At 39.2% G+C, this 288,358-nt stretch overlaps 5 protein-coding genes and 2 non-coding genes across 16 annotated transcripts; 5 read left to right on the top strand and 2 right to left on the bottom strand.

Annotated features, from left to right (window-relative positions):
- The first annotated feature begins 26,413 nt into the window (after positions 1 to 26,413).
- Positions 26,414 to 33,113, top strand: LOC101732092. 2 transcript variants are annotated; one of them, XR_004223324.1, is made up of 11 exons: positions 26,414 to 26,510; positions 27,182 to 27,568; positions 27,790 to 27,961; positions 28,282 to 28,389; positions 28,695 to 28,850; positions 28,947 to 29,066; positions 29,365 to 29,493; positions 29,732 to 29,851; positions 30,091 to 30,327; positions 31,829 to 32,219; positions 32,912 to 33,113. XR_004223324.1 is itself a non-coding variant. In XM_031904559.1 (10 exons), exons 1-10 carry the CDS (start codon positions 26,441 to 26,443, stop codon positions 32,139 to 32,141), a joined length of 1,812 nt encoding a protein of 603 aa, XP_031760419.1. In that variant the 5' UTR covers positions 26,414 to 26,440; the 3' UTR covers positions 32,142 to 32,410. The 2 variants fall into 2 exon arrangements, 1 of the variants encoding a protein (XP_031760419.1); XM_031904559.1 differs by lacking the exon at positions 32,912 to 33,113 and having other exon boundaries at positions 31,829 to 32,410.
- A 25,534-nt stretch (positions 33,114 to 58,647) lies between these two features.
- Positions 58,648 to 121,096, bottom strand: mib1 (mindbomb E3 ubiquitin protein ligase 1). Its single transcript, NM_001129935.1, is given in 22 exon segments — positions 58,648 to 63,946; positions 64,230 to 64,363; positions 64,711 to 64,811; positions 67,067 to 67,180; positions 69,755 to 69,833; positions 70,042 to 70,234; positions 71,236 to 71,417; positions 72,326 to 72,487; positions 73,534 to 73,620; positions 74,116 to 74,248; positions 86,487 to 86,638; positions 87,441 to 87,638; positions 96,699 to 96,806; positions 97,393 to 97,526; positions 99,416 to 99,560; positions 105,015 to 105,198; positions 107,481 to 107,685; positions 110,966 to 111,032; positions 112,218 to 112,322; positions 113,522 to 113,651; positions 114,576 to 114,747; positions 120,685 to 121,096. Coding segments are annotated over 22 exon segments (3,033 nt in total). The 5' UTR covers positions 120,914 to 121,096; the 3' UTR covers positions 58,648 to 63,927.
- On the top strand, positions 80,639 to 80,722 carry mir1a-1 (microRNA mir-1a-1). The gene has a single exon (NR_049533.1). It is a non-coding gene; the product is annotated as a microRNA mir-1a-1 (primary transcript).
- On the top strand, positions 83,067 to 83,152 carry mir133a (microRNA mir-133a). Its single transcript, NR_049706.1, has one exon. It is a non-coding gene; the product is annotated as a microRNA mir-133a (primary transcript).
- Positions 121,097 to 128,410: 7,314 nt separating the features above from the next.
- Positions 128,411 to 161,765, top strand: abhd3 (abhydrolase domain containing 3). Its single transcript, NM_001032325.1, is given in 9 exon segments — positions 128,411 to 128,635; positions 129,062 to 129,225; positions 134,264 to 134,446; positions 137,151 to 137,196; positions 147,535 to 147,647; positions 153,906 to 154,079; positions 157,294 to 157,342; positions 157,946 to 158,111; positions 160,846 to 161,765. Coding segments are annotated over 9 exon segments (1,236 nt in total). The 5' UTR covers positions 128,411 to 128,473; the 3' UTR covers positions 161,025 to 161,765.
- Positions 161,766 to 169,537: 7,772 nt separating this feature from the next.
- On the top strand, positions 169,538 to 192,129 carry esco1 (establishment of sister chromatid cohesion N-acetyltransferase 1). 2 transcript variants are annotated; one of them, XM_002934125.5, is made up of 10 exons: positions 169,538 to 169,790; positions 170,838 to 172,813; positions 176,545 to 176,659; positions 180,743 to 180,809; positions 182,975 to 183,092; positions 184,451 to 184,582; positions 184,820 to 184,909; positions 185,190 to 185,333; positions 186,067 to 186,254; positions 190,873 to 192,129. In XM_002934125.5, exons 2-10 carry the CDS (start codon positions 170,840 to 170,842, stop codon positions 191,012 to 191,014), a joined length of 2,970 nt encoding a protein of 989 aa, XP_002934171.2. In that variant the 5' UTR covers positions 169,538 to 169,790; positions 170,838 to 170,839; the 3' UTR covers positions 191,015 to 192,129. The 2 variants fall into 2 exon arrangements, with proteins under 2 accessions (XP_002934171.2, XP_031759600.1); XM_031903740.1 differs by lacking the exon at positions 169,538 to 169,790 and adding an exon at positions 169,837 to 169,994.
- A 4,777-nt stretch (positions 192,130 to 196,906) lies between these two features.
- greb1l (GREB1 like retinoic acid receptor coactivator) lies at positions 196,907 to 274,801 on the bottom strand. 8 transcript variants are annotated; one of them, XM_031903256.1, is made up of 35 exons: positions 274,426 to 274,758; positions 271,560 to 271,631; positions 237,513 to 237,591; positions 226,689 to 226,848; positions 226,084 to 226,287; positions 224,703 to 224,879; positions 223,786 to 223,962; positions 223,442 to 223,564; positions 222,529 to 222,663; positions 221,109 to 221,255; positions 220,505 to 220,624; positions 220,285 to 220,407; positions 219,780 to 219,965; positions 218,676 to 219,002; positions 217,195 to 217,323; positions 216,339 to 216,473; positions 214,464 to 214,661; positions 214,003 to 214,183; positions 213,658 to 213,850; positions 213,008 to 213,141; positions 212,048 to 212,387; positions 211,732 to 211,850; positions 211,393 to 211,637; positions 210,480 to 211,027; positions 209,050 to 209,152; positions 208,619 to 208,777; positions 208,215 to 208,354; positions 207,272 to 207,433; positions 206,251 to 206,458; positions 204,894 to 205,062; positions 204,428 to 204,655; positions 202,997 to 203,147; positions 202,150 to 202,350; positions 199,511 to 199,649; positions 196,907 to 199,347 (listed from the first exon to the last, which is right to left on the bottom strand). In XM_031903256.1, the coding sequence occupies exons 4-35, from the start codon at positions 226,843 to 226,845 to the stop codon at positions 199,184 to 199,186; spliced, it is 5,922 nt and encodes a 1,973-aa protein (XP_031759116.1). In that variant the 5' UTR covers positions 226,846 to 226,848; positions 237,513 to 237,591; positions 271,560 to 271,631; positions 274,426 to 274,758; the 3' UTR covers positions 196,907 to 199,183.
- Positions 274,802 to 288,358: the final 13,557 nt, after the last annotated feature.

Genomic DNA, 288,358 nt, shown 5'->3' with positions numbered 1-288,358 from the left:
ATTTTATCCTGGATTTCATTTTATCCTAGAAGGGTGGGGAGGGCTCCTGGCTGGGTCCTGAGAGGAAATACACACACATCATGCCAGTGGGGGTTGGGGGCGGCGGTTCTATTAAAGTCAATGTAAACAAATAAAATACTACTAAAAAAAAAATGAAAAAAAATAAAAAAAAATTCTTTCACCTTTAATGTGCGCCCCCCCCCAGTGAATGCGCCCTAGGCAGCCGCCTATTCTGCCTACCCCTAGTTCCGGCCCTGTGCCCATACACGTTAAGATCCGCTCGCTAGGGACCGATATCGGCAGCCCGCGTATGGCCCCCTTTAGGCTTGTAGTTCTTGTGCTGTAGACAGTTTGGAACATGTTGGTGTGAGGATATTCTTGGCCATATGGTGTATGTTTAGGTCATTATTTTTATTATTACAGTATTATTATTAACATGTATTTATAAAGCACCAACATATTCTACTTCTCCCACAGGTAACAAAAGCTTGGGCCAACAGGATTGATGCATGCTTTATTTATGAGGCAATCACTGCAAAATAATATGATGATAATTAGAATCATATTATAAGTAGTATCATATTATTATATGACCATTATTTAAGCCTTAAGGTGGCCACACACGTGGCGATATTAGATCGTACAATCTGCCACTAACCGTTCAGGACTGAATCGGCAGATAAGGAGGTACAAACAATAGGATTTCTACCTCCTTCTGCCGATTCAGCCCTGACGGCAGATTTTGCTCAGGCGCCTTCTATGGCGCCCGATCAAAATCTTTTAACCGGCCCAATCGGTCAGCAGCCTCCTGCGATATCGGTCGACTCACCGACTTGCCATACACGCACCGAATATCGTATGAAACGAGGGTCCTCTGACACACCTATTGTCAAAATATAAAGGAATGTTACACCAGTAACACCAAAAAATTTAAATATTTTAAAGTTATGAAAATATAATATACTGTTGCCCTGCACTGGTAAAACTGGTGAGTTTGCTTCAAAAAGTCTACTTTAGTTTAAATAAATACCCTGCTGTGTAGCCACTGGGCAGCCATTAAAGCTGGAAAAAAGTAGAAAAGGCACAGGTTACATAGCAGCTAATAAATTAGCTGTGCAGACTACAATGATATTTTCTTTGTTAGTTGCTATGTAAACTGTGGCTTTTCTCTCTTTTCCAGCTTGAATGGCTGCCCGCATGGCAACACACAACTTTGATACATTTTAATTTTTTTGGTGTTACTGTTCCTTTAAGACATTCTGTGCACTAAGCTACAAGGAAATGCCCTTCCCTTTAAACAAAACAGGGATTGTTTGTCCATATATTGCAATATATTTAAGCTGGCCAACTATGTCAAAGTCATCCCCGGTCTGGCCAGTCCTACACTCACTTTCAGTGGATTCATTACATACATTTTACACAGGGCCTGATTTTTACCTGAGCAGCTTAGTGCAAAGAATGTTTTAGTTGGGTATTTATTAATTTTTGGATTTCGTAGTTTTATATTTTTTTTAAAAAACCTCTTTTATTGTTGCACAACAGCCAGTGTCAAAAAAACCTTCTTGCCTCTAAAATGACAAAGCAAAGAAAGATCTTTTAGTTGTAAAAGGGACACATCTGTCATTGACTTCTACATGATCTCAGAAAATTTTAGCTGGTGTATTATTTTTTGTTGCATTATAAATTGCGACAAAGTCACATTTTTGGTGAAATCGAGTTTTTGGTGGCAAAAAAATTCAAACTGAAAAAATCATGCATGTCACTACATTAAAATGATTATTATTGTATATGCAGGTTTGGACTGGGCCGATGGGGCAGCAGGAAAAAATTCAGTGGGCCCTGGCCCTCGTGAGCCCAGCTGGCCCAAATCCAATTCCCGCCAGTGCTCCCCGGGCCCGCTGGTCTCCTTTCCCTGACACGCCCAAGGTAAGATTAAAGTACACGCTTGGGGGAGGGGGTTGGGCAGCGGCGGGGGCCACAGCAGGGGTCCATTAGGGGGGGTGGGGGGTCTGACCCTGTGCATATCCAACATATTTTGCAGCTTTGTACAAAAATGTTATAAATAATACAGAATGTGAAATCAATATGACTATGAAGATCTTCATTCATCCAGGTCATGGTATATCTAGTATAAGTAAATCTGGACTGGACTCATTTTCATTGATTACTTAGCAAGTCCAGTTGCTCTAGATTACTTATACTAGATAGTATGTGAAATCAGTATCTCATGCATGCTTGTACCTATCCATTATTTACAATAATGTTATAAATAGAGAGCTTTTCGGCCTGTGCATCTATTTCCCTAGCAAAGCTCCACACATTCCTATCATGTTGCATTGTACAGCTTCGCTCTGTGCACTTATTTCTAAATGATACAGTGCCCTCTGCTTCTGCTTGGGAGAACCAGCACCTATTTTGTGTCCTGTATGTGTTCTGTAGGCTCCGCAGGTCAGCTTGACCTCTCACTAACCCTTACTGTGACCTACTGAGGGTCACTCTCACCAGGCACATTTGTTTATCTTCTTTTTCAAGGCTCCAGCTTCAGAGTGTTCATCTCTAACCTTTATGTCTCTTTCATTCTAGTCGCCAGTCACACATTAAATGTGTGTTAGGTTTAAGTTCTATTTGCCAGATATAGAATAGCCTCCGTAAAACGCATTGCTTTATGCCATTTCTTGGCAGGGACTATTTGTTTTCTCTTACTTGTTGCATATTTATGGGATGCCCTGCTTATGGGAATGCTTCAGTAGTCTAGTCAAATGGCTTGAAAAATAGTCTTTTAAACATAAAATAAAAATGCTGCTTTACAGTGGTGGCTTCACAGGTTTAATTTCAGCCTTGGCAATATCTTCAATGAGTCTAAATGTTCTCCTTGTGCTTGCTTGGGTTTTTTTCTTGGCTCTGCACTTTCCTTCAACACTCCACAAACATGGGCAGGTTCATTAGCTCCTAATTGAAAGTTTTGCAATTTAAAGCTCTTGGACTGTAAGCTCCACTGGGGCCTAGACAGATGCGATAGATTTATAATATCAGTAAAGCACCACGGAATATGTCCGCATTATATAAGTAAAGAACAATAACAACTGCAACAAAAACAAAGATTCACTGCAATTGTTGCAGGGGCATCCGGATGGCACAAATTCAACCAGTAATGCATAGGCTTCATGCGGTTTGTCCAGTTCTGCCAATTCTGACATGTATAAGACAGGTTTGGCATCCCCTGCTGTGATACCATAAATTTTAGTGTGCTGATGTCTCCTACCTGAAAATGCATGTTGAGTCCTTAGACCAGTAAGTAACTGTCCTACCTCCCTTTTCTTTCTGTTCAGATGGCACAAACAGGCACATTAATTGTGGCCAAATCAGACTTTAGTCAATCACAGGTCAATCAGTTGGATAACCTAAACAAAAGAGTTTGTGCGTTCTCCCTATGCTTGCATGGCTTTCCTTTTAATACTCCTGTTTCCTCCTACATGCTAAAAGCATAAAGGCTGGTTAATTGGCTCCTGATAAACTTGACAATAGTGTTAGTAAGCAATAAAACTACTTTGTAATCTCTGCCTTAAAAAAATGTAAACTTTACAAACCATTCAAGATTTTATTTTTAATTTAATCACATACATTTTTTCTGGATCACAATACCAGATTATGTAAAGGAGAATGAATCAGTTGAACACAATTGTTTTTGAAAAGGGCACAAAACATATGTAGATATCTAAAGTATTAGCATCATGTACTGTAAATATCCAAAGTGCTGAAGAATAGTGTTTATCCTTTATCAGGCCACTAATCCAGGCATTAAAAAGACTGACTACCTCAGGAATGTCTGCAGCGGCAAGTCTTGAGAGCGGCAAGACCATTATCTGCCTTGAGCCTAAATAAACTTTATTGTCCATTCAGTGATATGGCCCCCTGGGAGTCAGTGGCTCAATCCATCACTGTCACCTTTTGTAAAGTGACTGGGATGACAGTTCATGATCATTAACTGGTAATGGTGTGCTTTGTGTTAAAGCAAGGCACATCAAAAACACAAAAGATACAGAGTGCCTTCTCCGTAAAATAAACATGCAGACAGTTTGTTTGATATCATATGCAAAATGGTCACCTATTTAGGCTAATGTCATGCCAGAAGATTTTTTCAAATATGGTATCACAGTAGTTTTTGTGATTTTAATAAATGGTAACAGAGATCTGATGGTCCCCACATATAGTACTGTGGCTGGATAGTACACCATAAATCAGTCAGTCTTCCTGATCTTAATGTTCCATTTCTGGGCAGATTTTATCAACCATTATAATCTGTACGTGTTTCCCCCATGCAGCCATATTTGGCAACAGGCCCAGACTGGCATTCTGTGAATTCTGGCAAATGCCAGAGGGGCTGCTGTAAAATTCCATAGACAGTCACCACTTATTGGGCTGGGGGGGGGCTGTTTGGACCTCTGTGTACCGGAAATGCCAGGGCCTATTTTGAAGCCCAGTCCAGACCTGTTTGGCAACAAGGGTTTCTATAGTTTGCCTGTTGGTGGTGTATAAAACAGATCTTTAAAAACATAACGTTATTCTATTATTATTATATTAACCTGCCATATGAGAAGACACACAAGTATACCAGCAATGTGTTTGCTGGTCAGTTTGTAATAACAAGCCCGTGAAAACTCAGCTGCTGTGACCTTCATTTATGACCAGTACAATCCTTGGTTAGTTTTATTATTACTTGTTTGATTTTTTTCCTTGATTTGAGTTCTTCTGCAATTAAAAAACTTGAATGACACTCTGCAGCTCCAACCTGGCCAAAGGAAAGTCACGAGACCGATGCTTGAATGAATCCAAAACTTTCATACTCGGCACGACAATACGATTTTGTCACATAATTTTTGACGTACAGTACGAAAAAGTCGCGCAAATTAGCAAAAAAATCGGTGAAAATACGCAAGGGACAAAAACTTAGAAAAAATACGATTTTTTTGTATTCAGAGGCAATCGTACTTTGATAATTGGGCCCCTAATTCACAAACTCAAAAATGGAGTTCATACATGTTGTAGGCCAAACCCGAAGTGGCATTAAAGGAACAGTAACACCAAAAAATAAAAAGAGATTTAAAGTAATAAAAATATAATGCACTGTTGCCCTGCACTGGTAAAACTGGTGTGTTTGCTACAGTAATACTACTATAATTTATATAATAAGCTGCTGTGTAGCCACGGGGGCAGCCATTCAAGCTGAAAAAAAAAAAAAAGGCACAGGTTACATAGCAGATAACAGATAAGCTCTGTAGAATACAATAGTGTTTTATCTGTTATCTGCTATGTGCCTGTGCCTTTTCTCCTTTGAATGGCTGCCTCCATGGCTACATAGCAGCTTATTTATATAAATTATAGTAGACTTTCTGAAGTAAACACACAACTTTTACCAGTGCAGGGCAGCAGCACATTATATTTTTGTTACTTTTATATACTTTTATTTTTTGGTGTTACTGTTCCTTTAAGGGCTTGGCCTGAGACAAGTAGTGCATCTACCCTGCTAAATAAATACCTAACAGTTTTTCAATACTGCTGTTGATCTTTCACTGATTTTTGCTACAGCTCTCATAGCCCATAGTGTACCATAGTGTCCAGATTTGTAGTCTTTAAATATCCTATTTTTAACTGTTCAAAAGTCCAAAACAACCAGTGCCTTTGTCAACTCAGTTTCTTGGATACTGCTCAAGTTTGGCATCCAGAAAAGGGGTCTCCAAAAAAGATGTCTATATGTGTAACCTGTTTTTACATATTGAATACCCCAGTATCCTTAGTCTTACCTTTTTTTGAATAAAAACAAACTGCGGGTAGTATCTGAAATATTATTATTCTCTTAATAATACTAAGGTATTACTAAGCACATTTGTGGTTTCTTACATTAGACACCAGTGTTCTGGCCTTCTTCTCTTTACCCTACTAACTGCACTGTCATAATATCAAATTCTCTCATATGGCCTAGTGACTGAATCCAAGTGACTGTACATGGCTATGGTTAACTACAGCAGAAATAGTCAAGTTTACATCCTGAGATAGTAAAAAAATAATATATAATTACATATACTCAGTACAATTAAAATGGAAGATGCTAGGATATTTTGCCCCTTGATAGAAAAAGATTTAGACATTTTCTCAGATACATTGTCACTCTTTAGGGGCACGTCTATATAAATCCAGAAATCATTCCAACAAATAAATTGTTGATTAGAGCGTGATCATTGGCCAATTTGATTTGTTCATAATAACCCATACTCTTTTGAACAAATGGCAGAATGAATGAGGGCATACTTGGTCTTTACAGTTAGAAACAATTAATGCAGCATCTTTTTGGCTGATTACGTGGTCTGCAATATCCTAACCCAGGCCAAACCAAGCACAGGAAATGGGGAGATGCTCTGGCATTCTGCTGGACCAGGATTCATTACAAAGAACTTGTCACCTGTGGTTTTGTTATTGAAAGTTATGAGGTGCGACCGTGGTTAAACAGATTTTTATTTATACACAGGGCTATAAATTAAGCTTCTCTTCGCCAAGCACACTAGTCTTATTGTTAGACCAACATGAATGTTAACTCTTATAGAGTGTTGATTTGGCAATCACAGCTGCTGGATCTTGTGACTGTATTAGTAGAGTGAAAGAAAAGATTAGCAGCCTCTCTGCTTCTCTTAATTCATTACCCTTACACAGCAGGTGAGATTTAACTCACTCACATGTCAGTTTACAATTAAAACATTATTTATAAATGCTACCATTGTCGTGAAAATGCTGCCATTTTGAAAGGGAAATGGCAATAAAACAGCTCTTTGAGAAAGGATTAGCTGGGCTCATGTACAACATTTATTTTCAGCTTTCTATTACTAGAGATGCAATTCCAGTCAATGTTTTCCTGTTTTCCCTCTACCATTACCTGTATGTCATCATTGTGTATTTACATTTAACATAAAGTTCAGGGCAAAAATTATAGATTAGGGAGCTTTTTTCCTGCTGGTTTACAGACTGGCATTGTTTTTATTCTCTATCAGAAACATAAGCAGGAGTGCAACTTTTTCTTTTGCAAAAATACCAGTCATTATTGTATCTTTTGTCATCTAGTACCTTCAGGCAAGTAATAGGGGTATGATATGTTCTTAATGAAGCCATTAAAAACAGCTATAACCCCTAGAATATATATGGAAATTAAATGTTGAATCAGAAATGAGCATCAATGTCTGGAAGACAAGACACAAGTCCTGTATGGGTACTGTACCAAACAGCATATATAATGTATTTGTACTAGTAGATATATATAATGGTTTATTAGTTAAGAATAGGCCAACTTCACTTCTATGTTTGTGCTCCTGTCAATTTCTTAGCAGAGCCTGACCCACAAATGTTGGATGAAAAGGAAATGTTATGCATAGAAATTATTTTAAATATATAACAATAGTTTTTTAAATCAGCTGCTATATGTTGCTGAACTTATTTAAGCATCTTGGTGGGAAGGTTAGTAGTTCCATGATCCCTGATTATATCCACTATGTCCATTTTATTTGGTGTGTTTGCTGTTTCAATCATATTGCTGCGGTTTTGGCTGCTTCTGGAACCATCATCATTGTAGTACTAGGATAGTTTCTTTTGCATTAGCATGACCCTTACATTATTTAAAAGGCCACACAACTCACTCATGTCCATGGCTATTTGTGGGCACTTTCAAAATATATGAATCTGAGTTCTTAAAACTGAAACAGCACAACCTGCCAGTCAGTTCTTCCAACCTTGATACAGTACAGAAGAACAGGGAACTCTTCTGATGTTGTTTTGTTGAGAAAAGTCATCTGAAGTTTCTCATGTCTTTCCACAATCAAAAAATGTACAGGCAGGATAATTGGCTCCTAATAAAACTAAACAAAATGTATGACTGTGATTGAGACTTTAGACTCCTGTAGGCTTCTTTGAGGAACTGGCAAAAGAAACTGCTTATGTCAGTTTCAAAAGATCATAAATCAGAGTTTTTACAATATTGAAGTGATATGCTTTATGCTGAAGATGAGTTTGAGATACAAAGCAGACTGTGAGCAAAACACACATGTCCTACACACTAAACATATCTAAAAACACTAGTCATTTATCTCCAGTTAAAGAATGGAAAAATCAATACTCCATGGTTCAGGATCCGTGGAACCTTTTTTTATATTACCTGTGAGAAATACAGCAGTGACCTCTGAAAAGTTAATAGCTAACATGTTTATTTTACTGTATTAGCAGTGATCAATCAATACTAGGGTCACTCTGTGTTTCATAAAGCATACACACTGTTGCTTCTTGTAAAACTTAAACAAATATTCCCCAAATATTTTTCTAACGTGATCCGTGAAGCATCTGTAAAATAGTAATGTTATTCTTAGTTACTTCTTTTAAACCAGACATATGCCACCAGTGTCACTGGTAATCCAGTCCTAGCTATGTTTGCGTGTACATTTGGTGGGGAGGTCAGGTTGTAACTCACCCTGGCTCACCACCACTCCTGGAGAGCAGGAGTGAAGAGAAGATTTTACTCTTTCAGGCAACATGGTTTATTTGTACGTGCCTCAAAAATGCATTTTATCTTGCTTGCACTGATCTATATTTGCAGTGTACTTTGTGCAATAAAATTCTATATTGTATCTTTGGGTGGAGTGTTTGATTCAAGCGTCCTGCTAGGTGCAGATTGTCAGTAATAGCACACCAGGTAGTTACCAGGACAACATAAATAATGGTTATTAGGACACATGGGTCTTATCAGCGAAGAGTAGAGTTATAGGGAATAATAAAAACATATACTAAAAGATATGTTGAACATTTATGGAAAGGCTGATTTTTTTTCCTGAAAATATGGCAACCTTAGTATAGTAGGTAATACTTGAAGCCAAATCCACTCATGGAAAGTGAAATGAGAAGTACACAATATACACAAATATTACAAGGAGAGAAGGGCAAAAGTAAATCAGTAGACAACTAAATTATGGAAGGACAGGGAATGTCATTAAAAAGAGATGGATCAGTGTTATCAAAAAAAGAGGATAGATCAGAAAAGTACAGTTTATTCAAGCACAATTATGCTTTAATAACCATGCCTCATGTGAGAAGATGAAGGCTAGGACTAGCCTCATATTGTTTGGACTCTTCAAATTGTGCTTCAGCTACAAAAGAATGGGTCACAGATTAAAAAACAAAGCTTGGAAATACTCTCTTATCATTGCATTTAAATTCGTATGCCATATAGAAAAGCTTACATGAGTCTTGGTTGCCTCTATTTTTAAATCCCAGTGCAATATAGGGTCCAGGGTCTACACCTTGTTGCTCCAGAACCTTGCTCTTGCCCTTTCTGATTGTAAATTTGGCACTTCATATTTTGCAGTATTTTATTTCCTTACTAAATATCTCAACTTTGTGCCCATTGGGCTCCCTTAGGTCCTAAACCCCTTGTGCAGCCATTACCCAAACCCTTTTAGTTACGGTTGCCATACACTATAAGATTCGCTGATTTGGCGAGGTCGCCAAATGAGCTGTTCTTTTACTTGATATGCCCACGTCGGGACACACAATTGAACTACAATGATGGGAATAGAACCCATCGGAGCAAGGACCACATGAATGAGCCAATGTGGTCCCCGATCTGACAGGAAAATTAAAACTGCCAGATCGATATCTGCCCAATTGTAGGCCAGATATCAGTTAGGTAGACCCATTGGGGCAGCTTAAATCAGCCCATGTATGGCCACATTTACACCTCATGGGTGGAAACATGTGCCCTTTAAAGACTTTGCTGCAAGGTCCACTTAATTCCAGTTACACCACTGATGTCATTTTATACATATTTTTTCAAATATAATTAAAATGATTGCATTTTTGCCTGGGGTTTTGGGTTTTTGTTGCAGTAGTTACAGACCCAAAGCAAAAGCAGGTTCAGAAATGAATGGCATTATCTTTCTATAATAATCACTGCGCATGTATTTTTAGTTGTGTGTAGTAGTTGTGTGTTATGATTTCTAGTTTATCGCCTTATTCTATGGACCTAGAGGGGGGCATATTCCCTTTTGATGGTATAGCCCCTAAAAGGTGATGTGCTACTGCTGCTGCTATTTTGGAGGTGACATGTTGAGTGCAACTTGACAGTCATCTGTTGTGTAGTGCCTCCCACTACAACATCAATCCTGGGTCTAGGGAATGTACAAAAGAACATACTTACATAGAGAATTAGGAGATTTTAATCGTGTAATATCCTATCACGCATAATGTAAATATTGAGTTTCACACTGTAGTGGGTTAAGTGAAATGTACAATGAAAGCCTGCTCTACCTGCCCATACTTATTCCTATTATCCCTGAAAAAAGTACTAGAATTTTAGTAAATGAAAAGAGGCGTTGCATTTACCATGGCTTCGAATACATGAAACCAGCCGAGACTTCCCATAAAAGGTTGACACCAGATAATCAAGTTTCACTTCAGACATTATCTAAGGAAAACAAAGTCTTCTTTATTGTCAGGGAAGCAAAGTCAAGAGACATTTATAGAATTATTAAATTAGCAATTATGATAACAGGAGATAACCAGAAAAAATTAGTAGGCATCTCAGGGAATATTTGCTGCCTCGGGAATTGTCAGTCTTTATGCATAGTCAGCGACAAAACGAACAGTACACGTGTATTTGAAATTATCATTTTCATATCCCCACTGTGAAATAGTAATTAGATACATTCATGAAGAAACTAGGTGACATCTTTATCATCCCTCATAAACTTTGATTGACTGCACAGTGATAAGGCCTGTTTAAACTGCCATCCTCATGATAAGGTACACAGAGTCCAGTCAGACCTTAGCAACGACCTGTGCAAATGAAGCTTCTGAAAGCACAGATATAGCATAGGGCAATGCCTCTCATGTAAACAAAGCTGCCTCTGCCCTGAGTTTATTTGTGTGCAAGAGACAGGGAGTATTGTGTCTGCATGGGCCAGAGACCGGCTCTGTCTGCAGCTCCGCATTTCTAAAGACGCTCCAGATCCCTTTTATGAGCCTTGATTGGCTTTTAGATAAATAAGATAGAGAAAGAGAAAAAAAAGATCATAGGTTTCATACATTTCTGGTCACATTCCAGCATTGGACTATTTTGTTTAATAAAACAATGATATCCCAAAGCTGAGAAAACCATTCATTTAGAGATTATGATTTGGTTACATTTCATGAACTGATAAAACTGTAAAATCTGCGATTGTTTGCAAATTGTCAGCTCAAAAATAAAATGCAGCCCATCCTCAGAATAAATAAATAGAAAGTACATATGAATAAAGGTGGCCATACACGAACCAATGTGACAATAGCTGCATGTATGGTGTGTGACGAGGTGACCGATATCGATAAAAGCCTTGGATATCGGTTGTCTCGTCAAAGAAGCAGAACTGAAAATTGGAATCGGGCACCTTGGAGCTCCAGCATTGGAAAACATTAATGCTAAATCATCAGAAGGGGTAAGAATTCCTTTGTTTTTACTTGCATATCTGACGATTCAGCTATTAACATTGGTGGAGTGGATGAACAATCTTTTTAGCGACCAATGGTCATGGGAAAAATCGTAATTGTAATGTGTATGGCCACCTTAAGGTTCTCTTGAACAGAATAAACCATACCCAACTATTTTTCTAAATGTCACATGGAGAATAAACAGTAAACCAAAACTGAAATTATGTTATGGTAATTAAGGAGTGTGAGATTTCAAATGACACAGCTGGATTTCAGCATATAAAAATGGTATTTATTCATACTCATTACAGATTACAGTGATAGGTATATTAGGGGATTCTTTTCTGTGTGGGTTTCTTTAACAAATTTTGGTTAAGAAGCTGGATGCTGGTTCCACTTTAAAGTAAAAAGCTAATGGCAGATAGGGCTGGAATTGAACTAATGAAGTGTTAAACCTTTGTGCCACCATATTTTCTCTTAAAAAAAATCACCTATGGTCCTGTCAGTCTTTATTACAGATTCTACATATGTACATACTGAAAAATAGTGGAATGGAGGATAACAAACCAATCTCTTGTATCCATCTTTTTGTAGCAGCTACAAAATGCCAGAAAATATGCTGCCATACACAATACTGAGAATTGTCTCTGCTTAAACACACATAAAAAGACAGTTATCAGTATCATCCGCACCAAGCTGGATACAAGTAGCCCCTTGTGTCATTGCCCTAAATGTCTCAAGAGAAAAAATGAGGGTTCTTTATAAGATCATTATACCTTGTGTGCAGACAAAGTTGCAACAGCTATATATGTTTTTTTTGGCATGCCTGTTGGGTTGTAAACAATTGAACAATGTATTTATTAGGGTGAAGACACACAGAGCTACTAGTAGCAGCTACTTGTAGTGGCTATTAAAAAAGACAATGCTTATCATTTACTGATAAGTGTCTCTACGTGTGTTTTAGCAGAGGCAATTCTCAGTATTGTCTATGGCAGGGTATTTTTTGGCTTTTAGTAGCCATGACAAGTAGCTGCTACTAAGTAGCTCTGTGTGTCTTCACCCTAAGGGCTGTGGCACACGGGGAGATTAGTCACCGTGACAAATCTCCCGTGTCATGGGCGACTAATCTCCCCAAAATGCCATCCCATCAGCGAGAATGTAAATCCTCGATGGGATGGCCGCAATTTCCCCGAAATCGCAGAAGTTGCCTTGGGAGGAAACTTCACTTACTATATATTAGCAAATAGTTGAAAACCCCTAGCAATTGTCACTTACTATACATTTGTAAGAGTATTTTGCAGATGGTCTACGCTCTGCTACCTGGTAACTTCCTTATAGTTACCACACTTGCAATTCCCTACAACTGCCAGTTTTTGTGAGAGTCTTTCTTTTAGGTGGGCCCTAACTGTACGGTCAGGTTAAACACACTAAATCATACACGCAGAGAACTTGATCTTACCATAACTTGGGCGCCAGTGTCTTTTTTAAACAAATAATAACTTTATTAGGTGGATCTAACAATGTCTGTGGTAATATTCGTATGGTACATCATCAATCACTTTATAGCTACTTTGACTAATGTAATTCACTTAGTGACATTACCCACTATACCCAGATGTAGTACCCACTTATAGGTGAACTAATCCCAAACACAACTGGACGCTCACAGAGGTATCCTACTCCAGGAGTCTCTTATGTAAGGTGCTTTGCTTCTGTGTTTAGCACTTCCCTGCAGCACAGTGAGTACAGTCTCATATAAAATACTGGGCTGCTGTAACTTCTGCGTTACCCTGCATTGAAACACATTAAATATCCACTACAGGGGAGTGCATGAACCCTAAAACCTTTATAGAAATCTGTAGAGGGAGTGACCAGCTAATCAGTTTTATGGAGACCTGCAATGTTCAAGGGTATAGTTTCCTTTTAATTACTAGGTCTTTATTAATAAATGACTCACGCATCATGTAATATTTCATTTGACTACAAATAGGCTATCGGGAGGAGGCAAAGGAAGGTAGTGGCCAGAATGAGGAACAGTGAGGCTCAGGCAACTGCAGTAATCAGTACCTTATAGGGGCAGAATTAATAGACTTATATTCAACAAAAACAAAATAAATACATCATACTGAAAATGTTCTTTTTTTTGTTTATTAGAAAATACTAACAGATTTGATTCTACCTTTACTACCCACCCTTGTAATTAACTTAGTCTGTATAGACTTCAGACCTCAGGTAAGGAGGACTTCATTTTACAGACAGGAAGCTGGACAACCAAATTAAGTTTAATGACACTACTTGCAATGTTTATTATAAAAAATTTTTACAAAAGTATATTTAAATATAACTAGTGGAAACCATATTCCCTGATTTCATATTGAAGTAGTATAATGACACTTTAATGAAAGCTAGACAAAAGGTAAAATCATTCATCCTTTAAGGGCCGTGACACACGGGGAGAGTAGTCGCACCGCGACAAATGTCCATTGTTGCGGACGACTAATCTCCCCGCAATTCCATCCCACCGGTTACAATGTAAATCGCCAGTGGGATGGCATGTGCGGCACCACGATTTGCCGAAGTTTCCTCTTATGGCAACTTCGGCAAATAGTGGCGCCGTGTATGCCATCCCTCCGGCGATTTACATTCTAACCGGTGGGATGGCATTGCGGGGAGATTAGTCACCCACGACAACGAAGATTTGTCGCGTGGCGACTAATCTCTCCGTGTGTCACTGCCCTAAGTGGATACTATCATTAACTAATTAGCATTTTTATTATAATTGGCATAATAGCATCAATTATATGTTTTTTTCACATTAGAGGTTCAGATTTTACACAGTTTATCATAAGTTTAATTTGTTCAACAGAATTTTTCTCTTATTGTTAAAGGCATACTGAGACACTTAAAAGGGACCCATCACCTGCCCCACCTCTAGGCCTTAGGCAAAGAGGCAGGGCAGACAATTATTTTTACTTTCCATTAAGCATTTTCCAGATGTCCCTGCCCTACCTTCTCACCATCTTATTGTGTATCCTGTGCATGAGCATCAGGTCCTCCATTCTGGCACATATACAAGATTTTTGAGTGATACAAAGCTTGCCCTAATAACAGTGCCCCCAAAATGGCCCCTGGCTGCTTACTGGGATTGTGAATTCCAAGACCGAAGGAAACAAGATTTAAATAATTTATATAGTGTAAGTGAAGTTTATTTTACGGTAGAAAAGAATTTGGAATGATTTCTTAGGTTGACATGTCCCCTATAGCAGTGGGGTGACATTTGTATACATAACAAGCTTGTTCTAAAAAGCCGTGAACTATTATTTGTGCTTTTCAACTTCATTTTGGTCAATTGAATGTGCAATGCAATACAGAGATATTTATGAATATGATAGAGCAGAATTGCACTATAATGAATATGTAATCAATGTGTTGTAAATGCAACATTGAGTTATTGCGTAATGATCTATGCACAAATGTTTTTCATATTCTTGTGTATGTCAGCTCTTCCCTTACCTGACCTCTGAGCTTTACTTCACATAATAACATAGCAAATAAAGTTGAAAAAAGTATATTGTTCAACCTTTGAAACCCCCTCCATATTGATCCAGGCTAACACTACTCACACACCTGCCAGGAAAAAGTATATATATAGCCCCAAGGCATTGATTGATTGCAGGACTTTCCAGTTCAAGCCCTACTTTGAGGTTAAACCGCCCCCCTCAGCTCATCAACAATCTAATAATCTAATGGCAGTGGCCTAATACACTTATCAGATAATAGTTGGAATGCTTAGCTTTCCATCTATAAAACATATGGGTAGCAAAAAGCTCAGACTTAACATTTATTATATTTTGCCCATGCCTTTCCAGGTTCAGAAGGAGTTTTAGTTTGCAATCTATTATATCCAATGTATCCATCCAGTGTCATAGGTAGATCTTTTATTATTTAGGCTTACTTCTGGATATGTAAAGAAAAAATAGTATTTATTTTACAATTTTCTTGCATGTGAATTGTAGGACCCAAACCATAAGGAATGTATGTTTATTGGGGGGGGGCTCTGCTGTAGAGGCTTGTGAAGCCTTTCCCTGCAAGCCTGTCATTCAGACCCCCAATTAATCTGGTTGCCAAGTTTAATTAAAGGGGTGGTTCACCTTTATGAAAACTTTTAGTATGTTATAGTATGTTTTAGTATACAGGTATGGGATCCCTTATCCGGAAACCCATTATCCAGAAAGCTCCAAATTATGGAAAGCCTGTCTCCCATAGACTCCATTATAATCAAATAATTGAGAATTTTAAAACTGATTTCCTTTTTCTCTGTAATAATAAAACAGTACCTTGTAATTGATCTCAACTAAGATATAAATAATCCTTATTGGATGCAAAATAATCCTGTTGGGTTTAAATAATGTTTTATTGATTTTTTAGTAGGCTTAAGGTATGGAGATCCAAATTACGGAAAGACCCCTTATCCGGAATACCCTTGGTCCCGAGCATTCTGGATAACGGATCCTATACCTGTACTAAGCCATTTTTTAATTGGTCTTCATTTTTTGTAGTTTTTGAACTATTTGCCTTCTTCTAACTATTTGCAACTTTCAAATGGGGGTCACTGACCCCAGCAGCCAAAAAGCTATTGCTCTGTGAGACTACAGTTTTATTGTTATTGTTACTTTTTATAACTTCTTTTTCTATTTAGGTCCTCTCCTATTTGTATACCAGCCTTTCATTCAAACCACTCCCTGGTTGCTAAGGCAATTTGAAATCTAGCAACCAGATAGCTGCTGAAACTCCAAACTGAAGAGCTGCTGAACAAAAAGTGAAATAACTAAAAAATACAAATAATAAATGAAGATCAGTTGCAAATTGTTTCAGAATATTACTCTCTACATCATACTAAAAGTTAAAAAGGTGAACAACCCCTTTAAGTCATTTCAGAATTTAGCTTTTAATACAAACTCACTGTTTTATTGATTTTTTTGCTTTATGCTCGTCTACTCCCAAAGACTTTCTGTGAATCCTTTCCCACCTTTTCTTTCTCCCTATTTATAAATACCTTGCGTATTGCGTATATTAAGTAGTCAGTTGGTTATATGTGCGAAATTAGAAAATTCCACCTGTTGAGCACTGCATCAGCCTGAATGTTGGCTTGGGGGCCAAGCAATTGAATTGATTTGGCCCACTATGGTGGTTTACTACAACCTATGTTTTAAACATTCACCAAGTAAAAAAAAAAATGTTGATCACTTCATTTTTAGTAGCAATGTGCAAATTATGTCACTTTTGGGTTGTTGGGAGTTATAATGACATCCCAGGATGGAATAATAGAATGTATTTATTTTATTAGATCTTCATTAAAAAAAATAATTTGTATTTTTAGAAATCCTCCCCATTTAAGAAATGCAAATACACTTTGTTCTTTAAAGCCCCACCCTGCTCATTATATGGTTCTATGATGCTGTAATTGCAGGACCTTCATCCAGCTTTGACCATTTGTTAAGGTTGTAAAATCAAACAGTAATTGAAAAAAATCCTTTGCTTGAAAAGTATACAGCCCAAGTCAACTTTTGACTCCCTTTAATCAGTAACCTATTTCACTGGTGTAAGGCAGGTGTTTTATCCGGGCTTCTGACCATTTCCTCAATATTTACTTAATAATGTCATTTTTTTTTACGATATTTGCCATCTTGTTTTTAGTACTATGTTTTAATAGGAAAACCTTTAATGTGAAGATAGCTCATGATACATAAAGTGGTTCTGTATCTCCGTTATTTTAAATATTTTTCTGTTTCTCTAACCAAAATATGACTCTCTGCACATATCGAGGTGGCCATACAGGCTGCCAATTTTGGTCCTTCAGACTGAAAGGGTCAGATGCACAGTATTTAATTACCTATAACTATTGTGCTAAAGTTACAAACTAGTCATAGAGCTGATGGTAAGGATAGGGTTTTATTGCGACCTGTGCAAGTTAGGGGATGAGTAGGGGGCAGCAGGCCTTTGATAGAGTGCTTCCCTCAGCCACCCCTCTTGCAACGTTGTTATGCCTCGCTTTTTGCTTCTGCTACTTCTCTATTTATACAAGCACATCTTTGTCACCCTGCCGCCTTTAGTAATATCACATATAGGCTAGTTGGGAGCAGGCAAGTTAGGTTCAGGTGCCAGTCAGCTGTCATCCCTCACATCACTAGAGTGCTGCGTTACGAAGGCATAATTCTGTTCAAGAGGCTATCTACAACAGAGTCGGACTGGAAAAATCCCGGTGGGCCCCGGCGGCCCAGACCCGACCCTTGCGGCACTCCCCCTGCCCGACCACTCCTGCCCTGACGCGTTAAATTTATGCGCTAGGCGAAGGATGTTGGGTGGGGGGCCCTGCGAGGGGGGTTCGGGGTGAGGCTATGGGCGCTGGCCATATGGGCTGGCTATGGGCGCGGGCCCTGGTGGGCCCTTCACCCCCCAGTCCAACCCTGATCTACAATGTGACAAAAGTATAATGTAGCCCCAGCTTAAATGTATAAGGCTGATGCCACATGGGTGATTCTCGGTCTTTGGAAAAACACAGGCCGAGAATCAGCCCCTCCACTGGCATCAGCCTTCTACCTTGCCTGCACCCAGAACGCGGATCATGAGCCCTTTGTGGCATCAGCCTTAGGGTATTAGAGGCTGGAGATAAACAAACTGTTGGATCTTTGCCCTCATTAGAAGTAATAATGTGCCACATGGAAGGCAGAGCATGCAGTTCAGATGTACAGTGTAGTAATTACGGGCAGCCCAACATGTAAACATGCCAAGGTCACAGCAGTAACACAACTGAAATGATTATTCAGCCAAAATTATTTGTTCAAGTCACAGCGCAAGGTATTTTTGTTTCAAAAAGAGTTTTAGCACCCCCTAGTGAGTATAACGCTAACTAAAGCTGTTCTTTTGCGCTTGGATATGATGATTTGAGAGTAACGTTACTTATCATTTGTGTAGTATCGTAAATAATCCCACTACAAACAAAGGGTCCAGCCCTGAATAAAAGTCTAGGTGTGGCCCTATGGCTGGACCCTAGCCTGGCATATCAAGGATTTACCCTTTATGCATTATACTTAGTTGCCATCCTGCACCTAGTGCCACTATAGGTGGCCTAGGAGATGCCATAAAAAAATATTTATACAATACACTGGCTCATATATTGGCATTATCCTAAGAGTGTGGCCTTCTAGAATAGAGTAGAAAATCATTTACGTATTCAAATGCAGTGTTTAAAGTACAATTTCGGAAGCAATTAACAATTTTTTTTACCTAGCAAAGTGTTTCTTTTTGTGTTTTTTTTTTTCAAGAGAAAACATGCCATTTTTTTTATAGAGCACCAATGCATTTTTCACCAGACTGGCGAACTGCCATCATAAAGGTACTGCAGCCACTTCATCTTTTTATCTACATAAGATTCTCTGTGGTTGCATCAAGCATATCTACTTATATGCTGTGTGGCGTATATGTTTGCTAGTTTTTCGCAGATTTTTCGCTGTTTCACAAATTTCCTTACATTAAATTTTCTTTACGGCAAAGCAAATTGGGACAGATTCGCTAATCCTGAACACAAAAGTTACAGACTTTATCTCTTACATGGATCATCACCTGAAGTGTTAGAACTAAACAATTCCATAGGGCCTGGGCACAAAGAGTGTTTGCTCCACTTTTCTCAGCCTGCATTTTTTCTTCAGGCTGAGAGAAGTAGATCCACTCCCATATACCGTTCTGTGTACCTGCACTCACAAGTACAGCTTCCACATGATTCAGGGTCAGACTGGGCCGGCTGGGCACCCGAAAAAAACCTGGTGGGCCCTGACGAGACAGACCCTATCCCTGTGGTGCTCCCCTGCTGTTTGATCTCCCTCTCTCAACACGCAGAAGATAAGGAGGTGGGGGACACAGTGGGGGTCTTACATAATTGGTACGCTTCCCCTTACATAATTGGTACGCTTCCCCTTACATAATTGGGGGTGGGGAGAACATACTTTTGCATGTACAAATGGTACATAGTTAGTCCAGAAGTACATATAAAATACACAACAAAGTTATAAGAAAGAAAGTTATAAAAAGAGAGTTTTGCAAAAAAAAGGTTTAAAGAATCATCTTGTGAAAAATAACAAACTAAGCAGCTTACTGTATAGGCCAGCATACTGTATACGGTCACCAACCTGTAATTAGTATCTTTAAAAAATAATGGAAGAATGTTAGTACAGGTATAAGACCTGTTATCCAGAATGCTTGGGACCTGGGGCTTTCTGGATAAGGGATCTTTCGTAATCCATAGCCTATGTATACTAAAAAATCATTTAAACATCATTTAAACCCAATAGATTGTTTTGCCTCCAATAAGGATTAATTATATCTTAGTTGGGATCAAGTACACGGTTCTGTTTTATTATTACAGAGAAAAAGAAAATAATTTTTAAAAAAATTAGAATTATTTGCTTATAATGAAGTCTATGGAAGATGGCCTTTCTGTAATTCGGAACTTTCTGGATAACGGGTTTCTGGATAAGGGATCCTATACCTGTATGCTTATAAATAACTGTTCAGATTCCAGTTTACATTAAGGCCTATTGGTTGTAAAGCGTCTAAAGCCCATATCCAATATGCCACTTTTTTAACAAAAACTATTTTTTGTCAGTACCTTCCTGTGTCTCAACATATAAGATTTGCCATCTTATTTGTGAGACATTATGTTTCATATCATATGAAACGAGTGCCAGAGCTTAATGCTCAAAGCTTATCATTCGTCCTAACACCTATATTTTGTATTCTTATGCAATGCTGCACGTCTTGCTTGCTACAAGCACTATTCCCCTGAATGCAACTGAAATTCATATTTACCCCTTTGAGCAAAATCTTGCAAAACTCTAGAAAGCCATGCAAACAGATTACTCCACAAAAAACAAGGTTTGTACAGTTTTCTGTGTGTGTGTATGGAGGCCCATCCCAAAAAATATCCCTGGTTCACAGACTGAACATGTTGGAGAGCATACCTGTCCGCCTTAAGCTCTGATCATGCTATAGAAAAGGCCAGCCAAGTATTTATTTTATCATATCAAGTGACCTTTCCCTCCCGCAAAAAAATCTTCAGGGGACAGATGGATGCACTCGCTTACTTTCAGCAGGCAGCAAATTAGCATCAGTGAGGGGGGGCTACAATAGAGCCTAGACCCTGTCTTGTGTCCTGCCCCCGACCCCTGGGGCCCTTGGGGCACCCTGCTGTGAGGGTCTGCTGTTTTGTTGCCTTCAGAGGAAACTTCCACGATTTCGGGAAATCACAGCGCCACATATGCCATCCCACCGGCGATTTACATTCAAGCAGGTGGGATGGCATATCGGGGAGATTAGTCGCCCGAGACAAGGAAGATTTGTTGCGGGTGACTAATCTCCTTGTCTGCCAAGGCCCTAAAAAATAAGAATTTCTGCCAAACACATACATTTGACAAACTTATTATTTTCATCTTCTCTATCCATTTGGACAGTTTTCATTATGGTTCCCCTTTAACTGAGTTCTTTTCATTTTTAAATCCAAAAACGATTATGGTTCAAATGGAATTGATGTTAAATTGATCTGAGCCCCCATGTGATTCTAGACTGAAAGCTGTCCACAATACAGCCTTCAATAACCACTATGGAATGAACACTGATTCCAACACATTGTACTGCAAATTAAAAAGTATTTATTCTTATTTTATATCTTATATATACAGTAAATCTGTTTTAATGCCACTCACTATATCATCACAATGTAGTTTTCTTTTGTCTGTTTTAAGTGTTTTTGGTGGAATGAAAAAGGGAGCAGCTCAGAGGCAGAAAGGAACATTTGCTTATAACATAGCTGTTTAGACTGAAAAAGTTTCAACCCTAAACGCCCAAATTTCTTAGGGTTATTTATAATACTACGCCTATCCGGACATTGACTGGAGTAATGGGCTGGCTAAGTCAGAAAAAGCTAGTAGGTTTGTAAATATGCTAAATGACAACTTTTTATTTCAGGCAGTTCAAGAACCCACTAGGAATGACGCTATTTTGGACCTGGTGATTTCTAATAATAATGAACTCATCTCTAACATTTGTGTGGGTGAGCATTTGGGGAACAGTGATCACAACATGGTCTCCTTTGAGATAATGCTACAGAGACAGCGCTATAAGGGAGTAACTAAAACACTCAATTTTGGACGTGCAGACTTTGCCAGTATAAGGGCATCTCTGCAATGTGTCAACTGGGAAAGGCTTTTCATGGGGTTAGACACAGAAGGAAAATGGAACATCTTTAAAACATTGCTTTGTAGGTATACACAACAGTATATTCCCCTTGTAAGCAAGGAGAGGCATCGCAAAGCAAAACCTTTATGGCTGAATAAAAGTGTTATTGTCGAAGTTGGTAAGAAAAAACGTGCTTTTAGGGCATTCAAGTTAGCTGGGACAGCAGAAACTTTCATCAGGTACAAGGAAGCAAATAAAGCATGCAAAAAAGCTATCAAGCAAGCTAAAATAGAAATGGAAAGGGATATTGCTGCTAGGAGTAAAAAGAATCCTAAATTATTTTTTAATTATGTGAATAGTAAAAAAATGAAGCAAGAAGGGGTGGGAACTTTATTATCACGGGGGGGTAAGTTGGTTGATGAGAATGGGGAAAAAGCTGAAATTTTGAACTCTTATTTTTCATCTGTCTATACATCTGAGGAGCCAGATAATGAAGGCTTCCCTTGTAATATGCCCAGTTCTAGTAATTTAGCTACTGGCGCATGGGTCACTCGGGAGGAAATTCAAAAGAGACTTGAACATGTAAAGGTAAACAAAGGTCCAGGGCCGGATGGGATTCATCCCAGGGTATTAAATGAACTGAGCGCTGTGATTGCCAAACCTCTTCACTTAATTTTTCAGGATTCATTGAGGTCTGGCATGGTGCCAAGAGACTGGCGGATTGCTAATGTGGTGCCGTTATTTAAAAAGGGATCCCGTTCTCAGCCTGAAAACTATAGGCCTGTTAGTCTGACATCAGTAGTAGGAAAACTTTTGGAAGGGGTAATAAGGGATAGGGTACTTGAATACATTGCAGTTCACAATACTATTAGTTTGTGCCAGCATGGTTTTATGCGTAACAGATCTTGCCAGACTAATTTAGTCGCCTTTTATGAGGAGGTGAGCAGGAACCTTGATGCTGGAATGGCAGTTGATGTCATCTACTTGGACTTTGCTAAAGCGTTTGATACAGTACCTCACAGAAGGTTAATGATCAAATTAAGGAATATTGGCCTAGAACATAATATTTGTAATTGGATAGAGAACTGGCTGAAGGATAGAGTACAAAGAGTGGTGGTAAATGGAACATTTTCTAATTGGACCAGTGTGGTTAGTGGAGTACCGCAGGGGTCAGTCCTTGGGCCTTTGCTTTTTAACTTGTTTATTAATGACCTGGAGGTGGGCATAGACAGTACTGTTTCTATTTTTGCTGATGACACTAAATTGTGCAAAACTATAAGTTCCATGCAGGATGCTGCCGCTTTGCAGAGCGATTTGACAAAATTAGATAACTGGGCAGCAAACTGGAAAATGAGGTTCAATGTTGATAAGTGCAAAGTTATGCACTTTGGTAGAAATAATATAAACGCAAACTATCTACTGAATGGTAGTATGTTGGGGGTTTCCTTAATGGAGAAGGATCTAGGGGTTTTTGTTGATAACAAGTTGTCTAATGCCAGGCAGTGTCATTCTGTGGCTACTAAAGCAAATAAAGTGCTGTCTTGTATAAAAAAGGGCATTGACTCAAGGGATGAGAACATAATTTTGCCTCTTTATAGGTCCCTGGTAAGGCCTCACCTTGAGTATGCAGTGCAGTTTTGGGCTCCAGTCCTTAAGAAGGATATTAATGAGCTGGAGAAAGTGCAGAGACATGCAACTAAACTGGTTAAGGGGATGGAAGATTTAAACTATGAGGTGAGACTGTCGAGGTTGGGGTTGTTTTCTCTGGAAAAGAGGCGCTTGCGAGGGGACATGATTACTCTGTACAAGTACATTAGAGGGGATTATAGGCAGTTGGGGGATGTTCTTTTTTCCCATAAAAACAATCAGCGCACCAGAGGTCACCCCTTTAGATTAGAGGAAAGGAGCTTCCATTTGAAGCAGCGTAGGTGGTTTTTCACGGTGAGGGCAGTGAGGTTGGGGAATGTCCTTCCTAGTGATGTGGTAATGGCAGATTCTGTTAATGCCTTTAAGAGGGGCCTGGATGAGTTCTTGATCAATCAGAATATCCAAGGCTATTGTGATACTAATATCTACAGTTAGTATTAGTGGTTGTATTTATAGTTTATGTATGTGAGTGTATAGATTGGTAGGTGTGGGTTAAGTGTGCTGGGTTTACTTGGATGGGTTGAACTTGATGGACACTGGTCTTTTTTCAACCCTATGTAACTATGTAACTATGTATAGGGTCTCCTAGCTCTTTTAGTCTAATGTTGTCTGGTACAAATGTAATTGCATAATAATGTTTTCAGTGTGGTGTGAATATATTTATACATGTTAAAGCTTGGAAGGCTAAAGCCACTGTAAGATCATCTTATCCAGGCATTAAAAGAATAACTTTGGTTAGAGTTATACTCACTAGGGGGTGCTAGAATTCTTTTTAAAACTAAATACCTTGTGCTGTGCCTTGGTACAATTTGAACAAATAATTCTGACTGAATAATCACTTCAGATGTGTTACTGTGTTGAAATTGGCCTGTTTACACTTTGGGCTGCCCGTAATTACTGCCCAGTACATCTGCACTGCATGCTCAGCCTTCCATGTGGCATAGACATAAAGGTACTGGCACATGAGGAGAGTAGTTGCCTGCAATATATCTCCTCTACTGCAGGCAACCAATCACAAGGCAACTTTGGGAATTATGCGCTCAAAAAATACAGAATTCAAAAATTAAGAATCTATATACCTGGCAGGGAAAGTGTTAAAGGCCCTATAGTCTCTGAAATATGAGGCGTGGGGAAACTTATTCAAGTTTGGGGAGTGTAGCCTCAAAGCTGTAAGATTGGCAGCAGTTTCAATTTCCCTATTAAAGTCAATGGGTAAAATTTGATTGGCTGATGCTGGTGCCTCCCAATTTGGGTAATTAACAAATGTCATTGTTTTATTCTGGGTAACCCCATGATCATGTTATTCAAGTTTGGGGGTGTAGCTTCAAAGCTGTAAGTGTGGCAGCAGTTTGAATTTCCCTGTTAAAGTAAATGGGTGATATTTGATTGGCTGTTGCTGGTCCAAAACAAATGTCGTTGTTTCATTTGGGGTGACCCTATGATCCTGGTTTTCAAGTTTGGGGAGTGTAGCATCAAAGCTGTAAGTGTGGCGGCAGTTTTAAAATCTTCCCTGTCAAAGTCAGTGGGAAAATTGGTGCGTTCAGAGCGGCGCCACAAAAAGACGGGGGGGGCGGGTTCACTTAGAAAAGAACAAGCAACCTGCTCTGCTATAGGGCGAAGAAGTGTAGAGAGTTTGGGTGTTGTACCCCTAAAACTGTAGGAGGAGTAGCATTTAGTAAATGGGGGGCGCTAAGAAGAAAAAGCGGAAGAATAAGCTGAAGTGGAAGAACAGTATGTCGGGTTTTTCAGCTCAAAATAATAAATAAATAGTGAAGGCCAACTGAAAAGTTAGAATTGGAATTCTATGACGTACTAAAAGTTAACTTAAAGGTGAACTAACCCTTTAAAGACACCTTATGAAAACAATAGAATGATATAACAAAATATCGGTATTGTACCTTGTACTTAGACTGCAAATGGTTATTATTTGTACTTTATTGCAGTTAATGTTTGTGTGTAATTATCTTTGTTGGAAAAAGAAAATAAACACCAAAAAAAAAAAAAGACACCTTATGGGCTTATTTATCAATTTTTGATTTTGTGAATTCGGTTTGTTTTTTTAAATCAAATAAACTTGCAAATAGAATGGTTGCTTATTTATTTATATGAAAAACTCCTTTGAATAAACAACGCAAATTCCTCAAATTTGTCGAGTTTTCGAAAAAAAAAATTGCATTTTTACATTCATCTGGAGTAAGAAAACACTTGAGAAAAACTGCCCATAGATTTTAATGCAAGAGGAGAGATTTGGAATTTTTATTAAATCTTTAACATTTAATAAGGGTGGAAACATTGGCATTCTCCAGAATTTTCAGTTAAAATGGGTAAAAGATAAGAATAGTGTCACAGTGTGATAATTAACAATAATTAATATATTGTATTGTGGCCAAATATTTTCAATGACTTAATTGGCGGGCCAGGATCCATGCACAAAATGTCGTTTTGTACAATTTCATTAAGTGCATGTCAGGCCACCTCCAATGCTGTTGGCTGCTTTCTGGCTTGTGTGTAAAGTGGTTAACACAATGAGTTACAGGTAATATTTAAATGACAATGGTCGTTATTCAGAAGACTGTTTGGAGGTCAAATGCCTGGTAAGGTCGCACGTGACAGCTGATAAGAAAGGATCTGAATCTGATGTCAGTGCTGCCTGCTGGCACTAACTGTGCTCAGGTTATTTGAAAATTGTGACATCACAGGTGCTCAGTAACATTGTGACATCACAGGCAACGTTAGTGGCGCTCCCAAGCCATAGGCAAATAGCATCATTTAACAACAGAGAAGCAAAGAGAAAGGACTCTTTCTTTTAAAGAGAATGTTTTCTTTACTTCTACTTCTTTTTATTTTTTTTCACTATCAAAATACCACAATATCAAGGTACATGGCTTTTCCTTTTTCTGTGGATAGACTAGGAATTTTGAAAAGATAAAAAAGATAGAAATATTGATCTTTTAAAATTTTGCAGTCTAAAATATAAATTGATTGTGGTCAATTATTTTCAGCAACTTAATTGTTTCCCATTATTTCTTTCTATAACAGAATTACTATCGCAAGAAACTTTACAAAGAAGATGAATTTTATCAATTCTGTTCGATATATCATCTTCACACTCTGTCTTCTATGTGTCAAGTCTACATCAGGTAAACAGGACAACTACACTCAAAGTTCTAGTATTTGCCAATTTCTATTACTAATAACTCAAATCAGATCACCTAAATATGTGTAATTATTTGTGTATATAAATTCTCTGTATGATTAATATCTATTATGTGTATGTAAATATGTATATTGTGTGTGTGTATATATGTGTATTGTAAAGTAATATGCATATTGTAAATGAATGTTTAGAAATTTGTGATGAGCATTGTGAAGATTATAGACACAAATAATCGATTAAACCATGGAAAAGTCACAAAATGCTATTTTTTTTTGTCATAAAAATTTGACAAATGCATGTGGGTGATTTTTTTTGCCTTGCCAAATGCATTGAAATCAGTGGGCACTTTCTTTAATGTGTTTTTTCTTTTCAAGCCAAATGCATTGGAGTCAATGGGCATTTTTTTCTTACACCAAATGCATTAAAGTCAATTGGAGTTTTTTCTTTTGCCAAATTCATTGAACTCAGTGCTAGTTTTTTTACATGCATGTTTTTGCCCAGTAAGAAAAAAATATTTTTTTTTCCACCAAACAAAACAAATGGTGAAATTCTACTACAAGTTTGCAAAAAATGTTATATTGCTCCACTACATTATATCATAAACAGTATTAACTGGTTCACAAAAGCTTAAAGGTTTATTTCTTGTTCCTTCAGCTGTTGAGGTACAAGGCCTCACACTCTTTACAGATAGACTTGAGCTGAAATTGCATCGTTGGAATATTATACCCTGCCACTTTAGTACAGATGTTCCTCTCAGCCTAAAGCAGCTGCATCTAGAATGGGGTAAAACTCCCTATGGCAGTGAGAGTTATATCCCTTTGATCAGCATAAGTGGCAGCACTCAAGTGATTCAAAATAAATTAAAGGCACGTTATAAAGTTTATGGATCAGTTATCAACAAAGGCAACTGCTCTCTGGTTATTAATCCTGCCAGAAGCATGGATTCCGGTACCTTTGAAGTCCGACTGACTGTTGATGGTGTACTATATGAACCCGTCCCAAAAATCAGGATCCAAGTTCCAAATATGATGGAAACAATGGGTAAGGCCAAAGACACATAATATTTTAAAGGGGTATATGGGGTATAAAATGTATAAAAGCTAAATGTTATAATTTCATTAGCAAAAATGCAATGCCTGTGAAAATAAACAAATCAATATTTGCAAACATAGAACTGCACTCACAGGTCTTGCAAATTGAAAAAAAACTGGTCATTTATTGGTGTTATTTATACAACTTTCCAATTTACTTACTTTTCACAGATGAGACACAGAAAAGAAGCCAAGCAAATGAAGAAATGAGCAATCAGGCTCATAGGCACAGAATCCTGAAGAAGACAGAAGACATCTTCGGAGATATCAAGAATGAATATGTTGTTCCAGTAGCTGTACTGCTGTCTGTGTCTGTAATTGCTGTGTTTGGAGCTCTTGGATGGTAAGTGGCACTACTTAAAGGGAAAATGTATAAGCGGGGGGTTATATTAACTGCACATTGTTCTTTATTAGCACAACCAGTTAACATTCATCCATACAAGTAGTTGGTAAATTATTACAGAGAAAAATAAAATGCTTGCTAAAATTGGCCAACAGTTACTTTTAATTTGCTGCAACTCGGGGGGACATATACTAATTCTTTTTCTGTAACAACAATTTAGATTTTTCAATTCATAACAGATTAAAATAATCTTGTTGCAAAACTGCTACTGTTATTTATATTCAGTGACATGAGACAGTAAATGTATTTTGTTCCCACAGGCTTCTGCATAAAAAATGTCAAGAGAAGAAAAGGCCTAATGATGTAGAAAACCCAAGAGAAGCAAAACAGTTAAACCAGACAGTGACTAGAGCTAAAAGCCATGATAGGTTTGTAAGCTAAAAATAAGCATTACAACTTATCCATGGAACATGTTAATAGAAAAACAAATATTTTAGTGCTGCAATATAATTTATATTTAGATTAATGCAGTATTACTAAAATTATTATTCAGTGCGTGCTGCAAAGCTTGACTTATTGCAGATGAATGCAAGCAGTAGTTACCAGCAGCCAGTAGTAATATACGTTTACTAATATATTTCATATCTGCCAATCTATTTTCAAGTTTTTAATGATGTATTCTCCAAGGCAAAAGATGAATGATATTTTATAACAAGTATTTTTTTTTGTACAGGAAAGGACATTTTGTACAGACTTCAGTTCAGGACCCTGAGCTGGGGGAGACCTCGGGAACAAAAGAGGAACCAGAGAAACCCATTTTGCCCTCACCTGAATATGGCTTTCTAAAAGGGGGGGCATCACCAAAAAGTCAGAAAAGGAAATTCAAAAAGTGAGCTTGCTAAGTTTTGCTATATAATGTATAACATATTTAATGCTCTAGTTTTTTAAAGTTTTTTCTGTACTAAACACTTCCTTCTTCACACAGGGTGCGGCATCATATCATAATTAAAGAGATCATCAGTGATGTGAAAGGATCTGCACAAAAATTTGAAACCTACACGCTACAGCTTTCATCAAAGGAATCGCCACCAAATAAAGATAATAAGTACGTTTCCTGAATTTAGAGCCAAAACCTTTATTTTGTAATTATGACTGGAGCTAGAATTAGGCTGACTGTAGGATAAGTAATTGGGGAAAGTGGGTTCACTGTTGTTGAAATGTTAGTTATCACCATTTTGCCTTGTATTTTTATACTTTGGCATATCTAGTAATGAGGAAAGCATTAAGATGTACAGAACATTTTCTGCAAGTAATTATTAGAATGGGCAATGAATTCAGTGGTTTAGATACATTTGTAGTGTACATATCACTAATATTAACAGCTTTCTTCTTTTACTATATAGGGTGCTACGCTGTATAAGGCTTGAAGAGATCTTAAATGATAAAGAAGGCGCTGCTCTGACACAAAGACCAGTGGAGTCTAAAATCATTTCTTTGCCACTGCAGCCTTCAGAACCTTCTGTAATTGTGAGGTATGATTCCCAAATAATATTTTTTCTGGATTGGCATGTCTAATAATAAAGAAATGTGGAATTGTGGATGCTCATCAACTGTTTATATGTGTGGTTGGGCCTAGATTGTATGGACTGAAATGTATGATAATCATTGTAAAATGTTGAATAATGTGTTAGTTCTATAAAAATATAACTTACTATAATTATGAAGGATAAAAATAATACTACTAATAATAAATCATATTTCTGTTAACAGTTTGCCACCTTGTGTACCAACTGAGGGACTTATTGCTAATGAGGAACGTGCCCCAATGGTACAAAAGCTGGTAGAGAAAGAAACTGCTTCTATGGCAACACAGACTGATGAACATGAGAGGTGAGTTTATTTCTCAGTCATTTTTACTGACACATTACAGAATTATAGGGATGTTCATATCTGACCATTAAGTCAGATGTTGGTTACAATATTAAATATAAATACAGTATAACATTTAAGGGGTGCTATTTATAACTAGTATTACAGAATCAAACATTTATTAAAATAGTACAGACAATACCATGTTTTATCTATGTATCTATCTATTAGAATAATAAAACTATTATTTGTGTTAACAGTTTGCCACCTTGTGTACCAACTGATGTACCCATTGCTGGTAAGGAAAGTGTCCCGCCAGTGCTAGATTCGGTCAAGCCAGAACTGACTTCTTTGCCACCTTGTGTACTAACTGAAGAGCCCATAGCTGATAAGGAGAGTATCCCTACAGTACAAGAGCCAGTGGTGCAAGAAACTTCTTCCTTGCTGCCTTGTGTATCAACGGATGGGCTCATTCCTGATTCCTTGCCACATGACGTGTGAGTTTACTAAGTCATTATATTTACTGCAACATCAGTTTGACATGCATTCCAACTCTTTTAGCCAAGTAGGATATCTACTGACATTGTAAACATCACCTTTTAGAACCTGATGTAATTATTTAACTATATCTATAAACAGCTGACTAATATTTGTTTGTGTGATATACTGTATATAGTGTGCTATGTAAATAAAGGATAATAATAACATTTACTGTTATAGGTTGCTGCCTTGTGTGCCACCTGGTAGTATATACATGTCAGCTATTTGAAAACAAACAACTGATTGGTTGATATGGGTTAACAGATGTGGGCAGACTTAAAGCTTTATTACACCACTTATACAGTATCTAGTAGAATTAAGTCTAAAACAACTGGACTTTTCTGAGTTTTTCTTGAAAACGTTTCACCCGAGTGGCTTCTTCAGTTCAAATGACTGAATAAGTTAAATGGAACCATTGTGATTGGATGTCTGTGACTGTACTACCATCAAGGGTTTAAATGCCGGGGAATTCCCTACCAGTCATTTGAACTGAATAAGCCACTCGGATGAGTGGTGAAACGTTTTCAAGGAAAACTCAGAAAAGTCCAGTTGTTTTAGACTTAATCCTACTAGATACTGTATATCATGACCTGGATGAATGAGAATCTTCATAGACATAAACCATTTATGTTTATAATGTTCATAACTATTAATGATCCCTCCCTATTAAGCTGCCACACGATTCCTCTAGTCTCTCACTAAATAAAACTGGACATACATATAAAAATGTCAACTCTGTCTAGAGGGGGCTGGATCAGCAGTTTATATTCGACTTTAGATAACCATTTTTAATCTCTAAATACATTATTAAAACTAATGATAAAATGATCATCTAAAGAAGGTCAGGCTCCTTTACTTCATGTGAGTTGATAGTGGGCATATGTCAGGGAGCTTCAGTCTTCAATATACTGTAAATGTGATCCAGTGCAAAACACTAGTTTAATACAGTAATATGATAAATCAGCACAAGACTCTATATACTGCTATTAACAGTTGGCTTACAATGCTCTTTGCGACCAGCCATAGCTAGATAGTAGGTTACCCCAAGGTAGCAATCACAATAATAAGAGAACATAGTGTCTTATTTGACTATTAAGACATGTTACACTGACTTGTCATGTTAAAATATATCGGTCAGTATTAAAGTTCTCATTGAGCAGATAGTTGCATTAGTCTTTGGCATACCTATAAAACATTTGTGAGGACTTAATTCTTGGTCCTGACATGTGATGCTAGACATTCCACACAGGTTGTACATTGTTTTGCCACCCAAAGCCCCTCTACCACTTCTACATCACCTAAACCTCCACCATACAGATATGTTCCTTGTAACTGTTGGGTACATTTCTGGTAATATACATAAAACAAGTCTATCCCAATAGCTTTTGGAAGTTTATGTCTGAGATTTATTATAATATTGTAAATAACAAAATTAATGTTTACAACATTTTTTTATAGGGTTCATCATGAAGAATCAGGGGAAAAACTACCACAAGACCACAAAAAAGTCTGTAACTTTTATTGGAAGGATGACAGACTCTATTATGGCCCAACACTTTGTAAATATTATTGGAAGGATCACAAATTCTTTTATGGCCCAGATGTTTGTAAATTTTATTGGAACAGTCCCAAAAAAATTGTTAGCAGGAAAGTTTGTACATTTTCCTTGCCAAACAGGCACAAGAAAAAAATATTTGCAAAAGTTTGCAGAATATATAGGCCAGAGCCGAAAGAAAAGTGCAAATTTTACAGATTTTCGACCAAGATATGAAAATGCTTGTGAAAATGTTGACATATTTTTTCAAACCTTTTGAAAACCAAACCAAGATAATGAATGGATCATTAGAAGGTGAGTTTGATAAATATTCATTCAAATTTTCCTTCCTTGTAATTCTGAGCAGAGCTAAATACATTAAGAGGCATATTTATCATGCTGTGTAAAACAGCAGTGACTAAATACACCCCCCATAACCAGACAGCACAGCCTTAAAGTTTTGTACGGGTATGGGACCTGTTATCCAGGTATGGGACCTTATCCAGAAAACCCCAGGTCCTGAGCATTCTGGATAACAATCAGAGAAAAAGGAAACCATTTTTAAAAATCTGAATTATTTGCTTATAATGGAGTCTATGGGAGATGGCCTTTCCGTAATTTGGAACTTTCTGGATAACGGGTTTCTGGATAAGGGATCCCATACCTGTATTGATTTTCAGTGCTCACATATTTCTCTTTAAAAAAATCAGCGGTAAATGGAAGCAAACCCTTGAAAATGCTATGTGAAAATATGTTGTTCATCCATCACATGCTCTTGCCACTTGAATTTTTTACTTTAGTGTAATTATGCGAGGTCTGTAGTAGTGTAAAATAATGGCATCAAATCCAGCAATCAGCAGCTTAAATCTGCCCGTGTATGGCCACCTTTAGTCTGGTTACTGGGGATCGGTTTCCACTGCACCAAACCAATCTTACATCAGTGTTAGAAACTGTCCTTGTGATTTATTTTGCTTGTTTACTAATGATTTATATTATTTTATTCTTAGAATACTACGGACTGGTTTTCTTTCAACCAGGGCAGCCATCAGAGGGTGGGATTGGGGAAAGCCAAAATTTGGTTTCTGATGGCAGCCCTGACTTTGTTTGACAACGTTTTGAAGATTTCAAAGCATGCAACATTGTTATCAGCATTATCATCTGAATCATAGTTATGGTCTTGATTTGGCAACAAAGAAATAAATAATTAATAAATAAAAAAAAATTCATTGCTTAGCCATCTTTGTACATTTTAGAGTTATAAATTAACAAATGTTTTTTTATATTAGTCAACCCTCCCTGATTTTTTGTGATTTACCAATATTTATTCCCTTATGGGAGCAGAGAAAGTTGTATAGTCTGGGTGTATTGGGGTTAAAGAAAAACATTAGGGTCATTAACAATAATGTTTTCATTTTTTAATTTTTAAATCATGTCCTTAAAGTAGTAATACCATGGGAGAATGTGTTGTTATCAAAACTCAGTTAATAGAGCTTCTCCAGCAGGATCCTACATTGAAATCGTTTTTTCAAAAGGGCAAACAGATTTTTTTATATTTATTTTGGAAATTCACATGGGGCTAGCCCTATTCTTCATTTCCCAGGGTGTCACAGCCATGTGACCTGTGCTCTGATAAACTTCAGTCACACTTTACTGCTGCGCTGCAAGTTGGAGTGTTGTCCCCCTCTCCCTCTTGCCCCCCACTCCCTCTTGCCCCCCAGCAGCCGATCATCAGAACAATGGGAAGGGAGCAAGACAGCAGCTCCCAGTAGATATCTGTCATGATCGGTAACCCAAAACCCAGAACAACTGCCAAGGTCCCGGTCACAGCTCACACTTCTGCCTATAACAACCACCTTTCGCTTCAGGTGGAGCCCTCCGCTACTCGGGTGCCGCCAGGTCTTAAAGTGAGAGGACCAGGGCAAAGGTTCTGGGCAAGCAAGGGAACCAGATCGTTTGAAAAGGACTGGAGGACTAGAGCAGGCCAGGTCAAAACCAGAACAGAAGCGCAGTACAAAAGCAGGATCCAGAGGAGAAGTCAAACAGGCAAGGGGTCAGTCCAGGCGGAGTTCACTCAAAGTCAGGATACAGGGGCAAGGGTCAGAGCCAAATACACAGAACAGGACAGAAGCACACCCAGGAACTTTGCTAGAAAGACCTATAATGAGTGAGTGCAGAGCAGAAGGTTATATAGGCAGGTTGGTTGTTAACACAGAGCACTTGTGACCAGATTAACAACAGGTAAAACTAACCATGCCTACAAGAATATACAAGGGTTACCTAGCAGGGAACCAGGACCTTAGCTGTCTGCTCATATAGAGCAGTGGTAAAGATACTGCACAGGTTCAATTCCAGGCAGGATATTACAAAATCAGAATAACACTTAATAGTAAGAAATCAAAGTCCAGTTTAGGACTCCTCCAGTTACATGGGAGTAGGAGAAACAATAGGTTACCTGAAAGCAGTTCTAATGTGTAGCGCTGGCTCCTTCTGAAAGCTGAGACTTAGGCACAATGCACTAAGGCTGCCTACACACCAATATTACAACAAAAATAAAATACATTTCTTGGTGCAAAAATACAATTTTAGATGGTAGAGTGAATTATTTGCTATGTAAACAGTGTAATTTAGAAATAATAACTACACCGTAAAAATCACGAAAAAATCCCTTTAAGGGATTCATTAATGCTGTTAGGAACAGATTTATTGCCACAGTATAGTATAGAGTAATTGGTTTTGCATTATTTTTATTTTAAGATTATCTTGGTCAGTTTAGTTTTTCACCCATTTACATTATACTGTATATACCCTGTGTTTCTTTATCTCACAGAGGGGATGGGGTTAAAGGGACCTCACAGAAGGTAACAGATGACAAAGGTTGCACTTACACCTGGCCAGGGAGTTTAATCATCTACTTTTTTCAACCATTATAAACCTTCAGGGTGGGTTCAGAATGCTGGTACAACTATGGGAGCCATTTAATTAGTCAGAGCTCCATTATCCAAAGAACCTTCTTTGTGAAAACAAACTAGTTCCGAGTTGGAACATTTTTGTGTTTAATACAACATTGTGCTAAATATGTCTCAGTTTAACACTGGATTTATAATTTTTTGATCAGGAATTAATAATCAGTATTTGGATATTTATTTTCCTGTGTATTAAACGCTTTGCCCATAATATTAAACAAAAAGGCAGTGATATGAGCTGTAGTTCATTGACACATGGAGGATACTGGGATGGGTATATGATGGTTAGAACTGACATGTAAATACTAGCTAGATCTTTCTTTGGATATATATGCTAATGTTATAAATATTAGAGTGTTATAAATATATGTACACAAGTTGTACTGTACAGAAGTATAGAATACTAGTTACATACTTTTTTGTTTGGGGAGGCTAAATATGGCCCATACACAGACTGACCTACAGCTAATGTGACACTTAGTGGATTCGCTGCTGGTCTAAAAAATGAACCTCCCAACTACCTCTTGCTGTTCCCACTGACTCCCAGGGATACTGCGCAAAAGTGCGGGTGGGAGGGCTTTTTTACTCTAAAATGCTTAGGATGTAAAAGTATTCATACAGGCACTTCTGTGAGGGGTTTTCCATCCATTTGTGTTTGGGATAAGTTAGCTTAAAGGGGTAGGTCACCTTTAAATAACTTTTAATATATTGTAGACATTGATATTCTGAGACAATTTGCAATTGGTCCTCTTTTATTTTTAATGGTTTTTCAGTAATTTAGCTTTTTGTTCAGTAGCTCTCCATTTGGTATTTCTACTTGCTAGAGTCTTATTTATCCTAGCAACCAGGTAGTGGTTTAAACAAGAGATGGGAATATGAATAGTTAAGGGGCCTGCATGGAAAAATAAGTAATAAAAAATTACAATAATAAAATAATAATTTTTGGCTGCCTGTCAGTGACCCCCATTTGAAAGCTGGAAAGAGGCAGAAGAGAAAGGCAAATTATTCAAGAACGATAAAAAAATGAATTAGGGAGATCAATTGCAAAGTTGCTAGGAAAAGGCCATTCTATAACATACTAAATGATAACTTAAAAGTGACCCCCCCCCTTTAGATGTGTTTAAGTTAATTTTATAGAGAGAGAGGCAGTGGGCACTGACACCACAGGCACATTATATACAGTGAGGCGCAGCCTGTATTTAGAAAACCAGCCCATTATATACGGTGAGGCGCAACCTGTATTTAGAAAACCAGCCCATTATATACAGTGAGGCGCAGCCTGTATTTACAAAACCAGCCCATTATATACAGTGAGGCGCAGCCTGTATTTACAAAACCAGCCCATTATATACGATGAGGCGCAGCCTGTATTTACAAAACCAGCCCAGTATATACGGTGAGGCGCAGCCTGTATTTACAAAACCAGCCCATTATATACGGTGAGGCGCAGCCTGTATTTACAAAACCAGCCCATTATATACGGTGAGGCGCAGCCTGTATTTACAAAACCAGCCCATTATATACAGTGAGGCGCAGCCTGTATTTAGAAAACCAGCCCATTATATACAGTGAGACGCAGCCTGTATTTACAAAACCAGCCCAGTATATACAGTGAGACGCAGCCTGTATTTACAAAACCAGCCCATTATATACAGTGAGGCGCAGCCTGTTCTGTCTCAGCATCAGTTGTACCTGCCACAAGCCCAGTGTAGACCCAGTCTGTGAGGATGAGTGCAGCAGGTTGAATGATCACCTTGACAGATAGCTTACTCAATGAATAAAGACTCAGAAGTGTTTTCCAATGCTTCTTAATACTTCAAAGTAGCAAGGGTATAAACATAGAGACTTTTCCATAGGTAAATTTCTAATGAAGTTACACAGCTTACACTCACTGCAGTCTCTTCATAACACACTAAACCAAAGGGGGAGTTACAGCAAGAAAATGGAGGGCGGGAGCAACTATATGGCAAGAAACAGCAGGGGTGAAAGGATGATACCAAATAACATTATAAAATAACTTGTAATAACAACTGCTAGGCAGTAAGAAGTGAGGCACAGCCTGTATTTACAAAACCAGCCCATTATATACGGTATGGGGCAGCCTGTATTTACAAAACCAGCCCATTATATACGGTGAGGGGCAGCCTGAATTTACAAAACCAGCCCAGTATATACAGTGAGGCGCAGCCTGTATTTACAAAACCAGCCCATTATATACTGTGAGGCGCAGCCTGTATTTACAAAACCAGCCCATTATATACAGTGAGGCGCAGCCTGTATTTACAAAACCAGCCCATTATATACTGTGAGGCGCAGCCTTTATTTACAAAACCAGCCCATTATATACTGTGAGGCGCAGCCTTTATTTACAAAACCAGCCCATTATATACTGTGAGGCGCAGCCTGCATTTACAAAACCAGCCCATTATATACAGTGAGGCGCAGCCTGTATTTACAAAATCAGCCCATAATATACAGTGAGGGGCAACCTGTATTTACAAAACCAGCACATTATATACAGTGAGGCGCAGCCTGTATTTACAAAATCAGCCCATAATATACAGTGAGGGGCAACCTGTATTTACAAAACCAGCCCATTATATACAGTGAGGCGCAGCCTGTATTTACAAAACCAGCCCATTATATACAGTGAGGCGCAGCCTGTATTTACAAAATCAGCCCATAATATACAGTGAGGGGCAACCTGTATTTACAAAACCAGCACATTATATACAGTGAGGCGCAGCCTGTATTTACAAAACCAGCCCATTATATACAGTGAGGGGCAGCCTGTATTTACAAAACCAGACCATTATATACAGTGAGGGGCAGCCTGTATTTACAAAACCAGACCAGTATATACAGTGAGGGGCAACCTGTATTTACAAAACCAGACCAGTATATACAGTGAGGGGCAGCCTGTATTTACAAAACCAGACCAGTATATACAGTGAGGGGCAGCCTGTATTTGCAAAACCAGCCCATTATATACATACAGTGAGGCACAGTGGGTACTGATGGCAGATATTCAGGCCCTGGCACTTTAACACTGACACTGATACATTGGCCCCATTGTAAAAAACTAGAAATGAACAAAACAATGACAAAAGTAAAAAACAAAATAGTAAGTGCAAAAAACAACAAATATATAAAAGCACAATGAGCTTTTTCAGAGGGAAAGAGTTAACTTACCATCCATCTGTTAGGGTAGGGGATAGGGATATTATAAATGTCAGGTCAGGCAAAAACCAATTTAATTTCAACTAGTGATCCAGCCTTTAGAACTGTATAGTACCTGTGTATAGTACCTGTGTATAGTACCTGAGTATAGTACCTGTGTATAGTACCTGAGTATAGTACCTGTGTATATTACCTGAGTATAGTACCTGAGTATAGTACCTGTGTATAGTACCTGCGTACAGTACCTGAGTATAGTACCTGTGTATAGTACCTGAGTATAGTACCTGTGTATATTACCTGAGTATAGTACCTGTGTATAGTACCTGTGTATAGTACCTGAGTATAGCGCCTGTGGGAGTGGGATGAAATCTGCAGCAAAAGTTGAGAGTTGGTTTTCAGGTAAAGTTTACAGCAGTAGATTCTTCCTTCCAGTCTTCATTTCTGCACTGCCTTTAGTTTGCAAAATCTCCTGATCCCTGTGTGCATCTCTGCTTTGATTGGTCAATTTCACTGTCTGTCAAGAAAGCTGTGCTATGATTGGAGAATCCACAAGAAAGGACCAGTCGGAGCACAGCAGAACGGGCTTGCAGGAACAGAAAATCTGCAGGACAGTGCAGAAATGGAGTGAGTTTTTATTTTGTTTTGTTTTTTTAAGGTGCCAAGCAGGTTTGGGGAGGCTTAGCCCAACCCCAGGCCCTCCAGGCTCTACCGGCCCCAGCGGCCCGACTACCAGCCCCAGCGGCCCGACCACCTGCGGCCCCAGTGGCCCGACCTCAAGTGGCCCCACCACCGGCCCCAGAGGCCCCAGGACCCAGCCAGGCCCCAGAGGCCCCAGGACCCAGCCAGGACCCAGAGGCCCCAGGACCCAGCCAGGCCCCAGGACCCAGCCAGCCATTTTATTATCTCTAGCACTTCTTTTTTTTTCTTACTTATATTTTTATTGTTTTTTTGGGGGTTATTTTGCAAATAAACTTTTATACAGCACCTCTCTAGCACTCTTGTGCTCTTCCAGAGCAAAATGTCGCCATTTTTATGCTGCCGATTGCCAATTAGCGCATGCGATAAATAGCGCATGCGATAAATAGCGCACGCGGAAAATACCGCGCACGCTATTTATCGCGACAAACCTATCACATTAAATACCGCGCGTAAAAAAGCGCAAGAATGCTTATAGTGAATCGTGCGAAAAATCGCGAAAATTAAGACGCGATAACATTTTTAGCGCACGCTATAAATAGCACGCGTTTTATCGCACTTTAGTGAATCAGGCCCTAAGTGTTTATTGAACATCCACAGGGTTTACTCACAATACAGCTTCAGAGGCCAGTGGTACAGGCAACACATGCAGAGTGTAATACAGACTGACACTCCCCTGCGGGAAGACTGGCAGGAATCTCACTTCACCTCTGCGACACACCCTGTAGGGGATCCCTCAGGGAATTCTCTGTCCTGATTCCCTATTCACTTGGATCCCTACACTACAGGCAATATGGCCTGGGAGAGATATCTCCAGAAAAACTGCAAATCCTATGTAGGAGCTCAGTGCTGCTCATTCTAGCTCAACCCTAACTGCCTTACACTCCTAGAGTGTACTATACAGGGAGCTACACCTGCCACTATCTAATGCCTCATTCACGGGGCCCTGTTCCCCGACTTCACTCACTGTGCCTGGGCTCTCAGCACACATCCACCCTGTTCCTGAGGTGGAAGCAAACAGGAAGGTGCCACTCCTTTCCCAGCACTATACAAAAGTCAGGCAGGAAGTGGTCACCCTACCTTATAACCAATAGATGTGATACATGTAAATGAACTCACGTAGATACATTCCCTCCTGCCCAGCAACTAAGGGAACTGAACCTGTAGATTTAAATCCATAGGGGCCATTTAACCCTATGGGTCCCTACAGTACAAAGAAGAATCATATTTTATAACTGCGCATTTACCTACAATTCTATATTATGAACTGTTGCTCTTCTCCACCCACTTTAGATAAATACTGAAATGCATCAGCCGCACTTGGAGGTGTTTTTTTAGGGTTTATTCAGAAATTTTGCATGACAAAACAGATAATGTAAAATGTAATGAGAGCTTATAGCATATCAAGCATACAACAAAACATCAATTATATTAGTTACATATGGAACATACAACTAGAATGACAAGGAGCCATACATATTGGGGGGAGGTTGGGATTGGGGGTGGGGGGAAGGTAAGCTGGGGAGGTCGCAAAAAGGTGGGTTAAGCCATGTTAGCCATTTAAACCATGTTAATGAATATTTAGTTAAATGGTCTGGTGTTCTGGAAGCTAATTCGTCAAATTTACATATTTTAATAATTTTGTGGCACTGATTTTTAGAAAGGGTGTGGTTTGTCTGAAAATGGAAATGTTATTGTTGTTGCTGTTATTACAATCCTTTTATGTGTTTTTTAACTTTATTTTTATTGATTTCAATATTTTGTAGACAGAAAAATATTAATCATACTTTGCACTATGCAATCTATGTTCGATCACATATTTCCTCCTTATATGGTTGTTCAATACCAGACAGGCTAAAGAGAAAGGATTGTATAAAAATTAATAAACATTTAAATACCCAGTGTTTAACGTTATGATGACCACCAATAAGGGGGGCCCTACCCAAAGCGTTGTATCCAAATGTCCCATATTTTGAAATATATAGTTCCATCTTGTTGGTCCAATCTGTATTTAAGAAGTTCATTAGTATGTGTAATAATGTGTGACTTTCTTTGGGCTGAAATATGAATCCTAGCTGCCATGCTTATATGTTGAGTCAATTGTTGTGCTGTGTTATTTATGCCTTGTAATTTATCTCCCAGAAGCATTACTTTAGGGCAAGGTATGATATATGTATGAAACCTCTGATTTTTTTTTATCACAGACATGACATGTTATGCAGCACTTTTGTACAGAGCAGGCCTAGCTAATCTCTGGTTGGAGCCAGAAAGCTGTTCTTTCTATCTAAAGCTGACTATCTCACTTTTCTATAAAGTGCTATGACAGATGTTATCCTGCTCTTACTAATCCTCATTCACAGGGTCCTCCATTTGGGTCAGCAGATACAACCAAAGAGGAAGATCCACCCCTTTGCTAAACACTATATCAGAGTGCCAAGGGAGTGGTCTACCTATTAGCCAATAATATAGATAGACCATGCTAAATTGCAAAAAAGATACATGGTTCTTTGCCCAGTAACAAGGAATAAGGAAATGGTAGGGTTTAAAACCATAAGGGCATGTTAACCCTGCAAAAGGTAAGGGTGTAACAGTCTAAATCCTCCTTCCCTAGTTCCTTCTTAATTCTACTGTATTGTAACTAACATAAGAGAAGCTACTGTATAACAATCAGTTTGGGCTTTTGGGTCAGTTGATGCTATAAAGTTTTTAAAAGCATACTGAGAACAATTCAGCAAAAAAAGAAAAACAACCTGGGATTAGTTTTACGGTATCTCTCTGTACAGATTATGAGCAAAATTAGGGGGCAGTTCCTGCTAAATTGTGCGTAGTACAGGGGAATCCCTATGCTGCCATAGTTTTATGGTATCTCCCTGAACATATTATAAGTAAATTTAGGTGATAATACTTAGTTGCTTAGTCTTACCTTTTTCATGTTCAGTCTCTGAGACAAAACCACAGTGACATCAGACGGCAACTCTTGAAGAAATGGAGAGGGTACACACAGTTGGAGAGGGTACGCACAGCTGGAGAGGGTACGCACAGCTGGAGAGGGTACGCACAGCTGGAGAGGGGTACGCACAGCTGGAGAGGGTACGCACAGTTGGAGAGGGTACGCACAGTTGGAGAGGGTACGCACAGTTGGAGAGGGTACGCACAGTTGGAGAGGGTACGCACAGCTGGAGAGGGTACGCACAGCTGGAGAGGGTACGCACAGCTGGAGAGGGTACGCACAGTTGGAGAGGGTACGCACAGTTGGAGAGGGTACGCACAGTTGGAGAGGGTACGCACAGTTGGAGAGGGTACGCACAGTTGGAGAGGGTACGCACAGTTGGAGAGGGTACGCACAGCTGGAGAGGGTACGCACAGCTGGAGAGGGTACGCACAGCTGGAGAGGGTACGCACAGCTGGAGAGGGTACGCACAGCTGGAGAGGGTACGCACAGCTGGAGAAGGTACGCACAGCTGGAGAGGGTACGCACAGCTGGAGAGGGTACGCACAGCTGGAGAGGGTACGCACAGCTGGAGAGGGTACGCACAGTTGGAGAGGGGTACGCACAGTTGGAGAGGGTACGCACAGCTGGAGAGGGTACGCACAGCTGGAGAGGGTACGCACAGTTGGAGAGGGGTACGCACAGTTGGAGAGGGTACTCACAGTTGGAGAGGGTACGCACAGTTGGAGAGGGTACGCACAGTTGGAGAGGGTACGCACAGCTGGAGAGGGTACGCACAGTTGGAGAGGGGTACGCACAGTTGGAGAGGGTACGCACAGCTGGAGAGGGTACGCACAGTTGGAGAGGGTACGCACAGTTGGAGAGGGTACGCACAGTGGGAGAGGGTACGCACAGTTGGAGAGGGTACGCACAGTTGGAGAGGGTACGCACAGTGGGAGAGGGTACGCACAGTTGGAGAGGGTACGCACAGTTGGAGAGGGTACGCACAGCTGGAGAGGGTACGCACAGTTGGAGAGGGTACGCACAGTTGGAGAGGGTACGCACAGTGGGAGAGGGTACGCACAGTTGGAGAGGGTACGCACAGTGGGAGAGGGTACGCACAGTTGGAGAGGGTACGCACAGTGGGAGAGGGTACGCACAGCTGGAGAGGGTACGCGCAGTTGGAGAGGGTACGCACAGCTGGACATCACAGCTTGCAGCGTGTATTTAAGCTTTTATTTAAATGAGGGGTCCTCAAACTTTTTAAACAGGGGGCCAGTTCATGGTCCCTTAGACTGTTGGGGGGCCAGACTATATTCCTCAATCTACGGCCACCCCCCGCATCCTCAAACTACAGCCCTACAGCCCACTCTCGCTGCCTGCTCCCCGCTCTGTCCTCTCTCTTCCAGCTCCCTGCTGCATCCTCCTGCTCCGTCCTCCCTCTCCCAGCTCCCCCGCTACCCACTGCCAGGCGTATGGATTCAGCAGGGGCCAGGTAAATTACCTTGGGGGGCCATATACAGCTCGCAGGCCGTAGTTTGAGGATGCCTGATTGGCTGACTGGCTGCTGAAATGTCCAAATACGAAACATAGGACTTACTTACCCAGTAATACAGTCAATAGAACATAAGCCTCGAATGCAAAAGTGTCCCTTCTCCACCTGTTGCAGCTTTTAGCTTGGGGTTTCTCCAAATAAAGCCCACTGTGAATTGCTAGTGCTTTATAGGGATTTTCTGACTAACAGAAAGCTTTTAGGAAAAGCAAATTAGAAAAGCAGAGTCTTATCTAAAGAAGACCAAATTTAGTGGCTCTTTTAGTGCAGAATAATGTGGTCAATGTTATAGACAAGGAGATGTACAAATGTATGGGTGGTTGTGCACTGAAAAGTCTCAATATGCAGCCATTAAAGCTGATGTCCCATGGATCATGTTAGTCGCTCGCAATAAATCTCTGTTATCGCAGGTGACTAACCGCTCCAAAATGCCTTTCCACTGGCACAAATAGGAATCGCTGGTGGAAAGGCCTTCACAAGCGATTTTTGGCTTGCAGAAAATATACACCAAACACCATGTCTGCCATTATCCTAAAGCATGGTGTACATTTGTGGTGCTATATAAATACAATACAAAATACAGTAAAATCATCCAGAGTCTCTGAGGTACTGAGCTTGACTGTTATATTGGAATGAGTGAATTTTTTAAAATTCTAGTGACCACATGAAAACTGGGACAGGGCCCCCTGGGGAATATTGGATCAAGTATCAAATGAGAAGGTTCTTCGGTTGCTTTATTTTACTCTAATTCATGTTATGAATTAAAACTACAGATGTTTTATCAGAACACATTTCACATATTGAGCCAAATTTTATATTGCCAAATCATGTAAAAATTGTATTTCAGAGACAGTAGGGCCTTTAACCCTTTCACTGTCACTAATTTTGAATTAATACCAAGAAAATTAGAGTTCGAGTGACATCAAGTCTATATTTTTGCATTCCATTTCATTGCTACATTTTATGTAAATTGCAGGTCAATAAGAAATAAAGATAGAGGTAACGTGACAAAATAGAAAATTATGCACGCAGAACCTCATGGTGGCATTTCCCAAAGCTTTAGCCTACACATTATATTTACATGTTTTTTATGTACACTCCAGTCTAATATACCAACCAGAAAATAGATAAATTAGTGATACATTAAGTTTATGTGGAATATACAGGTTCATTGCACGTTACTTTCTGTCAGTTGGATAATACACATTGGCATATTATAGTTTGCCCATGAAAATATATATATTTGTGTATATTTACATGAGTTGGCAAATGGCATATTTGTTGCTATGAAAAGGAAATATAAACCATTATCTACAGACAAGGGGGCAGATTCATGAAAGCATGAGTTTGAATCCCGAATGGGATAAATTCGGATCCGATACGAAAATCTCTGAAGATCGCAAATATCCTGAAAATGCTTACGAAAAAATCGTATTAGTCATGATAATATCGTATTGGCCGAAAGTCACAAAATTTTCGTACCGAACGATTGTAAACAGCGGGAAAACCTTTCAGTTTTTTTTCGTACAAGCGTACAAAAAAGTCGCACAAGTGTACAAAAGAGTCGCGTAAGCAACGAAAATACACTCAGAGCATTCGAATTAATGCTCCGAGCGTTCGTGTCTTAGTAAATCTGCCCCTATAAGTGGCCTCCAGTGGTGAAATTGCCATGAAACATGATAGAATTGCTTGACATTACTAATTGCTTAGTAACTAAGCCTTGTTAAAACATAAAATGTTTTTTTTTTTATCTTTCCTGTGTGCCCAGTGCAATGCCTGCAAGCAATGTTACCTATATGCTGTGTGTGTTCAAACACAAGTAGTGTGAAATGTCTGCAAAATAAAAAATATTTTATCCCTTTTAAAAATCGAGCATTTTGTGAATTTGATTTTTTACACACACAGAATATTCCTAGTGTTACATAGACAGTGAGACAAAAAAACTGAAAACATTTCAACCCCTTTATTATACAATAAGATCTTACACTAATACATTTATAGCATGAATGTCATTAATAATGTCTCAGTTCTAATACACAAATTGTTATGCTATAACTGTAGGGCCCGGCTGCCCAGACCCGACCCTTTGCAGACGCTCCCCGTGCCCGACAGCTCCTTCCCTGATGCGTTAAATTTACACGCTCGGGGGAGGACATCGGGTGGGGGGCCCTGCAATGGGGGTTAGGGGGGCCCCTGGGACGGGAGCCCCGGTGGGCCCTTCACCCCCACTTCGACCCTGGTTATTAGAACAATGTAATGGCAGAGAAGAGGCAGGAGCTATATGCTTGAAAGTATAATGTCTGTCGAATGTGACTATTGTTGTACAACCTATATTTAAATAATTTGTCATTATTCATCCTACATGTTTATTGCAAAACTTCAATAAAATGTTTAAAAAAAGAAAAAAAATTAAAAATGAAAGTATAATGTAGTCCCCAGATTCAGTGTATAAAGGCATCAGAGCTGAACAGCTGAAGGCTACCTACTGTATATCGGTGACATTTCTCAAAGTGGCTAATTGATGTGATCAAATTTTTTATTTGAAAATAATGTTCATATTCAGTTATAATATTCATCCTCCCTCAAAATGTTAAATGATGCAGAAAGAAAGATGTTTTGAAAGCATTTACCTATATGAGAGCTGCATACACAAGCTCACTGATCAGAAGTCAGAGCCAAAGAGTCTAAACCGGAAGCTGGCATAAGGTCTGGGTAGAGCACACTTTTCAAGCAGTTATGGACATATTTGAACCCAAGGTATTAAAATAAAAGCACTTCCTTCTATTTTACGTTATTTGACATGGTTTAGTGCATTGTAAAAATTTTTGGTATATATCCCCTTTAAGGACAAAGTTGGCCTTTTATTTGATTGTACATTGATAAAGGCTAAGTGCAACCAAGTCACAAAGACTTAGCGGGCAAACACGCTGCACATTATGGGACACTGACTCCTGGGCAGGTAAAGGGCCAACAAGTCCTACAATGAAAGCAAGCTGCAGGGCTGTTTTAAGGCCTTGGTGGGCCCTGGGCAAATATCCAAATAGTGGGGCCCTATTATCCTGCTGCATGGTATTTTCAACTACACCAACTTTTTGGCCACACCCCTAAACATCACACTTGTTTCACCAAAACATAACGCAGGTGTGCCAGAATAATTACCACAGAAGATGGATACTCAGCAAATTTACCTAGCCGTGCCAGTATAATTAATATGTTAACCCCAGCTGTGCCATTGGAATGACCAATCACCGAAAAATGGCCAATGAGCACTCCAATAAAGGTGGGCATACACGGGCTGATTGTAGCTGCCGATATTGGTCCCTTGGATCGATTCGGCCGCTCATCGGCCTGTGTAGGGCTGAAATTGGCCAGATATCGATCGGGCAGGTTAAAAGATTTAGTCAGATCGGGGACCGCATCGGCTCATTGATGCAGTCCCTGAACCGACTGCCCCATTGCCGCCATTATAATTCGACCGTTTGGCCCTAGGGCCAAATGATCGAATTAGCCTACATTTTCCCCGATAACGCCCACCCGTGTATGGCCACCTTAAGTCCAGATATGCCGATAAGACCACTGCAAAATGACCCATAAGCACCAATAAGGCAAAAGAGAAAGGAAAACAGAGAAGAATTTCCTCTATAAGGAGTAATACTCAGCAGTAGTCTAGTAGTTTAGCCTCCCCTGTAATATGTATTACTATGTCACATCCAGCCCCTCTCTATTCCTGCATCCCCCTTCCTGTGCCTTTCAAACACAGGGGTGACAGACTAGGGTAGCGTAGTCCATCCAGACAAGCTGATGTGAAGGGCCTATAAGCCAGCTACTTCATTTTTCCACAATTATTACACGACTCTGGTTCACAAGTACACGCACAGGCACACAATTCAGCAGCTGGAGGATGGCAGGTGTTATGGTTTAGCTTTCCACTTTTATTCTCTATCTATCCCTTCTTGTCACTTTCTCTAGCTACTCCTCTACCTTTATACCACTTTTATACCACCCATCACTAAAAATCATTGTACTGCTTCATAAGTGCACCTTATTTTTCAAAGTGATGCAGTTTGTCACCGTTTTTTACACAAGGTAATAAATAGGCCCCCTTAATGTTTTCCTGCTTCCACCTGGCTGTGTCATGTTGTACTGAATGTACTGAATCTGTCTGTTTGGTGTAGACATTCTGAAGATATTCTGAGACAATTTGCAATTGGTCTTCATTTATTTCATTTTTTCATTTATTTAGGTTTCTGTTTTGCACTTCTACAGTTTGGTTTTCAACAGCTATCTGGTTGCTAGGGTCTTATTTACACTAGCAACCAGGCAGAGGGTTGAATGAGAGACTGGTGTATTGAACGTTATGTAACAAACATTAACAATAATAGTAAATTATAGCCTCGCAGAACAATCATATTTTGGATGTTGGGGGTCAGTGAGTGACTTCCATTTGAAAGCTGAAAATAGTCCAAAGAAGAAGACTTTTAAAAAGAAACTATTAAAAAAGAAATTAAAAAAAAATAGCAATAAAGCGCAATTGCAAAGTTGCAAGGAATAGGACATTCTGTAACATAGCAAAAGGTGAAGCACCCATTTAAGCCACGAGCATGGTGAGTTCCCTGCAGGCTCTGCAGCGCTTGTGCTCACCCTGCGCAAGTTCTTTAGCTCCTGCTGATGTTGCCTCTTACCTGCAGCCCAGAACTCAGCACCTTTTGGTTGTGTCTTGTACCTTAGGGCTGTTCTCTGTTACCTACAGCACAGGCGCAGCAAAACCCCCAGTTTGTGGATGTAAATTGTATTTATTGGTGTGTTTAATAAAGTGTATAAATAGTGTGCCTTTTTCCTATATAGGCCCCTAGAGTTGTGAATAAAGAAAGATGGAGGTCCCCTGTAGTACTGCATTTTGGATATTCAGTAATGAACCCACATGTACACAAGGGGTTAACAGATATCTTTCCTTTCCCTCACATGACATCTGCTGAGGTGTAATTCTGGACAACAGAGATCCTGCCATAAAACTACACAACAACACTTACAGCTATAGTACAGTTCATATCAAAGAGATGCAAATTACTGTACACACTGGTGTGGGTGCAGGGCCAGAGTTCCTAAGGATAGGAGACCCCACTGAATCAACAGGAATGTCTGTAGCATTGGGCTCAATGGGATTTGATCTGCAGTGCAACCTATCTTGATCTACCTCTCTTAGCTGACTGAGATGAATCATCCTAAAAACAACTTGCATCGACCTGATTGGCTGGGACTGTCATTTGGGTGTGTCTTGGGAAAAGGGTAGTATGGGTTATGCTTGGTTGAATGGTCTTCCTCATGTATATAAACAGCATTTGTAAATACTTTGTTAGTTAGGCACTTTCCGCTCCCCTCCATTGCACCTTTCCTCTCCCTTCTTCCTCCCTCCATTTTAGTTATTTCCCTCCTTATTTTATACCTTTTATCTCTTTTGTAAATAAATATATCACTTATTTAATAAACCAGGCTGTCTCAGTTCAATAGTTAAATACCCCAGAATAGAGCAGGTCCAACATCCCCTGTCAGTGGCGCAGCTGTAGCAGGTTGTATTTTGCATAAGCGGCTGAATAGGATTGTGAAAATAGTCAAGAATGCTGAAAGATTAAGAGTTTACTTAATTTTGGGGGGGGGGGTTGGGGGGGAGCCGCCGGCATGTCTGAAGGGAGAGACCTTGAATTGCCCATCCTGTTGGCCTTGTGGAGAGTAAACAAAGGTTGCCATATTCAGTGCACAGTGTTGTGTCATCAATATTACCCCTGCGTGTTCCTCAGGTTTCTTAATCAAAGCATAAATGAACATATTTCTCTCTTTGTAATGGACTCTACCGCCATAACTGATATGCAAACGAGCTCCCAGTGCCTCAAACGGTTGCTAGGCATCTCCGTGCCCAGTAGGACAGACAGCTCTACTGCTGCTGTGGGAGAGGGAACTGTTATTTAATGGGGGGGGGGGCTGCTGAGCCCTAGCTTAGGTGCATTGCTCTATCACTGACCATCAGGGACTAATGACACAACCTGATTACACCTTACACAACTGCAGAGGGAACGTTTGCTACACACCACTGAGTGTCCCTGTCATTTAGCCAATTGTCATCTTATTTATTGCTTTGTGTTCAATACCAGGGGTTTTATTATGTTGGGTTGAAAAACCCCACATACTGTTCTTCCACTTCATCTTATTCTTCCACTTATTCTTCTGCTTTTTCTTATTATTATTCTTAGCGCCCCCCATTTTCTAAATGTTACTCCTCCTACAGTTTTAGGGGTACAACACCCAAACTCCCCACACTTCTTCGCCCTATAGCGGAGCAGATTGTTTGTGCTTTTCTAAGCGATCCTGCAAATTTCCCATTGACTTTGACAGGGAAGATTTTCAAACTGCTGCCACACTTACAGCTTTGAAGCTACACCCCCCAAACTTGAATAACATAATCATGGGGTCACACAAATTAACAGCAACATTTGTTAGATTACCCAAAGTGGGAGGGGCCGACAACAGCCAATCAAATGTCCCCCCGTTGACTTTAATGGGGAAATTGAAACTGCTGCCAACGTTACAGCTTTGAGGCTACACTCCCCAAACTTGAATCACATAGTCATGGGGTCAGCCTGAATGAAAATATGATGATTGTTGGATGCCCAAAAGTGGGCGGAGCTGTTAACAGCCAATCAGATTTTACCTATTGACTTGGTGGAAATTCAACCTGCTGCCATTCTCACAGTAATAATGCCGGGGTCCCCAAACTTTTCAGTTAGGCACCAGGTAACCGTGGTTCAAGGTTAGAAAAAAAGTGGCCAGAGCCACCAACAGCCAATCAGATTTCACTATTGAATATTATTGGTTTGATGCTAGGATTCCCATACAGTCACTGGGTGACTACTTGCTCAAGGTTAGAAAAAGTGGGTGGGGCCGCCAAAAGCCAATCCATTTCCACCCATTAAATATAATTGGTTTATATTTGAACTGACGCCAGTATTTAAGTATTAATTCCAGGGTTGTTAAACTTATTATAACTTGAAAGTTATTTACTGGGTATTTGCTGTTTAACGGTAGAAAAAGTGGGCAGAGTCAATCATATATCACCTATTTACTTTCCATGGTGAAGTGTAAAATGCTGTCAGTCCCACAATTTTATGCCTGAGTCCCCAAACTTTGCAAAGTTGGTCACTGGGGGACTGCAGTTCAAAAATAGGAAAAGTGGGTTGGGCCACTAACAACCAATCACAATTTACCTATCGACTTTTATTGGTTTAAATTTAAACTGCTGCAATTCTTTAACTATTAATCCCAGGGTCCCTAAACTTTGCAGAGTTAGTCACTGGGTAACTGCAGTTCCAGGTTAGAAAAAGTGGGTGGAGCCACCAACCGCCAATCAGATGTCACTTGTTGACATTCAGTGGGAAAATTTAAATTGCTGCCATTCAGACACTATTAAAACCAGGGTCCCCAAACTTTGCTCAGTGGTTTTTACTATATAACTGTGGTCCAAGGTTAAAGAAAGTGGGCGGAGCCAAAAACAGATCAGATTTCATTCAGTGACTTCACATTTTTCAAACCAACATGAAGTTTGTGTTCAAACTTCCCTTTCTAGTTCCAGTTATTGCTTTGTTGGCACAGACTGTCTTTAGCCGTTTGGCAGATCGTACAGGCTACACTGAGTAAATCCTAGAAGGCAACATTTGGGGGGAAAAAAAAAACAAAAAACTTGACAGAAGGGTCCTCCCCAAACACTTGTGTCTCTACAGCAGGGGTCCTCAAACTTTTTAAACAGGGGGCCAGTTCATGTCCCTCAGACTGTTGGGGGGCCAGACTATAGTTAGTCCTCAAACTACGGCCCCTGCTGTGACCTCAACCCTGGCTACTACCTGTCTGCCTCAGAGTGGTCCTCGGCCCCAGCACGTCATTAGCGTCGCCCAGTGGAATAAGGTGGAACCAGGGGTGAGGACGCATCGGGGGCTGGGTAACGGGGGGCTGTATCCGACCCGCAGTTGTAGTTCGAGGACCCCTGCAATAAAGAGTCCATATTGATGCAATTCAGAAGGTTCACATATCCAAATGCTCTCCTGTACTTCCAGCTGAAAGCAAATTGAGTCCATTCTGACTTTTCTCATGAATAGTGTGCAAGTGCGCCTACTGACACAGGGAAACCTTGGAACTACTCCCATCCTGGACCTGATGGCAGCACCAGGGTTCCCACAGAGGGTTGGGTCAATAAGCCTCTTTGGGTCTCACCACCGACACAGACCCTGCAGGAACATGCACAGTTGGGGCTATTCAGGAATCAGCTTTAACTATGCACGCTCCTGCAGATTCCCAGTTGGTGAAGAGACCTGAAGTGAATGGACAGAAGATGGTGTCTGGGACTCAACTGCTCTGCTTTTTTTTTTTAGCTCAGGTTTTAAAATAGGGACATATTTCTACATAATATAGTGTATGGGAAGGGAGAGGTGAGACCAATAGAGTGCAGTTGAGGAAAGTTTTTGTAACTATGGGGGCTTTAGTTCTACTTTAATAATCTTCCATTTAACTGGATGATCTAAGGCCCCCATACACGGGCCGATAGAAGCTGCCGATATCGGTCCCTTGGACCGATTCGGCAGCTAATCGGCCCGTGTATGGGCAGAAACGAGCGGCCTGGCCGACCAATATCTGGCCAGATATCGATCGGCCAGGTTAGAAAATCCAGTCGGATCGGGGACCGCATCGGCTCATTGATGCGGTCCCCGAACTGACTGCCCATGGCCACAAATGTAATGCGATCGTTTGGCCCCAGGGCCAAACGATCAGATTATTTTTTTTTAAAGCAACTTGCTACCCGATATCACCCACCCGTAGGTGGGGATATCGGGTGAAGATCTGCTCGCTTGGCGACATCGCTAAGCGAGCGGATCTTATAGTGTATGGGGACCTTTAGTCTGGCAATGCAACAAAAATAAAAGGTGGTTCAGCATTGTTTATACATAAACACTATATTTTACCAACAAAAATGATGATTAAATAAAACCTATGTTTTGCTTACCCAATGTGAATTAATGGCAGTTAATGAGTTGATTTTGCTTTTATGCACATCTGCAATATATAGACATTACTTTCTTTATGGCCTTTTTCATCTCATAGTTTATTTAATGAATAAACAAGAAGAATTATGTACTAATACCAACCTGAAGCCTAAGCGCCAATGCAATTTACATGCAGGGAGAAAGCATTCAAATCATTTTCTGAGCTACAGTAAACCTTAAACTCTTAATAACATTATCTTCCTTTAGGGCTCTGGCACACGGGGAGATAAGTCACCTGTGGTGGGAGGCCTACGCGGCGCCGCGATTTCCCTGAAATTGCGGAAGTTTTCTCTCAAGGCCACTTGCGGCGCCGCGTATGCCATCCCACCGGCGATTTAAATTTTCGCCGGTGGGATGGCATTTCAGGGAGATTAGTTGCCCCGCGAACAGGGAGATTAGTCGCCAGCCAGAGCCCTTATGAATAGTAGCTATATCTCTTATAGGAATAATAATGAAGCACATAAACATTAACACCCTGTATCTTTATGTTAGTTTCTATTAGGTGTGAAAAGCTATACAGGTAGGGATCCCTTATCCGGAAACCCGTTATCCCAGAAAGCTCCAAATTACAGAAATTGAAGCATTATAAATAAACCCAGGAAAGATTTGACATATGTTGTTCCAGTGGCTGTAATGCTGTCTATGCTGGCAGTCCCCAAACCTCTAACTATAACTCTAAAGGCAACAACTGCTAATATTATAGACATGCACTAAAATTGTATAAACTGTGCTTATCATTTGTCTCCGCAGGTTAGTATACTGTATGTGAATATAATGCAGAAGAAGCAACCAGTTAATGATGTGGAAAACCCACCAGTGACAGCACAGCCAGAGAGAAATTCTCCACCACCTGAAACCAACTTTTAACTTACATTTATAGGCCTAATTCACAGTGTGTAAGAAACATTCTTTTTTTCAGATGTACATTTATGCACATATACCTAATTTAGAAAAGCATTTAAAAAACAGCTTACTTTTTAATTTATTTTTGATATCATTGCTCCTTCACATGCCTAGGAGCTGCCATACTGTTCATTTTTAGTGCAACCAATTCAATTCTCATCCATTAATTTCCATACAATTATGGCCTCTGGTCAGAACTATCATGAAAACAAACTTACAATGCCTGAGGGAACCCTAGTTTTACTAAGATGTCATGTTTCACAAATCTGCTAAGATATATATGATATATATTTTCACTTTAGTTTCTTTAGTTGTCTGTATAGGGAAATTAAAGAGAAGATAACAAAGAAGAAGCCAGTTATTGATGTACAGAACCCCCCAGAAACAGATCAATCTAAGTAAACATTAAAGCAACTAAAAGCTTTGATAGGTTTGTAGGCAACTATAAACTATATTATTCCACTTAAGCAGTTAGTTTGCCTTTGATTTAATCAAACAAACCTAATTTTCTTTTCTTTTATCTTTCTGTTCTTTGTTTAAAAACTTAAGCAGAAGATAAAGGAAAAAAAAACAGTTAGGGCTCTGGCACACAGGGAGATTAGTCGCCCGCGACTAATCTCCCCGAGCTGCCATCAGTTGCCATCCCACCGCCGCAAATGTAAGTCGCCGGTGGGATGGCACATGCGGCGGCGCGATTTCGGGAAAACCGCCGAAAATGCCTAGGGAGGCAACTTCAGCGATTTGCCGAAATCGCCTGCGCAGCGTGTGCCATCCCACCGGCGACTTACATTTTCGCCAGTGGGATGGAAACTCAGGGAGATTAGTCACCCGCGAACAGGGAGATTTGCCGAGGGCGACTAATCTCCCCGTGTGCCAGAGCCCTTACTGATGGAGAGAAGCCACCAGAAAAAGCTCAACTAGAGGAAATATCAGACACAGATAAAACTCCTATTAGGTTTGTAACCTCCTTTTAACTATATTCCTCCATTACGTACAGTCATGCAACTATACATAGTAGTCATACACATAGTTGTACATACATAGTTAGTCATAAAAATTAGTCATGTAATCTATAAAGGCTGGAGTGAGCAGATGTCTAAGGGCTGTGACACATGGGGAGATTAGTTATGTAAGAAATGTTGGCATGAATTATTGTAGCCAGAGAACAGGATTTCTCTTTTCCTGACAGTACTGTAATTTAATTGGCAAGAGACATCATGTAGCCACAATGTTGCACTACAGTTTAATAAGATGCACTGCTTTTTAGTTTCTTCAGCTCTGTCTTTAAAAAATGTAAGAAAGAGAAGAAGACACAGTTACTGATGAAGAGAAGCCCCCAGTAACAGCTCAACCAGAACAAATAGCCAAAAGAGCTCATAGCCCTTGTAGTATGTAAGCCTCCGGTAACTATACTTTTTCATATACGATACTTAAGGCAAAGAAAAAGATTAGTTAATACTGAGAAAAGCCTCAATTACATACTGTACATTCCTCCATTTAAACACATGGTTTACTTTTCTGTTAATTTATATGTGAATGCCTAGCTAAAGTACCCCTACCTTTCTGTATTTTCTTTAGATCTTTGTTTAAAAAATTTGAACTTATACAAAATCCAGAATAGCTAAAGCCCTGGAAAGGTTTGTCGGCCTCAACAAAGTATTGTCTTCAGATGATTTTTGTCTTTTGTTGAAATCTAGGTTTAAAGGCTTTTGTCACAACATTGCTTAACTTTGCATATGTAGGGGAGCTGTGTACACTTGTCTCTCCTGTGTGTTGTTACTGTGCAAGGAGGAGGAGCCACCACCCTCTGTGTGAGCTGACAGGAAGGGAGAGAAGGAGGTGCTGCTGGGAACAAGAAAGCAGAGAGAGACAAGCATGGTGCTGGTAGCTTACAAGGTGTTCTGTATAAGAAAGTAATTGAGAACCCCCCCAGTGGCAGAAAGTGCGCTCTTTGAGGGTGTGGAAGGGGGTCCTGTACAGGGCTCTGAAGAGCAAAGCGTGCTCTCAGGGCCAAAGGGAGTTCTTCTCAAGACTCTGAAGTACTTGCCACATAAGTGGGGGATTCCCCTCAGCAGTTCAGAAAGTACCAGCTATGTTATGTGAGTGAAGTTGCCCCTGGCTGACAGACTGTATCTATCCCTGCAAATTTAAAGGTATAGCGTCCGCCAATAAATCCATCAACCTTTCCTGTGTGTGTGTTGTGGATCAGAGAAGTTTCCCAGGGAGGGGAACCACAGTCCAACCTGTCCTGACCCTGGGTGGAGGCACGCCATTAATCAGTGTACCTGCCCTTCCATATAGCGGAGGCACAGGACTCCTGTAGCGCCACACGCAAGTGAATGCATGCTAGATCTCATGCAGCAGTGAAAAAGGGCTACACTTATATTATTTATTTAGCTCTATTCAATCCTTGGATTTTCTCAGCAGCTTATATCAACATCTAACCTGGGATCCCCAACCCTTTTACCCGTGAGCCACATTTACATGGGAAAAGTGTTGGGGAGCAACACAAGCATAAAGAATGTTCCAGGGCTGGCAAGAGCTATGATTGGCTATATGGTAGCCCCTATGCTGGCTGTTTGGAAGTACATTGGGTTTTTATGCAAACAATATGTTTCAGGAATTCAAACATTCCCACCTACTTTCAGGCCACTGGGAGCAGCATTTAAAGCAGGGATCCCCAAACTTTCTTACTCGTGAGCCACAGTCAAATGTAAAAAGACTTGGAGAGCAACACAAGCACCATAAAAGTTCATGGCCAAATAAGGGCTAAGATTGGCTATTAGGAAGACTCTATGCACACTATCAGCTTACAGGAGGCTTTATTTGGTAGGAAATCTTGTTTTTATTCAACCAAAACTTGCCCCCAAGTCAGGAATTCAAAAATAACTACCTGGTTTGGGGGCACTGAGAGCAACATCCAAGGGGTTGGGGAGCAACATGTTACTCACAAACTACTGGTTGGGGATCACGGATTTAAAGGGTTGGTTGGAAACATGTTGCTCCCGAGCCACTAGTTGGCTAATCCAGTGATTAAATGGTACCAAAAGAAGGAAAGGCTAATAAAGAGTTAATCTCAAGCTGCAGGCATACCTTCAATTCTCTCAATAGTGCCCTTAAGTCTCCCCATATTTCTCCTGTTCAGATGATCAGAAGCCTCATGGGAAAAAAAATGCTGAGCTGTGTAAACAAAATTCCCATAATGCCTCACTCCTGCACCAAGACCAAGACCCCTGTACATGCACAGTTAGTAAGAGGAAGCTTCCTGCTGATTGGCTCAGATCCACATTCCTAAGGGGGGAGGGAGTTCTTAGCATTCTTGAGGGAGGGAAGAGCAGGAGAGAGGAGAGCGCTGCGTGTCTCTGGCACAGGAATTAAGGAGACAAGAAATCCTGTTTCTTTTGATAGAGGACTTTACTCTGAATGCTTATGGCTGTATTTACATAGACCTTTCTGATAAAGCTTACTTAGTTTTTACCTTTCCTTCTCCTTTAAAGAGATTGTGAGTGCTGCATTTTCCAATGTGCAGCTGCAGCCATGGAAATGCTTTTGTCACATTTACATGATGCAACATCTGGCGCTCACTTTATTATACAAATCTTAGTCAATCAGTTTCATTCCAATTCTATATTCCAAGCAACTCCGGACCTCCTGTAGGCATGATATTTAGGCACATAATAAAAGGATAGCAGGATAATGTTATTTTATTGTGCACAATCAATAAGTGCTGCATATTACCAGTTCTGTACACATTTATGTTACAATACCATTTGGGGCCCTTAAAGCGGACCTGTCAACCTAAGAAATAACTCCAAATTATTTTCTATATTGTTAGTTGGGCAAAATAAACATTACTTACTCTATATAAATAATATAAATCTTGTTTCCTTCCGTCTTGGAATTACTCAATCACAACAAGCAGGAAGGCACCATTTTGTGGACGCTTTTTTGAAGGCAAGCTTTGTATCACCCCAAAATCTTGTTTATGTACCAGAATGGGGGGCCAGATGCCCATGCCCATGCACTGGCTACACAATTAGATGAGGAGGAGGGGGGGGAAGTGAGATGTGCAGTGACATCTAGGTAGTGCTGAATGGAAAGCTAAAGTTACTGTCTGCCCCGCCTCTATGCCTAAGGCATAGAGGTGGGGCAAGCAATATATGATTGACAGCTGTGATTTTTAAATGCCTTTATAATGGGTTTGGATGTGTTAATATAAAAATTAATTTGGGTTTCTTGTTTAATTTGAACAGGACTTTTATTATACAGATTTTCATGTCTGGGTGACAGGTCCACTTTAAAGGAAAACAAAACCCTAGAACAATGTAGGTCTCTATAAAAAAATATATTGCATAAACAAGCTCATATGTAAAACCCTGCATCATCTAAATAAACCATTTTCAGAACAATATACTTTAATAGCTGTGCTATTGGGTAATCCTAAATAGAAAATGGCCATTTTAAGAATTAAGGGCCGCCTCCTGGGATCATAGGATTCACAATGCACACAAACAAGGCAAGGCACACATACATGCTAGGGCACATCAGCCAATTAACGGACAGAGTTCTGCCTTTTGCTTCCACTAAATGGCAGTTCAAGAGAAAAGATGCAAAAGGGCAATATTTACTGATATATATATATATATATATTGCAGTTTTGCACTAAACATAATATAAACTATGTTTGTAGGCTATTCATATGTAGCAATATAGGGCAGTAATCACATGCATTGCGGCACTGGTAGCACCTAGTACAGGTATAGGACCCATTATCCAAAATGCTTGGGACCGAGTATTCTGGATAAGGGGTCTGTAATTTGGATCTCCATACCTTAAGTCTACTAAAAAAATCAACAAAACATTAATTAAACCCAACAGGATTGTTTTGTATCCAATAAGGATTATTTATATCTTAGTTGGGATCAATTACAAGGTACTGTTTTATGATTACAGAGAAAAAGGAAATCAGTTTTAAAATTCTGAATTATTTGATTAAAATGAAGGCTATGGAAGATGGGCTTTCCGTAATTCTGAGCTTTCTGGATAACGGATTTCCAGATAAGGGATCCCATACCTGTATTTTGTTTGGGTCAATAAGCTGTGCCTGCTGCTCTCACTCAACTGTATCGGAGGGGCAGAGCACTCAGTTTGCTTGTATGGAGTATTGCCAAGCTTAGGTACAGGTTTGCTAGATCACTCTCAGGTACAGTCATAGAGTTCCTGCTAAACTAGTCCTGTTCGGTCATTGGCCAGACTTTTTCTGTATCGCATCATAATGCTGCACTTCAGCTCATCACTGTGTCCCTACGCTGGCAAATGATAACCTATATGCCTACATTGAAATTCAGCTCAATAAACTTCAAATTCCATAGTTATTCAGTTGGGTAGCCCGGAGCAAAGAGATTCTTCCCCCACATGGAAAAACACACAGTTGCACTACGGACTATAACATTAGTGTTTATTTGAAAGCATAAGCCATGCAATATACAAATTCATTTGAATAATGACAAAACTATTCTTACATACAGCAAAATCTTTTCAGGGGTGTCTGTTATTTTCTACAAAATAAAGTCTTTACATGAGCTTTCTACATAGAGCTGAAAGAAAAAACTAAAATAAAAAAACGCTAAAAACAAAATAAAAGTGAAAATAAGACTGGCCACTACTAAAGCACTGAACTCTCTGTATAAAATATACAGTCATATCAAGCCAAGAGTTAAAACCATTGTTTTATCAGTGGGGAAGCTACATGGTATTTATCAACTGAACAGAGTCTGCTCAGATCTACCAAATATATTTGTTTATCGTGTAATATTTCTGAACTGGCATCTAATTATACATGGAACAACTGCAGCTAAGATGAGCCTTTTGATCAGGCAGAAGTAATATTCTTCAAAACAAATTTACGCAGATATAAAAACAATGTCAAGTGGACATACACAGAAATACCCCAGACCCCTTAGGTTGCTCCCACTACACATATAAAATCTGAAATGTTCAGACCTAAAAAAAAAAAAAAACGAAAGCTAAAAATAAAAGAGAAAATATAACTATTACACAAAGCAAACATTGATTGATCTCATTAATTGCCTTGTGTTGCTGCCCAAGTGCAAATGTGACCAGTGTTAAGAACTGAGCCCAATATGTAATAATTGTTATTCGAGACTTGATGTGTGTGGGGAGATGGCATCAGTAAACTGCTAGTAAATATCAAGCAATATTGTGCAGAACCACATTATGAGAAGAAGGAAATTACTGGAAAATGCATTAAGAAAAAAAAATATTTTGAATAATAGGTGCAACAAGCAAAACAGAAATATTAGTGTTATGTCTGATAAAAATGTGTCTATGGCTGCTTATCATTATTTAACTGTAATGCCAAAAAGCAGGGTAGGGTTGCAGATAAATCCGTTCTTATCCCTACAGCAAAATAAAAATACATGCAAAGGCGTAATAACTTGCACAGTCATCCCCTTTATATGTAGCACTGTTCTACACTTAAGGGAAACACACAGTATTTCCGGAATCGCCAACCTTCCCTACTCATGAGCCACAATCAAATGTAAAAAGACTTGGAGAGCAACACAAGCATCATAAAAATTCATGGAGGTGCCAAATAAGGGCTAAGATTGGCTATTAGGCAGCCTCTATGCACACTATCAGCTTACAGGGGGCTTTATTTGTAGTAAATCTTGTTTTTATTCAACCAAAACTTGCCCCCAAGTCAGGAATTCATAAATAACTACCTGGTTTGGGGGCACTGAGAGCAACATCCAAAGGGTGGTGAGCAACAAGTTGCCCCATAGTCAATGGTTGGGGATCACTGCAGTATTTAGCAGCACAGAAGCACCGGGCCCATGTTTCAGAGGGTCAGTTCCCCAATCAGGTTATTTATAGCATTTACACTGTATCTGAATTCACTTATAATAAACACACAAGAAATACACAAGAGCTATGTGTATGATGCAAACTATACCTTTTAAAAAGTGCTCCATTATATCAGTTTTGTCACATTCCACTGAAACCTGTGTATAATAAGAAATAACACAGTCCCCATACTTTAGAATGTAAGGAGTCACCTTGGAGATTCATGGCTTCTCATGTCTTTAGACTTCTAATATCCTTACTTTTTACCAAGGGGGTAACATTTTTCATGTATAGTTTAACTAAACCATTCAGCTATTAGATGGAACACCCTACACTCTCAGAAATCAGGTCTCACCCTCTAGATAAATGATATAAAGCAATATGACCTATTTTAAACTATGGGCAGCACATTTAGTAGTATTCTGGATAACCACTGAGATCCCTGGCAGCCAGCCTGCTATAGCAGAGGGGATGAGGTTAACATTGCAGTCTGTGAAGTATAACTTACAGCACATTCTAATATTTTAGGAGGTATTGGGAGCCATGACTGCCATGGTTTATCATGTTAAAATTATGAAAACATACCAGCCTGGCCAATAAAGGCCCTGATTGTCTGGAAATGTACACATAAGCAAATGTCTAGAAGTTTGCTAAAATTAGTTTTTAAAAAATTAGAATGTTCTGTAACATGTAACTGCATATAGGCTTAAATATCTTTACCAATGAAAATATTACAGTATGTTAATATGATAGTGTTTTGCCAACATTACAGATATTGTCATATACAAGATAATCTCCAAGGCATATGATTATTACAAGTATAAATATGCTTTCCTGGCTTTAACTTCAAGCAATAAGCTAAAAGAGTTGAATATCCCTAAATAACTAAATGAAGCATCACAAAATGCTCGCTATGGCAGTGCAAGCTCTCTTACTTGGCTCCTCAACACTCACAAGGCACACAATACCTTACAGCAGATGATGGACACATACCGCCAATTGCTGCCTAGGTGCTCTTTTCAAGTTTAACTCAAGCTATAAAATTTACTTGCTGTTGGGGATCATGATTTTTTTAAAGTAGCAAATTCTTAAAGGGCCACTACATCCCCTTGTGCAGTGAATACGGCTTGTGCTGAACATACATTTGGCTTGTTGGTTTAATAATGAACTAAGGTTATTACTTCAGTTAGGGCCGTGACAGACGGGAAGATTAGTCACCCGCCACAAATCTCCCTTGTCACAGGCGACTAATCTCCCCTGTTGCGGACAACTAATCTCCCCGAAATGCCATCCCAGCAGCTAGAATGTAAATCGCCGGTGGGATGGCATACGCGGTACCGCGATTTGCCGAAATCTCCCAAGTTGCCTTGAGAGGAAACTTCTGTGATTTCGGCGCCGCGTATGCCATCCCACCGGCGATTTACATTCTAGCCGGTGGGATGGCATTTCATGGAGATTAGTCGTTGCGACTAATCTCCCCGTCTGCCACGGCCTTTAAGGTCCCCATACACTATAAGATCCGCTTGCTTGGCGATGTCGCCAAGCGAGCGGATCTTCACCCGATATCCCCACCTACGGGTGGACGATATCAGGTAGCAAGTAGCAATAAAAAAAAATAATCCGATCGTTTGGCCCTGGGGCCAAACGATCGGATTACATTTGCGGCCATGGGGCAGTCGGTCAACGAGCTCGGTTCTGCCCATACATGGGCTGATTAGCTTCCGAATCGGTCCAAGGGACTGATATCTGCAGCTACTATCGGCCCGTGTAAGGGGATCTTTACACAGATAGTTTAATTTGAAGCTTCTCTATGTTTGGTTATGGTGAGGTAGATTAGATTCCCACGGTACAAAGCAGTCACAACAAAGAGAAAAGGGGGGTTGTATACTGGTATGCAATCAAACATTTGCTTTGTTTAGACAGAAATGAGCTAAACTAAGATAAAGCTAAGCTACATGAAAGCTAAACTCTAATTGGTTGCTAAAGGTCCCTGTCCTGGTGCAAATTTGCCAACATTTTTATTTGATCAAACATTCAAACAAGTAACTACCAGCTATTATGGTATGTGTAACCTTTCTTTCTCAAAATATAGACTACCAAAAGAATAAGGGGCCTTTGTCTTTAAAGTTTTTAACATATTTCCTTAGTTTATTTTTAATTAATTAAGCAGTGAACACATATTCCCTTTAATGTCTGGTTTCACCGTAGCTTCTATGAGCCAAGTGCTCTCTATCAAACTAGAACCCTTCCTTCTTTCCTCCTTTCTATAATGCTATCTGTGTGGCAGTGTCAATCTGGTAAATCTGGACAGCTTGGAAAAAGCCCATCCCCACCATACGTTCCCAAAACATGAATAGGAAGTGGTAATAAAGGGGCACAGGAGGCTTGATAGTCTCAATTCTAAGAGGTTCTAGATTAGACACTAAAAGTGCTGTGTTAATACAACAGCCCCACTGGTGACTCCTGACTGATGATTTGTTTTTTTGGGCCCACAATTCACTGACCACAGGCCTATTCTGCAAACTTCCCAAGAGAGCAGTAGTTCATACATGTGCTGCCTCATATGTGTTATTGCTAGAACACTAGCAGTTAAACTCCATAGAGGCCAACCCTATGCCAATTCTGAATATCTGTAACTTCTTTCTCAGCAAGTCAATCTACATCAGAAAGGGCAGCTAATGTTAATCATGAAAACCCTGGATTGTTGTTCTTTTTTACATTTATTTTAAAATTGCGAGAAATGTGGACATTTATATAATAGTATATTATTTCACTGAAAAATAAAGTTTTTCTGTCTTTATAGGTTCTGATTTAACCATAACAATATTATTTTTAATATTATTAAGGCCTCTCCAAGGGACAGCAATGTCAATTTTTACAAACTGGTAAATTAAAAAAATAACTAAAGTATTTGATAAATGTGCCAATTCATTAAAACACTTAACTGTCAAACTGCTAGAAGCCCCTCATGAATCCCCCATTCAAATTTTGGTGAATGTGCCCACCAGTTTCTGGGACCTAGAAAATCTCCTATTGGGGAAGCAACTAGCCAACTTAAACAAAGGCAAGTAACTACAAAATAGCACACATAAACATACCACCAATGATATGAATAAAGTTAAAAAAGGAAAGGGATGGCATGGGGGCAAGGGTAAAAGGTAATAAAAGGAACAAACTATGGTGTGGCACAGTATTACCCCCAGAGCGGAAACCTTGAGTTTGTTGCATTACCTTCCATCTCTCAGATGCACGTCAATCAACTGACTTTTGTATCTAATGCCACTAAAATGGATTTGAATTTTTTGCTACAGTCACAAATCTTAAAATGCTGGTATTTAACATATTGCTTTTCTGAAAAGTAAATAAAATTTCTCTTTTCACAAGCAATGCACAGCCAATAGAGCAAAAGGGCAACATTAAGTGATGGTAGCGCCATTAGGCAGCCCCTTTCCAATATGGCTCAGGGGCCTGTAAAATGTATATAAGAAAAAAAGTTGAATAAAACCGATTCCCAAATAAAGGAAGAGAGGATAGTGTAAGAATACGGTTTCTAAATGCTGTGCTTTATGTTAGTTTAAACATTCATTTATTCTATAAGAAATGTAAATAGTTATATTGAGTATTTTAGGCACTGTTTTTTTGTTCCAATCTTGGAAGGTGTGAACATGATCAGAAGCAGCAAGTTAGTAAAAGTAATGCATCACTGTGCAAAGTAACTAGGGCAACAGGCAGATTTGGACATGCCTATAATCAGAATCAGAAAGTCACAATGCAGTATCTCAATTAGCTTCTTTGTTCTCTCTTTGGTAGCTCAACAGCTCAGATTCTTTACATGAAGGTTTTCTCTCTCCTAACAAGACATACTGTATCTGTAAATGAATAGAAGAAATGACATTATTCAATATACTGTATAGAAAACTCAGACATTAGCTCTGTGTTTACCTCCAGTCCTTGGGGCACATTCATACACTAAGCATATGCTAACATAAGAACATGAGAATATGTTTATCAATAATACTATGCCCCACAGTTTTAACACTCCTAGGGTGACTGTGTATCCCAAGGACAGTGGAGAGAAGTGGCTAATCAGTTACAACTAACGGTGTGGAAATTAATATACAGGGGGGAAAACAAACACTGGAAGCTTAGTACAATAATATTCTTCTCTCTATGGCCTTCCGACAAATGGGGCATTCACTCATTCGATCTCCACACAGCTGGCAAGTTCCATGTCCACACATGAAGATCATATTCTTCAACCGATCCAAACAAACAGGGCACATTGTCTGTAAAAAAATAAATTATGGAATTAATGAACATTTTGCAATAAGGAAACATTACCCATTTAAGAAGTGTTGACCATCCCTTCAATACAGCATTTTCAAAACTCCTATGTATTTATTGCCCCTATTATAGCAGATACCAAAAGGTTACTTACATGTCAACAGTAATTCACCCCCTAATTATAAATATAGTGGTAACCAGATCGCTGGTTTAAGAAACAGCATATGTGTTTAAATGCTTTAAAATCTATAAGTATAACAAGGCATTTTTATAACATTAAAATGACAATTCAACCACCTATAATGCATATATAGTGGCATAAAATCAATTAGTTAAGTAGGTTATGTACCTGTTCCTTTATGTCCTGTAACTGCTGCTGCAGCTTCTGCACATCTGCATTGACATTGGTATTGTCCTTGTCCTTCTGTAAAGCTTGTATGTTTCCGCCGGCTATAAAGGGAATTGCAGCATACAATAATAAGCAGTCTTTCTAGGATAATAGCTAGAGGAGTATGAATAGCATTTACAAGTACAGCAGGTTGAAAACATCATCACTGTTAACAGCAATCACACAAAAAGCTTTAGGGAGAACAACATGCCCTCTACGGGAAAACAAACAGCCTTAAAAGGTATATGGTTGCATGTAAAAGACAATTAAAATACAATTAAAATACATAAGTGATACAGTCGATTGTAAGGGCTACTGTAAATTTATTAGTTGTCAGAGGGACATAATTTACTCCAGAAGAGGGCAGTGTCACAAAAAGCAAAGTGTGATTACTTTCCTAAATTAGCACTTGAAAAAGGAAAACATTGCTAAACCCAGTGTTGCCAGTGCCCACCTTGCTGTACTCTAAGAATATTATGCATCACTTAAAAGCAGAAAATACCCTGAAATTATATTTTAGCATGATGCATTTTTTGTAGTTTTTGAGCTACATTAAGCAGGAAAGTATCACTATGCACTTAATAATAATAGTCTGCATTAACCTGACATTTCTTGTTTGCCCCCTGCCTCCCACACAATACCCTGACCTTCTGTGCCAACTGTGCCAGGAGTTGATCAGACTAAGTCATGATAGGCCGAGGACAAATGTGATAAGAGCCCTAGCTTATAGACCCTCACCTCTGCCCTAACCACCCAACACCCTACAAAGCATTTAGGAGCTGCGTCAGTGAATTTCTTTACTTTCATAACTGGGGTTGCAGGGAGACAAATTAGAATTTCAGATATCAAAAGAAATATAGGTAATAAATATTAATCAAAAGCTAGCTTAAAGCAATGGCACACACAATGAATGCTTTGACAGCAAGGTGATGTATCCCTCCCCTTTACCCTTAAATAACCTAAATGGCATTTACTTGCAGTCAGCACTTGAAAGGTTAAACAAAACTGCAATGAAACCTTAAGGGCTGTGGCACACGGGGAGATTAGTCGCCGGGCGTCTAATCTTCACGAAATGCCAGCCCACCGGCAAGAATGTAAATCACCGGTGGGATGGCATACGCGGCACCGCTATTTCCCAAAATTGCGGCAGTTACCTTGAGAGGAAACTTCCACAATTTCTGGAAATCTTAGCCGCATATGCCATCCAACCGGCAATTTACATTCTCACCAGTGGGATGGCATCTCGGGGAGATTAGTCGCGGGTGACTAATCTGCCCGTGTGCCACAGCCCTAAAAAAGGCAGACTGGAGAGACGATTTGGTTCTTTTTTGCTACTGAACACTGTTTCACTGTAACATGAATACATAATATTTAATAGGCTACTTAACCTTTCAAATTCTCCAGCAAAATTGTGCTTTGTCCAGGAGAATGTCTATGCAGGTACTGAGATACAGCTGCTCATTTATAAACACTGGGCACATTTGCACCTGGGCAGTAACCCATAGCAACCATATCAGTGATTAGTTTTTATGAGCCAGTAGAACAATTAAATCAAACATCAGATTGGTTGCAATAGGATGCTTGATAAAGGGGTCACATTGCCCCGAAACGTTGCACCTCCGCAATAAAACTTTTAAAAGGGTTATACCCTTGTTTGTAGTCCTGAGTGCCATTTGCTTTTTTTGTTGCTACTGTGTATTTGGAGGGTGCCGATCCCTCTAGCAGTGTGCACCGGACAAAATAATTTTTTGGAGTGTTAGGGTGTGCGGATAAGGTCTCTGTGGTCCTGCAATAGGTAACTGCCCAGGTGCAAATTTGCCCAGGGTTTATAAATGACCTCCTGTCCCCTATCAGAAAACTGAGGGGCTTTCCCATGATATGGATAATGCCATTTCCTGTCCATATCAGCTGCCCATGCCCCTGGTCAGGTCTCGCCCCTTCCTAGCTTTTATTAACAGTAACAACACTACCTTTTGGGATGCCTTTAGGAGGGGGCTACATCATAGCACAACAATGGCCACTTTGGCAAATCTTAAACAGTTCCTTTTCACAAAATTAGAAGAAATAAAGTAAATATCTGTATCTTTTTCTTAAGGAAAATGAAATATGAAGGTATACAGGCCCTTGAACTAGTTTTATGAAACATGCAGAGAGATAAAAGAAACACTACACTGACAAGCAGACATACTTAAGGCAGCATGACTCATGTACTTTTATTGCATATTTTTACAATTCAGTGTTTTAATTTCAGGATAAATACATATAAAGAGAATTCAAACAATTTTTTTAAAGAAACAATGATGGTTAAAGGACTTGCCTATATCATCTGTGACATCCTCTGTACCTTTGCCACTGCAACACATAACAAAAGGCACTCTTCGCTCAACCACAGCACGGCACTGAACACATTTCTTCATTAGACTTGCACAGTCTGAAAGAAAAGCCATGTTACTCATATAACATACCATTAATATGATTACAGTTACAATAAAATAATAGCCCTCACATAGCAATACTTTTTTGGCTGCCAGGGTGACCCCCATTTGACAGCAGAAGAAGGCGGCATGGAATTAAAAACCAAATGAAAACCTAAGAATGAGACACACTAAAATTCTGACAGCAATCTTGCACTGGCTACAACAAGGCAAATAATGTTGACTAATTTTACAGAAAGTGTCCAACATGCGGATCGTGTGTGTGCACAGTCAAAATGACAAAGGATATGCTCTTTAGCTCAAATCTCCAAGAATCTGACTATTAAATTTAAATTGTGTAAGAGACTGCTGGAAATACAAGCACTGCTCAATGTGTCACCCACAGTTATTATATTCCATGTTGCAGTTCACACTTTCCTAATGTGAAATACCACATTGACAACATAAATCCTATTTTTAACTGGAAAACATTTGTACATACATAGTGTCCTGTACAAATGTGCTGGTTCACAGATCAGCAAAAGACTCAACTGATGGTGATACAGCACAAAGCTCAATGCAACCCCTTCTGATGGCCATTTAGCAATCAGAGGCACAGAAATCATCACTCAATAAACCTACCCATGTATACTGGCCCTCAAAAGCAGCTCATACAACTTAAAAGCCTTCTGCATACAGATAAATTACTTTCATATTTCCACAGTTTACAAATTAAGTAAATTAGAGAAACTGTATGGAATCTATTTCTAGGAACTCTGTTATCCAGAAAGCAGACCAGTAACGTCAAGAAGTAACCTTGACCTTGAACTTTACATTTAAGGTTTTGTTAAAGGAACAGTAACACCAAAAAATAAAAGAGCTTTAAAGTAATAAAAATATAATGCACTGTTGCCCTGCACTGGTAAAATTGGTGTGTTTGCTACAGTAACACTACTATAATTTATATAATAAGCTGCTGTGTAGCCACGGGGGCAGCCATTCAAGCTGGAAAAAAGGAGAAAAGGCACAGGTTTGGTTAGAAGTTAACAGATAAGTTCTGTAGAATACAATAGTGTTTTATCTGTTATCTGCTATGTGCCTGTGCCTTTTCTCCTTCGAATGGCTGCCCCCATACTACACAGCATCTTATTTATATAAATTATAGTAGACTTTCTGAAGTAAACACACAACTTTTACCAGTGCAGGGCAGCAGCACATTATATTTTAGTTACTTTTATACACTTTCATTTTTTGGTGTTGCTGTTCCTTTAACCTATCAATATTCATGGGAACATTTTTTACTTTTTGTGAGAAATGTGTTCATTTTCTAGCACTGTAGAAAGCCATGAGTGATATTTATCCTGTTTAAATTCCTGTGTAGTAAATAAAACCATTGCATTCTACACAGTTTATCTGCTTTGTTAACTGTGCATTTTATCCCTATTCAGCTTAAACTGCTGCCCCCTTGGCTACATAGAGGATTAATTATATAAACTACATGGTGTGAATCAAACATTTTTGCTAGTGCATTGTAACAGTGAGTTATACTTAAATGTATAAAGAAACACTTTTTTGGTGTTACTGGTCCTATAAGCAAATATACAGAAAGCAATTAATAACCAATAAAAGAGAAAAAGAGAACCATACCTAAAAGAGCTTACAATCTAAAAACCTAATGCATTACCTATGTTAAAGAGAAAATATACCCTACATTTTTAAAATGAGCTCATGTAGAAAAGGTGCAAAAACACAAAATACAAATAAATATAAAGGTGTTTTTGTTTTACACAAACATTCCTAATTTCACAGATTGAGCTGTTTCACAAGATTCTCTATGCTGAGAGTGTAATGCAACTTTCTCACTGTGGATTCTGGGACATTTAATTCCCTCTACCTTCCAGGGAATCCGTGGATAGCAGAGACACTTCAAGTCCCAGAAATCATCATTATTATTGAACAGACAAAGTGAGGGAGGGGGTTGCATTACAATCTCAACATATAGAATCTTGGGAAACAGCTCAATCAGTGAAATAATGTTTGTGTAAAACAAAATCAGGTCTATATTTATATCTTGAAATACAGATAGTGTTTATGCACATTTTCTACATAACTCCAACTGAATGAGATCATCATGAGGGGGGAGGTATTTTCTCTTTAATAGGCAATCTTCAGATTTGCTTAACCAAAAGTATAAACCACTTACTTTAATCGCATTACTATAGAACAAACTGTTGTTCTATAGTAAAATTCACATAGGTGCCCGGAACAAACTCCATACAAATTGACTGTCCTTTATTTAAGTGTAGGAAAGAGTACAAAGAACAAAAAAAACTGATGCAAACCATTAAGTTTTTTTTTTTTTTTTTTTTTTTTTTAACATTTGCACCTTGGATACAAACGTATGCAGCTTTCAGTAGCACTGTACATAATCTCACGAACATGTGTGCCATTTTTGTAAAATAAGCATACTGTATTTTAAACCATGCAGGTAGAGCAATCAATAAGATTAGTAAACAGATCTATAGAACAGTGTAAATGTACTGGCATTATTTTTTGAATAAATTTGAATCCAAGACTAGAGCTGAACTTACTTTCACAAGCACACATATGGCCACAAGGCTGGAAGAGCACCGCGGCCTTCTTATCTGAACACACCACACATTCTTCTATCTGCAATGGAAGAAAGAAGCAGCAAGTGAGTTTAAGAAATCCAAATCAATTCTACAATTAAAAGATACGGGAGAATGCAAAGGACACAAGTTCTAATGTGACAATATACCTAGATAACATTTCTAATTAATCAAATAGAAAAACAGAAAACAGATCCAAATATAGTTTTTGTCTGATTTGATCATAACAGCCAACACTAGCAACATACCTTTGTCCTGGACTGGACTTGTTCTTTGCATATGAGGCATTTCTTAACACGTGGAGAACATAAAGAACATGTAGCAATGTGTCCACATGGCCCAAAAAGAGTATCTCTCTTTAAATCTGAACACACCATACATTCTTCTAATGTCTCGGAATCATTGCTTATCATAGAGGGACTATGGGATCCTACTTGACCACTAAAACAACACAAAAAAAAACAAAAAAAAAAAACCACCAGTCACAAGAAATCCACAGCAGGTCATCTATGCCAAACAATATATACATAATATTTTTTTTTTTTTTTTTTTTAGAAAACAAACCACAAAAGTTACATTTTGATAAAGTGTTAATGTATCAAATCTGATCCTTACAATCAGCCTAAAGCTTAATAAAAATCAAAACAATAACTTTTTTTTTAAGTAATATTTAAAATGAATACTGACCCACATCAGCATCTTTTATTACTAATGTCCCTGTTAAAAACAAACATAATAGGGATATTATTCCCTATAAAGGACACTATTTTTAGCTAGCCATTAGCTGCCACTTTTTTACCAGCAACAGCAATAAAGGTGGGGCCGGCTCCTCTACTGGTGCCTTGCATGCTAAGTTAAGTGTAGGAAGTGACGCACAAAGGGCAACTTTATATCTTAATTTTTTTTTCTGTTAATGCTATATTGACAATGCATTGAACTTGGGTATAAACACAAGGGGAAAAAAGTACAGTGAAATGAACACACTTTGGTTAGACAAAATTGCATCCTCTTTATTTGTAACTGTTATGTAAGCACGACTATATGCAAAGTAGCACACCAAATGTGCTTAAAGGGCACCTATCTTCATAAATCCCCCCCCCGTCTCCCCTGGTGTAGGGCACCCACACTAGAAGGGAGCTCCCAGTGCAGGTGACCATGTTATTTACCATACATGTGCATTATGCTCATTATGTGCATGCATGTGATGTAGGAATGGCACTAGCTTGTTATGCACATGCAAGTGCCACAACATGGCTAACAGAACCGGGATGGGCAGCCTAACACTGTAGGGGGCTATTTTTTTTTTTTTTTTTAAAAAGACTATTGTTTCCCCCAACCACAGTGTGGACTCTATTAGGCCACACCTCTGGTGGGGGAAACAATTATAGGGTGATAGGTTCCCATTAAGGCAACTATATATTACACCCAAAGAAATAGATTACCTGGATTTCTCCTTGTGACATTTAGCCAAAGCTTTGCAAAGGTTGGGGTCTGGACAGAGGTCAAGAGGGGACTGTCCTTTTTTGTTACGGATTGTAAGGTCAGCTCCATTGGCAGCCAAAAAGCAGGCAATGGAGGCTGCACTTTTCTTCTCAGCTCCTTGAGTACCAAGTCCCATTATTAACTGTATAACAAAAAAGAAAACATTGTTACTTTATTACCATTAATATAAATGCTTTATATATTTTTTTATATATAGGTTTTAAAAAGACACTTGTAGTAGTTTTAACATTGTGGGCATTCAAATTGTATAAAAAATAAAAAGGTTTGAGTGTTTAAAATAGACAGACATGTCCCCTCCAGCTGACTGACAGCTCAAATCACTCACTGTAAAAAGGACTTTGTTGATTTATTTAGATGTCCTCTGGAAATTGTTCAACTGCAACTTGCAGAAAATGTAAAGCACCAGTCATTAGCACTTGGGTGTTTGGCCCATGGTGATGCAAAATATTTAAGAGGGCTGTGACCCTAGGTAATAGGTGAATTCAGAGACAGCACAATTTCTAGTGATGCTAGGAGATTCTGAAATTTTAAAATTTGCTGGAGGGTCACAGATTGGAAAATGGCTAGGCAACAAGGGTGTAATGTTTCACAGGTTACACATGCAAATTGGGGATTAGTATAAGGAAAATAGGACAGGGTCTCTTGCTGACAAGCTAACAAAATCTACACAGCTCTGATTACAAGGATTCAAAGCTGCCATTCAACTGTAGAGGAAAGTGCTGATCAAGCAACTACAAATCAACAGTTACAGCTGTTTGCAGCAGGATGAGGCCTCAGTTTTAACTTCCTATTACAAATAGATCCATTTAAAAAACAGAAACAGCAAGAAAGTTCTAGATTTTATATTGTATCACACTGGTTTGGGACCCGTAATCCAAAATGCTTGGGACCTGGGCTTTTCTAGATAAGTTATCTTTCGGTAATTTGGACCTCTGAAAGTGTTCAGTGAGCAATAAGCTTAGTGTTTTTTGTACATGACATTCCGTGGTGATAATTAAAGCTTAAATGTAGACCTGAAATGTAACTTACTGTGTTCTTTGATGGCTCCCAGGTAGTATCAACCTTGCCAACATCCTGCATGTCTTGAAGCTGCCGCAACTGTGACAAAGTATGGTGCCGAAGGGCTTCATGTAATGGTGTATCCCCATCTTTATCTTGTATGTCCAGTTTAGCTTCTGCACGAACCAACAGCTAAAAATAACAATTTGTCATTGCTTTTACTCTGTAGAACAGTTGCTTTGTCATCTCTTTCTCGCTAACAACATATAACTCAATAAAGCCCCCCTAAGAGCATCCAGCAGCTATAATGGATTACAAAATTAAATTTAATAGCAACATTCTTATCTTTTATTTATATTGCACAACCCACAAATACACAGGGTTTTACAGAGATGGAGCACGTGCTGTTTCAATGTTACAGGCACATTAGATTGAAATCTCACTGGGGCAGGGATGTTCTCTAGTTCCCTCTTTGTACAAAGAATCACAGTGTGAAAACTAGTGGTTCTGAATGAAAAGGCATAAATATAATTTGCAGATAATCTATGAGATATATATATATATATATATGATTATGCATTGGGTTAACTGGCACCAAAATGTTACTACAATTCATGATGTTGCATGGTTGCTGGTCTATGGTAAAGGTAAAAAGGCCTAATATAGATAACTTTATATCTCGGATGCACAGCAGATGTTCTGCAGATATAAGCAAAGCAGAGAACATGTTCAAAGTATCAGACTCACATAGGCTAAAAATACTGAATATCTACATTTCTGATTTTTTGGTGGGAGGCTGACCAGTAACAATGCAGTAATATTTTGGCTTGTTATTCTACCTGCTAACTACTCTGCACTACATACTAGTAATCTATCTGTGTGTCCTATATGCAAGTAAGAAACTATATATAACTCACTTCAATCTTCAAGGACGGCAGTATTGTAACATAACTTTACTATATGAAATAATGTCCTGAAAACTAAATTCAACTAAATGGTCATGAAATGAAATCATATGTTATGCTAAATTAAGTCTTAGGCTTTCAGTTTATATCTATCATACAAAAAAAACAGGTGTACACAGCAGCTGCTTCTTTAACACGTGGGTAAACAGCACATGTATTTTTACCCTGAGGGGAAAAAAAAGGCCAAGTCAGTACTGGCATCCTATATCATTAACCAGCTAGCCTCTGGTTAGCTTTATAAATCTGACACCATAAACTCTCTCTCATACTTACTCTGACAATTTGTGTATGCTGACGTTCCACAGCCAAGTGAAGAGCAGTCTGCTGGTTTACATTCTGAATGTCCAGGTTTGCGTTTCCCTGAATATAGTGATGCAATAAATATGCACAGATCAGTTTCAGATCTTTAATTGAACATGAAGGCAATGGCCAAACTATTAAAGGTCTATGAGTGCTTGACAAGAAACAAGAGTGTGCAGCAAAGGTGGTAATATAAGCAGGCATTTCTACATTTAGAAACAGGTTTTTGTACTTAATTTGGAACCTATTCAGTATATGTATTGGCCATGTATGCTCTGAAATTTTCCTTAAGTGTGCCTCAATGATGAATACACATGCAAACTACAGCTTTACATTTTCTCTCTATAAGCAAACTCAAGGAGCTAGTTGATCTTTTGTAAGACTGCTCTCTGCTATTACCAGCTCTGACGTTCTTGCCATTCCTCCATAAACTAAGTCATGTTCCATGCCAATATTTAGCACTGAATCTAGAAAGATCCTTAAAATGATCTTTACAAAACCCCACTGCAAAACAAAGGGTAAAATGTGAAAAACAGTATGACTAGTAAATCATACCTGATGAACCAATAACTCCGCTACTTCAACATGATTATTAAGTGCAGCAAGGTGCAAAGCAGTGTATCCATCATCTTTCTTTTCATCTACAATCCACGGACGGGGCAACTTGGAGAGCAGGACCCGCATAGCACTAAATAAGAAAAATAAGCGATTTACAAAGGCAAAATGTAATTCTGGTTCACACAAAGATTTTGCACACTAAAGGATACCCTTTGTTTCTATTAAAGCAGTGGTTCCCTTTAACATAATTTTGAGTATGTTATAGCCAATTCTAAGCAGCTTTTCAATGAGTCTTCATTATTTATACAACTTATTTTTCTATTCAGGTCTTATACTATTCATTTACCAGTATCTTATTCAAACCACTCCCTGGTTGCTAAGGTAATTTGGACCCTAGCAACCATAGAGCTGCTGAAACTCCAAACTGGAGAGCTGCTGAAGAAAATTTTAAATAATTCAAAAACTACAAATAAAAAATGAAGACCAACTGCAATTACTCTCTACATCATACTAAAAGTTAACTAAATGGTGAACAACCTCTTTCATGACTAAGCCACACAGCAGTACTTCGGCAAACCAAATTCAAAAACATTAGATATAGAAGATTTTTACCAGCAAGTTTCATTAAGGGGCCTGTCATCCTCCAATAAAAATAGACTTAAGGAAGGCAGTACATAAATTACAATGTTGCAATATATTTTGTCTCTGCCTGTTTTAAACAAATTCATTTCATAAAGTTTAACTGGTGATAGTTCCCCTTTAAATCAGAAACCTGCCAGTAAAAACGGTAGACAGTGAAAGTGTTTAAGGGGTATATTTATCATGCTGTGTAAAAAGTGGAATATGCTAATATCAGTTGTTTGGTTATATACAAAATTCTGAGTTTGCATTTGAATATGCATTTACCCTAATACAGAATTACTATGAAGTGTAATATATATTTTTAGAAATGGTGCATAGTGATGTCATTGTTGTCACTTGTGTGACACTTAAACCAATATTTTATACAGTACAATGGTACAAAGACATTAGAAGTCAGCGTAAGAGTTAATTCATCTGTATATAAACACTTGGCATGCAGCCTCATTGCTTTTTATGGGCAAACAGGAAATTCAAGATCTGCAAAGACCACTTTGCAGCATAACATTGTTTTAAAATAATATGCCCCCCAAGTATGTGAAATGGTGTATAATTGGCCCACAGCATTAAAAATGAAAGCACTGCTCCACTGAAAAGTATATATGTAATTTAAAGGGAAAATATAGCCTGCTTTTTAAAATGAGCTCTTCAGTTTAAGCCAATGTAGAAAAGGACCATAAACACTAAATGTCCATCTCTATATATATATATAAACATCTTATTTTACACAGACCTATGTTACGGTACAGAGAAAAGTATAGAACCAAGAAAGTATAAGAGCCATTTTACAACTTCCCTCAGGTTTACAGTGTGAATTACTTTACTGGTCATGTATCTGAAAGGTAACAGACGATTGATTCCTATGGGTGACCAGACAGTCAACATTACATCAATTACAATTTTCCTAAATGTAATTCAGTGTGGGAGCTTGTTTCCTCCATGCAACCTTGGCCTGTAGCCACACATACATGGATAAAGCTGATGCTACATTCTTGCACAGATAGGGCAGGCTGTAGGAGGCATGCCAACAGACAAGCTTACAGGACATCACTAGTGGCATTCCATTTTGGTTGATTACTCAAGCGGCGATTTGATGTGACAACCTGCCTTAGCTGGCCCATGGTCAGAAAAGCACATACAGCAACCTGCATCTCGCTAGCAACAGACTAGTGAATCTGGCCACGGGAATGGGTTTAGCACTAGCCTTTACAGTACAGGATACTTTCAATCTTGGGTGCTCCCCTGCCAACATTCAGGGCAACCACAGAAGCAGGAAGGCTAGTCGGAATGGTGAAAGTAAGCAGGGGAACCCAGGATGCCTGAACTTCAGTTGCACAGAACAGATCATCGCAAATGTACGAGGGCTTTAGCGGGCCTTTAATGAATGTTGAGTCTTTAAAGACACCCACTGGGAAATCCTGGTCCTTGTCCTGCTAAACTTCAGTCTGAGTATAGCAGTATTTAATATAGGATCTATATTAATTATGGTTATTTAAATAAGACACTAAACTATAAATATTTCCAAGAATAAGTAAGGAGTGCTGAGACATCAACCTCCTCAATATTATAGCAAGCACTAAACCGTACTGGAATGCTAATTACTATTATTACTGCTACTAAACAGTATTAATATAGCACAACTGGAATTCTTCAATGCAATGTGTTCTTCTCCTTTGATGCTGAACTAAAAAAGTTACACTTTTTATTGTAGGTAACAAGACTAAACATTTCTAAAATATGTTGCTCTACACAAGTATATAAAGAGGCTGCAGTGCTCAGCACTGACTTGTAACCATATATCCATTGCCTCCTATGAGACAAACTGGCTGTAGATAGTAACAATCACAAAGCATGCGATTATAGAACATGACAGATGTCCTGGACCTGACTAGTAAGCGCCTGCCACTGTCTGCAAATGAACAAGTGATGTGAAAACGAGGTTCTGCCTTAACCACCTATTCATAGTTCACTCCCATCACCCAATGAACATTTAAATGTACATTTCAAATGATACACCCAAATGCTGTATTTTTTTTTTTATTTCAATAAGTTTTTATTGATTAAAGAAAGCAAAACAAAAGTACAGGCTACCATACAATTATCCAAATGCTGTATTTATGTATTTTCATGCCTGGGGAATGTTACTGCTGATTGTTATTGCCTGGTGAATCTAAACTACCATTCTACCATTCTCATGTTAATGAGTCCACTGAGAATTCAGTGAAATTTACAAAACAAGTTTCATTTTGGATTACATGAAACAGTAAGGAGGTTTTAAAGTGCAAAATAGCAATGCCCTTGTGCTTCTGCCCCAATATGGGGGCACATCCTTGCTGGCCCTGATAGTGATCTGTTTGAGTGTTTTGAGGTAGTTATTACCATTCCCTATAGAAGTAGTAGCAGAAGGCAGTTTTGGTTAGTATTTGCAGGGAACATTAATGACACTGTTGTAGTGATGCAATTGCAAGATGGCCTTGGGGTTGTAAAGAAGTGGATGGGCTCAGCCTGAAAGTTGGCAACCAGGGTGAAATCTGGAGGGATTCTTTTTTGCTGTTCTGGTTACATTAACTATATAACATGTAATTTTCATAATCCGAAGGTAGGCCTGAGCATCTGATGGATTCTAGAAGCTTACATATTTCTTTTTATTTTAAAGAGGTTGTCCTACTCTCCCTGTTGGAATTATTAAAAAAAAAAAAAAATTTTAAATGAAACCAGGTGCTTATCCAAAGCAGCTGCAGATATTGGCAGCAGGGAGAGAGACAAGAATCGAGGACAGACAGGCGCAAATCGCTATTGAGCATGTCTGAGCCTCCTCATTCATTTTTATTGGCTGAACATTTATGCGAGTAAGAAAGCGAATGGGCATACACATGAGCACTTAGCCTCAAGCTGTCTACATTAGTTACTCTGCGTGTTTGTAGAGGTGGAGGGGGTCAGATCTACTAAAACAGGACTGATGCGAAAGGAAAGTACTAAGTAGCTCTGCGTGTCTTTGCCCTATAACAATACCTTGCACTTGATCCCAACTAAGATATAATTAATCCGTATTGGAGGCAAAACAATTGGATTGGGTTTAATCAATGTTAAAATGATTTTTTAGTAGACTTATGCTATTAAGATCCATATTACAGAAAGATCCCTTATCCAGAAAATCCCAGGTTCCAAGCATTCTGGATAACAGTGCAACGTGACTGCACTATATAGCAGAAGGCCTGCCTACTTGTTATGGATTATGTCAGAAAAGGTCTTCCAAGGATAAGATAATCACTATAGCAGATGAATGAATGAGTTCTTTAAAAAGGAATAGTCTTGGCTTATGAATTAATATTTATTTCCCTCAAGCCCCATCCCAGTACAACTGTTCGTAAAAAGGCTTGCTTTATTTATGCTAAATATAACCCTAACTCAGGGCTGCATACAATGTGTCAAATGCAAATATTTCCACTTAAATGAACAGCTGCTAGGCCACGAAGCATATGCACATACCCTACAAATAAATATACTTGGGACAAGAGGAGGAAATTTCTGTGATAAAATCCAAAAGTGCCAACCGCAGCCGTGTGTAAAAGAGCTTAGAGAAATTGCAGCTAGACAGCATTATTATTCAGAGCACTTGTCTCTTTGCCGAGTTGAAGAAATCAGGTTACACAATTTGTAGTGGAAGCGCAGGGATATTTGTTTGATATTTTCTCAGCCTCAGACGACTCTGCAGCGTTTCTAACTATAGTGACAGTTGCAGCAGGCTGAAACGGCACACAGCGCACGCTCAGTCAAAATAGGGGTAATATAAGTGGAAACATGAGAGACCTCTTTATTTGGCAGTGCTAAAAATAGCAGAACAAATGGCAAGGCAGTGTTGGGGCTCGGCAGGCTGAACAATCAATAAGCAGAAAGCAGGATAGGAGCTCCCAAAGTTCTTGGATCGACAATCGACAGCTGAGAGACTATTTTTTGCAATGGTTGACTAAATATGGTCAGGGAAGAGAGAGGCACAAGAGGGACCGTTTGCCTGGGATTGCATGTTTCAAATGCTTAGCTGCCTATAAAGCTCTAACAGTTTAGTGTGTGCCCTTTGAGAAGGGGATATGGTGGGTCTCTATAGGGAGCAAGTGGAAGTCCTGACCTGGCTAACAGGCTGTACTGACCTCTGACAGAGGAGATGTAGATTTGCACTGCTGGCTCTTCGATTCAGTGGGGAAACATCAGCAGAAGAGAACATTTTTTAATAGATGTGCATCAAGAGGGAACAACTAATTTTCTTTCCACAGGGCATTTTTATCCCAGCCTATCTGCACCCTAACACACAACTAAGTTCTGCGAGCGCTGCAGTCGGGGGTTAAAGAATTGAGAGAGCACACTGACAATGCAATCATTCTAGGAAACTAAAACTAACACTCTCAGCAACAAAGTTGTTTTTTGTTGCAATAAACCTAAAGGAATAAGAGGTAAGTTTATTTGTTTTTAACCATCTCTGCTACTCTTTGCACAGTGCACAGCTTTGTCTGTAAATTCATCTCTATATATATATATATTTGTGATACATACATACAAATATACACATTAAATACATAGATATCTTATCTGCATGCAAAAACATGGTACTTAATAGTAATGCAACCCAAACAAACCTATGCTACATGCTTAAACAGTCTGGCACTGCAAAGGCCTATTAAAAAAAAATAAAATAAAACCTTAGTCGTCTGCAGCAGTTAAAAGGTTAACATAACGTTACAGCCCTGAATGTGTAACGCTTGGATGTCTGTAACGCTGACCTACAAAAATTTCTTAAACAGTACTAACAATCATACCAATGAACTAAATCTTAAAGGGCTATTTCTCACTTACTGGAAATGGGGAATTAGTGTCAATAAAGGTAATTTAGGTCTAGGCATAAGCAGTAGGAAGGAAGAGCATGCGAGCCAGAGGTGCACTTTGCTAACTCTATCAATGCACACTTTGCATGCTGTAATAGTAATGCTGCAATGCTGTTTTTCCTAGTATTACTGTGCTATATCACCAGCTACTCTCTGATTTGCTCCCTATCAGCTGCATGCACTAGCTTTGTCAGGCGCTGCAGGAATTTTACTTTGGCTCATCTTTCCCTTTTTGTGGATTGCTTACCAATAGTTGTCGTAACTGCAAAAGTCTCCTGGAAATGATTGCTCTCTCTCGATCTCTCTCTCCGGTGCACTCATTTTAGGAAACGCAGATAAAGTAAGAAGCTTACCAGCAGCATAGACACCTCTCTGGTCACTATGTCTGAGATCACATATGTAAAGTCCGGGAGTAGGTGAGCATGACAAAATAATCATTTGCAGCTATCTGATCTCAGGAGACCGAAGGGAAAAACTGCCGGCATTTCCACGGAGGCAGGTGAAGGTATGTCACAAGGCTAACTAATGGTTACGCCAAAATGCAGAGGCTTCAATTAGCTGCTTTAATTTGCATGAGATGTTCTGGCCTGCTTGCAGACACTATACATTTTTACTGTAGCCACATGGCAGCATGGATTTTAATTACTGATCCATTACTGAAAATGCCCCTGAGGGAATAGTTTAAAGTTGGCTTGGTTTGTTATTATTATAAAGGTACCTCGATTGGTCTTCTGCAATAGGTGCACAATATTTTTTGTTTTATCTTTTTTTTTTTTTTAATCCAATAAATGTTAGTTCGAAATGATGGATTATGTACTGAGCAAGTACTTCCAAATGACTAATGGTCCACACAATGGAATTCTAGCAGTTGTACATGAATAAACCCTCAATGTTATGTGTCGCAAGCCTCTACTAGAGGCAATTAGACCTGCTTTTTTTCCCAGTGATTATTTGGTATATGAGTTTTCTTTGCAGCGTCATCATCAGCCAAAGAGCTTATATCTACCTGTTTGGAGTACATACTTCTTTATGTACCCATATGAACATACAATGCTATGGAATGTAAAGAAGTATGTATTTTTATCAGGTACTGAACACCGGCCAAAGCACATTCTTTGGAGACAAAAGTCGAGAGTGACATCAGTGTGCAATGGGTTTTCCGAGTGACTTTCATTTTTTTTTTTTCCTTTTTGTTCATTCACTGTGTCTCTCCTGCTTACTCAGTATCTGGCTTTGGGAAGCAAGATCAATTAAATCTAATCCATCTTATCTGAAAATGTTTTTGTTTTCTTCCTTTCCCTGCCATTAACAATTTTAAGGTGACTTACTTAAAGTGGGCTGAACTGTTACTGAAGAAGTGCTTCCGTGTTCCATTAATCATATGAAAAGTCTAAATGCAGCAAAATCCCCCGTAATATGGCTGCTGCTTGTTGTTGGGATGTTACTGGATTAACTTAAGGTGCTGTCTCCAGCCATAAAGGTATATAAATGCTTTCCCAAGCTTCCTTTCCTTTATAACAGGTTAGCTAACAGGTTTGTAACACGTTATCAAAATGCAATTTGAAAAAAAAATATGCTGTAAGGTAAGATGTTTCCTTACAGTTTTATGGTTTTCTAATATTATATAATAGATATTCATTACATTACATTTCACATTTGTACTTAAATGTTGCTAGCCAACCAGCCAACCACAATACATTAACAAATGTCAAATCTTATTAATGTGCATAAATATTTAAAGTAACTTTGTTTTGCTCAAAAAAAAATTGCTGACAAGCATGGTGGGCTGATTTATCACTAAATGACTTGGCCAGCAGGTTTCATGCAGTTAAGTATAGCAACCATTTGTATTCAGACGACAAACTATAAATGGACATTATGTATCTTTGATAAAATGCAGATAGGTACATCTGACAATGAAAGTTTCACTTTCCCATAAAAGGGGGGAGAATTGCACAATTTTCTAATTCCTAATTCTGCTCTAAGAACATGATCACTGAAAAGCACAATTCGCATAGCACTAGACAAATATCTGCTGAGATTCTACCTGTTTAGCTAGCTCCATTTCAGTACTGTAACTTTATAAGCCATTATTCTTTATATTTTGTAAATTTTTGGATTTGTAAGTTACATTTAGGCCTTCTTCTGCTGATGAAAAACCCAAACATTAGAATTCATTTGTACACAGTTAGCTGCTAACACAAGGGCAGTCACCTTCAGTTGTATTTAATAAATACACACACACACATCCCAGAAGCTGTGCTTTGCTTTACCAGGGCCTCTAGTCGCTGTTAGAATGTCAAATCCATCACTTGGATCAGCTGTTCCCTTTAAAAGCCGCACAGTGTGAAGTCGGAGCATGTGCTGACACTGGTGTAACTCCAACATTACCAGCTCTTGACTGACATATGGAACAGATGCTGACATTATCAAATGCTGCACTGCTATTTTTCCACGGCCTTTTCTTGCCCTGATATGGCAAATGCATGAAAGTGAATTGCCATCCAAGAGCACACTTGAGCAGCTGGATCTGTAGAACAGTTCACATATAACCGGTATAAATAGAAACTGGTTTTACGGCTGCCTTTATTGCTAAAGTCAGGGAGGCGCAGCACCTGCTATGTTTCTAATAGGGCAAGCGCACAGAAAAAAAAATTATATATATCCTTTGTTTTCTAACTTGCTTACCAGAAGCAGACCTGCCAACAAAATTTTTTTAGCTAAGAATGCATGCAGTTTCATAATTCACAAATAAATGCATTTTAGTAATAGACTGCATAGCACTTAAAACAAGCATGACATTCTGCTAACCTCTTAACATGAGCATGGGATTACATAAAACATTATTTAAAAGCAGCAAAATTGCAGTGAGTCGCCTATGACATGTTAGAGGATGCTGGGAATTGTAGTCTAGGGACTTTTGGTTAACACTTGTTAATGAACACTGCTATACAGTGACTTTTAATGTTTACATTAATCTCTTGGTGGAGAAGCAGAATTTCACATATCCAAGCTTCCCCTTGAATTCAGTGTGATTAAGTGTATTTTATACATTAGACTTTCTGCACAATAAAGATCACAAACAGAAACCAATGGTAGTTATCAATATCCCTTTTTCTTGTGCAAGACCTTCAATTTTAGCAATTCCATTTACAACTTAACTCTCTACATCCCATGTGTTAATTAGGGTTCCCACCTTTTTTTCCTTCTTTTAACTATGCACATGTTGGCAGGCATTTCTGTATAGGCTATAATATGTACTTGTGGGCTACAGATTTGATATTTCTGGCAATTTTGGGTTCTGAAAATAGCTGCATTTACATTGAAAAACCCAAAGTCAATGGAGAACTTATGCATTAAAACAAGATACATCCTTGTCATCAGCTATGAATTGTGACCTTTGTATTCCTTGTAACTATTCTTAGTGCGCTGCAATGCTTTGCTAAAGCTGGTAAAATGGAACCAAATCACCTCTTCAATGGATTTGGTCCCCTTCAACCAGCTGTAGGATTGCATTGAGGACTACATATCTACGGGGAAGTTGGCAGCTCTCGACAATAACGCTGCACAGCAGAATGTCTAGTTGCTAAGTAAAATGAACAGCATGGAGCATCATTTGTGGTCCATTCACGTCTTCTCTGGCAGAAGTAAAGAAACTCTCCTTTGCCCTCAACAACGTGTTAATTGTATGGTACTCAACAGTTTCTGCATTATTCTTAAAGAATTCCAGTTGTGCACACAAAGCCAAAATAAAAATTACAGTTGCACGAGTCTGCCTCTTTTGCATCTTATTAAATGTATTTACTGAACTTCAGTGATTAAACCGTTTTCAAGCTTCCAAACTATATCAAATGTACAGCACAGAATGTCCATTCAAATACCACATATAATAATATATAATAAATACCAACAAATATAGACTATACTTATATACAGTAAGCACAGAAGGCAGGTTTCTCCTTGGCAGCTTGTGTCTTATATCCAGTTTCTCACCTGAATACATTATTTTATAAGGCGTCATAATGTATTATGAGAATTGTTAAAAAAATATAAGTATTTGATCAGTTAATTAGAAAGTATTGAATTATGGGCAGGACATCTACCATAGAATTATTTGCCCATATGCCTTACAAGTGATTTCCTTTTTATCTGTAATAATAAAACAGTACCTTGTACTTGATCCCAACTAAGATATACTTTATACTTATTGGAGGCAAAACATTCCTATTGGCTTTATTTCATGTTTAAATTTTTTTCTTTTAGAAAACTATGGTTTTTAACATATGGTGATCCAAATTATGGAAAGATCCCTTATCTGGAAATCCCTAGGTCAATAGCATTCTGGACAATAGATCATATACCTCTAATATCAATTCCCCAAACCATATGCATCAATACTATACTTCAACTGTGCTTTAATGCAAGTCCTTAGCAGCAATATTTTGTATTTGTAGATTTATTTCAATAAACCATATATTTATATTTTCACAAAACAGCACAAGAGGCCATTAATTATCCCACTGGCTTCACATTTACATCTGTTTCCCCACTTTATAGATGGCACAAAAATGTTTCATTGTATAACATGTGGCAATCCTCATGCACTAGCAATATTTTTTCCTTGTAACAATCTATAGCACCTTCTTTTTTGTCAGCTACAGGTAGCAACAACAAATCTCTCTATACAATTCTGCTTAAAGAATACTTCACAGGCATTCTCTATAGAAGATGGTTAGATCTACTACAATTAATAAATGTAATTCTGACCTCCTGTAATCCTTAAAAATAACTATACTAATTTTATTTTCATCGCTACTGATGGGCAAATACGTATTTTTACCTTTTGTTCCCAATTTAGCATTTTAGTAAGTATGCAAGGATAACTTACTTTATATATCATTACAAGTGCAATAATTAAGTCTATGGGCATAGTTCTATGGTTTTAACAACAGGAGGTGCCCATTTTGTTTACTTGCAATGATTCACAATCATGTTGGAGCAAATATAGCCACACATGTATGAACATCTCACATGTTTCAGGAATAACTTAATAATAATCTGCATGTTATCCCCATGTTTGTGTGAGCTTCCTTCAGTTTAATTGCAAATATACAGACAGTTTAATTGGCCTCTTATTAAACTGACCATAGTGCGTGTGACCGTGGCCTCAGGCTGCAAGCTGCACTAGGTAAAGATCTGATATGAATGTTGTATATTTTCTGAGGTGCTGAAGAATATGTCAGGGTTTCATAAATAAAGCATAAAAAGTATTACATTTTAAGTCCTTGACAATGAACACAAAGAGCCAACAGCCAACTATTGGTAGCAGTTCAGTCAAGCCAAACTATTATTACAAACCTGCATTTCCTCCCAGGGTTGAGTACAAATAAGTTAGCTATATGATACCCAGTGACTTACTGAAAAGTAAGCTACTGTTTGTACATCCAGGTGGCAATGACACAGCCGAGGTAATACTGGCAAGATTATTATATCATGGAGTTTCATATATTCCAGAAAGTGGAGAAGCAAAGACCACTAACAAAACTAAACTCCAACAGTAAAAGCAAAAAATAATAAAAAAAAAAAAAAAAAAAGAAGCCCTACTAAAAACTACCAGAAACCACTTTCTTTTACACCACCAGATCACAAACACCTCACTTACTTTCCGTAAAGGACATGTCAACCCCAAAAATAATTTATTGCTTAATAAAAGAAAACATAATTCCAAGCAACTTTCCAAAGTAATTTATTTAAATTTTTTAGTGCTTTAAAAGTTATTTGTAAATGTAATTGCTATTGAAAGCTGCAGTTGAACTCCTGGTTCTTACTTTTTAACACAATGTTGCAAACACCAGTTTTACAGGTCTGTCAGTCAGCTGCCTTGTGTTACATTGTTTCAAATGCCAGAGCCACCAGGGCAGAATAGAAAAGGACTGGGAAACACTACTTCTAATAGTAGTTATATATACAAATAAGTAAAAAACCATTGCAAATTTGAAATGAATATTATACTATATTGCAAAGTTGCTTAGAATTAGGTTTTCTTTTATTAGGCAAAAAATATGTACATTTTGGGTTGACTTGTCCTTTAAACCTATACTTGAAATAAATGAAAACTGCTCTTTTTCACTATCCTTATAAATATTTCCAAAATAATACTGACAACTGATGCAACCAAGTAAGAAAATAGCATTCCACATTTATATATATATCTATGGCACTAGGAGTTGTCTGTAAGAGGCTTCCTCAAATTATAGCTTCATGTGAAGCTCAAGAATTAATCTACAAATAGTGAAAGTAATACAGCACATCAAAGTATAAAGCAATAAAACGCATGTTATCTACTTATTTCCACAGTATAGAGGCTTCCAAAAGAATATTCTATACCAGGAATCCAACGCTTGCTCCCACTTCTCACACATGCTATTTTTAGCTACCTTTAGATTAACTAAAAGTCAACAGCTACCTCATTTATTCAAATAACTTTCTTAGAAGCATTGGGCGTATTTACAAAGCTGTGTAAAAATAGGTGTAAAATATAAAAAAAAATAAAATTACTTACAAAGAACTAAACACTATTTATAAAAATGTGTATTTTTCTTTTTTAAACCAGCCTAAAAGTAAAATTACTGCTCAGTTTTAAATGCAGAATATTGAGGTGATGTAGTGATGGTTCCTGTATATCAACCCCATATTTTTTTCTTTTTAAACACAGCTTTTTACACACACTCCCTATTCTATTTGTTGGCTGTGACAATAAATTGCAATTAAGCCCTCCGTCATGGGCTTAAATCGTATAAAATGGAAGCCCCAATTCAATCTTTTGCCTCAAAACACAAATGAATTCTTTACCTGGGATTTCCCCGCAATGCAGCATGATGAAGAGCATTGAACCCATTGTTGTTTGTGATGGTAACATCTGCTCCAGCCTCTAAAAGTACAGCCAATATATCATCACGTTTTTTGCTGATAGCATCATGGAGCGGAGTATCACCTTCTGAATCCTTTATGCATGAGAAGAAAAAAATAATAATTGGGCTCAAATGAATATGTTGGTATTTATTAGAGCATAAAACAAATATATACAGGTAAGGGGGAAAATTCATTTTATGAGAGATACATTAAATGCAAATACATATATTACACAAACATAGCACCAATGTGAGTATATTACATTTGCAGCCATCTGAGAGACAGTGACCCGTATATACTCTAAGGCACCTCAGCTGGAGGACTGCAGGTCTTACATATCAGATACACATTTCCTCATTATTGGTTTGAAATTTGATCTAAGTTAATCAGAGTTTAAAACATATTACTCTAGCTACAGTAAGAGTGATTTATATCTGTGATTTGTTTGGCCACCTTTACACACTTACGTCACTTGGGTTACCTTTTCTTTTATAATTTATAGTACAGGTATAGGACTCGTTATCAAGAATGCTCGGGACCAAGGGTATTCCAGATAAGGGGTCTTTCCATAATTTGGAACTCCATACCTTAAGTCTACTAAAAAATCAATAAAATATTAATTAAACTCCATAGGATTGTTTTGCATCCAATAAGGATTAATTATATCTTAGTTGGGATCAATTACATGGTACTGTTTTATTTCTACACAGAAATCAGTTTTAAAATTCTGAATTATTTGATTAAAATGGAGTCTATGGGAGACAGGCTTTCCGTAATTTGGAGCTTTCTGGATAACAGGTTTCCAGGGATCCCATACCTATATTACAAATGAAGCACCATAAAAATAAAACTGAATAAAATATTTAAACAAGTTTCCTAAAAAGAATACTTTACCTGTAGGCTTGGGTGGCAGCCAAAATCCAATAATTTTTTTACAACTTGCAAGTGGCCTTTATTAACTGCAATATGAAGAGGTGTCTGTCTGCGCTTGTTCCGTGCATTTAAATCCGCTCCCCCTCTATGCAGCACTTCAACAACAGTGCCTTCATCTCCAAAAGCTGCATGGTGCACTGCCCGATCTCCATCTTTATCCTAAATAATTACAATTTGGTGTCAATACAGAGTACATGCAATGAAATGAACCTCAGTATAAGAACATAGGAAGGTTTTTGTTACTGATCCAAAAATACTCCAGATTTTGATTTTCAACAGCCCACATATATAGACACCAATAGCGGAGTGCAACATAAGCAATTTTGTGGATAATGTCTACATTATAAAGCTACAAAGCCAGAAGAAAAGACACATGTATAGTTGAATCATTAAGTTAACAGTTTAATAGTTATTGGTTAGCAAGTTGGGGATGCACAGAATCCAGAATTTTTGGATTTTAGGATTACAAATCCACCACTATCTCCAAACCCTAATTTGCATTAGGGATGCAACAAATGCAATTTTTTTGGATTCAACCAAACCCATCGTAAAGGATTTGAGCAAATACCGAACTAATTATGCTTCAGAAGGGTTAAATGACGCGGCACACGCAGCATGCAGTGAAAAATTTTCACCTTCCATGTTCATGTGACAAAAAAAAATCACATGATTTTTAGAATTCGGTTTGGCCAGGTGCATGGATTTGGTTGAATCCGAATCCTGACGAACAAGGCAGAATCTTGGCCAAATCCTGGATTCAGTGCATCCCTAATTTGCATATATGCAAAGTAGCAAAATCCTCGCCCGCGAAAATCACAGCATGCAAAAAAAAAAAAAAAATTGCCATCATTAGAAAGCACTTGATCTATTACAAGTGATTTTCAGCCAGATATTGATTGGGCAGGCCTGTCGGAGGGACCCATATATGGGTAGATAAGATAAGAATTGTTTAAAACTGGTAAGGCTGCATTTATTGACCATATCATTCAATTTATATATAGGACAAATCATCAGTGAAGTAGGAAGACGCTATTAAGAAAATCAAGATATTTGTATGAAAATTACTGAAAGTCTAGTCAAAACTTTCACTATGCTAATAACACTGATCAGACTGTGAAAATGGCATTGCACCTTAAAGGAGAACTAAGGCCTAACTAAAGAAATAGGCTAGAAATATTGTACATTATGGTTTGGGCTTCTGTGCAACCCAAGGCAACCACAGCCCTTTAGCAGGGAAGATCTGTGCCCCCAAAGATGCCCCAGTAGCTCCCCGTCTTCTGTTCTGCTGATTCCCTGCACATGCTCTGTGCCGCTGTCACTCACTGAGCTTAGGGACCGAAGCACAATAAACTGTATATATAGAATATAAGAGTATAAGGCTAATTAGTATTTAATTCGGATTTAAATAACATGGCAGCTCTGAAACCATTAAAATTAGCATCAGAATTTAATAACCAGACCCGTAGTATTAGTTTATATGACAGGCCAGTCTCATTTTCTGCTAGATCCTTTGTGACAAACCCTGAGCTCAGCTTCTTAGCAGCTGTTCAGAGCCCACTGAGCATGAGCACTGCCCAGGACAGTTTTAACAGAATACAAGATGAGGAGCTCCTATGACAACTGTAAAGACCTATATCATTGCTACTATAGAGACGTTGAAACTTTTGGCTAGTGAAGTCAGTTTCATATATAAAATACTGCATTTCTAGCCATATTGATTTTTAGGGTTTAGTTCTCCTTTAATGGAACATTCATAGCAGAAAGGGGTAGATAAAATAACTTTCACTATCATAGATGTTGATTATTCTGAGACAATTTGCAATGGATCTTCATTTTTTATATTTTGCAGTTCTTGAATTTTTATTTTTTTTTAAAGTGTCAATAAAATTAAAGCTGTGCAGAGATACTGTTTTTTTTGGCTGCTGGAGTCAAAGCTTTACCAGAAAGGTCTATGTAAATACAACCATAAGCACTCAGAAACGCTGCACTGAGTTCCCTGTCAAAAGATTTGTTGTGTCGGTTTTCCTGTGCCAGTGACATGCAGCTCTCTCCCCTCTCCTCCTCCCTCAAGAATGCTAAGAACTCACTCCCCCCCACTTAGGAATGTGGATCTGAGCCAATCAGCAGGAAGCTGACTCATTGTCTAACTAACTGAGCATGTTCACTTGGTCTGGGTGTCTGGGCAGGAGTGAGGCATTATGGGAACTTTCTTTACAGAGCTCAGAGTTTTTTCTTCCTGTTTGGCTTCTGATCATCTGAACGGGAGAAATATAGAGAGACTTAAGGGCACTACTGAGACAACTGAAGGTATGCCTGCAGCTTGAGATTAACTCTTTATTAGCCTTTCCTTCTCGTTTAAACTATAAAAAATCATAATCTATAACCAACTAAAAAATGGATTAAGATTCATTCTAAAACTAATTTATTTAATATTAAAAGTTAAGTTAATGGTGAACTATTCCTTTAACATACCTTCCAACATTTGTAAATAGGGACACACAGGGCAATGTAATAATTATAACAAACTGTATTTTAGTTTTTAAAGAGATACTGACACCAGAAATTAAACCTTTTTTTACATCTATCATAACATTTTCTGCATAATATTTATAATTTTGCCATAAAAGTATTTGCCTGATGCCTTAACATTACCAATCTGATTCCCCATGTTCCTCTATGAGGGGGCTGCCATATTCGTTCTGCAGGAGCCTGTTAGCACTACAAGCTATAACTGACAGGCCGAGAAGGGACAGTCAAGGTTGGCAAAACAGTCAGGTTTAGGAATTCAAGTAACAATTACTTATAAAAGCAGCCCTATCAGGGAAAAATGATCAACATGACCTATAGGTAACTTTTTATGTAGATTCATATTTTAAAAAGTAGTTTTTTCGCATCAGTATCACTTTAAGTATGACAGGAGATATATTACTGAATGATTCTCTGTATTCTTTCTCAGAATAAACTGTATTTCAGTACACATAGTTCTAATATTTCAAAAAGAGACTTTTTTCCCCAGAGATTTCCTTTGGTATATTATGTCCTAATGCAGACATTTATTCATTCATTCATAGATTTGCACCTTATTACAAATCCGCTTAGACCAACTGACACTAATGCGTATTCCTGCCTCTCTGTCACATGACAGGCAGCGCTGGCTCTTTAAGCCATCATTCCTTAAATATACTTTAATATTCCTTAAATATCGTCATCATTCCTTAAATATACCAAGGCCTCACTTACACACACTTACATACCACTGAAAATGCACTTAAAAAATATTTAAATCACATTTACCAATACAGTTCATTTGCCACTAATCTGGGGGTGTCAGTGGTGGGATAGCACATATGGCTACCCCCTTGTTCTGTTAGTAAACCATGGGAATGGAAGGCATGTAAGTGAAACGCCTATGTGATGCTCACCATAAGGAAAAAAAGCAAATGGCACACAGAGCTATGAACTAGGGAACAAGCCCTTCAAAGTTTTATTGCACAGGTGCAACGTTTCAGGGCAGAATAAACCCTTTGCTTGATAAAGGGGTTATTCTGCCCCGAAATGTTGCACCTCCGCAATAAAACTTTGAAGGGCTTGTTCCCTAGTTCATAGCTCTGTGTGCCATTTGCTTTTTTTCCAAGTTGGTTTTGGGAGGGTGCCGATCCCTCCAGCAGTGTGCACCGGGCGTTTATTACTTTGGAGAGCCAGGGTGTGCGGAGAGGGTCTCTGTTATGCTCACCATAAGGTCAGTAATGCAATGTAACTACAATTTCCAGTGAGATGTACATTTTGAGAGTGTTTCAAACCACAGATTTAACCTAGCAGTGAGTGGAACACTTTATGCCTAATAAATTTATGGGTAAAGAAATCGAGAATGATAATAAATTTTAGCTTTGTCTGCTACACAGGTACACAGAGAAATAAATCATGCAGAGAAATAATGGAGATTTATTTGCAGATTTACAGCAGAGGGTACTTTTGCATATCTACCTGAAGTTGTCCTTTTGCTGCTTACACGACTCAAAGGACAGCAGTGAAGCACTTGGCTTAATCAGGGTAGGATATGGCACTGCGCAAATATTACACAGACCATCAGCGGAAACAGATTTAACCCTTTCTGATATTTGGCCAACACATTGTACGTCATGAGTAGAAAAGAATGTACTGCAGTAAACAAAGCACTGAACAAAAGCATGCGCTTTTATACTTTTTAGCTTTAAAGGAACAGTTCAGAGTAAAAATAAAACTGGGTAAATAGATAAGCCACGCAAAATAAAAAATGTTTCTAATATGGTCAGTTAGTCATGTAATAGTTATGTACAGTCATGCAACTATACATAGTAATGATACACATAGTTGTACATACATAGTTAGCCATAAAAATTAGCAGGGCTGTGGAGTCTGGAGTTGGAGGCAATTTTGGGTACCTGGAGTCGGCAAAAAATGAACCGACTCCGACTCCTACTAAATTTAAATGGGAATAAAAAAAAAAATAAAGCAAGTTTAAATGTCCCAATTCACAAACAGTCATAATTAATTACTTCTCTGCTATAAGAATAAAGCCCAATGCAGAGCTTTAAATGACATGTATGTCTCCTTCCTTTCCTTCAATGAATGTATAAAATACATTAGCATATTAAAAACAGAGGAGTCGGAGTCGTGGAGTCGGAAGTATCAGAAACTGAGGAGTCGGAGTTGTGGAGTCGGAAGTATCAGAAACTGAGGAGTCGGAGACTTTATCTACTGACTTCACAGCCCTGAAAATTAGTCATGTAATCTATAAAGGCTGGAGTGAGCAGATGTCTAAGGCTGTGACACACGGGGAGATTAGTTGCCGCGAGACAAATCATCCTTGTCACAGACCACTAATCTCCCCGAAATGCCATGCCAATGTAAATCGCGGAAGTTGCCTTCAGAGGAAACTTCTGTGACTTCGGCAAATCGAGCCGCCACATTTGCCATCCTACCGGCGATTTACAATCTAGCCAGTGGATGGCATTTCGGGGAGATTAGTCGCCCGCGACAAGAAAGATTTGTCGTACGGCGACTAATCTCCCCGTGTGTGACAGCCCTAACATAACGCTTAAGCTGGCCATACACATTCAGATTTTAGTCTTCTTCTGGTGATCATTTGGATAGCAGTCCTACGTTTAAATGCAACGATCTTAAACTAACATTTCAATTTAAATTGTTGGATAAAGTACTAAAAATAACAAATTGAATGATGTTTTGAATATAAGATAAGAATATCATCAAAAACACAATACATTCACAGACTGGGACATAACAGTTTACTTAGTTTGCTTTTGATCCTGAAGACACAGGTCAGATGGAGAAGCAAACAGTTTTGTCCCATATGCCCCCCTCAAGTCACTGATTGGTTACTGCCTGGTTAGAGAGCTGCAAAGGAGTGCTCAGGCTATTATGTATATACATCTGTTCACTCCAGCCTTTACAGGGTTTGGCTAATTAACAATATTGAAAACATTTTGTATTTTGCACAGCCTATATATTTTACCCAATTGCATTAAAACACAGGACTGTTCCTTTAAGGTTTACCTTTGTATCACCACAATCTCTCAGGGTATGCTCTTTACTCATAAATAGGTTATACCTTGTTGCTTCTGTTCCACATTTGTAGAATGGCAAATAAGCATTGACCCTAAATTTCACCTGAAGATATGGACTAAGCAGACAAAGGCAGGATTGACTGGGAGGATCAGATGTGTAACAAGAATGGTGGCTGAATTTACCAGCAATGTCATTGCCAGAACATATTTAATACTGTCCCTGGCATTAGGTGGATTAGTGGATAATGCTTCACTATACCAAGCATTTGTTGTAGCATTGGGTGCAAGCTGCTGATACAACTACCACGGGTCAATTATAACTCACAATGAACACACTGCAGCATTCGGATTCTTGTGAAAAGTGTTTATTGTGCCAACAAACCAGGTTAGCTAGGCCCATGAAATACCTGGCATTTACTAACTTTCTAATACCATATTAAGAAACTAAAGATGAAAGAGGAACTCTGGCTTCCAAACTAAAATTTGGTCACCTCACACAAAACCCCTAATATACATATCACTGTAACCTGTTCCTTTAAAAGGTATTAATAAATACTATTAAACTAAAATCCAGCTGCAAAACAGTTGTTTTCTTTCTGCATCATTTGATGTTACAAATTGGAACAACTTCTCTAAAGGATATTTAGACTAAAACAATGCATCCTGTATGTGTCACAACACATTTATCTAACTAATTTTAAATGCAACTAAATGGATCTTTGGTGTTGCATTTGTGTTCAAAAGGCATCTCTCTATTTTATTCTACTATGTATACTGCAAGTGCAAAAAAAACATGTTTTAAATAACACAGAAACTTGGCTGCAACAAAATGCAATTCTGACAGGCATGCTCTTGAGAGTAAAATGGTTACTGCAGAAAATGTTTTATAGGAAAAATGGTGCTGCTAGATACATAAGATATGCACAGACCCACAGCCATTTACACAACAGTTTACATGTCCTCCACCTTGTTTTTTTTCTATTTAACCTCTTTTCCTACTCCTCCTCTTTCTTTGTATGCATCTGGCAGTCCTTTCTTTCTTATGGATTTCTCTCACTATCTTCTGTTCTCGCCCAAGGAGATATTCTTATTATGCTTTATTAACAAGTTTGCTCTTTCTTTCCCCTTTTCCATACACTTCCACTTCTAACCAATACCTACCCCTGTACACTTGAGATTTCTTTTTCCCTATTTTAATTAATCTCCCATTTGTCTCTCTTACCTTTCCTTTTCTTCATTTTTGCTCTGCACATTTGTTACATTCACTATTTTATTCTTCTCAATAATACTCTGAAACCATACATTCACCATGTTATTGTCCCTTTCTTCTCTCAGCTTATCGCTATCCAATACTCCAAGACCATACATTCACCATTTTATTGTCCCATCTTTCTCTCAGCTTCTCACTATCTAATACTCTGAGACCATATATTCACTAAGTTATTGTCCCTTCCTTCTCTCAGCTTCCAGCTATCTAATACTCTGAGACAAAAATATTCACCTTTTTATTGTCCCTTCTTTCTCTCAGCTTCTCACTATCTAATACTCCAAGACCATTTTATCCCCTTTTAATTCTACCTTCACAATCTCCTTTTTCCAAGCATTTCCCAAACTACTTCTGTTTATATGCTTCTCAATTTCTCTTCCACTGTCCCATTTGCCTTCCATTTCTTTAGTCCTTTATACTCCTCCCCCTTGCTATCTGCCTCCTCTGTATTTCTAAACTATCCCCCCCCCCCAATATTGGCCCTCAGCCTCTTCCTTCTGGTATAGCTTGCTGGGATAAGTATATGACAAAGGCTGACCTCTGTATGGTTAAAACAGGGCACATTACAAGACACAAGGAGTTACCTCTTTGAGCACCTGGTGACTGGGAAACAGGTGATATATAAAGGCAGATGCGGTTGAGAGGAAAGGAGAAAGTGCAAAGAATCCTGTACCTATAATGGCCATGTGTGCATAAGCCTCTCCTAACTATACCGTGTATTGTGCCTGCCTTTTAGTGACATCATGTGTACATGGAATTGTGGGATTTGGAGGATGCAGGCAGGCTGACAGTCGACTACTATTACATATTTTTTTCTCAAAGTAGTTAGCCAACAAGAAAACAGGGGCCTAGGCTTAGGTAACTGTTCTGAACCATATTATTACATTAAGAATCATGAAAATTGTGCATATATAACGGATGTATAATGCAAAGTTGCTTGAAATTATGTTTATTTTTCAAAAAGCTAAAGTTTACACTTAAGAAATACAAAGAGGTATGGCTAGCAATCACCCTAAAAACCACCACCTATTACTAGCCGTTTATGCTATGTGAACCAGATGTACTCCATCCTCACTCATCTCTCCCCTGAGCATCTATGTGCCACATTATTTGCTTATATCATTTTCCTTTAAGTGCAAAGATGTTTCACTATATATAGCTATGACCAGCTTGTTTTAAATCATCATGATTCATCTAATCAAAACTTGGAAAGTAATAAAGCAAGATGGGAAGAAACCTGATGCTTTTAAATTATGGTATAAAAGAATTTAATGTGTTTACAAAAGAAAGCCCAAAAATAAATTAAACTTAAATGAGAGAGTTATGATTCATACCATAGACACACCATGTTATGAGAAACAAAAAGCAATGTGATGGATAGATACAATAGCAGCAATGAAAGCAACTCTACCAACGATTAGCCGCTGAATCTGAGTCCTTATCTTGTCACCACAAACCAACTGTCAAGGTGTCAATTTTTTTTATATGCTGCAATTAATTGATCTGATCTTTTGTGGTGGATCCTGTATTCAGCTAAATTATAAAAATGTGGGTTTGGTGCAACCCTATCTATTATCATTAGTGCTCAGCCTCTTTTCAACTAAAATATAATCTGGTTTTCAACAGAAACAGCAAAAAAAAAAAAAAAAAAAAAAACTCTTGGATTAAATTTTTTATTTGTATTTTATTGGCTCTTCAGGCCCTTCACCATGACATCCTAAATGCTGCCCATCTGCTATAGAAATGAAGGCCTAGCAACCAGGTAGTTTAAATTCCAAGAATTAAATCTATGAACATTTAAAAAAAAAAAAAAAAAAAAAAGAAGAACAAAAAAGGAAGACCAAGCGCAAATTGTTTCAGAATACCACTTCCTGCACAAGTTAAAAAAAAATATTTTAAGGTGAACTGCCCCATTAATTAGTCAAGGTGAGTTTATATCTATAAAGAGGATCTAAACAAAAAAAATACTTCATATTTACATTAGTTTTCTATTTTTAGCTGTCTGACAAATTTATATTTTTAGACTGTTAATACCAGGATTTTGGCTCAAATGTTAGTTGGCAACGGCAGGGTTAATTAAATACAGGAAATACATAGACAGTGCATAGACAAGTTACGCTTGCTGACACTCTGGGCCTTCAAACAGATGTTCAGGCAAGCCTACCTACCAGTATAAAACTATTAATATCTTAGAAAAAGAATGTAAAAGTAAAAAGTATTTACAGAATGTAAATACTGTAAAAATACTGTAAAAGTATTCTGTGGATCATTGTATAAGTTTATAATCTTTAATCTAATAAATGTTTTCAATTAACAGCATTAGAAACACAATGCAAAGTCACAATAAAACTAAAGTAAAAACAGTAAAAAGTGTTGCATATATCTTACCTCAGCTTCTACATCTACACTGTGCTTTAGAAGCAATTTCAAGATATCTACATGTCCATTCTGGCTGGCAGCTTGCATTGCTGTGTGTCCAGCGCATTGTCCATTTACCTAAATATAAAACACTTTGTTATAGAAGAGAAATACTAAACACAAATGAAATACAAATCTGCAACTCAATGGAACTGTTTGTTCCTTGTAAAATAATTTTGTCACTCGATATCCCCTTTGAGACTATGTTATACAAAATGATCTCAGGCGCAATGCACAACAACAAAGCTCCTGAAACCTCAAGCCCACTAGAAATCACAGAAAAGTGCCTGCCTGGAAACTTGAACTGACTAATTTTCAGGTAAAAGACAATCTATTCCTGAGAAGTGTCAAATGTAGCCAGAAAGCGAGAGCAACTAAGGGGGATAGACATGATGTAACTGCAATCATGTCCAGTTCTCATCAAGTTTTTCATATTACAGAGAGATGCTGTAATACTAAGTACAATTATACTATACTAGTATAAGTAGGCACTAATGCCATCTAAAATGCTTGTCTGTAGATTACATTAAACAATCAAATGTATAAGTTTGCATATAAAGGTATGTAAAAATTATGGGTACCAAAAGTTGCTGCCTTTTTACCTGTAATATGCTGCTCTTTTAACATTATACAGAAAACATTTAAAGCAAAGAAAAAATCTCACATCTACATCCTGTCTTTTCAGCAAGTCCTCCACTTTAGCCACATCTCCATTTGCAGCAGCTTTCACCAGCTCCTCATTAAGGTCGCCTGATTCCTGAGTCTCAAACAATTTCTTCAATAGCTGTGACAGTCTTTCTACAAGTTTAAAAGAAAGGTTATAGTCCTAGTACACAATCATATATGGTACAGGCATTAGATCAATTATCCGGAATGCTTGGGACCTGGGTTTTTCCAAATAAGGGATCTTTCTGCAATTCAGATAATACCAAATGCCATTTAAACATTAAATAAACCCAATAATGTTGTTTTGTCACCAATATGGATTCATGCAGCTTAGTTACCATCAACTACAGAATACAGTTTATCATTGCAGAGTAGAATTTTTAAAATGTAGAATAATTTGCTTCAAATGCACTCCTTCCGTAATTCAGAAAATTCTGAATAGCAGGTCTCCAAAAAGGGTTAACACAAGAGAATTTATACAGGTACCTTCATTTTTATTTTCTCTATGGGATTGCCTAATACTGTATTAAAAGCTACTTATTTTCCTTTGCTTTACTTAATTTATTGTTCAAAGATTCTGTGAAAGTATTAGGTTTGTAATTTTACAGGGCCAGTAACAGCATAACATTACAAATACACAAGAAAAGGTTTTATCCTATAAGTGTGAGGCATGAATGATATACGATATTTAAGTAGTAACATTCCTGGTGGGTGGGGTCCCGTATCGGAGCATTTATTTAAACCTTTCCATGGTTTTTTATATTTTTGATTTTCCTGATCCTTTAAAGAAGACAAAAATTATGTAATTTCATGGGCTGTGGTTGCCATGGGCTGGTACAGAACCCCAAAACATAGGGGCATATTTATCAAAGTACGAATTTCGGATATTAAAAAGCACAATACAAAAGATTTGGATTAAATCAGATACTTTCTGATGTGCGCTTAAAGTACGAAAATTTCGGATCATGGTCGTACGAAAATATCGTGGTACGATCCAAATGTTCTGAAATTTTCGTATCCGAACGATCGTAAGAGGTGCGAAAAACATTTTGACTTTGAAACTTCTGTGCATGTTTTTGGAAGCCTCCCATAGGACTCAATGGCACTCTGCAGCTCCAACCTGGCCCAAGGAAAGTCTCCCATAGGGCTCAATGGCACTCTGCAGCTCCAACCTGGCCCAAGGAAAGTCTCCCATAGGGCTCAATGGCACTCTGCAGCTCCAACCCGGCCCAAGGAAAGTCTCCCATAGGGCTCAATGGCACTCTGCAGCTCCAACCCGGCCCAAGGAAAGCCTCCCATAGGGCTCAATGGCACTCTGCAGCTCCAACCTGGCCCAAGGAAAGTCTCCCATAGGGCTCAATGGCACTCTGCAGCTCCAACCTGGCCCAAGGAAAGCCTCCCATAGGACTCAATGGCACTCTGCAGCTCCAACCTGGCCCAAGGAAAGTCTCCCATAGGGCTCAATGGCACTCTGCAGCTCCAACCTGGCCCAAGGAAAGTCACAATACCGAAGCTTGAATGAATTCCGAAACTTTCGTACTAGTTGCAACAAATATGATTTTGTCACACAAATTGTCGCAAAGTCCGAAAAAGTCATACACTGATGAATGTGCCCCATAATGTACAACATTTCCAGCCTTTAGTAAGGCTTTTGTTCTCCTTTAGCACCATAGACTGTTTTTAGACTTGTATAGTGTCCCATTAAGCTAGATAAAGTAACAAACCATCATATCAGTGAATATTCTTAAGGTCACATAGTAGTAATACATTTTATTTATAAACAAGCTTAGCCTTACAGCTTTTTGTTTCTACTAATTACCTAGTCCATTTTAACTGGTGAACATTGCTGTGGGATGGATATGCAAATATATATGCCAAGAAAAGTAACTGACTAGTGAAACAAATTGTTTTAGACACCAAAAATGAAAATAAAACATACCCTTGACTTATTTGTATGCTTTGCATCCAATATCATGTGGGTATTGCTAGAGATTCATAAAAAAAATTTAAAACTAACTTACCACCAGTGGCATTACTAATGGCTGATCCCACAGAAGCAACTCTTGAAACAGCAGCTGGATTATATGTCCAAGATGTCCCACAAACTTCAACTTTCAAATCGTTGTCTGAATAAATCTGTTGTACTCTGCCAACTTTACCTAGAGTCTAATTAAAAAATAAAATAAAAATATTTATGGTTAAGCAAGAGAATATTCATGACAGGAATTAAATAGACTTTAAAACCTAAAAATTATCGTAGAGGAATATTGTCAGACAGAGCCCAATGGCCTGATTCAAACCACATTCACAGGTATGGTAATATTAAGACCTAATTAAAGTCACTGTTTTCTTACATATATAAACAGAAAGGGCAATTTCAGCCAGTTCTGAATTACATGTCAAGATGATGGTTATAGGATACATATCCAGCTAAATTATGTGTGACTTTAGAAAACCGAATATATAGAAATGCTTTGCCCTCATTAAAAGGTGCTTAAAAGAGAGTCACTGGGGACGAGCCAATTGGCAAATACAGTGTCTATAATCACAGATTTTTTTTTTCTGGGCCACCTTGCCAGCTGGGATTCTTTACCACAAAGTGAGCCACTAGTACCACCTTCACTTGCCTGCTACCAGATGTCAAACCGTGTGTGTGTGTGTGTGCGCGCTGACAGGACACAGTCATGTGTGGTGTACCACTTCTCTCAGACAGGCTAATCCCATGCATATAAGTGCACACACAAAGGGGAAGGCAAAGAATTGGCTGAGATGGTGTGCTGTGTGTGTATTAGATTTAGATTAATACTGCCACAAAGCACCGCTATGCAGATCTTGAAAACATGCTCCCAAACAACCCAACTTTGGTTCCACTAGCATTTTTCCCCCATTCTAGTGTAGTGTACATGTTTAAACCATTATCTGCACAAGTTTGGTGCACACCTCCAGGGATCCTCAACATCAATAGGTGCAGGTGTGCAGAAGAGGCATGATGCATGTCTGTACAAGTATGGGACCACAAAAAAAGCAAATGGCACTCAGGGCTATAAACAAGGGAAAAACCCTTAAAATTTTATTGCGGAGGTGCAACGTTTCGGGGCGACAGTAGTTATGCTTGAGGTAAATAAATCGCTAGTTAATAAGGATCTAAATGCGTTTAGGAATGCTTCAAATGTTTCCCATGCAGAAAGACAGGCTATTAAATCATTACAGCATAATGCATCTATTATTGTTATGAGAGCAGATAAAGGCGGGGGTACTGTAGTTCTAAACAAAAATGACTATGAAGGGGAGGCTTTACGCCAGTTGGGAAATCAGTCACATTATCGTAAATTAAATGGTGATCCAACTTTTAAGTTTAAAAATGAATTGAATATTTTTCTTAATGCTGCGGTTATGGAGGGAGTTATTACGGAAGAACTTTACCAACTAATTTATTTACAGTATTCTAAGGTACCTAATATTTATTTTCTACCTAAAATCCATAAAAGCCTAGATAACCCGCCAGGCAGACCAATTGTGTCTAACGTTGGTTCACTATGGCAACCTCCTGCTATATTAATTGACATGCACTTACAGGAATTGTTACCTGATTTAGAACCTTCTTTAAAGGATACTACTGACTTCTTGAATAGACTAAATAATGTTAATATCCCTGAAGGAGAGTTTGTACTCTGCTCACTGGATGTTAAAGACCTCTTTACCTCTATTCCACATATGGAAGGGATAGAGTGTATACGGCACTATTTAACAAAAGCCAATTTGCAAATGTATAAAGTAAACTTTTTATGTGATCTATTAGAGATAATTACTTTAGATTTAATGATGAATATTTTTTACAACTACAAGGCTGTGCCATGGGTGCTAATATGGCACCTGCCTATGCCAATATTTTTATGGATAATTTTGAAAAAACCTATATCTTCTCTAATGCATCATATCAGCCATTTATACATAGTTATATGCGTTATATGGACGATACTTTTTTCCTTTGGACAGGGACTACAGACCTATTGAATGAATTTTTGATTTATTTAAACAGCGTCCACACTACTATAAAATTTACTTTAGAGATTGGGTCAACCGAGATACATTTTTTGGATGTATTGGTAAGAGTGATTAACTCTAATTTTGTTACCTCAGTATATAGGAAACCTACAGATAAAAATAATTTACTACGGCCTACGAGTTTTCATCCTCAGGGGCTATTTAGGGGGCTCCCAAAAAGCCAATTTATGCGTATAAAGCGCATTGCATCAACTGCGGAAGTGTATGAGGATGAATCTTTAAAAATGATGGAAAAATTTGTGGAAAAAGGGTACTGTCAATCAAAATTAAGGGAGGTAAAAAGTGAGGTTGGGCTAATTCCACGTAATGAGGCTTTGAAAATTAAAAGTAAAACAACTGATAAAGTTAAGCGTATACCCTTTATTACATCATATGATATTAATGCTAAAATTCGACGGAATATTATCCTAAAACATTGGGGTATCTTGGCCACTGACCCAAAGTATGGCCATTTGTTTAAATTACCTCCAATCTTTTCATACATGAGAGGAAAAAATATAGGGGAATTGATAAAATACCGGTCAAGTCCAAATCAAGGTATTACAACTACCGCAACAAAGGGTACCTTTCCATGTAGGAATTGTGGCCATTGCAACGGTATCATTGCCGGATCTGCGGTTACACATCCACAAAATGGCACTAGACATGAATTGGGCGGCTTCTATACGTGTGATAGTAAAGACGTCATATATTGTGTCAAATGCCCGTGTGGACTGGCCTATGTAGGTCAGACGTCGAGGCCTATTAAAATAAGACTTAACGAACACAAATCCACCATAAGGAACTATAAACCTCCGCCTCAGTCTATCCAGAAAGTATTATATACTGATAAAAGTAAGGAGAAAGAAAAAAAGAGGGAAACTTTATTATATATATTATTATATATTTCTTTACACATGGCCACCAGGTGGCACAAGTCAGGTGGCAGATTCTAGAAAAAATACATGTTAGACAGGGCCAAGACAAAAAGAAGCTGTTATCTCAGAGAGAATGTTATTGGATTTGGCTTTTACAATCTCGCCATCCTAAGGGGTTAAATGATGAATTTAACATGGCCTGTTTTTTATAAATATTATATGTTCTCTCAACTTTGTTTTTATAGATAAATGTTAACTGAGTACATCAGGGATAGATATTCTTCTCCTTCTTGTTGGGGTAAGATATTCTGTTCCTTTAATTTGTACTGTTAAGGAATTTGCTACATGGTTTTAATTGATACATAGTGGACTCAGATTTTTGACACTTTGTATTTTATTTTCTTAAGGGCTTCCTACTGGGATATATTGTTGCTATTCGGCTATAACACTGGACTAGAACACACAGAAAGAATTATATAGTATGCAAAAAATTTGTTGTATGCTTTAACGTAATAATATGGTTTTAATATACACCTTGCACTTTATGAGATGAATTAACTAATGTTGAATGTATATTACATATGAAGCACTGTTTTTATATCATGTTATTGTGCTTATTTAATTTACCAATTAACTTGGGGGAGTGGTCACTGCATATGTATAAATTGCACCTGCCTTCACTGATTTGTATGCTTGATAAAGGGGTCACGTCGCCCCGAAACGTTGCACCTCCGCAATAAAATTTTAAGGGTTTTTCCCTTGTTTATAGCCCTGAGTGCCATTTGCTTTTTTTGTGGTTGTACTGGTTTTGGAGGGTGCCGATCCCTCCAGCAGTGTGCACCGGGCATATAATCTTGGAGTACTAGGGTGTGCGGATAAGGTCTCTGTAGTACTGTACAAGTATGGGACCCATTATCCAGAATGCTCAGGACCTGGGGATAAGGGGTCTTTCCGTAATTCAGATCTCCTACCTTAAGTCTATTAAAAAAATAATTTAAACATTAAATAAACTTGATAGGATTGTTTTGGCTCCAATAAGCATTAATTATATCTTTGCTGGGATCAAGTACAAGGTACTTTTTTATTATTACAGAGAAAAAGGAAACCATTTTAAAAAATGTGAATTCTTTGATTAAAATAGAGTCTATGGGAGATGGCCTTTCCGTAATTCGGAACTTTCTGGAAAATGGGTTTCCGGATAAGGGGTACAATACCTGTACCTTCATTAGTTGTGGCAATATGCACTCTCCATAGCATTTAATTTAGAGACCCCACAGTGTTGTGTGTGTATATAATGTACTGTGCAACCATTTGTCACAGTATTACCATGAATATCCAAGCTGGAGCTGCCGTGTTGCTTGCACCGATTTATGTAAATCTAAAAATTTGTAACCACTACCATTCAAATTCCATTTCTTCCTGTTTATACAATTTAAAGAGCTACATATGACTCAAATCACTGATTGCATAAAATTGCAGGACTGCAACTTATGGGTTCAATGCCTGGTGAATTCACCTTTGTCAACTTCCTATATTGGGCTACACACACAGGGGTTAATGTAATAACAGAGCCAAAAAAATGTACAAAAGTCTAGCTACCCATTGTAGACAATAAGCAGAATTCAGGGGTCAACCACAGTTTGATTAAAGAAAGCAAACACTGTGATAAGAGGTTATTGGCTAGCACACCTAGGTAAATACGACACCTACTTTACATTCCTTTATGTCCTCTGTTGCTACACCAAACGTAGAGAAGCCCAGTGGCAAAGAGGCCAATTTTACCTAAACTACCCTATGTACAGCACTGTATGCATTTCTAGCACTCAACATATTAGCTGTCCAACCCCCCTTTGTGAGGCCCCCCACCTGTCTTGGCTGTTTTGTGTAAGATTTAAATGGTATCAGTACTGTGATTACCTGGCCCCCTGCATGGTTCACACCTCAGATTCAGGCTGTAAACCATCTGTATTGTTTAAATATGTAATCCCCTGTGTTCTTCACACCTTTTAATCCCTATATTGTTCACCCTCTGCATTGTTCACACCTCAGGCTCAGACCTGTTCACACCTCATACAGACTGTAGGAGCAGTAGAAACCCACAAATAAACCCTGCACAGTACAAAAAGAACATATACTGAGGTGGAACTGCAATTAAAAAGTTTAAATATATAGTTATTGTGCAGACTGTAGGAGCAGTGCCAGCATTGTGTCACTGTATGCTGCCTGTGTGTTCCATACTCTGCCTGGCCTACCCTGTCTATGTGTGCCTTACTCTGCCTGCCCTATGCTGCCTGTGTGTGCCATACATACAGGCAGCATAGGGCAGGCAGAGTATGGCACACACAGGCAGGGTAGGGCAGGCAGAGTATGGCATACAGGCAGCAAAGGGCAGGCAGAGTATGGAACACACAGGCAGTGTAGGGAAGGCAGAGTATGGCAGGTTTTTGCTGTACTGCGACCATTAATATGGGTATGGTCATGTGATAATATGGTTGTGGTTTCAAGTGGGTGTGGTTTAAAAAAGAGGAGTGGTCAAAACTGGCTTCCATTATCGGCCCTCCACCATGTAGGCCGGAAAAAATCCGGCCCTCGGTACCACAGAAGTTGGACAGCACTGTATTAGCATATCCACTCAGGACAGATTCTGAGAACTGTAGTAGCACATCAAATAAGACCAAACCTGAATTAATGTACTTACTGGTAGCATAGCTTCAGCCCATTCACCATGGCCTCTTTGAAGAAGTTTTATTCTCTCTAAGTCATAACATATTTGCACAAGATCACCCACTTGAAAAGGTGATGTCCCACCTTCTGCACCTTGAGCAGCATCGCCACTGCGAACAACATTTGCCTTGGTGAGAACAGCTGGATTAAATGTCCACCTGTAAAAAAAATGTCATAACACATTATACACTGTAGACCCGCAAATGACTTTTTTAAAGAGCAAATTTATTGAAATTTACTGAAGGATGCCTGGAGTCATAAACTGAGCAACTATGACTGAACTAAGTGAAAACAACTCAAAAGTAACATCAAAATCAAAATGCTTTGCTCAGATTAAATGAGGTTCCTGTTATGTTTCTTATGCACTGATATTAGCAGCATACAAACTGTGGCAAGTGAGCTGCAAAGATAACTTAAGTTTCAAGGCACCAAAATTATATATGTACAAATATTTACAAAAAAGATCAAAACAATCCAGACAACCAGTATTTACAAACCCACATAACATTTCCCAAAAGTTCAATGCTCTGCTGAAGGCAGCTAATTCCAGCTTTCCTCATGAAAGTCAAGTCTGCAATCTTGCAGCCTTCCCATTGATCTGCTGATCAGCTGCTGGGGGGAAGGGAGGGGGTAATATCACTCCAACTTGAAGCGCAGCAGTAAAGTGTGACTGAAATTTATCAGAGCACAGATCACATGGCTGTGGCACCCTGGGAAAATGAAGAATATGGCTAGCCCAATGTAAAATTTCAAAATTAAATATTATAAAAAAAAAAAAAAAAACACGGATTTCAATGCAGAATTCTGCTGGAAAAGCCCTATTAAAGGGGCTGTTCTTCTTTCAGTTAACTTTTTTGTAGAAAGTTCCGAATTACGGAAAGGCCATCTCCCATAGACTCCGTCATAAGCTAATTTTTAAAAATGATTTCCTTTTTTTTCTGCAATAATAAAACAGTACCTTGTACTTAAACCCAACTAAGATATAATTAATCCTTATTGGAGGCAAAACAAGCCTATTGGGTTTATTCAATATTTTTCAATATTTAAATGATTTTACAGTAGACTTAAGTTATGGAGATCCAAATTACAGAAAGATCCTTATCTGGAAGACCCTGGGTCCCGAGCATTCTGTATAACAGGGGAACTGTTACCTGTATATGGATAGGGGAGGACCTGGATAGAAAAATAAGCTATAAAATCTAATAATAACAATAAAACTGTAGCCTCACAGAGCAATAGTTTTTGCTGCTGGGGTCAATGACCCCCATTTGAAAGCTGCAAGGAGTTAGAAAAAAAGACATCATTTAAAAAACTATAAAAAATAAATAATGGAGACCAATTAAAAAAATGACTTAAATTGGCCATTCTGTAACATACTAAAAGTTAACTTAAAGGCTAACCACCCCTTTAACTGATGTATTTTGAAAAAATATGTTTTCCTATGACAGTATTCCTTTTAGGAGTTTTTCCACTTGTCACCAGTCTGTGAGCATCAAATTCATTCAATTAATAGTAATATGAGAAATGCAGGATGAGAAACAGCCCCTTCTGTTTGTATATACGGTTTCCTGTGTCTGTACCCAGAGGCACTGCATTGGCTTGGATGCAGACACACAGAGCGGATTTTGGCATGAAAATGAATACTCGGCACCAAAATCCGCTTCATGTGTCTCCACCCAGGCTGACGAAGTGCATATGGGTGGAGACAGGAGGGTGTGGATGTGAGAAGAGGGACTATTTCTTTTTCACACATAGGAACAGAGCCACATGAAAAAACACACATAAACACAGCGTATTTGAAGATGCTTTCCAAAATTATGGCAGAATTTAGTGTCGCTATGTGCCGCCATCAGAAAGTGCTATTACAGAATTTTTGCAACACCACTACTTAGTGTTTTTTGTTTAGGTTGTTTTACAGATATAAACATATAATGCTCAATTAAACATTCCTACAATTGACATATCGCTATCACGTGCTGCAATATACATGACAAACCTCAGATTAACCTATTGTTGTATTGGTTTGTGGGGAAAAAAATAACTGAAAAGTTTTGTGGAAAAGTATAATGAATCAATAATTAAGAAATATACGACATCCCTGATATACTGCAAACTTCCCTCAAGTAAATTGTGCAAACTGCCAATGTCACTCTGTCAACTGCGGTTGCTTTCAATTAAACTGCCAATTTTCATCCAAAAAATGCACATTAATCTGGCAGTTTCCAATATAGCCATATTTATTATTTATGGAAACGTTCATTATTTACTCTAAAATAATTTCTACCATATTAATTAGAAGCTAAAAAAAAAGGGGGGGGGGGGAAATGGTCAAAACGTGGCGCAGGAAAGGATGCCTCACATTTTAAAAAAAAAAAAACAGCTATCATGTGAGTGCATGATTTATGTCAATTGGATTACTGTTTTTTGTCATTTCACCAACCTGTTTCCACTGGGGTATTGCACTACAATATCATGGTCTTCATCAATGCCACACACAGTACCAGTAGTGGTTAGAGTTTCGAACATGCCATCGGTCCAGCCTCCATGACCATGTTGCAATGACTGAACAATTTCCAGTTCTAAATCAATATTAACTAGATCACCAATGAGCAGGCCACCAGGATTCCGATTCCCATTCTGTTCACCTAAAGAAATTAAAATTAAAAAATGTAAAACAGCCAACTCAACATTACCTGAAAGCCAAAAGAAAAGGCATAAGATCCAAAAACCTGCTATCCAAAATAAAGAAGGGACACCGATACAAAAAATGAGTACATGCAGGTGTGCATGATCAAAAACATAAATGCAAATAGGAAGGAAGAAATAAGATCAAAACACTTCACCACCCACAGCTGTATCGATTTGTAGACTAAGACCAAATTAAAACTTAACCTTTAATTAACCATTAAAATATATAAAAAAAAAACTAAAAGTAAGGGGTATGGCTCGGTGACACACTGAGGTGTCCACGATAGCACTCGGTGTCTGGCTTAAGGAGAGCACGTAGGAGAGCAGGTAGGGAGAAAAGTAAGTGCAGGGTTAACTCTACCTGTGCTGGTTTGCATGACACACCATACCACCCAACAACATCGTTCAGGACCACCACGCACCCTTTACCAAACCATACCCTCTTCCCCTCTCACACACAATCAACACCTGCCTACCCAGCTGGGTTAAAATAAGTGCCTGATGCACGTTTCGCTTTTTCAAAGGCATTAAGGTCAGGCGTGAAAAATTAAATTAACAAAAGGACTGCTCCCCTTCCCCCTAGTTCGAACGGATCAATCATGCATGCCCCCAGAAACCGGGGGGGGGAGGGGGGGAAGAGGGTATGGTTTGGTAAAGGGTGCGTGGTGGTCCTGAACGATGTTGGTGGGTGGTACGGTGTGTCATTCAAACCGGCACAGGTAGAGTTAATCCCGCACTTACTTTTCTCCCCACCAGCTCTCCTTAAGCCAGGCTATTACGGACACCTCAGTGTGTCACCGAGCTGTACCCCTTACTTTTAGTTTTTGATATATTTTAATGGTTAATTAAAGGTTAAGTTTTAATTTGGTCTTAGTCTACAAATCAATACAGCTGTGGGTGGTGAAGTGTTTTGATCTTCTTTCTTCCTTCCTTGCTATACAAAATGCCCTGAAAAATTATCAGTAATATTTCAAATGAACATTTCTTTATTGTAGTTTTATTTTCATCTTTAAATGAATGGACACTGATACAGAAATCAAATCCATGGTGATGTGTTGGGTGGGTGCTACCAATCACAAACTAAAAGCATAAAAACATTTATCTGTAACAACATATTTAGCCAGTGTCAACAACCAAGGATCAAGCTCGTCTGGAGACTTTAGCATGACAAATGGCCACAATAAAAACCATGTTTTCTCATTAAGCCTGCAGCTCAAACAGTTAACTTAGGCTACTGTCCCTCGGAGAAAGTTAGTGGTTCATGATAGATCTCTGCTACTGCGGGCGACTGACCGCTTCGAAATGCCTTTCCATAGGCAACAACAGGAATCGCCAGTGCAAAGTCCTACGCATCAGAGGAAACTCTGCGTGACTTTGGAAAGCCCGCAGTAGCAGAGATCTATTGTGGGGGGACAACACACTCCCTGGGACATTAGCCTAAGCAGAGTTGTATTAAATGTTTCAACAATAAAGAATACCTAGCCCCGAGAAACAACACTTTATAAAACTATCAAACAAAAGCATAAGTGGTCATTATAGTAAATGGTGTAACGCAATGGGGAATACATTTTAAAGTAGATTTTATTGTGGTTATCTATTTCTGAATAGTATAGGTGCCATTTTCCTTATTTCTGTAGAAGCACAATGTGCAAATGTGCACGAAAGGAATACTCTAACTCAAGTGTCTATGTCCACATATTGTGGTATTCGAAAAAGATTTTAAAGTCCAAAAGTTTTTCTCATTAAAGGAGAAGGAAAGGCTAATAAAGAGTTAATCTCAAGCTGCAGGCATACCTTCAGTTCTCTCAATAGTGCCCTTAAGTCTCCCCATATTTCTCCAGTTCAGATGATAAGAAGCCAAACAGGAAGAAAAAATACTGAGCTGTGTAAAGAAAGTTCCCATAATGCCTCACTCCTGCACCAAGAGCAAGACCAGTGTACATGCTCAGTTAGTAAAACTATGAGTCAGCTTCCTGCTGATTGGCTCAGATCCACATTCATAAGTGAGTTCTTGGCATTCTTGAGGGAGGGGGGAGCAGGAGAGGGGAGAGAGCTAGATGTCTCTGACAGAGGAAAACAGACAAATCTTTTGACAGAGGACTCCGTGCAGCATTTCTGTGAGTGCTTATGGCTGTATTTACATAGACCTTTCTGATAAAGCTTACTTAGTTTTTACCTTTCTTTTTCCTTTAATGAAATAAAGTGTTCATATCAAAACTATTGCCCCCTGCTGCTCAAGAACTCATATTAATATAAATGTTTTTTCATGTATGAAGACACATTAAACGGAGAGTAAAGCTCTAACAAAAGGCTGGGCACAGGGCTGTTTGATTCCCTAGATCAGGGATCCCCAACCTTTTTTACCTGTGAGCAACACTCAAATGTAAAAACAGTTGGGGAGCAACACAACCATAAGAAAATGTCCTGGGTTGCAGAAAATTGTCCTGGGTAATCAGCTATTTGGTAGCACCTATGTGGAAAGGCAGCCTACAGAAGGTTCTATTTGTCAATACACCTGGTTTTTATGCGAACAAAACTTGCCTCCAAGAAAGGAATTCAAAAGTAAGCTCCTGCTTTGAGGCCACTGGGGGCAACTCATTGGTGAGCAACTCATTGCTTGTGAGCCACTATTTGGGGATCACTGCCCTAGAAAAAGGATAACTAAAGTTCAACAAATAATTAGGACAGAAAAACAGTAGGGCTCATTTACTAACAGTCAATTTTGTTTCTATTTTCTTGTTGCAGCTGGCTCCCACTGCCCATGTTTTGGCCACGACATCCCTTCGCAGTGAAGATCTGTTCCTCCAAATATGTCCTTTTGTTCTGATTTACAGCATGCTCTAAGCTGCTCCCAGTTAAATAGATATAGAATAATAGATTTATGATTTAGAAGAAAAGTTTAATGACCATATAAGGGCATGAAGCTAAAGGCCAATTGCTTTTATACACATTATGGAATTCCAATGTGACTTTTAATACCTTGATATTTTAGAACAGGGGATATTTTTTTCTAATACAAAAGTTTTAGTAATTCACATCATTAAGGACCAACTGTAACTGATGACATAATAAACCACCATTTATAAGGATATTTTCATAGTTTCTCTGAAAAAGACTTACAAATATAGCATATGCAACCAAATTACAGGATACATTCTTCCTTGTAAGAGTTATATTTTTAAAAGGGAATATAGCATATAGTATCCCATAAAGTAATTAGACAAGAAAATTACTCACCCAACACAGGACAATGGTCTCTGTAAAAAGAACCACCTTTAGCATCCTGGACACATTTCAGGTCAGACTAAAGGAAAAATAAAAAAAAATAATAAGGCATGTTAAAGGAACACTATACCTCCAAACAATGTAGGCCTCTAGAAAAATATATAATAGCAAAATATATATATATGTTGCACAGACAAGCTCATATGTAAAAACACTGCTTCATCTATATAAACCATTTCCCTAAAAATATAATTTTTTTGTAGTATGTGCTATTGGGTAATCCTAAATAGAAAATAACCATTTTAAGAATTAAGGGCCGCCTCCTGGGATCATAGGATTCACAGTGCAAACAAACAAGGCAAGGCAAACATACATGCTAAGCCCCATCGGCCAATTAAAGGACATCCACACACAAAAATTTAATCAGTGAACAGCCTCTTTGAATTCTTTCAATACCTGCGATACTGGTTGTCCAGAGGTTAAAAGTAAGGCTGCAGCATCTCCTTCATCACTTAGATTTCCTTCTCCTCCTGTAACCCACTCGCCCAACCCCCCACAGGAATTTGCTTTGATGAAATGTATGCTGAATAAGGGTCTGATTTGTATCAGAGGAAAAATCGCCACGGGGTGAAAGCTGCTATTTGCTTTAGGAAAATGTGATGGTGCTGTCAAGCGGAGGGGATATTTGCAGTACAAATGATGCCATTTAGGTGGGGGAGATGTGCCCAACTGATATACATTGTAGTCAAATGTAGGCTTTACATGTCCTTTAATGGACAGAGTTCTGCCCACAGCCTATCAAAAAATGGTGGATCAAGGGAAAGGATGATATATTATATATAGATAATATATTTGTAATTATTTGTCCTTTGTGTTCCTATTTGAATAAATGTTAATATATCACAGAAGATCAAGTTTAAATTTTAACCTAATCAGTTTTTGGTATGTAAGAGTGAAAGGGAGGCCAAGGGTGTGCCATCAAAAAGGGTTCTTATGCATCCTGTTGATTTTTGAATTTCGTAGGATGTTCAGCATTAGGACTTTAAATAGAGATTCATCCCCTTTTTAACATTAGAAGGGTTGAAAAATACAAAGAACTTCATCATGATGCACGTGCTTAGTGGTATTCACAAAAGACTTTCCAAAGGCACCCAAGCTGGCAGAAGGTCACAACAAAAGACTTCACAGAGGGATACATAAAGAAGCCATTCTTTTGACATGTCCCGCCCCCAAGCTAGTTTAAATCTTTGTATGAACCGCTTACCATGCCTTCAAATCCAACCCTATACAGATTTTTTGCTCCATTGTCCCACAGGACATATGCTGCACTGTGTGGGCTTGATGCGCTCCAATCTTGGATTTCCGTTACCTACAAAGGACAAAGGATCTCATGTTACACATTTCTCTGCCATCTCATTAAACAAGAGTATATTTATAAAGTTAATTTATTGAAAGTGTTTTTTATTTGCCTACTTAATTCATAAACAAGCAAATAAAATGCTTTTAATTAAAGTTTGCCAATCGACATGCAATTAAGACCAGCCTGGCCCAAAGGTTGGTATTCCCAATGTTATTGATACAATGCTTATTTTCTGTCCTGCAACTTGCAACTTGGGTCTGACCTGATTAAATACAGTAATGTCATCCAAAAACATTTAGCACCAATGTTCAGTCTGGTTTGACCGACTGGGTGCAAAGTCCAAAGCATGGGGCACACTTATGCAGGCTTCAGAATCACTATCAGCCTTGAGGATGTGCTACTTTCAGGGTTCCCTTTGTATTCTGTGGCTACACATTTAAATGACTATTAAAATGCATACTGATGCCACAGGCTTTGGAACGTTGAATTACAGCAAATTATGCATAGCGTGGATGATAATTTCTTACCAGGACAGGTAAACTGTGTTAAATAAATATACTCAATCATTTGCATCTTTTTTTCTGCATGAGATTTTTACTTAAAGCTTTGCACTAGCATTAGTAATTGAGCCTTCTAGGGTGTTATAGATTGTTTCTGTATTGTAGAGCACCATTCTTTAAACCAGTGATTATGGCCTTTTTTGTTTGAGCCCCCATTTTAAGGTTCAGCATCTGGTCTGGGGCACCCACAGCTTATAAAAGATTATAGATATATGAAAATATAATATCAGTCATTCAGCACAGTTCCACAAATATCTATGACAATAGATAAAAGCAGCAGATAAAGGCCATCTACAGAGGTTAGCCCCACACTCTTGGCAGTGTCTGCCTTAGCCAGTGTGTTTTCTTGTGGTTTTTAAAGGAAACATGAACATGCAATGCAGCAGTCAAAACATGGTATGCACCATAGCATTTTTGAAGATTTTAGGAATGATGTTCCATATTATAAACCCTTTTATGTGGAAAACAAAGGACCCATGCTTTCAGAATAACCTACATTCCTGTATATATAACTCAATTGTATACCTCCTTGTTTACAAATAATGTGTTTTTATTAATTTTTATTATTGCAGCATTCACCCAGTATAAATCAAAAGGCTTAGTTAGCCATGAAAGTACGAGTGCATTTTAAAAACGCCAAATGCTTACTTTGCCTCGCCTTCCATTACCACCATCTTGGTCTTCCCACTGCCAATCTACTCCACGCACTACTCTAGCCCCTGCAAAGATACCTCTTGCCGTAATTTTCTTTGATTTGCGCCGAGACTCCAGGAGCACCCTGACATTAAATTAGAAGAAAAAAAACATTATTGCTTTCTAAAATACAGAGGATGAAAATCCTCCCTTGTTTACATGTAAAAGTACATAAAATACATTTAAAAGCATACATCTAACAAGTGCCAGAGATATGCTTAGCTTGGACATTATTGGTTCTACAGTGCCAGATACAGGCAACTGCTAAAATAAAGTATTATGCAGAAGTACTCAGAAAAATTAGATAAATTAGAGATTTCACCAATGTGGGGGCTACTTTAAGATAAATTATTAGGTGTACATAGAAAAAAAAATCATATATTGTATTTAAATAAACAAGACTTATTTCTAAAGCCATTTTTCCTAGATAACTTGAATCTACCAAAAAGGGTGATCTAATGGAACTGACATGCTTTACAATTCAGAATGTATACAATCCTGAAATTATGGTTCAGACATAATAAAGTTAAACAGGTAAAACTGATTAAAAAGAAAGGTCAGGGTAAAAATCATGTACTCAAACTGTAATGGTTGTTTAATATATATTTTTTAACTTACAACTCTTACAAAAAAATTGCAAGTAACTGTCCAAACCAATTGTGAAAGCTGATTTGCCCCTTTATAGACAAGCCAGGATACTATACTCAGATTGTAAGCTCTACGGGGCAGGGACCTCCTTCCTACTGTGTCTCATACCACATGGCACATATATATATATATACATATATGTATTTATTGTATTTATTTATTATATCACTTGTCCTCCCTGTGTGTAATTTTGTATTCTGTAAGACTGTACAGCGCTGCGTACCCTTGTGGCGCTTTATAAATAAAGTTATACATACATACATACATACATACATACTATACAATTTTGGCTGCCTGTGTTTGTATAAACTGAGAAGTTTCAAAAGTTCAAAATGATTCTCCCAGAGAAATGTATACCCACCTCTCGCTTCCCGGTGTTGTGATCCTGTAAAAGCGATGTCTAAGGTGATGCTTATCCCCATGGTAGCACACAGTGCATAGATCATAGTTAGTACATTCAGCACATTTCCAACGGATTCCAATAATAGGTTGCTGGCGGCATGTATCACACATGGTCCCATCATGTTTAATGCCTTTGAATAAAAAACAAAAATGACAGCTTAAATGCAGTGGTTGCCTTTCAAGGCTAAAAAGTACATACTCAAAACAATTAGTTTTTTTTAAAAAAAAAATCATTTCTAAAACCACTGTTGTATTTTTTCTTCTAAGGGCTCTGGCACACAGGGAGATTAGTCGCCCGCGGCAAAACTCCCTGTTCGCGGGCGACTAATCTCCCCGAATTGCCTTCCCCCTGCCATCCCACCGGCGAACATGTAAGTCGCCTGTGGGATGGCAGACGCGGCGGCGCGATTTCGCGCAAATCGACGAAAAAGACTCTTTTTCGGAGATTTCGGGAAATCGCGCCGCCGCGTGTGCCATCCCACAGGCGACTTACATGTTCGCCGGTGGGATGGCGGGTAATGGCAACTCGGGGAGATTAGTCGCCCGCAAACAGGGAGTTTTGTCGCGGGCAACTAATCTCCCCGTGTGACGCGAAATCGCGCTGCCGAGTGTGCCATCCCGCCGGCGAATTACATGTTCGCCGGCGGGATGGCGGGTAATGGCAACTCGGGGAGATTAGTCGCCCGCGAACAGGGAGTTTTGTCGCGGGCGACTAATCTCCCCCGTGTGCCAGAGCCCTAAAGCTCACAATATAAATACTTTTCTCACTTGTAACTACTGGTATAAAATTTCACACTTCAGTGCCTTCTATGCACACTTGCTCCCTATCAGATAACTGAAGCACACATGTGCAACACTGGTAAAATATTCTGTCTGCCCAGTAGGAGGAGCAATGAATTAAGAATGCTCTAATTGCTTTATAAAGAATAAACTAGCTTTGACCTGCTGTAATTATAAGCCCTACACTGCCTACGACTGAAGATAAACTACACTGAATTTTGTGATGACAAGGAGCTGGCATCGAAGACACGCACCCAAGGCCTGCCTGAGTCACTTTAGGACCAGTCACTGAACTATACAATATTATGATGCAAAATGGAAATCTGCAGGTATATGGGCTAAACTGAACTAGAGATTTTGTAGAGCGGTGTTGGATCATAAAAAAAATGCATCCTACACGTTAGATGGGTTAAAATATAATGGGACTGACACAAAAATCTGATGTAAAAACAACATGAAAGGATTGCCATCCGACACAACACGACTGCTTGAAGGGAAAACCGCACCCTGCATCTTTATCTGACAAGATTAAACCTGATGGTGTCTGAAACACTTTGAGATGCAGGAACAAAATCCAACTTTACATTACTGCCTATGGAGATCAGATTTTGTAGGATCCTACAAAATCTTGTGCTGTTGCATTACAACATTAGATCAAATATGACCCACGAAATCTGATCTAAATCCCATGGAGTTTAGACCTAAATATTAACTCATGTAATCTTGCATATCACATGCATTTCTGGACCAAAATTTACCTGTCACCAGGCAAACTGGAAATATATATAAATTGTTAATAAGGTGAAAGAATAAGAAAATGCAGTTATTTAGGCATTATTTGGCTTTTTAGGGGCTTTACATGTCCTTTATTAAATCAAACTTTGATGCAATAACACCAAAAAATAACATCATATTAATCACTTGGGGTAAAGATGCAGACTACCCTGGGGTAGTGGCAGAAGAGAAGCATCAAAGTACAGGTTACCACCAAACAACCCAGATCCCATATGATTTTAAATGTCTTGTTTGGGCACTTGTGGTTAACATAACTATTTCAGACTTACAAGCATTTAAAAACAATTAAGGTGTCTGTCAGGCTTTAACACACAGGAACAATTTTACCTGAGTGTTGGTCACATTCCCCATTTGAAGTATAAGGCTAATTGGTACCACAAGTGCTGTTTGTAATGGGTTTGTAGGCACAAAGCCCACAGAAGGCAAATGTGCAATGTGGCAAAAATGAATAGTGCATGGAGGATTTCCTCAGTGACACCCTGTATTGTTTTAAGCAAACACTGCATATTTAGCCATTTAGTTTTGCTGGGTTCTCCTCTGTACATAGGGCTAGACTGCAGGCAGAATGTAGGCAGTGAGGCTAACAATGCTCTGTCTAGTTACGAACTGCAAAATTTGCATACAGAAGTGGATTTTTATTTTATTAAAGTTTGATCCAGGAAAATATTCTGCAAGGCCACCTGGGATGGGTCAAGATCATTCTACCCTGTTCCACTGAAAACTACTGAAAAAAACTCCCATATGCTTCATTGGGAAACACCGGCAGACTGGAATTTTTGTCTGGAGAGAGCAATGAGATCCCAAGGAAATGGACTGCACAACAGTCTGTTAAAACTGCTGCACAAAAAATGATGGAATGGAGATTTGGTGTCAACTACAATTAAGGGCTCTGGCAAACGGGGAGATTAGTCGCCCGCGACAAATCTCCCTTGTCACAGGCGACTAATCTCCCCGAACTACCATCCCACTGGCGAAAATGTAAGTCGCCAGTGGGATGGCACACGCCGCGCAGGCGATTTCGGCAAATCGCCTAAATTGCCTCGCAAGGCAACCTCCCCTTGTGCCAGAGCCCTAAATCTCATTGTTGCCTATTCTCCTCTACTGTGCCTTAAAACTGGGTTCTAGCTTGTGTCAACATAAATCCTTTTTACAGCACTTGGTCATTTAGCTCACTATCCTTGCTTTAACAATAAATGTGAGCTGAAGTTAAATACCATTCAACTTTCTTTTTTATTGTAATAAGCTGTGGGCACAGGGCACAACTGATAAAATGTCTATATTACTGGTTGCTGTCTCCATGCATCAATAGTAAGTCTTCACTTATCTGAACCTCATCCGTTTCTACTCAATACACATTGCCTTTAAAGGAAAACTATACCCCCAGAATCAATACTTAACTGATATATATATATATATATATATATATATATAAGTAAATATTGCCCTTTTAAATGCTTTCCCTTGATCCACCATTCAAAAGGCAAAACTCTGTCCATTATTTGACTGATGTGGCCTAGCATATTGTTTGTGGTTTGTTTAGATGAATCAGAGTTTTACATATGAGCTTGTTTATGCAATATATTTATATAGAGACTGACAATGTTTGGGGTATAATTTTCCTTTCATTCCTTGCATTTCCAAGTGTGTACCTCTGCTTTGTTTTGAGATATTTCCATGCAATTGTAACATTTTTCACATTTAATTTACTCACATTTTAAAGTTTTCTGATGGGCTGCATAACACTAGTGAATAAAACTGCATTTGTGCTAATTGTGGTTTTTTTTTATTCCTCGTATAAAAATCTGACCCCCTAAATTGTCACTGAATATAATGGTCATCAGTGATCTTCTGTCTGTGGTTAAACTAAGAACTCCACCAAGGCTGCTGCAGGGATGAAGTAAAATATAGCTCAGCAGCAACAGGAGATCAGCATGCGGAATCCACTGAAGGGGAAACTGACAAAACATGTAATGTTACTTAATTTAAAGGGGAACTTCACACTGAAATTAACTTAAAGTACGATTATCACTTTCATTCCTGTGGTCCTCTAGTCTACAACTTAAACTGCTAGTTGGTAGGTAGGGTCCCCACTTACCCAGACACAATGTAGAGTGATTAGGCTGATGCCACATGGGGCGGTTTCTCAACCTAAGGAAGAACGCAGGCCAAGAATGAGCCCCTCCGCTGGTATCAGTCTCCTATCTTGCCTGCACATACAACCATTTTGTTGGCCAGAGTGCAGACAAACGTGGCAGATATCAGCTCTGGAACGCAAACTCTCGCATTTGCCAATATCTGCCGCATGTGCCTGTACCTGGGCCGATTCAATGGTTCTGGTTAAAAGCTGATGCCAGCAGAGGGGCTGATTCCTCAGGCTGAGCATCAGCCTTAGAAGGGAGCATGAACAATTAGGCACTATCAAAAAAACAATTAAATTCTCTTAAATAATTTTACATTTAGTACTCTAGAGCAGCATAATATAAAGGGAAATACCTCAAAAATCAAATATTAAATGAAATTCCATTATATTGTCTAAGAACATTACTACCTACATCACACAATGTTAAATTGGGACATCCAGCCAAAAACTGCTTTTGCATTAAGAAACAAAATGCAATATTAAACTTCCCAATATACATATATTGAACAATGTAGCACAGGTGACTTTTGTTTACTTCTTGAAACAGATCAATGGGCTGGCTTCTGCTACTTTGAATTGAGTTTACATCTTCTTTAATTAAAAATGTTCAATGGTATTAAAATTTAATTGTAAATGTAATTGCTTTTGAAGTAGAATCTAACTGGTTGTTTATATTCTCTGCACTCCTGGTCCTGACTCCTGAAACAATGTAACAGAAGCCAGCTAAATAGTAGAGCTGACTGCTACATTGCTCCAAGAGATCAGAACCAGGGTACAGAAGGTGGTAAACAAATATTTCTGCTTTTTAAGGCTTTCAGGTTTATGACAAATGGGGCATTTTATCCACTGCTGCCATCCCATGGAAAACAGCATTAGAAAAAATCTGGTCACCATTCCATGCCACTGGTCACCATTCCTGATGTTTTAAAACCACCAGAGTGTTGGCATGTAGCCCTCAGCAGCAAAACATTCAAGCGAGGTCCTGTAGCTCAGCCAGGGCACTTGACATAATATAACATTATTAATGGCAACAGGTGAGTTTTGGCTACCTGTTGTCTGCCGGATGACAGCAATCTTAATAAATTCCTATACACCACTGGCCTTAGAATTAACTTTAAAAACCACTGAAATGTTTAATCAACGTACATTGCTAAGACTCTTAAAACTAAATTTCTTTTACGATGCAGCAAATGTTTTTTAGTGATCTACTTTCAGTTTTAAGGGTGACTGGCCCCTTGAACTGCAGCCTGTGCACCAATATATACTTGCATACCTTGGCAATAATTACAGCTGTAGAGGATCACAATAGAAGGGCAAATATTTATAAAATTCAAACAATGCCTTGGAATATCACTTTCTGCATCACCTAGTAAGGTGGCAACCTGTGCACCAAAATACACTGAAACATAACCTGCAGCCTTCCACCTAACTACAACTCCCAAATCCACTCACAGACTGGCACTAAGTGCTGTTCAATAAAAGCTGCATAGTAGTGGCTTGGACATTTTTTATTTTTAACTACAATATTGAATTCCTTTTAACAATAACAATAATTAGAATGTTATACAGTTGTGCAGTTAATGCAGAATATGAATCTGACAATGTTCTATTTCTTTAGGTTGTTAATAAGAGGGCTGTGTCTGTGCATATCTTATCGCTATCATTTATTATGTTTTATATAATAGCCAGCTAGTGGATCCTTTATAGACGTTCTGGGTATTATATACGGCCCAATTATTCCTTCCTCTCTAAAGGTGCCCATACACTATAAGATCCGATCGCCAAGTGAGCGGATCTTCACCCGATATCCCCACCTACGGGTGGGCGATATCGGGTAGCAAGGGACTTAAAAAAAAATAATCAGATCGTTTGGCCCCAGGGATTACATTTGAGCTTATGGGGCAGTCGGTTCGGGGAACGCATCAACGAGCCGATGCGGTCCCTGATCCGACCGGATTTTCTAACCTGGCCGATCGAAATCTGGCCAATTTCAGGACCAGGCAGCTCTGTTCTGCCCATACACGGGCCGATTAGCTGCTGAATAGGTCCAAGGGATGCACCTTGTGAGAGTTTGGAGCAGACAGAAAATCAGCACAAAGATAATATGATAAGAAAACCCCACACAAGCGCCAACTCTGCCTGGCACCAAAGTTTCTAGCGGGTATAGGAACTGTGCCGCTCAGAATAGTGCCCCACAGGGCATTGGAAGCTGTGGCTCTAAACACCTGACTGTTGTCTCTAAGTCACAGCAGGCCGCCTGGGGCTTGTGGGAGTTGTAGTCTACCAGCAGGCTACATACAAGCCCCATAACTCCAGGACTATCATGCTCACGGTACGCCCCTCAGCCACTCACCAGTAGGCGCACTGTCCAGTATCCTCAGGTCGTAGGCCCCGGAGCAGCGGTAATTGGCCGCGGTGCCATTGTCCCAGACCACCACCACCTCTTCTGGGCTTTCGAAGCTCCGTACGGTGCCCACATGACCCTCTCCTCCGTCCTGTTTCCCCCATTTCCAATCCGGGCCCCGCGCAACCCGAGCCCCGACCCCCTCCACCATCACCCGGTTATTACGGGAGCCGCTCATCCCCCCCGAATTAAGGAGGGGTTCGAGGGGTGCCGGCCCGGGCCTCACTTTTCCTGCTAGATTCACAGATGCAAAGCGCTTTAACTATAGAACAGTTCCCGGACGCGCTCTCACCCGGGACGGAAAGAGTGAGGGAAGCAAGCAAGGCCCACAACACAGACTGGGACAAGCTCAGGCTAAGCGCGGGCACGGGGGAGCGGGGGCGCGCACAGGGTTGGTAGCGGGGGCATGTGGAGGGAGGCGGAGCCAGGAGTTGTCGCGTCGGATGTGCTGCAAGCGTGTGAGATCGCTCAGTGCTGGTTAGCTATTTGTATTTGAATAGGGGGCAACAGATGTGGGGAGCCTTGGGTGTCACGGTCTGTTCGCTGGTAATGAAATCACTGAGCACCAACACATCTTCCTGTTATCCTCTGTAATTCTTATTCATTGGTAGTCAGTAGTAGCGCAGTACATGAAATTCTTTTCTTACAGATACTGTAGCAGTCAAATTATTTCTGCTAGCTACAACTTACAGCTACTAATGTCTTTCCACTGTGACAAGCCTAAAACTAACTGCAGTATACATTCGGGACAACACGAAAGGTGCCAGTACTCTGGATGTCACACCAGATGGGCAGCTATCATACAAGTGGCCATGTACATATGTGTAAAATGGTTTAGGAACTGATGGTTATATGGCTTTGTGGAATGTGTTAAGCTGGCCATACACGCTCCATTAATATTGTACAATATTCAGTGTGTGAATGGTGGATCGATGAGACGACAATATTCCAAAAGCCTTGGATATCAGTCATCAGGTGGGATGAAAGGTTTTTAAGGTGCCCGAGCAAAAGCTGCGTTTAGGCTGATGCCACACGTGGCGTTTTTACACTGCATATTTTCTAATTCTCTCGGCGGCTGAAAAACACACAATATCATCATCCATAGAAATAACTTGAAAAGACTCAAAGGAAACCAACAATGCGTAAATACGCTAGAAAATGCGTTACCACGGATTTTTCAAGCGTTTGCCGAAATACGCCGTTATTTGCACAGCAACCTATTCCTATGTATACACAAAGGCAGCTGCCAGACCTAGCGGAAATACGCAGCGTTTTTTACTATTTCCCACTATTAGCACCATGGGAAACGGGATTTGCTACATTACCAGTACTAGGCTGAAAAACTCCATAGTCAGGGGCTGTGTGGCTTGTGCAGCGTTTTTAGGCTGAGAAAATACGCAGCGTAAAAACGCCACATGTAGCATCAGCCTTAGGGCTGAATCATCATTTAGATGTAGAATTCCTATTGTTTCTACCTCCTTATCTGAAGATTCAGCCCTGAATGTCAGTGGAGAATACAAATGATCTTTCATGCGACCAATGGTAATTGTAATTACTTGTATGGCCACCTTTACGCATGACTCTATCCTGGAATGGACAAAGGGGTTTCCACACTGGCTTCACACTCACCTGACAGATGTTTTAAAAACTTTGGCACTGGTGTTTCTTAAAACTCTATTAAATTTAAAGTTTATTTGATGAAACTCACAGTCTCTTAGATGTTTCTTCAAAATGGTATAAATAGCATTTGCTTTACAGTATCCACAGTCCTGGATTTGTGGCGAGGCCACAAAGTCCCTGGCCTAGGGCGGCAGAAACATAGGGGCGGCATGCCGCTCTGCCACAGCAAAATTTTGAAATTTTGCTCCCATACAGAGCAATGGAGGACCTCTCCCCACTGCTCCGTATGGGAGTTTAAATGTTCACATGCACGCTCGTGAGCAGGGGGGCAGTTTGTGATCATGCATGCATGGGGGTGGGGGGCCCAGATTAAAAATCCAGCTCTGAGTATTCAATATATGATGTTATTAGGCAGAGGCATTCTTTTTAGCCAGTAGTACTCACCATCAGGTGTCCAGTCTCCAGATACAATGCCCTCACATCAGTGCTTCACCTGGGATGTCTCTAGCCCTGAGTCCCTATACTGATGTGTGACACCCAGGGCACTAACCATTCTGCTCTCCTCTGAGAAGCTTCTGGCTGTTTTGCTAACTAAACCTGACTGACTCCTAGAGAGAGCAATCACAGGATATAACCTCACACAGGCTAGTCCTACTATCGTCTCCTACTGAGGATGCCTATCTCAGGTTGTTTAACAAAATCCACGCCCAGCAAGTGCGGTCCAAAGGGAGAGAACCTCATGCTCCCTTTTTAAATACTAAGGAACACTTGCACCACTTGTCAACAAGAAACTCACAGGTCTAGTGCCACGCAGGGCGGATTTTTGGCCTGCATCCACGGGTACACTTGAAAAATATGATTGTTGTGGCTGCACCCAGAGTCATTGCTTCAGCCCTGGTGCAGCCACACTAAGCAAAATTTGTAGCAAAACTAAATACACAGTTTTGCGCGGAAGCTGAACAGCTGTAACCCACAAGCAGGTCTCTTAAGTGCATAGACATAAAATTTATAGTTCAAGTTTGGGCTCTGTAAAGGGAAAATATACCCCCCCCCCTTTCCTTTTTGACATGAGCTCATTCAGCTGGGCATATGTAGAAATGTAAAGTATGTGCTTAAACACTATCTTAATTTCCTGATATAAATGTGGTTTTGTCTTACACAAACCTACTTGATTAATATAAATAAATGGTGGGCACTCACTTGACAGTCAAAGATACAATATAGGTGTTTGGTGCAAAAAAAAAAAAAAAAATTGTACCCCCATATAGGGTACCAAGGACAATAATTTTAAATAGTGGTTTGCACACAAAAAACACAAGCACAGTGGTAGTACTAAAAAAAGTAGTTATCCTTTATATAATATACAGAAAGTCTAACAATCAATTTTTTATTACAAAATTACAGAAAATAACACATAAAGTTGTAAAGTAATACCTACCACAAAAATGTGCATAGGCAAAAAGAGACAAACAGGTTAGCAGATACACTTGCCAAAGATAAGAATTACCCCAAAGTTTCAGCAGAAAGCCTTTCTCAAGTGGAATCCTGATGCATAAGCTAATGTGGAAGATATAAACACCCTCTCTATCTAATATAAATTTTTCTCTCACAGCAAGCACCTGGCTTACTTTCAGGTACGTGATGTCATGTATGCCAACAGCACTTCTGCAGGAGTGTTACTTTGCAGAAAAGCGATCCTGCGTACCCGGAAATAAGCCAGGTGCTTGCTGTGAGAGAAAAATTGGGGTTTAATGAGAGAGGATATTTATATCTTGCACATTAGCTTATGTTTTTCGTGTGCAAACCCTTATTCTATTTAAAATTACAAACCTACTTGATTCCCTGTGGTGTTTCAGGGCCCCAGGCGACCCCCCCACCACACACATAAAATCATAGAGTCATAGGGGCTGATTTACTTACCCACGAACGGGTCGAATGGAGTCCGATTGCGTTTTTTTCGTAATGATCGGTATTTTGCGATTTTTTCGGATGTTTTGCGATTTTTTCGGATTCTGTACAAATTTTTCGTTACCAATACGATTTTTGCGTAAAAACGCGAGTTTTCCTATCCATTACGAAAGTTGCGTAAAAAGTTGCGCATTTTTCGTAGCGTTAAAACTTACGCGAAAAGTTGTGCATTTTTCGTAGCGTTAAGTTTTAACGCTACGAAAAATGCGCAACTTTTCGCGTAAGTTTTAACGCTACGAAAAATGCGCAACTTTTTACGCAACTTTCGTAATGGATACGAAAAACTCGCGTTTTTACGCAAAAATCGTATTGGTAACGAAAAATTCGTACAGCATCCGAAAAAATCGCAAAACATACGAAAAAGTCGCAAAATGTTCGTTTTCAAGTCGGAACTTTTCCAATTCGGGTCGGATTCGTGGGTTAGTAAATCAGCCCCATAGTGTGTTGAGGGGTTGCTGCATTGCAATAGCTTTCTCTGCACTAGAACAGACAAAATTACAGTTTAATAAGAAGAATTTCAGCTCTAAGAATTACCAGGAGCAGCTAATTGCCAGCCTTGGTAACCTGTGGGGCACTGCTGGTAAGGATTGGTGTGAGTTGGAAGGGGTGGGTGCGGTACATCCCTAATGCAAAGAGTTTTTGCCTTTTAGACTCAGTTATAAACAATAATGGATCAAACATATACATGTAGACTTGCACTTAGTAGAACCAGGCTGAAAAACATAAAGAGACATTAAAAGATCTTTTGGCTGCCTACACACCAATATTACAACTAAAAAAATACATATGTTGGTTCAAGAATAACATTTTAAATGGTAGAGTAAATTATTTGCTATGTAAACAGTGTAATTTAGAAATAAAAAGTTAATCATGACAGAATCCCTTTAAGCACAAGGGACCAAATGTAATCTTTTTTATTCTGAAACGTTGAGAGCAAAAGAAGAAGAAAATGACCAAAAAACACACTACAGATTAATTTTAATGCAGCTGTTGAAATTACTTATGACCAGTTTGCATTTTCTTTTCATTTAAATGCATAATAATTAACCTATGTTTAATTCTGACTGGTCAGTTAGCACTATGTTAACTTGTAACAGACAATAAAATCGCAAAGGAAAAGCCCCCAATATTGTTTCCTTTTTCAGTGTTATGATAAAATGCTCTGTAATGAATTGTGGTCCACATCTGTGCATAATTAGAAAAGTTAGTAAAACACCATTTAACCCATATAGAGGATGACCAAAAGTTGCTTAGAAGGTCTTAGCAAGAAACAGGTGGCATGGAAAATCATTTTGAGTGGGGGGTGGAAGTTTCACTGCAGCATACACCTTTCTTTTACTTCCAGGCTGCCCCATCAGCATATGGAATTAGGGCAGAAAATTCTCTAAGGGGGCCCCCTTAGTTCTGACACCTATGGTAAAAGGTGAAAGAAGACATAACTGAGTCCAGACAGTCAGACATCAGCCCCTTCCCCTGAAAAAAAGTAAAACAAGGATTCTTTAGAGCCTTGGTGCCCGATGAAATCAATATTCATCTCTACCAGTATGCACATTATTTTGAACTGCAATATATGCTTTGGCCACTGGATGGCTCTCTTTGATACACAATATTAGTTTAAAAGACCTGTAATACTGTGTAACGCAATAAAGTGAAATTTAATCTTTTTACATTGAAAGTTGGTGTCTGTTCATCCAGAACCTAAAAGTAAACTATAGTTTATACAACTACAGTTATTATATGTTATATGTGAAGAATGACATCTGTTTATCTTTAAGTGTAGGAATTAAATCCGTTGTATTCTACACTGCTTTTGCAGTTGCTTTGACAACACTTCCATGTTGCTTCCTGTACTGTAAATCAGCAACAGGAACGCTCCTGCTGCAACCAATGCCTCCCCCCTTACATCCAGTGCTCAACCTGGGGGGAAGCAGGGTGGGAAGAGCACAGTTGCATTCTCTAATCTAATATTATTTGAATTTATGGTGTAAAAAGATTGATGTTTGTCTTGAACTTAAAGACCCTGACCAAAGGCAAGTTTCTATACTGTGGGCATCATTCAAAGCACAGATCTTCACTGCTAAACTGCTGTGGTGGCCTAAGGGTTGGTAGAGAAACACAGATCTTAATGCAGGGGTCCCCAACCTTTTTTTACCCGCATGAAACGTTTACAACAACACAAACATGAAAAAAGTTCCCAGAGAGTGACCAATAAGGACTGTAGATTGTAAGCTCTTTATAGATTGTAAGCTCTTTTGGGCAGGGCTCTCTTCACCTCTTGTATCCGTTGATGATTGCTTTATATGTTACTCTGTGTGTCCAATGTATGAAACCCACTTATTGTACAGCGCTGCAGAATATGTTGGCGCTTTATAAATAAATGTTAATAATAATAATAATAATAAGGACTGTGATAGGTTATTTAGTAGCCCAATTTGGACTGGCAGACTACAAGAGGTTCTGTTTGGCAGTACACATGGTGTTTATGACTCCAATTCAGAAATTCAAAAATAAACGCCTGTTTTGAGACCACTTGGAGTAACATCCAAGGGGTCGATGAGCAACCTGTTGCTCGCAAGCCACTGGTTGAGGATCACTGCCTCAATGTGCAGCATTTCCAGCCTAATTGTTTGTTTTATATCTTGCATAGTAGAGCAACTGTCTTTTTCAGACTTTTGGGCAAGAGTAAGCTTCAGTATTTCAAGCTGGTGCCGCCTTAGGCTAGGATTTGCCAGCTGGCACATATGCAGTACAGTCTGCACATGTGCTAACTGCTGATTTAGCAGCAAGTGTCCAGCAATGGGCTGAAGGAATTTTTTTTAAAACGGCATGGGCCGCAGGTACCTTTACATGAATACATACCTTGACATAAATAGGACACCAGCTAGAGGGAGTGGAAAGGAAATATTTATGTCTATCAAGTACAGGGAATTGTCACACCATATGTACACACATACCTACAGTATTTTGAATATGTTAAGGAAAATGTTGGACCACAAGTTTAATTACTGAGTTAAGGCACAGCAGTGCTTGTAGGGAGTGTTGGGTACTTTACACTCCCACAAAGGTACCTTACACTCCCAGACAAAGGTATCAGAGCGGGCTAGCAACCCTGTTTTGGTGGTCAATGGGAGGTCATTGCATGACCCCTCTATAGCTACCAGCCCCAAACCTCATCAGTTATATCACAACTAAGCCCCAACCCGTTTACAAATTCCTCCTACCCCCGTCCTCATGTGACACCTCCTGCAGCTCAGAGCCCTGACTACCTTGTCTGAGATGGAGAACAAGGCTTCAGGAGGAGTCTAGACTCATAAAGCTATTTTATACAGCCCCCACCTCTCAGCACAGCAAACTTAATATGGAAAGAGGAGCAGTCCATGCTTATTTTTTTATCCACCTTCCAAAGCAAAGTAACCTGCTTATGGGCAAAGCTGTAAGCGCGCAGTCTCAGCTCGACGCAGGGCCAATAAGGCAGGACGCAGGACCAATATGGCCCCAGAGGAAACTGTAGTCTTATATGAACAGCAAGAGGTATTTCCGTAAATCCATTTGATATTATGTGACAATGCTCTTCAACTGCATGAAGGATGATCCAGCTCATGTGTAAGACACCCATTAGACAGGACCTTATTGCGCATGTCCTTCCTCCTGTCAATATGTAGATCCACTGCTGCCTCGGTAAGATACACAGATATGCAGATACTCACCAGCATTTGACCAACAATACACCGGGGAGTCATTAAGCTACAACTCAAGCCCCCCCCCCCCCCCCCCCAGCTAACCACTGATACACAGCCATTATCCAGAGCGCCCCCCGCCTCCGCCACACCTGTCTCTCGGTGCTGCTGTCAGCATTATGGAACTGCTCGGCTACTCAGCGGTACCTACCTCGGTACTGTGGGATTGGCTCGCTGCTTTAATCAAAGGACCGCCTGCTAATCTACCCTATTGGTTACAAAGAGAAGAGGGGAGGGTACTTCATGTATCCGTCGTTACTGATTGGCTGTAGAAGGAGCAGGGACAATCTCCCCATCCCTTTTCTCGGCCGGCTCTAGCCCTCGGTTTCCTCCAGCTCTTCCCAGTCCCCGTGTCCTTTGAGTTTATCGGCGGCTGCGAAGCTTGTAGCGGCTGCTAGGGATTCATTGTAATCATGATGCTGGGGATCATTAACCTGCAAGGACTCACCCGGGACCTATCTCTGTACCTGGAGAACCAAGTTCGAGTGGGTCTGTTCGGCTCCGGGGTGGGTTTGTCCTTGGTGCTGGGCTTCGGAGCAGCCTATGCCTGGTATTACCTAAGTGTCATTGCTAAGGTAAGCGGAGGGACACAGGGAAAGCAAAGGACAGAACAGCTGCTCTGGCCCCGTTATTGCTGCACATTCCTGTATGAAGGCATGGGCGCTCTCTAGATGTGTCATTATAATCCATTCTCCCGCCCCCAGCCCATGATCTGTGCCTCGTACTCCATAGGAGTAACCTACAGCCCACAGTGTACTGGCACACTTACTACCCTCACCATTTCCCTCACTGCTCAGAGCACTTGCCGGGAAATCAATGTCTTACAAAGGAAGAGCTACTTCATTGTGTTACCCGTAGTTAGTATGTATGCTTATTTCCTTTCATATCTAGTACTGCTACATGTAATGGCTTCATATAGTACCGAGCGTCTCCGGTCCCCAGCAATAAAGGGATTGCACCTTGCAGTCAAATGCATCTTATTTATGTTTGTTCCCCAACAGAAACCCCAACTGGTGGTCGGAGGGGAAGGTTTATGCAATTTTCTAAAGCACCACTGCCCAGCAGTGACAGAAACCTACTACCCTACTCTATGGTGCTGGGAGGGCAGAGCCCAGACATTGCTGAGACCCTTCATCACTGTCAAACCACTAGTGCATTACAACAAGTAAGTATGAGACAACACTTTGGGGCTCATTGTGTTTCTTACACCCCATTTTTACAGCATTCTATTACCTGCAGACAGTACTCTGTGCCACAGTTTGACTGTGTAGTGACATACTTAATCCTTGAATATGGAGCTTTAAGGACACAGGTAGTGTTTTATCACTGGGTGATAAAATGAATGTCTTTCTTAAACCAGTGATTCTTTACTTATGGGTCCCTATCTTGCTTAGGGTAGGTTCTCTTGGTTCTCTTTAATACAGTGCCTTTACTTTCAGCAACATAACGAGGTACTTAATTTATTTGAAACAATATTTGGGTCACAAAGCAAATTTCCAGATTTAAACTGAGCCCCCCAAGAAATAAGGTAAGAAATCATGTTTCAGTCCAATATGGGACAACCCCTGTGTGCTAAAGCTGTGCACCCAAGCTATCTTTCTAGCTCAAGGAATGTCTCCATTGACATCTTGAACATATCGTCCAATTTGCAAAGTGTGTGCGACATGTTTTGCTTATTTTGGTACTGCAGACTCTTAGCCTTTCCAGCTGTAGGCATTCCATCCTCCCCCCTAGACCTCTACAATGTTTCATCAATAATTTATGAGACCCAGTACAAGGCAAAGGGATAAACAGAGCACATGAGGGACCCTGCACTTCTGACAGACAGTGTAGAAACTGCCTAGTGTGTTGGACAGCTTGCTAGAAACCTATTTGGACTCTGCACCAAATATTTAGGTCTTATCGACACAATCATACGATTAACGATAGCGCTGTTAAAGCAATATTGCTCGTGTTTGCACAAGACTACTGGACATATATCCATGTTGTGTTGTGCCCAATGTTGTTTTGTACAGAAGAGACCAGCTGTTATAAAAATAAAAAATAAACATTATTACTTACTACTTAAGAAGGCTTGATAGATGATGAATTTCTGTATCAGGTTATTGAGATTGTACTTACACCTGAAAGAGATGAGATAAACAGAGATATCTATCTATTTCTATAATATAGTGTGTCAAAAGAATGTAGCCAAAGAATATAATTTGATTTACAATGATCAATGTACAGAACAAAAGCTTGTAATTTAAAACTTTCAGAATATTCAGAATGCTTGGGACCTGGGGTCTTGCGGGTATGCAGATTTTTCCATAATTTATATTACCACACACTGTGATTCAGGAGTCAATGCTATCCCTACCCCAGACCAATATATATACCCATGCATAACCAGCCCATCTCTGATGTCACTGCAGAGGTGGGGTGAGCGCGAGTAAATAGGTAAGCGCCTCAGCTCATTTGCAATGTCAGTTGTGGGGCTGGGAGAGGGCAAAGTGGTCAGAGAAGGACTGGACTGGCAGTGAATATGGTCTACCACATACCCACAGTGCTTCCGTGGGAATTGGTAGACCTAATCACTAAGCTATACCCAAATTCTCCTAAAAAACATTTACACATTAAATAATCCCAACAGGATTGTTTCGCACAAATATGTAATCATGCATCGTAGTTAGGATATAGTACAACTTATTGTTTTATAATTACAGAGTAAAAATGGGCTATATGGGAGATGGCGTCCTATAATTTAGCTCTTTCTTGATATTGGGTATCCCACACCTGTACATGTGTAGCACAGAAGCATCACACAATAGGACATATTCACTAAAGTGTAAAATGTCAAATTTAATGTACTTTTATGGCAGATTACCTTTGCACTGGAGAAAATGTGTGTCTTTTTTACCAACTGGGAAACTTGTTGCCATAATACATATAAAAACACAGCAGCCATTTTAGCATCTCATTATCTACATCAGTGCTGTCCAAATGACGGCCAATGCCCTCCCCCCCCCACCACCACCAGTCTGGCTACTGTGACTGCTTACCTTTGTGCAGTGTCAGACTGGCCCACCAGGATATCAGGAAAACTCGCGGTGGGCCCAGGGGTCAGTGGGCCCTCCTGCTCCTAATCATTTGGCCTACTTCATGGCGATTTGCTATTTCTGAATGGGAACAAAGAGGAAAAATAAATGTAAGGATAGAGAGTGGGCCCATGGTCTAAGGTTTTCTGGTGGGCCCCTGGGGTTCCAGTCCAACACTGCCTTTGTGTAAGATTTAAGTAGTATTAGTACTGAGATTAACTGGCCTCCCTGCATTGTTCACACCTCAGATTCATGGTTTAAGACCCTGTATTGTCTACACCTGTAACCCCCTGTATTGTTTACACGTTTAAGGCCATGTATTGTTCACTTGTTTAGTCCCTGTTTTGTTCACAACTCAGGCTCAGGTTCACCTCAGACTGTTGGAGCAGTGCCAGTATTGTGTCACTGCTTGTACTGACTGCCCTATGCTGCCCTATGCTGTCTGTGTGTGCCATACTCTGCCTGCCCTATGCTGTCTGTGTGTGCCATACTCTGCTTGCCCTATGCTGCCTGTGTGTGTCATACTCTGCCTGCCCAATGCTACCTGTGTGTGCCATACACTGCCTGCCCTATGCTGCCTGTGTGTGCCATACTCTGCCTGCCCTATGCTGCCTGTGTGTGTCATATTCTGCCTGCCCTATGCTGCCTGTGTGTGCCATACTCTGCCTGCACTGTGCTGTCTGTGTGTGCCATACTCTGCCTGCCCTACCCTGCCTGTGGAAGGTGAACTTGGCAGGGGTTTGTTCTGGGTGTTTGTTAGCATTTGGAAAGTCATTAAATGGTCCCTAAGGTGTGTAATTATGTGCTAGGGGTTGCTGTGCTATCCACAGGGGAGCCATATGGATTTAAAGGTATGTCTTAATATGACATTATAAACTTATTTCACATATGAATGAAGGGTGACATCCCTACAGTGAGCACCAACCATTTAGGTTTTTGCTGCTCTACCACCACTAATGTGGGCATGATCTTAAAAGCTCTTGTGATAACATGGGTGTTGTTTGAAGTGGATGCAGTTTAAAAAAAGAGGAGTGGTCAAAACGAGCTTCCATTATCGGCCCTCCACCATGTAGGCCAGAAAAATTCCGGCCCTCGGTACCACAGAAGTTGGACAGCACTGATCTACATAATATGCTCTAGGCTAATTTTCCACATATATCATTGTTTTATGGCATAACTTTGTTAGTGTTCTAAATTATGCAAATACAACTGCAAAATTTAGCACATTATGCTTGCAATAATGTTATATAGTTTATTTGTGCAAAAATCTGGAAGTTCCTTCTTTGCTTTGTGGTTTTAGAGGATTTTGAGTTTTTTGATTCTTGCATTTGTGCAACATTACAAAGAAGTTGCAGTTTTCACATTTTTCCATGTCTTTTTTCATCTGTGTTTTTCAATTAAGATCTTTTAATAAATGACTAAACATTTGTGTTTTTTGTTGATATGAGTTTAGTCGTGGTTTAAAAAAACTCTAAAATCCAAATGTTAATATACTGTATCTGACCCTATGTCATCATGAAAATATGAAATTCACACTTTAGTAAATATGCCCTGTATACATGCTCTAAGACACAGGAGGTAACATAACTTTGTAGACACCCCAGTGAATTAGCCTTTGTCTTGTCTTTTAAAGCAGTGGCCATTTTGTGGTTGGGTATGACTGCCAGATGTGTGTGGTATTGTGTGTGATATTGTGATACACAAAACATATTTATCACATTTTATAGGGCTCAATAACACAAGCACAGTTGCCAGTAACAACTATTCAGCAGTTAGCTTTTGAAAAGTTTACGGAAAAATGATGGAAAATGAAAGCAAAAATATGACTGGTAGCCGTGGATAACTACACTGGTGCAGTTTAGCACTTGTGTTCATAAATCAGCCCGTATAACCACGAAAGACTGATTTTTCCTTACGATGGCTCAAGACAATTTAGTAAAGTACTAGATCTATAAAAGTAGTCAATATAATTATAAACCCGGTTTGCAGAAAACACAGACATATAGCAATACAATTAGCCATGGTATTCTGTTTAATTTTCTTCATTTTAAAAATAAAACAGTACTATTAAGTTATTGTAAATGAACATAGCATAAATCCATGATAATTGTACAACATTCTTATTGATTTTCCAGTGTTTGAATTTTGTTTTAGTAGTCTTAAAGGACATGTCAACCCCCAAAATATTTTTTTGCTAATAAAAGAAAACATAATTCTAAGTAGCTTTGCGAAATACATTCATTACATATTTGCAATGGTTTTTGGGTTATTTGTATATACAGGTATTGGATCCCTTATCCGGAAACCCATTATCCAGAAAGCTCCGAATTACGGAAAGCCTGTCTCCCATAGACTCCATTTTAATCAAGTAATTCAGATTTTTAAAATTGATTTTCTTTTTCTCTGTAAAAATAAAACTGTACCTTGTATTTGATCACAACAAAGATATAATTAATCCTTATTGGGTGCAAAACAATCCTATTGGATTTAATTACTGTTTTATTGATTTTTTAGTAGACTTAAGGTATGAAGATCCAAATTACGGAAAGAACCCTTATCCGGAATACCCTTGGTCCCGAGCATTCTGGATAACGGGTCCTATACCTGTACTGTATATAATTGTAATTAAAAGCAGTGTCTGTCCTTTTCTATTCTCTGCCCTGGTGGCTCTGGTGTTTGAAACAATGTAACAGAAGGCAGCAGACTGACAGACCTGACTTGCTGGAGGAGACTGACCTTTGCAACATTGTTGCAACCAGGAGTTCAGCAAATGCTGCTTTCAATAGCAATTACATTTACAAATAACTTTTAAAGCACTAATCATTTTTCAATAAATTCATATTGGAAAGTTGCTTAGAATGATGTTTTTTTTTATTAGGCAAAATATTATTTTTGGGGTTGACATGTCCTTTAAGGAGTGGTGGTCCTGGTGGAAATACCCCTAGAAAACCATAGTTTTACTGTGCCACTTTGTATTCTCTTAATGTGCACATGAGACCAAGTATACATTAAAAAGTCCCCCTTTTCATGCATGTGAATTGATACACAGAATATATAAACTTAATGTTTTATTTGCATCATTCATATGAATGTGCTTTCTTTCCATCTGTCTATTGTGTCTTGCAGCGAGCTTATTAAAACGGCAGATGGAGGGCAGATTTCTCTGGATTGGTTTAATAATGATGATAATACACTTTACCCTGACGCTAGCAACAGACCTACAATCCTTTTACTGCCCGGACTCACAGGAACAAGCAGAGAATCATATATCCTCCACATGATCAAGCACAGTGAGGCCCTTGGATACAGGTAGTGTAAAGTACATAATGATCTTTTATTGTTAACATGAGATCGCATAGTTGCCGATTATAATGCCCAGTGGCTTAGTGGCTGGCAGTGCTGTTTTGGCATGTTGGTGCCTTGAGATTCATTCACTATACATTATATTTATCTCCAATAAATATGTATGTTTACCATGTCTTTATGTGGGTTTTCTCCAGGAGCTCTGATTTCCAGCTTCACTCCAAAATCACACACAAAGGTTAATTGGCTCTCAATGAGACTAACTCTAGTGAGTATATGTGGTTTGTGAATGGGATAGAAATCTTAGATTGTTATCTCCACTAATACAGGGACTGATAAACATTTATTCATTAGTAAAAAGAAAATGTATCTTCTGGGTAATGGCAGTTATATGCATAGCATGCTGCTGACTGTAACCTCTCAGTGACTAACAATGGGAACAGGGAAGTTAATATGACTTTTAGGACTTCATTCCTCTCCACCCTGGACAGTGAGGTTTTTGTGTAGGGATAATCAACAAAATCCCATGCCTTAATCCATCCATGTCACCTGTAATTGACAGGTGACAGGCAATGTCCATTAAATGCAATGAAAAATGGTAGAGGCAGATTTGGGTTTCTTTTGCTGCCATGCAATGTAAATACTACAGTTACTGAGCTGTTGGGTTACTTTATTTTGCAAGTGGTGTCTCCAATAAACTCTTTGCTTGAGGCTGGATATTGGGTCCATGTAAAGGGAAATATAGTTTTATTATTAGCTCTTTTTATTATAGTTGTATATTGTATTATATAATTATGCATAATACTGTAGCCTTTTACCATTTTTCACTTTTTCATCTAGTTAAGTAATGTGGACATTTACTATGAACACATTTAAAATCTCATCTTGCTTGCCAGCTGGCAGTGTGGCACTAGCTGCTTTACCTCTGTGTTAACTTGGCATGTTACTGTTTGCAGCATTTTTGTCATAATTTTTAAATCCTGTCTGATAAGTGCTTATAAGATATGATATGTCTCTTTTAGAATCCCAGGGCATGGTAATGATTAGGGATCCATTATTTAACTTTCAGTGTAGTATACAGATATCTCATCTATTGGTAACTGCTCTTTGCCCCACACAGTTATTCCAAACAGAGCAGTAGCTATAGATAAAGAGTGAGGGACAACAAGTACAATAGAACAGAATGGTGAAAGTAACATGATATATTATAGTTGTTCAACATGCTGTCCTTCAACTGAAGTTGTAAGCACAACAACCACTGAAGGGTTGTAGGTGCAAACCTGTCTTCTACTGGAACCCCCACCATGAAAAACTCTGTTCTTAGGGTCTACTAGCCCATTTGAGGGCATCTTGGAACTTTAAATCCATCAGAATGAAAAACAGCATTTTACAAATATTGTATTTTAAAAATATATATATTCTATACTGCTATATACCTTTGTTAAGTGTTTAGTCTTTTTCAATATTGTAACTGCTCAACAGTTTGCAGGCTTCTTGTAACTAATATTACATCACAATTCCTCCCCTACCACAAACATGTTGCAATTTACTCAGCTTCTACTTTGGTCTAAGACAGTGCTTCTCAACCTTCCTAATACCGCAACCCTTTAATACAGTTCCTCATGTTGTGGAGACCCCCAACCATAGAGGAGCGGTGTCTCGGTTCCTAAGACCATCGGAAATATGTGTTTTCCGATGGTCTTAGGCCACCTCTGTGAAACCCCTAAAGGGGTCCCAACCCATAGGTTGAGAACTACTGGTCTAGTGCCTCTTATAGGACAATTAAAGAGCACATTTTCCTTTGAATGTCAGGCTATAACAATCTTTCGAGCGCCTCTTGTTGATGATCCCCTTAAATGGGCAAGGACCTTGACCTTGTTTATAGCTCAGGTGGGGCATGGTCAGGCAATATAATAGGTAATAACACACACTTGTGTTTTTACCTATTGTGTTGTGTATTTTATTCTTGTGTATTTACTGGTTTCCATTGTTGAGTGCTTATCAGATTGATGATTTGTGGTATAATTTGTAATATTAATAACAAATGGTGAGTAGCAGGTATTTTGATTGCCACTGTCATGTATAAATATACCATAGGACTCAATACTCTTTCTTTATTAATGCTTTCTGTTGAACACATGGCTATAACATATCAGAATGCAACCAGGCTTACAAACCCAGTTTGTCCTTGAGATGATGCTATTTTTTTTAAACATGTTTAGCTATAACTCAAACAACTAGCATGTGTTAATTTTAGGTGTAAGTGTGTGTGTGTATAAGCAGGTTTCCTGTTTGGTATGTTACATAGATTAAGTCAGTTTTTAAACTGCTCTTTGTGGTAAAATTCTTTGGGAGGTTTCTGACTGGCAAGTCCGCCTGGAACTAGAAAACCTACTTTCTTCCATATTTATGCAGCCCTTGGTCCCCCATTCAAACCCACAAGTTTCCTACTGCCTTCAGGCTAAAAGTAACTTTGTGGCTAATTTTGTGCATTATGCGTCTCTGTCTTTGTCTGGGTAAAAGTTCTCTCTTAAAAATGATTAGGAACAGGAAGGAAGTAGTACCAAGAAATGCATGCAGAAAAACATAACCTAATTGTAAGAGAATTGCATTTTACTGAGTGAGAATTGCATTTTACTAGTATTTAGACCCTTTAACTGATAGTTTACCTTACCTACATGTGTCAACATGATTTTTTGTTTTATTTTAGGTGTGTTGTTTTTAACAATAGAGGGGTCTCTGGAGAGGAACTTTTGGTAAGAATAATTAACATACTGTATACTATTCATGTCTTGTTTACAGTTTGTCAACTATCGCTGAATTAATTTATTATTTTGTGATTGTGCACATTAAATTGTGCACAACCTTAATGATAATGCAGAAGCATAGCATATGTTGCCAACCACTAACAGTGCCTTACTGGGGCAGTACATGCAAACTGTAGATTGCAACATTCCAAGCTTTATTACTTCTGTCACTTCCGCTGTATATGGAAAATGTCCACCATCTCATATGAAACTAAGGGTATTAATATAAATTGGTATATCCTTTATTGCTATAACAGGTTCTACTCCTCTGGAATGGTTTTCCACTAGATATTGGAACATTGTTGGTGGTTATACTTCCATTGAACCATTGAGCATAAGATACATTGGGTACTGATGTTGATTAATTGGTTTGTGTGGCTTGCAAACCACACTACCAAAGCTTGTAGTTAAATGGTGCTATGTGCAACCTCTGTAGCTAGTTCCTGCCATTATATATTATATTATTTATTATATATTAGTTTATAATAGTTTTCATATATAATAGTTTTCATGGCTTCTAAGTCAAAAGCAGGGTTCAGGAATACTGGTAATTCTCTGCAAAGAAGGTTTTGAATTCCTCTTAGCCTGCCTGCATGGTTCCTTTGTTTATTTATTCTCAAAGTCCTGCTACAAAAGCCATGTTTCAGCATCTTGCACTGATGAGATCTTCCTACACCACAACACTGTAAGTTTGGAGTTAATGCTCTGAATATAATGTTAAATCCCTTGTTTTGGATACATAGTTGGCCATAACTACGTAGTTAAGTCCTTATTCAGAGGTTTAGCTGCCTAACCCTTGTGCACAACACTGCCTGCAGTGTTAAATTAGACCATAACTTGAAAAGTATCACAAAGAGGTAAGCATGACATGTTTCGAGTCACACATGGCCCTTTGTCAAGTTGTATGTGGCTCAAAACATGTTGTGCCAATAAAAAGCATTTCCAGGCTACTTGTTTGTGATGCTTTTCAAGTTACTGTAGAATCTTCAGTACTATGGGTGTTGTATAAGGCATGTAAATACCTTCTGTTTTAGGAAATATTTCCCTGTATAATTCACAGTGGGGGCATTACAGCATCTTTCAGGCCAACTTACCATTACCTGTCTGGTTCTTCCACATACTCTCTCTGGGTATCACCAGAAACTATTAGTAATTAGAGAAACTTTTTTTTTTCATTGATATGCCATCTTGAAACATTTTAGTGTTTAATCTCAATTGATTTAAATATATGAGACTTTTAACAAATATCTCCCTAGGGCCTTCTTTGTTCTTAGCCCAGAGACATCACTTACTGAAAACAATCTGTCAGTCCTTTAATGTCACATCCCAATAGCTCCTTCAGAGTGTCTGAGTGTTCAGGCGTATTTTCTACGATATTTTTGGTAACTTACGCAACTTGTGCTTTGCAACAATTTGTGTGACAAAATCGTAAGTTACCAAAAATATCGTAGAAAATACGCCAAAGTTTTAATCTTTAGGAAAAATACAAATTTTTTGTAATGGGACCTTTCATACTTACTTCAATACTGTCGTAATGAATAGGCCCCTTAATGTTAAAGGGGACATATAGGATAAATGGGAAAACCTCTAATTTTGTAGGCAATTATGAATAATATACGGTGCTGGTTTCCCTTTGGGCTAAACATTTATCCTATCTGTAAAAATGGCCCCTTTATTGGAGCTCCCTATAGATCGTATCACTTCTCTGTCCGAGTTTGAAATGAAGATTGGGCGTGTCCTAACAGTCCCTGCCAGAAGCACTGTAGGAGGGGGGGAGCCAATCACAGCCCTGCAGTCACACAAGCACAGACAGGCTTCAGTTCCCTATCAGGTCAGCCTAGCTGCTGATTGGTTCCTATCTTACAGTGCAGTGTACGGAGGGCCGCCGGCTCCCCTGCACATCCAGAGAATTCAGCCAGCAGGAAGTGGAACAGATGGGCGGGACTAGTGGGGTTTTGGTGGAATTTCTCAATAAATCAGTCTAAAATACAACTTTTTTTAAGCACATTCCTTCTATATATAGGAGTATAATTCACTGGTACATTTTTAATTTTTATAAGATATGTATCCTTTAAGCTTCTCCCCTGCTTTAATAATGGTTGTTGGTTAATGGTTTCTGCCTTTCACAGGAGATGCTTTCTTAAAAAGTGGTGCTCTGGAACTTGTTAGAGCGAAAAATGGGCAAGAAGGAGATGCAATAAAAAATAATATCTGAAAGTATTGATCTGAGGGATAACAAGATTACAGTACTATGTTCAGACCAATTTTTTACTTAACCTTTGATAAACTGCCCCATAGTCTTAAAAAGTAGTAGCAGTAGAAAGGCTCCACTTACATAGCAGGCCCTGGGCAACTGCCCATTTGATCCATTATTTGGCATGTCACCCTTTGTGAAAGGACAATACTATATATCAAAGAGGTCACTTTCACTTGCTGGAGATATGTTTGATATTTAACACAAGACTATAACCTCTGCTTTTATGGCCACCAAATATATTGCAACTAGATGGGATGCTGTTTTTTGTGACCAGATCTAATAATGTAATTCTAATCAACAATTTTCAACTGAAATTACTTTATCTGACTATTTCTGTTTGCATTATTGCCCTAATTACCTTGCTTCACTCTAATCACAACAGTTGGACCTTCTTCTGCAACCACTAGGTTAAAAAATTCCCAATTTTATTCACACCATAGATCTTTGGCACATGGGGTATTTTGAGCACTACTACCATCCTACAGAAAACATTGGCAGTCAAAACACTTCTGTCTGTCTGTCCTTACTGATAATCTCACTAAATATGCAGTGTTGTGTGTGTGAGGATCATAGATTGGTGACAGAATGAAGTAGATTCAGTCTAACATGAGGTAGCTTCATGTTAATTACCACGGCACAGATAATCTAATGGGCTCTTGTAGACAAAACAGTCACAACAAAGGGTTGAGGAGAGTGGCTGTATACTGGTAACCTAATTATTTACCTTGCAAAGACAAAACATGGAGTATCTTCCTCTTCTCTATTTGCCCTGTTTAGCTCAGTAAAATAACAAAAATGATTTAAACACTAGACAAAAGATATGTTCAGCACATAACTTCATGTTCTGAACATGAAGGTTCATAGTCAGAAAAGTTTTCCAGCTGTTTACGATCGTTCAGATACGAAAATTTTGGAACTTTCAGATGGTAAGTACGAAATTTTCATATTCAAACAAAAAGAATTTTCGTGACATTTGCGATCATCAGAAATCAGATCAGATTTCGTGATTCAGATTTGTACCGTGAATCGGTCCAAATGTGTTGCCATGCAACAATGTCTGTATAAGAGGTTAACACACTGAACAATTGACAATATTTTTTGCACCTAGACCTGCCCATGTTTCAGTCACTATTGTGACCTTCATCAGGGATGTAAAGCAAGCCTGGATTAAGTAACATCCTCTACTTTAGCCAAGGCTAAGCAGAGAGCTAAAGCAAAGCTGTCAATATTGTGGTCCTCCAGAGAGAAGCAAGTAAATACTTTGTCCCCCCCCTTGTCCAATTACAGCTGGAAGTAGTTGGACAATGGGAAGCAGAAGAGTATGCAGGATATCTCTACTGACAAGTTAGCATTAGCAGATGATTTTTGCCTAGTTTTTAACGGAACAGAGTATTGCCTGCTAAGTATTTCAGCTTCCTGTATATATTTATTAGACTTAACATAGCTACATTACTATAAATTTTTTTTTTTTTTTATTGCAGTGTATGTGTTTATGTATAAAATCTCATTCTAAGATAAGATTCCTGTGGTACAGTTTGTATAGCCTGGGACTCAATAAAGAGATATTCATATAGTGGGAAAGTATCCCTAAATTTTATGAAGCTCTTGTACCCATTCTTTTTGTAAATGCAAGCTAGAAAACTGCCCGTGAGAACAATCACTTCTATGTACTTTTGAAAATGCCTATAAAACTGTTTTGAAGAATGGCATACAAAGTCCTTATTAATAAGAAATACATCTCCATTGTGAGGATATATTTGTGTAATCAGCTTTACATTTACTGGCATGTTAAGCTCCCATGGTGGGAATCTCACATTCACATTCAAAACTAGTTTAACCCATTTGTAGTTTGGAATTAAACTTTCCTGTAATTCTCCAAATGCAATTATAAAGTCCTGGTGAATACAGAATAAATAGCAACTGGATTAAAAAGACATTGAAGCTCTTCTCCAATTTGTCTTCAAAAAGTAACTGTATAGAGCTGCTGGGCATATTTCTCTGCACAATAACTGTGCAAAAGGCGCTTGCTCTAATGGAATTTTTAGTTTGGAAAGACCAATTACAGTACTATAGGATTGCAGGATGGTCTGTTGAAACTGATCCCTAATAGGACAGCCCAGATGGTTGTGACGTATAGTCAAAACCATCCAAACTGCTTGCCCAAATCTAGGCATGTATGTATGGTTTAATAAAGACAACATTTATAGATCATTTATTATCTTATGGTGCAGTGCAGAGAACAAGAACAGTTGCATTAAGCCAGTAGTTGGCATTCACTACAGGGCTTGCACTTAAAGGAGAAGGAAAGTAATTTAGCATTTTACTGCCAATAGATTTGCCACATTAGTGCCACCTAGAACAATATATTTATTCTGCAGAAACCATTACCATACCTGAGTAAACAGCTTTAGAAGCTTTCTCCATTTGCTTAATACAGCAGCTGCCATTTTAAGCAGCTTCCTGCCTGCAGTCTAGCCGTTATAGCTGAGATCACACATTCCTTAGGGAGGGGGGAGGGAGTTCTTAGGATACTTGTGGGAGGGGGAGCAAGAGAAGGGAGAGAGGAGAGAACTGGACAGACTCTGGCCACAGAAATTAAGGATGTTTCTGAGAGAGAAAGTCAGACACTGGAACATCATGTTTATAAAAAAAAGATACAAGAAATCCTGTGTTTCTTTTGATAGAGGACTCAGTGCAGCATTACTGTAAGTGCTTATGGCTGTATTTACATAGACCTTTCTGATAAAGCTTACTTAGTTTTTACCTTTCCTTCTCCTTTAATTGTGCTGCAGTAAGAGTGAGCAGTGTGGTCATTGTGCACATGTGCAGCAAACAACATGTCCGCTGGCACCAGGAGCTCCCTCCCGGTGCGGGCAGACTAGCAATGGCGGGGGCTGTATTTTTGAAAAAAAATCTATTGTTTTCCCCAACCAGAATGTGGGCCCTATTAGCTCACACCTCTGATGGGGAAAACCACATTCTCACGCCACTTCTGTGCATTGCTACGCTGAAATCATACCACCTACATTGCTGAAAGCCAAATGTGGCCCCAACTTGTGTGCAGTTTACCAATGCAGACACCTGTTTGCAATTGCATTTGTAAATCCTTTTCAAGTTATGACACATGCTTTTTTGTCCGCATACCTGCAATCATGTTAGCATTCTGGGAAATAATGTTGCAAAGAAAAGTGAAGACATTTCTCACCTTGCACGCTGCACTTCAGTGCTAGAGCTTCACAGGCAAGATGAATAGTAAGAGTGATATTGTCAGAATGTCAACTAACCATTAGAGATCAATTAATGGATGAAAAAGTAATATATAAAAGCCTTGAAATTTTTAGATGAAGCTCTGCATTTGATTTACTGTATATCATACCTACATACAGATGTTTATGCAATCCAGTAAATGGATTTACTAACATGTTCCAACAAAATCTACTTGATTCCAAATGCTTAATCAGTTTAAGTGCCTGGCAATATTTGCATGTGTATGGCCCGCATGAGAGAGCAAAATTCTCAGTCAGAATCTAATAGTGAAAGAGTAAGATTCTAATAAAGGATACAAATAAACTAAATACTGTTGATATTTTCAGATGGGAAATGCTGTAAAATAATAGACAGGGAGAAATTTAAAGGGATTTTTATAGTGTACATTTTATTTCTAAATTACACTGTTTATATAGCAAATAATTCACTCTCCTATTTAAAATTTTATTCTTGAACCAACAATAACTTTTAATATTTTTATAATATTGGTGTGTAGGCGCCATCTCAGTGCATTGTGCCTGATTCTGAGCTTTCAGAAGGAGACAGCACTAAAGGTTAGAACTGCTTTCAAGCATCTATTCAAACAAGCTATTGTTTTTACTGCTCAGTGTAACTGAGGGAGTCATAAGCCAGACTTGTTTTTTTACTATTGAGTGCTATTTTGATATCTACCACTTTAAGCAACACAGGTGACAAGGAGCTGCAATCTTGCTACCTTCCTATTGTTCTGCTGATCGGCTGCTGGGGGGAAAAGGGAGGGGGATGATATCACTCCAACTTGCAGCTCAGCAGTAAAGTGTGACTGAAGTTTATCAGAGCACAAGTCACATGGCTGAGGCACCCTGGGAAATGAAGAATATGGCTAGCCCCATGTGAAATTTTAAAATTAAATATAAAAAAATCCATTTGCATTTTTAAAAAACAGATTTCAATGCAGGATTTTCTGGAGAAGCTCTGTTAACTGATGTGTTTTGAAAAAAACATGTTTTCCCATGACAGTATTCCTTTAACCCTAAGGGCACATTGGGAATATTTGCAACGTTGCCATTGAGGGGAAACAGCAGCGATCAAAAAAGGGGCATAAATAGGATGCAGGGGGGGGAGTTAGAGAGAGTATAGTGGGACACTAACTGCTAAGCATTATCAATAGATTTTTACAAAATATTCCCAACATACATCAGGGCCCCTAAATGATTTTGCACTGAACAGGGCAATTATACTCTAAGGGGGAGATTTACTATCCACGAATGGTCTGAAGGCGTCCAAATGCATTTTTCGTAATGATCATTATGTTTGCGATTTCTTTGTCGCCGTCGCAACTTTTTCATATGTCCAGCGATTTTTTCGTCGCCGTTGCGACTTTTTAATGCAAAAAAATATTTTTTGCTTTATAGTGTTATGGACAGTTAACAATGTATACTAACTGATAAAGTAGCAATGGCATGGGGTCTTAGTGGCACCTGTGATTTCTTTCGTAGCTCACACAGCAGGACCTGCCCCGGTATCACGTTACATTTGTTTACCTTGATGGGAATCTCAGGCCACTTTGATCAATATTTGGCCAATTTCCAACCAGATAATGGTTGGGAAGTCCTTAGTGTTAACCCCATCCTAGAGCCAGTGAGCTGCCACCTAGGTTGAGAGTTGCAAGGAATATCCAGTCATGTATAACATAACATACTACATACAGTCATCTGAGATGCTCTTCCCCTATTTTCTCTGTCTTCCTGTCCCTGCTATGTTTGCGCTTTATATATAGAACAACATATTTGCAACTGTCAATGCATGTTACATTGTATTTCACAAAATTTGAAACAGAACTGAGTAAACAGTAATTCTTGCATGTGTAAAAGTTTTGGACTGTGCAGTAAGTTCACACAGCCAGTGGCACAGGGAAGAACAGATTTCACTAAATCAGCAAATTTCTTGATGCCACTCTAAACTAAAAAGGGGATCCAGCTCCTACAACAAAACAGTGATCCTAAACATACCTCAAAAGCCACCATAAGATACTTGAAGAATGGAAGGTTTTGTTTTGGCCCTTAAAATTCCCTGATTTAAACATCATTGATAATCTGTGGGTAGATCTTTAAGCATGCAATACAAGAAGATCTCAGGATTAGAAGTGATCTGCAAGGAAGAACTCTTCTTAAGGTGGCCATGCACAGGCTGATTCTGGCTGCCGATATCGGTCCCTTGGACCAATTCGGCAGCTTATCAGCCTGTGTGGGGGCAACAACAACTGGCCTCGGAAGAAGATCCGCTTGCTTGGTGACCAAGTTTACAAGGTTTCTGAAATAAATTGTAACAGTGCATTAACATTTGCAAATATGTTGTTTTTTCACTCACTGATTTTTAAATTAACTAAATATATTAGTTTGCAAGGGGTGCCTAAATGTTTACTTTCAAATATATATAAACATTCGTGAAGCAACAAATCAGATATTTGGATTAAGTATTATATATTTGGAGAATCAAAGAATCCTGGACTTGGCCAAATCTGAGCCTTTTTCTGCATGACTGGATTCAACTGAATCGGAATGCCTTGCTGAACCAAATCCAGACACGTAAAATCACATGACTGCAGACCATGAGACAATGGAAAGTGTTGATTTTTTTTTATCTTTTTTCACCCCCTCAGCATTTTGCTCATTTCCATTTGCAAATTAGGGCTTGGATTTGGTATTCAACCGAATCAGAAGAAAAGTAGATTTAGTGAATCCCTGTTATATCTACATCTTGCCACTAATTCCTTATTGGTACTGTAAGTTACTTCACTGCTGCTAAATGAGCCACAGCTCCCCAAAGACTACAAGTGGTGGTGGAACTTTCAATGCTGCAGAAATTACTAAAGTGTTGTAGGGGCAAACATTATCAGAGTGGGGGTGATCATGGTACTAATTAAACTAGGGATGCACCAAATCCCAGATTCGGTTCGGGCCAAATCCAGCCTTTTTTTGATGGTTTCGGTTTCGACTGAATCCACGGTCCCGGCCGAACCGAATCCAAATCCTAATTAGCATAAATTAGCATATGCTAATTAGCATTCGGAAAGGGTTACATTTTAGAGGGGAAATTTTTTTGCTGCGCACAACAACTTTTAACCCTTCCCAATCCTAATTAGTATATGCTAATGAGGATTCGGATTCGGTTTGGGATTCAGCAGAATCCGTCAGGGTGGGTTCGGGGGTTCAGTCGAACCCAAAAAAGTGGGTTCGGTGCATCCCTAAATTAAACACGAGAACAAAAGACTGGCTATCAGACCATACCATAACATATATAGAGAGAGAAAGGGACGGTTGAATGAATTGATCTGGTACTTTATTTTAGCTTAAAACATTGTTAAAATGGTAGTATTGATAAAAGAACTTATAGTGCTAAAGCATACATATGGAATGCTTGGTAGGCACTTCTTAATATAGTGTGCAAGCAATGCAAAATTCTTTGCCATAAATATTGCTGTGTCAGAAGTTAGAGAAGCTATTTTTTGCATATAATATTGCTGTTAAAAGGTTGTAGTAACTCATTTTAGAATTACTTTCTACTGTCAATATATCAGGAAACATTTTCTCTATATATTTTCTGGTCTTTATAAGGGCTGTGACACACGGGGAGAATAGTTGCCACGCAACAAATCTTCCTTGTCGTGGGCCACTAATCTCCCCGAAATGCCATCCCACTGGCTAGAATGTAAATCACCGGTGGGATGGCGTACGTGGCGCCGCAATTTGCGGAAGTTTCTTCTCATTGCAACTTCCGCGACTTCGGCAAATTGCAGCGCCGCATATGCCATTCCACCGGCGATTTACATTCTAGCTGGTGGGATGGCATTTTGGGGAGATTAGTCGCCTGCGACAAGGGAGATTTGTCGCACGCCGACTGATCTCCCCATGTTTCACAGCCCCAAATGATTGCATTAAAACCTACAATCGATATCCAAACGTTCATTTGCAAGGCAACTAAAATCTGAATGGCTGTATGGCCAGCTTAAGCTGTTTTATTCACTTACTTAACTAGCAAAGATTAGCTGTATTAAAATGCCAGGTGTACTTATGACAGTATCCCTTTAAAGGGGCAATGTACACCCTTTTGACAATGAGCTCAATGAATAAGGCTTCGGCTGAAGATACTTTTTGCCTTATAACCTATTTCATTATTTCTTCATCTAAACAGTGAAACTATAGTTAGGGTGAAGGGTGGGGGGTTGTATATTGGCAATCTAATACAAGGAGTAGCTTCAGATTCCCTGTTGAGCTCAAGAAATAATACAAATCATAAGATTTTTAGGGATTAAAATGATCAAAAAAAAGCAAAAAGTTCAGCACAAGCCCTGCCACCTTAAATAACTAAAGCACAGTTCTCTCCTTGAATTTACATTTTAAAGCTGACCTTAAAATCTTAATAAAAAGAGGAAGAGAACTGTACAGAGTAGCATCCGGATACATTGCCTGCCACAATCACTTAACCCTCTGGTGGCCAACCGGCAGACATAAAGTGCTGCAGAATATGTTGTACCTTTTGTAATAAATGTTAATAATAATAATAAACATATTAATTTAGACCTGCTGTGGAAAAAGCATGAAATTAGAAGTGTAAAACTGAGTACAAAATTAATGTATATTGCAAAAGTGCAGCCTCAGCATTTTTACATTTTACATTTACTGTAGTATTTTTTTTGGGGGGGGGGGTTCTAAATTGAACAATACCTATAATCTGAATTTATTTGAGTCTCACATCTGCATTTTCTTTGTTTCTTTCTTTAGACCCCAAGGACATACTGTGCTGCAAACACAGAGGACTTGGAGGCAGTCATTTATCATGTACATAACATGTACCCAGAAGCCCCACTCATGGCTGCAGGTGTTTCAATGGGAGGGTAAGGACAAGTACAGTTAAAAGTAAAGAACTATAGTTCTATTAACATTAATAGCTCAGCTTAAAATTAATTACCTCTATTAATGTTTAATGTTTTGATTGTAGAATTTGTTCTAGAAAATTCCAGCTTTCAGCATTTTCTGTTAAAAGGCCACTTACTGAGAAATTATGTTAAGAAAATCGGCGCCAATAGGAAAAGCTTTATTTTTCCAAAATGAAAAAGGCATTAAACATGCTTTTAGGTTTGTAGAATAAGGACTGTGTTGTTTGGAGCTTATAACAGGGTTTGCCATGCAACGCAGATCTTTGTATTCATGGTAGTGCATGTGTCAGTAAATGAACCAATTCTTTTCTGTGGGTATGTACCCATAGGAGCATAGATCAACTCAGAACAGAGACTTAATAAAGCAAGACCTACATTTTCTGCATTCAGCATTGGTCTCCTGTGGCTACAAGGCAGCAGTGACGTTTTAGATAAATGGCCACATGCATTGCATTCTTTACATTAACAAGTGATGCATACAACACTCTGCCAAGTGGCTAGGGCTCAGAACTGATACAGCAGTGGTGTTTTGGTATCTAAGACACATTCCTTCATTTACATATGGCTGCTGTTCATACACACTTGGCTAGCAGCCCTGTGACAAATTTAAAATTGGCATATGTAATGATATTGGATTACTTATGCAACTGATTCATAATCTTTGTAAAGTGCTCCGAAATATGTTATAGTTATAGTGATAAATTCAGTTGCCCATAGCAACCATTGAGCAGTAGGTGTTTTCTTTGTTAGGCCTTATTTCTTAGCAATTCCAGTCAGTTTCGATATCTTATACTTATTATCAATTGCTTAAAATAATGCATTGCTTAAGGATTATGCATTGCTTTGGTGAAATTGCTTGTGCCTCACATTATTGTCTTTGGCTCCCTGTTTCCTGTGCTGAAACTTTCCCTGTTCTACACAAACCATTTTCTTTGTCTTAAGCAGAAAATAATATCGCGTAAGCTATATTATTTACTTTGCCTTATACAGAAACATAATTTCTTTATGTGTTTTGCTGGAATTTTCTGATAAGATTCCTCACTCACCCTCTTCTCCCCTATCCTCTTTGGTTGCCTGTCAACCATCCGTAAACTGTATTATTTTCCTTCTTCAAACTCTACTTCCTTCAGCCACAGGGCAGTCAATCAGATCTAAAATTGTCCTGCAGTCTTGCTAATGTAGATTTAGCGTTTACTTCTCAGTGAACATAAAACATTCCAGTCATAACACAGGAAGCGAAATACAAATATCAGGGAGGTTGATATAGGTTCATGCTGGTGAGTTTTAGCCAATTAACCACTGACCAAATAGGCTAAATAAACAATTACCAGATATACTTTAAAGCACTATTATAATACTGCATTGTGACTGGGAGAATATAAGAGGAAACCTATAGCGATCGAAACACAAACTAGAGACATTTCCCAATCTTTTGAAAGATAAACACACTATCTATGGCCGATAATAGGCAAGTATGACACCAGAATGTGCAACTCAGCATACTGATAACTGCCTACCAGCAGAAGCACCTGCTGTAGACATTCTCATTTGTTAACACTGCTACCATTGGCCCCAGTGCTATAACCCCATAGTAACAAACCAGAGATTGATGGGCTTATTGTTTTTTGAGTTTGCAAATTCTTTAATTTAAAATAAAACTGGAATGATTGATTGTTTATTAATATGGAAAACACGTTTGAATAAAAAAACTTGAATACCTTGAATTTTTGAGTTTACACAATCTTGAATTCAAAATATGGCTTGGCTTTGCCTAGGAGAGCATTAATTGACTTCTATATAAACTTCTAAATTCAAACTTTTGTTTTGTTCTTTTTCTCTTTCTCAATAGTTTTTGCTTCTGCTCTCTGTCACATTGTATTGGCCTCTTTTTTGCTAAGATCTTGAATTCTACTTGAATTGCAGGGGATAGAAATGCCTGTATGTTACTGCTCATTTGTATTCCTATACTGCCAGAAGTGCACAAAGCCTGTAGTTGTACTGGTGCCTTCTAAAGAATTCAGAAAAAGGCAATGACTGTTAAAATACATTTTGTAGTTGTGCTGGGGGCTCCATGAAGGAATGAAACTGTACAACATAAAATATTCCTTTTGTGATTAAACATATAAGTAACAAAGTGCAACCAGGTTAATTATACTGTATAAAGAAAAACCTGAATCAAAGAAAAAGAGTAAAACAGAATAATTAATAACAATAGCAAAACTTTAGTCGATATGTAACATGCAAATACTATATTGTGTGTTTTTTTTTTTATAAACGTTTGGGAGGTTCTAGGTGTCAAGCTAGAACTCAAGTCAGATTCTCAGCCTGCAGATAAATACACTTGAAGAATCTGAGAGTTGTGCTTGCACTTGGAAGCATTGCTTCAGCCCTGGTGCAAGCACACCCAGCGTATTTCAGCTGGAAAATGCTTGATTAAGTTTCAGGCTGAAATCCGCTATGTGCGCCTGCACCTGGGTGGATTTAATGCTTTCGGGTGCAGAAATAACTTAAAGCTTTTTAGAGCGGAGGGGCTGATTCTCTGCAAGCTTGCCAAGAATCAGCCCTGTGTGGCATTACCCTCACATTAGAGCAGGGAATTACAATACAAATCTTATTAGTCCACGTATGTATGTTAACAAAGTCCATTATTTCGCACACATAATGTTTTCTCAGCTCCTTATCAGTATAGGTATAGTGGTGAAGGTCTCTGCTTTCCACACAGTAGTGTGAAAAATTAAGGGAATGTACTTCTTGTCTGCTAATGAAGAAAACAATAGATAATAAGAGTTATTTCTGTAATAATATCGGAGCATACTTACACTTTTAGTCCAAAGTTTGTCCGTAACAGATAAACTTTGAAAGCTTCCTGATATCTCAGCTAGTTGCTAGGACCCAGTGGAAACAGGAGGGGGCTCATGTTAAAAAGAGAAGATTATCCAAGAGCTCTCTTATAAGGCAACAACCGGGCTTTTAAGGCTTTACCAGTGTTCATTTTTATTAAAAAATCGAAAAAAAAGAAACGCAGCTAAAACTGCGAAAAAAAACCATATACCTGAATTCATATTTTTCTCATAATTTTTAATGGGCAACTCAAATTCAAATTGACAAAACAGTTAAAATTTTACTCATCGACTTCAAGATTACCTTGCAAGCTTTTAGATGCCAAAGTATTTCATTTCATTTTTTTGCTTCATGATCTCTAGTGCAAAAAAACTGGTATCACATTTGAAAAATAGCCCCCATAGTGTTTATTTCAGCTACCAGACAAAAGCCCGTCACCGCTCAAACCAAAATTTTACACTTTGGGACAAAAACTGTTGCTTGTGCAACTTTTTCGTACGCTAGCGGGAAAAATTCTGGAAGGTTCTGCCGCTGTTTATAATCGTTTGGTATGAAAATTTCGGAACTTTCGGATCACCAATCACCAATATTATCATGACTAATACGATTTTTTCTGAAGCATTTTCGTGATATTTGTGATCTTGAGAAATTTCCGTTTCCAATCCGAATGTTTCCCATTTGGGATTCAAACTTTTTTTGTTTTGATAAATCTGCCCTTATGAGTTTTAAGAAGTTGTTTTTATCCTCATGCGCAACCACTATGCTAAATAAATCTTCCCTAGCACATTGGAATTTAGAGCAGTGCTTATAAACTTGTTTCATAAGCTTCTGCTAAGTTAGACCAAATATAGACTTAAGGGCAGAAGCAGATTAACAAATGAATATTTTTGGTCTGGCTGTTTGGATAATACATAATTTTTTAATTTATTGTGTTATCTTATCTAGATTTGCAATATATCTCCCGTTATGTTGAAGGGCCCCCATTTCACACAGAATGGGTTAATGTAATGTACCTCACTGCTAAACTTTGATGTTTTCTAGGACTTGTTTAACTGAAGGGCTTGGAAACCCTAATTGATACTCAATTTGAAATAGTCATGTAGCTTAAATTTACTCTAATTCCTTTTGCCTTCTTTAAAATGACCAGTTAGGTTATACCAGTGAAAGCTAGCCAATATGTAATAGATTTGTCACACTGACATCCACATGCAGAAAAGATACAGACGTGATTGCCTTGTGGGAGATCAGATGGCTATAACAATAATTCATATTAAGTTTCTGGATATATTTGTGGCAGAATTCTAAAGGGCTACCAAGAAAAAAATATTAATGTTGGGGGTCACAACACCACATGCAACAACTACAGGACTAGAGAATCACCAAAAACTCTCACTAATCCAAAAATAGTTGTCAATACAGACTAGAATATAATTAAAGGAAAATTGTCACAGGAAAACATTTTTTTTCAAATGCATCAGTTAATAGAGCTTCTCCAGCAGAATCCTGCATTGATATCCATCTTTTTAAATCACAGATTTTTTTTATATTTAATTTTAAAATTTTTACATAGCCATATTCTTAATTTCCCAGGGTGCCACAGCCATGTGACTTGTGCTCTGATAACAATAGGTTACCTGAAAGCAGTTCTAATGTGCAGCTCAGACTCAATGCACTGAGAAAGCGCCTACACACCAATATTACAACTAAAAAAAAAAAACTAAAAAAAAAAAAAATACATTTGTTGGTTCAAGAATACATTTTTAAATGGTAGAGTGAATTACAGGTATTTGCTATGTAAACAGTGTAATTTAGAATTAAAAAGCACTCCATAAAAATCATGACAGGATCCATTTAAAGAATACTTTAAAAAAAAGTTGTCACTCGTTGTACCACCTGTATTTATAATCATAAGTAGTGATGAGCGAATCTGTCCCGTTTTGCTTCGCCATAAAATTTACGAAACGGCAAGAAAGTTTGTGAAACAGCGAAAAATTTGCGAAACGCGTTTGTTGCGCATTTTTTTTGTTGCCCGTCCCTTTTTTGATGCGACTGCGCCCAATCTGACCTGCCGATTGCAAAATGCGGAAATTCCCTGCAAATCCATGCCTGGCGAAAAAATTTGCTCATCACTAATCATGAGCACTATTACATCCAAGCTGCATGTCACCAGAATTGTAACTAGTTCCATTCGTCTGAGTCTCTGACATAGGAGTTTAAGGTAAGCACTACTGGTTGGGGAAAGCGATTAGCAAAGTTACAGAAGTAGTTAGTCAGGCCTCCGGTGCCTGCTATGATCAGGCTCCCTGATGGCTGGAGCTTGTTTATAAGATGGGTATTATCGGACACTCGACAGAAAGAGATCTCTGCTATAAGTCTTATAAAAGTTTATCAAGTTTCTTAAAAGCAGCAGTGGAGTCATTGGTTAATGCCTGATAGCAGCATTAATTTATTATAATTGACTGTGTGCGCAAAATGATCTTTTGTGTACACTTTTAAAAAACAGAGAGGTGGTTGGGTCTGAATTAGTGCTTAATAATGTATTGGTCAGAGGTGTACATTTCTGCTGGCCAGGGTATTACATTTCCCACCATATCAGCACCAGGTCCTGTCTAGTGTAAGACGTGTAGTGCTTAAGCGGCTGTGGTGGATTTTTGAAAGGATAAACAGGATACAGTGCCTAGTGGCATTTCCATTCACTTTGAGGGGGGAAGGTTTCTAGCATTTTACCTCCCTCCCACATAGTGAGAAAATTGTGGGCAAAAAATCACTAGTAACTGTCCAATGTGCCCTAAACTGATTTTTGTTATAGACAGTCATTTGTATATAGGGAGATTCAGTAGGCACTAAGAAAATTAAGAAAAAAAGTTGTGATTTTTTTACAATGAGACAAAACTTATTGAGATCAATGGCAGATGCCCCTTTCCTTCCCTGGAGGATCCTTGTTTGCTTCAAAACTTTTGATTTTTGATACTGTTTTTTTGTGTGACAATTCGAAAAAGTAGAGGTTTTGGTGCAACTTTTTCCTGCACGTATGTCAGACATACATGGAAATGAGTTTATTTGAACCATGAAAACTTCGAATTGTGAACTTTACATCACTTAAATTGCACAACTAGTTCTTCAAAAAACATGAATAATAGGTATACCTAAAGTAAAAGGACCACCAAAAAAGCCTAGGACAGCTCCCACTGACTTCTAATCTACTTCTAATGGCCATACTTTTTATACTCCACCCCCCACAATGTTGAAACCTTTGCACTTAACAATACTTTGGATTAAGGTTTATTTTGGTTGTTGTGCTACTAATCCATAATTTGTATACAATTATTTACCTGTGTCTTATTCTGCTGAACCGTAATATTATGTTTTGTGCAGAATGCTACTGCTTAATTACCTCGGCAAGACGGGGCGCCAGACTCCCCTGAAGGGGGCTGCAGTATTCTCTGCTGGATGGGAAGTTTTTGAGTCTGCTATAACTCTTGAGAAGCCCATTAACTGGATGATGTTCAATTATTATTTAACAACTTGTCTTCAAGCTTCGATTGTCAGGTAAGTGCATATACTGAAGTTCAGAAGTACATGTAATATACAGTGGATATAAAAAGTCTACACACCCCTGGTAAAATGTCAGGTTTCTGTGCTGTACAAAAATGAGACAAAGATAAATCATTTCAGAACTTTTTCCACCTTTAATGTGACCTATAAACTGTACCACTCAATTGAAAAACAAACTGAAATCTTTTAGGTGGAGGGAAGAAAACCAAAAAAACTAAAATAATGTGGTTGCATAAGTGTGCACACCCTCTTCTAACTGGGGATGTAGCTGTGTTCAGAATTAAGCAATCACATTCAAAATCATGTTAAATAGGCGTCAGTATACACCTGCCATCATTTAAATGCCTCTGATTAACCCCCAAATAAAGTTCAGCTGCTCTAGTTGGTCTTTCCTGACATTTTGTTAGTAGCATCCCACAGCAAAAGCCATGGTCCACAGAGAGCTTCCAAAGCATCAGAGGGATCTCATTGTTAAAAGATATGTCAGGAGATGGGTACAAAAGAATTTCCAAGGCATTAGATATACATATATCTAATATATATATAATATATAAGGAGGAACTTCATCTTCATCACCCAAAGCATACATCCAAATCAACAAAGGAATGGCTTCACCAGAAGAAGATTAAAGTTTTGGAATGGTCCAGCCAGAGCCCAGACCTGAATCCGATTGAAAATCTGTGGGGTGATCTGAAGAGGGCTGTGCACAGGAGATGCCCTCGCAACCTGACAAATTTGGAGTGTTTCTGCAAAGAAGAGTGGGCAAATTTTGCAAAGTCAAAATGTGCCATGCTGATAGACTCATACCCAAAAAGACTGAGTGCTGTAATAAAATCAAAAGGTGCTTCAACAAAGTATTAGTTTAAGGGTGTGCACACTTATGCAACCACATTATTTTAGTTTTTTTGGTTTTCTTCCCTCCACCTAAAAGATTTCAGTTTGTTTTTCAATTGAGTGGTACAGTTTATAGGTCACCTTAAGTTAAGGTTATTGCATAAGCAAGTGTTTTTCACAGGGGCCTGACAGACAGATAACAGCATATTGAATATAAACATTTTCCAACCAGAAACAGTGGTGGTCAAAACCTATGTGCTATAGGTTTAAAGGGGCAATATAGTTGCCCCTTTAGTAGTTTAACTTTCAGTCTTTGCCCTTTTTAGTGCAAGCAATGCCAAAATCCATATCTAATTAAAAACAATAGGCATAAAGTATGTTCACACATGATGTCAATAAGGGAAGGAACATCACAGTGCATGGCATTGTGAGTTATGTAGATCCCACATGCTGTCTGTAAACTCTGGAATTGTTTTAGTCCCTCCTCCCCTGCTAGGATTTGAAATGATACAGAAAGAGAAAAACTGTTTTGCAGCTGGATTTCAAGATATAAAAATGGTATTTATTCATCAGAGTGATAGATATATTGAGGGTTTCTTTGTTTTGGTTCAAAAACTTTTAATATCAGCAAGTTCCGTAGTTGCACACAAACATTAGCACAATTTTTCTAATGATACATTTATGAAATGTAAAACTGCACAACACAAATTAACCCTATGTTAAATTATTAGTTAGTATTAGAACAAAAAAAGAGCGTAATTTATATTATCATGTCCCTTGTTTTTGGGTCACATATGGGCTTGCTGGGTAAATTTACACTTGGGTAGTACCCCAGAGCAACTACAGTAGTTGATTTTAAGGTGCACCTAATGTACATGAGGAAATAACTGACAAGACCTTATACAATGTAGTATATGGAAATGTTTTGCAGATATAGCCAAAGCTCAGAATGATGTTATCACTGGAGCCTGCAAGTGTCTATTAACTTAATAATCCCATGCAGTGTAGTAATAAATGCCGTTTGTTATTATTTCGACATTACCACATCACTAGGAAGGGCATTCCACAACCTCACTGCCCTCACCGTGAAAAACCACCTACGCTGCTTCAAATGGAAGCTCCGTTCCTCTAATCCACTCATGTCAAACACAAGGCCCGCGGGCCAAATCCGCCGCTCCCTAAGTCTTCGCCAGTGGCTCCTTCTGTCTTATGCTGCGGCAACAGGCCCTTTTATAAGGTTGCGCCCGTGCGTATGACGTCACACGTCAGCGACGAGGCGCAACCTTATAGTAGTGCCTGTTGCCGCAGCATAAGACAGAAGGAGCCGCCGACATCACAGGTCTGTTGGGGGTACTTTCTGTGGGGGCTCTGTGTGTGCGGGCTCTGTGTGTGCGGGCTGGCTACTGTCTATGGGGGGTACTGTGTATGAGGCAATTGGGGGCACTTTGTGTGGGGGCTACTGTCTATGGGGGGTACTGTGTATGAGGCAATTGGGGGCACTTTGTGTGGGGGCTACTGTCTATGGGGGGTACTGTGTATGAGGCAATTGGGGGCACTTTGTGTGGGGGCTACTGTCTATGGGGGGTACTGTGTATGAGGCAATTGGGGGCACTTTGTGTGGGGGCTACTGTCTATGGAGGGTACTGTTTATGGGGGCAATTGGGGGCACTGTTTATGGGGGCAATTGGGGGTACTTTCTATGTGGGCACTGTGTGTGGGGTCTACTGTCTATGGGGGATACTGTGTATGAGGCAATTGGGGGCACTTTGTGTGGGGGCTACTGTCTATGGAGGGTACTGTTTATGGGGGCAATTGGGGGTACTTTCTATGGGGGCAATTGGGGGCACTGTGTGTGGGGGCTACTGTCTATGGAGGGGTACTCACTCATTTTAAATTCACATTTCTGGTTAACGTTGTCAGTTTATGACTGTTCAGTAAACCATTCGGCCCGCGATTTAGGCTGGATTTTAGATTTTGGCCCCTTCTCTGATTGAGTTCGACACCCCTGCTCTAATCTAAAGGGGTGACCTCTGGTGCGCTGATTGTTTTTATGGGAAAAAAGATCACCCCCTTTCTGCCTTGTAATTATTTTTTCAATAATTCACAAACATATAAGCAAAATTATCCTTGCATTTTGCTCTCTAGGAAACTTTCTTTATTCATCTTACATGTTTATTGCAAAACTTCAATAAAATGTTTAAAAAAATAAATAAATAAATAAAAATAAATATTGTGAGAGAGAAAAATAAAAAAAAATGCCTTTTGTTATAAAGCCAGTAAGTTGCATCTGAGAATACCATTAGATTCAATTATAAACCATTCATAATCAAACAGAAAAATGTTTTATTGTGAAAAACAATTTTTTATTTTGTAGACATCGCCATGTTTTGGAGAAACAATTTGATATTGATCACATTCTAAGGGTGAGTTGGTTGATATTACCTTTCCTTCTAACATTTCAATTTAAAAAAAGTGGAACAATTTAAAACACATCACCAATTTGTCCTATCTTGACCCAGACACACACCTGGTCTTCCCCAAACTCTACCTACTTTCTGCCGCTATTGGGTGTGTGACTGTGGGAATGACCTGCCTAAATCACATGGTAGCTAATTTGCAGTAAGAACGCACACTCAGGCCACAAGACAAATATTTATTCAGATTTTACTTCATTACACTCAGCAAATTAAAAAACATATGGTTTTTACAGAGTCCACCATAGGGCTTATTTGGGTTAATCTGGGTAAATTAATGTTTAAAATACATCTTGCCCACTCCCCCCCGCCATCCTTTCAAATACAGTACATAAAGTTGTGCCTGACAGCTAACTGCACTCTTCCAGCTGTTACTTGCACCTACCATAATTATTATGCCTCTTTATTAGATCTCACCCTGAGTATGCAGTTTGGGACTTTATTCCTTAGTAATAGTAATTCTAGTAAAAGTAATAATATTCTATTATGCATAGTTTCACCCTAAGCATTGTATTGCTTGCTTGATTTTATGGCTAAATGTTTGTTCCACAGGCTAAATCAATTCGAGAATTTGACACAAGGTTTACCTCAGTGATGTTTGGATACCCCACAAACGATCACTATTATAAGGATGCAAGCCCATGCCATAGGGTGAAATCAGTTGAAATACCAGTGTTATGTCTAAATGCTATGGATGATGTTTTCTCTCCTGGACATGGTAAGGAGATATATTTAGAACTATATAGATACAATTCATATGATTGTGTCTACACTGTCTGAGAATTTGGGGTCAAACATGCATAATTGTAATAAAAGCTGTCCGGCTATAATAATTTAAAGCATTTATTAAAAACCTCCAGAGGCAAGAAAATTATAGATTGAGGCAAAAGTTCTCCTTTGTCTGGTGTTCAGTTTGGATATTTCTGAATCAATAACCCAGTAGATCTTACATGGTCATATATACAGAATCATGTTAAATTTCCCAAACTTTCGTTAAAAAAGGGCCATATGGCACCAATATTGGTGGGAGAACTCTTTTTCTTGCTCACTTATACAATACAGCAAGGCCTTAACTTTCACCAGGTAGTGGATCTGCAGCAGGTCTGGGCTGGCAATCTGTTGATTCTGGCAAATGCCAGAGGGACTGCTGTAAGATCTCATAGACAATCACAGTTAGTGGCAGGAGGATGTTTGGGCCTCTTTGGCCTTGAAATGCCAGAGCCTATTTTGAATCCCAGTCTAGACCTGATCTGCAGAGACTGAGACCACTAACTGAAATCACAGGAAGCATATATAATTTTAATTGAACAGAACTATTAGAGACATATAGCATATATATGTATATGGAAGAGAATGAACGTTGTAAGAAATTAAAATGAAACTGGATGAAATGTTTTAAATTCTTACAATAAATCCAGTATTCCAACCAAGTCTAACGATCAAGGACATGACAGTGGGCAGGAGGCAAAGTGCTTGCACCTTCATTTTGTACTTCATCCTGCCACACGGTTAGTAAATATGTATTCATCAGGGAAACACAGGTCAAGGACCAGAGGGTGTACTTTGTACCCTGTTTTGCCTAACGTGTCTTCTTTTTTCCTCCTATAATTGTATCCTTTAGTCTATGTTGCAGTTTTCTGGTACATTCAGTTTGGATTATGTCAAGTGACGCTTCCTTTTTCTTTCGCTTTTATTGCTGTTCTACCTAGCCCTTCCCTAACAGCAAGTTTAAACCTTTATAATATAACCAGCATAAAAGTGCTACTATCATCACTGTAAACAATTTGACATTATTATACAACCCCACTTCCAAAAATGTTGGGAGGCTGTGTAAAATATACTGTAAATAGAAACAGAATGCATTAATTTGCAAATCTTTGCAAATGTTGGAAATAAGAGATGTTATAGTTTTCTAAAAAATATCTGCTCAATTTGATGGCAGCAGTGCTCTTAAAACTACAGCAGTTGGTCTCCTTAGTTTCCGAACGGTTACACTGTGTTGTTTTAAACATATTGAACAACATCAAATTCAATATGTGCATATATTTTTCAGAAAATAATAACATTTTTTAGTTTCAACTTTTGATGTGTTGTCTTTGTTGTATTTGCAGTTAATTATAGCAGTGTTGTCCAACTTCTATGGTACCGATTGCCAGAATTTTTCTGGCCTACATGGAAGACGGCCGATAATGGAAGCCCGTTTTGACCACTTCCCTTTTTTAAATCACACCCATGTTATCACCCATTATCCATATGTGAAAAAATTATATTATGTCATATTAAGACATACCATTAAATCCATATGCCTCCTCCTCCCCTGTGGATAGCACAGCAACCACCAGCACATAATTACACACCTTAGGGACCATATAATGAGTATTTCCAAATGCAAAACTTCCAGAACAACCCCCTGCCAGGGTCACTTCCCACAGGCAACATAGGGCAGGCAGAGTATGGCACACACAAGCAGGGTAGGGCAGGCAGAGTATGGCACACACTGGCAGCACAGGGCAGGCAGAGTATGACACACACAGGCAGCACAGGGCAGGCAGAGTTTGGCACACACAGGCAGCATAGGGCAGGCAGAGTTTGGCACACACAGGCAGCATAAGGCAGTACATACAGTGACACTGCTCCTACAGTCTTTCTACCTTGTGAACAGGTAAACAATGTGGGTGCTTACAGTCTGAGCCTGAGGTGTGAACAATGCAGGGGGTGAACAATGCAGGGGCTTAAAGGTGTAAACTATATTGGGGATTACTTGTTTAAACAATACAGAGGTCTACAGCCTGAATCTGAGGAGTGAACAATGCAGGGGGCCAGTTAAACACAGTACTGATACCATTTAAAGGTTACACAAAGGTAAGCAGTCACAGCAGCCAGACAGGTGGGGGCAACACAGAGGGGGGCCGTGGGCCGCCAGTTGGACAGCACTAAATTAAAGGGTTTAAAAGATTTGCTAATAATCACATTTCCTCTTTATTTACATTTATTTATTAACACAGTGACACAGTGTCACAATTTTTTTGTAAATGGGTTGTATGTAAGGTCCTTTTTTTTGTAATTCAGAATTTTTAGACATAAAAGTCACAGAAAAAAAGTTTTTTCAAGATTTACTGTGTGGCTAAAAATTAGAATCTGATGATTTGCCAGCTAAAACTTGTCAATGGCAGATGTCCCTTGTCTTTCTTGGAGGAACCTTCTTTTGCTTTGAAACCTTAGAGACTTCAAATTTTTGACGCCGTTTTTTTGTGTGACAATTTCAAAAAGTAGAGGTTTTGGTGCAACAATTCAAAAAACTTTTTTCGACACTGACTTTTTCATTACAGACTTTTAAGTAAATGTTGGACAACTGTGGAGTTTATTCGAATTTGTAAAAATAAAAAAAATGAGAAAAGTTAGTTTTAGTAAATGTGCCCCTAAATTTCTTTTTTTGTTTGTTTTTCTTTTAGCTATTCCAGTGGAGACAGCCAGACAAAACCCAAATGTCGCATTGGTGCTTACAGCTTATGGAGGTCATATTGGTTTTCTTGAAGGCATTTGGCCAAGAAAGCAAACTTACATGGACAAAATTTTTAAGCAGTTTGTACAGGCTATCTTTGAGCATGGCAATGAGATCAATAGTATGTAGCACACACAAATAGTGCTTTTTATGAGGATCATTGGTGTGTATTGGAAAGTTCTGAATTTTACTTATGCATAGGGTGGTCCTCCTATTGCTAATGAATTGTCATGAAATACAAAGCCTCCACAGAAGCACTGGAACAATGAGTAATAGCAAGAAAATAAGCCAGCACGCTAGATTGAAACATCTAGTATTTAAACACTTGCAAATATATGTACTGTTTTGTAGCAAGAACTTGCATACAGGAATGATAGCATTTTCTATTTTTTTTTGTTACCAAGAATGACCTTAAATGAAATATAGCTCTACATATACTGAATTGCACTTAACCAAAACCGTTATATATACAGGCAAACATTCCTCAGGGTTTTAATATAAGCCAGTTGTTCTGCCTAGAAATGCAAGCATTACAAATGACAGATTGAAGGATTGGCACATCCTGATTGTTTAACAGTAATGCATGCTCATGAAGGCATTGTACAAGGCAAAAAATACAGGAATGAAGACTGTAAAACATCACAAAGTCATCAAGAGTCTGACTTAAAGCATGGGTTTTAGCAGTGTTAGAATGATTCCTAGAAATGAGTATGTGCACTATCATACAATATCTACAAGAGACAATTATGTTTTTTTGTTGAACTAAACCATGTTTCTTTTCCATATTTATTTTTTAACTGTGGCTGATTATAGAATGCATTCTAAAGATATTTTTGTTTATTCTATTTAAATAAACTATTTAATTCTAAACCAATGTCTTGTTATTCTTGTCATTTTCTCTTATGAAGAAACAAAACTATACATTTCTATTAGCAATCTAACTAACTCCAACAGCATGCTGATAGGATTGTATAGTTCACTTTTAAATTGTCAAACAAGAAAGTTTTTGGGGGAACACAAAACAACCAAAACAACTCTAGTCTATAGTATATATAAGTATATAAGAGTATGTAAGTATATATAAGTATATAAGAGATTCCAGCCAATTCATTCTTGTCAAGTGTTATACTTACTCTCCAACATGAAGGGCTGAAAAAGTAATTTCTAGGTCTCTCTCCTTATTTCTGCAGCAGATAGATGGAAACTACAAGATCAAGTGTTTCCCCTTAAGAACCAGATTGAGTCAGAAGATGGTTAGTCTGAGAGAGAAGTCATCAGGACTGGAAATCAGTCACACCAAACCATTACCTAGGGTCCAGCACATTGTCATATTGAACCATGCAGACCGTGGACTGGATTCCATGGTTCAGCAATTAAGAGTTCAATTAACTTCAGTTAATTCTGGGATGGGGTAGGGAGTAGGGTCAGGGTCTAATCGTTACCAAACATGTTAGTAATTTGGTAGTGATACTGACACGTTTCCTATAGACAGCATATGTGAGATCTCATTAAATTGTATTGGTGACAAATAGATTATATAGATTGAAACACTTTTTAGTCACTACATATATGCTGACAGCATACAGGAAAAGGAGAGATTGGGAAGGGGGCTATAAATTAAACAAACTGAAAGTGGAGAATAGAGAGAAAAGACAAATTAGACACTGCATTTTTGTTTTATTCATAATATTTATTTTTTATTATTACTTTCACTTGATTGTAGCCAAGGCTAGGTTAACTATTCAAACAAATGCAGAAATATAGATGTTTAGGCAGCTACAGTATATTAATGTTGTGTTTGCACTTTCACAAGAAACAATATAGCACATACTTGTTCAAGCAAAGCCCAACATGAGTGAAATCAGAACAGTACAGTAGTATATTTCCCAAGCCACCATGGCAGCACTTCACCAACATTGGGTAATCCCCGCCCTCTTGAGGTCACTGGACAGGAACGAGTTAATTTTCAGCATAAAGCCCCCCCCCTCCCATAGCCACTCGTCTTTTTTCCTGTCCAGGTCACTGGTGCACGCTGCTTACCTGTTATGGGAGCGGCGGCTGGAAGTTTGAAAGGGGAGTTTCTTGTCCCTGAAGTGCAGCAGACGTAGCAACTTTGTTGTTCTGCGTGGTCCTGCAGTGAGGGTCGGGTGCGCCTGTGTGGTCCGCACTCTTGGAACGCGCCGGGGGAAGTGAAGGACTCGGAGGTTCACGCCGGCTTGCTTGCTTGACACGCAAGGCGGAAGTGACGTGGCTCCCATGCGTTCCACAGACCGGAAGTGACGTTGCGGCCGGGTGCGGAAGCGCCGAAAACGGCGCATTTTGATGACGTCACTGGAAGCGCCTATTTTAAACGGTTTTGGCGCCAAAAAATTATCTCCTTCACGGATTGAACACTCCAAAGTGGGCTGAAGTGAACTCTGCTGAATGCTTGGGGGAAGCATGTTTGTTGATATATTCCCTTCTCTTGCAGCTGCTGTAATGGAACAGTCTAGCTCTGGGAAAGGGTCACAGCCTAAAGGTCCCTGGTAAGCAGAGCTTCAGGGTTTTGACTGGGAGAGAGTGGGAGCAGGGATTTAATGCTGGTATTTCTATTTCAGCCTCCCTGCCAGCAGTGAGACACAAAAAGAAACCACTCAAGCCAAAAGGTCTGCAGATACACAGCAACCAATGGGAGAAGCGCAGGAAGCTGGTTTACCACAGATTGATGCACTAGTTTCCCTTATAAAAATAGCGGTGGTGCAAGGTGTTCAAGAGGCTACGTCTTCTCTGGCGGTTAAGAAAACAAAAAGGGGAAGAGAATCAATTTATGACTCCTTGTCAGAAGTGTCGGATGAGGAGCTGTATGACCCTGGAGAGGGTCAATCTTTTTTGTCAGAAGAAGGGGAAGTCTTGTCAGAGGAAGAGACTACCTTGGATGTAACAGCAATAGACGGCCTAGTAAGGGCTGTAAGGAAGGCATTAACCTTGACAGAAGAGACTCCTAAAGGGGCGGCAGCAGATAAGTTCTTCCCTTCCCTTAAAAAGAAAGTAGCCACCTTTCCAGTACATGAATCCATCAAGGAATTAATTACAGCAGAGTGGAAGGTGACGGAAAAGAAAGTGATGATACAAGGGAAATTTGCCAAAAGATATCCGGTAGAGGAAGCATTCTCCAAAATGTGGGATAATCCTCCTAAGGTGGATGCTGCGGTGGTGCGTCTTGCAAAAAAAACTACCCTCCCTGTGGATGATGCAGCTGCATTTAAAGATCCAATGGAGAAACGTTTGGAGTTTAATCTTAAAAAATCGTTTGTGGCAGCAGGGGCAGCCTGTAGACCGGCAGTGGCCTTAACTTCAACTTCCAGGGCCATGAAGGTCTGGCTTGATAATTTGGAGACAGCAATTACCTCTAATGTAAAGAGATCTAATTTGAAGGAGATGCTCTCTGAGATGAAGTTAGCAACAGAGTTTATTGCTGATGCCTCATTGGATTTAGTCAAGTTGTCGGCAAGATCCATGGCCCTGTCAGTAGCTTCAAGGCGGGTCTGGGCATCAGAAGTAAAAGATTCGTGGGTCTTGAAGATTGTCCAAGAGGGATATCGGATAGAATTCCAGAAAAGACCCATAAGAAATGTTTTTCGGAGATCTATACCTCCAAGAATACCACAAGCAAAACGAATTTTCCCAGAATATGTAGATGCACTAAAAGAGTCAGGGGCAGTGGAGGAAGTGCCTCACTCGTCCAGGAGGTGCAGATTCTACTCGAAACTTTTTCTGGTAAAGAAATCCTCAGGGGCATTCAGACCAGTTTTGGATCTCAGACCATTGAACCAGTTCGTCAATTGCAGACGATTCAAGATGGAGTCTTTGGCCTCCATAGTCCTCTCGGTTCCACCAAAAGCATGGTTATTAAACCTCGACTTAAAGGATGCCTACTTCCATGTGCCCGTGCACGAGGCGGACAGAAAGTTCCTGCGGTTTGCAGTAGGGAGGCATCATGTACAGTTCACGTGCCTGCCTTTTGGTCTTTCCACCTCACCCAGGACCTTCTCCAAGGTACTGGTGACAATTGTCGCTATCCTAAGAGAGGAGGGAATTGCAATTTATCACTACTTGGACGACATTCTTCTGGTGGCGAGGACAGAGGTAGAGGCAATCAGAAGCAGAGACAGAGTCATTTGCAGGCTACAGCAGTTTGGCTGGGTCATAAACTGGCAGAAAAGTTGCCTTTCTCCAACACAGAACCTAGTGTTTTTGGGAGCCCAGCTCAATACGGTGGTCAACCTAGTCTGCCTTTCTCTGGAAAAAGTCCAGAAAATTATGGTACAGATACGATACCTGCAACAACGACCCAGAGTGTCGGTGAAAGAGTGCATGTCAGTTCTGGGCATGATGTCCTCTGTCTTACAGATGGTGAAATGGGCGAGATGGCATATGAGGCCTCTCCAGAATTTTCTGATTCAGTCAGGAGCTCTCAACCACCTGAAATTGTGTCAGTGTCTCCATTTATCGGAGGAGGTAAAACACAGTTTAAGATGGTGGCTGCTTCCGGAGAATCTGTCACAGGGACTTCCTCTAGCGGAACCAGAGTGGTTAGTCATCACCACGGATGCCTCAGAGTCGGGTTGGGGAGCAGTCCTGGGCAACCATACCGCTCAAGGTCGGTGGAACGGTCAAGGTGTTTCCTCCAATGTCCTGGAGATGAGGGCAATAGACCAAGCATTGTTGGCGTTTTCCCACAGATTATCCCAGAAATGGATAAAAATCAGATCAGACAATGCCACAGCCGTAGCATATGTCCAGAGGCAAGGGGGAACCAGAAGTCCAAGTCTGATGAAGGAAATTTCTCCAATAATGGCTTGGGCAGAAAAGAATTTGGCAGGTTTGACCGCACTGCACGTTCCAGGGGTACAGAACATTCAGGCCGACTTTCTAAGTCGCAATATGTTAGATCCAAACGAATGGAGTCTAAATCCGGCAGCATTCCGGTTGATTACTCAGAAGTTTGGGAATCCGGAAATAGATCTCATGGCATCAGTCCAGAATCACAAGTGTCAGAAGTTTTTCTCGAGGAGTCCGTGCCGAGACTCAGTTGGCGTAGATGCTTTGCTTCACAGCTGGAGCGGGATGTGTTTCCTCCATTTCGCATGATATGGAGAGTATTGAAGAAGATAGACCGGGAGAAAGCTCTGGTGATAGCGGTGGTTCCCCATTGGCCGAGGCGCCCGTGGTATCCATTGCTGCGACAGTTGACGGTGGGGGCACCGTTAAAACTTCCTCCGTGGCAGAATCTGCTGGCACAGGGCCCAGTCTTTTGCGAGGAGGTGGATCATCTATCCTTGATGGCTTGGAAATTGAAAGGCAGGGGTTGTTAAAAAGAGGTTGTCAGGAAGAATTGTTGGCCTTATTGCTAAAATCAAGAAAAACCTCTACCTCGGCACAATACTATAGAGTTTGGAGTTGTTTTGCACATTTTGCCCTGGCGAAAGATTCAGATCCCCGGGATCCTGACTCAAGCTTGGTAGTGAAGTTCTTATTTTCTGGATACAAAAAAGGCTTCAGCAATAGCACATTGAGGGGCCAGGTGTCAGCCTTGTCAGCGTTAACAGAGAGAGCCTGGTCGGAAGATCCTCTAGTGAAGAGATTCTTCAATGCCTTAAAAAGGATCCGTCCATATTTTAAACCCAGAGTTCCTCCCTGGGATTTGCCGTTAGTCCTAAAAACTTTAATGTCGACTCCGTTTGAACCATTGGAAAAGGTCTCAGATTGGCATGCAACCTTGAAAGTGTTGTTACTGGTTGCCATAACGTCTGCTTGTCGAGTTGGGGAGTTGTGCTCTCTTTCAGCGGAAGAACCCCATACGGTGATATTTGAAGATAAAGTGGTCATGAGACCAGTTTTCGGATTTCTGCCAAAGGTGGTGTCCCAGTTTCATGCTGAACTGGAAGTGGTGCTGCCTTCATTTTGTCCAAATCCTAAGTCCGAACAAGAGAGACTGTGGCATACTTTAGACTTAGTGCGGGCAATTTCGTCTTACTTGGAACGAACAAGTTCGTGGCGGAAAACAAGCAAGTTGTTTGTGATTCCAAGGGGTCCAAGGAAAGGTTTGGCCCCATCCAAAGTAACAGTCAGCCGGTGGATTGTATCCTGTATTGTGTTGGCATATCAGTTGGCTGGCAGAGAGGTCCCAAAGGATCTTAAGGCACATTCTACCAGAGCAATGGCTACATCCTGGGCGGCAGCAGCCAGGGCTCCGCCAGAGGCAATCTGCAGAGCAGCAAGATGGTCTTCTGCGACTACTTTTGTCCGGCACTACAAGCTGGATGTTTTTCAATCCCAAGAGGAGAGATTTGGGAGAAAAATTCTCCAGGCAGTCATTCATTAATGTCCTGGAATAAAATTGTTAAGCAGTTTCTGTTGTCCCTCTCTTCTTTCTTAGCTTGGGGAATTCCCAATGTTGGTGAAGTGCTGCCATGGTGGCTTGGGAAATAGAGAAATTTTTCTTACCTTAATTTCTATTTCCAAGTCACTCTTCATGGCAGCATTCACCAACTTCCCTCCCTTCAGTTGCTTGGTTACTAAGATGAGTGGCTATGGGAGGGGGGGGGGCTTTATGCTGAAAATTAACTCGTTCCTGTCCAGTGACCTCAAGAGGGCGGGGATTACCCAATGTTGGTGAATGCTGCCATGAAGAGTGACTTGGAAATAGAAATTACGGTAAGAAAAATTTCTCTATTTTCTTCCTGTAGTTTTGCACATGTTGCTGAATCTTGTTACTGTTTCAGGAGATAGTTGTGGCATGGCTGCTTTCTTTCCTGCACAGGCTGAAGATTCTGTCATTATTTTTATGGTGTACTGTATTTTATTATGTACAGTATTTTAGTACAGAGTCCTGCTGAAGCAGCAGTATTAACTCATTTCCCATGACATAATTCCTTTAATAAATTTAGATAGATGACAGTAACATTTTTTTTCCACACACATGTAATAAAAAAAAGAGCTGTCCAAAAGCAGAAAAGAAGCCATGCCCCTATGGCAGAAAAACATTGTGGTCCTAGGTTCAATTAAAGCCAAGGAATTATCTACAAGATGTGTGTATGTTTCAACCATGTGATGGGTTTCATTGGAGCAAGTGGTTATGGAAATGATATAAAAAAAAAAAAGTTCTGCAAAATATATAAATAAAGGATAATAATTACAGGATCCATGTCAGTAGAAGATGAGCAGTACAGGAAAGCAAGAAACTTTTCAGCATAAACCTTGGGTATAGAAATTCCTTATAAAGCAATTAAAAGAGATGCTCACACATAAACTTCTCTAAACAAATTCTGTAGCTGAGACACTCTGTCCTAGAAACCAGCTTTCTCTTGCAGTTATTTGTCCTGGGAAACAGTTGGGTGATTACTCTGTTAATTAAAAGGATACTGTCAAAGGTAATCCTTTTTTCCCCCATACTACTTGTTTCCATGTTTAAAATGAATCACTTTCTGGACACGTGTGTCTGTTACCTCCCTCTGCCCCATGGTTTGCTATATACTTTAAACACTGGATCTTCTTTTCCTTTACTGACATTCCTACCCCTCTTGTCTCTGGCTACACACTTTTCCATTTGATCTTCAGCAGTAGATTGAAACAGGTACATTAATATAAGTATGGCCAGTTCCAGTTATAAAAAACCCTTTCTTCATTTAGCAGAGATCTATTACCGCCTACAGATTATCAGATTTTTTGTCACATTTTAGTTTTGCTCACCTTCTACATTTTTTCAGGACACTTCCAACTTGTTTAGATTTAAATTCTATCCACAAACACAATTAAAACCTACAGCATCTGTTATCTTTAAACAGTGTCCTTACTCCCGCCTTTAGACATGTATTTACTCCCTAGCTTTTGGCACTTTCTTCTGTTCAAACAGGCCCAAATCCAGCAAAAAGCCACAGTGGACCCTTCCGGTCTATTGCATTGTTTCCCATTTTCCATTCCCGTCAGCAGTCTTGTAAAGTCTTTCCTCTCCTATTACTAACTTTCTTTACACCAATAATCTGCTGGACCCTATGCACGTATGCTTTTAGACCTACACGATCTGCTAAGACCCCTTTAAAGGAATACTGTCAGGGGAAAGCTTTTTTTTTCAAAATGCATCAAGGAAGGAGAAGGAAAGGTAAAAACTAAGTTAGAAAGGTCTATGTAAATACAGCCATAAGCACTCACACAAAAGCTACACTGAGTCCTCTATCAAAAAAAACATAGAATTTATTTTCTTCTTTTGGTATTGATTTTTGACATTAATAACTTTAAGGTCGCTAGATCTCGTGAAAAAATAGACAAAATATCACCTAGACTAGAAGGGCATTGCTTATTTCTTTTAATCAACGCACCCAGCATCATTACAAGTACCCTTGATTTTTCAAGATTACCTAGCCAGTCCATCAAGGAAAATTCAATAAGCGTTTATCCAAGTTTACATGCAATTTGGACGGGAGGCGGGGGAGGGCATTTTTTTTTTACTTTTATTTACAGCATTTCTCCATGAAGACTAAACTAGGTAGACTTGAATTAACTCCAACCCTGCCAACTACCCTAATTCTTCCAGATCCGGAAGCATGAAGTTCCAAAATGAGGCTTGAGCAGCACATAGGGTGAGGAGGTAAAAATGAACGTATTACGCAGGCGCCAGGGAGCACTGATGACGTCTTACTACTCCGCCCGGGAAGTTTCTTCTCGTTGTATTTGGCTTAGAAGCCGGTGATAGGATTACAGCAGTAGAATGGTTGGCGGGTTTGTGGTGAATACTAGTTAAGCTGTTTTAGCTTTCCGGGGACAAGGAACCTTCCCTGCTGGCAGCGCCGCACAGGAGAGAAGAAGAGGCCAAATGAGAAGGAGAGACGTGGACTTCAGCTGCCCCCCATACGGCTGGTGGGTGACTGTCACAAACAGCGTGCGAATGGCTTGGCTAGCCCACAGTACAGAACTACACTATTTGCTTGTGTGGGCATGGTAGCAGTGTCACGCCATGCACCAGAGTGGCTTTCTTTACGTTAGAGTACATGCTGTAAAGCACTTCCATCACTGAGCTTTGCGAGTGTTGCTTACTGGCATCAATTTCAAGCACTCCTATAGGTAATGAGCATGTTGCCTGCCTTGTGGGAGCTTGCACTGTACTGAGCAAGAGTATCCTGTACCCTGAAGTTAAATAGAATTGTTCAGGAAGTTATCAGAACTTCTAAATGTCTTTTATTGTGCCTCATAGATCAATGTGCTGATCTTGGCCCTGTTTGCAATGCTTTTACTTTAAACAGATCAAGCTGGCTGGCACTGGAAAAATATTTCAGGGCTTGCATTTTCATGCCCTAAAACTCTTGTCAAGTACACTGAATGGGAGCTGTCTGTTTAGTTGCATAGTACAGCTGGGGACAGTACACTACATGTAGTAGTGTAGAAAGTAAAATACAATATATTGCTTGAGCTTTTCAATTGTGAGGTAATGGCATCTAATGTTAAGCAATAACAGACACGGGGGGTTTCTTTTTCATGATGATAAGCTGTAGAAAGATAATTATTTTTCCTTTAAAACACAGTGGTTATCAGTCTTACTGTAGTGCAGAACACACTCATTCTAGATGCTTTGAATGCAAAGAAAGCCTGTGTCTAGGCAGCAAATAAGTTTATATGCATATTTTATTTGTTTTCTCCTTCTGGCACAGCTTACAGTTCTGTTGGCAGTTGTGATAACATATTTTAAAACTCTCCCAGTTGCTTGCTGTTGACTTAAACAGGATCTGTTATGAGAACCCCATCATTATTGTATTCCACAAAAGGCAACCTGCAGCAATTCCCATTGTTTATATTGCTGATCCTTTCTTTAGTTTTGCCACGTGGGAACTATGTGTTTTAACTTCCTATTTGTAGGAGGGGCACAAAAAATGACTACTACAAATGTTTTCTTTACATTTTTCATTACAGCGATGGCATCACAGAAGAGAAAGTCACCTCCGGTGAGATCTTCTGCAAAACGCCAGAAGCTTGATAAAGACCATGAACACCATTCTGTAACCACAAAAAAGACAAATGGCAAGTCAAAAACGTCTACAGCTAATCATACTTCGGCTAAAAAGAAAAGTGTACTGAAACCCCAAGTGAAAGCAAATACTCCTGCAAAAAAAGCCATCAAGAAGCCACCTTCAAGGCTGTCTCCACAGAAAGTTTTGCAAAAAAAAATAAATGAGAGAAAATCAGCCAAAGCTAATACAGCTAAAAGTGTGCCTGTAAAACGGTCAGTATTGAAAACAACCAAAGAAGCACCGACTTCAAGCAGAATTACCCAGGTGTCACGTAGTTCAGGTCAAGCTTCTACAGCATCAAAAAGGGGTAAAGCAGAAAATAAGAGAGCAAATATGCAAAATTCAAAAAATACATCTAAGGTTGGAAAAAACCTAGTTAAGAACACTTCTTTAGCTAGGCTGAAAGTATCTGCATCTGGGAAAAATGAGAAAAGCAAAACAGGCACTAAAAGAAGCTCTAGACTCTTGGAACTGAAACAAGGAAAAGCGCAGAGCAAAGAAACACCAAAAAATGCAAAGAAAAATCTAAGTATTAGGTGTACTAAAACAGAACCCTTAAAGGGCAGACCCACCTCTGTGAAAAAAACCCCAGCACAAAATAAAGGAAATATTGAGCTTCGGGGCAAAGCTGACAGAAAATCTATCCAAAAGATTTCTGCAAGTAAAGAATCTGCTGTAATTGGTAAGAAGAAAGCACACATTTGCACAATCACTCATGCACAGCCAAAGGAAAGCTCCAGCAAAAAACATGGTAAGCAGTTGCAAGTAACTATAACATCATCCCAAGCAAAGAAATCAAATAGCAGGCAATCTAAGAGAACCCCACGGCTTTCAAGTTTGTCGCCTGCAAATAGGAAAACACAGAGGGGAAAGACACAGGAATGCCAAGGGCAAGGTATAAAAACTGCTGTTAAAAGCAGGACATTAAGGACCAGAGTAAAAGGACCAAATGAGGGAACAAAACTGAAGGCAATTCAAAATGAAGGAATAAAAAACATGGGCACTAATAATGGTAAAGCGATAGAACTGGCTTCCTTCAAGTCTAATACAGATGTAACTGAAAATGAGGTGGATGCATGCTGTCTTTCTTCTGGTGTATCTCTTTCTAAAGAGCCTTTAGAGAAAGCAGAACCCACAAAATGGAAAACATCCAGTACAGATACCCCAGCAAAGAAAAAAACACCCTGTGCTAAGGCTTCACCTAAAAAGGTCACAGTAGAGAGACGGAAAACTGTTTCAGGTACTGCTAAAAATAAACCAACCCCTTCACTTCCAGATGTCCCTAAAGCTAAGAGGATAAGTATTCTTGATATATGTAATGAAATAGCAGGGGAAATTGAGTCTGATACAGTGGAAGTAAAAAAAGACGTGCCAAGTTCTCAAGATATGCAACAGAAAGACCATCTAATTGAGGAGAACAAAGAGAGCGCACAACCTGAAGCCATACATCTCTGCCATGGCGAAGAGAAAAACAAGAGTCATTCCAAACGATTCTTTTCAAGTAGAACAGCTGTAAGGCTCAAATGTAAGTTAGACAGGAAAACCAGTCCAGCACTGAAGAACTCAAAATGGAACAAAATCAAACTAAATAAAGCAAATAACTTATCTCGAATGAATATACCAAGGAATCGTGCTATTCTTCCCAATCTGGATGTGATAAAGGCAAGGTCAAAACTTTCCCAGACTGGCCAGTTGGCTGCTAGCACCTTAGATAAGACTTTGGATAAAAAATTACCTGTGGAAATGAATACAGTGTCTTATTTACCTGATTCTAAAAAAACGAAGCCTGCAGCTATACAGAAGAACAAACAGGAAAAGACTGAAAATGGTGTGTTGGACAAGCACATAAATCATGATCTTGAAATAACATTTGATGAGGTAAATATATATTAGTGTATGCACTGCTTTATTTTTTAATTGTATACATAGAATTCTGTAGTACCAAGTGCATTTGTGATTTTTTCAGCAAACTAGATGATATGTGTTATCCCCATTTCCCCACAGAATTTCGATCCATTCTTTGACTTGACAGTTTTAGAATCATTTTTGTTTGTTTTAAGCCATCCCTTAGTGGATTTAGGGTCATCATCATGTTGCAAGGTCCACTTTTTTTAACTGTGCTACTTTAATTTTCTTCTCACATTATCCACTAGCTCCCTCTGATACAATGCAGCATGGATTCTGTGATTGTGAGCTGCCCAGACCCTGATGCAGCAAATCAGTCCCAAACCATAACATTTCCAGCTCCATGCCTTCCACCTGGTATAAGGTCCTGGTGAAATGCTGTTTTCTGGCACTGTGGCCAAATAACTCTATCTTTGCCTCATCTTTCCAGAACACATTGTTTCAGAAGTCATGGTCTTTGCCTAGGTATTCATGGGCAAACTTTAGGGGCTGATTTACTAATCCACGAATGGTCCAAAGGTGTCCGAATGCGTTTTTTTCGTAATGATCGGTATTTTGTGATTTTTTTTTGTAAATTGTCGCGACTTTTTCGTAGCGTTACGACTTTCGTAGCGGTACGAAAGTTTCGGATTCATTCAAGCTTCAGTATCGTGACTTTTCTTGGGCCAGGTTGGAGCTGCAGAGTGCCATTGAGTCCTATGGGAGACTTTCCTTGGGCCGGGTTGGAGCTGCAGAGTGCCATTGAGCCCTATGGGAGACTTTCCTTGGGCCGGGTTGGAGCTGCAGAGTGCCATTGAGCCCTATGGGAGACTTTCCTTGGGCCAGGTTGGAGCTGCAGAGTGCCATTGAGCCCTATGGGAGACTTTCCTTGGGCCAGGTTGGAGCTGCAGAGTGCCATTGAGCCCTATGGGAGACTTTTCTTGGGCCAGGTTGGAGCTGCAGAGTGCCATTGAGTCCTATGGGAGGCTTCCAAAATCATGCAAAGTCTTAAAGTTTTGCCCGCCGTTTACGAGTGCTCAATACGACAATGTACGAGCAAATCGTAACGGCTACGAAAAAGTTGCGACTTTTCGCGCAAATCGTAACGGCTACGAAAAAGTTGCGACAATTTACGATAAAGTTGTAACGGCGACGAAAAAGTCGCAAAAATACGAAAAAGTCGCAAAATGTTCGTTTCCAATCCGAATTTTTTCCATTCGAATTCGTGGATTAGTAAATCAGCCCCTTAGTCTTGCACTGATGTTCATTTTGTACAGCAAAAGTTTTTACTAGCATTCCTCCCATGTAGATCTAATGTGTTCAGGCTGTTTCTAATGGTGGACATATGCAATTTGACTTCAGTAGTTATGAGAGCTACCCGAAATGAAATTCTAACCATTTTAGAGACATGTTTTGGGATCTTCTGTTCTGTTCACAGATTGAACTGTTCTTACTAGTAGGAATAATTATACAAACATTTAGATCAGCACAAATTCCCTTTAATACTGAATGGCTAGAATTTTGTTCTTGTTTGTGCAGAAATTAATGAAGCTGGAGCATATTTGTGGCCATGTTTGCTGCACAGCAAATGTAACTGAATAATTATTGCACACTGTGCAGTTTATATCAGATGACTGCTATACAAAGGGATTCACACCCAAATAGTTGAGGTGGCATGTGCAAGCATAATTATATTTGGTGGAAGGTTTGTGGCCACAGGATGGTCACTGCAGTTCCGGAAAAGCCTAGGCCTGTGCAGCAAATCTTGACTTACATTTGTCACACTTTAGCCATGTTTATTATGAATTTCTTCTTGAATGGAATAGCAGTTTGATCAAGATCATATACAGAGAAGTCACTGTTTTTCAAACTTCTGATTGCATCCAACTGCAGTTTGACATAATGTTGTATAAAACCAATGGACATAGTGTTTCTGGGAGGAACCATACTGGGTCATGTATGTCTAACAAGCACAGTTTGTCAGTCGATTAGGAAACAGTTCAGTTTTTCTTATGATGTGACTTGGTCTGTGGGGCTACAATTTTGTAATTTTTGCTTTTTGGCTCCAAACAAATACTAAAACCATTACAAGGTTACTTATAAATGCAAAATCTAAAATAGATACATTTTATTCTTCAGCATCATAGCAGTTAATAAAAAAAATCTCTATCCCATTAAACTAAATGAAACCGCAGTTAGAGAGGGGGCCCTCCTATAGAATGTAAATGTATACCACCATAATCAGTTGATGTAATGTTATACTGTACTTAAAGGAGAAGGAAAGGCAGAATTTGATATTAACATATTTGAAAAGGGCATCAGCCCCTATCTTGAACCGCTAACCTTAGAAAGTTAGCCGCTGCTTGTAGATCGGCGCACCAGCCCTCAGAAGATTCGCCTGTGTTCCTTCTTTGGCGCTGACATTTTCAAACTCCACAATGTCACTTCCCCCTTCGCCTGCTCCTACTGCGCATGTGCCGATTCGTGACCCTGTGACGTAACGCTGACTGGCGCGCTCGTCTGTCAAGGAGCCATATTTGCACTCCTTTGGCCAGCGTGTAAGTAGATATATACAGAGCGTTCTGCGGGTTTATATTCCCGGCAATGCCTAGTGATCACACTGTTTTTTAATTAAGAGTATCAATTTATGTAATACTACCACATGCCTACAATAAACAAATAACAAAGCCGGGTTAAGTACTCAGATTAAATGATATTTTTAATAAATAATTTTCATTATGTTTGATGCTGGTTTTAGTGGGATGGCTGGTGGATGTGGGACTGTGGCTGTGGGATGGCTGGGGATGTGGGACTGTGGCTGTGGGATGGCTGGGGATGAGGGACTGTGGCATGGCGTGGGATAGTGGGACTGTGGCTGTGGGATGGCTGGGGATGTGGGACTGTGGCTGTGGGATGGTTGGGGATGTGGGACTGTGGCTGTGGGATAGTGGGACTGTGGCATGGCGTGTGATAGTGGGACTGTGGCTGTGGGATGGCTGGGGATGAGGGACTGTGGCTGTGGGATGGCTGGGGATGTGGGACTGTGGCTGTGGGATAGTGGGACCTGTGGCTGTCGGATGGCTGGGGATGAGGGACTGTGGCTGTGGGATGGCTGGGGATGTGGGACTGTGGCTGTGGGATAGTGGGACTGTGGCTGTGGGATGGCTGTTATAGTAGGGAGAGATGGTGCCTATAGTAGCAGTGGGATAATAGCCTCTGGGAAGGGACTGGGGCTGTGGGATAGCAGGTATAGTAGGGAGAGATGGTGCCTAGTTGAAAATCCTACACTAATGTGACTGAAATTTTGCTGCAAATATTAGCATGTGCTGTTAGTGTGCAAATAGTATTTAGCTTGCTCCCACTCCTTGACTCACAGCCAGATCTCTGACGACTCCAGTAGGCAGCACTTGTATCTCTGTATATTCCCACACAGCACCTTGCTAAAAGCCTGCATGCATTTAGACCTCAAATATGTTGGAAGGAACTTAAAGGAGGGCCCTCCATTCCCAACTGCCACCATTTGTCACAAACGTGACTTTCTCAAGAGGTGGCTTGCTTTTTATTACTTATATTCCTATGCATGCCTCTTCTATTCATATTCCATATCTCATTCAAACCACTGTAAATATTAACCCTAGCAACCGGATGAAATACTAAACTGGAGAACTGAGTATCAGTTAAAACAATTGCAAATTGTCTCAAATTAACAATGTCTCCTTTTCTAGGGTTTCAGGTTGCATTTAGATTCTAGTCCAGAAAGTTCTCCATTGAAGAAGCCTCCAACGAAACCACCTCAGTTACAATCTGAGCAACAGAATCCAGATGTGATTGCATCTAAAGGTGAGCAGTGCCAGTTTTTCACATATATTTGGCCAGTGTAGCCTGCTGTTTGAAACTTGAATTAGGCTAATGCCAGACGAGGCATAGGGCGGATATTTTCGGCAAGCAGAAAAACGCTTGCTGAAAATTCCGCCCTACGCCTCCTACATTTGCCTGCACCCAAATGAATAAGATACGCACGGGTGCAGGCACTATGTAGCCGATATACGCATAAAAACGCGAGACTTTGCATCTCACGTTTTCATGTGTATATCGGCTACATGTGCCTGCACCCGAGCATATCTCATTCATTCGGGTGCAGGCACATGTAGGAGGCGTAGGGCGGAATTTTCAGCAACCGCTTTTTCGCTTGCCGAAAATATCCACCCTACCTACGCCTCGTCTGGCATTAGCCTAACTGACCAAGGACAGATTTGTTGATAACTTGAAATTGCCAGCCTCTTTATCTGATTAGATGCCTTCCTTAAGCCAACTATACCCTGTAGTTTGGTCTTTTTTTTTTTTAACTGTATGATCACGAGAGAGAGGTATAGGATCCATTATACGGAAACTCCATTATCTAGAAAGCTCCGATAGTGTGTGTTAGTGTGCACACCCCCTGAACTAATACTTGGTTAAAGCACCTTTTGATTTTATTACAGCACTCCGTATTTGGGTAATAGTTTGCCACATCAGGACTTTACAATTTGTCCCGATCTGTCAAATTACGAGGGCATTGCCTAGGAACAGCTTTTGGATTAAGGTCTGGGCTCTGGCTGGGCGATCTCAAAACATTGATCTTCCTTCGGTGAAGCCATTGTTTTATTGGTATAGGGGTATGTTTTGGGTTGTTGTCATACTGAAAGGTGAAGTTCTTTTTTATCTTCAGCTTCCTAACAAATGCTTGAAGGTTTTGTAACAATAGAGTGATACTTGGAGCTATTCATGATTCCATCCACTGACTAAAGCACCAGCTGGTGAAAAGCAGCCCCAAAGCATGATGCTGCCCTCACTGCTTCACTGTGGGTTTTGTGTTCTTGTGATGACATTGTTATTTTTCCACCAAACGTACCTTTTGGAATTATGTCCAAATAGTTCAACCTTGGTCTTATCAGACCATAACACATTTTCCCACATGGTTGTGGAAGACTGGGTATTTTTTTGCTGGCTTGGATATTTTTCTTTGTGGGAAAAGGCTTTCGTCTTGCTACCCTCCCCATCAAGACATATGAAGAATATGATTGATTTTTGTCACATGTAAGGAACAACCAGTGCTTGCCAAGATGTTAGGCACCCCCAAGTGACTTAAATCGCTTACCTTTTACCCCGGGCTTGGTGCAGCTTTTAAGAGAGCACAGCACCAGCCCGGGGTATCAGCAAGCACTTCCTTCTTCCGCATTGGGGCGCTGCGCATGCGCATTAGAGTGAAAAGCCGAACTTTAACAAGAAAGTCAGCTTTTCACTTTAATGCACATGCGCCAACCCAGGGAATTCGCCGCAGAAGAAACGCGAAAGAAGGAAGTGCTCGCTACAGGTACCCCAGGCTGGTGCGGTTTTCCCCTAACAGGGGCACCAGCCCGGGCTAAAAGGTAAGTGATTTAAATCACTTGGGGGAGCCTAACATTTTGGTACCCCCAAGCGACTTAGCCTTTCCTTCTCCTTTAATGTTGCTGTAGGGCCTCTTGGTGGCCTCCCTGACCAGTTTTCTCCTTGTCTTATCAATCTTGGAGGGATGTCTTGATCTTGGTTCTGTTGAGCCATATTTTCTCGCTTGTTGATGACTGTTTTCAAAATGCTCCATGGAATGTTTAGTGATTTGGATACTTTTATTTGTACCCCTGCCCTGATTGAAACCTTTCCATGATGAGATTTCTACATCATCCTACAGAAACAGCCAAACTTTATCTTAGCTCAATCAGAGCCACTTTAATTGATGTCAGGTGTATACTGTTTTGAAAATTTCTGATACCAAAAGTCATATCAGGGTTTATTAAATAGGTACTTGGGTTCTGAAGTCATGAGTCAGAACTACAGAACAAAGACAGCGCTGGGTTTTTATAGACTTTGTGACATGGTAGCATACAACATAGAAAACATAAAAGCATAGGCATGACTAGTTTACCAGTGTACGCGCATAGAGATATCTGTTCACAGCACAGAAGACAAAGAGCTGCTCTATAGCCAAACAGGTGGTTCTCTCTTCAAGGCCATGGTAATAATAACCAAGGCTAGCTTTAGAACAGAATCCATCTGAGGGGGGGAGGGAGGGGGGAATTTGGTTATCATTGGGCTGTGGAGATCTACTTAGGAATGCAGGCTGATCAGTGAAGGGGTGCACAAATCTGCATGTTAACCCTTGCTGTATCGATTTACTCATAACAATACTAATGCCAAATGCCAAATCAAACGTTCCTGAACAGTGTCATCCTGGCACTATCAGTGTTTGCCATATTTACTAATGTTTTACTGTGGCAAGCTGTTGGAGGTTATTAGGTACATTTTGTGTAAGAGTGCAATGGTGTTTAATATGCCTCATGTCTATAGCCCCAAGGAGCCCTTGGCTAGGAATCTCCTCAAGGCATTTGCTTGTTATCTAATAGTTACATAGTTACATAGTTACTTAGGGTTGAAAAAAGACCATTGTCCATCAAGTTCAACCCATCCAAGTAAACCCAGCACACCCAACCCACACCTACCAATCTATACACTCACATACATAAACTATAAATACAACCACTAGTACTAACTGTAGATATTAGTATCACAATAGCCTTGGATATTCTGATTGATCAAGAACTCATCCAGGCCCCTCTTAAAGGCATTAACAGAATCTGCCATTACCACATCACTAGGAAGGGCATTCCATAACCTCACTGCCCTCACCGTGAAAAACCACCTACGCTGCTTCAAATGGAAGCTCCTTTCCTCTAATCTAAAGGGGTGACCTCTGGTGCATTGATTGTTTTTATGGGAAAAATGAACATCCCCCAACTGCCTATAATCCCCTCTAATGTACTTGTACAGAGAAATCATGTCCCCTCGCAAGCGCCTCTTTTCCAGAGAAAACAACCCCAACCTCGACAGTCTAACCTCATAGCTTAAATCTTCCATCCCCTTAACCAGTTTAGTTGCAGTCTCTGCACTCTCTCCAGCTCATTAATATCCTTCTTAAGGACTGGAGCCCAAAACTGCACTGCATACTCAAGGTGAGGCCTTACCAGGGACCTATAAAGGGGCAAAATTATGTTCTCATCCCTTGAGTCAATGCCCTTTTTTATACAAGACAGCACTTTATTTGCTTTAGTAGCCACAGAATGACACTGCCTGGCATTAGACAACTTGTTATCAACAAAAACCCCTAGATCCTTCTCCATTAAGGAAACCCCCAAATGTTATCATCTATGGGGCAAGCAACATATACTGTGTGTACACAATAGATTTCAGTTGTAGTTACTGTCTAGTGTCTTTAGCATTTTGTGTTTCTCTGGTTAAATTTGAGCTACCTGTTTCCTGTGTGCAGTAAAGATCTGCCTTTTTAAGAGTGCAAATTCAGTGGAAGTTTGAGTGCAATTTGCTGTGTTTTTTTTTTATCCACATTAAAGTGTTTTTCCACAATTGGGAAGAAAATGTTCACTATCAGGATGTTGTTTATTATGCCATTCGGCATCTACACACATTTCTTCTGGAGTAAGGTTGTTGCATAGATTGACTCTGGCCACTGTGAGATTCCTGGAGATACTGCTGCCTACTGGGGGTTGTAGTAGCTAAAGAGTCTCCCTGCATCTGTAGGTTGTAGGCACATGATTTTCGTAATAAACGTGTTTCTAAAGCAACTATGCTGTGCATTTAATGACTTACACACAAGCACCTTTATTGAATGCTGTTTATTGTGCAACAAGGGCAGATATTTTGCGAGACACTTACCACTTACTGCATAATGTTGTCTTTATAATGAAGCATATATGTGTCCTCATATGCTTTGTATTTATTTTTATTTTTTTACTTTGGCCAGAGAGGAGAAATGTAATTATACCCTAAACACAAAATTTGCTAAATACTAAATTGTGTTTTTTTTTTTTTTTTTTTTTTACACTCCTATTTTAGCCTGTGCTTCCAAGCAGCTGTTTAATAGCTCACTAACAGACCAGATGGCACCATCTGATGAGGGGAGGTAAGTGCCAAATGATGTGTTATAACTTTAAACACCAATTACTGAATGTACTGGACATGAACATTTGCAGAAGAGTCTCATCGTTTATACTGTTTCACTGCCGAGGCAATTGATACAGTGAGGAAACGGCTGAAACAAGACACCACCCTCAGCAGCAGAACAAAGCTGACCCCAGAACAAGTTTGTTCCTTACTGGACCTATGTCTCAATACCACTTACTTCAAGCACAAGGAAGTTTTCTATAGACAAAAACATGGCTGTGCCATGGGTTCGCCTGTGTCTCCAATTGTAGCGAACCTTTACATGGAAGAAGTGGAAAAGAAAGCCCTGGACACCTTCAAGGGAACAACAACAAGTCATTGGTTCAGATATGTGGATGACACCTGGGTCAAAATTAAAGAACGCGAGGTTCCAGCCTTCACCAAACACATAAACTCGGTGGACAAAAACATCACGTTCACAAGGGAAGATGTGAAAGACCGCAAACTGGCTTTTTTGGACTGTGCTATAGTTATCAAAGAGGGGAGGGACCTGGATATTGAAGTATACAGGAAACCCACCCACACAGACCAGTACTTGCTGTTTGATTCCCACCACCCTTTGGAACATAAACTGGGTGTAATTAGGACTCTACATCATCGGGCTGAAACTGTGGCATCCAATGCAGAGGCTAAGGAGAAAGAATATACCATCTAAAAGGAGCTCTGAAAACTTGTGGGTACCCAGACTGGGCCTTCATCAAAACCAAATCAAAGACCAACAGAAAGACCAGACCTACAAACAGAAGGGAGGAACACAGCAGGCGAAACAACATAGTCATCCCATATGTTGCTGGAACATCGGAAAAACTTTTCAACAAACATCGCATTCCTGTTTTTTTCAAACCCAGCAACACCCCGAGACAAAAGCTGGTGCACCCGAAAGACCCAACACCCAAGCACATGAAAAGTAATGTGGTCTATGCTGTCCAGTGTAGTGAAGAGTGCTCAGACTTATACATTGGGGAGACAAAACAACCTCTCTGTAAGAGAATGGCCCAACATAGGCGGGCAAACTCCTCAGGACAAGACTCAGCGGTCTATCTACATCTCAAAGAAAAAGGTCACTCTTTTGAGGACAGTAACGTGCATATTTTGGACCGAGAGGACAGATGGTTTGAAAGAGGTGTGAAAGAGGCCATTTATGCCAACCTGGAAAAACCATCCCTGAACAGAGGAGGGGGCCTGAGAACACCGCTTGTCACCAACATACAATGGCGCGTTGACATCCTTACCCCGGCAGTTTCACAACAGTTCACACTTCCAGTCATGTACTTTGAAGGATGAACACCTTCATCAATGAGAATCTTGGTACCATTGTGATTGGATCATACCTTCTTACACCTATCAGTTTCAGCTAACACCTAACTGAACAAGTTCAATGGAACCATTGTGATTGGATGTCTGTGACTCTACTACCATCAAGAGTTTAAATACCGGGGAATTCCCTACCAGTCAATTGAACTGAAGAAGCCACTCGGATGAGTGGTGAAACGTTTTCAAGAAAAACTCAGAAAAGTCCAGTTGTTTTAGACTTAATTCTACTAGATACTGTATATCATGACCTGGATGAATGAGAATCTTAATAGACATTTGCAGAAGAGTCTCATCGTTTATACTGTTTCAGAGAGCTTACCAAAAGCTTTGGGCTTTAAATTATTGGGTGCTTATGCAGCTTGTTTGAATTGTTTAAATTAAACAAATATTTTATATTACTTGTTATTTGCTTAGGGCCTTGATTGCTAAGAAGTAAAAAAACAAACTTCTTCATACTGCTTTGCAGAGCAAAGCAATCCTAAGACTAATATCTGGAGGCTGAAGCTTCTATCTAATAGTGCACTATGTACTCTTGCCATAAGAATCAGCACATTGCAGGTTCTGCAGGTTCTCATTAGATCTACAAAAACAAGCAGGGTTTAACTTGCAGATGCTGTTTAAATACAATATCCAGATTACATTAACAGAATTATATATGTGCCAGTGATCCCTTTTTATAGTTTATAGAAACATTGCAATGGTATGTACATTGATGTACATGATTACACACTCTGACTTCTGATATGCCACGTTAAAAGCATGTCAGCTCTTGAAATCAGAATTCAGCACAACTGCGCATTTCTTCTGCAGGAATAGACTGACAAGCCGTGTATCATCTGCAAAATCTACTTCCTCAGAAGCAAATATTCAGAAAGAAGTGAAGAAGCTGAAAGAAGCAGAGAAAGATGGCAACAAACAAGCAATTATAGTAAGTGCTACATTACTGTGCAAATTGCATATTGGGGCACGTCATTGTTATTGTAAACCTCTCATCAGAATTAAATGTGTTTTATTCTTTTATCTATGTTTTGTATTCTATGTATATATCCTTGTATATGTTTAGCACCCACAGGAGTACATTATTATCCTTTATTATCCCTTCTTTGTCTTCTCCATATGAAATGTATTCATAATTTAAAACTGACTCTCTGGGAGTTACAGAGAAAGAATTATGGGTATTATGCCCCTTCCCCCCCAGTGAATAAACTGACCCAAATTTTTATTCTGCTGTGCATGGGAGAGTCTAAATCTGTGCTTGGGATGTTTGGGACGGTAATTTTTTTTCAAGTATTTTTTTTTAGGGGGGACAATACAGTTGACACAGAAACATTGGCGTTTAGCACAGTATTAGTAGGCTGTCAGGGAATTATAACAGCTGAGGAAGGTACAGGCCATTATCAATAGCATTATACAAATAGGTACGCATTATTGAAAATAGAGTCCATATCAGCAGTTAATGAGTCAGAACAAGGGTAGGTGGGTATCCTCAACTATCCTTGGGTTTCCATCCAGCCCCAGGGTTCATACCTTTTCAAATTTTACAGGACAATCTCAATCTCATAAGTCTAATAGAGGGGACATATGTGCTGATAAGGGTAACCAATTGTTTTATGGGGCTCTGGTTCCCATCTTTTTTAAGACAACCAATTTGTTGGCATAGAATAAGACAAGTCTGATTAAAGATCTTGTTTTATTTAGGGAGATAATCTTGTTCTTCTTCTTCAGTGCCAGTGGACATACTTCTGGTGTGTACACATTTGGGAAGTCTAGATTTTGCACTAATTGGAAGTGACATGGGCTTGTTCTAGGAAAAGAAATTGGGCTCTGAATGCGTGGCATAACTGAAGGAAACAAAAGAATTACAGATCTTGTTTGTGTTACTTTGCTTTGAGCTGAGTAAAGTTTGAAAATTTCCCATCCATCAGTAATTAAAGTTTTGGAGGTTGAGTAGGTGGGGGAGGTTAGAATTCTTCCACAGCAGAAGGAAAGGAGCCTGGAAAAAGATAAGATGGCCACACAGTGCTACTTTTTCCCCCAGGTTGATGCATTTTATTCCTGAAAGAAATATTGGCACCCCTTGCGAATTATACTTTGCTTGTCCTTTAAAGAACGAAAATTGTCTTGCTACATCAAAAACACAAGCCTATAAAATATGCCAATTAATTTTACTGTATGTTATTTAAAACACTATTACAGTTGGTAAGTCTAAGAATGGTTAATAAAGAAATGTTAACTTTGAATAAATATTGCTTTTTATCAGTTTTTTTTTTTTTTTTTTACAATTAGGATGCAGGTCAGAAACGTTTTGGAGCTATATCCTGTAATGTTTGTGGAATGCTATATACAGCATCAAATCCTGAGGATGAAGCTCAACATCTGCTCTTTCATAACCAGTTTATCAGTGCTGTGAAATATGTGGTATGTTCATTCTTTCGGGCATCTTAATTTCTGCTCATTCTTCTTCTAAAATGAAAATGTTTAACTGGGTGCAAATATTTGTAAGATAGGCCAGGCCATATAAGGTACACAAATTTGAATGTATTGAAATATTTTTCAGTGCAGGTGTTACTGCAGGGACAACATGATTTGTGCATTAATTTGTGTGCTCCTTAAGGACTAAAGCTTCTAAATAATTTTTATTTTCCTTAATCAAAGGGCTGGAAGAAAGAAAGGATTGTTGCAGAATTCCCTGATGGTAGGGTAATCATGGTATTGCCAGATGACCCTAAATATGCACTGAAAAAGGTAAATAAAGGATTATGTATCTCAACCATGCATTTTGTGTAAGGACGCGAATATACAGTGCTACAAGCTCTATCCTCTAATCCACACATGGGTGTTCTTTACAGTTTGTAGTGCAGATTACCAAACCAGTTAAACTACAGTACAGTGCTCAAGTCTTCATTGTCAGTATTGCATTGGGCCATTGAGGAACATTCCTCTGCACATACAGTAATTATGTATAGGGTTAACATATTGTACGCAGAATATGTTTAGGAAAATTCTGTTTTTCTTTTTTTTTTAGGTTGATGAGATTAGAGAAATGGTTGATAATGACCTGGGTTTCCAGCAGGTTCCTCTTAGGCTCCATTCCAGAACCAAGACTCTTCTGTTTATTAGCAATGATAAAAAAGTTGTTGGGTGTTTAATAGCAGAACATATACAGTGGGTAAGTATTCCAGTTAAAAAAAAAACAAAAAACTAGTAGAGTTCTAGCAACACCATTTAGTGCCACTGTTTCATGTTCATTTGTTGTTCTGTTTAGTTGGATGACCATTATGCACCTTCACTTTTAAATAAGAGCCATACTCTGTTGTATTAGTATGATGGCTGGGACTGAGCCATTGTAGGACATTGACTTTTTCTTCTTGAGTCGTTACAGTGTTACTGTTGCCTTGTGTTTAAGATCTTTGGCCTGCGGAAAGATTGTTTTTGTTTAGTAAAGCGTATGGCCAAGTTTGCACTTAGTGGATCATCTGCGTTCTCTGCCTGCGTACAAAACAATCCTTGGCCTAACAGGTTCTCTTTTAGTATTTGTCCCTTAAAGGAGAACTACACCCCCTCACATATAATAGTCCCCTTAACTGGCCTGCATCAACCCCCCTCACCACTAACTTTAAGAAGTGGCCCTATAGAAAAACCCAACTCAAAAGAGCAGAACAGCAGCATACCTGGGTGCCATCTTCCCTTCAATAGAATATGCTTTGGGTCTCACTGCCGACACGGACCCTGCTTGAGCATGCGCAGTTGAAGCTGATTTCCGGCTAGCCCCAACTGCGCATGCTCAAGCAGGGTTCATATCAGAGCTGGGATTGCAAGGCTAACTTCCTGATATTAAGTCCCCTGAAAAAGGTCAGAAGCCTTGTCTAAGCTGGACTGCTTCTGTTCTGTATTCTTTCCAGGGCTACAGAGTGATTGATGATTTAAGTCCCGAGGGTACATCGGAGAAAGAGAAAGCAATTTCTGAGAGAGTGAAGGCATGGTGCTGCTCAACATCTCCGGAACCAGCAATCTGTGGTGTGAGTCGCATTTGGGTCTTTTCGATGATGCGCCGAAAGAAAATTGCATCCAGAATGCTTGAGTGTTTAAGGTAGCCTTTAAAAATGTTTTTTTTTCCAGAAAAAGCAAACAATAAATGAATGTATGTGCAAATATAGTATCTTTTTAAACATATACCTTTAAAGTGCAGCACACCTGCGTGTTTAGTAAGGCAAATGCATGTTCAGCACAAGCCCTATTTATGGATGAGCAAGGGGGTATACTGCCCCTATACCGATGTATGGTTAGCCAATACATTTATTCACTTTAGAAAGACCAGGTCAAGGGTGGTAAAAAAAGAATTCAATTGTTTCCATAGTAACTTAATTTTGCCATTGTGTTTTGGTAACAAAAACTGGCACATGGAAATGGGGCTCTAGGTGTATTCATTTCCTACAGCTTTTATTCTATTGTGCTGCTTTCATTGTGATTTTAATATAAAGGTATTTATTATGGGTCAAAACTGTTTTTTAGCCTATTTAATAGATCTAAACATTAATAGCAGTGTACAAAGCCTTTCCTATTCTACTTCAGAGCTGTTGTTCCATCCTACATATGTACACACCTGAATGAAGTGCTATATATACAGCCTGCTGCTAAACACATCAGTTTTATTGATGCATATCAGGCTCATGTCTGAAATACCATTTACACTGAGGAGCCGGTCATTGTGATAGTTTGCTTAATCACAAGGAACTTGTCTGCATTAATTTGAGACAAGGATGAAATTCCCGCTCCTATGCTAAAGCTTCACAGCAGTAGGTCGCCCCCTAGTGGGGAAGGAGAGTAATATTTGAAACTCAGAAAATCGCAACACCCATTCATCTTTTTTGTGCAGTTAAAGGAAACCATACCCTGATATAAAGAACCAACACACGCTCAACCAATTCAGGTTGAATTTATTTAGCAAATAATAAAAACACATAGCATCCAGCTCCAGATATATAGTAGATGGTGAAAGCATAAAATGTCATATAATACTTATAAAAAGAAAGCAAAGTACAACATTTCCAACATTGGTATACCTGCATAGTATATAGGCAAAGATATTACAATGGACATATGCTACAATTCACTATGTGTACCAGCATCTTTATTGGGTGTATCTTCCCCAGGGGGCCTAGTGGTAACAAGGTCCACGTCCAGACTTTCATTTGTAGCTAATCTAGCATCGGGTTCAGGGTTACATAGTTAATTGTAGGTAATGCTATAATAACACCTAAATATGTCAGTTGTGAAACAACTTTAAAAGGAAAGGTAGCAAGGTTCTCATTTAAACTGAAGGGAGCCAATAGCAATGTATCCCCCTTGTCTTCCGTGTATAGCAAGGTATCATCAGCATACATTTGGATCCGCTCTTTGAGGGGTCCAATCTTAAAACCAGTTATCCCTGGATGATATTGTATATGCTGGGTAAAGGCTCCATGGCCAGTGCAAATGGAATTGGCAAAAGGGGGCAACCCTGTCTGGTGCCCTTCACCAGTATAGAAGGTGTGGTTAGTTTATCATTGACTCTAATGAAGGTGTTTGGGGATTTTTACAATAATTTTACCATTTTAATAAATTTATGGCCAATCCCAAACTTTTCCAGCACTAGCCAGAGATAGGGCCATTTATCAGTGTTTCCTAAAGCATGATTGCACCCGTTGGCTGTTTTCTAACATAGTCTAATACCAGTTTCCTCTTGGCCTAGTCTTTAAGACCACATACGTTCCATGTGAGGATTGACAGTGGTTTAGCCATTGTACATATAGGTCCATGTAAGCTGCCATGTTATGCTATGTATATTTAACTGTGTATACCTTGTGATTATACTACGTGAAATACCACCCCTATCAACAACCCCCCCTCTCAAACCATACGCATAGTGGAAAACATACCTGCCCTTTCTGCTCAACTCCAACTTGAGCAGAATTCAACCCTGAAACAAGCTTAAAGAGCACTTAGGGGGGAATTCACAAAAGTGCTGATTTTGAGACAAAATAAAAGTGGAGATAGATTTGTCGGATTTTCCACCTAATTCACAAACCTCTATCTCCACTTTTGTGAATTTGTCTTTTAAACAGACAGTTTTCAGATTTTGTGATTTTACCAACATTTTTTTTATGAATTTGCCATTAGCTCTTCGTAAATCTGTCGGTGCCATCAAACCCAGTCCCACATCTACATGAGCCTTGAAATAAGGATTTTGCCAGCAGGATTTTGCATTTCATATGCCATTTGTCATTTCATTTTGGGGGTATTTCCTGAAAGGTAATTTTAGTTTCATTCAGGACAAGCTGGGCTTTCAAATGGTTTCTATATTTCTGTGTAATTCCACTTCTGTAACTAGATTTAAGGGTCTAAATACTGTCTTCTCTAGCCCTTACTCATTACTGGGCAGCAGCAATCCGGCCCCCACACCAACATGCCCGGTGAATAGAGGTCCAACAGGACTAGGGCCCACTGTGTTTTTATCCAACAGGGTCAGTCCAACCTTGTACCCCAATATGAGTGCCAGTGTGCATGTGCTGTTTGCTGATTACCAAGATGGCTGCTGGGAACAGAAAGAACACAGCTAAAGGTGGGGGCCAATGCTGTCAGGCAGCTCTGTAGTTCTGGACATGCTATGGGGGCACAAATAAGTTGGGGCAAATGTCAGTGAAGTGATTAAAGAGGGGGCACTGCTGCTAAAACTAAAAATTTGCTTGGGAGGCTTTACTTTTCCTTTAAATAAAAATGTATACAAAATATTCACTCATAATATTTTGCGTCATTCATTAAGCATAACATTGCAAATGTGAGGTAAAAACATCTTATATGTATATATATATTTTTTTAATCACTGTTTTACTTGTTTATAAAATGAGGCTTTTTGCACCTATTGTTCTAGGGTTAGCCAGAAACTTGTCCCCCTAACAATAGGCTGCTAATCCCCATTAATATGTTAGTGATCCCCCAATGGGGCCCCTACCCGAGGTGTGAGGAGATTGGGTGAAACTAAACAAAACAAAAGAACTTAGATCTGGTCTGACAGAGTTACACTGAGCTGTACTCCATTTTGAAAATGTCTGAAAAAATGTCGTTTAAATGACAAATTCACAAGTGTGTCTGTATGCTGTCTTTCTTTCACTAAAAACGGTAAAGTGGCGGTTGAGTCGAAATTTAGGTGGATTTCTGTTTGTGAATCTGGAGAAAGTGTTTTCCACCAGAAGTGTTGTAGAGGGAGGCCAGTCTGAGTAGGCAGGTATTTTAACTACTGCTATTAAGCCTGAAGTAGGCTAAAAATGGCTAACCCTGCTGCTCTGGGACTTGAGAAGGACAAAGTTTGTTTTTCAACCACAAAAATTAAGAAGACTATGTAGGAGCTGTGGCATAGACATCATACTAATCCTGAAACAGGATGGAACATGTGAAGTAGTGACTGCAGGTCGACACGGGTTATACCATGCAGGCTGCAGCTGTAAATTAGTTACTGTACAATTTCCATGTTCGGTGGTCTGGTGATGCTGCTTGTGAATTTCCAGGGAGAAATCTGGATAGGGCGTTATTTTAGTATTTTTATAGGTTCGTTGGCATTTAGCGTAGGCCATTGCCAGCAAGAAATCTCTGTCTTTGGCATTATGCAAGCTGGCAATCAATCAGCTCTAGGCGGGGCACCTGGGATCAGGGCTCTCATTGGAATTCGGTGGGCCTTTTCTATAGTAAAAGAAGCAAAAGGTTTTGATACCTGGAATGTGTCTCTTATCCATTTTTCCACAAAGGCCTCTGGTTTTGAGCCCTCTACTCATTACAGAAAGCCCACTAGTTGGATGTTGTTGCTACGTAAGTGGTTTTACAAATCATCTGCTTTAGATTGCCGTTGTCTGATTGCTTGTTGGAGATAATGTTGCAAAGGCTTGAAAAGGTTCTCTAGTTTATTGACACAATGTTCTACCTCTACAGTGGAAAATTGCACTTTCAACTACTCCATTTTGGCTGGGATAAATGTAGTACAAATGTTCCTAGTGATCTTAATTTAAACCATCAAATAGGGTTCCATGTCTTTGGCTGGGCTGCTGGGAGGGGGGGGAGGTGTGGGAGTGGGTGCGCATTGGCGCCATTTTGATTAGGCCATTCTTCTCTCACATATTTCGCAAGTTCAATTGCCGCCACCGCTGCTTTCCTTTTCACGGTATTCAGACCCATTTTGTTACTATGGTGTAAGGGAGTCCAGACAGGAGTACAGAGGTCCGTGTTGGTGCAGAATAAATGCCCCTCAGCTTATAATAGAGACCCAAACAGCGGAGCCCCAAAGGAAGGCATCCAATCACATCAGGAAGGTAGCTATACCCCCATACTTTGTCGTATTTTCTCACCAATAATGAGAATGAGGTTCTCTCTTTATAGAGAAAAATGTGCCAAGATTTTACTTTCAGCTGTACCCATTGCTCAGCTGCCTATCTTCCTACCTCCCTGTTGGTTTGGATGGCAGTCTCTAGCAGAGCTCATTGCTGCATTCTCCTGCCTTGTAGAACCAGTTTAATTAAAGTTTCCAGTGGGGGCACATGAAACTTATTTTGGGGGCAACTATTTGCCTCCCAGGTTGGATTGGATGGATCATCACATATATTTGATAATGGTCATTAATTGTGCATTTCATCTCTAGAATTAGAGATCGATGAGTAATGATGTCTTTTATCTTTCTGCAGGAATAACTTTATCTACGGCTCCTTTCTGAATAAAGATGAAATTGCATTCTCAGATCCGACTCCTGATGGCAAACTCTTTGCAACTCGCTATTGTGGCACCAGTCAGTTCCTTGTGTACAACTTTGTCAGTGGGCACAGTTGAATGTGCCAAAGAGGAGGCCACCTAACTACCCATCTGCATCCGTTTCCATGTATCCTAACAATGAACTCAGGATACGAGCAGCTACGTTGCTGTTCGGTTTTCATAAAAACTGGGAAAAAAAGACTCTGGGGAAAAAGCTTAAATTTTTTAAAGCAGATATTTTGTTATCTTTTTTCAAAAGATGCCGGTTGAAGTATTTTCTATATAGTATTCTAGTCATGTTTACATGCAACAATTGATTTTGTTCATAGTGGACTAAACTATATTGTACAGACGGAAGACATTGTGATGAGTGTGAACTGAAGGCTCCTGGGTAGGTGTATACAAGTACAGCTGTTTTATGTATAGATTTTAATTTATTTAGGGCTATGCACTCATCTTGCACCACATTCCCTGCCTGGAAATTGGCTTGCCCATAATGCTTTGCAGTAACAAAATGTCAGTTTGTGTCACATTCTTAGTGATTTGGAGATTGTGTTCTATTTTTTGGTGGTTACATTTTGGTGGTTCCGATTATGAGCCAGTAGAACCAGTGGACTAATAGTATGGTCCCTTTGGGTCCTTACATACTGAGACTGAATAAGTGAGTACAAGTGCAAACAGTATTGGAGATTGAGATTTTCTCGTATTTCATCCAGAAATTCATATTTTCAATTCTTCAGTATTACAGATTTAACGGCAATGGATCTGCCAGTAAATCTGTAATCACCTGTTTCACGCTTGGCCTGAACCCAAATTCTGCTCGCTGGTTAGCCCCGCATTGTCTCATTCCTCTCTCCCCTACCCAGCATCACCCAGGCAGGCTCTTGCGCTTTTATAAACATCACTAAAAATGTTTATTTTTAACGAGTTCTGTTCTAATAGAGAAAAGGACAAATTCTGGTCAAGGTTGTGTGTGACCTGGTAGTTTCATATTCACTGGCTTTTAGATGTGTGCTCTGTATATACCTTCCCAGGCCTTCCGAATGATACTTGTCTGCTTTTAGTCACTCTTTTTAAAGGGTTTATACTGTATGTTGATTAACTGCTGTGGCCTTTCTGTAAATGTGTAGAATATGAATTTAAAAAAAAAAATGCAAATCTTTCTTTTAATTAAAGTTTTCAGTGGTTTAAAAGGCATGAGAATTTTTGTAAGGAAACCAACAATATACATGGGGATGTCATGCTTCCTCCATCAAGATTAAAATGGAGAGAAATCCCACCTAGATAATATGGGGAAGGGGAAAAAACATTCCCAATTTGCCTCAGAAAGGATTGTTTCCTATCCAAACCGGTTGTTCTGATAGTATTAATATCTCTGGGCTTGTATGGCCTCCCTTGCTACAAACACAGCCACTGCTTCTTTCAAACTGTCTGTGTGTCTGCCAGTACTGCACTCCTCTGGTCCCTCTCCCCTGGTTAAAATTAAGAATAAATGTCAGAGAGATATTCCTGCATTAGATAGAGATGTGGTCTAACGGCCTCAAATTGGCCCCAGACTTATTTCCAAGAGAGACAGATGCGTTACCCACAGCTACTGTACTGCACTAAGGAGCCCATCCTAAGGCACTGTGAATCACTTGATCCTTCTCTCATACAATTGTGGCAAAAGGTGGTAAATGATTCTCTTCAGAAACTGACCTATCTAGTGAGAGGTTGCCCAGAGAAACTCAGTGCCATCTGAGGCGTATGGTTAGATTTACAGAATCTTTAACTGCAAAGCACTCTGTATTTTGAATGAATTTCAATAACTGATGCACTTAGCATCGCTCTTCTTTCCCCTCCTTCTGTCCTTTTACTTGTTTGTAATTAAAAAATAATGCAAATATTTAGCATAATATTGGTGTGTGTGTGTGTGTATATATGTATGTATGTATATATATGTACACACACACACACACACACACACACTTTTATGTGTGAAAATACAGCTAATTTAGAAATTCACTTGTTGAATGGGCTAATGAATTCAAAATGGGGTAAATATGACTCTCTTCTCCAAACTACCAAACGAAAAAGCTTTCCTTCATTTGGGCTCTCTATATGCCGGCATGGATTTCAACTAGGAACATGCACACAGTGTCAGACTGGTGTATCAGGGGGCTCATGGGAAGAAGTGAATCAAGGGTCCACCCCTGCACTAGTTTGCCATCACACTACTTCTCTACCCCCCACTGATTACTGATTGAGAACAATCCGGCCCTTCAACATGCCCAGGGAGGCGGGCCCAACAGGACTGAAGCCCACTGGGTTTCATTGTCAGTGAAGTGATTAAAGAGGGGGCACTGTTGCTAAAACAAAAAATTAGCATGGGAGGCTTTACTTTTCCTTTTAAATAAAGTGGTACAGTCTGTCTCCTCGTGCACATGTGCTATTCACAGGTGAGAATTGATCTGATACAGGGGGAAGTGTTTCAGTGAGGTTGGTGCAAGGATGGATTAAATGGTTCTGCCTAGTGTTTTGTCATTAACAGACACTTATATTGCCTTCAGTTCCATCCAGTACATAATACAGCATGTCAGTCAGGAAGACTACTCAGGTTGAGGCCCCTGGCAAATACTTCTGGCCTCCCCCAATTCTCTCTGCATGTACAAACAGCTGCAAGAGCCACTGAACTTGGCTTGGAGAGTAAATGGTTAATGGTGCACTGTATTAAAGCCTTACTGAGCTACTGTTACTGGCGCACCACATTCCAGCTTTCTACTCACTACAACATGCAAAGAAAGTTAATGAGACACATTCTATGATTAAGGAAACCATGCTGACTTTCCCCACCGCACAGGTTAAACCTACACACCTAGAATTGCTAGAATTGCCTGGCATTGCTTCAGCTTTCCATTAGTCTGGCACTGTATCAGGATGGTGAGAAGATGAGAAATAATGGCCTGGGCAATGCTGAATGCTTATTCATACTGATTAGTTGTTTCACACAAATGTTGCTGAATTAATTACCAGTAAAGATCTACGTTGAGTGTACCAATTGGCTAAACAGTATTCAGCTTTTAAAGTTACCAGGAAAACTTGTGCCACCTCTTGTAAAGTGATGACTTTACCTTGTCTCAGAGCAAAAACAGCACTGTTCGACTCTCTACTATTAATCTTCTAGTCTGCTTTTAACCCACTACCTTAGTTGCTGGGGTAAACTGGACTTAGACCTGACTTTGTTCAGCTCTCAGGGCTTTGAATTATTGGGGACAAAACCATATTGTTCCCCCCAATCCACACAAAGCATGGCGACCTGCTATAAAACTCCTGGGACACCCCCCTCTACTACAATCCCCTAAATTTGCTTTATGAGGTAATTCATACCTGACTCACTTTAGACATTTCTAAGATTTCATATTCTGGCCGTAACTAGGACTCAAATATGCTGGGGACCATATCCTGGACTGAGTTCCCTACATATCAGAAACTATCCCAGAAATACACCCAATACTCAGACATTCCTTCAGTGCACAATTCTCTTAAACTCCAACTCCTGGTAAGCCCCACACCCTGAGAGGATACTCTACACTCATCGGTTACCTCCAAAATGACTTTATGGATATACCAGACTTTGTTAAATTCAGTCCCCCAGTTATCTAACCTCATGAAAATCAGATACGACCCAGGAGGACTGGGAGGAAGCAATGGAGAACTGCTGTAACTTCTTCATTTCCACTAAGATATATATTACCACCACAGGGGGGTTCAAGAAGAAATGCATCCTATTCTTTCTAACGGGGCTGTACTAACACATGTAACAGCCCAATGCCGGTGGAAGCAACATGCTGCACAGACAATATCAGGCTACGCAAATAGGCTTTCCTTCTGCTTTAAGCACAAGTCACTTGGGGATGCCAAAATGTTAGGCACCCCCAAGTGACTTTAATCGCTTACCTTTTACCCCGGGCTGGTGCCCCTGTTAAGAGAGAGCAGCACCAGCCCGGGGTAGCAGTGAGTGCTTCCTTCTTCCGCGTTGGTGCGCTTGCTCATGCACATTAGAGTGAAGAGTGGAACTTTAACAACGAAGTCGGCTTTTCACTCTAAAGCGCATGCGCCGGCCCAGGGAATTCGCCGCAGAAGAAACGCAGAAAAAGGAAGCGCTCGCTACAGGTACCCCGGGCTGGTGCTGTTCTCTCCTAACAGGGGCACCAGCCCGGGGTACAGGGTAAGCGATTAAAGTCACTTGGGGTGCCTAACATTTTGGCACCCCCAAGTGACTTAGCCTTTCCTTCTCCTTTAAAGCCACACTGACCAGATTGCTCCTGAGTTAGATGAACCCTAGATGGACTGAGCTGGATAACTGGGTACATTTATGCCTACTCATTACTCATTAGATTACAAAGAGTGGTGGTAAATGGAACATTTTCTAATTGGACCAGTGTGGTAAGTGGAGTACCGCAGGGGTCAGTCCTTGGTCCTTTGCTTTTTAACTTGTTTATTAATGACCTGGAGGTGGGCATAGACAGTTCTGTTTCTATTTTTGCTGATGACACAAAATTGTGCAAAACTATAAGTTCCATGCAAGATGCAGGCAAAATTTGACAAAATTGGAAAACTGGGCAGCAAACTGGAAAATGAGGTTCAATGTTGACAAGTGCAAAGTTATGCACTTTGGTAGAAATAATATAAATGCAAACTATTTACTGAATGGTAGTGTGTTGGGGGTATCCTTAATGGAGAAGGATCTGGGGGTTTTTTTTCCAGGCAGTGTCATTCTGTGGCTACTAAAGCAAATAAAGTGCTGTCTTGTATAAAAAAGGGCATTGACTCAAGGGATGAGAACATAATTTTGCCCCTTTATAGGTCCCTGGTAAGGCCTCACCTTGAGTATGTGGTGCAGTTTTGGGCTCCAGTCCTTAAGAAGGATATTAATGAGCTGGAGAGAGTGCAGAGACTGCAACTAAACTGGTAAAGGGGATGGAAGGGTTAAACTATGAGGTGAGACTGTCGAGGTTGGGGTTGTTTTCTCTGGAAAAGAGGCGCTTGCGAGGGGACATGATTACTCTGTACAAGTACATTAGAGGGGATTATAGGCAGTTGGGGGATGTTGTGTTTTCCCATAAAAACAATCAGTGCACCAGAGGTCACCCCTTTAGATTAGAGGATCGGAGCTTCCATTTGAAGCAGCGTAGGTGGTTTTTCACAGTGAGGGCAGTGAGGTTGGGGAATGCCCTTCCTAGTGATGTGGTAATGGCAGATTCTGTTAATGCCTATAAGAGGGACCTGGATGAGTTCTTGAACAATCAGAATATCCAAGGCTATTGTGATACTAATATCTGCAGTTAGTATTAGTGGTTGTGTATATAGTTTATGTATGTGAGTGTATAGATTGGTAGGTGTGGGTTGTGTGTGCTGGGTTTACTTGGAAGGGTTGAACTTGATGGACTCTGGTCTTTTTTCAACCCTATGTAACTATGTAAATTATGGAATGAAGCAATCTCTTAATCATTATTAATTGCAAAAATATTTCCTTTTACATGTCCTACCATATAGCGCTTTGCCAAAGCTGACCATTACTGTCAACTTTTTGCCTCAAGACTTCCCTACTTCTCTTCTGTAGTCAGCTCTAAACCACCTGACATCCCTATACACTTCTGGCCTAATATGACACTTAGCGGCATGGGAGTTCTTGTGAACACAGCGCACAAGTTGGAGAGCACTGACTGAGCACAAGAGAGAATTCCTACACATCTTAAGCTTCAAGATATGAAAGGGAACACTGATCCTGAGCAATGCTGGTTTTGAGGTGCCTTGGCTATAACTGTGTGACAAACGTGATTGGCCATGGGCTGGGAACAGCACATTGGAACATGCTAACGTTTATGTGGTTATTAGCGCCATGTGGCAGCAGTATGGGGGGGAATACACTGCCCAGTTATAAAAGGAATAGGTCAAAAGCAGTTCACTTGCAGAAAACAAAAGACAAAGTTTTCAGTAATAACTTTAATACAGTCCAAACCTTAATACAATTCAAACTGAACAATAATTCTTCACACAATATTTATATATATATATATATATAAATATATATATATATATATATATATATATATATATAAAAGCATGAGGTAGACTGACTAGTGAAGATAATTCACCATGTTTTTGGTCAATAAAGTACATTCATAAAGCAGCATATTCGACTTTTTCCTGGGTAGCAAAAAGCAAATCCACATAGACTTCACCAAAATGAAGATGGCGCTGAGCTCTAACAGACAGTGTGTGTGTGTTATGTACGACCTGGGCAAAGGGGCTAGACATTAGGGAGTATAAAGTTAGCGTTCAGACAACTTATATTACATTCATTGTTTCTTTGGCGCAAGGTGACCACACAACGAATAGCCTTTTATTCATGGGTGATCCACTGCTTTGCTAAAATATGTTCCTCCTGGGGTAGAAATGTCTCTCTATGCCTGTAACCAAGTATTTAGTGCAAATTGACAACCTTCAGCAGGTCTAAGATAAAGCACATTACACCGCAGGAACCTTTGGCAGTAAGGACACTAACAAAGTGAAATACACACATACACAATACAGTTAACAGAGGGGGACAATACTGAAAGACATAGGGCAGAATTTAATCCTGCACATTCTTACATTTCTATTTTAGTGGTGTCGGCTGTAGAGCTGGGATAGGAAATATTTGGGGCGGCAGCAGTTTGACGAGCGCTGCAACCAATATGCCGGGCAACATGGTGCTCCATCATCGCTACAGGTTAGCAATAGCAAGTTAAGGGAAACTAGAGCTCAACAGCAGTTCTAAATTGGATTATGGGGGGGTGTACTGTACAAGCACCACCAGACAGCGACGATTAGCCAAGCTCAATTCACTAAAGCAAAGCCAACTTAGAAGCCAAGTCTATTACTGGGTGGCGGCCCTGGTTTATCCTATTCTACGCCATCTACACTTTAAGGAGAAGACAAAGCTATTTCATTTGCAGAAAGATTAAAAAAAAGCTTATAAAATTGCTCTAAAATAGTTAATTTAAAATGTGCTACACAATTCACTGTATATTACAAGTAGGCAAAGAGTTTGTTTTCTAATATATTAAATATTTTGTTCTATATTTGTAAACACTTCATTTTTAACACGTTAACATTATTTCTAATTTCTATGCAGGAACCAAAATGGAACCAAGGGAAAGATTGGGAACTTGCATATCAGTAGGACATGCTGTGCATTTATATATGTTCCTCTTACTATTCCCAGTCCCAACTTGGCTCACCCCTATCCACAAGGGCAAGTAGGCAACTACTATTTTTCCAGTAGAAAGCCACGAATATGGTATGAATATACACAAAACGTTATTACCTTATATATTGATTGTAAATAAACCAATTGATTTTCTTGATCCCATAGCTTCTCCTTGCAGCTCCTACAGCTACTATTACCCTACACTATGCTAGGGGCATAACACAACAATAGCTAAGGGCTACCAAACTGGACTATAAAAGGATCAATAAAGCAGGAAATACCTTCAAAAGCTACCACCATTAGTTGTCCTTTCTATAACATAATGCACAAACCATAGCTTACTGTGTTGTGTGTCTGAAGCTTGTGGAAAGGAGTTTCCTTCTAGAAAAAAAATAGCTGGAAACACTATATAACATAACTATTTGGGGACAAGCAAAACACTTGTGTGTGGGTGAATCGCTCTTCTAGAAGGCAATATGGCTTTCAGAATGAACCCATTTTGGGGTAAAGTGTAAAGTCAAACAGATGTGAGAAGGAGAAGAGGTGCCATTAATATTAGTGAGTATTGCATGGAGCAGAGTAAGGTGGGTGCTTAGAGAGCACTGTAAAACCAACGTTCAATGCCCAAAGCCAACACTAAAAAGAATAAAGACCAAAGTTGCTTGGTTATCCAAAAGGCAGTTACTGTGAAGCCCTGAGAAGTGGTGCAACAGAACTGACTGTTTGCAACCTACAAGGGCATTTTTGGTGAATTAGTATTTGTTATGAAGGGGCTCATCCAAGCCAGTGAGGTAACAAAAGAACACACTTTTCCCAGTTCAAGAGTGATCCCAATAAGTAAGTTAATTTTGGCTCCGCAAGGAAGTCCTCTCTGTGTGAGTGCGCAATGGAAGAGGTTGTATTAGAACGTCGACCTTCCAAAAAGAGCTGTGCTCACACAGGCATATTTGCACTTGTGCCATGGCGACGGCTAGAGTCCATATCACCATTTCCACAGCAGTCTTTTCCCAAACTCAGATGTGGCGTCCTGTCAGGAAATACAGTGGTTTGTCATCACTGCTGTTGGCAGTCTGGAACTCATCCCGTAGGCGAAACTGCCATTCATCCTCCAGCTCCAAGCGCACGATGGTCTGACGGAGGGAACTTCTGTCTTGGCAGATTACACAAAGTGTTGCACCTTTAAATAGAAATGAAGCACCATAAGCTGAACATTCACTCAACTATTTAACCCCAGTAAAATGAAACATGATACAAACATTCATTTCTTTTTTAAGTTTCCATTAAACAACAGCGAAACACTGGATTAAGGCTAAATGGGACCCTAGGAACTGGTTATTTACCTTTAAGAAATTTGTATTTTTTCAGCATCCCTGCACAGACAAAGGAGTCGCACAAGTAGAGCAGCAATCCGCTGAAAGCCATTCCCTCACAGCTGACATTCACCGAGTGCGGCCTGGAGCTCACATAGCACAGAGTCACCTGGAAAGAGACACAAAAACACAACTGTACTACACAAATAGCTGCTGATTCCATTCACACTGTTCACTTGTAATAAATGTGTTACCCCTGTGCACTGTACAGTATCTGTGCCCAGAGTGCATAGGCTTGGCATTAGGGATCAGTATTATACAGGGGGAGGCCCTCTCAGTGCCCTTTAGTCTAAATTATCATTAGAGCTCAGCAGTTTGGCCTGCAGCAGAATTAGCAAAGTACTTGTTTATGAGAGGCAGCAGCACGCAGTGGAAAACAACCCAATAAAGCTGGAGAATAACCTCCTTCCCAATTCCTTGTGTTGACAGCCGCAGGCACGCATACAAAAATCCCTATCTTCTACACTTTATTGCTTAAATATTTGTCATTGTTTCAAGCCCATCTGCTCTCTTTCTCTAGAACCAAACAGATTTGAAACCATTCGAGCAAACAGATACTGGGAATGCAGATTCTACATTAATAGAATGTTGTTATTATTACCTTTATTATGTATTTATATATATCTCCATATAGTACTACAGTGATGCACTCACTGTCCCACTGGGGGACCTTTCTGAAGACACGGTAAATATTCACTATAATCGCTATATATAGTGAAAAACAGAGCACTCCCCTCCCCCTCATCTACTTAAAGGAGAAGTAAAGTTACAGTCACTGGGGAAGCCAAAATGTTACTGTATGTAATCACTTACCTGAAAGCCCTGGCCAGTGCCCCGGCCAGGGTGTATGCAATCGTTCCTTTTCCTCCTTCACGCAAACACAGTAAAGCGGAAAGCTGAACTTCAACAAAAATGCTGCTTTTTTGCTCAACTGTGCATGCGTGGGCCCCAGGAGAAGGAAGAGGATCGCTCGCCTGCATTTACCCCAGGCCAGTGCAGTTCTCTCCTAACAGGAGCACCGGCCGGGGGTTACAGGTAAGCGATTACAATCACTGGGGGTGCCTAACACATTTGTCACTCCCCCCCAGAGGTTTAACCTTTCCTTCTCCTTTATATCCTCTTGAGGAGTTTTGGCCCCAAAACATGTTGCTAGGCAACCAGGGACTCACTCCCACATGTACACAATATCGGCCTACTAATAAAGTGACTAAAACATCTGAAATCACCTGAAAGCAATACATTTCTCAGCAATACCAGAATATAAGCTGGAATCTTTCAGGTGATTTCTGATGTTAAAGTCACTTTATTTAAGACTAGTATTGTGGGAATAAATTTGTGGGGGGGATGAAGCAAACTGTTTTTTTACTCCAAATGAAGGTTTGTGTGTGAGACTGAAATGTTGAGTAATAAATCTTTTTTATTTTGTATTTATATTTTTGTTTGGCTATTATTTAAATCTTAGGATTGCTGTCTTTGTTCCTATGTATTTTTTGGTACTAGCACCCAGGTTTTGGTTTTGTTTTTTTTTTTGCTGCATATGGTGTGCACCTTTTGGACTATTTTATGTGTGTATAACAGCTGGAGGATGAATGTCTACAAATAAAACTTCTTTTTTTATAGTTACTTTTTGTCCTCCTTCCCTCTCCCCATCTTCATCATCTATTCAAGATCAGACCTGTGGCTGGTGCCGATTCTTAGGTGGCTGCGCCGTTCTGCTTGTATAGGTCAGCTTTACTATTAGAGACACTGTTCACTAAATATAGACTCTGCATAGAGGGGGCTCATTAGATGGCAGTGGATGGGGGCTTCTGTCTGGGGGGAAATTAGTTCTTCTTTAACTTCAATGGCACCCTAAGCTTATAGACAGCAGCCCACAGCACACAGGGCATGTGCAATGTCACTGACTCTTAATAGATGGCCTAACAGGGTCAATATGCAGAGAACACTTGTGTATAACTTTGAGGGCATGGATAATTACTGTTATAAGGCTGGACCGATACAGAAAGTTTAGTGTTTAAAATTCTAAATTTATTGTCATTTTTTTAGGCTTTAATTCTCCTTTGTAAACCCCACTCTTGTTGTTCAAAGGTTAATATTAAAGCCACGGCATCCCCTTAATCACTTTGGATTCCTCCTCCCCCTTTAACCTACTCAGCCCCCCCCCCCTTAGGAATTTACTTTGGCTGTTGGCTACTGGGCATGCTCAGTTCTTCTCAACTCAGGTTTCTATGTGGCAGTGAGATGGCATTGCTGGTTCCCATAGAAACTCTGCTCAAGCGGTCTGCTCTTAATTTACTCTAACCTCCACTCCTGAGCTCAACTTAACCATTACAGTGCTCAGCCCAAGCTGGACTTTTTACCAAAGTAATTTCTGCCACTGTATTGATTGCATGAACTTTACGCTAAATAAGGGTTTTTGCAAACATGTATTGTTTAAACAAAGTAGTACTCTATGGGGTTATGAATATAAGCCACTTTGGTCAGGAGTAACAGACTAAGGGGTGGTTTAGTGTTTGTTTGCTCAGATTCCCATTAACTAAGCACAGTCTACAAGTAAAAGAAGTCATAGCACGATAATCCAATAATGATGATCATGAACATGCAATTACCTCAGGGCCCAAATTCAAATAACAGTCCACAGCGAGTAAGGGATTCCTACAGTTGTTAAGAGCCTTTGGGAAGAGTCTGTGAGAACTGTGCTGTAGAAACTTTTCCAGCAAGAATTGGGCAGGAGCAGCCAGCAGAGTCTGTTCACTGTCTGGGGCGCACACGTACTGCATTGGGGATATGGGAGCCAAGCTTTCTGTTATCTGCAGAGACGAATCATAATCAGCCAAGGTATAGTTACACAGAGAAGGGACCGTTGCATTGGAGTAATGTCCAAGAACATTTCACATTTACATTACAGAACAGCTCCGATATAATTCACCAGGACCATTGCTGCCCTGCGCCTTATGGGGCAGATGCCTAACCCTAATTCCCTGCCTGGCCATATCTGCCTGCCAGAGATTCTGGTACTATAACACTGCATGTAAATAAGGCATAAATAGGCAAAGCAGCAGTGAAAAACAGTTTTCTGCACCATATTAGAGCAGCTTAGTGGCACATTTTCCCGGATGCCTGGCCAGGCATCACCCATTCTGCCAAACTGCAATATGGAGGCAATATAGGAAGGAACCAATACAGAAACAAGGACTCAAATATGAAGGAAAATTTCTACCCAATAAACACTGATCTTAAGACACTATTTCTGGCTATAAATAAATGAGGTAGCAATAGGCCTGACTGATACTAAGCACAACTCAAGCTGACTTTACACAACCCTTATATTTAGATTACACACAATTCTAGTCACCCTTCAGTTTACACTAAGGATATTCATGCTGAACATTCTATGCTATTCAGGGGCACCAAACTTGTTCCACAAAATAATAATGATGGATTAAAAATGCTCACCAAACTAACCATTATTTTTGGCTTTATAATAAAGTCCTTGTGCCCTCCAACCTGTATGTGTTTCTTCATGAGGCTGAAGTTGTTGAAGCGACATATCAGCAGGCCCCCACTGTTTACTCTCAAATTAAAGTCAACGTCCTCACAAAAATACCTGGTAAGTATATGATGAAAAGGAAAGTTATTACATTATAATGTTATAAAATGAAAAAAGTCTACCTCTTTTATCAGTTATTGTTTGTTTTTGTATGTTAATCTGTATGTTCTGTGTATACACCCATTTATTGTACAGCTCAATGGAATTTATAAGCTTTTTAAAAATACATATTAATAACAATAATAAATATTATAGTATATGTTCTGGTAAATGTATTGGTTCAGAAAGGCCTATGGCAGATTTCCTGTTTAGAAACGTTTGCTTGAGCAGTAGCCCACCTGTCAATGCCACACCTGTCAGCAGTGCATTTCCTATATAGCTCTATGGGCAGCGTTGAGTGGCAGATTGTGGTATTTAGATAGTTGTTGTTTTGCACCAGAGCACAACAATGATCAGAATGCCAATGACCAAACAGCCTACAATGAAAGCTTCCAAAAGACATATAAATTGTAGTGTTTATAAATTATAGTAAATTTGGTGTCCGAGGCAAAGGGAAACTAAAATTAAATACAGTTGGGCATCTTGGTCATTCCTACATTGCCCCTAATTCCCTTCCCATTACCCGAATACAAATAGTACATAGCAAGGTTTTCAAAAAGTATGAAGGCTTTGCTTCTTAGGCTGCAGAATGGAATGCAGGTCAGCCAGTAATGTCCAGCTGTACTGCTAAGTGAGTGCCATAAATGTTACTCCCGTCAATATTGATATTCCGAGACAATTTGCAATTGGACTTCATTTTTTAATTTTTTTTGAGGTTTTTCAGTTATTTAGTTTTTTGTTTGGCAGCTCTCCGTCAGCTTTATTTCAGCAGCAGCCTTATTGCTAGGGTTTAGTTTACCCTAGCAACTAGGCAGTGATTTGAAAGAGAGACTGGAATATGAATAAATTAAGTAATAAATAGTAACAATCACAATAAAATTGCAGCCTCACAGACCAATAGTCTGCTGGGGTCTGTGGCTGGAAAGAGGCAAAAATGGCCGAAGGCAAGTAACTAAAAAAAAAAGCTAAAAATAAATAATTAGGACCAATTGCAAAGTTGCAAGTAACATTCTGTAAAATGCTAAAAGTTAACGTAAAGGTAAGCCATCCCTTTAAGTTAATGGGTACATTTTTACTAGCTGTAAATGAATCCCTTTTGTCCCTATTCAGACTGGAGACAGTCCTGATTCTGTTTAGAAATAATTATGTCACCTTTAAATTTTTTTTTTTTTTTTTAAAAAAGATTGAATTTCTTGTACAGAATTAGGACAGACTATGCCAACTTTAAACCCACTTACCTGTTCAGATCATATTGGACATTCTGCGTCAGGTCTACGTTGAGAAGGATAAAATCATGAACGTGGCACCTAGAGAATGGGCGCTTTGGCAAAGATGAACTCAGTTTGCTGTTCCACTTCTGTATCCCCAGCATGGCATAATTAGTAATCTTTGGTGTCCCCTCCATATGCTGCAAGACGTTTTTCAGGGACACATTCCTAACCAAGCTCTCTGTTTCCAAAGAAGGGCTGCAAATACAAAACAGGATGATGGTACAGGTCAGCAACAAACCATAAATAATGATTGTATTCACTTTACTTTTCAGTACTGCCCATAGAATTATTGTATGATGAAGTGCAACTCTTGCTATTTATTCTGTCCTCCTTTGTAAAGGATTTATTTAATGATTAATGAATGCAGGTTGCCGTACTGACTGCAGAGTCTACAGACAGCTCAAAAGGCTATCCTATGATGCATGTTCCTTACCTCATCTGCTCAGGAACCTTACTATGTAGATTCCACAGAACACAAGAATCATCCATTATGGCAATAAGGGGCCAAACACATTGGCGCTTGACTCCTAGTTCTTCCAGGCGGTTGCGCTCCAGCTCCAAGTTATGGTAGGACAACTCTTTAATAAGGAATCTTGAAGCACCTAAAGAAGCAAGACAAGAGTAAGACACAATAGTATCCTAGTATTTACTCAAGGACAGCTTATGTTGTCTGATTATCAGCCACAATCCCCTCCCACTTCATATTTAAATAAATTGGAATTGATTCAGAAACTTAAGTGGGTTTGTCTTTATTAACTACCTGTTCTGTGTACTGTGAGGTGATACATATAAAACAATCCTTATTACAGGGGTGAGCACAGCAAGCTGTGGGGTGTCCTGCAGGGGTCTTTTGATGTGCTGGTGATAGGCAAACTGATTTTACTGAACATTCTAATCTGCAATACTTTTGTTCTTTATGATGGCCATTTAATGATCTGAATGTTCAGTTATACTATTACTTAAAGCAATCAAATATAATGGTGAAGGCCAGTTTTAGCATCTGCACGAGGCTGAGGGAACAGAAGAGAAAGCTAAAAGCCCTTGGTTCAAGTACTTATTCCCTGAATCCTCCTAAAACTGGCACAACGCTTGCAGCTATAGGGTGGCTACTCCTACATCCACTTACTGCTTTCAAGTGTCTTTGCAAGGTCTGTTGACAGGTAATCAAACAAACGTACATGAACCTTTCAGCATTTTTCATAGAAGAAATAGAAAAGGTGTGTTTCATTGTACTTCTCATTAGAAAGATGAGAAATACACAGCTGCAAGTGTCTTAAAGGAACAGTAACACTAAAAAATGAAAGAGCTTTAAAGTAATAAAAATATAATGCACTGTTGCCCTGCACTGGTAAAACTGGTGTGTTTGCTACAGTAACTCTACTATAATTTATATAAATAAGCTGCTGTGTAGCCACGGGGGCAGCCATTCAAGCTGGAAAAAAGGAGAAAAGGCACAGGTTACATAGCAGATAACAGATAAGCTCTGTAGAATACAATAGTGTTTTATCTGTTATCTGCTATGTGCCTGTGCCTTTTCTCCTTTGAATGGCTACCTCCATGGCTACATAGCAGCTTATTTATATAAATTATAGTAGACTTTCTGAAGTAAACACACAACTTTTACCAGTGCAGGGCAGCAGCACATTATATTTTAGTTACTTTTATACACTTTCATGTTTTGGTGTTACTGTTCCTTTAAGCTAAGACAAAGACAGAATAACTACATATGGTAAACTAAACCCTAAGCCACGGTTCCCTATTAATATAGTAATATACTGTAAAACACTGACCTGCTCCAGCATTGTTAAACATCCCAGGCAGCACCAGCATAATGTGATTGGACCAATATTTCCGGTATAGTGGCATTTCATACTCTTTGACAACCATGATGTGCAGATGGCCGATACCTTCCATGGCATGGTATAGATTTAGCAGTCCGTGTTCATGACGGCCACTAGAAGGTGTAAAAATTGGGCTCTTCACCATATTTGGGTTTTGCTTATGGAAGAAAGAAATAAGCATTTAACATACGTACGTTGAAAGGAGGTGTGGAATATCTAATGCTGAGCAAATGCTCGATTGCCCACTGGTCATGGAAAGCCACAGACTAATAGGGTCTAACACTGTGCTTCCAAGAAGCTCCTAGATAAGTGGGTTTCAAAAGCACAAGCCCCACACCTGAAGGGAAAAAGAAACTACCAGTAACTTAAAAATGATATCACTTTGAGATCCAAATATTTTTTTTGCGGTCTTAAACTCAGTCAAAGGTTAGAGACAAAAAGGTTTTGCCATGGCAGGAACTCAAAAATTAAACTCCAACCCAAATATTATTATCAGTTACACCCTGTCTAATGCTTATTTGGTAGGCTAAACCTCCAATTTAGAAAACTCTGAGTTAAGGTCAGGACTCAGGAACCATGGTGAGAACAGACAAAACCCAAGATCATATTTAGAGCTGTCGCTCCCCAAGTAAAATGTTATTCTGTAAATACAACTACTTCTTTCTTAAGTGTGCTAGCCACAGCCTTGATGATACACAAACACAGATCCATGTTAACATGATCCCTGCCAGCACTGGACTTGGTCTCCTAGTACCCACAAAAGAACTAGATAGTGTTAAATGGTTTGGGTTTTTATATAGGCCCAGTGTGGAAATTAACAATGGGCTGAAATAAATTATCTTAGTTTGGGCCCACTAGAAGATCCTCTGTTCCTGCACTGCCCACAGTCATGGTAATGCCCATACCTACACACAAAGCAATGGTGCCATATTCACAAAGAGTAGTATAATTAAGGGAAATTAAAACCTACTTTATCAGTCACCAAGGGAAGGCGCATGCTCTCCAGGTGCTTTCCTTGTTTACTGAAGACAAAATGGTGTTCTTTAGATTTAGGGATGATAAAGTGAAGCTGGACCTCTTCTCCAAGCATCGATGAAGAGAAAGTGAAGGCATGCAAAGTGGATTCTGGCATCTAAATGAAGGAAATTTTCAAATTAAATTAACACATAGCCCCACGAACCACTGTTATACCAAGTAGTAAGTGCAAGTAGGTTGTACAGTAGGAAGCTACTGTACAACCTACCTTCAATATATATTTAGCATATATGTATAGACAGCAGTTGTAATGTATTGATTAGTAATTGTTTTGGAAGCTAACAATTATCCTATTGCTATCAGTGATTCGTGCTGCACTAAATATATACTTTCTGTACATGCTGTAAGGAGAGATTTGTGCTTCCTAATTCTCATATGCTTAGGATTTCTAGCTTAAGTTGTGCCATTTGCATTTACTCCTCCAGCACCACCAAACTGACTGTGACTTATATGTAAGACAATGATAGAAAGATTTTACCTTTGCATACTGTTTGCAAAGGTAAGGAAATGGAGGACGGTAAGACTAGAGCTACAGTACTATCATTGCGGCTTCATGTCTTTAAAGTAATAATTAGATTGTAAGCTCTATGGGGCAGGGACCTCCTTCCTACTGTGTCTCATACCACATGGCACTTATATATATATATTTTTATTGTATTTATTTATTATTTATTTATTATATCACTTGTCCTCCCTGTGTGTAATTTTGTATTCTGTAAGCTTGTACAGCGCTGCGTACCCTTGTGGCACTTTATAAATAAAGTTATACATACATACAATTGAACTCTGTCATGTCCACATTGGATAATATGGACCTGTTTGGTGCAATCCGTCTGATAACACTAAAACCCTGTATATTGCCCCTACAGCCTCCCTACCTGTGACGTAGAACTGACATCCATATACTGATGGCACTGCTCACAGTGGTGGAAGGTATTGTAAGCTGCATATTTAGTCAACATCATGGAAACCGTCTCACGTTTTCTTGGTTCCTCTGGCTTCATTTCCGCTTGGGAGTCTGTACAGGGAGGACAATGTTTGCTATTAAAGCTATTAAATTAGGTTTCTACCAAGACTGGCACTCTGTACCCTCATGTGAAAATGTAAGTACACCCCATGTAATGTTTTTCCTTTTATAACATTTATGGACATAAAAATTTTTCATCCTTATATATAAATAAATGGTACATTCATAAACAAATAACCCAGGTAACAGACCCAGTAATTTCTACTTTTACACTGGTTCAAAATCATCTTCTGTATCTGCAAGAGATCAAGGTACCTGGTTTCCCATGCGAGTTGCGTTCTGTATACAGAGGGCTGATATGTCGATACTTTGGATCATGCACAGTGACGTCAAATTGCGTTTTGCTAAAGACTTCAATGTCAGGCCATTGGCTAAAGTCAGGCGGAGAGATTTCGTCTATCTCACTCTCCTCAACTGCAAGAGAAAAGACAGACCATAGATTTACAGAGTTTGGCTGACAAAAACAACATTCTGAAGAATTTTGATGCTGATTTCTGACGCCTTTTCCACCTCCAACAATATCTTTAAGAGTTAGAAAAGAGAATACAATGGCACGGTCCTTCGGCTACACATTTGTGCACAGATTACTAGCAAACATACGAACACAACACAAGCCGTGTATTTTGGACTTAGACTGAGCACAAATGTACACTGTACCTCTAAGATAACATTTGGCTGTCTCTTACCTGCATTTATTTCCTGCTCATCATACACATCCACTTCGAGAAGGCGAATAAGCATGCGGTAAAGGATTCTGAGGAACTGTAAGTAGGCACCAGTTTTCCCTACCTACACAGTAAAAAAAAAAAAAAGCATTAGCAAAGAAATGCAAATTATAACTCCCAGCTCTGGAAACAGAGTGCATATTCAAATCAGCTGTTAATTATTTTCTGCCTGCATAAGCAGCAATTACAGGCACCCTACCTTTTGTCCTATATGAATGAGTTCTACAGCCCAGGGCCTGACATAATACATGGTAAAGTTTTACTGCTGCTACCTAACTACAGCTTCTGAAGTGCAGGATACTTAGCAGATTTAATTATCATTATATAAAGTAAGAGGCAAAAAGAGGTTCTACAAGTTCAGTTCAGTTGCTACAGATTTACAGGTTTGTCTGTATGTATAGCAGAGACCACTGCGTGCTGTCCCCTAGCTGCTGTCAGAGTAACAGGACAGAGAAAAGGCAGGCGGCAGGAGTCCGGGCACATTAGCAAAGACTTGTGAACTGGGAGGGGATAATCCATATGTTATAAGTCCATTAAAAAGAAAAATTTACATGTGGGAAAAGGCATGGCTGTACTCAGACTCCCCACTGCCATACCAGCTGTCAACAAGAAAGGAAACTAATTCATTTACCTACCGCCCACATCCCAAAAGAACTCAATACTAACTACCCAAAAGGCAGCTACGCATGTTCTGATATTGTTAATAGATAAAGAGGATTTGTGTGATTATCAGTTTGTGTGTATTGATGTTATGAATCAAAAATCTGACTGGTGCGTTTGCATGCATCTGAGTTCACTTTTTTTTTTTTCTACAGTTGGTCATACCTCCCAGATAGAAGTCTCTATGTTAATTATACATCAACCATCTTACAACTGTTTACTGATTATGCAAATATATCTGTAGGTGCAGGGCTTACAGATATGGTTACATGAGTTGTTACATCGTTATTAGTCTCAAATCTGGTATGGTAGCATTTTGGTCCCATGGAGGACTTAAACTACCAAGTTTAAGAAGGAAATGAGACCTATGCCCATGGGATGGAGAATAATGTTGACTGCAGTGGGGCTTTCTACTGAATACATGGGTTGCAGGTCTGTAGTAATGCAAGGTGCAGTGTTAAGATCAAGGTTTATTTTAGGTTCCGTGTCACACAACTCAAAGAGTTTGATAGCTCTGTAAACTTATGTTTTTGTCCCATGATTAAATATGAATTTCAGGGACACTGGGACAAAAAATAAAAAAGTGTTTCTGAGTGTATTACCCCAAATTCACATACAAAACAAAATTAATATGTTTCTGTATTTTAGAATGATTATAGAGGAAAGGCATAAAAATAGAATTCTTGGGTGGCATGACCCATTAATACAGCAGAACCCTCAATGATAATAACCTGTGGAGGTCCAGTCAAAAGCAGACGTCGTGTATGAGCAGACCTCATTCCGTTAGGTTCACTGGAGTTAGTATAATCTGCATGGTGTGGCTTTGCTGTGGTCCATTGCCTGTAGTACAAGGACTGGTCTTCAGTAGTCATATCGGTAGAAATTGAAGGCCTCAAAGTTCTCAGCCAAGAAACATCGGCATGGGGCAAAAGGGAAATTGTAGTAGGTGCCTGGCCATTTTTTTGTGTGTCAAGAAGGTTATAGGTGGCCTTGGAAAGGATGACGATACGAGGCAGGGCTAAATGCAAAGCCTCTCTTCCCGATTGGTCATTCCATTTGAAAGTCTGTGATGATGGTGGGGATAATTTAGTAGTGCTACTAGCCATTTGGCTTCCCAGTGAGTCACACTCTGGCTTGCCAAGATCACTGGCAGTGGAGTTTGGATATGTTCCTTCATCTACAGTGCTGTTTGCCACATTCTGGAAGTTGAAGGCCAGTGGCTGCCTCTGAGAATCATCCGCAGCACTTGATGAGCTGACCCCATTTTCTGCAATGGAACCTGTAACAGAGAAAAGCTTTATTATAAACTAATTCTGCAGAGATTGAAATACTGTAAATAACTGTAATAATGCAAGTTGAACTGCAAGAAGATCATGAAAGTTAACAAATTAATGTAGGGGATATATGTTCAATTAACATGTAAACGCTGGTATTTTCAGGCAATTTGTATTGGGTTTCTTCTATTTGTTTTCTTTCTCTTTCTATCTGGCTGCTGGTGTCAGCACCAGATATTAATGTCTATGGCAAACAAAAGTTCATCTAAATAATACAACCCCTAGTGGGCTAGTTAAGGATGATTTGTTATTTGCACAAATCCTAAAATAATGGATGCAGCACGTCTTAATTAACAGCAGTGAAACAAACCTGAAGTTCCAGTCACAGCACTGCCGTTACTCTGGGGTCGATCCAAATCGATATAGAGTTCATCAGAGTCATTGCCACTGGTATTGTCCTTGTCTGCCTCCTTTTCACTGAGGTCCAGAACAGTCATGGGTTCTCTTACAACCTCTCTAGAGACGTAACAGCAAGCCAAACCCACTTCTTGTTCCAAGGCTGTCCGACTTAAAAAGCTTGAATCAATAAGCCTAAGGTCACAATATTTCAGAGATCTGAAAGAAAACAAAGAGAGTTTTGGTTGTTCTCTGTTTCACCCTAAAAAAACAATACATAAAGTACACAGTTTTCTGCACACTATGTGCATACCTTGGGAATGTTTCTCCAAAAGGATCTTTGCCAGCAAGAATTACAATGCAAGGAAGTCCTTCAAGGTCCAAAAAGGTTCTTGGAATCCAGTCTTCATCATCATCATATCCTCTCCAAAACTTAAAATCAATACAGAAATGTAAACATAAAATGAAAAACTCCACTCCAGTATATTAAATCGTTATTACTGTACTATGCAAAAGTCACAAACTGGGTAGAGACTTGGGAGGCAAGCAATTTGCAGAGGTGTGCATGGTGTAACTTTAGAGAATGTAGGATGGAGAAATGTGTATTGTGGGGTTTTGACTTTACTCACCTTTAATCTAGTCACAAAGTGCTTAGAAATAATGAGCTCTGAAGCAGGATTTCCAAGGATGACTTCAAAGCGATACTGCAAACCAAGCTTGTCTCTCACTTCCTGAAGCCTTTCCTTTGCCAGCATGGCTAACTGCACTGAAGGAACTCTGATTATGAGCATGTGTCCTCTCCCACTCTTGTCTTTTGCTGGAGAGCTGAGAAGGTCATCCATGATGTTTAGTGTCTCTGGTGTGATATGGTCTCTCAGGGATGCCATTGTTGTAAGGGCCATCAGTGCTTCGGAATACTGCTGGATAAGGAGGTAGCATCGTATCACCATGCTGTGAAGCCTGGGGTACCTGGGATTTGACCATACAAAAAATAAAATGAAAGCCAATGAAAGAATCCTTCAGCTAGTAAAATATACTTATTTATGGGACATATACATTTTTACTTTCATTTTACAGGGCTTTCTTGAATATGGCATATTGAGGGCAATGAAATAGTAAGAGACTTAAGAAATAGATGTCTCTACAGATGTGAAGCATGAAAACAATAATCAGGACATACAGAGTGAGGGCAGTTTGCTCAGCTTCAGCCTAATTTGCCAAGGGTCAAAGCATTGTCTGTAGAAACTGCTGCTATTAAATCCCAGGTGGTCCCTTTGAACAGATCATCTGATCTGCCAGTGCCTCCAATGGTAGTGGGTATTTTCTGCTTCCCACTTGCTTCAAGTCAGTGCGATATTTCAGTGAGCTAAATGTGGCTAAATATTTTTGGCTAAAGCATAAAGCAGACAATAGGCCAGTGGGTTAGATAGCCTGAAAATCCTCTAAAACAAAGTATTTTTACAAAGAATAGAAATAACTAGTATTATAACTGGCCTAAAAGCTTGTGCCCTTTATCAGTTGGTATGGGTACAATGAAAATGTTGATTATGAAGTACAGACATCAAACCAAATCTCTGTTCCAGTCTTACCTTTCCAAGAGGGTATTGACCATTTTTTCAAATGTCTCGTCACACCGCAGAAGAGGACTGGTAATCCCCCATTGAAGAGATTTGCTGTACTCATTTATTCCAAAGTAAAGCTTTTGTTCACTGGCTACTTCCTCCTACATTAAATAAATCAGGGCAGAAATAAAATGGAATATGTCATTCATAAGGAACAAATATATTTATATTTATAAATATATTTCAAGGTCATCTTAAAGCAGCCAAAAATGGACACAGTATCCAACCTGAATGTTTAGAGCAGCAGAACTAAAGAGGTGCTGTTGCTTCTCTTCACAAGCTCATCTGCCAATGCACCATTTATGCTGGCAGACATGCTGCAGCAAAGAATGTATTTTTAAACAGACGCAATCGCCAAACTCAACTTTATCTATAGTTTGATGATATTGGATGGGATCAGTGGCACACCCTACGCATACTGGAAATCCCATGTGATTTTATGAGTATGTTTATGGACAGCTTTAACAATAAATGCACTTCACTTATCTAGACAGATTAAAATATTAGGGTGGGGTATACAAGCAACACTAAACAATCAAAAACATACAATATTTCTCTCACGGTTTGCCCATTTTTACCTTAAGAACTAGAGCAAAATAATAAAATGATTTTCTTACTGCAGTGTCAGACTGGATCCAGTGAACCTCATTGCAGGGGCTGATTTTGGACTGTTGTGTTTGTAAGGCATATGGGAAAGAGCTGACTTGGAGCACAATAAGGTTCTGGGCTTCTTGCACTTCTTGGCTGTTGATGATGCGATCAGACAAGCCAATAGTAGGCTCTCCATGAGAAAGGGTTCCAGAAGTAAAACTGAAAGCAGGAAAAGTATAGTGTAAGCATGTGTAATAAATAACCTGTCCGTTTTAAGTGCAAAAGCATAATAAATCAGCAATGCTTAAATACATTTTGTCAGTTACTTGGTGCAGTGGGTGAGAGCAAGGCAACTGTTCCTGGATACTGACCTTGTTAAATCTACATGACAATTGTCGTGAATGAGGACAAACAGTGTGTATGGGTTTTGTTTCACTTTCTTCATGAAGGCATCGAATTTAGCATGAATTTCCCCATCAAGCCTGAGCACATATTTATCTGCTTTCTGGTGTGCTGTTGTTGTTTCTTCTAGGCCCAGGTCTGATAGAACCCCTGGCAAAGGAAAGGTACGCAGGCACAGAATTAGAAACGGAATGGTAAGTAACAATGTGAAGGAATAAATAGCACTTGGAGGGCCCCAAGAAACTTTATATAGATCAGATGTTTTAGATAAAATGGTTCACAAAATAGGTTTTTACAACAAAAATGTGTGAACCCTGTAGGCCACATGCTCATCCAATTCATTAAAATGTGATATAATTTGCAAGATTTAAAGTCTCTTTCACAACAGATTTCCCTCCATCAGGAGCCAATGGAAAAACAGATACCTTACCTGAAAGTCTAATCCTGCAGATGGTCTGCTGTACCAAGACTTCTGAACGAGGAACCACGATCATAAAATCAACTTTGCTGAATCGCCCCAAATCAAGGCTCTGGCTTCCACTGTCTGCTATGGCGCACACTTGGGACAAAAGCTTCCGTGCTATCAACAGCTGAGACTGATATATGTGGAAGCCTTCTGAGTCACAACCTAGAAGGCAAGCGATGGACTCTCAGGGGGTTGCGCAACGACATGATACAAAGAATGAAACTGAAAAGTAATCAGCCCTCAAAAATGTTTGTAATATTTAAAATACCCAAGAATTTAGGTCCTGTTATTATTCTGCATTGTTCTCCACAACACAAAACAAAGTACTTGGTTAAATTTAAGAAAAAAACATTGATACAGGGATTGTTTATTTAAATTAAACTTTTCGCATGATGTAGAGAGTGATATTCTGAGATCTGAGAACTGATCTTCATTTATTCATTACAGGTATGGGATCCATTATCCAATAACATTATCTCCCATAAACTCCATTTTAATTAAATAATTCTAATTTTAAAAACTGATTTCCTTTTTTTCTGTAATAATAAAACAGTACCTTGTACTCGATCCCAACTAAGATATAATTAATCCTTATTGGAGGCAGAACTATTGGGTTTATTTAAGGTATTAAAATCCAAATTACAGAAAGATCCCATTTCTGGAAAACCCCCAAACATTTTGGATAACAAGTCCTATACCTGTATTTGTAGTTTGTTAATTATTTAGCCTTTTATGTAGCAAGTCTCCAGTTTGAAATTTTAGCAGCTATCTGGTTACTACGGTTCAAAATAGAGATTAGTCACCCATATAGCGAAGATTTATAACCATTTATTAGCTGTTAAGAAAGATCCTAGAATTCAGATACAGGTATGGGACCTGTTATCCGGAATGCTGGGGACCAAGGGTTTTCCAGATTACTGATCTCCATACTTTAAATCTACTAAGAAATTATTTAAACGTTGAATAAACCCAATAGGACTGTTTTGCCTCCAATAAGCATTAGTTATATCTTAGTTGAGATCTACAAGGTAATGTTTTTTTTGATTACAGATAAAAAGGGAATATGTTTCAAAATTTTTAATTATTTCATCAAAATAGACTCCATGGAAGATGACCTTCCCATAATTCCAAGCTTTCTGGATAATGTGTTTTTCAGATAATGGGTCCAATACCTGCACTTAATAACTACTTGTAATACTGCCAGACAGTGAAAACTATGCAGATGAAATATTTGTATAGCAAATCATTTCCTTTTAACATAATTTAAGGAGACGTTCACCTTTAAAAATAATAAACCATTACAACAGCACAAACAAGGAAGTAAGTTACCCAATGGCTTTGTACTGTTTTGTAAAATTAAAATGTTTCCCGATCGTAAGTTCCCCGGCACATTAAGCCCCTGACTTTCTGACTGCTATCATTTCGTACATTAGTTGATACATTTCGCAGCAGCTTCAGTTTTTACTGAGCATGTTCTCTAAGATTTGCCCAAGGCTCCTTTAACACTTTTGCACCACAATCTTTACTAAACCCACAGAGCAACAGTTACAAGTGATACATCAGTCGCTGGTGGTTTAATGACGCTGCAGAATGTATCAAATTTGAATTTTTCTGTGCCAAAGGCAAATTAAAAATACGTTTTTTAAATTTCAATTTAGAAACCTGGTAAAAAAAAAAACAACTGGAAATATTTTTTGATGTTATAGTATATGTAAATGATATGTTTTGTAAAGCTAAACATTTAAAAATATAAGTTTTACCAGTAGGTAGGATATAATGTAGTTTGAACCAGCATGCCATATGGATATCAAATAATGCAAAAAGCTTGGGATGTGTTACCTCTCCCATGGGTTGGTGTCATGCTTGCTGCTTCCTGAGATGAGACACATTCTTTTACATCCCCGTTAAAAGGCACCACTACATGGTCTGCTCTTTTGTGCTGTATCTTCTCCAGTAACTTGTCTAAATCGTCACCTTATAAGATAAAACATTTTATGTTGCCAGTCATATCTATGCAAACTGCATACAGAGGCCATACATTTTAATATCTATTGGTCTGGCCAGGTCACCAAATGACCAGGCCAAAAAAAAGGATTTTTATCCAATGTGGCCTTCTATGTGACATCTGGGCCAGCAATTGGGTCACATCAGCTGAAGGCTACTGCCTACAAACCACATACACGGACTGATGTAGTCCTTAGCCAACAGGATTTGTGTGCCTGTGTAAGGATGAATTATAGGCCCCCTTTCCTGAGATGGCCATAAACTATATAGCTGGCCATACACGTACATAAATGAAACCTAGTTTTGTATGATAATGGGACCACGTAGGCTCCAAACCGGGCAATCAGTTGTTTAGTTGATCAGCTAGGTTAGAAAATTTCAGTCAGCTAAAGAAAAAATTGGCGAATGTATTGTGTATCTGACAATATCCTTGGGGGACCTACAATGGAAGTCACTTTCGTATGATTGGTGTCTGCCAACTATTTCATGTTCAGAACATCCTCCCATTTGTATTTTAAGGGATTTATCGTACAATTTCAGTCTGAATGTTAGTTTTAGATTGTTGCATTTAAACATACAACTGATATCCGAACGTTCGTCGGAAGAAGACTAAAATCTGAACGTGTATGACCAGTTTAAGATCTGAAGAATAGAAGTCCCATGGTTGTAGCATAGCTATGATTGCACTTACCCAGAGATGTGCTCTTGAAATGAGAAGCCAGGAAGCTGACCTTGCCAGTGATAAGTTCATAGCTGATTTCCTTCAGAAACTCACTAGTGGTCAGCATGCTCTCCGCTACAATGCGAGACTGGTACTTGCCTAAAACAGTTACACATTCACATGAGTACTATTCGCTGAAGGTGAACTAAAACTGTGTTAATAAAACCTGAAACTGTGTTAATAAGAACTTAAAGTAAATGGGAACTTGGCCCTACAAAGTGATCTCATAGTTAGAAAACCTAGTTGATCAGTACAATACAGTAGGTAGGAGAGGCAGGTTATTAAAGTAACATGCCACTGGGCAGCATGAGCTGGTAAAACAATTTTCTTTCGCTACGGAGGATATACTGGCAAGATGATTGCTTTGTTATTAAAGTGCTGATGTGAATGGCTCAGCTGATGTGCATGGCTCAGATCTCACCATGAGAACAAACAGAAAAGAACACAAACCTTTCAAAAGTCATGCTGCCATGACATGTACACACTGAAAAAAGGTCATGTACTAAGCAAAGCTCAGGAGGCTGAGACTGTTGTGCTTAGTCTGGTAGCACTCTCCCAGGATGTCACGCTGCAACCTTCCTCTTTATTTGCCAAGAACTTTTCCACTTCTGTCCTCAAACAAGTCTGTACAGCCACTGAACAATAGCCAATATCTGGAATAATGCAAGCTTGTCCCTATACTGCTAATTTACCCATAAACTGACCCATATTTCTGTAGAAAGAGCTTAACAAACGCTCAAATACAAATATTCATACATTTTGTCATATTTTTTTGAGCACATACATATAAAGATACAGTACATGCAATTCCAGAAAGCAATTCCAGGTCTATATCAGCTATAGCAGGTAATATGGAAGCTCAATACCAGATGTATAAATGGAAGTAAGCTAATGAGGAATAGTCTGTGTATAACATAAGCTATACTGAAAATTTGTCTTGTACAGGTATGGGATCTTTTATCCAGAACTTCATTATCCAGAAAGCTCTGAATTACAGGAAGGCCATTTCACATAGACTCTATTTTAAACAATTCTATTTTCAGAAAAAATATTTTCTTTTTCCCTGTAATAATAAAAAAGTGCCTTGTACTTGATTCCAACTAAGCTGCAATAATCCATATTGGTGGCAAAACAGTCCTGTTGGAATTATTTAATGGGTAAAAGATTTTTTTGTAGACAAAGAATTGTGATCCAAATTATGGAAAGATCCCTTATTCAGAAAACCCCAAGTCCCCAGCATTCTGGATAACAGGTCCAATACCTGTACTTTGGTGTAGTTTAAGCAAGTTTGCATTTCTTTTATTTTTCAAATTATTGACAGACGTGGGCCCAGTGACCTATCGCTACAAAAACCCCAAATGATGAGATATGCTTAGAGGGCACATTAAAGCCACTGGAACCTACAAAAAAAGAAGCTATTTATTTAAAAATCAATTCAGTCAATGACTTACCCAGTGCTATCACACAGAATTCATTGCCCCGCACCTTTGACGAACAAATTACTACTACATAGTCTGGGAGCTTCTGTTGCTGCTTTATTTCAGACAGAGATCTCAGGGTCTCGGAAATGCCCTCTGCCAAGGAATTCTGTGTAATGAGCACATGCACCAAGTCCTGAGAAACACTGGCCGACAGGCGGGCAAGCCATGGCAACTGGGCCTGTGACACGTGAAAGGCTGCAGGGGATGTTTGCAAGGAGTGGTCTTTATAATTTAAATCCTGCAGAGCTTTCAGCACAATCTGCTCAAAGACTTCACGGATTGGTATTTGATCTGGACCTGTATGGAAAATACCAAAGGAAATATATTACAAACTAAGCATGGCCTTAAGTCATGTAGTTCAATGTACAGGTGACAGCTACCATTCAGTACTGTAGTATCCTTACCATTATATTTGTTATGACAGATGCTGCATTTCTGTCTTAGCTATTTCTAGCAAAAAAACAACAACATATCACTCAACATCTCTGATCTACTTACAGTGTTCCCTGTGCATCTGCTCTTTAACGGTTCTGTATGCAGCATTGCGCATTCTCTGCTCTAGCTCTACATTGTTTTCTTTTAAAGATTATCTCTTGGGCCTACAGTTGCCTTCCAAGGATGCAGCATCTCTTTTTCTGCTCTACAGAGATTTCTATCAACAGTGCAACATCTTTCTCTCTGGCCTGCAATGCACTACAATCCCTGTATCATTTCTAATGCGCTTCCCATCAAACCACCAAAGACATAATGTGGGTAATCAGAATGCTGCTTAACATTCAGGGAGGATACCATAATTTTTTAGTCTCTCTAAAAACATTCCATGGGAGTCACCAAAGCCCTGCTGTTGATAATGACTAGGGTTGGAGGCAGTTCTTCCTTAATAACAAGCAACACATGGCAAATGCTTTAATCAGAACCAACATGGAACAACAGAAATCTGAAATTTACAAAGAAGCACCATGGAAAGAGAAAGGCAATGAGCAACAAATACAGGATGACAGATGCCAAAAAGGTACAATTTTTGTTGGATAAATTAAGAAAACAGAGCATTATTTCATCCAAGTGTGGCCTCACCTAGTCGCACAAGGTACTGTATCGTTAGCAGAATCATGTTCTCCACACTCAAGAACTGCCAACTAGACACCCCCATCTGGTCCAGCTCCTTCTTTTCTAGTTCTTGCAATTTGTAGCAATTCACTAGTAAAGGGCTAACAACAAGGTCTCCCACATTCCCATAGAAGTATGGCAAAGCCCCATAACCTGCATTAGAAAAAGATCAAAAAGAAATGATTAATGCTGTTAGAAATTTTCATACAGCCAACAGAAAATAAAAATTCCAAGTCTATCACTATCCCTCATAAATTCACTTACACTAGACCCTGGACTCCAGTATACTGTTGCTATTCTTCTGCTGTTATATATCATTATTTAACTTAGCATTGTCAGCTAAGGATACCAAACTTGCAGAATTACCTCTGCCTCTGGCCAACAAGGGATGCCGCAACATATAATTAATCAGCAGCTTGTCCTACTGTGCACTGAAGCCTGGAGGAGTATTCTCTTGAATCTTTACTCTTACCTATAAGAATGACAGGCCGGATGCCAGAATTATTCAATAGATTTTCTGGAACAATCACAGTTTCACCAGCTGGAATAGGCTGAGGCTGAAAAACTCCTCCCAAAACTGTCTGTGGCAAAGCGGCTAAAATTGAAAGCGGCAAAAAAAAAGAGAAAATGATGATGAGAAAAAGAAGAGCAAATATATGATGAATGCAGTAACAAAAAGGGATCATTGTTACCAGTTTGTGTGACTGGCCGAGCAGTTGGTGCGGCTGTTGCTAACATTGGCGCTAGTACTGGAGATCCTGGAGGCCATCCTCTGTGTCTTTTCTTTGGTGGGCCAGAAAATGAAATCATTGCTGTAAGAAAGGGACACAAGAAGCCAATGCACAATTTAATGGACTGGAACATGAGAAACTGTAAACGTCAAATCTTCTGGCTTGTGTTCAAAGTTGATTTGTCTCATTTTAAAGCATAGTGTATTTTTGCACACACCACAATTTGCATGCACACAATTATATATCTTAGAAGGAACACTGACTCTTAACACTGCCACATCCCCAGGACAATTCCTTTTGAAAACTGCAAATGTGTAATATCAAAAAAATCGAACCAAACAGATAATGTATCAGCTATGGAATCATTAATTACATAATTGGCCTTCTAGCTATCAAAAGTGGTTACTTTAAGGAATATTATATTTAATAGGTATAGAGACTACATTCCAGATCCTACTTTTGAATACTTATTTTCAATTTAAAATTAACACAGAGTGTGTGCACACATGTAAAGGCACATTGCTGCAATAGGAAAGAAGTGAAACAAAGGTGACAAAACACGCACTCTTCATACCATGATCTCCAGCAACACAACCGGGACTTGGAGAAGTTGAATGAGGGGCTGGCTGAGAAGGCGTAGAATTTAATACAGTTGCTCTACCTCCATTTAAAGTTCCATTAGAGATCTCTGGAGCTTGAATTGTAGAAGGTGCTAGAATAAATACATATATAATTAACAATGCATGTAATGTTGTATGATTTACCATTTACAGATACGCTATGCAATACAGATACTAATAGAGAATAATGTAAGTAACATTTCTGAGCAATAAAATCAGCAAATTATCTCTGCTGGTACCATAACTCCAAGTGTAATCTAAACCATAAAGAGATAGCATATTGTGTGTGGTCAGTAATCGACAAAAAAGTAATTTTAATATAATGTACTGTTGCCCTGCATGGGGTAAACATTTTGTGTTTGCCTTAGAAAGACCGCTATAGTAAATAAACTAAATAAGCTGCTGTGTAGCCATGTGGGCAGCTATTCAAGCTGAAAAAGGAGAAAAGGCACAGGATACATAAGCAGATAACAGATAAGCTCTGTAGAATACAATTTATATAAACTATAGTAGTGTTTCTGAAGCAAATACACAACTTTTACCAGTGGAGGGCAACAGTACATAATATATTAATTATTTTTTTTTGGTGTTACTGTTCCTTTACTATCCAATATAATGGGCTAGATTGCCTTAAATCACCCCCAATACCCTTTCCAATTCTCCCAGGGAATAACAGATAGAATTTTTCATAAAAGTGTGCTTTCATGGCCCACGGTGCATATTTGGGTAATCTAACAACAGACTTTGTTAATTTACTAAAAGTCCTAGCAATGTCTAATAACCCACAGCAATCAATCTGATGCCTGATTTCAAAGAGGTTACCAGAATAAACCACCCGCTGATTGCATAGGTTTCCTTGAACTGGTTCAAACATCACAATATTCATTCTATTTCTAGCCTTATGCCTACTCTATCTGCTTTTCGTCACATCTTATAAGAACCCATGAAGACTGTCCTCAGTATAACACTATCATCCTGTTCCCATTGAAGAACACTTAGGGGCATATTTATTGTGCGGTGCGGTAAAAACGTCGTTATAACACAGAAAATTACGCTGCCGTTCACGGTGTTTCGTGGCGTAAAATTCGGCGTACTTACATACTGGCGGCTATTTCTGCGTTGCGTAAAACCGCCGTGTATACGGCATTCTTTCTTATATATGGGCCTATATATGTCAATGGGCCTAATCATTAACTGGTTTTCCCGTGTGTGGCCACTTTAGACATAGTGTAAACAGAACATTAGGAAAGTGGACATTTTTAAGGATGCAGCATATTTTGTAAGCCTTCAGGTGCCCAGTAATTAATAAAAGGACAGCAGAGGGCTGCAAATAAACATATTCAAATAACTGCTGGAATTGCTCACCTGCAGGAAATGTCTTTCCAACAATATGCACAGGCAGCGCAAGAGGTTTCACAATTCCCTTGTTTCGTGAAAGATCCTGAGGGGTACTTGAGTGAACTGTAGGGGGCACTTTGGCAGAGGTGAAGGATGTAAGATCTAAAACACATTGGTTTGGGAAGAAGCAGAAAAACAGAATGTCAAGTACTGATAGCTACTATTGATTTACATTGTTTACTCATATCACAAAGCACAACATTGAGAACCTTGTCTCAGGTGTTGGCAAAAAGCTGCCAAATGGCAGTTACTTATGCTCTCACTTCCCTTTTTTAACTGGAAGTTCATTTCCCTTAGTGTATTAAAGGGCAATCATGCCCTCTACATTATCAATCTCCCCCAGTTGAGTCCAAGTAAGAACACAGGTATTAAAGGAACAGTAACACCAAAAAATGAAAGAGCTTTAAAATAATAAAAATATAATGCACTGTTGCCCTGCACTGGTAAAACTGGTGTGTTTGCTACAGTAACACTACTATAATTTATATAATAAGCTGCTGTGTAGCCACGGGGGCAGCCATTCATGCTGGAAAAAAGGAGAAAAGGCACAGGTTACATAGCAGATAACAGATAAGTTCTGTAGAATACAATAGTATTTTATCTGTTATCTGCTATATGCTTGTGCCTTTTCTCCTTTGAATGGCTGCCTCCATGGCTACATAGCAGCTTATTTATATAAATTATAGTAGACTTTGTGAAGTAAACACACAACTTTTACCAGTGCAGGGCAGCAGCACATTATATTCTAGTTACTTTTATACACTTTCATTTTTTGGTGTTACTGTTCCTAAGGAATGGGGGCATGGCATCAATCTGCTGTCTCCAACAGTATAATCATCTGAGACTGAGCATTAAATCTGAATGTTTATTTCCCTGTTACCTGAATGAGGAAAGCTTGGTTTGTATCCATTGCAATTTCCATTTTCCAAAATTGAGGTTGCGGATATAGATGTTAGTGGTTTGGCCGGTGGAATTACAGCAGGATATTGGCGATTTCGAGTCTCTGAAAAACATTGCAGAAGAGTTTGGTTAAAAACTGGAATACATTAAGATACCCAGCACTTACAATGAATGTGCTGAGTGCTAATAAGGTGAAAGACTCTTTTGCTGTGAGAAATCTACAACATAAGATCAGTTCAAGTGCTTTCCATAGTAAAAGTATACAAACAATAGAATATAATATAATCTCCTTTTACATGTGTCAAATTGCAATACCCAATTTACCTTTCCAGCAGATGAGGGGACCTTTGGACAAGACTCCTTGTGAATTGCGTACAAGATAATACTTTAAGTGCTTTTGCTTTTTTGGCTGGGTTGTGAGCTTTAGATTTATGTGGTTAGAGAACTCTGTGAAGTATCGGAAACCTCTCTCTCCGCAGCCAACACAATTCCCAGAGAACCCTTCAAATAAACAACAGTTGAGATAGAAGATTACTAAACGTATTAAACAGTTTGTTAAAAGAGACATATTAGATAAATGAAAAAAAAATAATTTTGCAGGCAATAATGAATACTATATGGTGCTGGTTTCACTCTGGGCTAAATAGGATTAACTTTAAAAATCACCCCTTTATTGGAGCTCCCCATAGATCCACTTCAGTCCATGTTGTATATCCAACAAGGGGGTGAGCGTGGTCTAGGGGTTCCTGCCAAAAGCACAGTAGGATAGGATAGTCAATCACAACCCTGTAGTCACACAAGCAAAGACAGGATTCAGTTCCCCGTCAGGTCAGGCTATCTGCTGATTGGTTCCTACTCCACTGTGCAGTGTGGCCTACCTGTCTTTCCTCATGCCTGGGAAAGGAGGCAGCAGGAAGTGGAACAGATGGGAGGATTTTTAGAAATGTTTTCAATAAATCAGCCCAAAACAAGTTTTAAAAAAATCCTTCTATTTGTACAAAAGTATAATGGACTGGCATTTTTTTGTTTTTCACACAATATGTCTCCTTGAAAATACACATGGCCTACTAGATGTAAAATGTTAATCATAACTTTCAGAACTGAAAGCTGAAAGAATATATCTCCAATAATGTACCCCAAAAGCCTCAATGTAAAGTATGTTTTCTAATGAAGAGTAACATTAGTCCTACCAACATAAACTAAAGCAGAAATCATATATGAGTTGGGAATTTTTTAATTACCTAAAAGTGCATTTTTTCCATCATCATCTGGCAAAAATCTTTTGTCAACAGCGCAGACGAGAATGTGGTCTGGAAGGCTGGGAGTCTTTGCTCCAACTAAAAGGAATCCTGCTGGAACGTCAAACTGTTCTGTGCAAAGTGTCACCAACCGCAAGTCTTTTCCTGCCTGGCAGAAACCTGAGAGAACCAAACATTTGGGTTAATATTAAACTGGCTTTTAGAACACCGCAGCACAGAATTTTCTAGGTAAATTTCATAAGTAAATCTATCAATGCAATGGCAAGAAAATCTTTACTTGAAGAGACTGGATATTTTGTTTGACTTGTGTTCTGCCCATGGCTTTCTTAAGGGTTTGTCTGAGAATCTTACAGAGCAGATGGACAAAATGATTTATAACTGGGAAAACCATTAATAAATCTTCTTTATGATGCTTTATACATTAAACAGTGTTTTTCATCCTTGTATTTGGCAAGGCAATGTCTGTTTTATTAGTCCCAAGTAAATCACATGCATGATACTGGGTTTCTATAGAACTGGAGTTGGAGGGAGACATTCATTCAGCAGAAGACTGATTCTTAAATAGTAGTAACCAACACCATGGAAACATAAGGGTTTTAGGTCACTTTTGAGGATCAGAATTTGCCATTCTGTAGCTCCCTTACAATGCTGGCAATGAAAAGGCTCATAGCTTTAAGCAGTTGTATACACCAGATCAATTATTTATAATGAACTAATGCGAGTGAGGTTATCAATGATAACATTTCATTTAAAAATATGAAATATGGATATATTTATAAACAGAAACTGCAAAGAAGAACTGTTTAAAATGCACTGGAAGTAATTTTGTAAAGTTTAGGTTGATAGTTTAATTTAATTTTTTTTTAATTTACCCTTTTAACTTTTAAAAAGATGCAAAAACAACGTGTAATAATAAAGTACACAAAAGTTTCGGAAAATTTATTTTACTTTACTGCTAGAAAACATGCAGACATTTCATGCTTGCATTGAGCAATTCATTTTCAGGTAGAACAGTAAATTAAAATATCAAATACTGCTGCTTGGAATTCCTGTGAGCAAAATTAAGTGATATGATAGGCTTAGCTGAAGCAAAGTAAATGGATTCAATTTACTAATAACTTCAGAAATATGGAACTCTTGTGTGATATAGTAAAAAGGCAAATAGTGTGAATACAGTATCCCTTCACTGATATCAGCAGTGTTCTAGTTATGTACCATGCTGAACAAAAAGCGCATGCCAACAAATAATATTCAGTCAGGCTGGTACTAGCAGTGTAGGGGGTGCAGCATATTTATAGTGGGCACTTTCATCTCATTATAAAATAAATAAGTAAATAGAATGTTGTAACAAATAAATGAATACCATCTATAGTGCAAGATCCTTCTGGTGCTGGTTTTTGGGCATATGGTAGAGGAGGACTGTTTGAATCTGACATCTCATCATCCTCATCATCCTCCTCCAATTCAGAAACTGGTTGGCTAGTAGAAAAATCCAAGCTGCCATTCTGAGTGTACCGGTGTACTAAATCCTTGTCCAACTCCTCCACTTTAGGCTTTACATCAACACCTTTTAGAAAGTGAAAAATCATTCATCAGCACTCCATTTTAATCAAATACTTCAGAATTTTAAAACTGATTTCCTTTTCCTCTGTAGTAATAAAACAGTACCTTGTAATTGATCCCAACTAAAATATAAATAATCCTTATTGGATGTAAAACAATCCTATTGGGTTTAATTAATGTTTTATTGATTTTTTAGTAGACTTAAGGTATGGAGATCCAAATTACGAAAAGACCCCTTATCCGGAATACCCTTGGTCCCGAGCATTGTGGATAACAGGTCCTATACCCACTAAAAAAAACCATATCCTCAATTCAGTTTGGTGTAGAACTAGCATATATTTTTATATAGCATGCTATGCACCATTATCAGTGGAACATAAGTATTATATACAGAGAAGAATTTACCTTCAGGTGAGAATGTCGAGCTGTCAGCATTTAAGTAGAGCTGTGAGAAGACTGGCCGTGGCACAACATTGCTGCACCGAAGGGAGGCTTCTATTGAATTGTGAAGAGCTTCCTCAAAACGGGCAGATTTCAGCTGCCCAGCATAAGAGTTCCCCATGACCTAAATATAAATAATAGGTGTCACAATCAGAAATGATATGAGTCACGTGTATCTTGAAAATACTTCCTCCCCACAGCAAAATCCTTTAAAAACTCCTAAAAACTGTCAATGAAACATTTAACGGCCCATATATTTTCTCTGGCCACTGGCAATTTCAGGCTCTTTTTCCTCTATGGTTTAATCCCTGTAAGTAATGTAATAAAAAGAGCAACATGTTCAGGTCTAGTAAGTTACAGCAACCAGTCAGATGTTTGCTTTTAAACAGCTGGCCATTAAATGCTTCCCGATTGGCTGCTCTAGTTTACTAGACCTGTTGCAAACCTTCCCTATTCTGGAATTTTGTATTATGGCAAATATTTCCAAGACAAATGACTAGAAAAATTATGACTATTGAAATGACTATTGAAAATATAAAATGTCAGGAGGTAGGTATTAATAGTTTGAACTGTCCCAGGACCACTATAAAAGTTGATAAATTCTAGTTCATTCCATACCAATTAGAGTTTTTCACAATCCCCCCACTGTAGCACAGCCAAGCAGCATGACTTTGGTTACCATTTCATCACTAACTATACATCACTTTATAACTTTAAAGTTGGGCATTTATATATATATATATATACAGTGCAAGCATGCTCATTGTACATTGAAATCTGTGGTTTCATGGCACAGCCAGGTTTGATGAGTTAAGAAAGGTTTGACAAAAAGGTCTGTTTGACCTGTGGGATGGTCACTCAGATACCATAGATACAGGCTGCCTTAAGTATTAGATTCATACCATGTGGATGCATATAAACTAGTTCAGCCTGCAGCATGAATGTAATTAACTGCTAATGAAGCATGCAGGGTTCGCATTTAATCACATTTTGGTTTTAAAAGGGTGAGGTGGTAAAATCAGACTTGTTCTCAGGAGTACCAAGGATCTCCCCATGGGCTAAGGCCCTAGGGACACCAGCCAAGGACAACTCCCATCAGCACATTCTAATTCCTACCATAGGCCTATATAATACCTCTTACCACTTACCATTTCTACAGTTATTAGTCATGAATGCAAGCCATGGGTGTCATGTTTTCTGGTGGGCTCAAGGAGACACAGTCTCACACTCGATAATGCTAATAACAAATTAATTTAAAAAATTTGGATGGGAATGTTTTCTGAAAATTTATAAGATCTAGTGGAAATATCAGTTTCAATTGTGTTGCTGCTCTCCTGTTTTATTACAGTAAACTAAATTGTGTCCTATACAATACAATAAGAGAAAATTTCAGTACAATTCCGTGAATAATCAGTATCAGCAGTAGGATCATTACGTTTTGTCAGCAATGGGAATGGCACAGAATGTTTATTACCCAAACTGAGCCTAATATTTATTGGAAGACTTTAAAAATCTAAAATAGTGCTTAGATCACTAAAGATGGCTAGCCATTTCAGTCAATTCAGTCAGCAGCTTATAGGCCTATGTATGGGACCCTCAGACAGCCCTGCCTGATATTTGTCCAAAAATTGGTCAGATGCCGATCGGGTAGGTTTGAAAATCCTGTGGGGCTAGGAGCGCATTAGTGCATTGATGCAGTCCTTGTCCCAATGGCATGGATTCTATCAATGTGATCCCATTGGGCAGCCCACATGATCGCATTATCCGGACATCGCCAACCTCTCAAGGTAGACATATTGGGGAAAGGTCTCCAGATGAGCGGAACTTTCAATGTGTGCTTAAGGCTATGCGTATGGCCCAAAATAACATAAATGCTTGGTAAACACTAAACTGAATTGTACTGGGTGTTTGGGGATTATTTCTACACAACTCTGCGCTTTATCAAATGGAAAAATAAGCACTGCAATTGCAAAACTTACATTTTTACTCAAATTTCAAAAGGTAAAAACAATTTTTAGTGAACCAGCCCCTTAGTCCCATAATTTACAAGAGGGAAGGAGGAACAAAACTCTCCAAGAATGTTATATGCTTCTCAGTATGTACTTAGAATTCATCCCATTAGAGCATAACAGGGTGTATTTCCTGCCACGTGTGCATTGCTAATTCTAAATGCTTTTCTTAGATCTGACAGTAGTTCATTCAGATTCTTTACTAAATTTGAATTTGCCTTCTATAAGGAAGGGGACTTGTGCATGAGCTGAACATGCTTCCTTGGAAAAAAAACCAATAGCTATACAATACACTATTGATAAATGGATATATACTTTAGGTACATAAGCCCATCAGTTGTTTGCAGCTGTATACACAGGTTATTCCTAGAGGTTGTACAGTAGTAGGCGGCAGTAATCAGAAGGTTACACCAATATCTTTTGTTCCATTGCTCCTTGTTTGCTTGATTAGGCTCCATCTGTCAAGAATAGGTGGGGAAAGAAAGGGAGTCGCTTAAAATGGGCAGCTGGTCAGATCCAAAAAGTCAGGGGACACATGATGAGTTACATAAGGAACCAAGCAGAAAGGGCTACTAAGACCAATGATGAGGGAGGGGGATGACACTAATGTGCTATATGTAAAAGAGCCCTGATGGCATCAAACTGCTTGTATCACAGCTGTTCTCAAATCAGCTGCATAGCCAAATAAACAGAAGGAACACCTCAGGGCTGCCATGAAATTTGGAGACACTGTGACATGCATAAAGGCCCTAATAATATTTTTATAGTGATCAATTCCAAAAGATTTATCAATAAGTAAATTTAAACATACTAAAAATGAACAAGAAATAATGACACATTAAGAAAGCAACTGCACAAAAAAGAAGTTTGCCAGGAATAAGTTTGTCCAAAATAGTCCTTGGCCAATATAGAATTCTTCTGGATTCCCAATTCGATCCTTTCTAAATCTGCCTCACAATGTCAAGACAGCTTGACCCTAGAAATGACTAAGCCACACTCGAACCCATAACAGCTATCTGGCTTTGATCATTTCTCTGCACCAATCGTTCCAGTGAATCACTGATAACTCTGCTTATTTCAAGTCTATTTCATTCCCAGCCTGCCCTATATATGGCGTTTGTCAAATGTCAGAGGTAATGAGAGAAACTTCCTTTTTTTTCCCCACAAAATTCCTTGGATTCTTCTGCAAAATAAACAAAGGTAGTCAAGAATCTCAAGAGTTTTCTTAATTACTATCAACAACCTCTGTGGTCACATCAAAGATGCACCCACTGTAAAGGCAAAGCCAGCTCTGGTGTTTAGTGAGAAAATAACCACTTGACAGATGCAAAACAGCACAGGGAAAATATTTGAACAAACACTCACTAGGAACCACAAACTGATCATAACAATAGCACTTGTGCATCCCACGTAACCTTTAATTCATGGACTGGTGTTACACAAAGGGATATTCTTCTTATAATATAATATATATTATAAAAAAATATTTCTTAAAGGTTTGACTGATACTGCATTACCCGCTTGCAACAAAATCCTCATCTACCAGTGGGACAGTGGCCATAGAATCAAAGGGCCTGCTTAGTAAGTTATGATTAAATTATGCATTAAGCGGCGCCCAAATAAATTTGCATTCTACCTTAAACTTATTTTTCAAAGAAAAAAGTGTAAAAACTGCCATATGAATATATGGTTTCTCTTTATCAGTATCATTTCTTCTAGATAGTCAGGCGATATCAATCAGGCAGGTGCTTACAAGCCCACCACACACAGGCCAACATGGTCTGAAGGGCATCCCATGTATGGCCACCTTTACACAGTAGGCTGAATGTGTACACAGCATTATGAAATACTGACAAGAACCATCCATTGTTGCCATAATGCGCTGTGGGATTTATAATCTCCCTAGGGACCTGACACACAAGGAGATTAGTTGCTTGTGACAAATATCCTCTATTGCGGGCAACTATTGTCCTCCAAATTCCTTCTAAGGGCTCTGGCACACGGGGAGATTAGTCGCCCGCGACAAATCTCCCTGTTCACGGGCGACTAATCTCCCCGAAATGAAATTGCGCCGCCGCGTATGCTATCCCACTGGCGATTTGCATTTTCGCCGGTGGGATGGCATTTTCCAGTGTGCCAGAGCCCTTAAGTTGGCTATAAACAGGTCCACATACAAGGGCCGATCCGCTCGCTTGGCGATGTCGCCAAGTGAGTGGATCCTCTCCCGATATCCCCCACCTACGGGTGGGCGATATCGGGAGAATCCAGGGTAATTCGATCGTTTGGCCCTGGGGCCAAACGATCGAATTATAGTGACGGGTATAGGAAAAGTCGGTCCGGGGATGCGGTCCCTGATTAGACTAGATTTTTTAACCTGCCTGATCAAGATCTGGCCGATTTCAGGCCAGATATCGGTTGGGCAGGCCCGTAGGTAGTGCTCATACACGGGTGAATCGGTCTAAGGGATCGATATCGGCAGCTAGAATCGGCCCGTGTATGGGGACCTTAAGATTTGTTTGTTTGTCAAGATTGCAAAATGAACGGATCTTCTCAGGCTAATTCTAATTCCCTAGGGCAAAACGATCCAATTACAACAGTGGGCATAGGTGTTGTCAAACCAAGGACTGCATTGGCTCATTGATCCGACAGAAAATCAAACCTGCCTGATCTAGATCTGACCAATTTTAGGCCAGATATCAGTAGGGTAGGCCTGTGGGGGGGGGGGAACGCGGGCAAATAATCTGCCAAATTGGTCTGAAGGACTCAAATCAGCAACTGAAATCTGCAGGGCCACCTTTAGTTGGGATAAAATACAAGGGGCTGTTATTATTACAGAGAAAAAGGAATTCAATTTTAACATTTTTAGGTTTTTTTTTTTTTTATTAAAATGGAGTCTATGGGAGATGGCCTTCCAGCAATTCAGAGCTTTCTGGATAAAGTATTTCCTGGTAACGGGTATAATACCTGTACAACAAACCGCATTATTTTTTATGGTCATAGATCACCCACTCCCCAGACATACTTTACATTTCAATGGCTCTAGGTATGTTACAAAATAGAAAAAAATACAATCCATAAGCAGTTTCAAGAATTTAAATAAACACAAAATTCAGAGAAACATTTACTTGGCAGATTAGACAGTCCATTTCCATAAGTCTCTTTTAGTAAAAAACACAAAGGTTATAAAATAATAGCCTTTTCTAAAGAGAGAATGTGTAAAATAATGGCATACTGAAGAGTTTGTCATTGGATCCTATTGGTTATGACTGCATCATTCCTATTGGTCACCACTGCTTCATTACCGGTCTAATGTGCCCGTTATTGACCATATGTGGTTCCAGGACACAGTGCCACAGACCTCAGGAAAAAAAGAGCTTCCCCAATGTGTCATTTCCTTCACCTCCTTTTTACTAGGGAGTAACCTATTCTTCTTATTGTCCAGCAGGTCCTGGATATAGCATTGATTTCCACTTTACACACAAAAGAAAATATCATATAGATTCTGAACTGACATGTATATTATAAATGGGAGACAGCAAAACAAATTTACTAACATTTACTTACGTCTATTTGTACCAATGTGGTTACTCGTAGCAGCCAGTCAGATAGTTTTAGTTGATGTGCTTCAAGTTAGAATGTAATGTAGATCTGAATGGCTAATATGGCTAACTGCACTGTTTCTAGTTGCAGAACAACTCAAAATTAATGGGGGGGCTTTTGCCCCCAAGTCAGTTGTGTGTAACACCCCTTTCATTAAAAGGGACATACATCAAAATACATTCATTGAGCTTTCATATATTTGCACTCTGTGCTGATCAGCAGTGCCTTCCATTCTGAATCAATGAACTGTTGCACCTATTAATGTAGGGGACCCCTGGAGCTACTACTACCTCCTGATTAGGCACAGATGTCAATCGCTTGCCTAATGCCGTAAATGATGCCAGACAGGCTTCCATGCAATGATGTCTGATTGGAGAAGTGCATGCACAGTTGCATTAATTTTGCCTTATCGGATACAACTGCGCCAGACGCAGCACAACTGCACAAAACCCTAATTTCCTAAACGGAGTTCAATATTCTAAACACCAATGTGTTTGTTCTCTGACAGCATGGATATATTTTGGGTGTAGGCACAAGCCAAAATTGCACTATATGACACTGGAGCAGAGATAATGAATTGCCACTGAACTTCAGCAATTGCAAGTGACGCTGCTGGGAAAGTTCTGTAATTTCACTTCTTAAAAACATATAACTTAAAAGCCATTGTCAGTGTACCAAGTTCACCGATATACATTATGCAGTTCCCTAATAGACTCCAGCCAGCATGATTTAAAAAGTTCCATTAAAGGGAAGGCATTCTTATGCGCTAGTGTTTTCTTCAATGAAAAACAATAATTTCATGTAAAATAGATCCATGAAGATTTGGAGGAAAAACACAATAACAGTAACATCTGCTCTGAGCTGCCCAGAAGCCTATTTAGCTAGGGAATCCCTCACAGGTATGTAAATCAGTCAATGATAATGGTCCCCTGCATGGCAATAACAAAAAGTAATTATCTGCCTTGTACCTTGTATGCAATGAATGGCCTTTTGTCATTTCAAAGAATCATTTGCAAAAGAACTTAGTTAAACTATGGCATTTTGTGCAAGTGATATAACTAAAGGTATGAAGGCATTGGTATACTATATAAACGTAGATGCAAAGGCAATTGTAATAGGACTCTGGCCTTGCATGAACTCTACTGCCCAATTCCTTTTCATTTAGTTATTATTTAATCCCACTGTTGCTAAATTCTGCCAAATCTGTTTGTAGTTAAAAGGGTTTTAGAGGTCTTTATCAAATTCACAAGCCAACTGCCTGACATTTGGCACTCAGATAAATCAGGGCTTGCCCTCGTAAAACCTTTTCACAAGCAGACTTGCGAGAAAATCTTGGGATGCTCCTTTAGCCAAGTAGGAAAATAACCCCCCATGGTGTCCTATTGACCTCACTCAGCTGTTCCTTGACCTAGGTGATTGTTGTGGGTAACTTTCGGGCTAAACTACTTTCCTTATTTTAAAAAAAAAATGTCTGTACCACTTCCTACTGACACATGGCAGCGAAAATGAAAACAATCTTCTTTTTGGATAGATATCAAATAGTTAATATACTGTGTAGGGTTGTACTTGTACTTTCTAATTTTACGCAAGAATGTATGTCTCCAATAGCTCCATACATTATAATACAGCACAGGCCATTACGTTTTTCATAGTACAGTACATAATGTAATACAGTGTGACTAGGCAACACTGTACATTTTTACAATAGAGAAAAGTGCAAACAGTTCAATAAATAATTATATTTCATTATGAAAGACCCCCTACAAAGCCATATCTAGAGATGAAACATAGATAACCGATTAAGAATATCTGTCCTAATTCCTGAATCCCAAAGGGGCAGGGCAACTGGGACGGATGATGACATATGGTTCAGTGTCACTGTTCATGGTTGGGGGAAGCCAGGAATGGATCATGAGCCAACATTTCCAGAAATTAAGTTTGGGAATGTCAGGAGGTATGGATTAAAGTCTCTGGTGAAGGTTTACAGTTGGAACCTGCTTAATAAAAAATGATACATACATAGAATTACCAATACTTCTATACATCCCTCTAACCTCCCTCTGCTTCTCTTTCACTATGATAGCAACAACAACGCAATTGTAAACGATAAACTGGTACTCCATTTACTACATGCAGCAAAAGCACTTATCCCCAAAAGGTGGAAATCAACAAATCCCCCCACGGTTTGCGAATGGGTCAACCTAGTAGAGGAAACTAGGAAATTAGAAGAAATCACAGCTATGATACACAATAAGATTCATCAATACCTTAGTATCTGGAACCCCTGGTTAAACTTGGTAAAAGTCTAAAGGAGAAACTGTTCTGTTATTTTGACATTTAGATAGGAAAAGGACTTAAACACTGGTCATTGGCATAGGCCGCAGTGGACTTAGGATGTATTTTTGATACCTCTGTATAACAAAACTCGTTGTTAACCCGGTTAAGAAATGACAGATAAAGAACTATGTAACAAAACGCTGAACCCCTCCCTCCCCTCCCTCTTTCTTTCTGTACCCCCCTTCCCCCCCCTTTTTTTGATATGCAAAATCAATAAAGAAAGATTTGAAAAAAAAAAAAATGATACATACAGTTTCTAATTCATCAGGTTTTACTGCCCCACTATTTAAACCCATCAAACAATATAAGTCTCTGGTTGAAAACAATCAATTTCTTTATAGGCTTCTGTGTGCTGCCCATTTTATTTTCATAATCTGCCCTGCAAACAGCATTTCCGCCTTTGTCTACCTTTCCCTTTTCTCACTATGCAAATTTCTATTTCATTCTACTACTTCTACTACCCATCCAATACTGTAAACCAGTGATCCCCAACCAGTGGCTCGTAAGCAACATGTTGCTCAACAACCCTTTGGACGTTGCTCCCAGTGGCCTTAAAGCAGGTGCTTATTTTTGAATTTCTGGTTAGGAGACAAGTCTTGATTGCATAAAACCTATCTTTTGCAGGCTTCCAGTCAACATAGGGGCTATCAAATAGCTAGTTATTGTCTTGTTCTTGACAGCTACCAAAAGTTAAAAAAAAGTTTCCAAACTATCACTTTAGATGCCATCCATTTAGGTTCAGAGTGTTCAGCTCCAAAGCCACTTTTTGCAAACATAATAATCTCATGGAAAGGGTATTTTGTCTAGTCACAGAGGAAACATTTCTTATCGCAGTCATTTTTGACTCATTGGTCTGATCCCTATTGCATAACATATAACTCAAATGTTCAGACTGAACTATAATAGAGTCTTTAATGATGAATAATACGAATAGACAAACATATTAATATTTAAAAGCTCTGTCTGTTCTAATGAAAGACACATCCAAGAAGAAATGTGAATCAAGGTCAGTGAAATTTTGAATGAAAGTACCTGTATAAGCTGTATAAATAAGGCCATTAAGAGAAAAAATATTTTGGGGGTTTAAGAATCATACAAATGATCCCTCTCAACTTCTAGACAGTCAAAATATGTATTTAAATGAAATGTGTATTTTAACTCCTTAACTGTGTCCATTTGAAGAAAAGAAGCAAATGTATAATGCTTGCACAGAGAATATGGATCCTAGAGTAAATACCAAAAATGCCAATAAGTAATTCAGTCCATTACTTTTCTTGTTTATCCAAAATCCTGCCTGCATATATTTGGGAATGCTGTGAGGTCAAAGCCAAGCGATCCTTCTAAGTGTGTTGGTGTGTGTGTGTACGGACAAGTTGTGATGTTAGGACACACAATGCAGTAACTGCACAGGCATACCCACTCTGCACACATAGCCTAGAACTGCCTAAAAAATAAAAATCTCAATTTTGGGTAATCAAATGGCTATGATACTCAGCGAAAACAGAATCACTTAAAAGTACATGGTTATGCTTATCACAAAAAAAAAACACACTATCAAGGATACACATTAATGGGGGTCATTTATCAACACTGGGCAAAATTGTCTGTGGGGAGTAACCCATGTCAACCAAACTGTTGCATTCATTGTTCCACCTGCAACAGTTCTACTGCTATGGGTTACTGCCCATGGGCAAATTTGCCCAGTGTTGATAAATGAGCCCCAATGTTCCTTCTTCCTGTTCAATGTAACACAAGTAAGAAAGCAACAAAGTTATGGAGCAGCCTTGGCCCCATCTATTGGGAGCACAATGTACACAATGCATTTCTTTATTAAAGAATGGGAGGCTGCCATGTACAGTATGCTAAGAAAGAAAATATAAAGGCAACTGCACAAAACACAACTAACTGGGCCTTAGGTTGATTATTGTGTATTCCTGAATTCCTGTAAGGCCACCATAAGCAAATATGCCCTCTGTTTCTTTACTCTGTTTCATTATATGTGGAATTTCAGTTACTGTGTTGAGAAAGGTTTCTCACATCCAAATTATTAAAACTATTAAATAAGGCTACATGTGCCCATATACTTTCCAAACATTTATGGGTAAATCAAACAAATATAAGTATAAATAGGAGATATATAAGCAATAAGAATGTGCATGTTATCAATCTCTGGCTATGTGGTTGTTATTAAACTATGACTCCAAAATCCCAAGACAGAGCCTTTACTTGCTACAAAGGTAGCTACGCCAGCAAATTTTGGCACAGTGCCTTCATGTAATTGCTAGCCTGATAGAGAAAACTGGCTCTCTAAAAGAGACAAGGTTGCGGAACTGTGGAACTGGCCCAGAAGGGGCTTGGTGCAGTAGACAAAGGGCCCATCCTAAAGTTAACATTTGGACATGATGTTGTGGATACCCCTAAACAACATAAGGTTGACTATTATAACAAAATTTACATTTATTTCTATTTTTTATATTTATATTCCTAAGGGTGAATATGAGAAAATAATGTATTCCACAAGGAGTTATATAATTTTACTTCTCAGCCAACAAGAGTCAGTCCTGTGTGCCCTATACAATACATAGCTTTATTACCAAATACACTTTAATAAATATGATTCCTCCTTACTCAACATAAACAACGATAGTTTAACACTTAAAAAAAATTTTGTAACATTCTTAGAAAGCATTTGTTTATATTTTGTCTATTCAAAATATTTATGATCCATATTTGATAATAATATTTGATAGTATTGCCAAGCTAAGTCATTACTAACAGCATTATTTTAACATAGAGTTCTTGAGACTTGGTTAACAGTAAATCATGCAAGAAGAGTACTCACCCTTTTTTTTTTTAGTTGGCCAGGATCAAAAACATGATGGAGATATTGAGTGTATGGTCATTGAATGGCTATCAAACCCCTGAAACACAATAACATAAGTAGGATTATAAATTGACGAACTACACCCATCAACAAAATATGTCTTGCTCATTAACAATAGATGTTGTAAGTCTCATAATATTGTTAATTTAACAGGGTCTTTCGATAATTCTTAGTTAAGATCAAGTAGAAAGTACTGTTTAATTATTACAGAGAAAAATAATTTCATTTTCAAAATTTTGAATTATTTGATTAAAATGGAGTCTATGGGAGATGGCTTTAGTTCAGGGTTTATTGGATAAGAGGTTTCCAGATAACGGATCCCATATATACATACATATATATTACGAGTAGTAAGTAGGGTGATACACTCCTCAAATATATTAGTACATACCCCAGGTGCTGCCCAAGTCCCATAAGTGGATATATTTCTTCATATATATCTTTTAAAATATCAGTACATTAATTTTATTTTCTTTGCTAAAACATTTTATTCAGCAGTTCTAAATCTACAGACCACAAAAATAATCTAGCATTTATTCAGTTACATTTATATAAATACATAACATAAAAGTGATGGTCCTTTCTGCAAATTAAGATTAAAAGAACAATTTTTTGAAGATTAAAGAACCAAGTTCCAAAGATGAATATGAATACACACACTAACACTCTCCTCATTAAAGTCTAACTTTTTGCAACTAAAAAAGTACAAGAAACACAGAATAACCGAGTTCTGCAAAAGCCCCCTGATGCAGCATATTTAGGAGAAGCATGGACTATCAGTTCCATATGCTGTGCTCTCTTAAAACACATCTTATCCCCAGAATTGGGCAGCCTTGTTCACAATCACAGATGGTCAGACAAGGTCAGACTCTATTGATGCTGATAACACTAAGCCTGTGCAAGGATTTTTAATGATTAATAAAGAACACTAATGAAAACTAACTTTCTAAGGACAGATACCACAAGCACACATATATAAATGCATATATGTACATATAGATCTAGACTGTTAGACACACAGTAATATTAACATATGAAACACCCTTTTAGTCCTAGGTCATTCCCCCCCCCCCCCCCCCACTGTTTCCCTTTCATCTATGAATTATAACATAACATCCTTGACTGTTTCTGATTATTTGGCTTAGATTAAACCTTGTGCAGTGCTGGATCCGAGATACAAGAATCACTACAATCCTCTTTCTGCATTTGTGGTGCAAACAGAGATTAGTTACACATAAGACAATCCTAAATACAGATCATCCCAAACAGTCTATATTGTCCCGAACATATCAAAATTTGTATCAACTTTTCTTGCTACGCCGTCCTCATCTTCTACCCCATAAGCTTCACAAACATACCTTTATAATAATTCTTAACTTTAGTGATAAGAAGTCCAGTTAATTTCTCTCCACAGAGCAGAACTGTAGGAAAACTTGGCATCACCCTGAACCCATTTGTTAAATACAAATTAGTTCTTTCTAAACTGGCGTTAAAAATACAAAAACTGTTTTGAGAAAAAAAAATTCCAAGATGCAGCCAAATTCCTTTACGAAAATTCTGATAGCACGCTTAACACGTACATAAAAATCCATCAGCCTTATTCCTGAAATTATATTCCATGTAAAAGGCGAAGCAGCAGGCCAAGAGTGCTGTGAAAATACCACCCTAGATCACAGGACACATGATAATGTTGCTTTTCAGGGTTTATAGAATATGATATGCCATCCATCTTTGTTCTCTCCTCGGCTCCATGGCTTACTCTTGGTTTCTAACAGTATTGCCTTGTTGTCTGTTCCCTGGCCATACCAACAATCACCAAGTCCTTTCTCATATCCCCATTTGCTTGCAGCAGCAGTTCACTTGAGACCCATCCATCTTACAATTCCTGGAGTGACAGATGCTCTTAAGACTGAACATACTGTGGAGAGTGAATGGCAGATAACATCTCCAGGAACTGTAGCTTTAAGTTGGGGGCTGTCCGACTGACTGACTGACACAGGGACCATAAACCTTTCAGAGGCAGAAAGAAAACAATACAGAAATCCACCACAAATCAAGGGCAGATAAGTCCTACTTGGTGACCAGGCTCAATTTGAGACAGAAGGTCAACTTACATGCAAGTGAAATAACTGCCCCCAATACACAAAAATGTTAAACTTCCCACTGGTGTCTTAACATCAAGACAACTTAAAAACATATAATGGATCCTTTTGGGAGGCAAAACAATCCTTTTGAGTTTATTTAATATTTAGATGATTTTTAGCAGACTAAGGGGCCCATTTAAACATCTGATTTTTTATTTCTTGAATTGGATTTTTAGCACTAAAAGTTGCAAAAAAAAAAGTATTTTATTCGAGATTTAATATGCAAAATCACACAATTCGCCATCTAAAACTTGCAGAGTTCTTGTAGAAGTCAATGGCAGATGTCCCTTCACTTTCCTTGAAGATCCTTCTTTGGTTTTGAAACTTTAGAGTTTTCAGATTTTTGGCACTGCTTTTTGTGCGATGATTAGAAAAAGTTGCGGTTTTGAAGCAACAACTAGAAAAATTGGAGTTTTTGCAACTTTTTCTTATGCTGACTTTTCCCATTGGATTGTTTTAGTAAAGGTTAGACATTTGAGGAAATGAGTTAAGTCGAGTTTGAAAATTACAAAAAAAGAAATTATAGAGTTTTCGTAAATGTGCCCCCACGTCTTATATTGACTTAAAAGTCTTAACTGAAAAAGTCAGTGCAGGGGAACTCTGATTTTTTTTAATTGTCACACCGAAACCTCAACTTTATCAAACTGTCGCACAAAAAGCCAGCTTTCTAAAAGAATGGAAGGGACATCTGCCATTGATTTCTACATGATCAAATTTGTATATCCTATACCTGCACCAACCTCTGTGGATCCATATTATTTGAACAGGAACAGATGTTTTTATACTTAAGTTTGAAATATCACAAGGGGCTAGCCATATTCTTTATTTCCCTGGGTGCCACAGCCATGTGACCTGAGCTCTGATAAATTTCAGTCACTTTACTGCTGAGCTGCAAGTTGGAGTGATATCATCCCCCTCTCAGCAGCCTTTCAGAAGAACAATGGGAAGGTAGTAGTGATGTGCGAGTCGAGTTTTACTCGACCTGCACCTGACCCTAACCCTCTCACTACCATCCTGGCCCCTTCCCAACTCGGCTAGTCCCTTCTATTTATAGAACCGCATGCCTATAAATAAGAGAGCTGAAACCAAGAAGCCGGCAGGTAAGCTTGAGTGCAGGGACAGCAAGCGGAAGAGCTTGTCACGAACCCACCAACGACCCGAAAAGGTTGTGCAAAGGTCGGCCCGAACCTACCCGGCCTGCAGGTCCCATGGGTATCGGGTCAGCCCGCACATCACTAGAAGGTAGCAAGATAGCAGCTCCCAGTAGATATCAGAATACCACTCAATTGTAAGAAATCCAAGTCCGGCTTGAGACTCCTCCATTTACATGGGAATAGGAGAAACAATAGGTTACCTGAAAGCAGTTCTAATGTTTAGTGCTGGCTCCTTCTGAAAGCTCAGAATCAGGTACAATGGCCCCTACACCAATATTACAACTAAAACAATACATTTGTTGGTTCAAGAATAAAATGTTAAATGGTAGAGTGAATTATTTGCTATGTAAACAGTGTAATTTAGAAATAAAAAGTACACCATAAAAATCATGACAGTATCCCTTTAAAGAACAGCTTGGGTGTTGCACATTGAGCATTTACCTTACAATATAAATTATATAGAGCCTGTAAATGCTGGTGTACTTAGACTGGTTTAATTTTTCCAGTAATAGATAGGGTTTTTGAATAGATATATTATGTTGCGTTATAGCAATGTCAGAGCGACCTGACACAGTGGCAAAATAATACACTCAATATTTTCCCTAACAGCCATTTGTTGTCGATATGAGCTGCTGCTATGCTAACACTGACACATGACCTTGAATTGACGGTTCCATTACAGCCTTGCTCATTTTTGTTGGAAGATGTAAATAGCATTAATTAAATTAGCCATCTTCAAACACAATGGCGATCCATACATATATATAGAAAACATACACCCACATGGCAAGTTCTTTATTGCCTGGCTGACCAAACACAAAAGAGTAAACCCAACGCAGATTATAGGTAAGGAAAAATCTTGAGACGGGGGAAATCCATCACTAGGAAACAATGGAAGGGTTTTACCCTTCATCAGCACATTTGCACTTCAAAAAAAGTGTTAAACCCTTCAGCTAGACCCCAGGCTTGAGCCATTTCAATTGCAACAGATCATACACAGATTTAACTCCATTTGTCCCTTGATATAATTTATCCATTCGTTGCTGATTTCTTTCTTGAGGTTGCAGGACTCCAACTTGCATGTGGATTTTTTATTTGGACAGTAATAAAGGTTAAATGAAGGCACAAGATGTTACTGGTAAATGTATTGTTTAGCAACTGAGTTTTGATTATATCAGCATGCTATTCTCTTGAATACAGCCTTAACCAATCACATACCTATCTGCCCAATTCATGCAACCCTGCAGCCCCACTGTCACACATGTGCTTGTACTAAGTGTACAAATGTTCTTTAGTCTTCCTTTGGGTGCACTATGTTGTCCAGTGTGGCCATACACAGAAAGATCTACCCGTTTGGTAAGGTGACAAAATGAACAGATCTTTATCCAGCCAGAGGGGTTGGGAAAACTTAACTGGCCCCTCATCATAATAGGGAACTAGGCAGATCCATCAGAAGAAGGCAAAATCATTGGCCAAATGTGGGAGTTAGAAACTTGCCCAACAGATATCTGACCAAATCCCAACCAAATATACATTGGACAGACTATTGTTTTGGCTTCATAAGCTGTCTCATGACTTAATTTGGTGATAATGTTATCGTTTATATGGAAAAATGAAACCCTACCGCCAATAGCTCACAGGGAGAATTTGCCTGACTTGTTTTGGAACACCCCTCCCCAAACATAAAACTTTAAAACACCAAAAAGTGCCCACCCTATTAGCCCCTGTGAAAAGCGCCCAAGTGCTTTTAAGAAATCCTTGCCCAAAAAAAACACTGCTGGTTAGGCAGTTTTCACCTGAAAAAGCAAAATAACTTGTCCCTTCCTGCAATTTCCCTAACCTAGTTTGGCCAGCTAAATAAAGGGGGTGTTAAATGCTCAAACACTGGTGCTTATGACAACTGCAGAACTATCCCCTTTGACAGTTGTTTCTCACTTTTTCTTTTTTTTTAAATAAAGAAAGATCAGGCTTCTCTACCATAAGTAGATTGGCCCCATCTGGAAACACAGACTTATGCTATCCCCAGAGATACTTGCCTTTCAACAAAAGCATTTGCCATAGGCAACACATTTCCCATTTTAATGAATGGAAAGTGTATTATTCATACAAAAAAAAAATTTTGGTTGCACTATAATTTGACTGTATCAACTTTTACATCAGGGAAACCAAGACAAAAAAGTCTAACTTGTAGTGAAGATCTGCAGTTTCCTTAGTTATGAATGTTTGCATCATTTTGAGAAAATAGTTAACTAAGCCATACATGGCCATATTTAAGATGCCGATTTAGGTCCTTCAGACCAAGACCAATTTGGCAGCTTATATATCATTGTATGGGGCATTCTGAAGGGTCTACCGACCAACATCTGGCCGAAAATCTGGCAGATGGTCCTCACTCAGAGGGATCATAGTCCTGTCATTGTAATTCAATTGTTTGGCCCTAGGGCCAACTTAGGTGGCCATATCAGGTGATCGTTTGGCTGCATTGCCAACAATCATACAGTGTATGGCCAGCCTTAGTAACTGCTGAGAGAATGCAGGGCTAGAATGAAATTTTAAATGAAAAAGAAATCATTCCATCTGCACATATTAGACAATCTTTCCCATGAATGTGATCACTAGCCTGTCAGGTTCCCTAAAACTCAAGTTGGATTTGTTCCTTTACTAATCAATTTGGTATGTATTGTATACGGTTAATATATCTAAAAGTGATGCACAGTGAACCGGTGAATTATATGTAAAATAACTTATAAGCTGCACAAGTAGCATTATGCAGCTTATAAATTATCTTACATATAATTCACCGGCAATAGAGCTTGGATTCTTTTGTAATTCTGGCCATTTTTGACAATTTTAGAAGAAAAAAAAATCAGAAAAAGTTGAATTGAATCCATTTAGGGCTCTGGTACACGGGGAGATTAGTCGCCCGCGGCAAAACTCCCTGCTCGCGGGCGACTAATCTCCCCGAGTTGCCTTCCCCCTGCCATCCCACCGGCGAACATGTAAGTCGCCGGCGGGATGGCAGACGCGGCGGGGCGATTTCGGGAAATCGCCGAAAAAGCCTCGCAAGTCTTTTTCGGCGATTTGCGCGAAATCGCGCCGCCGCGTCTGCCATCCCGCCGGCGACTTACATGTTCGCCGGTGGGATGGCAGGGGGAAGGCAACTCGGGGAGATTAGTCGCCCGCGAGCAGGGAGTTTTGCCGCGGGCGACTAATCTCCCCGTGTACCAGAGCCCTTAAAAATAAACTGTATCCAAATGTTTCACATTTAACCTTAAGGGTGAAGACACATGGATCTACTAGTAGAAGCAACTTGTCATGGCTACCAAAATAGACAATGCTGATCATTTACTGATAACTGTCTCTATGTGTGTTTTGTCAGTATTGTCTATGGCAGGGTATTTTCTGGAGTTTAGTAGTCACCAAAAGTAGCTGCTATTAGTATCTCTGTGTGTCAACCTAAAAGAAAAATCAAAGTGAAAAGGTCTGTAGGCAAAAAAGTTAAGGTGGCCATACATGGGCACCCATAAGGTGCCAACTCTGTCAGCAGCTTACCAGCCCAGCGTATAAATGAGGACCACATTGGTCATTGACATAGTCTTCTGCCCTTGTTATGATTGCATTGTTGGTATGGGGCCATGACCAGAACAGCCTGATTAAGCCTACCAGCTGGATAGACAATGATGCTCTTGTTTGGCAACAAACAATTTAAAAATGATATGGTGGTTTAGTTACCATTTATGGTATCCTTCTGTTCTGTTATGCGTCAGTTATCGAAAAAGTTCTGAATTACAGGAAGGCCATCTTCCAGAGACTCCAGTGTATGTGATGCGCATACAAGTGTCACAACATGGCTGTCCCAACCGGGAGCTCCCTCACAGTGTGGGCAGCCTAGCATTGTAGGGGGCTATTTTTTTATAAGACTATAAAAGACTACTGGTGTCTCCTAGCAATTTCAGGGTGATAGGTGCCCTTTAAGGTTTGGAGATCTAAATTACGGAAAGACCCCTTTTCCAGAAAATCCCAGGTCCCAAGCATTCTGGATAACAGGTCCCATACCTGTAATGGGATTACAAACACAATAGTAAGGCTAAAACTGCAGGCTGAGTCAGTAACATATCACATCTCATCTTTGGAGAAATAGAGCAAATGGAAAAAATATATTCAGCTTTTAATTTTCCATTATGCCAGCCCATAGGACAATAACAATGGAGGCATACTGGTTCTAAAATCATAGATAAGTGGATAAAAGGTCAGCCTTGTAAAGCAGTGGTTGCTGATCTAGGTCATGTGCTGCCAGTAATCAAATGGTATTGCATAGATCAAAAAGAATCTTCAAATACAGAATCTACATTGACGCTGACACCCAGAATCTACTGCAGGTATCATGTATTGAATTGTTTGTCCGAGCTGACTTAATTAAGGTGATGTGGCTGCCACAAAGAGGGTTGGTCTTAATGTAAATTGTGCGGAGTTTCCGAAAGATCACGGATAAGCCTGGGCGTAACTGGCGATGACCTGTGTCATCTGAGACATGTACTAAATGTCCTTAAATGTTCTTTTTAAACATTGTTTAAATACAGCTGATCACAACTAATAAGCAGTAGTTACCACGTGCAAAAAGAAAAAATGGCATCACATCATCCATCCACCCTTAAGCTGGCCATACACGCACCGATACTATCGAACGAAACCTCGTTTCGTACGATATTCGGTGCGTGTATGGCATGTTGGCGAGTCGACCGATATCGCAGGAAGCCGCTGATATCGGACGACTCGCCGATCGGCCAGGTTAGAAAATTTGGATCGGGCGCCATAGAAGGCACCTGACCAAAATCTGCCGTCAGGGCTGAATCGGCAGAAGGAGGTAGAAATCCTATTGTTTCTACCTCCTTATCTGCTGTTTCAGCCCTGACGGTGTGTGGCGGATCTGACGATGTTTCGTGCGACCGATGGTCGCACGAAACATCGTCAGATCGCCACGTGTATGGCCAGCTTTAGAGATGCAAGAAAATTGCTACTACAGAGTACCAAAGATCAGATCACCAGATTGGCTCTGTCAGCTCTCAACTGTATGGCCAATGGCAAACCAGGCTGTTTCGCCCCTGACGAGAACAAGGTGATCCAAGCTGATCCGCTTTTTGCGTAAGAGAACTGACAGGCATACATCAGCCTGTGTGCACACATATAGATTTCATCAAAAAAATGCATTTGTGTTTCTGGCCAATGCCCTGCCAGTCAGTTCACCTACAGGCTGGGATGGATCTTTTTTCTTTTCTACGGAGACTGATGGGTCTTTGGCTTAAAGGGATTCTGCCATGATTTTTATGGTGTACTTATTTTTTCTAAATTACACTGTTTACATAGCAAATAATTCACTCTACCATTTAAAATTTTATTCTTATACCAACAATTGTATGTTTTTTTAGTTGTAATATTGGTGTGTAGGCGCCATCTCAGTGCACGGAGTGTGAGATTTCAGAAGGCGCTAGCGCTACAGGTTTGAACAGATTTCAGACATGCTACTGTTTCTCCTACTCCCAAGTAACTGGAGGAGTCCCAAGCCTGACAAGTTACATGGCTTCGGCACCCATGGAAAATTAAGAATATGGCTAGCTGCATGTGAAATTTCAATTAAATATAAAAAATCTGTTTGTGCTTTTAAAAACAGATTTCAATACAGGATTCTTCTGGTGAAGCTCATTTAATTAAAACTCTATTAACTTGTTTTTCCAAGACAGTATTCCTTTAACTTAAATTAAAAAAATAAAAAAACAAACCCATTCTTACAATCATGAAGAGAAAACAATACAACCTTTAAGCAGCCATCCAGGGTACATTAAATAATATGTAACTCTCGTATTTATGATATTTATGGTTATTGAACAGCATATAACCTTTTTATTTTATAAGAAGCTTTACAACAAATTTAAATGTGTGCAAAGGAATAAATGTATGCGAAAGGAAATACTGTTTGCATTTGCACAATTAATTTTCTTATTTTTATGACATTCCTAGTTATGGCGTCGGAAGCATTTCCATGCAAGCAGTAATATACACAGCCCAATTCTAATTCATTATTCTGCTAAATGCTTTCCAAAACTAATATTATTATTAACATGTATTTATAACGTGCCAATATATTCCACAGAGCTACAATAAGTGGGTTTATACATTGGAAATACAGAATTACATACAAAGCAACCAATAACTGATACAAGAGGCGAAGAGGGCCCTGCCCAAAAGAGCTTACAATCATCTATGTTTTTAAGTAATTTCTTTTCTCAAGTTGGTTAAGGCTTCCCTAGTAGAATTCTGTAATTAAGTTATGTTATTATCAAATTTGCAGGAAAAAATATATTTAAATTGTATGTTTATATATATTAATATAACTAATTAAACCCTGCCATCAGCTTCTACCACCACTACCAATACTTTTTTCCCTCGCTGTAAGATAAAGGTAATGTTTACAGGTCTTGCCTCTCTGCAAAGTAGATTGGCATAATAATATTTGTATGATATTATGAATTTAATATATACTTGCCCTCAAACATGCCATATGAGAAATATTCAGCCCACTACATGTACAAAGTTGAACCTCAGTGACCTAGATTACCCTTCTTTGGCAGTTCATAACAAGAATGTAACCTTTCCTGTTACCATGGGGTCTATTTTCTCTGCAAATAGCTACTCTGGGTTAATTAGGCACTAGGGTGTTGGGCCATGGATTAAATCTCATGCATACTGTCCTGACTACCTGCCGAGCGCTGCCTGCTAGTAAAGCCACTAAAGAAGGATGCAAAGTTCATTCCCAGTAAACAAAAGGCCGTAACATTCCAACGAATGCCATTGCTAGCACAAGCCCATAAATATCTCCAGCCCTAAATAGCTGATGAGCTTTAGGAAAAAAGGCGGAGATGGGGGAAGGCACTCATTCTGACATATGAAGAAGCCATCATCATTACATTAAGGGCCAACAATAAAATTGCCCTAAATTAGTAATGCTGAAAGGGATTTAAAACATGAGACCAAGGAAAGCCAATTAAAGTAAGCCATTCTTAACCAACAGCCATTGCACAGTAAAAATTGGAATTTACTGAACAACTGCCAATGATGGGAGAAATACACGCCTCCCCAAAGGTCAAGGAATGGCCATGTAGGCTGGAGCATGGCCTGACCCAAAAGCCGCTCCCAATAAAAATAAATAGCATGAGCTGAAAACATGTTTACGTTGCACAACTTTGTAGCAGAAGTCTGAAATCTTATATATATTCAGTAATGTGCATGAGATTCTGCTTCTTCCCAACAGCAAGAAAGGTCACTCAGGTCTGATGGGGCCCTGCTCTCTCACTCTTTATATAACGTACAATGCATGGTATCCTGCCTGGCACATTTTTAAAGAACCCAAAGACCAGACAGGGAGGTTGCAAATAATGAACAATTACAAATAGTCCCTAAAATATATTTGAGATAGAAATAATAATACAGAATTGTTACAGTGCAGACTAAATGCTATAACACTAATTAACGCCGGTTCTGATTAATTTGAAGCCACAGTAGCTTCCCAGAATAATGGCACAAAAGCTTTACGCCTCTGTGCAGATCATTTGTTTTAAGACAAGAGGGACATTTCCTGATATTTAGCCACTGTCATCATACATGGCAGATCTCTGCAGGTACTGAAAGGTTAAAGAAGGAACAGTTCCTCCACCCCTTCCCCCCATAAAGTAAAAAAAAAAAAAAAGTAAGAATTGAAGGGTGTGAAAGAAACCTGTTTTGCAAAGAATTGCCAAAGATGTGCAAATCATCCCGTATGGTATGGATTACATTCACAAATGGTCTTCTACTTTCAGAGAGATTCAGCAGGGCAAAGCCACCCTGACTATCTCATCCATCAGTGTATGTCAAGTCATTCATCACAACAGTAAGAAATGCGTGCTTTTGTACTTAAAGTCAGGCCATTAGCATATCAAAAAGGAAAAGGTATGCATTCTTAATGCAATTATAGCAAGGGTGCAACTCAATTACCCAGGCTTTAAGACTGATAAACAAAGATATACAATTGGACATGTTTCAACATCGAGCAATTTGGCAAATCAAACACAAATATGTAATAAAGTTGTCAACAGAAGGCAAACCTTGCATAAGTACTAACACAAATAATAGATTAAAATAGATTTTTCTGCTGTCAATCAGTTGCTTCATAAGTATCAAATCAATGCTTAAATATATTGAGGGGGAATAGAATGAAATTTTAATTAGATTTGAAATTGTTTTCATTTAAGACTCCAATTAAAAAAATTAAATTGAAATTTTACATTATAGCAGTGCATCTGAGCCCTCAGAAATCCATTCTGCTCAATTTTACATATTATTCAAGTCTCGGCTGGCAGGATTTCTGCCCAGAAAGACACCAACATTTTTAAGTAGGAATATAATAAGGAAAGAAACAGATCAAACTATTTCTGTAACTTGCAAATAGGTTTATGTTTAAAGGGATGGTTCACCCTTAAGTAAACTTTTAGTATGTTATAAAATGGTCAATTCTAAGCAACTTTTCAGTTGATCTTCAATTTATTTTTTATAGTTTTTAAATTTTATGCCTTTTTTTTTCTGACTTTTTTCAGCTTTTAAATAGGGGGTCACCGATGCCAGCATTCAAAAAACTATTTCTCTGTGAGGCTAAAATTCTACTGTTATTGCTACATTTTATTACTTACCTTTCTGTTTAGACCCTCTACTACCCATATTCCAGTCTCTTGTTCAAATCATTCTCTGGCTGCTAAGCTTGGACCCTAGCAAAAATAGCTGCTAAAATTCCAAACTGTAGAGTTGCTGAACAAAAAGCAAAATAACTAAAGAAATAAAGACCAATTGCAAATTGTCTCAAAATATCTCTATGTCTATATCTCTATATCAAAATGTCTCTACATCATACTAAAAGTTACCTTCATGGTGAACACCCATTAAAAAAACCTTTTTCTGAAATGTTTTTCTGCAGTTTTTTTTTCCAATTTATCTATATATTTGTGAGTTCCTTAACATTTTTTTCCCAGCTGAACACAATGATGCTATGAGTCGCTAATAGACATGAGGCGGCAATCTGCAAAGCACTATTGACACACAGTGCGGCTGAGAAAAAATATTAACTTATTTGTAAAAAATAATGATGAAGTTTACGGCACAGTCTGGGAGTAAGTTTATATCAATGACAGTTATGCTTTAAAAATTGGCGTTACAGAGAAACAAATAGAAGAAAAACAAGAAAGGGCCAATACATGGCAGAAATGCTGCTTTCTTGATTTCTGAAAATACAGGACAGGTATGACCAGTCTCCATGTCTCCAGCAGCCATTCAGCTTCAAGCCCCTGCATCCCCCGACACCCAGTTGTAGTTGTAGTTCAATAACAAAGAAAAGCTGAATAGTCAAATTAAAACCTGGCACAGCACTAAAAATATAAATGCGAGAAAATGTTTTCACCCAAAGCCACATAAAAGGCAGTGTAATAATATTCAGTTGGCCTGATGCATTTTGACAGGCATTTCACCCTCCGCCATCAGCTTAGCTGTCTTTAGCATCAGGCTTATTTAATTGTCAAAGATGCGATTGGTCAGTGCACAGATAAGATAAGTGAAATCTAATGTAATGGGGTGTAAATACAACACCACTGATTAACCCCTCCACAAAATCACACCCTGTTTGTATTCATTTTCCGTGCAATTTCAAAGCAGCTTTCCCCTTATCAGAAAAACCTTATAGGAATGAGCTCAACTTTTATAGCTGTCCACATAAAAATAACACATACAGTCTAATACTAACTTAATAACCTTTAATTCTTCTGTAAAATAACATGCCCCCCTGCGGACTGCTCTAGACGTTATCAAATGTATCATTTTCATTCCACATATTCCAGCACAGTGGTATGGTGGTTAGTATTGCTGGGTTACAGAACTGGGGTCCACTTCAAAAACATACGGCCAGATTAGCTGAAAATGATCACTGTGTGTGAATGTGATAGGAACCTTAGGCTATATATAATATATATATGCAAACCAAGGGCAGCACACAGCTGCAATACTTGCCTCAGGTGCACAGTAAATAGTTTAAATATCACAAAAAAAGATCAGCAACACCAAGATTTTTTGTTTAAATACATGTTTTTGGTTTTCACAAGAGATCTCTGTTTTGCTGGGCTTTTTTGTTTGTACTATAAGGAAAATTGTTTCTGCCAAAGTATTCCTAGCACAGTATACAAAACTGTGGAACAAATATTATACAAGAGCGACTTACTGCATTGGAAATGCTTCACCTCCATGTTATTGTTCTAGGTTTCCCCAGGCATCCTTGTCTTGTGTAGCTTGTGGGAGCTGCTCACAGAATAGACTCCTCTTGTTATGGTAAGTGCTGCTATAGTGGGTGTGCCAGGCCTACCTGACAGGTTCAGTCTCATTGGCAATACAGTTTCTTGGGTCTTACACAAAATGCAATCCCAACTATTCTTCGCAAACAAAGAATTAGCCATTTGCCAGGTATAATTATTACTATCATCATGTATTTATAAAGCAGCAGCATATTCTGCAGCACTGTTCAATAATGGGTGCATACAAAGAACATACAGATTTTCATACAAAAACAACCAATAATCACTACAAGAGATAAAGGGGGCCCTGCCCAAATGAACTTACACCATAGTCTGTAAACGTCATCACCCTGTCCCCTGGTATTACGCATCCTCTCACTAATGTCACCCTCCTCCTTCCTGGATTTTCATTTCAGAAAATGCGGCAACCTTACCTGGTGGATTTATTTAATGTTTAAATGCTTAAGTATGGCGATTCAAAATAAAAAAATTAAAAAAAACAATTATCTAGACAACCTCAGGTCCCATAACAGATACTACTAATTATTTAAAAAGATCTTAATTTAACCTTGTCTATAACCCTGAGTGGAGACTTACATGTTGTATTAATTTAATAATGAAAATACGGATTATATATATTTAAAAAATAGTTGAATAAACCCTCCAGGATTCAGTACAGGGTTTTTGAAGAATTGGGACGTACCCCAATCCTTATTGTTCAGCCAAACCAAATCCTACACTCATATGAATTCACATCACTGCTCCTGGGGTGGGGTTTTGGTAGGAAAAAGAAAGAACAAGAAAACATAAAAAACCAACTGGAAGTAGAGGTTATTAAAAAGAACATATAGTTTATTTCTAAATAGGGTTTAACAGCCATTTATTTTCCTTGCTATTGGTTGGTTCAAGAATTCATCATATTTTAAAAATGTATCTGCCAATCCACCATGTTGGGCAGTTTGTGGTTCATTTGCAAATAAGAAAGAGGAATTGCAGGTTTCGGCTGTGTTGATCGTCTGCGAGCTTGGCGAGTGTGATGAGATAAAAGGACGGACGCTATACCACTTTTGGCCTCTCGTATACTATCCATCTAGTCACCCCATGGGCTAGTTGGGTGGAAAGCATACCTGTTCAAGCTATACATGGCATTGCATTTACTACATGAGCTTACTGTTTGTAAATTAATGGCACATGGAGCTACTTTCTGAGTATTTTTTTTTTTTAGTAACCCAAAATGTGGCTCCAAAGCAGTCCAGCTCCCATCAGTGCTTGCCAGTTGGTTTATATATGCTTTGGGCACTTTGACTTTCATTCACCACACAGCTATAAACAAATAAAATAGTCATAAGTAAGACTATAGGTTTGCTCCCATAATCATTCTCAATACCAGGCACCAAAGGGAATAAAGTTATACAAGGAATATAACAGCAATGCGAAAACATACATCTTGGTGTCTTTTTACATAAAGCGGAAGCTCATATTTTGGGAACATATTTCCCAAAATGGCTCCATAAACTTCCAGTTTCTAGAAAAGTAAGGGCTTAGGTTTGGCACTTTTCCCCTGCGACACAGTCAAGAAAAGTCAGTAGTGCAAGTCCCATCTCTTCCTCACATATTCATAATGTACTGTATAGGTAACTTGGGCAAAGATTGAAAAAGTACAATGTAATTAAAATTAGTGGAAACATATCATATTAGTTGCTACGGGTTACAAGGCTATGGCATCCATGGCATACAAGGTATGGCCATTTTAATCAAATAATTAAATTTTTTAAAAAGGATTTCCTTTTTCTCTGTAGCAATAAAACAGAAACTTGTACTTGATGCCAACTAAGATATAATACATCCTTACTGGAGTGCAATAGTGGGCCCATGGCAGAGAGGCTCTGAGAGACACTCAGGCATTATTTCCATATCAAGGAGGAGGCAGGGCTTACAAGAAGTGGGCAGGGTTAAGATGGACACTGGACTCAATTTAGGTGTGATAGGGCATAGCCACAGCAGATCGAGGAGTGGCCACTGGCCAGCATATCATTTTGTGGGGCACTTTTCCACTGACCCCATCCTCATTTTCCTTTGCACAAATTAATATAGTTTCTACCAATATAAGAAAAATTGCAAACTGTATATTCTGCATCAGTACCCAGTGTATGTAACAACCCCTTTTTTCCTGAAAAAGGGGTTCACTAAAATTCACAATGGGGGGGAGCAGTTCACAGACATGTTGGGACAGGGCCACATTAACAGCAAATGCAGTCCAAACACATTCAACCAGCTTGACAGATACCAGGCCAAGTACTCTCCAGTCATCAGTGAATTTTCCAAACATTTAGTCTAATTAACTGTTGATATGGTGGCCAAGTTGACAGATAATATTGGTAAGTGTATGTAGAAGGAAAGGCTAGTAAAGAGTTAATCTCAAAATGCAGGCATACCTTCAGTTGTCTCAATAGTGCCCTTAAGTCTCCCCATATTTCTCCCGTTCAGAAGATCAGAAGCCAAACAGTAAGGAAAAACGCTGAGCTGGGTAGAGAAGATTCCCATAATGCATCGCTCATCCCCAGACTCGGCAACTTAGAACTGTAGGCGGCGCATGTGCAGAAACAGGAGGCTCCCCCTAGCGTCTGCAGCGGCAGCATGAGACACAGGTGCTGGTAGGGGGGAGAGGCAAGGGGGACACGAGCGGCGGTGCTGGTAGGGGGGAGAGGCAAGGGGGACAAGCGGCGGTGCTGGTAGGGGGGAGAGGCAAGGGGGACATGAGCGGCGGTGCTGGTAGGGGGGAGAGGCAAGGGGGACAAGCGGCGGTGCTGGAAGGGGGGAGAGGCAAGGGGGACACGAGCGGCGATGCTGGTAGGGGGGAGAGGCAAGGGGGACAAGCGGCGGTGCTGGTAGGGGGGAGAGGCAAGGGGGACAAGCGGCGGTGCTGGTAGGGGGGAGAGGCAAGGGGGACACGAGCGGCGGTGCTGGTAGGGGGGAGAGGCAAGGGGGACACGAGCGGTGGTGCTGGTAGGGGGGAGAGACAAGGAGGACACGAGCGGCGGTGCTGGTAGGGGGGAGAGGCAAGGGGGACACGAGCGGCGGTGCTGGTAAAGGGGAGAGGCAAGGGGGACACGAGCGACGGTGCTGGTAGGGGGGAGAGGCAAGGGGGACAAGTGGCCCGTTCACTGAAACAAGTATGTAGAATGTAGCAGTGTATCTCTGTAAATCTTTCATTAGGCAAGCTAGAAATATAGTGTTTTTACACAGCAATAGTAGTACTATTTAATAGTGTGGTTAATAGATTTTGACTTTCGTTCTCCTTTAAGGTATAAAGTACAAGATTCACTTGTTTTGCCAAATAAGTGAATCTTTCCCCGATATGGCTACCTAAAGCGGGTGATATAGGGCTAATTACGACAGAAGCGGTCGGAGCAAGGAATGCATCAATGAGCTGATGAGGTCCCCGAACCAACTAAAAAATTAAACCTGCTCAAATAACAACTTTCCGGTTTTTGCCCAGATATTGGTAGAGCCATCAGGGGTGCCCATACACAGGAAGATACACCGGCAAATTAACCTAAAGGACTCAAATCAGCAGCTTAAATCTGCTTGTGTATGGCTACTCAGTTAACAACTACCTGATTTTTGCCCAGATATCGGTAGGACCATCAGGGGTGCCCATACACAGGCAGATACATTGGCGAATCAACCAGACTCAAATCAACCAGTGTATGGCCGCCTTTAGTCTGAAAAGTCATCAAAGCCAAGTGTTTGCCTAGTAAGTACTCTAGTCTGTGGTTTTGTTGTCCCTTAGGGCTCTGGCACACAGGGAGATTAGTTGCCCGCGACAAATCTCCCTGTTTGCGGGCAACTAATCTCCCCGGATTGCCATCCGATCGGCGAAAATTTAAATCGCCGGTGAGATGGCATACGCGGCGGCGCAATTTCAGTGAAATCGGTGAAGTTGCCTTGAGAGGATACTTATTGCCCTTATTACAAGCAGTGCAAGTGTGTGCATGCATTAATATCACATCAAATGAGGGTTGCAATCTAAAAGGCACAAAGTTTGCTACAGGTCTAATTAGCAGATACAGGGCTAATCACACATCACAACCAATCGGCAGGTAGCATTTCATGGTTACTTGTTGCAGAGAAACATTGTACCTTTTATGAAATATGACCATATTGTGTTAATAATGCTATCCAGATACACAGAACTGTAGACAATACGGCTATTGGAAAAATACCTGGCAGCTTTTATAGTGCCGGATTCAGGAAAGGGGGCGGGCTTGGCAGTTTTGCAAGGGAAAGAGCTTCATTTAAAAAACAGGAATTTAATGCATTCTCTGAACAATGACCAGTTATAAAAGTCACTGAAATAATTCTGTGCTCTGATCTATGCCAGGAAATGCTATTTAATCTGAGACACTGGGACTCTCTGACCTAGAGTTTTTTTATCAGCCCCGCTGTGACCCTGACCGCTTACTCTCAAGCTCCCACACAAAATTGTTTGTCCAACACTGCGTCTCTAAACAAAGTTTCAAATAATTCCTGCCGTGCAAAAAAAGCACAAATTGTGGTCATTTGTTCCAAGCTAAAGGATTTTCATTCTTATTTATTGTTTTACTTTTGCACTACAGTCTATCATTTTCAGGCATGATCCATACCAATAACCATCCCATGGAAAAGAAAAAGGCTCTTTATTCAAACTACAAACTATGCAAGGGCTCATTTATTAAAGCAGCATTATGTGCAAAGTGCACAAATATTGAAAAAGTTGTGTCCGAGCTGCTGTGCCAGCATATCTATGCCAATGTGTTCACAAATGGTGTCATGTGCCTATACTCACAGTGTCAATAGATATAGTTACTGTGCTGTTCACTAGATCGCTTGGCGAGGTCACCAAGCGAGCGGATCTTCTCCCGATATCCCCACCTACGGGTGGGCAATATCGGGCTAATTTGGTAATTTGGACCTGGGGGGGCCAAGTCCAGCTTGGACTAATGTATAGCGATGGTTCCTTCTGAAAGCTCAGACATTTGTTGGCAGAATATAGGTGCAACAAGCGAAAGGAACCCTGGAAGAAACATCCCTTTAAGATTTCCCAGGGATCCCTTGAAGTTGCCCAGGACTGTTTATATGTACAATATAGTATAGTAAAATTTGCAATTTTACCCCCTTACAGTCATGTATCAGCAATAAAGCATTCTTTTACAACATTTCTGGCAAAACAGGGCTATACCCTGCTACTGGAAGCACATCAGATTGCCCTGCTATAACTATTATAGAAGCATTGCCACTCAGCATTAATGTAATAAATAACAAAACAAGAAGGGTGGCATCAAAAGCTTTTGCTGCAGAGAGATATTTATTGCGCCTCTGTTCACTGACCATACCCACGGAAATATATATGGGTTTTTGAGCTTGATACCAAAGAAAGTACAAGTATGGGACCTGTTATCCAGAATGCTCAGGACTGGTTTTTCAGATAAGAGATCTTTCTGTAATTTGATCTCTATACCTGAAGTCTGCTTTAAATAATGAAAACATTAAATTAACTCAAAAGGACTGTGTTGCCTCCAATAAGGATTAAAGGGGTTGATCACCTTCAATGTACAAATCTTATTAAACCACCAACATTGCTCTCAGCATGTTAGAAAACCAGCATAAAAAATAGTAAAAATAGTAAAAGCTACTTTTTATACCTGTTAAATCAGTCCTTCTTCTGTCTCTCTGATCAGTTTTCTAAAGGGATGGGAGTAGCCTATTTTGAACTTGACACACTAAGAACTTCCTATATGCTAAGGGCTTTGCCCTTACCCTTTTCCTACTGGACTAGTTTATTGGTTGCTTGCGCACTTCTAACCAGTTGCATAAATTGAAAGGTCATTGGTTAATTTCTCCCTTGCAATGGCATAGGCAAACAGACTCTGCATATCACAAATCTAAATGTCCCCATACATGGGCCGATAGTAGCTGCCGATATCGGTCTCTTGGACCGATTCGGCAGCTAATTGTCCCGTGTATGGGCACTCCCGACGGGCCTGCCCGACCGATATCTGGCCTGAAATTGGCCAGATCTGGATCGGGCAGGTTAGAAAATCTAGTCGGATCGGGGACCGCATCGGCTTGACCGACTTTGCCTATGCCCGTCATTATAATTCGATTGTTTGGCCCCAGGGCCAAACAATCGAATTACCCTGGATTCTCCCGATATCGCCCACCCGTAGGTGGGGGATATCGGGAGAGGATCCACTCGCTTGGCGCCAAGCGAGCGGATCTGCCAGTGTACGGGGACCTTAACATACCGTTACAGGCACAGGATGAAATGTCAAACTGACAGGAGTCACAGTCAATAGGAGCAGCACCACGTCAGGGGTCCTGGAATTTCAGCTCTTTAAGTTACCAGAAGCATCTTTTTGCCACTCCTGGTAACTTGCTAGGTGCTGCCGCCTGAGGCGAGTTTCTCAACTGGTCTCATAGCAGCAGTGCGCCTGAATAGGAGTCTGCTGCCAGTACTACATGTGACATCATATAAGGAAGTAGAAAAGTGACTATACCTTGTGTCTCAACCCTTTCTCCTTGTAGATTGTAAGCTCTTTTGCGCAGGGCTCTCTTTACCTCTTGTATCGGTTATTGGTTGCTTTATATGTTATTCTGTATGTCCAGTGTATGAAACCCACTTATTGTACAGCGATGCAGAATATGTTGGCGCTTTATAAATAAATGTTAATAATAATAGTGTTTATAGGGGTCGCTGATCCTCCCAGCACATGGTCTGTGCAGAAGTTAAGTACCAGCAGGGGGATGATTATGAGGTGAATATCTCTTCAGCTGCACATTTTCTTTTAACTATGTATATGGCAACATTTGTTCTAGTAACGTGAACTGTTAGATTTGTGAATGTTGTACAAAGGTGAACAACCACTTTAATTATATTTAGCTGGCATTAAGTACAATGTACTGTTTTATAATTACAACAAAAAAGGAAATATGTTTAAAAATGTTAATTATTACATTAAAATGAGTCTATGAAAGATGATCTTTCTGTAAATTGGAACTTTCTGGATAACGGGTTTCCAGATAACGGATCCCATAACTGTACTGTTCTTTACTCCTGTATTGCTGCTCTGATCTATATTTCAGTGCTACAGGCCATCAACAAGCCAATGTGTGCCTTAAACCTGTGTGATAGATAAGCATCCAGCAATTTACTAAGTATACTTTGCCTAAAACAAAGCAGGATTAACAAATACAACTGCAAACAGGAAAAGCTGAACTGCACTTCCCTAGATATGGATTGGCTAACTTTGTACAATGCATACTCCCGAGAGCTGTCGGCTCTCCACAACTGCCTAAAAAAGCACCCAGTGGGGTGTGGAATGGCTGATGCTAGCAATGTTTTATATTATACAGCACAGCTTCCAAAAAAAAAAAAAGGCATCAAAACAGCTTTCCAGAATAGGCATGTGATAGCAATAGATTCTTGCAAGCAGGGTCATGGGTAACATTCCTAATTTTGCTATGCAAGCCTGAGATATTATTTTTCTTATTTTTTTCTGTGCATATCCCATTGTGCTGTTTAAGTGATTAATATTACAGGTATGGGACCTGTTATCCAGAATGGTCGGGACCTGGGGTTTTCCGAATAAGGGACCTTTCAGTAATTTGGATCACCACAACTTAAGTCTGCTAAAAATATTGAAATATTGAATAAACTCAATAGGCTTGTTTTGCCTTCAATAAGGACTAACTATATCTTAGTTGGGATCAAGTACAATGTACTGGTTTATTATGACAGAGGAAAAGTAAATCATTTTTAAAAAAAATAGTTATTTGTTTATAATGGAGTGTATGGAAGATAGACTTTCTGTAATTCTAAACTTTCTGGATAAGGGGTTTCCGGGTAAGGGATCCCATACCTGTACCAAACAAGAAGTTCATATATTATAGACTTTACTTGACAGCTTGTAAGAGGTTTCAAGCCGTCTATTGTAAACTACATCTCTGCATCTGCAGGGTATGGTCTGCAAAATTACAGAAATTACAACTCTTTAATCGTTAAAATAAAATCATCTGTATCTGTGAGTCTACGCAAAACACTGGCTGAACAAAGAAATACTGTCAGTACGTTTAGAGAATCCCTTCATCATGCCAACAAGTCGGCTTTATTTTTATCCATCAACTTTATCAAGGTAGTGGAAACAAGCCCTCAGTCATTATAAGAAAGTACAAGTTGCTAATAAAAGATAATCTAATTACCATGAAGTTAAGAGTAATGGGCAAGTCATTCATTTCTACATGAACAGCTGAAGCATTGTAAAAAGCAGTGCAGGGGCAGCAATTAGGATGACACCCTGCAGCCCTTTAACCCTTAAACTCTGGCCACCAACATAGAGTGACCATGAACACATCTGCCAGGCTACCAAAGCCTACATATATTCTGCTTTTACAGAATCGCCCATATATCTTGCACTTGAGGGAGAATACATTTCCAACGTTAGTGCTGCAAAAACATTGTAAAATATACCTTCTTACTGATAAAATGGAATGGATTTTCACTGTTGTTCTTTTAAAGCAACCCATTTCAAGACAGTGTCAAAACTCCCCATGTGAGGTTGCTTTTAATGTGCCTATTTTTCCATAAGGATAAGTATATTTTGATTTTAGAACCAGAATGGTGATAATGACACCAATATACAATATATTATTTTGAATGCTGCCAGGCCAAGGTATGTTTGAGATGATTTATGTTTGCCCCGGCGCATGCTGTTCCCTTCATAATCCGCATTTATACAGAAAACTCAACTCTTATCAGCAGACAGCAGTACATTTTGTTCAAAGCACTTCATATTTTCACTGCTTGTTGTAAATTACAAGAAACTGAACTTGCCAGGATGAATTATTCTAGCACCGCCGTATGCCAGAAAATCCAATTGTCCATAACCTTTTCACCTCCTGTAATATTGGAACAAACTGTACCTGTATCAGCAGCAGCTGCAATGCACTGTGCCTTCCATTTGATCCCAGTAACACGCTATGTTTCTAGCAAAACCATCAGTCCAGCCAATGAATCTAGTCTTTGATTAAAGGGGAACTGCAGTAAAAATTAAAATTTTATAAAAGCTTTATCTCACTGAAAAAAGAAACTTACTAAATATTATCAATTAAAAATTCTGCTTCTGAAATAATGGTTACTATTTACAAGTCAGATTTTGTTTGGAGTTATTTTGCTACATATCATTTGTGCTGGTGAAAGTTATTTATTATTATTAATATTTAATTTTTGAGATAGCTCTTACACATTTACAAGGAAAAGTATTAAAACATATTAGATTTACCTGTCAATCAAAATCTGACCCTGACTTCTGCATGAAGAGAGAAAGAAGAGAGACAGATGCTGAAGACAGTGATAAGTAACTTGAATATTTTATACAATGGACAAAATGTTTATTTATATTTAGAAACGTTTTTATTTTCATTATCTGAAACCTATATTAAATGTTCATTTTTGCTAATGTTCCCCTTGAAATATTTCTAAACCATATAAGATGTTGCCATCAAGTTTACAGGCTCTTTTTCCTTACATTTCTAATTATATGTGTTTCTGGCATATTGTCATGCTCCAATAACATGCTGGTTTCAACAACTAAGGTGTAACAACATTCAAATCCATCAAGTCTGTGTGGAGTAAAAGATTTCACATGCAATAACATTATTACTATAAGTGTTTGACAAGATTAAAAAAAATAATTTCATTTACTGTACAGTGCATTTAAGGTATAAAATGCAAATTAAATTAAGGATGCATCAAATCCACAATTTTTAGATTCAGCCAAACCAGTCCTAACCTGCATATTTAAATTTGAGATAAATAAAAACAAATGACATGAATTGGTAACAAAAAAATTGCAATCAGTTGTCCAGAGCTTTTGACAAAAGCATTTCTGAATTGACACAAGGGTATTTACAACAACTGTAGGACATAAGCTTATCATAAGAGCAAATATCTCTAGGTATATTTGTTCTTCACCTGCAAAAAATGTGTTTTTCCCAAAAGCTTACATTTATATAAATAAATATCAGTAGAAGCGGCCAGGCAGGGTTGTAGGGCTTGGAAGACTGCAAACAAGCACATTTGAAAAAAGTGGGCTCCACACCTGTGCATAACTAGCGTAAGTTTATTAAAATGTGAGATTAGATATCACCACAGAAAAACTCATCCACTTTCTATCCATCCCTATGGGATTTTTCTAGGTGAAAGTCAGAGTTTCCCATAGGAAAATGAAGTGGGTAAGTTTTTCTGTCATGAGCTTAAATCTCACATTTTGATAAATCTGCCCCTTTGGGTCACTAGCAGTGACGTTGTAGACAGCCCAAACTATGAGAGGTGTATGGGACTTAATTTGCGATTCCAGCATCACTGACACAGCACAGGCAATATGGAATAAAACTGGGAGAAAAGAACATATGACAAGCTGTAACCTATTAAAATATTGCATAGTTTCAGTGCAATCAAATGGATTACATTTTAGCCAGATTTAGACATATTAGCACATACTCTAGAAGCAAAATACTGACCTAACTTTAAGGCATATCTGTATATATGTATTTATATTTTATAGAGCTATTTATGTATACAGTGCTGTACAACTAGGACAGAAAAGTAATTAGCCCAAAATTCCATCCTTTCAGTTGCCACCACAATATACCCCCATCAATGAGACGCTAGCCCCACAGATATAACCCCTCTAATGCCTCTAAATATCAGCAGCCATATAGCCAGCCATCACTAAGCATGCATTCAGTTGTCACACTTCTATAAGATTCTGCCCTATTTCTGGTTTATAAAGAAATTTGGTTCAGGAAAAAATTTCTGTGGTGCTGGGTGTTATTCACACAAGTCACATTTAGCCATATTTAAACAATCAAAAAGCAATTTATCTCACCACACACAGTAAAAAATCTCCAAATTCTTTAAAAATACATCTTTTATTTGCAGGTAGTACATGTATAGGACCTGTTATCCAAGTATGCTGGGGACCTGGGGTTTTCTGGATAAGGGGTCTTTTCGAAATTGGAATCTCCATACCTTAAGTCTACTAAAAAATCATTTAAACATTAAATGAACCCAATAGGATTGTTTTGCATCCAATAAGGATTATTATTATACCATAGTTGGGATTAAGTACAAGGTACTGTTTTATTGTTATAGAAAAAAAGCAAAATGAGAAAAAGCTAATCATTCTTAAAAATCTGAATTATTTGATTAAAATTGAGTCTATGGGAGATGACCTTCCTGTAATTCAGTACTTTCTGGATAACAGATTTCCAGATAAGTGATCCCATAACTGTACAGCATTTCAGGAGGAACTTCTCCCCTTCCTCAGGTACTGCCCTGTTTTCAATATATTCAATGATGTCCCTAGATTGGGAGATCAGCCCAGGGATAGTTATAAAAGACAAAATAAATAAAGACAAATCCAGTATACATTTAAAGCATGCTTATATGCATTTTATCTACTTTAGTGAAAGTGCTATTTGGATGCCTGGTGTAGATCTACTGGAGAAAGCAGAGGTTCTTCTCATAAAATTAGGAAAGCAATTTTATGTATCAGTGCCTCAGGTACAAAACACTTAATAACACAGTAAAGGTGGTCATAAACTGGCTAATACTTAACTCTAACTAATGGGTACCTTCCAAGACGCCATTCATGTTTTAATACAAGGGCCTAGATCAGTGATCCCCAACCAGTAGCTCGTGAGCAACATGTTGCTCACCAACCCCTTGGATGTTGCTCCCAGTGGCCTCAAAGCAGGTGCTTATTTTTTGAATACTTGGCTTAGAGGCAAGTTTTGGTTGCATAAAACCCAGTGTAAAGTCAAAGAGAGCCTTCTATAGGCTGCCAGTCCACATAGGGGCTACCAAATAGCCAAAAAACACTACTCGCTACTAATACTTCTTGATCTCTCTGCTGCTTTTGACACTGTGGATCACCCTCTTCTCCTCCAGACTCTCCGCTCTCTTGGCCTTCGTGACACTGCCTTATTCTGGTTTTCATCTTATCTCTCAGATCGATCCTTCAGTGTCTCTTACAATGGGGAATCATCTTCTCCCTTGCCTCTTTCTGTCGGGGTTCCTCAAGGCTCTGTCCTGGGCCCCTTACTATTTTCTCTCTATACCTCCTCACTTGGCAAATTAATCAGTTCTTTTGGCTTTCAGTACCACCTCTATGCTGACGATACTCAGATCTATCTTTCCTCTCCTGATCTCAACCCAGAGCTTCTAACTCGCGTCTCTTCCTGCCTGTCCGCTATCTCCACTTGGATGTCCCAACGTTACCTTAAATTAAACTTCTCTAAAACTGAACTGGTTCTCTTTCCCCCATCCAACACCCACATTGTTCCCGAGGTATCTATAACGGTTAACAATTCTACCATCACCCCATCTTCCCAGGCCCGGTGCCTTGGGGTTATCCTTGATTCTGCCCTGTCCTTCACCCCTCATATCCAATCACTTATCAAATCGTTTCACTTTCACCTAAGAAATATCTCCAAAATCCGATCATTTATCACCCAAGCTGCTGCCAAAATTCTTATTCACTCTCTTATAATATCTCGCCTGGACTACTGTAACTCCCTATTAATTGGCCTTCCCCTCCAAAGACTGTCCCCTCTCCAGTCCATAATGAATACTGCTGCCAGGCTCATACACCTCTCCAACCACTCCTCCTCTGCCGTGCCACTCTGCCAATCCCTGCACTGGCTTCCCCTACCATCCAGGATAAAATTCAAACTAATGACCCTCACATTTAAAGCAGTCCATAACTCTGCCCCACCCTACATCTCTGAACTCATCTCTAGATACCATCCAACCCGCTTGTTATGCTCCTCTACTGACCTGCTCCTCAACTCCTCTCTCATTCCCTCCTCACACGCTCGCATTCAAGACTTTGCAAGGGCTGCCCCCCTTCTCTGGAATTAGCTCCCACAAACTGTCAGACTTTCTCCCAATCTCTCTGCCTTCAAGAGATCTCTAAAAACACATTTATTTAGAGAGGCTTACCCTAATCTAGTTTAGCAATACCCTGTGCCACACCTCTCACAACTCTGGTCATGCCCATTCCCACACCTTGTGTCTCAACCCTTTTCTCCTTGTAGATTGTAAGCTCTTTTGGGCAGGGCCCTCTTCACCTCTTGTATCGGTTACTGATTGCTTTATATGTTACTCTGTATGTCCAATGTATGTAACCCACTTATTGTACAGCGCTGCGGAATATGTTGGCGCTTTATAAATAAATGTTAATGTAATGTAATGTAATAGCCCTTATTTGGCACCTCCAGGTACCATTTTCATGCTTGTGTTGCTCCCGAACTCTTTTTAAATTCGAATGTTGCTCAAGAGTAAAAAAGGTTGGGGATCCCTGACCTAGATACTGCTTTGTCTGCTTGGAAGTTGCTGCATCCAAGGAGCCGCTACTGCCATGCAGTGGGTACCTAGCCTACTTAAAGGGCCGAGACCCAGATAACAGAAAAAGAATGTCTCCCAGTTCAGGCCCACTGCAGCAGTTTTGGGTGACCACCCAGGTGGCAGTCCTGAAAAAAACCACGGGCTACATTATAACTGCTAATGGCACTGTTTTTGTACATGCAAAGTATAGTAAATATTTAGTTTTTATTTTTAAAGAACAAATTCAGATTCATAAAGTTAAATAAGTTTTCTCAATACAAATCCTCTACACCAACCTTTTGCTTTTACATGTCTCTATTTAGTTGACCCATGTTTCAAGGTAAAAGAAGGAAATTACATTTGAAACAGATCTTAAATTGTCTAAAAATGAAAAAGCCTAGCTACCCTTGCCTAAAAAAAAAAATGCACTAGTGAGCGCATCAAATCAAATGCAATGAAGATCTCAAGTTCTTAAGAAACTGTTGCCTTAGAAACAAGGAAGACAGGGGGAAAAGGGACAAAGACCTTGCTGTTGTTTTTCAGTCTATATACGGTTAGCCCTCAGCAGATTTTGTTTGTCTCAGCAGGCTTTTTGGATTTGAAACAAAGGCCCAAATGTCAGTTCAGATCCTTTACAGGCTTAATCTTGATTAGTTATGCAAAATGACCAGATCTGCTTCTGCTCTCACTAGATCTAACCAGAAATGGCCAGAGAAAAGACAATTAGAGACATTGCACAGATAAGGGATCTCTTTTTACTGAATAAGGGATTGTCATATTTTAGTCATCCAAAGACCGCAAGAAATAAAAAAAAAACAGCCAGCACCCTTGTAAATTGCACTAAATATGAAAAAAATGTTTAAGTTATATTTATCAGCATATAGACATTGCATATGTTTCATATACTTTTATATATTTAATAAAGGTGACGTTATTATTTTCAAGATGGGAGTGTCCATGAGTCATTTGCATTTACATGCTCATATCTAGTGCATTATGCAAGAGAGCTGCACCCCCAAACCACTCCCACCACCTCTCATTAAAGTGAATTGGTAATAATCCCAAGCAATCTAACACATTTTTTCCAAGCAACATTTGACATTTGTCCTTTTATGTGGCCTTTAAATTGGGCTAAAACAGAGTATATAGAGTCACTTTAGGCCTTAACAGTCAGCAGCTTAGTTGCCTGTATATGAAGCTAAAATGTTGTCCTTCCCAATCAAATTCTGGTTGGGTATTGACCAGATTACCATGAGGCACTTTTGAAAACCCTATTTGGAGAGGACTGTTGATGTGGTATGTAGTCATTTATCACCTACCCTTGGCAATCGCCCCAAACACAGTGCCCTCTAAATGCAACACAGCCGACACCCTTGGTCAACCAGGTATTAACACAGGTCCTCTGGGCTGACCATGGATGAAAAAGTTTTATTTATCGTGTATAATAAAAAAAATGTTTATTTCAGGTACACTTATATAAAGTAGATTAGCAAGGAATTCATATGCACCACATTCTACACAATAAGTTCTTTATATTATACTGTGGCACTGGCAAAGCCATGCTTTGGTGCTTGCAATCTGACCCCATTTGCCCAAAACTGGCAGTTGCCTGGGAGGTTTGTTCTGAAATGTAGCAATCGCCAACAGAAGAAAAAATATTTAGAGATACAAGCAACATGTATGTGTTTGTACAAAACTGTCAATGTGCCAAACAAATAAAATTGCTGGCCTACTTAAGAGTAAGTAGAAAGCTAAATAGCACCATGTAAGACTTAATGATAATCTCCATATAAATATTTGTTGAGGAACTCACAAAATACACAAGTTTGTTCACAGGATGGATCAATGGCCCAAAAAGTGTAAGCAAAACAGTCAGTGGCATCAGAACTCAATTTACACCTCAAAAGATTTCTCTCTTCACAAGCTCTTCTATATAGCAGACACGTGTGAGCCTCCTGCTAATCCCAGGGCCTCCAGATTTGGTAGTTTGATAGGAAATGTAACTGAAAGTTCTAGGGATGGCAAAGTCTATCAATGAGGTCACTTATCTATGGAGAGTAAAGGGTTATTGTCTGAGTTCAACAAAAGATCAGCTGACAGGAAGTTGGCCACCACAGGGCAGATGGCCTGATGATGACCAGTGAACTGAGGAACAGTATTTCCCAAACTAATGTTTTCCAAATACTTAACAACTACTCGGGGGCAAAAACTATGGTGTACATAAGAAACAAACACTCAATCAAAACAGTAACATTAACTTTGTAGCTTTTGGCCAGTCAAGTTAAATATATATTGCTTGTATTTAAGCCTGAATGTAACGTTTTCATTGTGTAAAGCACTGTAGTTTTAGGAGTATATTACATTACTTCTGAAAATAATTATTGCAGCTTTTTATGAGGGGAGCCTAGACAGTGAAATGACCATTTTCTTTTTGGCAAAAAACAAACTGTATCTTGCTTTATGTCAGAGCCTATGGTTCCAGTATCCCACAAAGCAAAGTCAAATACCCTTTAGGGATATGGCACATGAGGTAATGTGACTGCCACCAGAATCAGGCCAGAACAAAGGTAATTAAAACACACCAACACATGTCACCCAGGGCCGTATTTTCTATATATGAAACCAAGGCCAATAGCCCACTGCAGAAGTTTTAGGAGTTTGGACATAGGGTGCCTATATAGAATTTTTGAAAATCCTCCAATCCTAGACCATCATATTCCAAACATATTCTGCAGCATTGTAAAATAAATGAGTGTATACATTTAACATACAAGAAAACATACAAAACAACCAATACAAGAGGTAAAGATATCCCTGTCCAAAATAACTCAATTCTATGCAGAATTTCCAGCATCAATTACGAAAGGTAAGAGCAGCAGGGGGGGCACATCTAGGGCATCACTGGATGTCATCTCTTCACATAGGTGAACATGCACCTGGGGTGAAATGAGTTTGCCATTAAACTAAACAAAAGGTGGCCCGGGTCTTAGACATTTTTCCACCTTGCTGGGAAAACAGCAGTTTTGACATTGGCCTAAATAGGATTAATTTGCAGAATAGACGTAAGAAGTATATGTAGTACCGGTAAAAGAACACTGTCCAACATAAGAGATTATTATTATTAGCAAACCTTATGGCCAACATATTCTGCAGCACTGTACAATGAATGGGTGTATATACTGACTATATACAGACTATATACAACTTATACAAGAGGTAGAAAAGACCCTGGCCAAAATAGCTTACAAATTTGCATAAACATAATAAAAAGAAACTGGTAAAATAAAATAAGTGTATGAGCATGAGTGTAGACAGGGAGGACATGGGAAGGGGAGACAGTTAATCTAATTTTAAAGTATTTAAAGAGCCACAAAACAAACACAGATTACGTAATCACACTGAAAATGTAAACGCTGCATAAAAAAAGAAAAAAACACATTTATACAGTACTGTTCTCTGGTACATTAATCAAATTTTGAATTGCGAACCTTTGACCTTATATTACCCTACCCCCACCAGATCACATCTTAATCTGTAATTCCCAAAGGCAAACAGTCTGTCACCTATTCCAGAGACTTGTAATGCGATCAGCCAAAACAGGCAGCTGCTCCTTCTTAAAAATGCTGAGGAACAGGCCAGTTTGAGCATTAAGAGGGTGTCTCTCTGAGCCTGGGTGGGTGCTGCTTTGATAAAACTAGTAGGCAGCTGAGTAATCATCAAATTATGCGCCAGCACTGTTGGTAAACACATCTTTCTGGAAGTGGCCCAACCCCAAAATTAGCTGGGATGCAATCAATTACCCAGAAGGGTACAATCCAGAAATACAGAATATTCTCTAGGAGGAATATGTATTTTTTGTAACATATTAAAGGCGTGTTTTACCTTCAAATTAACTTTTAGTATGATGCATACAGATATACTGAGAAAAATTGCAATTGGTCTTCATTTTTAAATTTTTGTGCTTTTCCTGTTATTTAGCTTTATGTTTCAGGAGCTATTTAGTTGCTAAGCTCTTATTTACCCCTGCAATCAATCAATGATTTGAACGAGAGAGAGGAATATACCAATACAATTGTATCCTTGGCGAGCAATAGATTTTTATGTACCAGGTTTAGTGACTACCATCTGAAAGTTAGAAAGAGGCAGATAAGGCAGGCAAATAAAAAAAATATAATTAATAATAAAGACCAATTGCAAAGTTGCTTGGAATAGAACATTTTATAACATACTAAAAGTTAAAGGAATAGTAACAATGAATAATAATGAGTAATAGTAAAAATGAAAGGGTTTTAAAGTAATTATAATATAACGTACAGTTGAGCTGCTCTGGAAAAAGCTGTATTTGCTTCAGAAATACTTCTTTATAAATTATATATATATATATATATATATAGTTTATATAAATAAGCTGATCTATAGCCATAGGGGCAGCCATTCAAGCTGGAAAAAAAGGCAAAGTTTCAATGGGGTCCCAAATCAATTTGTGGTTTTCTTTTGTTCTGCATACTAACAGCAGTTACATAAAATGCATCTTGTACATAGTATAGACCAATCTGGGAAAGAACTGCATTAATGTTAAAGTTGCGGCTAACCAGTTACAGGCTATTACTCAACAGGCTGCCGTAATAATTTGTGAAAAGGCATAAAAGTGCTAAATGCAGTTCTGGCTGAATGCATTCTTGAAAAATTCTGTGAAACTATATTAAATATTTATTTCAGGGACATTTAATCTATTGTACAATTTCACCAAATAAGGAATATGTCCCCATAAGAGACCATCCCCTAAAGCAGTTTGGAGACTAATGGGTCAAATTTATGCTTGCATTCAGGGGTCATATACCAACACAGAACTCCCCCATATTTTGGCCCAAGTGTCATTTGGGAAATGCCCAAATTTTATTTGCAATCTAGCATCATTTTAAAGGGTATTGAGGGTTTGCCACTAGTAATTGCTGGTATAGTAAAGATTTTGTGAGAGAAGAGAAAGGCTGCCTACATCTATTTTTACAGAGGGAGCCTGATATGGAAGGTTTTCAGTAGATATAAAGTAAGATTTTAGGTTGTATGGGATGTGTGGGATATTACACCTCTGTTGTAAAAAGTGAAATGTTTTAATGCCTCAATGGGTCAGGGGCCATACTTCCTATAAAATGTGTTTATGGTACACAATTGGAGCGTTAAGGCTTGGTGGGTAGTCTAGGTTACCTCTAAAGGGTTGCGTCTTCTAGAGTGTAGAGGACATAATTTCTCTTTGACAGCAGATTAAACTTTCAGTTAAAGACTATTACCTGATTTGAAATATGGTGCTTTAATGTTAATTGGGGATCCCCACAGCAAAGCTGAGGTTCTGAGGTGTGCTATGAAAGCACTCAAAGTCTACCCTGTGGTTAGGAACCTAAAGATAAGTGCCATTGAATTAGTTGGGCTGTCCTATAGTATTGAAATAAGTTTGGAGACCCAGTACTCCTTGACCTATGGGTCTTTATATGGGATTTTTTACGCCAGATAAATGTTATTATTTCAGATGGTAAGGCCTCAATATCTTTAAATCTCACTGGAATCGAGGAAGAACTAAATAAATATGATAAGCATGGTAATGTGGACCACTGCATTACAGCCTAGCTATTATATAACTTAATGCAACCATTCTTCCTTTTTTTTGTTTTTTTTTCTGGTTTCCTTAACATGTGAGGGAAGTTAACATCATATAAAGTGATGAGGAGAGCGTAAGTTTTGTTAACCTGACGGCCAGAAAACTGATCTTGGGTTTGAAATAAATTTAGTAAACCAAGGAGAGGCTTTGTGAGAGTTAGCCAAAAATCATTAGCATATAGTGAAAGTTTATGTTCATAATTTCCTGTAATATATCCAGAGGTGTTTATATCATTACTGATTAGATGTGCTAGTGGTTCTATAGCCAAGGCAAAGAGGAGTTGGGAAGTAGACAGCTCTGTCTCATGTCTCTCAATAGGTATGGGTTGAGAACTCCTACCTGCCAACGTAATCCATAGACTTCACTATATGTTCATATATACATCATAATTTTAATTTAATCCAGCCCTCCAACTTGTTGTTGGCCCATCATAAGAATCAGCAGAGGAGATTTGGTAAGACTGGAACCTTGCATTCATGAATTGCATAAGTAGTTTGTCTTACCAGGATAAAGCCCATTTGGTCTGGATTTATTTTCCTGGGAATCAAAGAATTTAGCCGAGTGGCTATATATATATAAATTTAGTTTTATCTAATTTTTACCTGCTTTACTGGCTTGTATATGGAGCCAAAACAACTTTGAGACCAAAACTTGATCAGGGCTTGGTCAGATATTAATTAGGTAGCACAGGCCACTATATATGCTTGTCAATGCAGCCATTTCCTGATTGATCTGCCTTGGGCCAACCACCCAATCAACCCAATTTGCCCTACCACTTGCATAGCCAAATCAGGGGATGATGCTCTCATTTAGTGACCTTGACAACATTCAGATCTTAACCTGAACAACTAGCTTAAAAGACATGGGTAATATGATGAAGGTTGACAATACAGTGTATTAAATTGTTCAAATTTTCCCTGGGTCAGTGTTCCTGTTTGGAAAAAAAGTTTCCTGAGGCTTCCTTGTGACTTCTTTAGACTCATAAGCTTGGCATACATAGTAACATCTGCATCCTAAGGCCCCATACATGGGCTTATAAAATGCTAAGTTGGCAGCTTTTATTGTCCCAGCTGTAGATTTGTGCATGCATACAACAGTAACATTTTACAATGTTATTATAGTTGGCAGCACAAGCATATTTTATAGTTGGCAGCACAAGCATATCGCAAATATGGTGCCACTCCACTCGGTAAAAAAGATCCCTGGGTCAAAAAGTTAGCGATTTATTACACTGGGGGGTGCATATTGACACCCCTCAGTGTGTTACCTTTTCTTTGTCCTTGTGACAGCACATGGGGTGCTTTGTTCTCCTATGGAAGAGTACAATCCCCCAAAATACCTAGAAAAATGAAAATCACAGTTCTATTTGATACTAAAAAAAAAAAACTAGCTTGTGTGGTTATTAAAGCCACAAATGTAGCGCAGTTTACAAAATACCATTAGTTACCCCCAGGCAGACTACCATATATATACCAGAGCCTAGCCCTGAGTAATGTATGAAATATGAAAAGGCATGGGACTATAAACTGGTGGTTGAACAGTGGGAAGGGTGCATCAGAGGCTGATAAATATCTAACATAAGGTACAATAATCATAGTTTCTGATGACTGAGAAACAATTCAATGATTCTCTTATCAGGTCAAGGACAAACTCCATTGTTAGGTGAAAGAAAAGAGTAAAAACGTATTTGCTTTTTCCACAACAAATAACAGTTCGGATAACTATCCTCCCCTACCTTATCAGAAACAAATGTACTGAACAGCTGATACATTATTCCATTTCTGGGAATCAAGCTGGGCCGTGTTCATGGCTGACTTAAGGTGGCTACACACAGGCGATTCGGGTCTATGGGCAGTTAATGGGCACTTAAAGCTCAAGTTTGTAAATATCCAATAACATAATACTTGTGTGTGCCCGAAAAGCACGATGATACACAAAGATTGCAGATAAGGATGACCAGTTGGTGAGGGGGCAATATGGATGTACATAACACTGCAAAAGAGGTCACACATATTAACGGCTACCTTCCACTGCTGTGCTGAAGTGAAGACGAGCTAAAGCTATCCTTGTCCACACAGACACTAACATAGTGCATTGGAAGATAAAATGCTCTGGTGGAGGAACCTCCTTTCTTAGGGGAAAGATAATAATGGGTCACCCCACAAACACTAAACTATCTTTGCAAGACAGTCTGTGCCTTAATAAATGGCTAAGTGAGTGCTTTTTGCTTATTTGATGCCTTGTCAGGGAGCCAAAGGAACTTGGCCACCACAGAAATGATAGAAGAATGTCACAGTGCCAGTCCCTGTTTGGCAACATATTACTTTTAAATGAAAAGCAAATAATCTGCCTATGGCATTGGCAGGACGTTCCCAGGAAAACTCTGGGCCTGCTGCTACCGAGTGCCACCTAAAGCAAAGTTCTCACTTTGCCTCATGGAAAACCTAGCGCTGGGCATTTCCTATTTATTTGAAAGTCAGACAGGGATGGGTATTTTGACCAACAAAGACACCTTGTATTCCTGATGTGCTGAATGAAAAGACTATTTTTGTGCATTTTAAATTAATAATTACATTTCTATTTAACAGATTTTTGGCATGATGCTCTAAATTACAGTAAATATGTATATTTGGAAAAGCTGAGATGTCAAGCTTTCTGAATAACAGATTCATCTCCTTAGCTCTATAAAAAATACTTGTATTTTGATGAGTGTTCCCTTTCATTCTAACAATGCAATATACAGGACACTCCTTTTCGATACTTACTGTAAAATAAAAACATTTTCTAGATCTATCCATATATAAACCTGTGATTTAATTATAATAATAACCACAAAGTTAAATGAAATTACGAGAGCTTTAGAACGAGAGCAGGGGGCACACAATACTATGAAGCCAGCAGAATGGGAACAACATATTGCTTTACAAGCGTTTATTTAAATGTTTTTGCCAAGTAACCTCACTGCTTTGTCACGTTGCTGTCAGCTGACTGTCAGCCACTTGCCAACTTTTATTTTGTTGACCAAAACAATGAAAAACAAAATAAGTCCTACTTTCCTTGGCAGTTACAATTACATTTATATACAGGAGATGCACGGGAGGGTAGACTCTCTCATTCACCGTAATCAAGAGGAGATGTCTGGGAGATACATACAGTATGCAAGAATGTATTTGCTCCCTAGAAATTCAGTATGATAAACAAGCACTGGGAAGTACCTGAGCTGAGCGCCTATAAAGCTTGGCTTAAAAATCATCATAATCTGCAGAGCTGTGGGTATGAAAATGGAGACACCATGAAGTTAAATTAAGTGCAATCTAGAATATGCAATGCAGGACCCAAGCAAACTTGAAGTGTAAACTGCCCAAATCACTATTACATAAAACTTATTCAAGCACACCAGTGCCTGATTCCTTCACCTGAAAACTGCAGTATATTTAAAAGTTCAAAACCAAATGTAAATTACAATTCTGGCTCTTCTACTCTTCTGTTGTAAGTTGAACCTCAACTACCAAGACCCTAACAGTATATGCAAGCTGTAGTTCAACAATAGCTGAAGGCACAGGACCGGACTGAACAAACCCCCTTGCTCCGATTGTTAGTGTTTGCAAAACAATAGCACAGGATTTAATTGAGCACTGAAACAAACCAGGAGGTGCAACTTATTGCATAGACATTTGGCCAACGCTCTCACCTTACTTACCTCTGACATCAATGGCAATTAACTGGAGTTGGGCTCTGATGATAATTAAGCCATCAGAGCATTATGGGGAAGACTTTACCCAATAGAAATCTAATTGCAACCACTGGACAAATGTACTCTAAAGGCATTAGCATAGTTAGCTAGTTATTTAAAGGGGCAAAAGTCCATAAAGTAGCTATGGTTTTGAGCACAATACAGACTTTACAGAGGGTTGCCCAAAACATAGTACGCTGTTACAACTACAACTTAAAGGCTGCAGCTCTGAGGGGGGATCTGGGAGTTGTAGTTGAGACTGGGAGTCTTATGTATGAGATATCTGATTAATGCAGGACATGAAAAGAAACAGCATGAACATAAAATAAATGGCAGTATACTACTACTGTAATAGAGTGATATAATACCCAACTATACAGAGCAGCCCCCACCCCTTTACCTGTTAATAATGGCCAGGTCCCTGCAGATGAAATGAGACAGTCCGGGTTTGTACTGGGTCTTCCAAAATTCTCCTCACTCTCCCGTTAGTCCAGATATCACCCAGGCACAGGTCTCCTATCAGACCCTCCCCGGGGTATCACTGCGCCTATACAGCACCGAGCCCTCTGGGGTACAGAGGAGTCTGCCTGTTCTACTGTGAGTCCCAGTACCGCCGTGTCCCCGCTACCTCCAATTGCAGCAATCCCGTTCCCCAAGTACAACACTCCGTAACCTGACAGATTCTGATCGCGGCGCTCCTACTGGGAGCAGTTGGTACCACACTCCTCCTTCTGGGAGGGACAATGTGCTGCACTTGGAGGCAGGACTGCTGGGTCCTAATGCTGTGATGCCACGAAGCTGGCTTGGTGTGCGGGGTACTGGGCTTATTATTCACTGGGAAATGTATTTAGGAAGAAAATTATTATAGTTATAAAGTTAAATAGGGTTGAAAAAAGACCAGAGTTTGTGAAAACAAAGTCCCCTATCTGCCTATAATCCCCTCTAATGTACTTGTACAGAGTAATCATGTCCCCTCACAAGTGCCCCTTTTCCAGAGAAAACAACCCCAACCTCTACAGTCTCACCTCATAGCTTAAATCTTCCATCCCCTTAACCAGTTTAGTTGCAGTCTCTGCACTCTCTCCAGCTCATTAATAGTCGCCGGCGGGATGGCACACGCGGCGGCGCGATTTTGCGCAAATCGCCGAAAAAGACTCGCGAGTCTTTTTCGCAGATTTCCCGAAATCGCCCCGCCGCGTCTGCTATCCCACCGGCAACTTACATTGCCGCCGATGGGATGGCAGGGGAAGGCAACTCGGGGAGATCAGTCGCCCGCGAACAGGAAGTTTTGCCGCGTGCGACTAATCTCCCCGTGTGCCAGAGCCCTTAAGGACTGGAGCCCAAAACTGCACTGCATACTCAAGGTGAGGCCTTACCAGGGACCTATAAAGAGGCAAAATTATCAATGCCCTTTTTTTAACAATAACAGCAACTTTTCCGTATCTTGCACGACTTTTTCGTATTTTCCGCAACTTTTTCGTCGCTGTCGCGTATTGTTGCGCCGAGTACGAAAGTTTCGGATTCATTCAAGCTTTGGTATCGTGACATTCCTTGGGCCACTTTGGAGCTGCAGAATGCCATTTATTCCTATGGGATGCTTCCAAAATCATGCAAAGTCGGAAAGGTTTTCCCGCCGTTTATGATCAATACGAAAAAGTGACGACGGCGATGAAAAAGTCGCGCAAAAAGTTGTGAAAGATACAAAAAAGTGGCGACAGCAACCAAAAAAGTTGCGATCTTCAGAAATTAGCGTATCCAATCCAAATTTTTCCCATTCGGGATTCGAATTTGTGTTTTAGTAAATCTGCCCCTATGTGTTATAACTCGCGTTTTTATTATTTCTACCAAAGTGCATAACTTTGCACTTGAACCTCATTTTCCATTTAGTTGCCCAGTTTTCGATTTTATCAAATTGCTCTGCATCCTGCATATAGCTTATAGTTTTGCACAATTTAGTATCATCAGCAAAAAACAAAACAGTACTTTCTATGCCCACCTCCAGGTCATTAATAAACGAGTTAAAAAGCAAAGGACCAAGGACTGACCCCTGCAGTACTCCACTAACAACACGGGTTAGACAGCTGCTAAGCACCCATAAGCATCAGTTGTAGCACCTGGCAAGGTAGCAAATGCAGCCCCAAGCTATTTCTAATAATGCTGAACAGAGATTTTCAATAAAAGGGAACACAGAGTCACACATGGTGCAGAATAAAAAGAAGACAACATTTATTTAGGTTAGGGTTTTAATTAAAGCAAAATAACAGGCTGAACTTCCAAGTTCAGGCACTTCTCTGCCAGCTGAAAATGCTGGTGGAGAATGTACCACACGTACAATAAAGGTTCATTGGCTGGAATGGCACCCAGTGTGAAATTAGAGATCAACCTGACCATATAATAAATTGCACAATGTTGGGTGTTTCTGCCCTATTAATAAAATTGGCATTAAGAACAAGGCAGCCAGCTAAGCACCCTAGTCAACTCAGCCTGCCACCTCCCTCCATCTGACATTGACTGGGTGAACATGGTGCAGGTGAGGGGAACAAGGCCTTGACTAGGGGCAGGCAACAGGAGAGATATAGTATGTGCACCCCCTACTATGACACCCTAGGCACATGCCTCTTGCACTCTAATTCTGGCTCTGGTCCCCAGAAATCACCAAATGGATTTTCCAACCACTTAAGAGGCCTTTATAGGAAAAATAACTGTCTGTGACTCCTGCAACTCTATAGCTAAATGTGGTCATACAGGCAAGACTGTATGTAGGGGAAAGATGGATGGTCTGGCACAGTCCATCGATTAGCCCCCTACTTAATTGGTGCACATGCAGGACAGTTTTTGTGGATGAGCAGAATACATAAGCAAGAATATAAGGCTGATGCCACACGCGGCGTAGGGCTGATTTTTTCGGCAAGCAGAAAAACGCTTGCCGAAAAATCAGCCCTACGCCTGCTACTTGTGCCTGCACCCGAATGAATGGGATACGCTCGGGTGCAGGTACATGTAGCCGATATACGCATGAAAACGCGAGAGAATGCAAAGTCGCGCGTTTTCATGCGTATATCGGCTACATGTGCCTGCACCCGAGCGTATCCCATTCATTCGGGTGCAGGCACAAGTAGGAGGCGTAGGGCTGAATTTTCGCCAAGGGTTTATCCGCTTACCGAAAATTTCAGCCCTACGCCTCGTGTAGCATTAGCCTAATATCACCCCACCGGATTTAGCCCCAAGTACTGGCAGCAGGTGGAAGGGAGTTAATTTTTGAGTTAGACATCATATAAGGTAATGGAGGACACCTGACACTGCAGGGCTTTGCTGCAAATTAGTGTTTAATAGTGTGTTACACTGCATGTTTCGGGCAAAGCCCTTTTTCAAGTGAAAGGGCTTTGCCCGAAACATGTAGTGTAATACACTATGCAGACAGAAATGTGGCATTTTTACTAAACAATAGGAGGACTATTGGGCAGTATGCTTTTTAAATTTTGACTTGCATTCTCCTTTAAAACAATGCAGTAAGCTCTTTTGGGCAGGGCCCTCTTTACCTTGTGTATCGGTTATTGGCTGCTTATCTGCATGTTCAATATATAAACCCATTCATTTTTCTGACAATTAGGGACATATTTGGCCCTAGGTGGGCATGGAACAGGTATATACGTAAGGTATATACGTTATTCTCCACAGTAATACTTGGGTTAACTTTGGGGAACTCACAGGTGTTTTAGGTAATAAAATTTTCTCGTGTGCAAAATGGTGGGCCGATAGGTGATAGGCTGAGGGGAGCTATATAGGTCAGGTGGCGCTTTTGTGAGGGGTATAAAAAGGGGAGCTGGGGCAGTGTACTTACCTTTCTCAAAGGAACTGGCTTAAGGCATTCTTCTCACTCACCCTGTTTAAAAAAAAAAAAATGGAGAAAAAAATGTATTTGTGTCACAGTGGAGAGGGGTTTGTGTTATTGAAAAGAATGTGATGGAAAATATGAAGTTATTTGCACTGTAATTGATTTCACTAAGATAGGCGGCTTGTGAAGGTTAACAAGCTGGCTAGATTGTTGGTTGTCTCTGCATATAAAATACTTAATAAAAGGCTGCGGCCTTTCTCCACTCCAAGTGTTGTGTGTGGTTTTTTCATCTAGGTTAATAAAAATCCAGCTTGCGCGTTCCATGTGTACAACTGACATAAGAGGTAAAGAGGGCCCTGTCCAAATAAGCTATATTGGAAAACTACTTAAATGTTTTGGGACGAGGTCCTCTTTAAAAAACTGGACATATTAAAATGGGAGATGGGTCTATGGGAGATGACCTTTCTGTAATTTGAACCTTACTGGATAAGAGATCCCATACCTGTATTCCTGTATGGATGTGTGGTCAACAGTCAATATCTGACCAATCAACCTATTGGATAATCTAAATTAGCCCTTGTCTTGCTATTTTAAAGGGGTGAATCACCCAGGAACTGTTTTTGCACAGTAAAAGAAAATGTAATTCTAATCAATATTCCAGAATATATGTATTACAATTTTTCAGTGGTTTTAAAGTTATTTGTAAATCTAAATGCTATCGAAAGCAGTATCTGTTTTCATTCTCTGCACTACTGGCTCTAACTCCTGAAACAATGTTGCAAGGCGTCTGATTAAAGTTGAGTAAAAGAGCTCGAGGTAATTTATTCAAAGAGCCAGACCCAGAAAACACAAAAGGATAAACAAATACTGATTTCAGTAGCAATTACATTCACAATTAACTTTTAAAGCATTAGAAATATTTAATTAAGGTATACTGAAAAAGGTTGCTTAGAATTACATTTTCTTCAATTCTGCTAAGAAACAGCATTATTTAAATAGTTAGAAGTAATGGTGCAGGATATAGTAAGGAACAGACAGAAAGTGCTTTCAATAGCAATTACATTTACAAATAACTTTAAAAAATAAAACATTGGAATGAATGTATACCACATATTTGCTTAGAATTGTAGAGGACTATATACTTATCTTTAACTTTGACTGTTTAAGTAGCACCTGGCAGCACACTACTGCTATTACTCAGCCTGTTAGCAAGGGAAAGGGACCTAGGAAACATCACCAGTATCGAGAGGCCCAGGACCGGCCCTCAACGAAGGGGACCCCTAAATATTGAAATAATGGTTTATGTTTTTTATGCACTGCTATCCGGTTAAGATTGATACCCACGCAGATACTGCATAATCCGACCCATTCTCACTGTCAAATATGACTTTAACATGTATGTGCTGTCATGGTTTGTTATGCTACAAAAATCAATAAAAATCAAAATTAAAAAAAAAAAGAATTGTAGAGGACAAATGGGGTAATTTATTACTGCAACCGCAGTTGCACTCACGCAAAAAAGCAACACAGTTCTTGTGTAAAATGGACACATTCGTGTGAAGGCTGTGTGAAGATTAATAAGTAATGGTTAATTGTTGGGTACATCTGAGCTGTACCCCCTTTATAGTAGATCTTTGGTGTTATAACAATAATAATACTGAAAAAGGAAAGGATTCTTTGTTCATGGCACTGGACTGTAAAGTTGCCCAAACAGAGCTAGACTTTTGGCCAGTCCTTGTGTTTTTTAAGCATTTTGTACTACAAATCTAGTTCCATCAGCAAAATTACAAATTCAAGTGTTTAACAATCCCAAAACTTTCTGGTTTCACTTGTTTTTCCTGCTGCCATGCCAAGCAGCTGCGGGAAACCCTATCCTGTATTTTTACATGGAACCTTTAGTTGATCATTTCATTTATTTAACCTCTTACATTAGTTACATACAGAACAAGTTGAATGGTCAATTAAGTTGTGTTTAACCAAATTGGTCATCCCAAGGATGATGTACACCCAGAATGTAAAACCAGGACCAGTTTGGTGGATTTTCTCTAGTCAAGCTAAAATGGATCCCACTACTTACCTAAGTGCAATAAGAGGATTTCAGACTTCATTTACATTCATCATGTTACATTTCATCATGTTTTTTCTAGAATTACAGTACGTATAAATATGCAGGGCACTTGCTGCTCCAAAATGTTGTGCCTACAATAGGTGCATGGCTATAATAAGAAGATAAAACCTACACCCATTTGAAAAAGGCTCATAAAGTAAATCCAACCTAATATGGGTGTCAGATGGGGGCCATTTGTGGTCTTTGACCTGCCCTTCAAATGCACATGATTTCATGGGTGCAAAAAAAAAAAAGCATGAAATGGCTCACGGTCTATAAAGTTCAGGGTGTTCCTGTGCACCTTATATAAATTAGGCACAAGTGCTTCTTTAAGGCATTTTAACTATTTAACTATTTTTCAGCATTTTTGCAAGTAGTCTTGAGCCTGCAAATATTTATATTAAAAACTGCAGAAAAAAATCCTGGTGTTGCTGGTCTTTTTGTGAAGTAAATAAATAACAGCAAGTACAGGCACTCTAATTTTACTTTCTTTTACATTATATTTCCGTGTCTCAAAGGTCACAAGAGGGACCGAAATGTGGGAGGCAATAGGCAAAGTAAAGCTCAGTGTTCATGAAAATTGAAGTGCTGGTCCTTTCTGCCGTTATACATAATTTGATCTTGCAACTGCTGGGGAATCAAGACTGATGACGATATATATATGTGTGTATATATATATATATATATATATATATATATATATAGAGTAGCTGTAGAGAGAGTCCGCACTCACAGGTCTTAAGAAAATATAGAAGTTTTATTCAAATCAACATCAGATGTTGATTTGAATAAAACTTCTATATTTTCTTAAGACCTGTGAGTGCGGACTCTCTCTACAGCTACTCCATCTATTATTTTGGGACTGCACCCAGGCTCCCTTGGACCTACTTATACGTGAGTGCCTGTCTTCTTGCAACATATATATATATATATATATATATAAACATTGTACGTACATAGATACAAATGCTATGGAGACAGAAACTATTTGTCAGTAGTAGGGTTGTTACCACGAGAAACAGTTACCAGTCACCCAAGTACAGTTTAAGAGCCAGCAATATCACCACTATATAAATAATTATAATTGCGGCATCAGAGAATCATTCTTGGCCTGCAGTGTATAGATGTGTGTGGCCACACCTAGGGTCCCGGATGTGTGATATCTGTGAGATGTGGCGCCAAATGTCTCAGGCATTAGGATTTTACCTAGCCTGATAATGAAGTCACAAATTAGTAAATAGGTGCCAAATTCACAACTCTCCAGGTGTTGGAAAACAGAGCTCCAAGACTTCTGATGGACTAAGGATGCTGGGAGGTGTAAGGGTGAAGACACACTGAGCTATAAGTAGCAGCTACTTTTTCATGGCTACTAAACTCCAGAAAATACCATGCCATAGACAATACTGACAATTGCCAATTGCTAAAACACACGTGGGGACAATTACGAGTAAATGGTCAGCATTACCTAAGGGTGAAGACACACTGAGTTACTTAGTAGCTGTTACTTGTCACGGCTACTAAATGCCAGAAAATACCATGCCATAGACAATACTGAGAATTACCTCTTCTAAAACACATGTAGAGACAATTATCAGTAAATAATCAGAATTGTCTATTTTAGTAGCCACGACAAGTAGCTGCTACTAGTATCTCTGTGTGTCTTCACCCTAAGGGCTCTGGCACACGGGGAGATTAGTCGCCCGCGGCAAAACTCCCTGTTCGCGGCGCGATTTCGCGCAAATCGCCGAAAAAGCCTTGCGAGTCTTTTTTGGCGATTTCCCGAAATCGCCCCGCTGCGTCTGCCATCCCGCCGGCGACTTACATGTTCGCCGGTGGGATGGCAGGGGGAGGCAACTCGGGGAGATTAGTCGCCCGCGAACAGGGAGTTTTGCCGCGGGCGACTAATCTCCCCGTGTGCCAGAGCCCTAATACTTACCAGTTCTGACAGGTCATGAAACAGGTATTTCTTTGTGTTCTGTAACCTTTGTAATTTGTGATCTGTTGCTTGGGTATCAGTTCTCAAGCAGCAAATCATTTTAAACCAGCCAAGAAAACAGACGGGCTGTTTCTGGGAATTGTTTGCTGGTTTGCCCCCTGCTTGCCAACACCCTGTGTCTTGAAGTAAGAAATATTGCAACTAAAGCTTTCTTCTAAATCTGTTCATGTAGCACTAAACATAGAAATGTATGTAAGTGTGAATACACATTTAAAAAAATAATGGAAGAATGGGAGATAATAGGTCCTTTGCAAAGAAATGTCATTATTTTAATGGGCATTACAAAACAAAAGTTTCCTGTTGGATTTATTGGCAGTATGAACTGAGTGTATGACTTCTGATCTCAGGAACAGTTACAATGCTATAGTCACCCTTGAACTCAGAGGTTGTATAATTAGACAAAGGGGTCATCGGAGGCAGGGTTTTTGATCAGAACTTTTGTTACCCTTGGAATGTGCATTCCTATCTTTAGAAATCCACACCTGAAAGAGAAACCAAAGTCTCTCTTTTCCCTGGACATACTAAGAAATGCAAAACATTTGTAGCAAAGAACAGATAGGTTGTTTGGGAATCTACGAAGAAGCCATTGAATGCACATTCTGTTCATAATACTTTGAGCTAGATATCAATAGTCTTAAGCCTCTTTATCAGGAAACAGCCAGGACCAGATCTTTCAGTGTCATCAAATAAAGCTGGTCATACACAGGCAGATGTAAGCTGCCCATTCAAGTCCTTTAGGGCTTTGGCACACGGGGAGATTAGTCGCCCACAACAAATCTCCCTGTTCGCGGCGACTAATCTCCCCAAAATGCCATCCCACCGGCGAAAATGTAAATCGCCGGTGGGATGGCATACGTGGTGGCACGATTTGTTGCGGGCGACTAATCTCCCCGTGTGCCAGAGCCCTTAGACCGATTCAGCATTTTATCTACCCTTGTATGGGCCCCCCGATGGGACTCCCCGATTGATGTTACGCAGGTTTGATTTTCCAGTCAGATCAGGGTCAGCATCACACATCACACGTCATTGATGTGTTCCTTGGTCTACCCAATGGCTCCCATACCCACCATTTTAATTCGATTATTTGGCCCTAGGGTCAAATGACCAAATTAGCCAGATATTACCCACCTTAGGTGGGCATATTGGGAGAAGATCAACTTGTTTAGTGACAATGCCAAACAAGAGCATCTTAACATGCATGGCCAAATTAAGTCATCGTGTGTACCAAGAGGAGTTTGTGAGTGATGGGGATTGTATTGAATTTTTAGGGTAATGTCACACAAGTCACAGTTTGTGGCCCACACAAAATTGCTTTCCATGGGTGACCAAATTTCCAAAACTACCTTTTAATTGAAGATCATGGGCATTACGTTGCTGAGGGTAAAAGACTTCAGTTGTGTAATTGTCTGAAAATCATATATATGAGTAACCATTCCATGTGGGCGCTGAAATACCTATTGTTACTTACCCACAACCATGGATGTTCCCACAACTATCACCATTGTCATTAGGTGTTATTTGCATTATTGGTTGGCAGGAACAATGTCATTCTAACTTTCTGACCTTTAAAAAACCTTTTGGTGGTGTAAAAAAAAATTACAAACTGCAATTAAGATGTAGATCCACATTCATCAAAGTACAAGTTTGAATCCCGAAATGGGTAAAATTTGGATTAAATACGATCGGAAATGTCACGAAAATGCTTACCAAAAAATCGTAATAGTCACGATAATATCGTAATGGCATTTCGACAGTCACAAGATTTTCACATCTGAACGATCGTAAATGGCGGGAAAACCTTTCTGACTTTGATCCTTCTGTGCATGATTTTGGAAGCCTCCCATAAGACTCAATGGCACTCTGTGGCTCCAACCTGGCCCAAGGAAAGTCACGATAACGAAGCTTTTATGAATCCGAAAATTTCGTACTAGTTGCAACAAATACGATTATGTCGCACAAATTGTCGCACAAATTGTCGCAAAGTATGAAAAAGTTGTGCAAAAAAAAAGTCGCAAAAAATATGCACAGTACGAAAACTTATAAAAAGTACGATTTTTTTGTATTCAGAAACAATTGTACTTTGTAAAATATGCACCGTAGTGTTACATAATTTTATGGAGTAAATGAACATTATAACTATAACTCCAGTTTTGAACAACCATTGTGACCATCTCCCAGTTATCAAAAGCTGGTCATATAAAGCTTCTTAGCATACCATTCAATCCTTCAGTCATGGGCTAGCACATTTATGTAGCAAAACAAATGAGCATGAGCAATTGGCACACAATGAGATTACATAGCATTAGTACATTGGTTCTCTGTGGAGGACATTGGTTTTGGTGGATTTAAAAGACAAATAAACTCCTCCACATGACATTTTTACAAATTCATCTCCCCCAGAGTCTCCCAGCATACCTCATCAGAACACTACGAAAGACAGCCCCTCTCTTTTGTACTGGATCTCTAAGGAAGAAGACACACAGGGCTACTAGAAGCAGCTACTTAGGGGCACATTTACTAACCCACGAACGGGCCGAATGTGTCCGATTGCGTTTTTTTCGTAATGATCGGTAATTTTGCGATTTTTTTCGGCGTCTTTACGACTTTTTCGTATTTTTTGCGATTTTTTCGGCGTCTTTACGATTTTTGCGTAAAAACGCGAGTTTTTCGTAGCCATTACGAAAGTTGCGCAAAGTCGCGATTTTTTCGTAGCGTTAAAACTTGCGCGAAACATCGCGCCTTTTAAGTTTTAACGCTAAGAAAAAGGCGCGACTTTGCGCGCAAGTTTTAACGCTACGAAAAAATTGCGACTTTGCGCAACTTTCGTAATGGCTACGAAAAACTTGCGTTTTTACGCAAAAATCGTAAAAATACGAAAAAGTCGCAAAATGTTCATTTCCAATCGGAATTTTTCCAATTCGGATTCAAAATCGTGTCTTAGTAAATCAGCCCCTAAGAGTAGCTGCTGATTGTCAGGCAGTAGCATGCACTATAGAAGTTAATCACTATGTGTTATTTGTTGCACAGTTGCATTATCTGCTGCACAGATCACTCTGTTGTATTCTTGTAACTGTTTTCTATACTGTTAGGGCTCTGGCACACTAGTTCGCGGGCGACTAATCTCCCCGAATTGCCATCCCACTGGCGAAAATGTAAGTCGCCGGTGGGATGGCACACGCTGCGCAGGCGATTTCGGCAAATCACCAAAGTTGCCTCGCGAGGCATTTCGGGCGATTTGCCGAAATCGGCTGCGCAGCGTGTGCCATCCCACCGGCGACTTACATTTTACCCGGTGGGATGGTAGTTCGGGGAGATCAGTCGCCCGTGACAAGAGAGATTTGTCGCGGGCGACTAATTTCCCCGTGTGCCAGAGCCCTTAAAGTGCAGTAGCTTTTGATCAAAGTACCCCACAACAAATGTAGACTTCTCTGATTTTAAATGTTTGTACATAGATCTATATACATTTATAAGGTCAAACATACCCCTTGGTTGTATGGTTGCATGGAGGTCTCAAACACTTCAGGTTTAAAGTGATAGAGCAGGTCAAATCAATTACATATGCTTATTAACCCTGTCCTACTGCAGAAAAATTAACTATGTTAAGCCCCCCAGCAAAGATATTTCAGGGTTCTCACCACATAGGGAGTGGTGGCATCTTGCACCCTATCCATATATCCATTTACCGCCCCCCCCCATTCTTTCATAGGCACCCTCAAACAGTGCAATATAAGGCAAGCAAGAGGTGGTAGGACCATATATAGCAGACTCCATGACCTTCTGCCCTGGTACTCATGCCATTGTCCTTTACATGCAGAGCATATTTGATTATTCTGGCTCCATATTGCCAGACAATATGCAGCAGAATTGAGTAACCTGGAAACTAGATTTTATGAAGCTGAAAAATACTTTAATCATAAAATAATCATACAACTTTTTTTTTTTTTATAATAACTGGATATATAAAAAAAGTGTTTACATTTTAGGGATACAGTAATAGCCATTCAGGCATAAAATGCAAATTTACAAAGTTTTAATCATAATAAAAATAACATTGTTACCAATCTTTTACGTTGCGAGGTGCATTTCACTTTGCTGTCAGCTTATTAAGGTTTCTGACAAAATACTGACCAACAGACAGTTTGATTTCAGTCTCACTTGATTGTTTTGCATATATATTTTCTTTTTTTCATTCTACTTCTATTGTGGCTCAATTTAGTTTGTGCTTGGCTGCCACCTGCTGGTCACAAATTGTAATCGATCTCCTTAGTGCTGTCAGTGATAGTGATGGACTGAGCCACCTAGGGCCCACCAGGAAACCTGACACACTTACTGCAATTAGATGTAGACAGTGCTAAAATGTTGTAGGTGTCATATAAACCCATGGTAGTACTCTGGGAGACTGAGGTTCTAGCCCAGTCAGGGCTTTTTGATCAAAATATGGGTCTGCAATTAATACACTAGATTAAGTTTATGTGTGTGTTAAAGTGTAATACTTTAAGGGAAGCTGAAAGATACCACCTTTTCAAGGCAGTTACTGTATTAACTCCAGGGCTCACTAACATCTATATACCTTGCATATAATTGTGAACAATTCATCAGAACAGGCTGAACCAGCAGGTTGTAAGTAGTGTTTATATGTGCAAGTATCCATGGGGCAATGTGAAATTATGGTGAAGCCACATTGAGCTACTAGTAGCAGCTAATTCTTGTGGCTACTAAAACAGACAATGCCGCTCATTTACTGATAATTGTCTCATGTGTTTTAGCAGAAGCAATTCTCAGTATTGTCTGTGGCAGGGTATTTTCGGGGAGATTAGTCGCCCGCGAACAGGGAGATTTGTCGCGGGCGACTAATCTCCCCATGTACCAGAGCCCTTAGCTTTCATAAGTGAGCCTAATGAAGCTTTAGAACTGTCATTTAGATTGGGCTCCAAAGTAAGCACTTGCCTCAAAACTCAGCCTCATACTGTACAACACTTTCAGCCTCAAAGTGGCCCCCCAAGGGTGGGTTAGCTCAACAATTTGAAAACCTGTTGCAAGGCAGAAATTCTATATAACGTGTAATAATAAATATTAATAATTAAAATAAATAATAAATACTAAATATTACTAAACAAGTCAATTTTTATTTACATGATGTGCCTGAAAAATCCCATATTCCAAGATGAAATGCCTGATGTATAGCACTGGATCTAACCCATCAGTCTCAATGGCACCAGGAGAAAATGTTAAAAAGGCAAGCTTTTTGTTAAAGACAATTTTTGAAAGGGAGAGATTAAATTAAATGGCAGAAACAATGTGATCTGAGTTGTCTATGATTGGGGACTGTTTGCTGACCCAGGGTCACTGATGATATGTGAGGGATATAAAGACAGGTCAAGGGCAATTTACTATTAACGCAGGATCTACAGAACAAAGAAACCTATTGCACTTTAAAGCACAAAGGCTGAGCCAATAAAAAAAAGAAAAAAAAATATCCTTGATTTCTTTAGAGGTTCCCTTTGTTGCCCAGTTACCTATTCACTTTCAGCATTCCACAGAGCAATGATTACATCTGATTAAAAGAATGTCACTGGTCCATGGGATCTTTTCTTGGTTGTATTGATAAAAGGCACCCTTATAAATCTTCCACTGTTAAAGTTATTATTATGTTTCACTCAGTGGTGTCCTCCCATTGGACACCCCAGTACCTCACATTACAATATGTAGAAAGCAGTGCCAGTACCATTATTAACTAACTGTATCATGGCTTAGAAAGAAAATACAAAAAGACTTGTCCACAGAGGGACTTATACCAGGCATTGTTGCTTCAGTTTTTAATATTTAATATTTTAATATTTTTCAGAAGATGCCATCAAAATAGCACATGCCATGACTTCTTTGCAATTAACCAATGCAGATACCAATCCATTTCTGCTTTGATAATTCATGCACAAGCTTAGGTAGATTCTTCATGCAGTCCCAGAAGTGTAATTTTAGCTGCCACAACAATTTGAGGCACAATCACAACTCAAAAATTAAGAAATTTGCCCCAAGTTATACTTTAAAACACGTCTTCATTTTGACCATGTAGGGGTGGTGCTTTCCTTTTTTAATATAAATAAATAATGATTACCCAACACAGAGATACTGTGTGTATCTGCTGCAGTTTCTTTCCACAATGTAAAATATAGTGGGAGTTTAATTAGTAAAGGAGATCTAAAGCCAAAAATTTAATTGATGTAGGCGTAATCAGGGAGCTTCTTGAAGCACTTTTGTGACTTACATTCATTTTCTATTTGTATCAGTTCCTGAGATATTTATAGTTAAGACTGCTAATACCAGGCTTTTGGTTTAACTAGTCATCTACCGTAGAGTTAACTAAATCCAGGAAGAGACACATAGAGGTACATAGG

Source organism: Xenopus tropicalis, chromosome 6 (genome assembly GCF_000004195.4).
Source record: "Xenopus tropicalis strain Nigerian chromosome 6, UCB_Xtro_10.0, whole genome shotgun sequence".
NCBI lineage: Eukaryota > Metazoa > Chordata > Amphibia > Anura > Pipidae > Xenopus > Xenopus tropicalis.
This window is presented reverse-complemented; position numbering and strand designations above follow the sequence as displayed.

Coding starts and splice junctions, on each gene's coding strand:
- LOC101732092 (XM_031904559.1), top strand. CDS start 26,441: ATGAATTTTATCAATTCTGTTCGATATATCATCTTCACACTCTGTCTT. Junction 27,962..28,281: donor GTGTTTGGAGCTCTTGGATG/GTAAGTGGCACT, acceptor TTGTTCCCACAG/GCTTCTGCATAAAAAATGTC. Junction 28,851..28,946: donor CAGAAAAGGAAATTCAAAAA/GTGAGCTTGCTA, acceptor TTCTTCACACAG/GGTGCGGCATCATATCATAA.
- esco1 (XM_002934125.5), top strand. CDS start 170,840: ATGGCATCACAGAAGAGAAAGTCACCTCCGGTGAGATCTTCTGCAAAA. Junction 183,093..184,450: donor GCAACAAACAAGCAATTATA/GTAAGTGCTACA, acceptor TTTTACAATTAG/GATGCAGGTCAGAAACGTTT. Junction 185,334..186,066: donor TAGCAGAACATATACAGTGG/GTAAGTATTCCA, acceptor TATTCTTTCCAG/GGCTACAGAGTGATTGATGA.
- greb1l (XM_012964370.3), bottom strand. CDS start 226,845: ATGGGGAACTCTTATGCTGGGCAGCTGAAATCTGCCCGTTTTGAGGAA. Junction 219,966..220,284: donor CCGGCCTGTCATTCTTATAG/GTAAGAGTAAAG, acceptor TTTCTAATGCAG/GTTATGGGGCTTTGCCATAC. Junction 205,063..206,250: donor GTTTAACAATGCTGGAGCAG/GTCAGTGTTTTA, acceptor TTGCTTCTTTAG/GTGCTTCAAGATTCCTTATT.